The sequence below is a fragment of the Aegilops tauschii genome, chromosome 7, assembly GCF_002575655.3.
Source record: "Aegilops tauschii subsp. strangulata cultivar AL8/78 chromosome 7, Aet v6.0, whole genome shotgun sequence".
NCBI lineage: Eukaryota > Viridiplantae > Streptophyta > Magnoliopsida > Poales > Poaceae > Aegilops > Aegilops tauschii.
Genome location: NC_053041.3, coordinates 383,667,020 through 383,955,377, shown reverse-complemented (window position 1 = coordinate 383,955,377; position 288,358 = coordinate 383,667,020).

Genomic DNA, 288,358 nt, shown 5'->3' with positions numbered 1-288,358 from the left:
TGGATTGTGAGTCAGAATAGGTTTGGTCCTTGAGTCATAAAGCAAAGCAGCATATAGAATGTGATGCTGGTAGAGGACAAGAATCATTGAGTGGAGCTGGAACAAATATGCAGGATGTATATGGCAAAGTGTCTTCTCAGCACTGAAATCGGTAGCATCGAGTTGTTTACTTCGGCAGCACCAAAATGGTTCGGTTTGACCGAAAGTATTAATTCGGTGTGTCCGAGTTCAACACAGAGACGACATTTTGTCACCTCATCTCACTAGGAAAATAGGCTCTCACAAAGATTTGCAAGGAATTAACTAAAGGATTTGCAAAGAATTGGATGCAGGGAATGCAGAACAAAATAGAGAAGAAATCTAGATGAAGTTTTTTTGAAAAAGAAGGGGAACAAATATGCAAGACACAAATGCAAGAACACAGAGAAACACTAGAGAACTTCATCTAGAATTGGTCGGCGACAAAGTCACCTAGAGTATATTGAGTTAGGAGTCAAGTGAGAACACTTGATCATAGGTCATACTCATCGTTTAAGCTCAAAATGGGGTTACCATTTTTCGTTTAAGCATTTTGATGTATTCACATCTTGTTGAGTTGCTTTGACCCATGACTTAGGATAAAGCTTCTCTAAGATGGAATTACATACCTTGGGTGGTGGTGTTGTACTTGATCATGTAGTCGAACTTGTGTGAGATGCTCAAGGTTGATGTAGCTCATCAAGGATTTGGAGCACCCCTTGGATTTGAGTTCATCTACCTACATGGGTTAGTCTTGCAAGGAAGAGCACTTGTGTATCCAATATGACAATCATGAAATTTGATACCAAATGGAATTTGATATATATAATTTGTCAAAGGATATGTTGAAGGGTTTTTATGCTTCCTTGTCTTCAACCACCATGTTGTAGAGACTTGGTGATGTAGAGATTGCTCAAGTTGTGAGAGAGTTGCAATCCCATGGATTTGGATTCACCCAAGTACCTACAAGGGTTAGATAGCATATAAGGGTGCAAATATATCCAAGACACATGATCATCATCATAAGAGAAATATCAAGGATTAGTGATAGGCTCATGCCTTGCATGTATGCAAATGGAGTATCTACTCCAAGTTTGAAGCATCAATGATGTTCAATTCACCTCTCAAACGATAAAATACTTTCTCATCCAGCAGTTTGGTGAATATATCCGCTGTAACATCCCAAATTTTCAATTTGGAATGTTATACATAGATCATCATTGCATAACATATTTTATTGCATTTTTGAAAAATCCTCAATAAATCCTAAGCAACTCAAGGACCCTCGGAGAGAGTTGGGGATTTTTCCCGATTTTATCATATTTGTTTTTATCAAATAATAAAACGAGGATTTTGGTTTTAATTATTTTCTCTCCGGAAAAATATTTCACATTAAAATAAATGAGAGGAGAAAATATGACTTCTCCAAAACAATTGAAATATTGGAGGAAAAATATTAAAATCATATATTGGATTTTATTCGGATTTTATTTGCAATTTTAATTGCATTAAAAAAATTGCACGTTTTCAAAACTGCATTTTTTGTGTCAAAAAAATGTTCACCTTGTTCTAATTAATTTTATTAGACGGGGAAAATTTGGTTTATTATTTTTGGATTTTTATTTATTTTTCTGCGATTTGTTTTGTTTTCGGTGGAATATTTAAAAAAAAGAAGAGACCGCGCCCGACCGGGCCGAGGCCCAGCCGAGCCAGCCGGCCCACCCCGTCGTCTCCCTCGCGCGCACGCCGCCCGCCGCCGCCGGAGTCCGGCTTGGACACTCCCCGCGCCGCCGCCTTACCCCTCCTCCAAGCCAGCCCCTCCTCTTAAATACCCCCCCGCCGCCGCCCCCTCCCTCACCCCGACCCCCGCCCCCAAGCCGCCGCCGCCGGAACCCGCAACCCCGCCGCCCGAGCTCGCCGCCCGCTCGCCGTTCGCCGCCACCCACGCCGCCCCTCGCCACCCCGTCGCCGCCCCAAGCCCCACCGCACCCCGCCGCCCCCGCCGAGCCCCGCCGGAGCCCGCCGACCCCGCCGGAGCCCCGTCCCGACGAGGTACCGACCCGCCGCCATTTGCCGGTTTTCTGAAGAAAAAAACCGTTTGTTTTTTTCTAAACCCTAGATTGGTTTTTTTCTTCGGTTTTATTATTTAGTGAACGTTCACCGTTCTGTTCGTTTTAACGAACGTGTTCGTCGGATTTTTCGCTGTTAACGAACGTTCGTTCGTTTAACCGTTCGTCAGTTTTCCTTTTTCGTTGATTTTTCCGCGATTATTCCAGATCTCGATTTCAGATCAGATCTTCGTTTTCGTTTAACTTTTCGCTCGTTTATCGGAATCAGGCGATTCAAGCGCCTAGAGTTTCGTCTCGAAATTCTCTTTCCGTTTAACCTACTCAAACAAGTTTTTGCTACTGTAAAATTTGACCTAGATCCAGATTAGTAAACGAAGCTTGTTTCTTTCGCCGTTTGACTTTCGTTGCTTCGTTCGAGTTGATTCTTCTTGCAACCGGAGTTCTTAAGTTGAACTTTCTGGTTGGATCTTTTATTCGAGTTTTACCCGTGCATTAGATGAGTACTTATTGTTTGCTTGTTTGTTTGTTTGCGATAGAGTACCCGGAGTGCGCCGCTTGTTACTTTAAATCTCTAGGTTTCGCGGATCATCAGCAAGGCAAGTAACACTTTGATCATACTTTTCCATACCCAGTTTTTATTGCATTAGATCAATCCTCAAACATTGCATGATTAGGATCTAATTAAATTGTGGGTTTTGGGAAGTAGTTGAGGTAGTACCTATTTCCCTGTTTATTATCTAACCCTTGGGAGTTACTTCTACGTTTGCTATTATATTGCCATGCTAGGCTTGTAGACGTGGATTGGGTTTGAGAGATATTCATGACAGATGTGAGATTGATAATTAATGGTTTACTTAAGGTGGCAACTAAAACTCACATCTGGGTGGATTGAGGTACCTGGGTATTCCAGGATTGCCTGTTTTTCTTTTTGGACCGCCACCCAGGCTCAAAGGGATCATGAGATTACTCATGCTAGAAACTTCCGTGTGCAGCCGCAAGCTATTATGGGCTCTAGCATAGTTGAATAAGTTGTGTGAACTCTTACAGTGGTAGACTAGCAGATGTAGGGGAAAGTAGGTGTAACTGTCTACCCATTCATAAGGTGCAAACACTTCTGAAAGACTGTGTCTCGGTCATCCGTTTCTCAAACAGCATGTAGTGCGAGAATCAAGCGGAGGCGATCGAGTCTTGTGGGGAAAAGTGCACAAACCTCTGCAGAGTGTACAAACTAATCATGGTTAGCCGTGTCCCCGGTTATGGACAATTTGAGTATCTAGTACTTGGATTATCATGTGAATCTCATCACCATGTTACTTTAATTAATTTTGATTGGGTTAATGATGATACTTAATTGGGATTGAGATGCTGTCAACCATCTCAATGTTTAACAACCACCATGATAGTTAAATAAAATTTATTCCTTTGTAGTAGGGAAAAATTGGCTTTTCGCAAAACTGTAACCATAGAGCTTTCCACCAGCCATATATGCATGTAGTATAGCATTATTATGTTCATTATTCTCTATGTGTTATATTGCCAGCATATTCCATGTGCTGACCCGTTTTCGGGCTGCAACGTTTCATGTTGCAGACTTTTCAGACGATGAGTAAGGTGCCTTAGGTCGTGGTCTTATACTCAGTGATGCCGTTGGAGTTGATGGACTCACTTATCTTCCAAGTCTTCCGCTGTTATCGTTTTTAGATGGCCTTAAGCCATATTTGTCATACTTATTCTCTTTTGAGATATTTGATGTAATAAGTGTGTGATTGCTACTCTGCTATAAATCCTCCATTTGTACTGTGTGTGTCAGCATTACTGATCCAGGGATGACACTGGTGCACAGCAGCACAGACTATTTGAGGTCTAGTCGCTACAAAGGTGGTATCAGAGCACACGCTGACTGTAGGACACGACCACTAAGCTTAAGCCCTAGAACACTTCTCTCTTCTCATTTCTGACCCCTCTCCACTTTCTACTCTTTTAGGAATGTCGGATGCAAGGAGCAAGTTCATGCAACCAGATGAAGACACACCTTTTGGACGACACTTGAAGGAAGTAGCTAAGTACTTGAACATAGGAATACCAAGCATCACCGGAACCTACAACGCCACATTACCCGAAGAGGAGAGCTGGAAGATTCAAGTTCAAGTTCCAGGAAGGACGTTTGTGCCAGTTACTGAACCCATAAGATTGGTTTTTGAAGCACCAACCTGGAGTTTAGGGAAGAGCATGGCAGCCCACATCGCTATGGGACGCATTTGAGAAGTCTACCACAGGGAGCTTAAGGATACTATTTATCAGATTTGTGGACGCCGAGACGAGCAATGGGAGATGATCAGAACCAAGAAGGATCGATCAATTGCAGCTTTCATCCAGGAGCAAAACCAACACATTCGACGCCAGGAGAACCAGATGTGCTCAGATAAGGAAGATCTGAAGAAGGCATTGACGAAGATCAAGGAGTTGGAGGAAGAACTCAAGGCTACACGCGAGGATTATTTGGAGGAAATCGTCGCACTAGTAGGGAAGAATGACGACCTGGAGAAGAAGATTGGAGTATTCATGGGAAATCCAGTACCAAAAGCAGAAGATGATGAATGTGCTTGCCCGGATAACTACATCATCATCGACGACACCGACTCGGAACCAAGTGAAGATGACTTTGTTGATGAAGCTGGAGCAGATATCATGGAGTCTTCAACTGATCAGAATTTCTAGTAGACCACCATATCAGTAGTAGTTTTCTCCCATTTAATAGTATAGTTCAAGCACTTTGTAACGCTAGTTAGATCGATTGTATGCCTTGTTTGAATTGATTGAGTGATATTGATTGTGTTTGACTCATGAGCATATGGGTAGTGTTTTCTCTCTAGACCTCATTCTATTCTTAACTCTCATCTTTTCTAACCCATCAGATGCCTCCGAGACGCGACACCGGATTTGTTTTCCCACCAGAGATCACCCAGTTGATTCAGCAACAGAATGCCCTGATGCAAGTGTTAGTACAGAACCAAGGCAACAACAACAACAACCCACCACCTCCACCTGTTGATCACTTAGCCCGTTTCTTGAGGCTAAACCCGCCGGTGTTTTCCAGCAGCACCGAGCCGATTGTTGCGGATGATTGGCTCCGCAAAGTTGGAAGGGAGTTGACCACTGCAGGATGCACAGATGCGGAAAGAGTGCGTTTTGCCGCACATCAGCTTGATGGACCCGCAGCATCATGGTGGGAGAATTACACAGCCACACACCCTATTGACACTGTCACATGGGACCAGTTTCAGCAAGCTTTCCGTACAGCCCATGTTTCAGCAGGAGCTATGGCTATGAAGAAGCGTGAGTTTCGCAACCTACGCCAAGGAGGACGCACCGTAGGCCAGTATGTGGAGGATTTCAGTAAGTTAGCACGTTATGCACCAGATGACGTTGCTACAGATGCAGCCAAGCAGGAGAAGTTTTTGGAAGGACTGAATGATGAACTGAGAATGCAGTTGATGGTAGCAACCTTCAACAACTACCAGGAGTTGGTAGATAGAGCACTCATGATTGAAGGGAAGCAGCAGCAGATTGAAAACCGTAAGAGGAAGTATGGACAAGGGAAGTACAATTCTGGAGCTCAGCAGAAGCCACGTTTTGCCCCGAAACCGGGAGGACAGTTTCAGCATACTCATGGAGGAGGTAGTTCGCACAACCATAATGGCTCCAAGAATGGTAATGGGAATGGAGGCAACAACGGACAGAACCGTACCAACCCTTCAACCCCAGCTAAGAGGGACCTGAGCCAAGTCACTTGCTTTAAGTGCCAGAAGACTGGACATTATGCCAATGAATGTCCTAAAGCCCAGAATGGAAATGGCAATGGAAGCTCTGGGAAGAAGCCAAACCCTTTCAATAAAGGACATGTGAACCACGTGAGCGTGGAAGAGGTTGAAGCACAGCCTGATGCAGTAATAGGTAAGTTTTTGGTTAAGTCATTTACTGCAATTGTTCTTTTTGATACTGGTGCATCACATTCATACATATCAAGGGGATTTGTGGATAAGTTTAAGTTGCCCACCAAAGTTCTCAGAACACCTATGTTAGTAACCTCGCCAGGAGCAGAGTATATGGCAAGCCAAGGATGTTTTCAGATGCCATTGGCCATAGGTAGGCATGTTTTCCCCTCAGACCTAATAATTTTGGAGTCGCAAGGTTTGGATGTGATTTTGGGAATGGATTGGCTGTCGATGTATGGAGGAAATATCGATTGCGACAGTAAGTCAATTTTGCTTACCACCCCAGAAGGAAGAAGGATCAAGTATGTATCCCGGCATGTGCCCAAGAGGACTCAAGTGAATTCCTTATCAGGAGTTGTACAGGAGGAAGTACCAGTGGTGAAGGATTACCCGGATGTATTTCCAGAAGAGTTGCCAGGCATGCCACCAGATAGAGACATTGAGTTCTTGATAGAACTTTTCCCAGGCACAGGGCCAATATCTAAGAGACCGTACAGGATGCCCGCAAAAGATTTGGTGGAAATTAAGAAGCAGATTAAGGAGTTATTGGATAAAGGCTATATTCGCCCAAGTTCGTCACCTTGGGGATCACCGGTACTTCTAGTGGAGAAGAAAGATGGATCGTTGAGGATGGTTGTTGATTACCGTGGATTGAATGAAGTGACCATAAAAAACAAGTACCCACTGCCGATGATAAATGATTTGTTTGACCGCTTACAAGGAGCTAAAGTATTTTCCAAGATCGATCTACGATCAGGATACCATCAGTTAAAGATTCGAGAGCAGGATATACCTAAGACGGCTTTTACCACCAAATATGGACTGTATGAGTATACCGTTATGTCATTTGGTCTGACTAACGCACCTGCCTATTTCATGAACCTAATGAACAAAGTGTTTATGGAGTTTTTGGACAAGTTCGTCGTGGTGTTCATAGACGATATTTTGGTCTATTCCAAGAATGAAGAAGAGCATGAGGAGCATTTGCGTTTGGTACTTGAGAAGCTCAGAGAACATCAGTTATACGCCAAGTTCAGCAAATGCGAATTTTGGCTGAAGGAAGTTGGATTCCTCGGACATGTTATTTCTGGAGAAGGAATAGCAGTAGACCCTACCAAAGTTGACACAGTAACAAGTTGGGAATCACCCACGTCAGTTGGAGAGATCCGGAGTTTCCTTGGACTTGCAGGATACTACCGGAGGTTCATCGAGAATTTCTCGAAGATTGCAAAGCCCATGACTGAGTTATTAAAGAAGGACACCAAGTTCAATTGGACTGAGGAATGTGAAGCTAGTTTCCAAGAGCTGAAGAAACGATTGGTTACATCACCAGTGTTGATTCTGCCAGATCAACGCAAGGATTATGAAGTTTATTGCGACGCTTCTCGTCGAGGACTTGGAGCAGTGCTTATGCAGGAAGGAAGAGTTGTGTCATATGCTTCACGACAACTTAAACCCCATGAGAAGAATTATGCTACGCATGATTTGGAGTTAGCAGCCGTGGTGCATGCGTTGAAGACATGGAGACATTTTCTCATCGGAAACCATTGTGAGGTGTACACGGATCACAAGAGTTTGAAGTATATTTTCACGCAGAAGGAGTTAAATCTCAGACAGAGGAGATGGTTGGAGCTTATTAAGGACTATGATATGAGATTGCATTATCACCCAGGGAAGGCAACGTAGTAGCAGATGCGTTGAGCCGCAAGAGCCATGTCAACACCCTCATAACAGGAGAGTTGCCTCAGGAGTTAGCCGAGGACCTTCGCGAGCTATGTTTGGAGATAGTCCCAAGAGGCTACTTAGCGACATTGGAGATTCAGTCTACCTTGATGGAAAAGACCAGAGAAGCTCAGAAGACAGACAAGGAGATTGACGAAATAAAGGAAAAGATGAGCAAAGGAAAAGCCAAGGGATTTCGTGAGGATGAACACGATACCTTATGGTTTGAGGACCGCGTTTATGTGCCCAATGATCCGGAGATCAGGAAGTTGATTTTGCAAGAGGCCCATGATTCACCGTATTCGATTCACCCAGGAAATACCAAGATGTATTTGGATTTGAAGGATACTTTCTGGTGGACCGGAATGAAGAAGGATATTGCGGAGTATGTAGCAGTTTGTGATGTATGTCAGAGAGTGAAGGCAGAGCATCAGAAGCCAGCAGGATTGCTACAACCATTGCCGATACCGAATGGAAGTGGGATAAAATAGGCATGGATTTTATCACGGGATTGCCCAGGACTCGTTCAGGCTATGACTCAATATGGGTTGTAGTCGACCGTTTGACGAAAGTAGCTCATTTCATTCCAGTGAAGACCACTTACACCAGTGCTAAGTTGGCGAAGATATACATGACCAGGATCGTATGTTTGCATGGAGTTCCGAGGACCATTGTATCAGATAGAGGAACCCAGTTTACCTCAAAGTTTTGGAAGCAGTTACATGAAACATTGGGAACCAGGCTAGAATTCAGTACAGCCTTTCACCCACAGACAGATGGACAGACCGAGAGAGTCAATCAGATTTTGGAAGACATGTTAAGAGCTTGTGCACTAGATTATGGATCTAGTTGGGACGACAATTTGCCATATGCAGAGTTTTCTTACAACAACAGTTATCAAACCAGTTTGAAGATGGCCCCTTTCGAAGCTTTGTACGGAAGGAGGTGTAGAACACCATTGTTATGGGACGAAGTTGGAGACCGTCAGTTGTTTGGACCAGATTTGATTAAGGAGTCTGAACAGAAAGTGAGGTTGATTCGCGATAGGCTCAAGGTAGCCCAGTCCAGGCAGAAGAGTTATGCCGATTCCAAACAAAAGGAGACAGTTCACGAAGTCGGAGACAGAGTTTACCTTTGAGTATCACCACTTCGAGGAGTGAAGCGCTTTGGAGTTAAGGGAAAGCTAGCGCCCCGTTTTATCGGACCATACAAAGTTTTGGAACGTATGGGAGAAGTTGCCTACAAGCTGGAATTGCCCGAAGGATTGTCAGGAGTTCATGACGTATTTCACGTTTCCCAGTTAAAGAAGTGCCACGCAGAGATGGCTGAGATACCACTGAGAGATACAGTGCCGCTGGAAGTGATTCGGCTGGGAAGTGATTTGACCTATGAGGAGAAACCAGTTAAGATTCTCGAGTATGCCAGCCGAGTTACCCGCAGTAAGGTTATCAAGTTTTGCAAAGTCCAATGGAGTCACCACACGGAAGATGAAGCCACCTGGGAGCGAGAGGAAGATCTACGGAAGGACCACTCTCACCTATTTTCTAGCCAACCCGAATCTCGAGGGCGAGATTCATCTTAAGGGGGGTAGGTTTGTAACATCCCAAATTTTCAATTTGGAATGTTATACATAGATCATCATTGCATAACATATTTTATTGCATTTTTGACAAATCCTCGATAATTCCTAAGAAACTCAAGGACCCTCGGAGAGAGTTGGGTATTTTTCCCGATTTTATCATATTTGATTTTTATCAAATAATAAAACGAGGATTTTGGTTTTAATTATTTTCTCTCCAGAAAAATATTTCACATTAAAATAAAATGAGAGGAGAAAATATGACTTCTCCAAAACAATTGAAATATTGGAGGAAAAATATTAAAATCATATATTGGATTTTATTCGGATTTTATTTGCAATTTTAATTGCATTAAAAAATTGCACGTTTTCAAAACTGCATTTTTTGTGTGAAAAAATGTTCATCTTGTTCTAATTAATTTTATTAGACGGCGAAAATTTGTTTTATTATTTTTGGATTTTTATTTATTTTTCTGTGATTTGTTTTGTTTTCGGCGGAATATTTAAAAAAAAAAGAAGAGACCGCGCCCGACCGGGCCGAGGCCCAGCCGAGCCAGCCGGCCCACCCCGTCGTCTCCCTCGCGCGCACGCCGCCCGCCGCCGCTGGAGTCCGGCTCGGACACGCCCCGCGCCGCCGCCTTACCCCTCGTCCAAGCCAGCCCCCCCTCTTAAATACCCCCCGCCGCCGCCCCCTCCCTCACCCCGAGCCCCGCCCCCAAGCCGCCGCCGCCGGAACCCGCAACCCCGCCGCCCGAGCTCGCCGCCCGCTCGCCGTTCGCCGCCGCCGACGCCGCCCCTCGCCACCCCGTCGCCGCCCCAAGCCCCACCGCACCCCGTCGCCCCCGCCGAGCCCCGCCGGAGCCCGCCGGAGCCCCGTCCCGACGAGGTACCGACCCGCCGCCGTTTGCCGGTTTTCTGAAAAAAAAACCGTTCTTTTTTTTCAAAACCCTAGATCGGCTTTTTTTTCGGTTTTATTATTTAGTGAATGTTCACCGTTCCGTTCGTTTTAACGAACGTGTTCGTCGGATTTTTCGCTGTTAACGAACGTTCGTTCGTTTAACCGTTCGTCAGTTTTCCTTTTTCGTCGATTTTTCCGCGATTATTCCAGATCTCGATTTCAGATCAGATCTTTGTTTTCGTTTAACTTTTCGCTCGTTTATCGGAATCAGGCGATTCAAGCGCCTAGAGTTTCGTCTCGAAATTCTCTTTCCGTTTAACCTACTCAAACAAGTTTTTGCTACTGTAAAATTTGACCTAGATCCAGATTAGTAAACGAAGCTTGTTTCTTTCGCCGTTTGACTTTCGTTGCTTCGTTCGAGTTGATTCTTCTTGCAAACCGGAGTTCTTAAGTTGAACTTTCTGGTTGGATCTTTTATTCGAGTTTTACCCGTGCATTAGATGAGTACTTATTGTTTGCTTGTTTGTTTGCGATAGAGTACCCGGAGTGCGCCGCTTGTTACTTTGAATCTCTAGGTTTCGCGGATCATCAGCAAGGCAAGTAACACTTTGATCATACTTTTCCATACCCAGTTTTTATTGCATTAGATCAATCCTCAAACATTGCATGATTAGGATCTAATTAAATTGTGGGTTTTGGGAAGTAGTTGAGGTAGTACCTGTTGCCCTGTTTATTATCTAACCCTTGGGAGTTACTTCTACGTTTGCTATTATATTGCCATGCTATGCTTGTAGACGTGGATTGGGTTTGAGAGATATTCATGACAGATGTGAGATTGATAATTAATGGTTTACTTAAGGTGGCAACTAAAACTCACATCTGGGTGGATTGAGGTACCTGGGTATTCCAGGATTGCCTGTTTTTCTTTTTGGACCGCCACCCAGGCTCAAAGGGATCATGAGATTACTCATGCTAGAAACTTCCGTGTGCAGCCGCAAGCTATTATGGGCTCTAGCATAGTTGAATAAGTTGTGTGAACTCTTACAGTGGTAGACTAGCAGATGTAGGGGAAAGTAGGTGTAACTGTCTACCCATTCATAAGGTGCAAACACTTCTGAAAGACTGTGTCTCGGTCATCCGTTTCTCAAACAGCATGTAGTGCGAGAATCAAGCGGAGGCGATCGAGTCTTGTGGGGAAAAGTGCACAAACCTCTGCAGAGTGTACAAACTAATCATGGTTAGCCGTGTCCCCGGTTATGGACAATTTGAGTATCTAGTACTTGGATTATCATGTGAATCTCATCACCATGTTACTTTAATTAATTTTGATTGGGTTAATGATGATACTTAATTGGGATTGAGATGCTGTCAACCATCTCAATGTTTAACAACCACCATGATAGTTAAATAAAATTTATTCCTTTGTAGTAGGGAAAAATTGGCTTTTCGCAAAACTGTAACCATAGAGCTTTCCACCAGCCATATATGCATGTAGTATAGCATTATTATGTTCATTATTCTCTATGTGTTATATTGCCAGCATATTCCATGTGCTGACCCGTTTTCGGGCTGCAACGTTTCATGTTGCAGACTTTTCAGACGATGAGTAAGGTGCCTTAGGTCGTGGTCTTATACTCAGTGATGCCGTTGGAGTTGATGGACTCACTTATCTTCCAAGTCTTCCGCTGTTATCGTTTTTAGATGGCCTTAAGCCATATTTGTCATACTTATTCTCTTTTGAGATATTTGATGTAATAAGTGTGTGCTTGCTACTATGCTATAAATCCTCCATTTGTACTGTGCGTGTCAGCATTACTGATCCAGGGATGACACTGGTGCACAGCAGCACAGACTATTTGAGGTCTGGTCGCTACATCCACCAATTGCTTATCAGTACGAACATGCTTAAGATCAATGTCCCCTTTAGCAACACGATCTCGAATGAAATGATGACGAACTTCAATATGCTTAGTTTGAGAATGTTGCACGGGATTATGAGCAATCTTAATAGCACTCTCATTGTCGCAAAGCAATGGAACATGTTTCACATAGATCCCATAATCCTTAAGAGTTTGGGTCATCCAAAGTAATTGAGCACAACATGAACCGGCGGCAATGTATTCCGCTTTGGTGGTGGATAAGGATACCGAGTTTTGTTTCTTGGAGGACCAAGATACAAGAGAATCTACCAAGAAATTGACAAGTACCTGAAGTGGACTTTCTATCAACCTTGTCTCCGGCATAGTCCGAGTCGGAATAGCCAACAAGATCAAAAGAATACCTCTTAGGATACCAAATGCCAAAATTTGGTGTGTGAATTAAGTATCTCACTATCCTTTTCACAGCCTTAAGATGACATTCTTTGGGGGCCGCTTGATATCGTGCACACATGCACACACTTAGCATAATATTGGGATGGGAGGCACATAGATATAACAATGAACCAATCATAGATCGGTAAACCTTTTGGTCAACCGATTTGCCATCCTTGGTCAAGTCAAGATGTCCACTAGTAGGCATGGTTGCTTTCATACCTTTGCTTTCTTGCATGTTGAACTTCTTGAATAAGTCCTTGGTATACCTTGTTTGAGAAACAAAGGTGCCTTCCTTAGTTTGCTTGATTTGCAAACCAAGAAAGAACTTGAGTTCACTCATCATAGACATCTCAAACTTCTCCGACATTAGCTGCCCAAACTTTTCACTAAAATGAGGGTTAGTCGAACCAAATATAATATCATCAACATAAATTTGGCACACATATAATTCACCATTAACCCTTTTAGTAAAAAGAGTAGAATCTATCTTTCTAATCTCAAAGCCTTCTCAATAAGGAACTTGGTCAAGCATTTATACCACGCTCTAGGAGCTTGTTTAAGACCATAAAGAGCTTTGTGAAGTTTGTAAACATGATGAGGTTTCTTAGGATTGACAAAACCGGGAGGCTGTTTAACATAAACTTCCTCCTCTATTTCACCATTTAGAAAAGCACTTTTAATGTCCATTTGATACAAGGTGATATCATGGTGATTAGCATAGGCAAGTAAGATGCGGATGGACTCAAGTCTAGCAACGGGGGCATATGTATCACCATAGTCCATACCTTCGACTTGAGTGTAGCCTTGGGCGATGAGACGTGCTTTCTTGCGAACGACTTGACCATCTTCGTCTTGCTTGTTGTGAAACACCCATTTGGTACCGATGATGTTGTGGTTGTTGTCGGGCTTCTCGAGCAACGTCCACACTTGGTTTCTCTCAAAGTTGTGTAGCTCTTCATGCATGGCATTTATCCAATCCGGATCTTCCAATGCTTCTTCAACCTTCATAGGTTCAATGCTAGAGATGAATGAATAATGTTCGCAAAAATTAGCCAAACGAGTTTTAGAGCGAGTGATTCTCCCGGTTTGGATATCACTGAAGATTTGCTCGACAGGATGGTCTCTTGAAACTCTTGCTCGAACTCGTGAGAGCTTTTGCTTGGGTCGGGGTGGAACATCTTCTTCATCATCTTGTTCTTCTTCTTGGCCTTCTAAATTGTTGGCGTTGTCGTTCTCTTGTCGTGGTGGTGAAGGAGGTTGATGAGGTTCATCTTGGTGTACTTCCTCGTGTTCTTCATCTTGGAGTGTCCCACTTGTGGATGCTTCCATGTCAACTGTTGGTTCACCTTGTCGTGAGGTAGAAGCTTCCACTTGGACGGACGAGGTACTTTCCTTCACCTCCGTTGGACGAATCTTGCCAATATTCACGTCTTGGATTGCTTCCGAAGGATCTTTATCTCCTACATCAATTGGCAATTGCTCTACTTGCGAGCCATTAGATTCATCAAACTTCACATCTACCGTCTCTTCAACCTTTCGGGTGAGATTATTGTAGACACGGTAAGTGTGAGAGTTTGAGCCATAACCAAGTAGGAAACCTTCATGAGACTTATTAGCAAATTTAGAACGACGATGCTTATCAAGAATGTAATACTTTGATCCGAATACTCGAAAGTATCCAACTTGGGGTTTGTTACCGGTGAGGAGCTCATATGTCGTCTTGCCGAATAGCTTGTGAAGATACAAGCGATTTGTTGCATGACAAGCCGTCTCAACCGCTTCCGCCCAAAGGTGTTTTGGAGTCTTGTACACATCAAGCATCGTTCTCGCCATCTCAATAAGAGTCCGGTTCTTCCTCTCAACAACTCCATTTTGTTGTGGTGTGTACGTAGCCGAGAACTCATGTGAAGTACCTTGTTCGTCAAGAAAGGTATCCACATTTGCGTTCTTGAACTCTGTTCCATTGTCGCTTCGAACCTTCTGGATCTTCACTTCAAATTGATTTTGGGCCTTCCTAGTGAAGTTCTTGAAGATCTTTTGGACCTGCGATTTATCATCAAGAAAGAACACCCACATAAATCTTGAGAAATCATCGACTATGACTAGACCAAATGAGTTACCACCGAGACTTTTGTAGGCATTGGGACCAAAGAGATCCATATGAAGTAGCTGGAGCGGTCTTCTCGTGGTCATAATGTTCTTCACGGGGTCACTTCCTCCAACTTGTTTTCCTGCTTGACAAGCACTACATAATCTATCCTTGTCAAATATAACATCTTTTACTCCAAGGATATGATTACCTTTAATAAACTTATCAAGATTTCGCATGCCCACATGACCTAACCTTCTATGCCACAACCAACCTTTAGAAGATTTAGCAATAAAGGAAGTTCTAGGTTGACCCTTTTTTAGTGAAATAAACAATGTATAGATCACCTCTACGTATACCGGTAAAGACCATATTATGGTTATCTCTATGAAACACTTGGCAATCTACTTCAGTAAATAGGACATTGAAGCCAAAATCAGCAAGTCTAGATACGGAAAGTAGATTATAGCCAATAGATTCAACGAGCATAACATTTTGTATGGAGCTATCATGTGAGATAGCCACCTTACCAAGGCCAACCACCTTACCCTTTGAGTTATCACCAAAGGTGACATACTTTCGAGGGCCATCGTTTTCAGCAAGCTCACGAAACATGTCCTTGTCTCCGGTCATATGATCGGTACATCCACTATCAAGGACCCATTCCTTTCCTCCAGCCATGTAGCCGCGAAGATTGGCCATAAGACCAAAGTGTCTCATCGACTCATCGAGATCAAAGTCACTATCATCATCCTTGTCATAGTATCCATGTTCAACATCGTCTTGTGTTGGATCAATTCCTAGAGAGGGTGATTCATTAGATTTATGACCATAACAATGTGCATCTTTATGGATTCTAATGACTTCGGAAATGATATTGCTAATGATTCCAACATCTCCTTTGGCACACATAAGATCACGAAGCTCAAACAAACAATCACCATACTTAGGATCATTAGGACTCATGTTAGTCAAAGCAATAGACTTATGAAGAATCTCATCTAAGTTTTTCAAGGAATAGTTTGGAAATCGTTCCTCAAGGAATCTCCATATAGTGTAGGCACAATCAAGAGTAGGTAAACATCCAATCAAGTTTCTAGGCAAACCTCTAGTGATAAGATTAACAGTTCTAAGGTTGCGAATCATGTCAATAGACTCATCAAGGGTAGGATGCAAAGGATTAACATGAGGTGCACAAGGGCTAGTAATACACTTGTTCAAATGATATTCATTGAAAATCACAAGCATCTCATTTTACCACTCATGAAAGAACTCGCCATCAAGAATGGGCACTCTACGTCTAAGACTCCCCAACGTAGACTCATCCATCTTCCTCCAAAGGTGTTTAAACCAAAGCAACGGAGACCAATGCTCTGATACCAATTGAAAGGATCGAGAAGAGGTGTCTAGAGGGGGGTGTTCTGGTGGCTTTCCTCACGAATGAAGGAAGGGTGGAGGGGTATATATAGCCTCCACACAAAAACTAACCGTTATACACAATTCACCAAACTCGGTGGGACCGAATCAGGAAACCCGGTTAGACCGATTTAGTTCATAATGTGACCGTTAGGCATTTCGCTGGGACCGATATGATCAACTCGGTGCGACCGATGTGCTTGGGTTAGGGTAAAACCTCATCTCGGTTTGACCGATTACACAAACTCGGTGGGACCGAGTTTGGTAATGAGCTAACCAGAGAGTTGGTCAAGCAAACTCGGTGGGTCCGATTACAAATCTCGGTTGGACCAAAATTATTACAACAGGAACCAGAGAGTTTGCAAGCCCATCTCGGTGAGACCGGGATCCCATCGGTGAGACCGAGTTGATTAGGGTTTCTGGCAGTGGCTATGTCAAGTGAACTCGGTGGCGCCGGCTAGATCAAATCGGTAGGGCCGAGTTTGACTTTTGGTTTGGGACATATGTGGATATTAGAAAGTGGTTGAGGGTTTTGGAGCATATCACTAAGCATTTTGAGCAAGCAAGCCATTAAGCAACACCTCATCCCCTTTTAATAGTATTGGCTTTCCTAAGGACTCAATGTGATCTTGGATTACTAAAATGAAAATGTAGAGTCTTGAGCTTTTGAGCTTTTGCCAATCTTCTATCCGTAGCATCTAGAAGGGGTTCCACATCCTCTTGTCCACACCACTCCATTTGTTGAACTTGTCTGAAATATGCTAGATAAAACCTTTAGTCCAACAAGAGATATGTTGACATTAATTACCAAAACCACCCAGGGAGCACTTGTGCTTTTAACTACTCATCACAAGAAAGCGCGGTAAACTATTTATTCAAATTGGATACGGGAAACCACGTGGCACCAATCGAGACAACTCATTGTGAGAAAGTGCGTTAAACTATGAATTCAAACCAGATATGGAAGAACACGTGGCACCAATGCAGACAAGTACTCATCACAAGAAAGCGCGGTAAGCTATGGGTTCTAACTGGGTATCAAAGAACACGTGGCACCAATCTAGACAACTACTCATCGCGAGAAAGCGCGGTAAGCTATGAATTCAAACTGGATATGGAAGAACATGTGACACAAATCCAGACCACTACTCATTGCGAGAAAGCGCGATAAACTATGGATTCACAACGGATATGGTAGAATGCGTGGCACAAATCCAAACTACTATTGATCACAAGATAGCGCGGTAAACCAATGATTCAAACCGGATATGGGAAAACGTGTGGCACCAATCGAGACAACTACTCATCGCGAGATAGCGTGTTAAACTATGAATTCAAACCGGATATGGAAGAACACATGACACCAATCCAGACAACTAGTCATTGTGAGAAAGCACGGTAAACTATGAATTCAAACTAGATATGAAAGAACACATGGCACAAATTTCAAACAACCACTCATCACTAGAAAGCACTGTAAGCTATGGATTCAACCCAGATATGGAAGGACACATGGCACCAATCCAGAGAACTACTCATCGCGAGAAAGCACGGTAAACTATGAATTCAAACCAGATATGGAAGAACACATGACACAAATCCAGACCACTACTCATTGCTAGAAAGGCGGTAAATTCTGGATTCACACAGGATATGGAAGAACGCGTCACACAAATCTAAGCAACTACTCATCACAAGAAAGTGCGGTAAGCTATTGATTCAAATAGGATATGGGAAAACATGTGGCACCAATCAAGACAACTACTCATCACGAGAAAAGCGCGATAAACTATGAATTCAAACCAGATATGGCAGAACGCGTGGCACAAATCCAAACTACTACTCATCACAAGAATGCGCGGTAAACTATTGATTCAAACCGGATATGGGAAAACACATGGCACCAATTGAGACAACTACTCATCGCGAGAAAGTGCGTTAAACTATGAATTCAAACCAGATATGGAAGAACACGTGGCACCAATCCAGACAACTAGTCATCGTGAGAAAGCACGGTAAACTATGAATTCAAACCAGATATGAAAGAACACATGGCACAAATTTCAAACAACCACTCATCACTAGAAAGCACGGTAAGCTATGGATTCAACCCAGATATGGAAGGACACGTGGCACCAATCCAGAGAACTACTCATCACGAGAAAGCACGGTAAACTATGAATTCAAACCAGATATGGAAGAACACATGACACAAATCCAGACCACTACTCATCGCTAGAAAGGCGGTAAACTATGAATTCACACAGGATATGGAAGAATGCGTCGCACAAATCTAAGCAACTACTCATCACAAGAAAGTGCGGTAAGCTATTGATTCAAATAGGATATGGGAAAACATGTGGCACCAATCAAGACAACTACTCATCACGAGAAAAGCGCGATAAACTATGAATTCAAACCAGATATGGAAAAACGCGTGGCACAAATCCAAACTACTACTCATCACAAGAATGCGCGGTAAACTATTGATTCAAACCGGATATGGGAAAACACATGGCACCAATTGAGACAACTACTCATCGCGAGAAAGTGCGTTAAACTATGAATTCAAACCAGATATGGAAGAACACGTGGCACCAATCCAGACAACTACTCATCGTGAGAAAAGCACGATAAACTATGAAATCAAACTGGATATAGAAGAATGCGTGACACCAATCCAGACAACTACTCATCGCGAGAAAGTGCGTTAAGCTATGGATTCAAACCGGATATGAAAGCCACACGTGACACCAATCCAGACAACTACTCATCATGAGAAAAGCGCGGTAAACTATGAATTGAAACCAGATATGGTAGAACACATGACACAAATCCAGACCACTACTCATCGCGAGAAAACGCGGTAAACTATGGATTCACACCAGATATGGAGGAACACTTCGCAAAAATCCAAACAACTACTCATCACAAGAAAGCGCGGTAAACTATTGATTCAAACCAGTTATGGGAAAACACGTGGCACCAATCCAGACAACTACTCATCGCGAGAAAATCACGATAAACTATGAATTCAAACCGGATATGGAAGAACATGTGACACCAATCCAGACCACTACTCATCGCAAGAAATCGTGGGAAACTATGGATGCAAAACGGATATGGAAGGACACGTCGCACAAATCCAAACAACTACTCATCACAAGAAAATGTGGTAAGCTATTTATTCAAACATGATATGGAAGAACACATGACACAAATCCAAACAACTGTTGGAAATATGCCATAGAGGCAATAATAAATTGGTTATTATCATATTTCCTTGTTCATTATAAAGGTTTATTATTCATGCTAGAATTGTATTGAACGGAAACTTAAATACATGTGTGAATACATAGACAACAGTGTCCCTAGTTCGCCTCTACTAGACTAGCTCGTTGATCAAATATGGTTAAGGTTTCCTAACCATAGACATGAGTTGTCATTTGATAACGGGATCATATGTGATGGACAAGACCCAACCGTAAGCTTAGCAGTTGATCATATCAGTTTATTGTTATAGCTTTGTTCATGTCAAGTATCTATTCCTAAGACCATGAGATCGTGCAATTCTCTGACACCATAGGAGTACTTAGTGTGTATCCAAACGTCACTTTGTAACTGGATGATCATAAAGGTGCTCTACAGGTATCACCGATGGTGTTTGTTGGGTTTGCATGGATCGAGACTGGGATTTGTCACTCCGTGTGACGGAGAGATATCTCTAGGCCCTCTCAGTAATACAATATTGTAAAAAGCTTGCAAGAAGTGTGCCTAATGATTTAGTCCTGAGATCTTGTATTACGGAACGAGTAAAGAGACTTGCCGGTAACGAGATTGAACTAGGTATGGAGATACCGACAATCGAATCGCGGGCAAGTAACATATCGTCGGACAAAGGGAATTGCATACGGGATTAACCAAATCCTTGATATCGTGGTTCAACCGATAAAAGATCTTTGTGGAATATGTAGGAATCAATATGGGCATCTAGGTCCCGCTATTGGTTATTGAACAGAGAGGTGTCTCGGTCATGACTACATGATTCCCGAACCCGCAGGGTCGCGCGCTTAACGTTCGTTGACGCTAGAGTAGTATTGGGATATTTGATGATTGGTAAGCAAATGTTGTTCGGAGTCCCGGGTGAGATCCCGGGCGTCACGAGGAGTCTCGGAATGGTTGAGAGGTAAAGATTTATTATGGGAACTCATATCTTGGGTTCCGGAAAAAGGTGGAGTTTTTATGGTATTGTACCGTGAAGCTTCCAGAAGGTTCCAGAGGATTCCAGTGGGGTCCGGAAGTCAACAAGTGGGTCCACCATGTCCCAAGGGCTAGCATGGGCTGAGGGGAAGTGCCCTGGCCTTATTGGGCTAGGCGCACCAAGTCCTCAAATGCCCATGTGGCTAGGGAAGGGGAAAAAGGGAAGTCCTAGTAGGAATAGGATTAGACTTGGTGTCCAAGTCCTCTCCCCCTTGGCTGCGCCCTAGAGCTACAATCCTGACAATGAGTACTAGGGGTACGAATAAGAGGGGCAGACCCTAGCTACGGCGCATGTGTAAACTCGGTGTTTAACGAGTTCAGCCCCCTCTCGGTGGAGGTAAAAGCCCTACATCTCATGCCCTGGGGCTTGCTTTGATTTGATTAGTATGGTTACAAAGGTTGCTCGTGCCCCATCATTGAGGGGGTGCAACTTATATAGAGTGTGGCGCAGCCCCATGTTCTCCACATCGCACGAGCATTAAATGACACTGAATGCATCATTTACACGTGTTATGAGCCTCTACTACGGTAGTAACAGGTAACAGTAGCCATGACTCTGTTTAAAGGATGACTTAGGATTCCTCGACCGTTGCAGCTCCCATGCCGCCTGTTTGCCTCCTTGGTCCGAGTGATGGTTCATCAGCCCAGTGGCGGGTGGTCGTCCAAGTGCCGTTGATCCGTCCGAGTGGACTCCTTGATGTATGCATCCGAATGATGCTATGGTCCAGGGACCTACCCAAGGTGGTGATGGGCCCCATGTGGGCCCCAAATGATGGGTCCTTGACCCTACCTGTAGTCGGTGACCGCATCATTAGCCCTCGAATCGGTTTAGGTTTCACAGAACTATCGAGCCGAACTTTCGGTTAAGTCCGAGTGCTGTGGGAGCACTCAGAATATGTTCCGAATCGTGGCTCGCTGTTCCTTGGGTTAAAACGCAACGGATTCTAGACTACAGGTTTACCCAGATGACCGAGTGATGTTGATTGTCGAGAAAAATCCAGTGGCATTCGTTTGTCTCTCGGAGGAGATAGACTAGGGGCCCAAGTGAGGGCATGCCATCACAACTCAAGTGGCGACGCCGGTATATGGTTTGACTCTTTTGAGAGACGCCACTCCTTATCCCAGGGGAACGCCAGCCCGGACCTTCTACGAGTCCAGGTTTACGAGTCATGCGTCTTGGAGCCTACTGAAAGGGCCAAGTGAACCCGCGGAGGGACGCCAAGCTCGCCACATAGCGATCCTGAAGAAGACTTCAGTCGGGTGTTTAACGTGGCCGTGCACGGGTCCCCATGGAGGATGGTCAGTCGGACTGACATGTGTCCTTTAGGAAAGGAATCACAGGTAATCAATCGGATTGATTCGCCCCAGAAATCATGGGATTTGAATTTGTGCGTACACGCACAGAAGTGGTAACGGCGTGCATTAGTGGGGAAAGTGGGGGCGCGACCACTCGATTTTCGTGCACGATATCCGCCACGTGCTGCGCTTGCTCTACGCGATGCTCTGTCGCGTGTGTCATTGATCCGGAGATCTGCGATGCGAGATGCAATTCGCGATTTGCTTTGTGATGTAAAAGATATGGCGACCGAGGCCAGGACCTCAGGTTCCCTTTCTTCCGCTCCGGCTCCTCCGCTTCCTTTCTCCACTCGAGCGCACAAAACCTCCGCAACGATGGCGAGAGACTCCAGGGCCAAGGCAGAGAAGGTGAAGAAGGCCGGGAAGGCCACCTCTGGCGGCTCCGGTGCGGTGGGGGATTGGATCTCGGTCGCGCATCTCGTCTCAACTCGGTGAATGTAGGAGCTTGTGGAGGAGGGGCTCATCCCGCATGAAGGATGGCGTCGCCCAGGCGCGAGGGAGGTCGAGCCGGCGCTGCAGGAGGACGAGCGCGTCCTGCTAGTCACCCACATCGAGTGGGATTTCTCTATGCCTCCCACCCTTTTTTTTGAGTGTTCGTCGATTACTTTGGTGTGCAACTCCATCATCTTCCTCCCAATGCCATCATTTACCTTGCAGCCTTCATCTCTCTCTGTGAAAACTTCCTGGGCTGCTATCCCCACTGGGGCATCTTCAAGTATATCTTCACTTGTCGGTCTATGACCGTCAAGAAGGACTTGCTGACTGGCGAGAAGACCAATGTCACCTGCTACTTCTTGAGCTTGCGTTGAATTTTCCCTTGAAGAGGAAAGGGTGATGCAACAAAGTAGAGATAAGTATTTCCCTCAGTTAAGAACCAAGGTATCAATTCAGTAGAAGGCACAAGCAAGTCTCCAATCTATGCACCTGCACACACTAACAAACACTTGCACTCAACGCGAAAAAGGGGTTGTCAATCCCTTCACGGTCTCGAACAAGAGTGAGATCTAATAGAGATAGGTATAAAAGATAAATAAAAGAGCAAACTAAAGTAAACAAAAATAAATTGCAGCAAGGTATTTTTGGGTTTTTTGGTTTATATATCTGAAAATATATGATGGAAAATAGACCCCAGGGCCATAGGTTTCACTAGAGGCATCTCTCTTGAAAGAAAACATACAGTAGGTCAACAAGTTACTGTTGAGAAATTGATAGGAAAGTGCAAAGTTATGACGATATCCAAGGCAATGATTATGAATATAGGCATCACGTCCATGTCAAGTAGACCAACTCCTGCCTGCATCAACTACTATTACTCCACGCATCGACCGCTATCCAACATGCATCTAGAGTATTAAGTTCATAAGAACGGAGTAACGCCTTAAGTAAGATGACATGATGTATAGGGACAAACTCAAGAAATATGATGAAAACCCCATCTTTTTACCCTTGATGGCAACAATACAATATGTGTCTCGCTACCCCTACTTTGTCACTGGGTGAGGACACCGCAAGAAACCCAAAATTAAGCACCTCTCCCATTGCAAGAATAACCAATCTAGTTGGCCAAACCAGACTAATAATTGCCTCTAGGGCATATTTCCTTCAGTCTCCCACTTGCACTAGAGTCAATAATCTAGATTACACAGTAACGATTCTAACACCCATGGAGTCTTGGTGCTGATCATGTTTTGCTCGTGAGAGAGGCGTAGTCAACGGGTCTGCAACATTCAAATCCGTATGTATCTTGCAAATCTCTATGTCTCCCTCCTTGACTTGATCGTGGATGGAATTGAAGCCTCTTGATGTGCTTGGTTCTCTTGTGAAATCTGGATTTCTTTGCCAAGGCAATTGCACCAGTATTGTCACAAAAGATTTTCATTGGACCCGATGCACTAGGTATGACACCTAGATCGGATATGAACTCCTTCATCCAGACTCCTTCATTTGCTGCTTCCGAAGCAGCTATGTACTCTACTTCACACGTAGATCCCGCCATGATGCTTTGCTTAGAACTGCACCAACTTACAGCTCCACCGTTCAATATAAATACGTATTCAGTTTGTGACTTAGAGTCATCCGGATCAGTGTCAAAGCTTGCATCGACGTAACCGTTTACGACGAGCTCTTTGTCACCTCCATAAATGAGAAACATATCCTTAGTCCTTTTCAGGTACTTCAGGATGTTCTTGACCGCTGTCCAGTGATCCACTCCTGGATTACTTTGGTACCTCCCTGCTAAACTAATAGCAAGGCACACATCAGGTCTGGTACACAACATTGCATACATGATAGAACCTATGGCTGAAGCATAGGGAATGACTTTCATTTTCTCTCTATCTTCTGCAGTGGTCGGGCATTGAGTCTGACTCAACTTCACACCTTGTAACACAGGCAAGAACCCTTTCTTTGCTTGATCCATTTTGAACTTCTTCAAAACTTTATCAAGGTATGTGCTTTGTGAAAGTCCAATTAAGCGTCTTGATCTATCTCTATAGATCTTGATGCCCAATATATAAGCAACTTCACCGAGGTCTTTCATTGAAAAACTCTTATTCAAGTATCCTTTTATGCTATCCAGAAATTCTATATCATTTCCAATCAACAATATGTCATCCACATATAATATTAGAAATGCTACAGAGCTCCCACTCACTTTCTTGTAAATACAGGCTTCTCCAAAAGTCTATATAAAACCATATGCTTTGGTCACACTATCAAAACGTTTATTCCAACTCCGAGATGCTTGCACCAGTCCATAAATGGATCACTGGAGTTTGCACAATTTGTTAGCATCCTTTGGATTGATAAAATCTTCGGGTTGCATCATATACAACTCTTCTTCCAGAAATCCAGGAATGCAGTATTTACATTCATTTGCCAAATTTAATGCAGCAATTGCTAACATGATTCAGACGGACTTAAGCATCACTAAGGGTGAGAACATCTCATCGCAGTCAACTCCTTGAACTTTTCGAAAACCTTTCGCAACAAGTCGAGCTTTGTAGACAGTAATATTACCGTTAGCGTCGGTCTTCTTCTTGAAGATCCATTTATTCTCTATGGCTTGCCGATCATCGGGCAAGTCAACCAAAGTCCACACTTTGTTCTCATACATGGATCCCATCTCAGATTTCATGGCCTCAAGCCATTTCGCGGAATCTGGGCTCATCATTGCTTCCTCATAGTTCATAGGTTTGTCATGGTCAAGTAACATGACCTCCAGAACTGGATTGCCGTACCACTCTGGTGCGGATCTTACTCTGGTTGACCTACGAGGTTCAGTAGTAACTTGATCTGAAGTTATATGATCATCATCATTAGCTTCCTCACCGATTGGTGTAGTAGTCATAGGAACTGATTTCTGCGATGAACTACTTTCCAATAAGGGAGAAGGTACAATTACCTCATCAAGTTCTACTATCCTCCCACTCACTTCTTTCGAGAGAAACTCCTGAGATACAACCATAGCGCCGGCGTCAGCGGCACCGCTATAAATCACGCCGCAGCAAAGACAGCAACACCGGCACAGGAGAAGATAACACTCCGGACGGTGCCGAAGACAATGAAGACCCCATTGAGGCAACTTCCGAACAAGATGAACGGGAAGACGGGCAAGTTAGCCCTGATGAACAGGCCACACACGAGGACTCGGAGGACAGTAATTATCTTCCGATCTCCGAGGATGAGGTGAGCCTTGGCACCGAGGATTTTATTGTGCCGGAGGAACCTCTCAAGCAGGAGCGCTTTAAGCGCCGGCTAATAGCCACTGCAAGGAGCCTGAAAAAGAAGCAGCAGCAGCTTCAAGCTGATCAAGATCTGCTCAACGATAGATGGACTGATGTCCTGGCAGCCGAGGAATATGGCCTTAAACGCCCAACCAAAAGTTACCTGAAGCGCAAATTGCTACCTCAGTTCGATGATGAGGCGCTGGAGCCCGTACCATCATCGCGCAATGCGGCTGACCGACCACCACATGGTCGGGATAAAGCGTCAACTCAAGCCAAACACTAGCCCGCCCCCCTCACCGTAAAGGCAGAGACAAAACAGCTCGGGGACATACATATGACCTGCAGCAGGACTTGGACAGTAGAGCAGGTCAGAACAGATCGATCTATGGATCATGGGGACGTGCCCCGACACGCGATAACGGCTATATATCTAGCCGGACGCAATAATCATACTCACGCCTGGGCCGAGAACCGCAGACGGACTCCATCCGAGCTACGTTGTGACGTGGCCCGATATAGATGGGACAACAGACCCCGCGGTATGGATCGAGGATTTTCTTCTTCACATTCATATGGCCCGCGGCGATGATCTCCATGCCATCAAATACCTCCCACTAAAACTCAAAGGACCAGCCCGGCACTGGTTGAACAGTCTGCCCAAAAACTCAATCAGCAGCTGGGAGGACTTGGAAGAGGCCTTCCTTGACAACTTCCAAGGTACATATGTTCGACCTCCGAATGCCGACGACTTAAGTTACATAATTCAGCAGCCCGGGGAGTCAGCCAGGAAACTCTGGACTAGGTTCTTAACCAAAAAGAATCAGATCATTGACTATCCGGATGCCGAAGCCCTGGCGGCCATTAAACACAGCATCCGAGACGTATGGCTCGCTCGACACCTCGGCCGAGAAAAGCCGAAGTCCATAGCAGCCCTTACGACACTTATGACCCGCTTTTGCGCGGGCGAAGATAGCTGGCTAGCCCGTAGCAACAACAATGCAAGCGAACCTGGCACTATGGAAGCCAGAAATTGCAACGGTAAGCCCCGACGCAACAGACACAAGCGTCGAAACAACGGTGATAATACCGACGACACGACGGTCAACGCCGGATTCAGCGGCTCCAAGTCCGGCCAGTGGAAGAAGCCGTTCAAAAGGAACAATTCGGGCCCATCCAGCTTGGACCGCATACTCGATCACCCATGCCAGATACACGGCACCCCCGACAAACCAACCAATCACACCAACAGAAACTGTTGGGTTTTTAAACAGGCCGACAAGTTAAATGCCGAGAACAAGGAAAAGGGGTCGCAAATTGAGGACGATGACGAGGAGCCCCGTCCACCGAACACAGGGGGACAGAAGAAGTCCCCCCCCAAGTTAAAACGGTGAACATGATATACGCCACCCACATCCCAAAGAGGGAACGCAAGCGCGTGCTCAGGGACGTCTATGCGATGGAGCCAGTCGCCCCAAAGTTCAACCCATGGTCTTCCTGTCTGATCACTTTTGGTCGCAGGGACCATCCGACCAGTATCCGTCATGGCGGTTCAGCCGCACTGGTCCTCGACCCAATCATTGATGGATACCACCTTACGCGAGTCCTCATGGACGGTGGTAGCAGCCTGAACCTACTCTATCTGGATACAGCGTGCAAAATGGGCATTAATCCACCAAGAATTAAGCCCACAAAGACTACCTTTAAAGAGTCATACCAGGTGTAGAGGCCCGCTGTACAGGCTCAATCACCCTAGAGGTTGTCTTCGGATCCCCGGACAACTTCCGAAGCAAAGAGCTGATCTTCGATATCGTCCCCTTTCGCAGCGGCTATCACACACTGCTCGGACGAACCGCATTTGCGCGCTTCAACGAGGTGCCACACTACGCTTATCTTAAGCTCAAGATGCCCGGACCACGCGGCATCATAACAGTCAATGGAAACACGGGACGCTCCCTCCGTACCGAGGAGCACACCGCTGCTTTAGCAGCAGAAGTACAGAGCGGCCTTCTCAAGCAGAACCTTAATTCGTTGCCGAGCTCCCGGACACTGTTAAACGAGTCCGGACTATTCTGCAGCAGGACAACCCAGCTCGTCAAGAGCTCGACTAGCAATTTGGCCTCTGTCCCAGTCCCAACCAAGTGGCGGCATTCGTACCGCGCGTACATAAATATGCACTCAAAATACCATGGGCAAAGACGGAGGCATAACTAGCTTGTGATCCATAATACGGCTCGACCGCTCCTGGACACACATACTTTCAATTTTTCTTTTTTATCCTTTTTAGGTCTCCTTTCCGCAGGTTTCTTCTGACGACCTGATTATCGGTCCTCTCGATAGGATGGATACACCAAGATGGCAAGAAGCACTGGCGTACAAGGGAATTTCTAGGTGGTCTCTTTAACAATCACTCTACCTGCTTTCAGGACCCGCACGCAGCTCTCCCTTGGTTGTGGCATGTCAAATACCCTGGTTGCTTATTGCACCACTTGTACAAATATGCTTTGACGTATTAATGAAACTATAATGGAAACAGTCTGCGGCCCAGCTTTTGCGGCAATAGCTTACTACCCCCCTTTTTCCTTTTTTCTTGATAATCTTCTCAAGATTGCACCCGTACACTTTGGTACGCTTTAAATATGCCAGGGGATTCATTGCACCCATAATACGGCAACAAAGTCCGAACACTTTTTTACAATATAGTTCGGCACCCCGAATTTAGCATTATATGCATTGGCTCCAAATCATGTCTTTGGTCAATAGTTGGGTTGCCCGACTCCTGTGCTTACTACCTTACGTTCCGCAACCTTCTTCTTGTAGACGTTGTTGAGCCTCCAAGTGCAGAGGTTTGTAGGACAGCAGCAAATTCCCTCAAGTGGATGACCTAAGATTTATCAATCCGTGGGAGGCGTAGGTTGAAGATGGTCTCTCTCAAACAACCCTGCAACCAAATAACAAAGAGTCTCTTGTGTCCCCAACACTCCCAATACAATGGTAAATTGTATAGGTGCACTAGTTCAGGGAAGAGATGGTGATACAAGTGCAATATGGATGGTAGATATAGGTCTTTGTAATCTGAAAATATAAAAACAGCAAGGTAGCAAGCGATAAAAGTGAGCGTAAACGGTATTGCAATGCTAGGAAACAAGGCCTAGGGTTCATACTTTCACTAGTGCAAGATCTCTCAACAATAATAACATAATTGGATCATATAACTATCCCTCAACAAGCAACAAAGAGTCAATCCAAAGTCACCAATAGCGGAGAACAAACGAAGAGATTATGGTAGGGTACAAAACCACCTCAAAGTTATCCTTTCTGATCGATCTATTCAAGAGTCCGTAGTAAAATAACATGAAGCTATTCTTTCCGTTCGATCTATCCTAGAGTTCGTACTAGAATAAAACCTTAAGACACATATCAACCAAAACCCTAATGTCACCTAGATACTCCAATGCCACCTCAAGTATCTGTGGGTATGATTATACGATATGCATCACACAATCTCAGATTCATCTATTCAACCAACACAAAGATCTTCAAAGAGTGCCCCCAAAGTTTCTATCGGAGAGTCAAGACGAAAACCTGTGCCAACCCCTATGCATAGATTCACAAGGTGATGGAACCCGCAAGTTGATCACCAAAACATACATCAAGTGAATCAATAGAATACCCCATTGTCACCACGGGTATCCCACGCAAGACATACATCAAGTGTTCTCAAAGCCTTAAAGACTCAATCCGATAAGATAACTTCAAAGGGAAAACTCAATCCATTACAAGAGAGAAGAGGGGGAGAAACATCATAAGATCCAACTATAATAGCAAAGCTCGTGATACATCAAGATCGTGCCAAATCAAGAACACGAGAGAGAGAGATATCAAACACATAGCTACTGGTACATACCCTCAGCCCCGAGGGTGAACTACTCCCTCCTCGTCATGGAGCGCGCCGGGATGATGAAGATGGCCACCGGAGAAGGATTCCCCCCTCCGGTAGGGTGCCGGAACGAGTTTAGATTAGTTTTCGATGGCTACAGAGGCTTGCGGCGGCGGAACTCCTGATCTAGGTTTCTTTTTGGAAGTCTGGGTATATATAAGAGGTTTTGGCGTCGGGAACAAGTCAGGGGGTCCCCGAGGTAGGGGGGCACGCCCCCACCCTCGTAGGTGCCTCGGGACTCCTCTGGCCCATCTCCGGTGCTCCGTGGGCTTCTTCTGGTCCAAAAATAATCTCTGTCAATTTTCAGGTCAATTGGACTCCGTTTGGTTTTCCTTTTCCGCAATACTCAAAAACAAGGAAAAATAGAAACTGGCTCTGGGCTCTAGGTTAATAGGTTAGTCCCAAAAATCATATAAAATAGCATATAAATGCATATAAAACATCCTAGATGGATAATATAATAGCATGGAACAATAAAAAATTATAGATACGTTGGAGACGTATCAAGCATCCCCAAGCTTAATTCATGCTCATCCTCGAATAGGTAAATGATAAAAACAGAATTTTTTATGTGGAATGCTACCTAACATATTTATCAATGTAATCTTCTTTATTGTGGCAAGAATATTCAGATCCATAAGATTGAAAATAAAAGTTTAATATTGACATGAAAACAATAATACTTCAAGCATACTAACAAAGCAATCATGTCTTCTCAAAATATCATGGCCAAAGCAAGCTATCCCTACAAAATATATAGTCTGGCTATGCTCTATCTTCATCACACAAAATATTTAAATCATGCACAACCCCGATGACAAGCCAAGCAATTGTTTCATACTTTTGATGTTCTCAAACTTTTTCAATCTTCACGCAATACATGAGCGTGAGCCATGGACATAGCACTATAGGTGGAATAGAATGGTGGTTGTGGAGAAGACGAAAAGGAGAAGATAGTCTCACATCAACTAGGCATATCAACGGGCTATGGAGATGCCCATCAAGAGATATCAATGTGAGTGAGTAGGGATTGCCATGCAACGGATGCACTAGAGCTATAAGTGTATGAAAGCTCAACAAAAGGAACTAAGCGGGTGTGCATCCAACTCGCTTGCTCACGAAGACCTAGGGCATTTTGAGGAAGCCCATCATTGGAATATACAAGCCAAGTTCTATAATGAAAGATTCCCACTAGTATATGAAAGTGACAACATAGGAGACTCTCTATCATGAAGATCATGGTGCTACTTTGAAGCACAAGTGTGGTAAAAGGATAGTAGCATTGCCCCTTCTCTCTTTTTCTCTCATTTTTTTGTTTTTTTGGGCCTTCTCCTTTTTTTATGGCCTCTTTTTTCTTTTCTTTTTTAATTTTTTTTCCGGAGTCTCATCCCAACTTGTGGGGGAATCATAGTCTCCATCATCCTTTCCTCACTTGGGACAATGCTCTAATAATGATGATCATCACACTTTTATTTACTTACCACTCAAGAATTACAACTCAATACTTAGAACAAAATATGACTCTATGTGAATGCCTCCGGCGGTGTACCGGGATTTGCAATGAATCAAGAGTGACATGTATGAAAGAATTATGAATGGTGGCTTTGCCACAAATACGATGTCAACTACATGATCATGCAAAGCAATATGACAATGATGGAGCGTATCATAATAAACGGAACGTTGGAAAATTGCATGGAAATATATCTCGGAATGGCTATGGAAATGCCATAATAGGTAGGTATGGTGGCTGTTTTGAGGAAGGTAAATGGTGGGTGTATGATACCGGCGAAAGGTGCGTGGTATTAGAGAGGCTAGCAATGGTGGAAGGGTGAGAGTGCGTATAATCCATGGACTCAACATTAGTTGTAAAGAACTCACATACTTATTGCAAAAATCTATTAGTTATCGAAACGAAGTACTATGCGCATGCTCCTAGGGGGATAGATTGGTAGGAAAAGACCATCGCTCATCCCCGACCGCCACTCATGAGGAAGACAATCAATAAATAAATCATGCTCCGACTTCATCACATAACGGTTCACCATACGTGCATGCTACGGGAATCACAAACTTTAACACAAGTATTTCTGAAATTCACAACTACTCAACTAGCATGACTCTAATATCACCATCTTCATATCTCAAAACAGTCATAAGGAATCAAACTTCTCATAGTATTCAATGCACTTTATATGATAGTTTTTATTATATCCCTCTTGGATGCCCATCATATTAGGGCTAAATTCATAACCAAAGCAAATTACCATGCTGTTTAAGAATCTCAAAATAATATAAGTGAAGCATGATAGTTCATCTATTTCTTCAAAATAAAACCACCGCCGTGCTCTAAAAGGATATAAGTGAAGCACTAGAGCAAACGACAAACTAGTCCGAAAGATATAAGTGAAGATCAATGAGTAGTTGAACAATTATGCAACTATGTGAAGACTCTCTAACATTTAATAATTTCAGATCTTGGTATTTTATTCATACAGCAAGCAAAACAAAAGAAAATAAAATGACGCTCCAAGCAAAACACATATCATGTGGTGAATAAAAATATAGCTCCAAGTAAAGTTACCGATGAACGAAGACGAAAGAGGGGATGCCGTCCGGGGCATCCCCAAGATAAGGCTCTTGGTTGTCCTTGAATATTACCTTGGGGTGCCTTGGGCATCCCCAGTCTTAGGCTCTTGCCACTCCTTATTCCATTGTCCATCGAATCGTTACCCAAAACTTGAAAACTTCACAACACAAAACTCAACAGAAAACTCGTAAGCTCCGTTAGTATAAGAAAATAAATCACCACTTTTGGTACTATTGTGAACTCATTCTAAATTCATATTGGTGTCATATCTAATTTATTCCAACTTATCTATGATTCATACCCTCCGATACTACTCATGGATTCATCAAAATAAGCAAACAACACAATGAAAACAGAATCTGTCAAAAACAGAACAGTCTGTTGTAATATGTATCAAACTTATACTTCTGGAACTCCAACAATTCTGAAATAAATTGGTGGACTTGAGTAACTTGTCTATTAATCATCTTCAAAAATAATCAACCTAAAAGCACTCTCCAGTAAAAAATGGCAGCTAATCTCGTGAGCGCTAAAGTTTCTGTTTTTTACAGCAAGATCATAAAGACTTCACCCAAGTCTTCCCAAAGGTTCTACTTGGCACAAACACTAATTAAAACATAAAACCACATCTAAATATAGGCTAGATGAATTATTTATTACTGAACAGGAGCAAAAGCAAAGAACAAAAATAAAATTGGGTTGCCTTCCAACAAGCGCTAACGTTTAACGCCCCTAGCTAGGCATAATGATTTCAATGATGCTCACATAAAAGATAAGAATTGAAACATAAAGAGAGCATCATGAAGAATATGACTAGCACATTTAAGTCTAACCCACTTCCTATGCATAGGGATTTTGTTGGCAAACAACTTATGGGAACAATAATCAACTAGCATAGGAAGGCAAAACAAGCATAACTTCAAGATTTTCAACACATAGAGAGGAAACTTGATATTGTTGCAATTCCTACAAGCATATATTCCTCCCTCATAATAATTTTCAGTAGCATCATGAATGAATTCAACAATATAACCATCACATAAAGCATTCTTTTCATGATCTACAAGCATAGAATTTTTATTAGTCTCCACATAAGCAAATTTCTTCTCATTCAGAATAGTGAGAGTATCATAAGAAACTCGAATACTATAAATTGTTTCCACATTGAAAGAATAAAGTTCAGAAAAACGGTAATCATAATCATGACAAGTTTTATAAATATAATCATCACTACTTTTTATTGCATAAGTATCATCACCATAATTATCATAAGTAGCAACTTTGTTCTCATCATAATCGATTGAAACCTCTTCCAAGATAGTGGAATCATTACTAAATAAAGTCACGACCTCTCCAAATCCACTTTTATAATTATCACAATAAGATTCAACACCCTCCAAAATAGTGGGATCATTGCTTCCTAAAGTTGACACTCTTCCAAACCCACTTTCATCAATATAATCATCATAAGTAGGAGGCATGCTATCATCATAATAAATTTGCATATCAAAACTTGGGAGGCTAGAAATATCATCTTCATTAAACATAGCATCCCCAAGCTTGGTACAAACATTAATTGCAGCAAATAAATTCTCAAACCTGTCATTCTCATCAAACATAGCATCCCCAAGCTTGGGCCTTTTCATATCATAAGCATAATCACTATCATCATTAATAGTATGGATAGTACCAATATTATAACAACTATTATCATCACAATGAGTAGTAGGAGCAACATCATTTGAGGGGGGTTCCTTTTTACCTTTGCTTCTCTGTCTTTTCTTTTTCTTCTTCACATCATGTGTGGGTTTAACCCTCTTTTTTGAGCTCCTTATTAATGAGATTGGTTGAATAGAAAGCTCCTCCTCGTTACCTGATTCATCATAAGAAATAATAGGAGGATATTGGGAAGTCTCTTCCCTTTCATTATTATTCTCTTCATCTTCTATTTGTTTTCTTTTCTTTATGTAATTGTCAATATAAGGATTTTCAATGCAATTCACCGCACAATACATATAAATTCCTCTAGATCAAAATCAAGAACTTTATCAAGGACAAATTCTGGCATATCCTTAGTTATACGTTTCATTTCTTCATAACCCACAAGCAAACTAAGTTCATTATGATGCGCAAAGGAAATCAAGTCATCACAATTTTTGGACACGATACGATCACGAAACAATTTGCATTGGGGATTTAAATGATCACGTTCATTGCAAAGTTCACAAGGATGATTAAGAAAATTTAAATTTTCAGCACCAACATCTAGCCTTTCTTGCAACCATTTGGTTTCTAAATACTTATGCCTCTTGCAAAATCTACCTTCCCTATTTGGTGTGTACTTGCAAATTCTATGCACTCCACAAAAATTGACATGCTTATAAGAGACATTTTCATCATGACTAGTGCAATCATCATTAGTACCATGGATATTCAAAGAGTTCATACTAACAACATTGCAATCATGCTCATCATTCAAAGATGTAGTGCCAAACATTCTAATGCATTCTTCCTCTAGCAATTGAGCACAATTATCAGAATCCTTATTTTCATGAAAGATGTTAAAAAGATGAAGCATATGAGGCACCCTCAATTCCATTTTTTGTAGTTTTCTTTTACAAACTAAACTAGTGATAAAACAAGAAACTAAAAGATTCAATTGCAAGATCTAAAGATATACCTTCAAGCACTCACCTCCCCGGCAACGGCGCCAGAAACTGCTTGATGTCTACTACGCAACCTTCTTCTTGTAGACGTTGTTGGGCCTCCAAGTGCAGAGGTTTGTAGGATAGCGGCAAATTTCCCTCAAGTGGATGACCTAAGGTTTATCAATCCGCGGGAGGCGTATGTTGAAGATGGTCTCTCTCAAACAACCCTGCAACCAAATAACAAAGAGTCTCTTGTGTCCCCAACACACCCAATACAATGGTAAATTGTATAGGTGCGCTAGTTCGGCGAAGAGATGGTGATACAAGTGCAATATGGATGGTAGATATAGGTTTTTGTAATATGAAAATATAAAAACAGCAAGGTAGCAAGCGATAAAAGTGAGCGTAAACAGTATTGCAATGCTAGGAAACAAGGCCTAAGGATCATACTTTCACTAGTGCAAGTTCTCTCAACAATAATAACATAATTGGATCATATAACTATCCCTCAACATGCAACAAAGAGTCACTCCAAAGTCACTAATAGTGGAGAACAAACGAAGAGATTATGGTAGGGTACGAAACCACCTCAAAGTTATCCTTTCTGATCGATCTATTCAAGAGTCCGTAGTAAAATAACACGAAGCTATTCTTTCCGTTCGATCTATCCTAGAGTTCGTACTAGAATAAAACCTTAAGACACATATCAACCAAAACCCTAAAGTCACCTAGATACTCCAATGTCACCTCAAGTATCCGTGGGTATGATTATACGATATGCATCACACAATCTCAGATTCATCTATTCAACCAACACAAAGAACTTCAAAGAGTGCCCCAAAGTTTCTACCGGAGAGTCAAGACGAAAACGTGTGCCAACCCCTATGCATAGATTCCCAAGGTCACGGAACCCGCAAGTTGATCACCAAAACATACATCAAGTGAATCAATAGAATACCCCATTGTCACCATGGGTATCCCACGCAAGACATACATCAAGTGTTCTCAAATCCTTAAAGACTCAATCCGATAAGATAACTTCAACGGGAAAACTCAATCCATTACAAGAGAGTAGAGGGGGAGAAACATCATAAGATCCAACTATAATAGCAAAGCTCGCGATACATCAAGATCATGCCAAATCAAGAACACAAGAGAGAGAGAGAGAGATCAAACACATAGCTACTGGTACATACCCTCAGCCCCGAGGGTGAACTACTCCCTCCTCGTCATGGAGAGCGCCAGGATGATGAAGATGGCCACCGGAGAAGGATTCCCACCTCCAGCAGGGTGCCGAAACGGGTCTAGATTAGTTTTCGGTGGCTACAGAGGCTTGTGGCAGCGGAACTCCCGATCTATGTTTCTTTCTGGAAGTTTGGGTATATATAAGAGGTTTTGGCGTCGGGAACAAGTCAGGGGGGTCCCCGAGGCGGCCACGAGGTAGGGGGCGTGCCCAGAGGGGTAGGGCGCGCCCCCACCCTTGTGGGTGCCTCGGGACTCCTCTGGCCCATCTCCGGTGCTCCGTGGACTTCTTCTGGTCCAAAAATGATCTCCATCAATTTTCAGGTCAATTGGACTTCGTTTGGTTTTCCTTTTCTGCGATACTCAAAAACAAGGAAAAAACAGAAACTGGCACTGGGCTCTAGGTTAATAGGTTAGTCCCAAAAATCATATAAAATAGCATATAAATGCATATAAAGCATCCTAGATGGATAATATAATAGCATGGAGCAATAAAAAATTATAGATACGTTGGTGACGTATCATCATGATACGACGAGAGCCGGTCAGCTCTTCGGAGGTTTCAAATCTTTAGCGATTTTTTCCGCATTATGCGATGAATCGGCTCTTAGCCGATCAGGTGTTTACAGTACCCTAGTTCGGATACTAGGGGCTGCGCCTAAATTTTCATTGTCAAACTCCTATGGCTAAGTGAGGGTGATAAAGCCACATAGTCCGATTGCCTGGTTCGTTGCGCTGAACACCTCCTTCAAGGACCAAACAATTGGATCAAGAGTGTTTAGATTCCATCCCGAACACCCCCGTACTACCTACGTGGGGGCTGAAGCCGACGACTGGCTAACTCTCAAAATTTCATAAAACACGGCCGCACAGGAGGTAAAATAGTAAACAAGCATTATATTACATAGCCGAACTTGTTTCATAATACAGAGCGAGATAATATAAATGCATTCATTCAAGGATTACATCCTTCGTACATTGCTCCGCCACAATGCGGGATCCCTCCAGTACATCGCTAAAATATCACTCGGGCGTGCGGTGCTCCTTGCCCGCGGGCGGTCCCTCGGTCGCGACCGTGATAGCATTCATCTTCGCCCACTGCATCTTGACACGGGTGAAGGCCATCCGCGCACCTTCGATGCAGACCGACCGCTTGATGGCATCAACCCGAGGGCAGGCATCGACTAGCCGCTTCACGAGACCGGAGTAGCTGCTGGGTATGGCTTCGGCAGGCCACAGACGGATTATTAAAGTCCTTCATGGCCAGTTCGGCCACCCTATGCAGTTCGACCAGCTGTTTTAGCTGATCGCTAAAGGGCACCGGATGTTCTGGCGCAAGGTATTGCGACCAGAACAGCTTCTCCGTCGAGCTCCCTTCTTTAGCTTGGAAGAATTCCGCAGCGTCCGAAACATTGCGCGGCAGATCCACAAACGCCCCTGGGGAACTGCAATTCCGGGTTAGTAAGAGATACCTCTTCTTCACATACTTGCTTTGCATACTAAAATCCTTACCCGCCGCGATTTTCTTGGCCTCGTGGATCTCTTGGAGGGTGCCCTGGGCTTCAACCCGAGCCTCTTCCGCGCTTCGGCGAGCCTTGGCAAGTTCGGTCTCTTGAGCCGAAACATCGCGCTCCTAGGACTCGCATTTCTTCACGGCATCCTGGAGCTCTTGCTGGATCTCATCAAGCCTGGCCTCGCGCTTCTCACGGGCAGCTTTCTCCTCGGCCTCAGCCAGCGCCTTTTTTAGGACCTCGACCTCGGTCGCCGCTCCTACAAATATCATGGCACTACGGTCAATACGTGTCATTCATTCTTTCCGAATATACAGCAAGTTACCACATACCTTGCTTGTCCTCCAGCTACCTTTTCACAAGGCCGAGCTCTTCTTCGGCCCGCATGAGAGGTTGCGGCCAGCAACGACGCCTGCTTATTCACATAAGACATATTTAGTTAGTTTCCTGCGAAAATTACTTGATCCTCTATCCGACTTTTCCTTCCGAACACCGGACAGTGTCTCAGGGGCTACTGTCTATACTATGACTATCTCTTTTGCATCGCTTACCTCAAAGCCTGTCAGCAGGCTGGTGCAGGCTTCGGTCAGTCCGCTCTTGACGGACTGAACCCTCTCAACCACCGTACCCATAAGGATACGGTGTTCCTCCATAATGGAAGCGCCTCGTAGCGCTTCCAGCAGATTATCCGGTGCCTCTGGTTGGACAGAGGTCACCTGCGGAATAGGCACACCTCCTTCTTTCGAAGGAGGCTGCTTGCCGGATTCCGGAGCCGTATAGGTCTCAGGAACCGTATTCGGCTGGGGTCTGAACTGGACATGGCCCCCATCGCCAGTCTCCATGGGGGCCCCCCTCTCCCGGGTGTCTGGCAGCCGAAGGGTCACCCTCTGGCGCCACCCTGACAGCCTCCCGAACCTCTCCCTGGCCTGGGAAGGTCCTTTGGGACAACACCTCGTCGTCGCCCTTGGTCGTGGGAGAATGAGCGGCCGGCGGTGACTCGCTGGCCATCGCCTTTGAATCCAGCGAACCTCCTGATGAGGATCGCAGGGAGCTGTCGTGGGCCGGACTGCAAGCGCATGATTCAACGCGTTAAAACTATGAACCGAAGAGGCTGAATACACGAATGTGTCAGAGTCTTTTGAGTACTCACGATTCGGCCAGGGGCTTGTTTCGGGGGCGCGGCTCTGGGCTGCTTTCGATGTCCCACGCAGAGTTATCTACGAAGGAGCTCTTCCCCCTCTTGGACGCCTCCGCCTCCAGACTTGTGGAGGCCGCCCTCATCTTCCTTCCCCCCTCAGGGGGGGAGTTGCTTTCTTCCTCCTCCTCATCGTCGTCCTCGGCGGCGGAGGAGTGGGTCTTGTTGTCTTCGGACGTTACGTCCGAAGCACCCTTGCGGCGGGGGCACTTTTGGCCCCCTTGGCCTTCTTCTTGGCCTTCTTCTCCGGCGCCTTGTAGGGCGTCGGAACCAGCATCTTCGTCAAGAGCGGGATGGCTGGTTCCTCGGGCAGCAGAGCCGAACACCTAATCCGCTCCGCTTTCTCTGTCCATACCTGAAAAAATAAATAGTGAGGTTTAGATATGTTCCTTGATAAGCAAGTAGAGGATACACCTTGAAACGCGAAAGACTTACCGCACTGGCGGGATGGGCCAGATCGTGCCCACGGTCCTCGGTGGTGTCCGGCGGCGTCTCATTGCCCTTGAAGAGCAACTTCCAGATATCTTCGTGCGTGGTTCCGAAGAGCCTTTCCAAGGTCTGGTGCTTCTCCGGATCGAATTCCCATAAAGGGGAGGTTCGGCTCTGGCAAGGAAGGATCCGGCGAACTAGCATCACCTGGATCATGTTGATGAGCTTGATGTTTTTGTCCACCATGCTTTGGATGCACGTTTGCAGCGCTATCATCTCGTCTGACGAACCAATTCGGGCCCTTCTCTAGCCAGGAGGTGAGCCGCATTGGAGCTCCGGACTTGAATTCGGGAGCCGCGGCCCAGGTGGCGTCGCGGGGCTCTGTGATATAGAACCACAGTTTCTGCCACTCTTTGACGGTCTCCACAAAAGTACCTTTGGGCCATGTGACATTGGGCATCTTGCTCACCATGGCACCTCCGCACTCTGCATGTTGGCCGTCCACCACCTTCGGCTTCACGTTGAAGATCTTAAGCCACAGTCCGAAGTGAGGTGGAATGTGGAGGAAGGCCTCGCACACGACAATGAATGCCGAGATGTTGAGGAAGGAGTTTGGGGCTAGATCATGGAAATCTAGCCCGTAATAGAACATGAGTCCGCGAACGAAAAGGGTGGAAAGGAAACCCTAACCAGCGGACGAAATGGGGGATGAACACCACCCTCTCATTGGGCTTCGGGGTGGGGATGATTTGCCCCTTGGCCGGAAGCCGGTGGGCGATTTCTTTCACCAGGTACCCGGCCTCCCAAAGCTTGGTGATGTCCTTCTCCTTGGCGGAGGAGGCCATCCACTTGGCTTGCGCTCTAGATCCGGACATGGTCGAGTGCTTTCTTGAGGCGGAAAAGATGAGGACTTGGGCGCTGGAGCTCGAGAATGGGAGGGCAGAAAGAGAGAGAAGGCGTGGGTGAAAGAAGGGAATCCTTATCTCTTTATAAAGGCAGTGAATATCAAGCGCCTCCCCACTCGCCTTAAAACTTGCCTGTTCCCAAGGGCTGTGCAAATGGCACGGTTGGATTACGCACGCCCGTATTGATGAGAATCCCGCAATAAGGGGACACGATCTCTGCTTTGACAAGACATGCCAATGAGACCGCATCTCGAAGCAGCATGCCGAAAAACGGTTCAAAATAATGACCGGGTGATGACGTGGTGTCACATTACCAAAAGTTGTTAGTGGATTGGACTCGTGAAATATTATACTCTCTGCGGTTGTGTGTGGAATTTGTTTTGCAGAGCCGGACACGTTCGTTGCGTCCGAAGACTGTGTTGGAGTATTCGGAGAAGGAACCCGCCTTGCAATGCCGAAGACAATTTGCGCGCCGGACACCTCGTCATTGAAGCCTGGTTCAGGGGCTACTGAGGGAGTCCTGTATTAGGGGGTCCTCGGGCGTCCGAACTATGGTACATGGGCCGGACTGATGGGCCATAAAGATACAAGACCGAAGACTATCTCCCGTGTCCGGATGGGACTCTCCTTGGCGTGGAAGGCAAGCTTGGCATCCTGATATGAAGATTCCTTTCTCTGTAACCGACTTTGTACAACGCTAGTCCCCTCCGGTGTCTATATAAACCGGAGGGCTTAGTCCATAGGGCCAAGAATCATACTCATAGTCATACAGGCTAGACTTCTAGGGTTTTAACCATTACGATCTCGAGGTAGATCAACTCTTGTAATATTCATATTCATTAAGATCAATCAAGCAGGAAGTAGGGTATTACCTCCATAGAGAGGGCCCGAACCTGGGTAAACATCGTGTCCCCTGTCTCCTGTTACCATCGACCTTAGACGCATAGTTTGGGACCCCCTACCAGAGATCCGCCGGTTTTGACACCGACACTTATCAGGTTGAAGCTTTTTCACATAAGCATCACAGCCCCAAACTTTAAGAAACGACAACTTGGGTTTCTTGCCAAACCACAGTTCATAAGGTGTCGTCTCAACGGATTTAGATGGTGCCCTGTTTAATGTGAATGCAGTTGTCTCTAAAGCATAACCCCAAAACGATAGCGGTAAATCAGTAACAGACATCATAGATCGCATCATATCTAGTAAAGTACGATTACGACGTTCGGACACACCATTACGCTGTGGTGTTCCGGGTGGCGTGAGTTGCGAAACTATTCCGCATTGTTTCAAATGAATACCAAACTCATAATTCTAATATTCTCCTCCATGATCAGATCGCAGAAACTTTATTTTCTTGTTACGATGATTTTCCACTTCACTCTGAAATTCTTTGAACTTTTCAAATATTTCAAACTTATGTTTCATCAAGTAGATATACCCATATCTGCTCAAATCATCTATGAAGGTCAGAAAGTAACGATACCCGCGCGAGTCTCAATGTTCATTGGACCACATACATTGGTATGTATGATTTCCAATAAATCTGTTGCTCGCTCCATTGTTTCGGAGAACGGAGTTTTATTCATCTTGCCCATGAGGCATGGTTCGCAAGTACCAAGTGATTCATAATCAAGTGACTCCAAAAGTGCATCAAAATGGAGTTTCTTCATGCGCTTTACACCAATATGACCCAAACGGCAGTGCCACAAATAAGTTGCACTATCATTATCAACTCTGCATCTTTTGGCTTCAATATTATGAATATGTGTGTCACTACTATCGAGATTCAACAAAAATAGACCACTCTTCAAGGGTGCATGACCATAAAAGATATTACTCGTATAAATAGAACAACCATTATTCTCGGATTTAAATGAATAACCATCTCGCATTAAACAAGATCTAGATATAATGTTCATGCTTAACGCTGGCACCAAATAACAATTATTCAGGTCTAAAACTGATCCCGAAGGTAGATGTAGAGGTAGCGTGCCGACCGCGATCACATCCACTTTGGAACCATTTCCCACACGCATCGTCACCTCGTCCTTAGCCAATCTTCGCTTAATCCGTAGTCCCTGTTTCGAGTTGCAAATATTAGCAACAGAACCAGTATCAAATACCCAGGCACTACTGCGAGCATTAGTAAGGTACACATCAATAACATGTATATCACATATACCTTTGTTCACCTTGCCATCCTTCTTATCTGCCAAATACTTGGGGCAGTTCCGCTTCCAGTGACCAGTCCCTTTGCAGTAGAAGCACTCAGTCTCAGGCTTAGGTCCAGACTTGGGCTTCTTCACTTGAGCAGCAACTTGCTTGCCGTTCTTCTTGAAGTTCCCCTTCTTCCCTTTACCCTTTTTCTTGAAACTGGTGGTCTTGTTGACCATCAACACTTGATGCTCCTTCTTGATTTCTACCTCCGCAACCTTTAGCATTGCGAAGAGCTCGGGAATTGTCTTATCCATCCCTTGCATATTATAGTTCATCACGAAGCTCTTGTAGCTTGGTGGCAGTGATTGAAGAACTCTGTCAATGACACTATCATCAGGAAGATTAACTCCCAGTTGAGTCAAGTGGTTGTGGTAACCAGACATTCTGAGTATATGTTCACTGACAGAACTATTCTCCTCCATTTTACAACTATAGAACTTATTGGATACTTCATATCTCTCAATCCGGGCATTTGCTTGAAATATTAACTTCAACTCCTGGAACATCTCATATGCTCCATGACATTCAAAATGACGTTGAAGTCCCGGTTCTAAGCTGTAAAGCATGGCACACTAAACTATCGAGTAGTCATCAGCTTTGCTTTGCCCGATGTTCTTAACGTCATCAGCAGCATCTGCAGCAGGCCTGGCACCTAGCGGTGCTTCCAGGACGTAATTCTTCTGTGCAACAATGAGGACAATCCTCAAGTTACGAACCCAGTCCGTGTAGTTGCTACCATCATCTTTCAACTTAGCTTTCTCTAGGAACGCATTAAAATTCAAAGGAACAGTAGCATGGGCCATTGATCTACAACAACATAGACATGCAAAATACTATCAGGTACTAAGTTCATGATAAATTAAAGTTCAATTAATCATATTACTTAAGAACTCCCACTTAGATAGACATCCCTCTAATCATCTAAGTGATCATGTGATCCAAATCAACTAAACCATGTCCGATCATCACGTGAGATGGAGTAGTTTTCAATGGTGAACATCACTATGTTGATCATATCTACTATATGATTCACGCTCGACCTTTCGGTCTCAGTGTTCCAAGGCCATATCTGCATATGCTAGGCTCGTCAAGTTTAACCCGAGTATTCTGCGTGTGCAAAACTGGCTTGCACCTGTTGTATGTGAACGTAGAGCTTATCACACCCGATCATCACGTGGTGTCTCGGCACGACGAACTTTCGCAATGGTGCATACTCAGGGAGAACACTTGTACCTTGAAATTTAGTGAGAGATCATCTTATAATGCTACCGTCGAACTAAGCAAAATAAGATGCATAAAGGATAAACATCACATGCAATCAATATAAGTGATATGATATGGCCATCATCATCTTGTGCCTTTGATCTCCATCTCCAAAGCACCGTCATGATCACCATCGGCACCGGCGCGACACCTTGATCTCCATCGTAGCATCATTGTCGTTTCGCCAACTATTGCTTCTACGACTATCGCTGCCGCTTAGTGATAAAGTAAAAACAATTATAGGGCGATTGCATTGCATACAATAAAGCGACAACCATATGGCTCCTGCCAGTTGCCGATAACTCTGTTACAAAACATGATCATGTCATACAATAAAATTTAGCATCATGTCTTGACCATATCACATCACAACATGCCCTGCAAAAACAAGTTTGACGTCCTCTACTTTGTTCTTGCAAGTTTTTCGTGGCTACTACGGGCTGAGCAAGAACCGTTCTTACCTACGCATCAAAACCACAACGATTTTTTGTTAAGTGTGCTGTTTTAACCTTCAACAAGGACCGGGCATAGTCATACTCGATTCAACTAAAGTTGGAGAAACTGACACCCACCAGCCACCTGTGTGCAAAGCACGTCGGTAGAACCAGTCTCGCGTAAGCGTGCGCGTAATGTCGGTCCGGGCCGCTTCATCCAACAATACCGCCGAATCAAAGTATGACATGCTGGTAAGCAGTATGACTATTATCGCCCACAAATCTTTGTGTTCTACTCGTGCATATAACATCTACGCATAGACCTGGCTCGGATGCCACTGTCGGGGAACGCAGTAATTTCAAAAAAATTCCTACGCACACGCAAGATCCAACTAGGTGATGCATATCAACAAGAGGGGAGAGTGTTATCCATGTACCCTCGTGGACCAAAAGCGGAAGCGTTATGACAGCATGGTTGATGTAGTCGTATGACTTCACGATCCGACCGATCCTAGTACCGAAAGTATGGCACCTCCGCGATCTGCACACGTTCAGCTCGGTGATGTCCCACGAACTCTAGATCCAGCTGAGTGTCGAGGGAGAGCTTCGTCAGCACGACGGCGTGATGATGGTGATGATGAAGTTACCGACACAGGGCTTCGCCTAAGCACTACAACGATATGACCGAGGTGGAAATTAGTGGAGGGGGCACCGCACACGGCTAAACAATCAACTTGTGTGTTCTCGGGTGCCCCCCTCCCCACGTATATAAAGGAGGGAGGGGGAGGCCGGCCGGCCCTCCTTGGCGCACCCCCAAGAGGGGAATACTACTAGGACTCCAAGTCCTAGTAGGTTTCCACCAAAAGGGAGAGAGGGGGAAGGAAGGAGAGGGAGAGGGGGAAAGGAAAAGGGGGGCGCCGCCCCCTTCCTTGTCCTATACAGACTCAAGGGGGAGGGGGCGCGCGGCCTGCCCTGGCAGCCACTCTGTCGGGGGAAACGACACTTACGGGATCACGAGGAATCCCTTTTGCTACGGTTGGCGGGCGCGGGGCTGTGGAAAGAGCGGGATTGAGAGATCAACGCAGGGGGATTATCCAGGTTCGGGCCGCAAGGACGCGTAATACCCTACTCCTGCTGGTTTCTATTTATCTTGTGTTCTTGGACTAGCTACAAGGCGTGCAGGGTCCAAAAAGTCCGAATCCTCTCCCGGTATGCCGCGGGCCTCCTTTTATAGACAAAGGGGCTGCCACAGTGGCACACAGGAGGTGGAAACCTATATAGTGATCGAGTCTATCCTCTGGCACCGTAGGACAGACGCATTTAATGCGCTGCCGGTGTGCCCTTCTTGCTTTATCGAGGACGGCAAGGAAGCTCGACCCAGCTGTGGCCGCCTCGCCTGGCTTCGACGCACGTTCGAACTGACGAGGCAAGTAGTGCCACGCTGGCTGGCTGGCTGCTGAGTTGGTGCGGTGGCAGAGCCTTCACGAAGATCTGCATGCCACCACACAGGTGCTTGCTGAGTTGGCCTAGAGGCCACACGTCGCCACGCAGGTGTTCGCCTAGTTGGTGGGCTGGCAGCTGCATGGGAACGGCGGCGGAGCTTTGGCAGATGTGGGCCTGGCTGCGGCCCTGCGGATGTCTTCGGCAAGATTCTTGCCGGGGCCCCAGCAAGGGTCTTGCCGTGGCGTCGTGGTCGTCCCCGGCAAGGGGCTTGCCGGGGGTCTCGTGGTTATCCTTGGCAAAGATCTTGCCGAGGATCTTCGTCTTCTGGTTATTTATCTAGTCTTGTATGCTCTTGGTCTTCACAAAGATCTGCATGCCACCACGGAGGTGCCTCCCGAGCCTTGGTTCCAGTGTGGTTGAAGGCGTTGGAACTCTCAGGCTCAAGGGTGGCAGCCCTGCTGGCATTGGGCGAGTTGCCCCGACAAGGCTCTTGCCGGGACTGCGGAGGCCGCCCCAGCAAGGGCCTTGCCGGGGGTGTCCACCTCGCCCTTCTGCTCTTTGTGTTTCCGGCTTGGCGTTGGTCTGGTCGTCTTGTGCCTTCGCTTCCTCTGCCCCGCCAAGCGTGGCTAGGGGCGTGGGGCTGCGACTGCCCGCGCACAAGTAAAGGGGTGCAAAAAGGCCCCCCTACTTTTGTACACCGAGGAGCCCCCGGGCCTGGGCCACATATAAGCGCGGAGCGTTATTGGGCCAGGCCCAGAACGGTGCGCGGGCGCGCATGTGGCGGAGTTTTTACCGCAGTAACTCCCTCGCTCACCGCGGTTCCCCACGACCCGTGTTGAATGCGTGACGTGGGGGTCGTGCGTGGCGTGGGGGTCATGCGTGGGGCGGTTGCAACCCTCATGCGTCACATCGCAGTAAATGGTAAAGAGGCGGCCTGCGCCTTCCCCATAAAAAAGGTAAAAACCGCAGGCGCGCTGCTCATTTACCCTCTGCGCCTCTTCCAATCTCGGAACCGCCGTTCCTCTCTTCTTCCTCAGGCGAAAGATTCGAAGTTCTTGCCTCCATCCGCCGCCGCCGCACCCGCATTGCCCCCAATCTCCCATTGCTCCAGATTCCTCACCTCTTTCCCGGCCGCCATGGCACCAAGAACCAGTAAGGGCAAGGGAGTGGCCAAGGACGCCGGGGAGAAGGAGGTGCCGGAGAGCGAGTTGGCGGTGCGGCGGACGCAGCTTGCCCTCTTCCCCTCGATGGTCGATGCGGTCCACCTCAGGGACTATTTTAGGCCTCTATGGGGGGCGAAGACGAGGGGCATCCAGCCACGCACATCATCCCCGTCGATTTTGCTAAGGCTCGGCCGAATCGGTATCCTTTCTTCGTTGACTACTTCTCCTGCGAGCTCTGCCCCCCTTTCTCCGATTTTTTCAATGATGTCATGCACACCTCCGGCTTCCATCTTCTTGATTTTACACCGAATACCGTGGCGTGCATGGCCTTCTTTGCCCACCTCTGTGAGGGCTTCGTCGGAATGCTTCCCAGCATGGCGCTCTCCCGCCACTACTTCTATCCCCGTATCCAGGCGGGGTGTGCCATCTCCGGCTGCATCACCTGGATCCCACGGACCCAGGAGAAGGGCACGTATCAGGAGGGCGCCCAGAAGGAGAGTTGGGAGGAGTGGCAGGGCCGGTGGCTATGGATTGAGGAGGAGGATCAGCAGGAGTTCTGCCGAGTTCGTCAGAGCCCGCTAGTCCGTCGCAAGGACTGGAGCAACTCTGACGCCGACGACAAGAAGCTCGTGATCGCTACTACCAGAATCCATCGCCTCACCATGGCCGGGCTCACCCTTGAGATGACTGGTGCTGATTTCATCCGCCGCCGAATCGCTCCACTGCATAACAAGGGGAGGTCGGCCTGGCTCTTCAAGAACGCGGCCGACATCATGAGGCTTCGCCCTGGCTTGAAGCACAATTTCATGGTGATGGGGCATGCCCATTTCTGTCAAAGGTTCTTCCAGCTCGACATGGAGAGCGACGGCAGGGCGGAGAGGAGCGACAAGGCCGCGAAGGCCGGCAAGGTCATCAAGGGGCCCCTGTTTGGGTTGTCCGCGGGAGTGGTCCTGCTGAGCAACAACTCTCACCAAACTGACATCATCACCATGATTCCGGACTTCAACGCGCATGGCCTTGACCCAAATTGGGCCGAGCCCGAGGCGGAGCAGGTGTAGGAGTTCTTCGACAACCTGTCGGAGAGGTATGTCCGTGATGAGCCACTGCTTGTCCAGGACACCACCAAGGAGAAGCTAGACTACATCGCTGCCAGGGCGCGGAGGCAGCGCTTTCCAGGGAGGTTGTCAGCGCCGGTTACATGGAGGACGAGGCCGATGCGGCCGCGGAGGAGAAGGAGCTTGCCGGGTGGGCAGAGTCTGCTGGGGAGGCCAGGAGCGCCGGCACCAGGGCCCCTCTCATTGAAGATGCGGGCGACGAGTCGTCCGCAGAGGAGGTCGAGGTGAACGACCCCCCCGGTCGCGGGGAGGCAGCGTGTCCTGAGGCGGGCCAGCTCTGGTGAGCCGGTCCGGCCCGGCAAGATCACGCAGCGGCAGCTGCCCCAGGAGCAGCTCGTGCGCGAGACGAGGGCGATGAAGGCCGCGGCAGCGACGAAGGCGGCGAAAGACACGGTGGCGAAGAGGAAGGCAACCGCTTCCTCCTCATCCAAGCGGTACCAGACCCCATCTCCTTCCCCTTCGGGCAGCACTTTGGAGGCCAAGTTTGACCTCGGATCTTTCAGCCCGGCGAGGAAGAGGAAGCTAGTGGAGGAGGAGGTGGAGGAAGAGTAAGTATTTTGCCCCCCGCATCATCTCCCGCCGCCACTCCAATGTTATCCTTCTTTGATTTGGTGTTATCTTCATAGGGACGTGGGGACGCTGGCCCAGAGGGTGGCGAAGAGGGCCAAGGCCTCGACGGGCGACAAGCCCCCGGCGGGTACTTCGCGGACGCCGTTGCTGGTGGATAGCAGCCTGGTCAATAGCCCCCGCTTCAGTCCCCAGCGTAAGCTTATCACTTACCCCTCCATTGACGAACTTTGGGGTGTGAATCTTTGACGCTGATCTTGCCGGGTTTGTAGGAGAAGAACGGTAGCAGGAGGAGCCGCTGAGGGCCACCCCCCAACACGCCGCCCCCCTCGACTACGCCGCCCCGAGGGGCGTCCCTGGCAAGGGCATCCACCACCGAGCCCACGCCTATGGAGGAGGAGGAGATGAACTTGGGTGCCGGTGGTCCTCCCCCGGCAACGAATGGTGGCGGGGAGGACGCCACTTTTTCCCAGCCCGGTGCTGGTAAGTTCGCTTGCTTCCTGTCCCTGTGCTTTCTTCTTCTTTTTTTGAACTTTGATCTTGACTCTGCCTCATTCTCCTTCTTGGCATCTAGGCGCTTCCTCGGTGGACCAGGAGAACATCGATACCGTCATCGAGGAGGTCGCCAGGGACGCCGAGGCCGAGGCAGACAAGATCGCCGCCGAGGAGGCCGCCAAGACTGCCGCCGAAGAGGCCGCCAAGGGGCATGCCGGGGAGGCCGGCAGGGCCGCTGCAGAGGAGTCCGGCAAGGCCGCTGCCGAGGAGGTCGGCATGGGGCCTGCCGGGGAGGGGGTGGTTGACGACCAACCTTCCTCCTCCGCTGCCTCTGGCTCGGGTAAGTACTTGAAGGTGAGCGACGACCTGTTCGTCCACCTCCCAGGGACGGCGAGCACCAGGGCGCCCACCGAGGGGGAGGTGTTCGATGACGAGGTGCTCGCCGCCGCCGGGCTTGAGGTTGTTGACGAACCAAGCATCGGTGGCGGCGGTTCCCAAGAGGAGCAGCTCCTTCGGGCCATGAACGCCAACTTCCAGAAGCTCCAGGCGCTTCACCGTGCCAGCCTGGACAAGGCAAAGTCCAGGATGGCGGCGGTGGACAAGGCGGAGGCGGATCTCGCGGGGCGTGTCGCGGAGACGCAGGCATGGTTCCGCCAGGCCCACGAGGAACTGAAGGTTTCCCAGGATCTGTTGGCTGAGCGCAAACAGGAGCTTATCCTGCTGCAGGCCGATGTCGAGAAAGCCCAGGAGGCGGCGAAGGGACAGGACGCCAAGGACGAGGCCGCTCGGCACCAACACCAGGCGGAGCTGAACTCCCAGGAGGAGGACCTTGTCGCTCGTGAGGAGGCGCTCGCCGCCACCCTTCGCGGCAAGGACGAGGAGGTCAAGAAGCTTGCCGTGCAGCAGACCCAAGAGCTGGAGCAGTGGCACAAGGAGGCACTCAATGCTCAGGCCCAGGTCCATGCCGGTAAGGTGAAGGAGCTGGAGGTGGAGTGGGATGGGCTGAAGGAACAGGTCCTGGGGCTAGCAAAGGAGAAGGACACGCCCAACGGTGCTTTGGTGGAGGCGCAGCCCGCAGTCCTCGGCAAGGCTGAGCAGCTCTCCAAGGCCAATGACTCCGTCAAAGACCTGAAGCTGAAGCTGGAGGGTCTTGAGGGGACGCTTTCGGAGGTCAGGGCCCGGGAAGAGACCCTGACCAAGGCCCTGGAGGACGAGAAGCAGCTGCGGAGGAACGACGCCGCCAACCACGAGGATTACATGGCGGGCGAAAACCTCTGGATCAGCCGCCTCGCCGACGTTGCTGGCAGGATCACCACGAAACTGGCTACCATGGGGATGCCGAACGTGAGGTACACCCCGGAGCCGAACGTGAGTCCCAACGCCAAACTGACCCTGTTCTTCGAGGGCGTTCTTGGAGCCCTGGAGCAGTTTCGCTCTAACAGAGCGACCTCTTTTGCCAACGAGGACCGGAAGCTTTGCGGGGTGCCCTGACCAAGGTCCTCACCAAGGTAGCGTACCGGAACCCCAACCTCGACTTCGACGCCGCGCTGGAGAGCTTGCCAGAGGATGTGGACCTCGCGACGCTCGAGGAGCGTATCAAGCCCATCATCAGCCGTGTCGACGGAGTTCGGAGGATAGAGGGCCAGCGCCGGGACTAGGCACCCCGTTTCTCGTCGCCGCTGCGAGTTCAAGACCAAGACAAATTTATCTTAAGTTAGAACCGCAGTGATTATTTGATGTAACATAACTCTGCAGTACTTCAATATCACACATGCTATCTTCCCGTTAGATCTTTCTTTGTATGTTTGCACCCTACGCTTGTTGAGATAAGGCCGCCGGCGCGTAAACCCATGCCGTGGTGCTCTGAGGACGGATCCTTAGCACCCTGCCGGGGGCGCTTGCTGCCGGGCAAGCCACCTTGCCACTGCCAGCGCGGTCGCTTGAACTGTCAAGCGGACTCGAAACAGGACAAGAGCGCTGCTGGTAGTGGGTAGGCCACCTTGCCGTTCTCAGCGCGGCCACATGAACCGTCGAGCAGACTCGAGACAGAGACAAGGGCATTGCCAATAGCGGAAGGGTCCCATTGCATGCAGGTTTCCTGTACAAGGAATGAGATCTTTTGGGGAGGACAGACTTATATAAAAGAAAATAGCCAAAATTTTGCATGACTTAGCTTTTTGGGGCCACGCGGATGGCCGTCGAGGCTGCGGACGGCACCAGAGGGCGGTTGATTGACGACGCCCTCTCCCTTCGAGCATCGTCATGAAAGAGTCGATGCGTCGGCTCCAAAACCAGATTTCCACGGCTTGCGCCCCCTACCTGGCGCGCCAAAGATGTCGGGGGAAATGGCACCTACGGGATCACGAGGAATCCCTTTTGCTACGGTTGGTGGGCGCGGGGCTGTGGAAAGAGCGGGATTAAGAGATCAACGCGGGGGGATTATCCAGGTTCGGGCCGCAAGGGCGCGTAATACCCTACTCCTGTTGGTTTCTGTTTATCTGGTGTTCTTGGACTAGCTACAAGGCGTGCAGGGTCCAAAAAGTCCGAATCCTCTCCCAGTACACTGCGGGCCTCCTTTTATAGACAAAGGGGTGCCACAGTGGCACACAGGAGGTGGAAAGCTATACAGTGATCAAGTCTTTCCTCTGGCACCGTAGGACAAACACATTTAATGCGGTGCCGACGTGCCCTTCTTGCTTTATCGGGGATGGCAAGGAAGCTCGTCCCAGCTGTCGCCGCCTCGCCTGGCTTCGACGCGCGTCCGAACTGACGAGGCGGGTAGTGCCACGCTGGCTGGCTGGCTGCTAAGTTGGTGCGGTGGCAGAGCCTTCACGAAGATCTGCATGCCACCACGCAGGTGCTTGCTGAGTTGGCCTAGAGGCCGCACATCGCCATAAAGGTGTTCGCCTAGTTGGTGGGCTGGCAGCTGCATGGGAACAACGGCGGAGCTTTGGCAGATGTGGGCCTGGCTGCGGCCCTGTAGACGTCTTCGGCAAGAGTCTTGCCGGGCCCCCAGCAAGGGTCTTGCCGTGGCGTCGTAGTCGTCCCCGGCAAGGGGCTTGCCGGGGGTCTCGTGGGTATCCTTGGCAAGGATTTTGCCGAGGATCTTCGTCTTCTGGTTATTTATCTAGTCTTGTATGCTCTTGGTCTTCACAAAGATCTACGTGCCACCACGAAGGCGCCTCCCGAGCCTTGGTTCCAGTGTGGTTGAAGGCGTTGGAACTCTCAGGCTCAAGGGTGGCAGCCCTGCTGGCGTTGGGCGAGTTGCCCCGGCAAGAGCCTTGCCGGGTCTGTGGATGCCGCCCCGGCAAGGGCCTTGCCGGGGGTGTCCACCTCGCCCTTCTGCTCTTTGTGTTTCCGGCTTGGCGTTGGTCTGGTCGTCTTGTGCCTTCGCTTCCTCTGCCCCGCCAAGGGTGGCCAGGGGCATGGGGCTGCGACTACCCGCACACAAGTAAAGGGGTGCAAAAAGGCCCCCCCTACTTTTGTACACCGACACCCTCTCTCTCTCCACTAAGGCCCATCGAGGCCCATTAGTTCCCCCGGGGTTCCGATAACCCTCCGGCACTCCGGTTTTTATCCGAAACTTCCCGGAACCCGTCCGGTGTCTGAACATAGCCGTCCAATATATCAATCTTTATGTATCGACCATTTCGAGACTCCTTGTCATGTCCTTAATCACATCCGGGACTCCGCACTACCTTCGGTAGATCAAAACACATAAACTCATAATGTTGATCGTCACCGAACGTTAAGCGTGCGGACCCTATGGGTTCGAGAACTATGTAGACATGACCGATACTCGTCTCCGGTCAATAACCAATAGCGGAACCTGGATGCTCATATTGGTTCCTACATATTCTACGAAGATCTTTATCGGTCAAACCACATAACAACATACGTTATTGCCTTTGTCATCGGTATGTTACTTGCCCGAGATTCGATCGTCGATATCTCAATACCTAGTTCAATCTCATTACCGGCAAGTCTCTTTACTCGTTCCGTAATGCATCATCCTGCAACTAACTCATTAGTCACATTGCTTGCAAGGCTTATAATGATGTGCATTACCGAGAGGGCCCAGAGATACCTCTCCGATACTCGGAGTGACAAATCCTAATCTCCATCTATGCCAACTCAACAAATACCATCGGAGACACCTATAGAGAATCTTTATAATCACCCAGTTATGTTGTGACGTTTGATAGCACACTAAGTGTTCCTCCGGTATTCGGGAGTTGTATAATGTCATAGTCATAGGAACATATATAAGTCATGAAGAAAGCAATAGCAACAAACTAAACGATCATCGCGCTAAGCTAACGGATGGGTCAAGTCAATCACATCATTCTCTAATGATGTGATCCCGTTAATCAAATGACAACTTATGTCTATGGCTAGGAAACTTAACCATCTTTGATTCAATGACCTAGTCAAGTAGAGGCATACTAGTGACACTCTGTTTGTCTATGTATTCACACATGTACTAAGTTTCCGGTTAATACAATTCTAGCACGAATAATAAACATTTATAATGATATAAGGAAATATAAATAAAAACTTTATTATTGCCTTTACGGCAAATTTCTTTCACTTTCAATAAGTAAGAGTGTTGAACCCAATGAGGAGCAGAATAAAATGACAAGCAGTTTTCAGCAAGGTATTCTCTGCAGGCACTGAAATTATCGGTAACAGATAGTTGTGTGATAAGATAATTTGTAACGGGTAACAAGTAACAAAAGTAAACAAGGTGCAACAAGGTAGCCCAATCCTTTTTCTAGCACAGGACAAGCCTAGACGAACTCTTATATAAAGCAAAGCGCTCCCGAGGATACATGGGAATTGTTGTCAAGCTGGTTTTCATCACGCCCATATGATTCGCGTTTGTTACTTTGATAATTTGATATGTGGGTGGACTGGTGCTTGGGTATTGTCCTTCGTTGGACAAGCCTCCCACTTATGATTAACCCCTCTCGCAAGCATCCGCAACTACAAAAGAAGAATTAAGGTATACCTAACCATAGCATGAAACATATGGATCCAAATCAGCCCCTTACGAAGCAACACATAAACTAGGGTTTAAGCTTCTATCACTCTAGCAACCCATCATCTACTTATTACTTCCCAACGCCTTCCCCTAGGCCCAAAGAATGGTGAAGTGTCATGTAGTCGACGTTCACATAACACCAGTAGAGGAAAGACAACATACATCTCATCAAAATATCGAATGAATACCAAATTCACATGATTACTTATAACAAGACTTCTCCCATGTCCTCAGGAACAAACGTAACTACTCACAACACATATTCATGATCAAGACCAGAGGAGTATTAATTATCATTAAGGATCTGAAAGTATAATATTCCACCGAATAACCAACTAGCATCAACTACAAGGAGTAATCAACACTACTAGCAACCCACAGGTACCAATCTGAGGTTTTGAGACAGAGATCGGATACAAGAGATGAACTAGGTTTTGAGAGGAGATGGTACTGGTGAAGATGTTAATGGATATTGACCCCCTCTCGATGAGAGGATCGTTGGTGATGACGATGGCGATGATTTCCCCATACCGGAGGGATGTTTCCCCGGCAGAACAGCTCCATCGAAGCCCTAGATTGGTTCTGCCCAGGTTCCGCCTTGAGACGACGACGCTTCATCCTGAAAGCTTCCTTCTTATTTTTTCCAGGTCAAAACACACATATAGCAGAAGATGGGCATCGGAGGCCTGCCAGGGGGCCCACAAGGACGAGGGCGCGCCCAGGGGGGTAGGGCACGCCCTCCACCCTTGTGGCTGGTGGTGGCCCCCCTCTGGTGCTTTCTTCGCCCATTATTTTTTATATATTCCAAAAATATTCTCCGTGAAGTTTCAGGACTTTTGGAGTTGTGCAGAATAGGTCTATAATATTTGCTCCTTTTCTAGTCCAGAATTCCAGCTGCCGGCATTCTCCCTCTTCATGTAAACCTTATAAATAAGAGAGAAAAGGCATAAGTATTGTGATATAATATGTAATAACAGCCCATAAAGCAATAAGTATCAATATAAAAGCATGATGCAAAATCGATGTATCAACTCCCCCAAGCTTAGACCTCGCTTGTCCTCAAGCGAAAGCCAAAATCGAAAAATATGTCCACATGTTTAGAGATAGAGGTGTCGATAAAATAAAATACGGACATGAGGGCATCATGATCATCTTTAGAACAACAACATATAATGTCATATAATTTCTTATGCTAAAGTAACAATTCATTCACAAGGTAAAGTATGAATCAGAAACTTCATTGAAAACTAACAAACCATGACCTCAGTCATTGAAGCAATTGCAATTTATCATATCATCGGAAAGAGTCAATATAAGAGCTTTTCAGCAAGTCCACATACTAAACTATCATTTAGTCTTTCACAATTGCTAACGCTCACGCGATACTTATGGGTTCAAAGCTTCAATCAGACACAAAGAAAGATAGGGGCTTATAGTTTCGCCTCCCAACCTTTTACCTCAAGGGTAATGTCAACAATAATACTTTATGAAAACCTACATCCGAGTTGATATATATATATATATCCGGATCTCTCCAACATATAGTGCTTGCCAAAGGAAAAAGTGTAAAAAGGAAATGTGATGATCACCGTGACTCTTGTATAAGGGTAGGAGATAAAAGTAAAAGATAGGCCCTTCGTAGAGGGAAGCATAGGTTGTCATGCGCTTTTATGGTTGGATGCACAAAATCTTAATGCAAAAGAACATCACTTTATATTGCGGCTTGTGATAAAGACCTTTATTATGCAGTCAGATGTTTTTATTTCTTCCATATCACAAGTTCGTATAAAGCTTATTTTCTTCACACTAAGAGATCATACATATTTAGAGAGCAATTTTTATTGCTTGCACCGATGACAACTTACTTGAAGGATCTTACTCCATCCATAGGTAGGTATGGTGGACTCTCATGACAAAATTGGTTTAAGGGATGTCTGGAAGCACAAGTAGGATCTCTATTTGGTGCAAAGAATTTGGTTATCTTGAGAGGGAAAGGCAATCTCAACATGTTGGATGATCCATGACAATATAACTTCTATTCGGATATAAGAAAACATAACCCATTATGTTGTCTTCCTTGTCCAACATCAAATTTTTAGCATGTCATATTTTAATGAGTGCTCACAATTACAAAAGATGTCCAAGATAGTACATTTATATGTGAAACCTCTCTTTCTTTATTACTTCCTATTAATTGCAACAATGACCAAAACTATGTTTGTCAACTATCAACAAGTTTTATTCATCATATTCTTTATATGTGAAGTCATTACTCTCCATAAGATCAATATATGATCTTTTTATTTCTTTTAGTTCTTTTCTTTTACTTAATTCCCTCAAGATCATAGCAAGAAAGCAAAGCCCTCAACTCAAAACTACTCTTCATTATATAACTCACGAACTCGATCACATAGAGGGAACATAAAGCAAAACTCAAAGCTAGATCATACTTAAAACTTTATTCTGCTAGATCAAGATATAGCCAAAAGGATCAAACAAGGAAAAATGATAAAGGTAAAGATGTGATGGTGATACGATACTGGGGCACCTCCCCCAAGCTTGGCAGTTGCCAAGGGGAGTGCCCATACCCATGTATTTATGTCTCTTTCTTCGGAGGTGATGATGTGATATTCTTGGCGATGATGCCCCTTAAGATGCGATTCTCCTCCTCGAGCTTATTATTTTTCTGCTTAAGATCCATTATTTCCTTACGAAGTTTACCCGTGACGGCTAGAGCTCCAATCACCCAAGGATGTTCATAGCTGCGGGATAAAAACAAACACTCTTTTTCATATTTTCATAAGAGAGAAATCTAGCATTAGGAGGGATGACCGAGTTTGGTATTGTTGAGCTCTGAAGTTCCTCCAACATGAATCCAGCTTGAAGACGAGAGGTAACTTCCTAATACTCCTCCATGGCATCCACTCTTTTCAAGTCAGCTTCCATCTGTTCCTCCGTTGCTTGCCCGAAGTGGTTAGCTTCGCTGTACGCTCTTGGGCCCGGTGTCGGGTGAGATACATGACTCTCCCCGACCGACTCTTGCGATTACATCTTACTCCAAATCTGCTACAGAAACAACTCAAAACGAAAACATGGGATTTTTGTCGTGGTACTGTGGTCAAAACCTTCGGGAGATTATATAATGAATTTTTACCGACCAAAAGAAGTATCGTGCAAGAAAACGGAGTCCGAAGGTCTCACAAGGTAGCCACAAGGTTGGGGGGCGTGCCCAGGGGGTAGGGCGCGCCCTCCGCCCTTGTGGTGGCCTTGTTTCTCTTTCGGACTAATTATAATTTTCCTAATTTTTTAAATATTCCAAAACAGAGAAAAAATGCTATTAGAACAATTTTGGAGTCGGTTTACTTAACGTACCACATACCTATTCCTTTTCGGAGTCTGAAGCGTTCTGGAAAGTGTCCCTTATGTACTCCTCCGGGGTTAAGGTATCAATTATATTGGCCTCAACATTTATGGGAGTACCTGAGATGTAATGTTTGATTCTTTGACCGTTTACCACCTTCGGATTTGTGCCTTCGGCGTTGTTGATTTTTATGGCACCGGAACAATAGACCTCCTCGATAATGTAAGTACCTCCCATTTAGAGAGAAGTTTTCCTACAAAAAATCTTAAATGAGAGTTGTATAGCAAAACATAATCACCTACATTAAACTCACGCTTTTGTATTCTCTTGTCATGCCATCTATTAACTTTTTCTTTAAACAACTTGACATTCTCATAGGCTTGGGTTCTCCATTCATCAAGTGAGCAAATGTCAAATAACCTCTTCTGACCGGCAAGTTTGAAATCATAATTGAGCTCTTTAATAGCCCAATATGCCTTATGTTTTAATTCAAGAGGTAAGTGTCATGCTTTTCCATAAACCATTTTATACGGAGACATACCCATAGGGATTTTATAAGCAGTACTATAAGCCCATAATGCATCATCAAGTTTCTTAGACCAATTCTTTCTAGATCTATTAACAGTCTTTTGCAAAATCAATTTAATCTCTCTTTTGCTCAATTCTACCTGACCACTAGACCGAGGATGATATGGAGATGCACTTCTATGGTTAACATCATACTTAGCAAGCATTTTACGGAAAGCACCATGAATAAAATGTGAACCACCATCGGTCATTAAATATCTAGGGACTCCAAACCTCGGAAAAATAACTTCTTTAAGCATCTTAATAGAAGTGTTATGATCAGCACTACTAGTTGGAATAGCTTCTACCCACTTAGTAACATAATCAACAACAACTAAAATATGTGTATACCCATTAGAGGAAGGAAAAGGTCCCATATAATATAAGCCCCAAACATCAAATGGTTCAATAACAAGTGAATAATTCATAGGAATTTCCTGATGTCTACTAGTATTACCAATTCTTTGACATTCATCACAAGACAAGACAAACTTACAAGCATGCTTGAAGAGAGTAGGCCAATAAAAACGATTGCAATACCTTGTGTGCAGTTCTATCTCCAGCGTGGTGTCCTCCGTAGGCCTCGGAGTGGCACTTGCGTAGGATCTGTTCCTGTTCATGCTCAGGTACACAACGTCTAATAACACCATCTATTCCTTCTTTATAAAGGTGTGGATCATCCCAAAAGTAATGTCTTAAATCATAGAAAAACTTTTTCTTTTGCTGGTATGTGAAACTAGGTGGTATAAATTTAGCAACAATGTAATTAACATAATCAGCATGCCATGGGGTATTACGAGAAGCATTTATGATAGCTAATTGCTCATCAGGAAAGCTATCGTCAATAGGTAGTGGGTCATCAAGAACATTTTCTAACCTAGAAAAGTTGTTCGCAACGGGGTTCTCAGCTCCCTTTCTATCAATAATATGCAAATCAAATTCTAGTAGCAAGAGAACCCATCTAATAAGTCTAGGTTTGGCATCTTTCTTTTCCATAAGATATTTAATAGCATCATGATCAGTGTGAACAGTTACTTTGGAATCAACAATATAAGATCTAACTTATCACAAGCAAAAACAACTGCTAAAAATTCTTTTTCAGTAGTAGCATAATTTCTCTAGGGACTGTCTATAGTTTTACTAGCATAATGAATAACATTCAATTTCTTATCAACTCTTTGTCCTAAAACAGCACCAACAGCGTAATCACTAGCATCACACATAATTTTGAAGGGTAAATTCCAATAAGGTGGCTGAACAATAGGTGCAGAAATCAAGGCCTTCTCAAGTATTTCAAATGCTTCTACACAATCATCATAAAAAACAAAAGGAACAACTTTTTGCAAGAGATTAGTGAGAGGCCCAGAAATGTAAGAGATGTCTTTAATAAACCTCCTATAGAGACCAACATGACCAAGGAAACTTCTTATACCTTTGATATCATTAGGACACGACATCTTTTCAATAGCATCTACTTTAGCTTTATCAACTTCAATACCTCTTTCAGAAATTTTATGCCCCAAGACTATACCTTCATTAACCATAAAGTGGCACTTCTTTCATCTTAGGATTCAACCGTCGTTGGTGATCAACAACTGGTTTAGCATCTTGCTCCAATTTAATTTTGTGTTGACATAGAGTGGGACTAACGCCCTTAAGATCATCAAGAGTATATCCAATAGCAGCTCGATGCTTCTTCAGAGTTTTCAATAATTTCTTTTCTTCGTGCTCTGAAAGGTTAGCACTAATAATAACATGATACATCTTCTTTTCATCAAGATAAGCATATTTCAAAGTATTAGGTAATTGTTTAAGCTCAAACACGGGGTCACCCTTGGGTGGAGGAGGATCTCCAAGGATTTCAACATGCAAATTGTGTTTCAAAATAGGCCCTTGATTAAAGAATATTTCATCTATTTCCCTTCTTTCATTCGTAAACATATCATTTTCAAGGTCTAGCAAATATTGTTCTAAAGGATCAGTAGGAGGCACAACGATAGAAGCAAGAAAAATAATTTCATCCTTACTAGGCAATTCTTTATCATGGGGTTGTCTATGAAATTTAGAGAAATTAAAATCATGAGACATATCCCCCGCAACGGCGCTAGAAAAGAGTCTTGATGACCCATGAGTATAGGGGACCTATCGTAGTCCTTTCTATAAGTAAGAGTGTTGAACCCAACGAGGAGCAGAAGGAAATGGCAAGCAGTTTTCAGCAAGGTATTCTCTGCAAGCACTGAAATTATCGGTAACAGATAGTTGTGTGATAAGATAATTTGTAACAGGTAACAAGTAAAAAAAGTAAACAAGGTGCAGCAAGGTAGCCCAATCCTTTTTGTAGCAAAGGACAAGCCTAGACGAACTCTTATATAAAGCAAAGCGCTCCCGAGGACACATGGGAATTGTTGTCAAGCTAATTTTCATCACGCTCATATGATTCGCCTACGTTACTTTGATATTTTGATATGTGGGTGGACCGGTGCTTGGGTGCTGTCCTTCCTTGGACAAGCCTCCCACTTATGATTAACCCCTCTCGCAAGCATCCGCAACTACGAAAGAAGAATTAAGGTATATCTAACCATAGCATGAAACATATGGATCCAAATCAGCCCCTTACGAAGCAACACATAAACTAGGGTTTAAGCTTCTGTCACTCTAGCAACCCATCATCTACTTATTACTTCCCAACGCCTTCCCCTAGGCCCAAACAATGGTGAAGTGTCATGTAGTCGACGTTCACATAACACCACTAGAGGAAAGACAACATACATCTCAACAAAATATCGAAGGAATACCAAATTCACATGATTACTTATAACAAGACTTCTCCCATGTCCTCAGGAACAAACGTAACTATTCACAACGCATATTCATGATCAAGATCAGAGGAATATTAATTATCATTAAGGATCTGAAAATATAATCTACCACCGAATAAACCAACAAGCATCAACTACAAGGAGTAATCAACACTACTAGCAACCCACAGGTACCAATCCGAGGTTTTGAGACAGAGATCGGATACAAGAGATGAACTAGGGTTTGAGAGGAGATGGTGCTGGTGCAGATGTTGATGGAGATTGACCCCCTCTCGATAGGATCGTTGGTGATGACGATGGCGATGATTTCCCCCTCCCGGAGGGATGTTTCCCCAGCAGAACAGCTCCGCCGGAGCACTAGATTGGTTCTGCCTAGGTTCCGCCTCGAGACTGCGGCGCTTCATCCCGAAAGCTTACTTCTTATTTTTTCCATGTCAAAACACACCATATAGCAGAAGATGGGCGTCGGATGCCTGCCAGGGGTCCCACAAGGACGGGGGGGGGGGGGCGCCCATGGGGCAGGGCGCACCCTCCACCCTTGTGACTGACTGGTGGCCCCCCTCTGGTGCTTTCTTCGCCCAATATTTTTTATATATTCCAAAAATATTCTCCGTGAAGTTTCAGGACTTTTGGAGTTGTGCAGAATAGGTCTCTAATATTTGCTCCTTTTCCAGTCCAGAATTCCAACTGCCGGCATTCTCCCTCTTCATCTAAACCTTATAAAATAAGAGAGAGAAAAGGCATAAGTATTGTGATATAATGTGTAATAACAGCCCATAATGCAATAAATATCAATAAAAGCATCATGCAAAATGGACGGATCACCCACAAGCCCTCAGGGCGCACCTGGGGGCTTGTGGCCTCCTCGGACATCTTCTGATCCCCTCTCCAAGCTCCATTGATGTCTTCTGGTCCAAGAAAAATCATCGTAAAGTTTTATTCCGTTTGGACTCCGTTTGATATTCGTTTTCTGTAAAACCCAAAAAACAAGGAAAAAATAGAAACTGGTACTAGGCTCTAGGTTAATATGTTAGTCCCAAAAATAATATAAAATAGCATATTAATGCATAAAACATACAAAACAAATAATACAATCGCATGGAACAATAAAAATTATAGATACGTTGGAGACTTATCATCACCCAGCTGTGCGGGGGTCTGGGCATCCAGGTTCGTGGGGGGAGATCCTTCCCGAAGATGAGCTTCCCTGACTCCGTCAAAGGGTGGCAGGGAACCTGGTTCTACCACAGGGATGTCCCCGGTGATAGCAACCAGTCAGGCCTTCCATCGTATTCATCCGAGAGAGTAAGGGCCCCTATGTCCCTTTCTGTGATGAGGCAGGAGAAGGCGGAAGTTGACATCTTTTCCAGTGCGTTGGTTAGCATTGTGAATGCCGGGGTGAATGGCATGGATTTGCAGGAAACCTTCTTCACTCGGTGCATCCAGCCATTGTAAGCCAGGGCCCACCTCGTGTGGCTATACGAGGGACGAGTGACCCCACCGACTGCACCTCGAGGAGCTCACCGAGAAGGATGTGGGGGCCAAGATCAAGGCCATCACCTGTGCTCGGGACAACCCACGAGGAGCTTGATTGGTGCCAGCCTTCCACAAGGACTTGCCACCCATTGAGGTAATCGTATGTTGCTCGGTCAGCTTGTTCGTATGTTGCCTCTTGTGTAACTAATCCTTGTGTTGTTATGTGTTTGCCTTTTAGGACTTTCAGAAGTTGATTTCCAAGATACCGGTGGTGGAACGGTCGCCCGAGGATGTGACGAGTGACACTGAGCAGCGGTACTCGGAGGAATCTGACGACGACGATGAAAGTGATGACGAGGAGGAAAGCGGTGAGGAGGAGAGCTCTGAGGAGGGGGAGGAGGCGGAGTCCTCTCCGTCCTATGAGGCTCCCAATGAACCCTGCTCCAAGGCGCCGCATGACCCGAGAGGAAAGGCGGGTGGGGCTCGACAGCTGCCTGTGCCTGGGCGAATGACTCGTAGCTCAAAGCGTTCATGCGTGGATACATGGAGCTCTACCGAGAAGCAACCCAAACAACCCAGGTAGATCACCTCCAAACCTCGGAAGGCTGCGGTGCCTTTGAAAGGATCGAGAAGATGTGTCTAGAGGGGGGGGGGTGATTAGACCATCAATAAAGAAACGTACCAGTTTTTAAGTTCTTTAAGTTAAGGTGAAGTTTTAGCACAAATTTAAACATTCACAATACATTTCAAGCAAGCATGGCAAGAGTATATGAGCAGCAGAAAGTAAAGCATGCAAGTTTCAAGAAAGTAAAGGGATGGAATTGGAGTATGCAAACGCAATTGGAGACACAGAGATTTTTGGCGTGGTTCCGATAGGTGGTGCTATCGTACATCCACGTTGGTGGAGGCTTCAACCCACAAAGGGTAACGGTTGCGCGAGTCCACGGAGGGCTCCACCCACGAAGGGTCCACGAAGAATCAACCTTGTCTATCCCACCATGGCCATCGCCCACGAAGGACTTGCCTCACTTGGATAGATCTTCACGAAGTAGGCGATCTCCTTGCCCTTACAAACTCCTTGGTTCAACTCCACAATCTTGACGGAGGCTCCCAAGTGACACCTAACCAATCTAGGAGACACCACTCTGCAAAAGGTAATAGATGGTGTGTTGATGATGAACTCCTTGCTCTTGTGCTTCAAATTATAGTCTCCCCAACACTCAACTCTCTCTCACAGATTTGGATATGGTGGAAAGATGATTTGAGTGGAAAGCAACTTGGGGAAGGCTAGAGATCAAGATTCTTGTGGTTGGATTGGAATGTCTTGGTCTCAACACATGAGTAGGTGGTTCTCTCTCAAAAAATGAATGCTGGAAGTGTAGGCACATTCTGATGGCTCTCTCGATGAATGGAGGATGGGTGGAGGGGTATATATAGCCTCCACACAAAATCTAGTCGTTACACACAACGTACCAAACTCGGTGGGACCGAATCATGAAACTCGGTCAGACCGATATGGTTGAAATGTGAACGTTAGGATTTTGGTGGGACCGACTAGATCAACTTGGTGGGACCGATATGTTAGGGTTAGGGCATAACTTGATCTCGGTGAGACCGATCACATGAACTCGGTGAGACCAATTTCAGTAATAGGCAAACAGAGTGTTGGTCAGGCAAACTCGGTGGGACCGATCACTCATTTCGGTGTGACCGAAACGTTACGAAAGGGAAACAGAGAGTTCGCATTGCGAACTCGGTGGGACCGATCGCTCATCTCGGTTACCCCAAAACGTTATGAAGGGAAACATAGAGTTTGCAATCCCATCTTGGTGAGACCGAGATCCCTATTAGTGAGACCGAACTGATTAGCGTTTCTGGGAGTGGCTATGTTAAGTGAACTCGGTGGCGCCGGATAGATCAAATTGGTGGGGCCGAGTTTGACTTTAGGTTTAGGACATATGTGGAAATGAGAAAGTGGTTGATGGCTTTTGGAGCATATCACTAAGCACTTTGAGCAAGCAAGCCATTAAGCAACACATCATCCCCTTTTAATAGTATTGGGTTTTCCTATGGACTCAATGTGATCCTGGATCACTAAAATGAAAAATGTAGAGTCTTGAGCTTTTGCCAATGTTTGTCCATAGCATCTTGAAGGGGTTCCACACATTCTCTTGTCCATGACACGCCTTTGTTGAACTTTCTGAAATACACTAGATAAAAATATTAGTCCAACAAGAGATATGTTGACATTAATTACCAAAATCACCCAGGGAGCACTTGTGCTTTCAGTCTCCCCCTTTTTGGTAATTGATGACAACATACATCAAAGCTTTAGATAAAGATATGAAGAATGACTGGTAAAGCTTTGGAAGGACATGTAACATGCATAGGCTCCCCCTACATGTATGCAATCATGTGAATATAGAATATAAGAGCATGTGAATGCATAGACATGTCAGAGAAAGCAATGAGTTACATGTATCTTGGCTATATGCATCAGAGCAATTGATGTAGATATAGGACATATACCTTCATGTTCATGAGTCCTTCTTGCAAATAGTATGTACATCAGCAAGAGATCATCATGCACATGAGTGTGATGCATATACTTAACTTGTAGTCTTGAGCTGGCTTTGGAGGAGGTGACCTTGAGAAAACAGGGTTAGATAACACAAGAACACCTACTAAACTAAGCAAGTTGAGAAAATCACAAGAGTACCAAGATTGGGATGACATGTAGAGAGTGAGTACTTAGTACTCTATTTGGATATAGGCATGTCCCCACAGAGTAAAGATATGAAATTAATTCGAACATTTCCTTCCCTTAAATGTCTTTCTCCCCCTGAATCTTATATTGGATAATGGGAGAAGATAGGCAAAAGAGAATCAGAGCAAAAACAATCATAATCAAACATAACACATACTAACATGTCTTTCCCCTCTTGAAGACATGTGACTTCTCTCCTCTATGGATAATAAGCATCTAGAGAAGCTTAAGGTGTGCATTCTCTGTTATGTGATAAGCTTTGATGTGCTCTATCTCCCCCTTTGACATCAGTTTCCAAGAAGGGATCTTCTGGAGCATGAGTCAAGTAGGTTTGGTCCTGGAGTCACATTACAAAGCAACACGTAATATAAGATGCTGGTAGAGGACAATAATCATTGAGTGGAGCTGGAACAAATATGCAGGATGCAAGTGGCAAAGTGTTTTCTCAGTATTGAAATCGGTAACACCGAGTCTTTTTCTTTGGTGGCACCGAGTTGTTTCGGTTTAGCCGAAAGAAACAAACCGGTGAGTCCGAATTCAACTCAGAGAGAAAACAATTGTCATCTCAGCTCACTTAGGCAAATAAGATCTCACAAAGATTTGCAAGGAATTAGCTGAAGGATTTGCAATGAATCGGATGCAGGGAATGCAGAACATAACAGAGAGAGGAAGAAATCTAGATGAAGTTTTTTTTGAAAAGGGAAACAAGCATGCAAGAGACAAATGCAAGAACACAGAAAAACACTAGAGAACTTCATCTAGAATTGGTCGGTGACAAAGTCACCTATGTTAGAGTATATTGACTGAGGAGTCAAGTGAGAACACTTGATCTTAGGTCATACTCATCGTTTAAGCTCAAAATGGGGTTGCCATTTTTCGTTTAAGCATTTTGATGTATTCGCATCTTGTTGAGCTGCTTTGACCCATGACTTGGGGTAAAGCTTCTCTAAGATGGAATAACATACCTTGGGTGGTGGTGTTGATCTTGATCATGTAGTTGACTTGTGTGGGATGCTCAAGGTTGATGTAGGTCTTCAAGAGTTGGGAGCACCGCTTGTAGTTTGAGTTCATCTACCTATATGGGCTAGTCTTGGAAGGAAGAGCACTTATGTATCCAAAGGGACAAGCATGAAGTTTGATACCAAATGAAATTTGATATATAGAGATTGTCAAAGGATATGTTGAAAGGTTTAATGCTTCCTTCTCCCCAACCACCGATTTGTAGAGACTTGGTGATGTAGAGATTACTCAAGATGTGAGTGAGTTGCAATCTCATAGATTTAGATTCATCCAAGTACCTACAAGGGTTAGATAACATGCAAGGGTACAAGTATAGATCCAAGACATATGATCATCATCATAAGAGAGATATCAAGGATTAGTCAAAGGCTCATGCCTTGCATGTATCCAAATGGAGTTTCTACTCCAAGTTTGAAGCATCAATGATGTTCAATTCACCTCTCAAAAGGCAAAATACTTTCTCATCAAGCGGTTTGGTGAACATATCCGCCAACTGCTTATAGGTGCGAACATGCTTAAGATCAATGTCTCCTTTAGCAACATTATCTCGAATGAAATGATGACGAACTTCAATATGCTTAGTTCGAGAATGTTGCACAAGATTGTGAGCAATCTTAATAGCACTTCCATTATATCACGAAGCAATGGAACATGTTTCACATATATGCCATAATCTTTAAGACTTTGTGTCATCCAAAGTAATTGAGCACAACATGAACCGGCGGCAATGTATTCCGCTTCGGTGGTGGATAAGGATACCGAGTTTTGTTTCTTGGAGGACCAAGACACAAGAGATCTACCAAGAAATTGACATGTACCCGAAGTGGACTTTCTATAAACCTTGTCACCGGCATAGTCCGAATCGGAGTAGCCAACAAGATCAAAACAAGACCTCTTAGGATACCAAATGCCAAAATTTGGTGTATGAAGTAAGTATCTCACTATCCTTTTCACGGCCTTAAGCTGACATTCTTTGGGGGGCGCTTGATATCGTGCACACATGCACACACTTAGCATAATATCGGGACGGTAGGCACATAGATATAACAATGAACCAATCATAGAGCGGTAAACCTTTTGGTCAACCGGTTTGCCATCCTTAGTCAAGTCAAGATGTCCACTAGTAGGCATTGGTGTTTTCATACCTTTGCTTTCTTGCATGTTGAACTTCTTGAATAAGTCCTTGGTATACTTTGTGTGAGAGACAAAGGTACCTTCCTTAGTTTGCTTGATTTGCAAACCAAGAAAGAACTTGAGTTCACACATCATAGACATCTCAAACTTCTTCGACATTAGCTTTCCACACTTTTCACTAAAATGAGGGTTAGTCGAACCAAATATGATATCATCAACATAAATTTGGCACACAAATAATTCTCCATTAACCCTTTTAGTAAAAAGAGTAGAATCAATTTTTCCAATCTCAAAGCCTTTCTCAATAAGGAACTTGGTCAAGCATTTATACCACGCTCTAGGAGCTTGTTTAAGACCATAAAGAGCTCTGTGAAGTTTGTAAACATGGTCAGGTTTCTTAGGATTAACAAAGCTGGGAGGTTGTTTAACATAAACTTCCTCCTCAATTTCACCATTTAGAAAAGCACTTTTAATGTCCATTTGATACAATGTGATATCATGATGATGGGCATAAGCAAGTAAGATGCGTATGGACTCAAGTCTAGCAATGGGGGCATATGTCTCACCATAGTCCATACCTTCGACTTGAGTGTAGCCTTGAGCGATGAGACGAGACTTGTTCCGTACAACTTTTCCATCTTCATATTGCTTATTTTGAAACACCCATTTGGTACCAATGATGTTGTGGTTGTTGTCGGGCTTCTCAACTAATGTCCACACTTGGTTCCTTTCAAAGTTGTGTAGCTCTTCGTGCATGGCATTTATCCAATCCGGATCTTCCAATGCTTCTTCAACCTTCATAGGTTCAATGCTAGAGACGAATGAATAATGTTCACAAAAATTAGCCAAACGAGTTTTAGAGCGAGTAATTCTCCCGGTTTGGATATCGTCAAAGATTTGTTCGACGGGATGGCCTCTTGAGACTCTTGCTCTAACTCGTGAGAGCCTTTGTTTGGGTCGGGGTGGAACATCTTCTTCATCATCTTGTTCTTCCTCTTGGCCTTCTCCGTTGTTGGTGTTGTTGTTCTCTTGTGGAGGTGGAGAAGGAGGTTGATGAGGTTCATCTTGGTGTACATCCTCGTTTTCTTCATCTTGGCGTGTCCCACTTGTGGACGCCTCCGAGTCAACTTGTGGTTCACCTTGTCATGAGGTAGAAGCTTCCACTTGGACGGATGAGGTAATCTCCTTCACCTCTGTTGGATGAATCTTGCCAATAGACAAATCTCAAATTGCTTCCGAAGGGTCTTTGTCTCCTGCATCAATTGGCAATTGCTCTACTTGTGAGCCGTTCGATTCATCAAACTTCACATCTACCGTCTCTTCAACCTTTCGGGTGAAATTGTTGTAGACATGGTAAGTGTGAGAGTTTTAGCCATAACCGAGTAGGAAACCCTCATAAGATTTAGGAGAAAATTTAGAACGACGATGCTTATCAAGAATATAGCACTTTGAGCCGAATACTCGAAAGTATCCAACTTGGGGTTTGTTACCAGTGAGAAGCTCGTATGCCGTCTTGCCGAGTAGCTTGTGAAGATATACACGATTTGTTGCATGACAAGCTGTCTCAACCGCTTCCGCCCAAAAGTGTTTTGGCGTCTTGTACTCATCAAGCATCATTATTGCCATCTCAATAAGAGTCCAGTTCTCCCTCTCAATAACTCCATTTTTTGAGGCATGTACGTAGCCGAGAACTCATGTGAAATCCCTTCTTCGTCAAGAAAGGTGTCCACATTGGCGTTCTTGAACTCCGTTCTGTTGTCGCTGCGATCCTTCTTGATCTTCATTTCAAATTGATTTTGGGCCTTCCTAGCGAAGTTCTTGAAGATCTTTTGGACCTGTGATTTATCATCAAGAAAGAACACCCACGTAAATCTTGAAAAATCATCGACTATGACTAAACCAAATGAGTTTCCACCGAGACTTTTATAGGCGTTTGGACCAAAGAGATCCATATGAAGTAGCTTGAGCGGTCTTCTCGTGTTCATGATGTTCTTCACGGGGTGGCTTCCTCCAACCTGTTTTCCTGCTTGACAAGCACAGCATAATCTATCCTTATCAAATATAACATCTTTCACTCCAAGGATATGATCGCCTTTAATAAGCTTATCAAGATTTTGCATGCCCACATGACCTAACCTTCCATGCCATAACCAACCTTTAGAATATTTAGCAATTAAGCAAGTTTTAGGTTGAGCCTTTTTAGTGAAATCAACAATTTATAGATCACCTGTACGTCTACTGGTAAAGACCATTCTATGCTTATCTCTTCGAAACACTTGGCAATCTACTTCAGTAAATAGGGCATTGAATCCAAAGTCAGCTAGTCTAGATACGGAAAGTAAATTATAGCCAAGAGATTCAACGAGCATAACATTTTGTATGGACCTATCATGTGAGATGGCCACCTTACCAAGGCCAACCACCTTACCCTTTGAGTTATCACCAAAAGTGACATACTTTTGAGGGCCGTCGTTTTCAGCAAGCTCACAAAACATATCATTGTCTCCGGTCATGTGATCGGTACATCCACTATCAAGAACCCATTCCTTTCCTCCAGCCATGTAGCCGCGAAGATTAGCCATAAGACCAAAGTGTCTCATCGACTCATCGAGATCAAAGTCACTATCACCATCCTCATCATAGTATCCATGTTCAACATCGTCTTGCAATTGATCTTTTCCTAGAGAGAGTGATTCATTAGATATATGATCTTGACAATGTTCATCTTTATGAATTCTAATGACTTCAGAAATGATATTGCTAATGATTCCAACATCTCCTTTGGCACGCATAAGGTCACGAAGCTCAAATAGACAATCACCAAACTTAGGATCACTAGAATTCATCTTACTTAAGGCAATTGACTTATGAAGAATCACATCTAGATTTTGCAAGGAATAGTTTGGAAATCGTTCCTCAAGAAATCTCCATATGGTGTAAGCACAATCAAAAGTGGGCAAGCAAACCATCAAATTTCTAGGCGAGCCTCTAGTAATAAGATTGACAGTTCTAAATTGCGAATCATGTCAAGAGACTCATCGGGGGTAGGATGCAAAGGATCAACAAGGGGCACACAAGGGGTAGTAATGTACTTGTTCAAGTGATATTCATTGAAAATCTCAAGCATCTCATTTTTCCAAGCATGAAAGAACTCCCCATCAAGTATAGGCACTCTACGTTTAAGACTCCCCAATGTAGACTCATCCATCTTCCTCCAATGGTGATTAAACCAAAGCAATGGAGACCAATTCTCTGATACCAATTGAAAGGATCGAGAAGAGGTGTCTAGAGGCGGGTGATTAGACCCTCAACAAAAAAGTAGTCGTTTTTAAGTTCTTAAATTAAGGTGAATTTTTAGCACAAATTTAAACATTCACAATACATTTCAAGCAAGCATGACAAGAGTATATGAGGAGCAGAAAGTAAAGCATGCAATTTGCAAGAAAGTAAAGGGATGGGATTGGAGTATGCAAACGCAATTGGAGACACGGAGATTTTTTGGCGTGGTTCCAATAGGTGGTGCTATCGTACGTCCACGTTGGTGGAGACTTACCCCCACGAAGGTTCCGATAGGGAAGGTGTTTTTTAGGGTTCTTAGAGCAACAAGTAAAATCACACATTTCACAAAGATTCCAAGCAAAGCATAGCAAACTATTTATATGATACCATAAGAGCTTCCCTTTTTCAGATAAACGATGACGCACAAAATGAGCATGCTCATCTAAAGATTTCCCATCAACTAGGCTAGTTGGGGTTTCAGAACGAGCGCATAAGGATCGAAGATGATCCAAGTAGAACACTTTAAGTGGATCCATATGAATAGATTTTCAGCAAGCGAACATGCAAGCATATAGAAGGCACAAGGAAACACAAACAAAGATAAATACGGGAAGAAGGCGAACGAAAAAGAGAGGGCGAATAAAATGGCAAGGGTGAAGTGGAGGAGAGGAAAACGAGAGGCAAATGGCAAATAATGTAATGCGGGAGATAAGAGATTGTGATGGGTACTTGGTATGTTGACTTTTGCGTAGACCTCCCCGGCAACGGCGCCAGAAATCCTTCTTGCTACCTCTTGAGCACTGCGTTGGTTTTCCCTTGAAGAGGAAAGGGTGATGCAGCAAAGTAGCGTAAGTATTTCCCTCAGTTTTTGAGAACCAAGGTATCAATCCAGTAGGAGGCTGCGCGCGAGTCCCTCGCACCTACACAAAACAAATAACTCCTCAGAACCAACACGATAAGGGGTTGTCAATCCCTTCACGGTCCCTTACGAGAGTGAGATCTGATTGATATGATAGGATAATATTTTTGGTATTTTTGTGATAAAGATGCAAAGTAAAATAAAAGCAAAGTAAAAAAGAAAAGGAAATAACTAAGTGTTGGAAGATTAATATGATGAAGATAGACCCGGGGGCCATAGGTTTCACTAGTGGCTTCTCTCAAGAGCATAAGTATTTTACGGTGGGTGAACAAATTACTGTTGAGCAATTGACAGAATTGAGCATAGTTATGAGAATATCTAGGTATGATCATGTATATAGGCATCACGTCCGAGACAAGTAGACCGACTCCTGCCTGCATCTACTACTATTACTCCACTCATCGACCGCTATCCAGCATGCATCTAGAGTATTAAGTTCATGGAAACAGAGTAACGCCTTAAGCAAGATGACATGATGTAGAGGGATAAATTCATGCAATATGGTAAAAACCCCATCTTGTTATCCTCGATGGCAACAATACAATACGTGCCTTGCTGCCCCTACTGTCACTGGCAAAGGACACCGCAAGATTGAACCCAAAGCTAAGCACTTCTCCCATTGCAAGAAAGATCAATCTAGTAGGCCAAACCAAACTGATAATTCGAAGAGACTTGCAAAGATAACCAATCATACATAAAAGAATTCAGAGAAGATTCAAATATTGTTCATAGATAAACTTGATCATAAACCCACAATTCATCGGTCTCAACAAACACACCGCAAAAGAAGATTACATCGAATAGATCTACACGAGAGAGGGGGAGAACATTGTATTGAGATCCAAAAAGAGAGAAGAAGCCATCTAGCTACTAACTATGGACCCGAAGGTCTGAAGTAAACTACTCACACTTCATCGGAGAGGCTATGGTGATGATGTAGAAGCCCTCCGTGATGGATGCCCCCTCCGGCGGAGCTCCGGAACAGGCCCGAAGATGGGATCTCGTGGGTACAGAAGGTTGCGGCGGTGGAATTAGGTTTTTGGCTCCGTATCTGATCGTTTAGCGGTACGTAGGTATATATAGGAGGAAGGAGTACGTCGGTGGAGCAACAGGGGGCCCACAAGGGTGGAGGGCGCACCCTGGGGGGTGGGCGCGCCCCCTACCTCGTGGCCTCCTCTTTTGTTTCTTGACATAGGGTCCAAGTCTCCTGGATCATAATCTTCCTAAAAATCACGTTCCCGAAGGTTTCATTCCGTTTGGACTCCGTTTGATATTCCTTTTCTGCGAAACTCTGAAATAGGCAAAAAAACAATTCTGGGCTGGGCCTCCGGTTAATAGGTTAGTCCCAAAAATAATATAAAAATGAATAATAAAGCCCAATAATGTCCAAAACAGTAGATAATATAGCATGGAGCAATCAAAAATTATAGATACATTGGAGACGTATCAGGCATCCCCAAGCGTAATTCCTGCTTGACCTCGAGTAGGTAAATGATAAAAACAGGATTTTTGATGCGGAGTGCTACTTGGCATAATTTCAATGTAATTCTTCTTAATTGTGGTATGAATATTCAGATCCGAAAGATTCAAGACAAAAGTTTAGTATTGACATAAAAATAATAATACTTCAAGCATACTAACAAAGCAATCATGTCTTCTCAAAATAACATGGCCAAAGAAAGTTATCCCTACAAAAATAGTCTAGCTATGCTCTATCTTCACCACACAAAGTATTTAAATCATGCACAACCCTTATGACAAGCCAAGCAATTGTTTCATACTTTTGACGTTCTCAAACTTTTTCAATCTTCACGCAATACATGAGCGTGAGCCATGGATATAGCACTATTTGTGGAATAGAATGGTGGTTGTGGAGAAGACAAAAAGGGAGAAGATAGTCTCACATCAACTAGGCGTATCAACGGGCTATGGAGATGCCCATCAATAGATATCAATGTGAGTGAGTAGGGATTGCCATGCAACGGATGCACTAGAGCTATAAGTATATGCAAGCTCAACAAAAGAAACTAAGTGGGCGTGCATCCAACTCGCTTGCTCACGAAGACCTAGGGCATTTTGAGGAAGCCCATCATTGGAATATACAAGCCAAGTTCTATAATGAAAATTTCCCACTAGTATATGAAAGTGATATCATAGGAGACACTCTATCATGAAGATCATGGTGCTACTTTGAAGCACAAGTGTGGTAAAAGGATAGTAACATTGTCCCTTCTCTCTTTTTCTCTCATTTTTTTATTTGGGCCTTTTCTTTTTTTTATGGCCTCTTTTTTTTAGTCCGGAGTCTCATCCCGACTTGTGGGGGAATCATAGTCTCCATCATCCTTTCCTCACTTGGGACAATGCTCTAAAAATGATGATCATCACACTTTTATTTACTTACAACTCAACAATTACAACTCAATGCTTAGAACAAAATATGACTCTATGTGAATGCCTCCGGCGGTGTACCGGGATATGCAATGAATCAAGAGTGACATGTATGATAGAATTATGAACGGTGGCTTTGCCACAAATACGATGTCAACTACATGATCATGCAAAGCAATATGACAATGATGGAGCGTGTCATAGTAAACGGAACGGTGGTAAGTTGCATGGCAATATATCTCAGAATGGCTATGGAAATGCCATGATAGGTAGGTATTGTGGCTGTTTTGAGGAAGGTATATGGTGGGTGTATGATACCGGCGAAAAGTGCGCGGTATTAGAGAGGCTAGCAATGGTGGAAGAAAGAAAAGTGCGTATAATCCATGGACTCAACATTAGTCATAAAGAACTCATATACTTATTGCAAAAATCTACAAGTTATCAAAGCAAAGTATTACGCGCATGCTCCTAGGGGGATAGATTGGTAGGAAAAGACCATCGCTCGTCCCCGACTGCCACTCATAAGGAAGACAATCAATAAATAAATCGTGCTCCGACTTCATCACATAACGGTTCACCATACGTGCATGCTACGGGAATCACAAAGTTTAACACAAGTATTTCTCAAATTCACAACTACTCAACTAGCATGACTCTAATATCACCATCTTTATATCTCAAAACAATTATCAAGCATCAAACTTTTCTTAGCTTTCAACACACTCATAAGAAAGTTTTTACTAATCTTGAATACCAAGCATATTAGGATTATTCAAGCAAATTACCATGCTATTTAAGACTCTCAAAATAATCTAAGTGAAGCATGAGAGATCAATAGTTTCTATAAAACAAATCCACCACCGTGCTCTAAAAGATATAAGTGAAGTACTAGAGCAAAACTATATAACTCAAAAGATATAAGCGAAGCACATAGAGTATTCTAACAAATTCCAAATCATGTATGGCTCTCTCAAAAGGTGTGTACAGCAAGGATGACTGTGGTAAACTAAAAAGCAAAGACTCATATCATACAAGACGCTCCAAGCAAAACACATATCATGTGGTGAATAAAAATATAGCTCCAAGTAAAGTTACCGATGGAAGTAGACGAAAGAGGGGATGCCTTACGGGGCATCCCCAAGCTTTGGATTTATGGTGTCCTTAGATTATCTTGGGGGTGCCATGGGCATCCCCAAGCTTAGGCTCTTGCCACTCCTTGTTCCATAATCCATCAAAATCTTTCACCCAAAACTTGAAAAATTCACAACACAAAACTCAACAGAAATCTCGTGAGCTCCGTTAGCGAAAGAAAACAAAAGACCACTTCAAGGTACTGTAATGAACTCTATCTTTATTTATATTGGTGTTAAACCTACTGTATTCCAACTTCGCTATGGTTTATAAACTATTTGACTAGCCATAGAATCATCAAAATAAGCAAACAACACACGAAAAACAGAATCTGTCAAAAACAGAACAGTCTGTAGTAATCTGTAACTAACGCAAACTTCTGGAACTCCAAAACATCAGCCAAAATAGGAAGACCTAGATAATTTGTTTATTTATCATCAGCAATTGGAATCACTATTTTATCACGTTCTGGTGATTTTTAACAATTGTTTTCGTGAACAGAAAGTTTCTGGAATTTACAGCAAGATCAAATAACTATCATCCAAGAAGATCCTATAGGTTTAACTTGGCACAAACACTAATTAAAACATAAAAACACATCTAACCAGAGTCTAGATCAAATATTTATTCCTAAACAGAAGCAAAAAGCAAAAAAAACTAAAAATAAAATTGGGTTGCCTCCCAACAAGCGCTTTTCTTTAAAGCCTTTTTAGCTAGGCATTGAGATTTCGATGATGCTCACATAAAAGATAGTAATTGAAACACAAAGAGAGCATCATAAAACATGTGAAAATCACATCTAAGTCTAACATACTTCCTATGCATAGGCATCTTATAGGCAAACAAATTATCAAGGCAAGCAAAAACTAGCATATGCAAGGAAGCGGAAAGAAACAATAGCAATCTCAACATAATGAGAGGTAATTTATTATCATGAAAATTTATACGACCATATTTTCCTCTCTCATAATAATTACATGTGGGATCATAATCAAATTCAACGAAATAGCTATCACATAAAATATTTTCAACACGATCCACATGCATGAAAAGTTGACACTCTTCCGAAATAGTGGAGTTAACATTAACTAAAGTCATGACCTCTCCAAACCCACTTTTATCAAAAATTTCATAAGATTGAATATTCTCCAAATATGTGGGATCTAAAGTCGACACTCTTCCAATCCCACTTTCAATATTATTGCAAACAAAATTATCAATCTCATATTCATCATGGGGATTAAATAAATTTTCAAGATCATAAGAAGAATCACCCCAATCATGATCATTGCAACAAGTAGTAGACATAGCAAAACTAGCATCCCCAAGCTTAGGGTTTTGCATATTATTAGCACAATTGACATCAAGAGAATTTATAGTAAAATCATTGAAATCATGCTTTTCATCGAGGGAACTATCAAGCATGGGTGCAATAGCAACGATCTCATTTTTAACATAAGGAACTATAGCAAATTCGTCTTCATAAATATTAGCATCATGGCCACAAGAATAGCAAGCATCATGTTCATCAAGGGATATTTCAACCAAATCATCAGAATCATCATTATCTATAGATTCATGCATATCATTATTTTCTTCCAAATCAATGGTCATTCTTTCAATAAATTCTTGGACATAGACATTATGAGCCAAGTTTTCATTGCAATATTTAAGTATGACGGAATTTTCAGATTTGCTGAGAGTAAAATCATACCTTTCAATCAAAGAAGCAACTTCATGAGCACCCTTAAAAACGACAAATTCTTCAATTTGTTCGATATCATAGTAACTATAAACACCCTTTGCATAAGAAGATAAGATTTCATTATCATTGAACTCACATAGGTAGGGAAGGTGTTTTTAGGGTTCTTAGAGCAACAAGTAAAATCACACATTTCACAAAGATTCCAAGCAAAGCATAGCAAACTATTTATATGATACCATAAGAGCTTCCCTTTTTCAGACAAACGATGACGCACAAAATGAGCATGCTCATCTAAAGATTTCCCATCAACTAGGCTAGTTGGGGTTTCAGAACGAGCGCATAAGGATCGAAGATGATCCAAGTAGAACACTTTAAGTGGATCCATATCAATAGATTTTCAGCAAGCGAAGATGCAAGCATATAGAAGGCACAAGGAAACACAAACAAAGATAAATACGGGAAGAAGGCGAACGAAAAAGAGAGGGCGAATAAAACGGCAAGGGTGAAGTGGGGGAGAGGAAAACGAGAGGCAAATGGCAAATAATGTAATGCGGGAGATAAGAGATTGTGATGGGTACTTGGTATGTTGACTTTTGCGTAGACCTCCCCGGCAACGGCGCCAGAAATCCTTCTTGCTACCTCTTGAGCACTGCGTTGGTTTTCCCTTGAAGAGGAAAGGGTGATGCAGCAAAGTGGCGTAAGTATTTCCCTCAGTTTTTGAGAACCAAGGTATCAATCCAGTAGGAGGCTACGCGCGAGTCCCTCGCACCTACACAAAACAAATAAGTCCTCAGAACCAACGCGATAAGGGGTTGTCAATCCCTTCACGGTCACTTACGAGAGTGAGATCTGATTGATATGATAGGATAATATTTTTGGTATTTTTGTGATAAAGATGCAAAGTAAAATAAAAGCAAAGTAAAAAAGCAAAGGAAATAACTAAGTGTTGGAAGATTAATATGATGAAGATAGACCCGGGGGCCATAGGTTTCACTAGTGGCTTCTCTCAAGAGCATAAGTATTTTACGGTAGGTGAACAAATTACTGTTGAGCAATTGACAGAATTGAGCATAGTTACGAGAATATCTAGGTATGATCATGTATATAGGCATCACGTCCGAGACAAGTAGACTGACTCCTGCCTGCATCTACTACTATTACTCCACTCATCGACCGCTATCTAGCATGCATCTAGAGTATTAAGTTCATGGAAACAGAGTAACGCCTTAAGCAAGATGACATGATGTAGAGGGATAAATTCATGCAATATGGTAAAAACCCCATCTTGTTATCCTCGATGGCAACAATACAATACGTGCCTTGCTGCCCCTACTGTCACTGGGAAAGGACACCGCAAGATTGAACCCAAAGCTAAGCACTCCTCCCATTGCAAGAAAGATCAATCTAGTAGGCCAAACCAAACTGATAATTCGAAGAGACTTGCAAAGATAACCAATCATACATAAAAGAATTCAGAGAAGATTCAAATATTGTTCATAGATAATCTTTATCATAAACCCACAATTCATCGGTCTCAACAAACACACCGCAAAAAGAAGATTACATCGAATAGATCTACACGAGAGAGGGGGAGAACATTGTATTGAGATCCAAAAAGAGAGAAGAAGCCATCTAGCTACTAACTATGGACCCGAAGGTCTGAAGTAAACTACTCACACTTCATCGGAGAGGCTATGGTGATGATGTAGAAGCCCTCCGTGATGGATGCCCCCTCCGGCGGAGCTCCGGAACAGGCCCGAAGATGGGATCTCGTGGGTACAGAAGGTTGCGGCGGTGGAATTAGGTTTTTGGCTCCGTATCTGATCGTTTGGCGGTACGTAGGTATATATAGGAGGCAGGAGTACGTCGGTGGAGCAACAGGGGGCCCACAAGGGTGGAGGGCGCACCCTGGGGGGTGGGCGCGCCCCCTACCTCATGGCCTCCTCTTTTGTTTCTTGACGTAGGGTCCAAGTCTTCTGGATCATAATCTTCCTAAAAATCACGTTCCCGAAGGTTTCATTCCGTTTGGACTCCGTTTGATATTCCTTTTCTGCGAAACTCTGAAATAGGCAAAAACAACAATTCTGGGCTGGGCCTCCGGTTAATAGGTTAGTCCCAAAAATAATATAAAAGTGAATAATAAAGCCCAATAATGTCCAAAACAGTAGATAATATAGCATGGAGCAATCAAAAATTATAGGTACATTGGAGACGTATCACTGCGCCACTTCTTCTTCCTCCGGATCAATGACGGCCACACCTCAGGGTGTGCCAACTTCGTCGCGGCCGGCAAGGCCAACGCGAGCTCGAATGCCGGAAAGAAGGCCGAGGGCTTCAGGAGCAAATGGGTTATGATGGACGCCAAGTGTGTCCACCCGCGGTTGACGCTGCCGATGGAGATGCCCGAGTCCGACGAAGGGTGGCTCTGCGCGAAGCTTACAGACGATCGGGCGAGGTTAGTGCTGGAGAAGATGACCGCCGACCTGAAGCCAGGCAACGTGAAGGCGGCGAAGATGACGGGGGCCATGCTCCTGAGGGAATTATTGATGCTGCTCGTGGCTCCGCTCCAGGTGCGCTCACGCCCCTTGTGGATACTTGGGGGCGAAGGAGATTAGCTTCGCTTGAGTCCAGAGGCCTTGTCTGGAGAAGAGCTAGCTGTGGCTCTCCGCCTCTTGGTCGGGGACGACCAGGAGTATCCGCCGAGTGCCTTCGTTCCCTTGTTCCTTCGCAAGGACGGGGCGCAGGTCGCGGCCGCGATGCCCACCTTTGACGGGTGCGGGCTAGTGCCGCCGGTGCCCCGTGGGGTCCCGGTGGTGACGGCGCCGGTGGTCGTGTCTTCTGGTGATTCCCGCGGGGAGGAGGAAGAGGAGGAGGACGAGGAGCGCGACTCGGAGGCGACCCCCGAGGGGATGCAGGAGACCTCCCCCTTGCGCAAGGCCGACATCCTCCGCACCCTGCCTGATGATGATGACGAGGCTGATGTCCCCGCGGAGGGAGAGGTGCCACCCGTGGCTGGGGGCTCCTCGAGGTCCAAGGCCAGCCCCCAGAGGAGGCCACCGGCCAAGGTTCCGACGAGGGGCAGGTCGGCACTGATCTCCCGAGACGACGCTTGTGCTCCGACACCGCCCGGGGCTGCTTCTGGCCCATTTGCCGCCCCTTCTTCCGCTCCTGGAGCCCGCGCGCCTGCGCCTCAGGTTGCGAGGCTCTCAGGCTTCAAGCTCAAGAAGCGGAGAGACTACACCGCGGTGGACCAGTAAGTGCTCTTGTCCTGCCTTATTCTTGCTTCTGCTACTTATCCTTGACGCTTCTCCGTTATGCAATTAGGCCGACGCCCGCGACGAAGAAGAGGAGGGAGGAAGAGGTGGTGCTGCTCGGGACCAGATCGCCCACGATGGCCGCACCCCTCTCCACAGGTAAGGGCAGCAACGGCGCTCATGCTTCTCCGGCCCGATCATCCTCGTGAGGCTTGGGGGAGCATCCTCGGGAGGAGCCCCCATGGCCCCGCTGGCTCTGGAGGTGTCAACGCCCGGCTTGTTCACCGAGGTCCCAGGAGCTCAGGAGTTTCCGGCCTCCCAGGCCATGGTGACGACGTCGCCTCCTCCTTCTTCTGCCGCACTGCTATCTCCGGGTCCTTCCGCCTCCCCTGACGTCCTGGAGCACGCTCTTTCCGCGATGACCCTGCTGCGAGAAGATCTCCAGGGCGCCGACCCCCGCCTGGCAGCCGGGCGCCTGGAGCTGGTCCCTGGCTCGCTTCACTCAGACGTGTCCGTTCGGGCGGCGCTGAGCCAGGTAGCAACAACCTCCGAGAAGGACAGGCAGGCCGCCGCCCAGGTCGCGGCCACTCGTGAGGTGGCGCTGAAGGACGTTGGGGCCGCCCAGGATCGCTGTCAATCGCTAGAGGCGGAGCTGGAGACCATGCGCAGCGAGCGTGTGGCCGAGGCTCGAAACCGCAAGGTAGAGGAGGAGAAGATGAAGGCATGAGAGGACGCCGTGAGAGGTCGCGGCGCCGAGCTGGAGCAGTTGCCGAAGGCGCAGGCCGCGGAGCACAGCCGGCTGGAGAAGCTGGAGCAAAAGGTGGAGGCGGAGAAGGCCGAGCTGGAAGCCAAGGCGCAGGTCCTGGCTGAGGACCGCACGGCCTTCAAGCTCCTCGAGGAGAGGTCTCGCAAGGCGCTGTGGTCGCTCTACGAGAAAGGCTTGGAGGAGCCGCTCGCTACCGCCGACGAGGGCCCCGCCCAGCTGCTTCCTTATGTGGTTGAGGCGCTTGAGGAAGTCGTGAGCGGTATCGGCCCCTTGGCAGAGGCGGAAGCCCGCGTTCTTTCCTCGGCTGCACTGACGCGCGTCTTCAGCCACCTCCATCTTCGCGATCCCGCCACCCACCTTGACGAGCTGCTGAAGCCCATGGACGCCGAGCACTGCGCAGCTGCTGCTGAAGCCGTGAAGGGTCAGGTGGAAGCCTTGCTGAAGAAGTTCCGCTCCTTCGATCCCGCGCCCTCGACTGGCGGTGCTGCTGATCCTGCAACTCCGGCGGGTGGTGTAGGTGAGGGCAACACTGTTGAAGAAGAAGCATCTCTTGCGGGCGACGGCGGTGGCGTCCGAGGATGACGAGATGACTTGCTGGCGGCTCCTTTCCTGTTTAGTTTCCGCAAAATGCACCATGCCTCGTGGAGGCGTTTAGACTTGCGTTTGGTATCGAGAGAACAATATGTCTTGTAATATTTGCTTGAGATTTTGCGATTCCCTTCCCATTTGCTTTACATTCTACGTCAGCAGGGCTCGATCCCGTGCATACCTCAGCCGCCGTTGGGTCGTCCGGATCACCAGGACGAGACCAATGGGTGAGGGGCTACGTGGCTAGTTAGGCTCCTGAGTCGCGATGCTCAGGAGTCCCCCTTGACGTGCAAAAAGCTTACGGAAAGGAAATGCAGGAATAGGTCTAGTGTTCTATGTCGGCAGGGCCCGACCCCGCGCATACCTCAACCGCCGTTTGGTCGTTCGGATCACAAGGACGAGACCAAGGAGTGAGGGGCTATGTGGCCAGTTAGGCTCCTGAGTCGCGATGCTCACGAGTCCCCCTTGACGCTCAAACGACCTTCATACCTTTTCCCTCGCTGAGGCTCGGCTCAGGAGGGGTGTGCGACGACTAGGTCCGGGGGACCTGGTAGGGTGGCGTACACTTGGGCGTGACCCGAGTGCAGCCCCCCTGCCCAGCCCCCTCGTACGACTCTCCAGAGGGGAGGTGTAGCAATGAGGACAGACACTGAGCTCTAGGGATCCCTAAGGTTGATAAGGCCATGGGGCCGCCCTCAGTTGTTTATCACTAGTGCGGAGCATAGCGCTTCCGCACTTGCACGGGCATAATCGCTCCTCGGTAGTGTCGACTGCCAGCGTGGAGCATGGTGCTTCCACTGGTGCGTGGGTGAGGGCTTCCTCTGAGTGGAGCCCCCGGGGCGTGTACAGCCCCGCCCTGACATGTGGCTTGCATGGCAGGGCTAGACGAGGTGTGTCTGGGCACTCGTGAGCCAGCGCGGGCCCTACCTCAAGGCGGGTTGCACCTGGTCTTGATTCTTGTTAGCTGCGGCGGTCCTGCGAGATGGTTAGGCAATCCTGCGCCGAATGAATTTCCTAAGGTTATCGCACGAGAAGGCCAAGCACCAACGACCCCAGGAGGTGACGTGAATGGGACCGGCCCACCAGACAGAGCTCAGCCATTGGATTTATCGATGCTGCAGGGATGGGCCCGAGCACAGACGCCGTGCCTAGCCTTCTTATGTGAAGGATCCCGAAGAAAGATGATCGGCGCGCGGCTCCCGTGGTGGGTGACAATCAAGCAGGTGATAACCATAGATAGATTATGCATGGAAAGAGAACTAGCTTAGGTAAATGCAAGGACGATACATGCCACTGGGTCGGACCCGAGTGGCCTGGGGATGATGCAGCCCGAGGGGCGCCCCCAGCAGAGTAAGCTAAAGACATAAAAGGATACATGCCGCAGGGACAGGCCCACGCGGCCTGGGAATGATGCAGCCCGGGGGGCGCTCCCAGCTAAATGAACTTGGAAAATGTCACCTGGTTCTGTTGTCGAAGGGATGTTGGGGTAGCTAAAGATGCGCGGCGAAGGGGTTGCTCCTCACAAGCCACTGGGGCCTTGAGCCTCGGGAGGCTCTGGGGGCCCAGGCGGTTCCTCAAGGACCGTCTCCACCTCCGCCAGAACTGCGTGATGCCTGGCCTCCGAGCCGCCAGGACGCTCCGTAGGTTGCACTGGAAGGCGGCTGCCATGGTCGGCAGGCCGAATGGCATGCGAACATAGCTGTGAGGTGGGCCCCCGCAACGTCCCACGCGCGAAGGCCAGAAGAGCTCCTGAGATGCGGCCCTGTTGAGCCCTGGGATGTCGATGCAGACGCGCAGCCCGCCATCCTCGCCTGGATGGGGAGCTGCACCAGGTGGTCGGCGGTCATCGCGCATGGCTCTTGCATCCTGCAGCTCCTGAGTGGTCTTGGTGCTGAACTCCTGAGCGCCGGGCGCTCCTCGCCCGGTGTCCTCTTGAGGGAAACGTGCCGCAAAGCATGCCTCCACGTGGTGCCCGAGCGCCTCCCTCGCGATGTTGGCTAGGTCTGAGGCCCTCCAAAAGAGAGCCCCCGAGCTCTGCCCGAGGAGGGCGCCGGGTGCGCCTTCCTATGCGAGTGAGGGAGGCGCCCAGGCGCGGGCGCTGATCCTGAGGTGGCACCGCCAGAGGGACCGCTCCCCTGAGGCCCTGTGCGGAGTAGTTGCTTCTTCTTCTTGGGGATGGCCTCAGGAGGGTACTGTGCCATTGTTGTCGGGGTCTTCGATTGCTGCGGCTTGGAAGCCGCGCTCGAGGGAGCACACCGCATCTCTTTCTTTGCAGGGGACTGTGATAATCCCGCCGCTTCCTGGCATCTTGAGGACGTTGTAGCCGTGGTGAGTTACCGCCATGAACTTGGCCAGGGCCGGATACCCGAGGATGGCATTGTACGGTAGACGGATGTCAGCAACGTCAAAGTCGATGAGCTCGGTGCGGTAGTTGTCGCGCTGTCCGAAGGTGAAAGGGAGGCGGACCTGCCCTATCGGGGTGGTGGATCCGTCGGTCACTCCTGAGAAGGGCTTGGTGGGCTGAAGCTGATCGTATGGCACTTGAAGGCTGTCGAATGTCTCAACGACAGGACATTGAGCCCTGCGTTGCCGTCAATGAGGGTCTTGGTGATTTGTACATTGCTGATGACGGGTGAGCAGAGCATCGGGAGGGCGCCAGCAGTGGCCACACACTTGAGCTGGTCCGCTGAGCTGAAAGTGATGGCGCATTTGGACCACTTGAGCGGGCGCGTGGCCTCAAGCCTAGGTTGGGTTGCATTCACCTCGCGAGCAAACTGCTTGAAGATACGCTGAGAGGCTGGGGCCTGAGCTCCGCCCAAGATGCAGGCGATAGCACGCGGTTCCTGGAAGCCCCCAGCCCCCTCGTCATGATGGTGGTTGTCGTTCCTTCTCGGCGGTGGCGGCAGCGAAGGAAGACCAGCATTGCTCTAAGGGCGGTCCTCGCAAGGCTGATCCCTCCAGGCGCCCTCACGAGGCTGGTCCTGCCAGCGGTCCTCGCGAGGCCGGTCGCGCCACTCCTGGCGGGGGCCGCGATCGTCCCAGCGTCCTCCGCCTCATCCTCCTCCTCGGCCGTAGCCCCGGTCGTTGCGCCTGGGGCGTCGACTGAAGCGTCCATCTCGAATGGCCCTGAGCTCTTGATAGTCGTTGGTGTTGTGGTTATGTACGTTGTGGAAGGCGCAGAATGGTCGGCTGATCTTGGATGACTCGGGATGGTCCCGGCCCCGCTTCGTATCCGGCTCTGCCGCGAGCACGGCTACTCCATTGCGCTTCACGTCCTTGGCCTTGGCTTTCTTCTCCTCCGGGCCGGTAGTTGGGAGCTCGAGGAGGGAAAGGCACCCCTCCTCAGCTCTTGCGCACTTGGTCGCCAGGTTGAATAGCTCCAAAGCCGTGCATAGCTCCTCGTGGATGGCGAGCTCCTCCTTGATCTTGACGTCGCGGACGCCATCAGAAAACACCGAAATGATGGCCTCATCTGTCACCTTGGGGATCTTGAGGCGAACGCTGTTGAAGTGTTGGATGTACTTCTGCGGGGTCTCTCCTGGCTGCTGCTTGATGCGGCATAGGTCACCCGCGGCCGGAGGGCGGTCGCGAGTGCCCTGGAAGTTGGCGACGAAGCGGTCGCGCATCTCGCCCCAGGAGGAGATCGAGCCCGGGGGCAGGTTCAGGAGCCACGAGCGAGCACCATCCTTGAGAGCCATGGGGAACCAGTTCGCCATGACTTTTTCGTCGCCGTTGGCCGCCTCGATGCTCAGCTCGTAGAGCTGCAAGAACTCCGCGGGGTCGGGGGTGCCGTCGTAGAGAGGAGGCAGGTCCGGCTTGAACTTGCCCGACCAGGTGACGCTACGCAGCTCAGGAGTGAAGGCGCGGCAGCCTGCCGTGGCCATCGGGGCCCTTTGCTGGTGCGGAGCCTACCCTCGATGCCCGCGCACTGCCACTTCAGGCAGCACGCGGTCTTGTCATGGTGGCGCTAGGAGCGCGGGAGCATTCTCTTGCGGCCGGGGAACTTCTTGGCAGCTTCCTTCTTCTCGCGCGGGCACCCGGCGTGGTGGGTCGCGCCGGGGGGCCGCGCACCTTGGCGCCAGAGCGCCGTCTTGGTGCAAAGGTGGTGGAGGCGCTCTGTGAGCCACATCGCCCACAGCTGGCGGAGGGCGGGGAAGCGAGAGGGATGGCGTGGGGGAGCCCCCAGCGGCGCTGAAAAGCTCGGCGATGCGGTCCAGCCAGTCCTCGTAGAGGTCGTCGACTAGGCGGTAGCGCAGGAGCTCGCGTGCCATGAGTAGTGCGGCCTATGCGTCTGTGGGAGCACGACAAGCGTGAGACGATGAGCCGGCCGGAGTCAGCGACGGGGTGGCGGTGCGGCCGTCCCGCCGCACCGAGGGGTGCAGCAAGGACGCTTGCTGCTCGTTTCCCGCCGGGCCAGTGGCAGCGTTGGCGGCGGGCGACGGGGAATGACGGGGAGGCCCGCCGACAGGAGCTCTCTGAGCGACGCGGGCGGCGAGGGTGGCCCGGCGCTCAGCGCGGGCTCGACGAGCGTCTGCCATGGATGCGATGAAACGATGGTGCCGGATCACGGGTTTTGGCAAAACCATTAAGGTTCGAACACTGGGGTGCACGCGAAGTTCTTTCCCTCCTACCGATCCGCGTCCTAACTAGCTATGATCTCAAGAACGAGCTCCACGAACTCACAATCACAAAGACACGAGGTTTATACTGGCTCGGGCCACCGTTGTGGTGTAATACCCTACTCCAGTGTGGTGGTGGTGGATTGCCTCTTGGGCTGATGATGAATAGTACAAGGGGAAGAACAGCCTCCTGAGGTTGAGGTGTTCTTGTGCTCGGTTTGTAGCTAAGGGTCAGGCGAGATGCCCCTGGATCAGATCCCTCCTTCGATCAGATCCCCCCTTCTACTGTGGTGGCTAGTTCTACTTATATAGGCCCTGGTCCTCTTCCCAAATATTGAGCGGGAAGGGAGCCAACAACGGCCAATTTGAAAGGGGACAGCTAGTACAGCTTATCCTAAAAAAAGCAGTCTTCGCCTGCAAATGGCTCTGGTGGTGATGCCGCCTTGGGCTCCTGGTGACCTTCTGTCTTGCCGTCCTGCTGGTCTTGGTCTCGTTGCACCGATATGGAAACCTTTGCTTGATGCCTCGGTACTCCGCGCCTGCGCTTGCTCCCTTAGCACCAAAGGGGAAACAAGGACACTGCGCGGGCTGGCGCCCGCCTGGCCTCGACCGTCATGGCTCACGTCACGAGAACCTCGCGAGGTTTGCCTTGCCTTGATCTCTCCGCCCCTCGTGAGCCCGCCTGGCGAGGCCGCTCCCGAGGAGGTCTTGCGTCGTTCGCATTGCGAGGCTTGGCCCCTCGCGAGGGTCTTGGATGCCTTGTTGGTGAAGATGGGTTGTACAGTCCTGCTAGCTCAGCCATGCCGTGGACCGCAGGCAGGCAAGTCTGGGGACCCCCATTCCCAGAACGCCGACAGTAGCCCCCGGGCCCAAGGCGCGCTCGGGCTTGGCTTCAAGGCGAAGCCAAAGGTCAAGTACGAAGCGCCACGGGCCCCAAAAGCCTTTGGCCTTGGTCGACGCATGGCGGTTGATTGGACGTGGGCATCTCCGCTTCCCCACGCTGCCTTGGAGTCCGCCTGGCTATGCGGCCCCCGCTGCCTACGCAGTTATTCATCCATCGCCCACGCCTTACTTTCCCAATCTCTCTGCTTCCTCGAGACTCTGATCCTCCTCTCCAATCTGATCTTCTCCCTGCTCGCTTCATCGCCATGGCGCCGAAACAAGCAGACAAGGGGAAGAAGCCTCTGTCTTCGTCACGTGCACCTCCGGCCGTCGATCCTGCAGTTGGCCGATCCCTGGTGCTCAACAACGAGGCCATGGACAAGGTGCGTCCCATGCTCGCCACCAGTTTCAATGAGTGGGGGGAGACGGCGGCTTGGCCTGCGTCTCGAGCTCGCATTGCCCGGGCAGCCACTGAGGTCCCAATCTTCATCGATGCCCTTTGGGCCGGCCTGATTCCCCTTTCTCCGCCTTCTTCAACGCGGTGCTTGAACATTACCAGATCCACATGATGCATCTCGACCCTCAATCTGTGACTCTCCTCGCCGTCTTTGCCTTTGTGTGTGAGGCCATGGTGGGCATCGCTCCTTCTGTGGCCCTTCTCCGCCATTTCTTCTCATTGCACCTGATGGATCCTCGGCAAAGCTCGGGGTGCGCGAGCTTCCAGGCCGTGGCCGCGACGGCGGGCGCGGGGATCGACTTCGAGCTTCCTCCATCCACGAGCGAGTTTCGGACACGGTGGGTATTCATCGACGCTGGGGTACTCAGCCCTCTGCTTCATTCTCCGTCAGAGCCTGCCGTTCCCAACTCCGGTTGGGGCCACGAGAGGCTCGCGAGCCCCCGTCTTGTCCCCGTCTGGCTCAGGCTGAGGAGGCTGAAGGACCACGGCGTGACTGCACCTATGGTGGTGAAGGAGTTCGTCAGGCACCGAATCGCTCTGCTTCAGTGCCATTCTCGCCCGATGTGGGCCTTGCTCAGTAGTCAAGACCATATGAGGTTTCAGGAGTCCGGGCTCCTTCTAAAGACACGGCAAACGGTGCTCGAGGTCCTGACAGGCGTCCCTTCGCCAGATGACATGCCTGGGAGGAGCTGTCTACTGTACCGCTGCACGAACAAGGCTGAATTTGCAGAGAGCATGCCTTCCTTTGATGAGTGGGGACTGCGCCCGAACGGCCTGGTGGGATCCCACGAGAACCCCGTCAACGTGGTTCCCTTCTTCGTAGCTGGCGCCGAGCTCGTCCCGAATGTGGATGCAGGGGGGCGAGCGCCGCCGGAGGCTCGCGGCACGAGTGCTGATGTGCAGATGCCGCCTGGGGCTCCCGGGACGTCGTCTTCAGGAACTCGTGATTCTTCCTCTGGGATGTCGGTCGCTGAGACGATGCAGCATGCGGCTCCCGAGGCCGAAGCTCCGGAGGCCTCGGGAGGTTGCGGTGAGACGGCGCCCGACTGCTCTCCGCAGCCCGGCGCCCCTGAAGTTGTCCTCTCGAGCATTTCTCCGGCTGTGCCCTGTGCCGGCCGCCACGTCCAGCGCTTCGGTCGGCTTTGCGTGGACTTCGAGGAGCTCCGCAAGAGGAAAGGATCTCCAAGTGGCAGCGGTATCTTCGGGCCGTTGAAGCGATGAAAATACATCGTCGTCGACAAGTAAGTACCGCACTTGGTGATTTCTTGATTGCTGCTTTCCTCCCTGACAACGGTTCTCCAGGACCCCTTCCGTCAGGGCCGCTGTGTCCCCAGAGAAGCAACCTCTGCCTTCCTCGACTCCCCCCTGGCCTTGAGCGTCCCGAGCCTGCATGTCGCGCCTGAAGTAGGGCCAGCCGGGGAGGTGCGCTCGCCTTCAAGGCGCTTCGAATCTGTGGCCCCGTTGCCCTTCCTCCACGGCCTGGCTTGGAGCTTGGCGGGCGTGCCCCGGACCCCTCCTCTGGTCATGGACAGTAGCTGGTTGGCTTCGGTCTTTGGTTCCACTTCAAGAAGCGGGCCCCGACTGGCCGGGGCCCCTCGCGAGGCCTGGCTGGCGCCTGAGGCGGCACCAGCCCCCAGCCCCCTGCCGAGAGGGGGTGCGCCGCTTCACGTCCCGCCTGCAGCCCCCGTGGCGGAGGATGAGGTGGGCCGTGCGCTGGATTTTGAGCACGGGCGGAGTATCGTTCGTCATGAGCTCTTCCAGGAGGCAATGGGCGCAATGAACCGGCTCGGTGAAGAACTTGCGGACGTCGACGCGCGCCTCAAGGCTGAGGGTCTTCGGCTGGGGGAGGAACGGCGTAAGCTGAAGGTGGCCATCAACCTTGGCCGCTACCAGCGTGATCTTGAAAACACGACGGCCGAGGAGTCCCTCAAGGTTTCCCGTGAAGCTTGTTCCCGAGCTCTAGAGAAGGCTCGTGAGGCTGACCGCCATCGCGAGGCTGCGGAGAAGCGCGCGTGGGAGCTCCAAGCCTGGAGTGCGTCCCTGGAGCAACAGGTGGAGGCGCGCAAAGCCGCCCTTGCATCGCTGAGGGGGACGCCCACTGAGGAAGAAGAGATCCGGAGGCGCGAGGAGGCGCTGGCTCTGGAGGCCGTGGAGCATAGCCTCGAGCTTGAGCAGCTGGAGACGATGGAGCGTTAGGTTGCCCAAGCGTAAGACGCCGTTGGCGCATGCGAGGCCAGGGCTCATGAGGTGGTTGATCGCCGGGTGGCCGAGGCTCGCGCGGATCTTGAGGGTAGGTATGACTTGAGGTTGATGCTTGCGGGGACGGAGGGTGCGGGTAGGGCCGCCGCTCTCAGGCCCAAGCTGGCTGAAGTGGAGAGGCGCGAGGAGGCTACGGCGGCCGCCCTGGTCACAACGCAGGTGGAGCTGGCATCCGCCCGCGCCGAGCTGCTCTCTCTTCAGAAGCGGGTTGATGACGCCAAGTCCGCTGCGTGGCTGAGTCGGGAGGAAGTGCTTCTGCGGCGGACGCTGGAGCGTGAGCACGCCCCCATGCTCCAGGACCTTAGGGTCAGGGCCAACGCGGCGTTGGGCCATGTCTGCGACGAGAATGCCCCGCACCCACACTCTAATGACTACGCCAGTCATTTGCGCTTCTTTGCTGACGTGGTGATGCGCTTGGAAGTCCGGTCTGATAGAGCCCACCAGCTTGTGGAAGAGAGAAGCCGGGGCCTGCTCAGGCGCGCGTTCTCCCGTGTCTTTAGCCATCTCCGGAACACCTTCCCCGACTTTGACTTCGACGCCGCCATTGCCCCCGTACTGCAGGCCATCCGTGGCGACCTGGCGCGGTGGGTGGAGGACAACGTGGATGTGCTGGTCAGAGCCTTCGCTTCTGAAGACGATACGGTGGTGGTCGCTGCAGACAAAGGCGACGTGGTTGACGAGGGTGATGCCGGCGTTGGTGAAGGTGGAGGCGGCGCCAACGACGGTGACAGTGACACCAGCGGTGCGTCTGAAAATGACGTGGAGGACGCGGCGAGCGACATATCTGGCTGATACCTTGTTCCTTTACTATCTTACCCTGTATGCAAAAACTTGGGCTTGGCCCTTAAAGATTGTGAGAGCATTTTGAGAGGGGGAGCCCCTCATGTAAACAAACCACAATTTTTACTCTTGTGTGTCAAGCCAAGTGCGCGCCTTCGTGGATCCATGAGTCTGGCGGCAAGTTTTGTCGTTGCGGCTTACCTTAGCTGAGGCGGGCCCCGAACTGGATTGTAAGGTCGAGAGCTGCCGCGGAGCTCCTGAAGGGTCTGCTGATCCACCCGAGAGGGCCTCGCGAGGACCTAGGGCCAACCGGCGCGCGCGGCGCGTGTGCCGCGCCCAGCCCCGCTCGCGTGGGCCCCGCGAGGGGGAGGCAACGAGCGCGAGCTTCAGAACCAGGCAAGAACCAGATGGCAAGAAATCGCTTGAACGAGAAAAGGCACCCCCCGCGCGCATCGATAAAAATTCAACTTCAATTTAAATCCAAATCCAGAAGGCAAGGTTACAGAAAAGAGATCCAAAGCAAATGGCCGCATCCAGCGCCTAGTCTAGTCTTCTGTCTTCTCACCAGCGCGGAGCTAAGTGCTGCCACTAGGTGTGGGAGGGAGCCCCCGAGGCCCGAGGGCGGCTCTCTGGAGACTCCGGGGCGTGTGCAGCCCCACTCATTATTACGTGAGAGTCTCACGGGCGGCGATCTTCACAGGCACTGGGCCTTCTTCACAGGTACCGTCCTTGCTTCATATCGCCAGGCGAGGGCCCCGCCTTGCGCCACCCTCGACCACCTTTGAGCCGACCGGCAACCAGGACGACACAAAGGGGGGAAAGGGGACGCCAGCGGCGCCCTCAGCGACCACATGTCCTCTGCCGGGGGTAGACCTTTCAGCACCTCCCCAGCAGAGGGCCTACCTCCGGGGGGGGACCTTGCTCCGCGCGACGCAGGGAGGGATCTGGCTCCCGACTTCTCTCCTGCCGCCCCCAGCAGCCCGGGTCGCTGGCGTTGTTGCTTCTACGAGCGAGCCAGCTGTCTTCTCCTGCGCAAAAGCGGGTCATCAGAGTAGTGAGGGCTATCATGGATTTAGGTCCTTCTTGGCCGAGGTGGCGTGCAAGCCATTCGTCCCAGACACTGTGTCTAAAAGCCGCAAGGGCTTCCACGTCTGGACAGTCGATGATTTGGTTCTTTTTGACTAAGAACCGAGTCCAGAGCTTCCTGGCTGATTCTCCGGGCTGCTGGACAATGTGACTTAGGTCATCGGCGTCCGGTGACCGGACATATGTTCCTCGGAAGTTATCCAGGAAGGCCTCTTCCAAGTCCTCCCAGCTGCCTATGGAATTTTCAGGCAGGCTGTTTAACCATTGTCGAGCTGGCCCTTTTAGCTTTAGTGGGAGGTATTTAATAGCGTGGAGGTCGTCCCCACGGGCCATATGGATGTGGAGGATGAAATCTTCTATCGAGACCGCGGGATCAGTTGTTCTTTCGTATGATTCGATGTTGACGGGTTTGAATCCTTCGGGGAATTCATGAACCATTACTTCATCAGTGAAGCAAAGCGGGTGTGCGGCGCCTCTATGTTGGGCCACACTGCGACGTAACTCCGAAGGAGTCCATTTGCGGTTTTCAGTCGGGCGTGGCTAGGCTTGTCATGTCTGAATATATAGCCATCGTCACGTATCGAGGCATGCTTTCTCGATCCGTAGATCGGTCTTGTGTGTCCTGCTCTATTGTCCAAGTCCCGTTGCGGGTCCTCTGGACAATTGTGAGCTGCGTTATTCCTGCCTTTACGGTGAGGTGGGGCGGTCTGGTGTTCGGCTTGAGTTGCCTCTTTATCCAGACGAAGTTGTCGGCGACCTGCCGCATTGTGTGATGGTGGTACGGGCTCCAACGCCTCATCGTCGAACTGATGCAGCGATCTATGCTTCGGGTAGCTTTTGGCTAAGCCATTAAGGCCGTATTCTTCGGCGACCAGGACTTCGGCCCATCTATCGTTGAGTAAGTCTTGGTCATCTTGAAGCTGCCGCTGATTCTTTTTCAGGCTCCTTGCAGTAGCTATTAGCCTGCGCTTGAAGCGCTCCTGCTCGAGGGGCTCTTCGGGTATGGTGAAGTCTTCATCGCCGAGGCTTACCTCATCTTCGGAGAGCGGAAGGTAGTTGTCGTCCTCCGAATTGTCGCTAGGCGGGGCCTGTTCATCGGGGCTGGCTTGCCCTTTTTCCTGTTCCTCCTGTTCGGATCTTGCTCCAACAGGGTCTTCATTGTTTTTGGCGTTGTCCGGAGTATTATTTTCTCCGGTGCCATCGTTGCTGCGATGTGACATGAGGCGGCGTTTATGGCGCCGGAACTTAGACTGTGTCTCAGGAGTTTTATTCTCAGCTGGATCTCCCTTGTCATTGCCGTAGGCTTTTTTAAGTGTATCGACCATGCACACGTCATACGAAGGGGTGGCCATCCCGCGCCTGATGACTGGCAGGTATTGGCCTTGCTCCTTGTCGGCATCGTCATCTATACCGTCGATGTCTTCGGAGCCGTAAGCAGGCATGTCGGTTAAGTCTTCGACAGTGGCTATGAAGTGGTGGCGGCTGGGAAGCGAAATTCTCCATTATCAGCTTCTAGCTCGAACCGGACATAGTTCGGCCGTGAGTCCCCCATCAGGAACAGGTTTTTCAATGAATTTAGCACATCACCGAAGGGCGAGTGTTGAAAGATATCTGCGGCGCTGAACTCGAAGATTGATGACCGATCCAACTCGGTGTCCGGGGGCGTGCGAGGTTCGGAACTTATAACCGGAGACGAGTCCGGAATTCCGCCGACACTGATATTGCCTGGTGTTGAGTCTGTGCGCGGTCCCAATAGCGCAGGCTCTGTGGCTTTGGATGGTCCAAACTGCTCCAGATCTAAGGTCGTAGCAGTCACAGGAACCATCTCCAGAATCTAGTCCGATGGCAGATTCAAGTCGCGTTCATCGGAGCGAGGGGGAGCGATCACCGCGGTCTCGAATCCGTTGAAGATCAAGTCTCCACGGATGTCCGCGACGTAGTTCAAGCTTCCGAATCTGACCTGGTGGCCAGGGGTGTAGCTATCGATCTGCTCCAGATGGCCAAGTGAGTTGGCCCGCGGTACGAAGCCGCCGAATACGAAAATCTGTCCGGGGAGGAAAGTTTCTCCCTGGGCAGTGTCACTATAGATGATCGAAGGGGCCATCAAACCTTTCATCGACGGCACAGTGGAACTCTCAATGAAAGCACCAATGACGGTGTCAAAACCGGCAGATCTCGGGTAGGGGGTCCCGAACTGTGCGTCTAGGATCGATGGTGATAGGAGACGGGGGACATGATGTTTACCCAGGTTCGGGCCCTCTCTATGGAGGTAATACCCTACTTCTTGCTTGATTGATCTTGATGAATATGAGTATTACAAGAGTTGATCTACCATGAGATCGTAATGTCTAGACCCTAGAAGTCTAGCCTGCATGACTATGGTAATGAATGTATCCTTTCCGGACTACCCCTTTGGTTTATATAGACACCGGGAGGATCTAGGGTTTACATAGAGTCGGTTACATAAGAAGGAATCTTCATAGTCGGTCGCCAAGCTTTCCTTCCACGCCAAGGAGAGTCCAATCCGGACACGGGTACAGTCTTCGGCCTTCATGTCTTCACATCCCATCAATCCGGCCCATAGATAACAGGCCGGACGCCCAAGGACCCCTTAGTCCAGGACTCCCTCAGTGGGGTTGAGGGTGATCTGAATGATCCGTCCCCGAATCAGATGCCTCCTATGGTGGTGGCTAGTCCTATTTATAGGGGCCCTGGTCCTCTTCCCAAATATTGAGCGGGAAGGGATGCCATAACAGCCAAATTCGAAAGGGGACAACTAGTACAAGTTATCCTGACTAAAGGTGGTCTTCGCCTGCCAAAGGCTCTAGTGGTGACGCCGTCTTGGGCTCCACGGTGACCTCCATCTCGCTGTCCTGCTAGTCTTGGTCTTGTTGCACCGATATGGAAACCTTTGCCTGATGCCTCGGGACTCCTCGCCTGCGCTTGCCTCTTTAGCACCAAAGAGGAAATGAGGACACTACGCGCGCTGTCGGGTGGTTGGTGCGACATATACCAGCGCTGTCGGGTGGTTGGTGCGACATATACCAACAGATGGCTTATCATTGTGGGTGCCAATAAGACATCGCCGGTGCCTGGAAACGGGATGAGGCGAAGACATGCACGCCGGCGGATCTTACCCAGGTTCGGGGCTCTCCGAGGAGATAACACCCCTAGTCCTGCTCTGCGGGGTCTCCGCATGATCACTAGATCAAGGAAAGGTAGCTACAATTGCTCCTAGATCTGTTGGGTTCAAGGGAGAAGAAGAACAAGGCTAGCTCTTGCTTCTCTCTATCTCTATGGTGCGTGTGCTGTGTTTAGAAGCTAACCCTTTGCATGGGTGCTCCGGGGGGTTTATATAGGCCTACCCCCCGGGGGTACAATGGTAATCCGGCTGGGCACTGGTCCCAGCCGTCAGTGTCTACGCTCGCCGGCTTCTCCGCCGACTGTTGGGTCCCGCCGGCTGCCGGCTTCTTGGTCGACAGGCCGGCCCCACCGCCTAGGGTCTTGTCGGCGGCTGCTTACTATAGCCTCGCCTCTGATGACGAGGGCTTTGTCGAGGTAAGCGTGGCTACAGTGGGCCGCCTCGGGGGCTCTCACTGTAGCCTTACCTCGTCTTGTCTCCTTAATGGGGCTCCTGCTTCGAGGAAAGGGGGTAGCCGGCTTCTGGGGGCCGGCTACACCCTCGGTCGACTGGGGGAGGCCGGGCCGCCTCCGCGTCTCTCTCTGGCGGAAGGGGCCCGGCGCCTGCGGGCCGTACAGGAGTCGGTCGTGGATGACGTCGAGGCTGGCATGGCTACAGTGTCGAACAAAACAGGAGACGGTCATCCCGTACGGCCTCCTGTGGCCATGCCTGCCTCAGGCCTCGGGGGTAGTGGGCCGCACTGTGGCCACACCCCGTCTTGTCACCGTTATGTGGGTGTAGCTTTGGTGGTTGTGGTCTCGGCCGGCTTCTTGGAGTCGGCGTCCTTCTTGGCCGGCTTCTTGGAGTCGGCCACCCCGTAGTCGTCCTGGGGAGGGGTTGCTGAGGCTGGGTCGCCTTCCGGGAGTCGGCTTCAGAGGTAGCCGGCCAGGGGAGGCGGCCCAATGCTTGGAGTGCTTGGAGGCCCGAAGGCCTGATAATTTCTTCAACAGAACCAGGGGCAGTCGGCTAGGCTACCCGTGGCCATTTACTCCGACACGCGCTGGCGCCCGCCTGGCGCCGGTCGTCATGGCTTACGTCATAGGAACCTCGCGAGGTGCCCCTTGCCTTTATCTCTCCGCTCCTCGCGAGCCGGCCTAGTGAGGCCGCCCCGAGGAGGTCTTGTGTCGTCCGCCTCGCGAGGTTTGGCCCCTCGAGAGGGTCTTGGGTGTTTGCTGGTGAAGGTGGGCTGTACAGGGCCGCTAGTGGAGCCACGCCGTGGGCTGCAGGCAGGCAAGTCTGGGGACCCCCGTGCCCAGGACACCGACATCTTGTGCTTCAAATGATAGTCTCCCCAACACTCAACTCTCTCTCTCACAATTTTGGATATGGTGGAAAGATGATTCGAGTGGAAAGCAACTTGGGGAAGGCTAGAGATCAAGATTCTTGTGGTTGGATTGGAATGTCTTGGTCTCAACACATGAGTATGTGGTTCTCTCTCAGAAAATGAATGCTGGAAGTGTAGGCACGTTCTGATGGCTCTCTCCACGAATGGAGGATAGGTGTAGGGGTATATATAGCCTCCACTCAAAATCTAGTCGTTACACACAACTTACCAAACTCGGTGGGACCGAATCGTGAAACTCGGTCAGACCGATATGGTTCAAAATGTGAACGTTAGGATTTTCAGTGGGACCGACAAGGTCAACTTGGTGGGACCGATATGTTAGGGTTAGGGCATAACTTGATCTTGGTAAGACTGATCACGTGAACTTGGTGAGACCGATTTCAGTAATAGGCAAACAGAGAGTTGGTCAGCCAAACTCGGTGGGACCGATCGCTCATTTCGGTGAGACTGAAATGTTACGAAAGGGAAACAGAGAGTTTGCAGTGCGAACTCGGTGGGACCGATCGCTCATCTCGGTTAGATCAAAATGTTACGAAGGGAAACAGAGAGTTTGCAATCCCATCTCAGAGAGACCGAGATCCCTATCGGTGAGATCAAACTGATTAGAGTTTCTGGCAGTGGCTATGTCAAGTGAACTCGGTGGCGCCGGATAGATTAGTGGGGCCGAGTTTGACTTTAGATTTTGGACATATGTGGAAATGAGAAAGTGGTTGAGGGCTTTTGGAGCATATCACTAAGCACTTTGAGCAAGCAAGCCATTAAGCAACACCTCATCCCCTTGTAATAGTACTGGCTTTTCCTATGGACTCAATGTGATCCTGGATCACTAAAATGAAAAATGTAGAGTCTTGAGCTTTTGCCAATGTTTGTCCTTCGCATCTTGAAGGGGTTCCACACATTCTCTTGTCCATGCCACGCCTTTGTTGAACTTTCTGAAATACACTAGATAAAAATATTAGTCCAATAAGAGATATGTTGACATTAATTACCCAAATCACCCAAGGAGCACTTGTGCTTTCAGCCTCAGGTCAAGGTGGCAGTACATGTGGCCTCGACGTGAGTGTTCTTATCCATCCTTTGTCTGTTTTTGCGTTGACTTGGTTTCTGACCTAGTGCTGTTTGATCTTTGTAGCAACGACACCTCGACGACGTCGGCGGATCCGCATGCCCACAAGCAGGGTCCGAGTGACGCTGACGCGGCGGATGCTGCCACCTCCAAAGGTATTTTGCACCAACTGATTAGGACGGTCAGGTCACTTCCGACTGATCTTTACTGATTTTCTTGGTTTGTATGTTCATGCAGCTCCATCAGATATCATTCAATTGGATGATGTTGAGAGGAATGACCCGTCCAATCCAGAGGCCATCAAGGAGAAGGCGTCGAGTGTTGACGTGCCGATGCGGGATGCCTCCCCTCGCCAAGTGGCTCGCATTTCTCTAGGGAAGGCAGCCACGAGAGCTATGGGGATGAGTCCTCTTGCTTAGAGTGGTTCGGCGTCTCTGACTGCGGTGGTCCCGGTTGCAAGGGCCACACCAGCTCCTTCGAGTGGGTAACCGGTGGTTCCAGCTCCGAGGCATACCTCTGCATCTTTGACAGCCCCAGCCACCTCCTTCCCCCTATACCATGTCCCTGAAGAACAAGTGGGGGCAAGCAAGGAGGCTCTAATCTAGGTGGGGTTGATGTGCAACTGTTTGAAGGAGGCTTATGACGCCAGCGCGGCGCTGCAGGCCAACGTCCGAGTAAGTACCATTGTGAGTATAATTTCCAGTCGAATTGTTCTTTCTCTATGGTTGAATTTTTGCCAGTGGGTTTGCGCAGGGCACACTCACTGGGTGTTCATGATCCAATGGGGGCACTCTGAGTGCACCCCCTACGTGTAGTGATACGTCTCCAGCGTATCTATAATTTTTGATTGTTCCATGCTATATTATATTCTGTTTTGGACATTAATGGGCTTTATTATACACTTTTATATTATTTTTGGGACTAACCTATTAACCGGAGGCCCAGCCCAGAATTGCTAATTTTTTGCCTATTTCAGAGTTCCGCAGAAAAAAAAATCAAACGGAGTCCAAACGGAATGAAACCTTCGGGAACGTGATTTTTGGAACGAACGTGATCCAGAGGACTTGTACCCTACGTCAAGACATCAACTAGGAAGGCACGAGGTAGGGGGGCGCGCCTCCCCCTGGGGGCGCCCTCCACCCTCGTGGGCCCCACGTTGCTCCACCGACGTACTTCTTCCTCCTATATATACCTACGTACCCCCAAACTACCAGATACGGAGCCAAAAACCTAATTCCACCGCTGCAACTTTCTGTACTCGTGAGATCCCATCTTGGAGCCTTTTTCGGAGCTCCGCCGGAGGGGGCATCGATCACGGAGGGCTCCTACAACAACACCATAGCCTCTCCGATGATGTGTGAGTAGTTTACTTCAGACCTTCGGGTCCATAGTTATTAGCTAGATGGCTTTTTCGATCTCAATACAATGTTCTCCCCCTCTCTTGTGGAGATCTATTTGATGTAATCTTCTTTTGCGGTGTGTTTGTTGAGACCGATGAATTGTGGGTTTATGATCAAGTTTATCTATGAACAATATTTAAATCTTCTCTGAATTCTTTTATGTATGATTGGTTATCTTTGCAAGTCTCTTCGAATTATCAGTTTGGTTTGGCCTACTAGATTTATCTTTCTTGCAATGGGAGAAGTGCTTAGCTTTGGGTTCAATCTTGCGGTGTCCTTTCCCAGTGACAGTAGGGGCAGCAAGGCACGTATTGTATTGTTGCTATCGAGGATAACAAGATGGGGTTTATATCATATTGCATGAGTTTATCCCTCTACATCATGTCATCTTACTTAAAGCGTTACTTTGTTCTTATGAACTTAATACTCTAGATGCATGCTGGATAGCGGTCGATGTGTGGAGTAATAGTAGTAGATGCAGGCAGGAGTCGGTCTACTTGTCTCGGACGTGATGCCTATATACATGATCATACCTAGATATTCTCATAACTATGCTCAATTCTGTCAATTGCTCAACAGTAATTTGTTTACCCACCGTAATAATTTTGCTCTCGAGAGAAGCCACTAGTGAAACCTATGGCCCCGGGGTCTATTTTCCATCATATTTAATCTCCCAACAATAAGCTATTTCTTGCGCCGTTTTTATTTTGCTTTCTTTACTTTGCATCTTTATCATAAAAATACCAAAAATATTATCTAATCATATCTATCAGATCTCACTCTCGTAAATGACCGTGAAGGGATTGACAACCCCTTTATTGCATTGGTTGCGAGGATTTATTTGTTTGTGTAGGTGCGAGGGACTCGTGCGTGGCCTCCTACTGGATTGATACCTTGGTTCTAAAAAACTGAGGGAAATACTTACGCTACTTTACTGCATCACCCTTTCCTCTTCAAGGGAAAACCAACGCAGTGCTCAAGAGGTAGCAAGAAGGATTTCTGGCGCCGTTGCCGGGGAGTCTACGTAAAATTCAACATACCAAGTACCCATCACAAACCCTTATCTCCCGCATTACATTATTTGCCATTTGCCTCTTGTTTTCCTCTCCCCCACTTCACCCTTGCCATTTTATTTGCCCTCTCTTTTTCGTTTGCCTCTTTTTCGCTTGCTTGTCGTTATGGCTAGTCCCCTATCTTCTCCGTTGTCTCCCGAGAATGAAGTTCTTAATTTTAAGCAAAGGGAGGGAGAAAATCTAAAAGACGCTTGGTATAGAATTTGCAATGCTCAAAATAGATCTACCAGGAAGCAATCTACTTCCGTTCTTCTCCACAATTTTTATGTAGGCGCTACTCCTTGGTACAGATATATCCTTGATACCATTACCGGAGGGAATTTCTTGGGTAGCCATACTTTTGATTCTTATAATGCTATGATAGGTTTGTTTGGCTCACCACCTCTTTTGGTTAATAGAACTATGTTAACTTTGGAGCATGTAATGCAAAGACTTGAAATTATTGAAAATAAAGTTGCTACCGTAGAGTTAATTGAAAATTTGGATTAAAAGATCCACAAACAAATTACCCAATATGGATCTAAAGTAGGAGTCACTTTGAAAAATATTAAGGAGAAGGAACCCATAGTTAATGAAAGAATAAATCAGGATTCCACTAGAATCGATAAACTTGAGGGTATGATTACCAACTTGGGAACCACTTTTTCTTCCGTAAAGAATGCTCCAAGCCCCCCAACTAAAATTGCCAAGCTTATGTATGTTCCTAAAAATAAGGGTGAATCCTCTAGTAAGGAAACTGCGGATCTCAAATCTATAAGTATTCATCCCAATCTTTTTGCTATCATTAAGGAACCATTTGCTACAAATGAAATTTTCGGTTATGTGCCTAGAAGTTTGATAACTAATAAAAAGAAAGAAACTCCTAAGGATGATAGATGTCTCATTGAAGAATTTCCTACCAAAGATGGCGATACCTAGATCTATCCTTGCTATTATGCCTAGCTAGGGGCGTTAAACGATAGCGCTTGTTGGGAGGCAACCCAATTTTATTTTTAGTTTTTTGCTTTTTGCTTCTGCTTAGGAATTAATATTTGACCTAGCCTCTGGTTATATGTGTTTTTATGTTTTAATTAGTTTTTGTGCCAAGTTTAACCTATAGGATCTTCTTGGATGATAGTTATTTGATCTTGCTGAAAATTCCAGAAACTTTCTGTTCACAAAAATAATTGTTAAAAATCACCAGAACGTGATAAAATATTGATTCCAATTGATTCTGATCAATAAACAAATTTTCTAGGTCTTCCTATTTTGGTTGAATTTTTGGAGTTCCAGAAGTTTGCGTTAGTTACAGATTACTATGGACTGTTCTGTTTTTGACAGATTCTGTTTTTCGTGTGTTGTTTGCTTATTTTGATGAATCTATGGCTAGTAAAATAGTTTATAAACCATAGAGAAGTTGGAATACAGTAGATTTAACACCAATATAAATAAAGAATGATTTCATTACAGTACCTTGAAGTGGTGTTTTGTTTTCTTTCGCTAACGGAGCTCACGAGATTTTCTGCTGAGTTTTGTGTTGTGAAGTTTTCAAGTTTTCGGTAAAAGATTTGATGGATTATGGAACAAGGAGTGGAAAGAGCCTAAGCTTGGGGATGCCCATGTTACCCCAAGATAATATAAGGACACCTAAAAGCCAAAGCTTGGGATGCCCCGGAAGGCATCCCCTCTTTCGTCTACTTCCATCGGTAACTTTACTTGGAGCTATATTTTTATTCACCACATGATATGTGTTTTGCTTGGAGCGTCTTGTATTATTTGAGTCTTTGTTTGTAAGTTTGACACAATCATCCTTGCTGTACACACCTTTTGAGACAGACACACATGATTCGGAAATTGTTAGAATGCTCTAGTGCTTCACTTATACCTTTTAGAGAACGGTGGTGGATTTGTTTTATAGAAACTATTGTTCTCTCATGCTTCACTTAGATTATTTTGAGAGTCCTACAAAACAGCATGTTAATTTTCTTTAATTATGTTAGGCATTCAGATTAGTAAAAAAAATCTTATGAGTGTGTTGAATACTATGAGAAGTTTGATACTTGATAATTGTTTTGAGATATGGAGATGATGATATTAGAGGCATGCTAGTTGACTAGTTGTGAATTTGAGAAATACTTGTGTTAAAGTTTGTGATTCCCGTAGCATGCACGTATGGTGAACCGTTATGTGATGAAGTCGGAGCATGATTTATTTATTGATTGTCTTCCTTATGAGTGGCGGTCGGGGACGAGCGATGGTCTTTTCCTACCAATCTATCCCCCTAGGAGCATGCGCGTAATACTTTGCTTTGATAACTTGTAGATTTTTGCAATAAGTATATGAGTTCTTTATGACTAATGTTGAGTCCATGGATTATACGCACTTTTCTTTCTTCCACCATTGCTAGCCTCTCTAATACCGCGCACTTTTTGCCGGTATCATACACCCACCATATACCTTCCTCAAAACAGCCACCATACCTACCTATCATGGCATTTCCATAGCCATTCCGAGATATATTGCCATGCAACTTACCACCGTTCCGTTTACTATGACACGCTCCATCATTGTCATATTGCTTTGCATGATCATGTAGTTGACATCGTATTTGTGGCAAAGCCACCGTTCATAATTCTATCATACATGTCACTCTTGATTCATTGCATATCCCGGTACACCGCCGGAGGCATTCACATAGAGTCATATTTTGTTCTAAGCATTGGGTTGTAATTGTTGAGTTGTAAGTAAATAAAAGTGTGATGATCATCATTTTTAGAGCATTGTCCCAAGTGAGGAAAGGATGATGGAGACTATGATTCCCCCACAAGTCGGGATGAGACTCCGGACTAAAAAAAAGAGGCCATAAAAAAAAGAAAAGGCCCAAATAAAAAAATGAGAGAAAAAGAGAGAAGGGACAATGTTACTATCCTTTTACCACACTTGTGCTTCAAAGTAGCACCATGATCTTCATGATAGAGTGTCTCCTATGATATCACTTTCATATACTAGTGGGAAATTTTCATTATAGAACTTGGCTTGTATATTCCAATGATGGGCTTCCTCAAAATGCCCTAGGTCTTCGTGAGCAAGCGAGTTGGATGCACGCCCACTTAGTTTCTTTTGTTGAGCTTGCATATACTTATAGCTCTAGTGCATCCGTTGCATGGCAATCCCTCACTCACATTGATATCTATTAATGGGCATCTCCATAGCCCGTTGATACGCCTAGTTGATGTGAGACTATCTTCTCATTTTTGTCTTCTCCACAACCACCATTCTATTCCACATATAGTGCTATATCCATGGCTCACGCTCATGTATTGCGTGAAGATTGAAAAAGTTTGAGAACGTCAAAAGTATGAAACAATTGCTTGGCTTGTCATCGGGGTTGTGCATGATTTAAATACTTTGTGTGGTGAAGATAGAGCATAGCCAGACTATATGATTTTGTAGGGATAACTTTCTTTGGCCATGTTATTTTGAGAAGACATAATTGCTTAGTTAGTATGCTTGAAGTATTATTATTTTTATGTCAATATTAAACTTTTGCCTTGAATCTTTCGGATCTGAATATTCATACCACAATTAAGAGAATTACATTGAAATTATGCCAAGTAGCATTCCACATCAAAATTCTGTTTTTATCATTTACCTACTCGAGGACGAGCAGGAATTAAGCTTGGGGATGCTTGATACGTCTCCAACGTATCTATAATTTTTGATTGTTCCATGCTATATTATATTCTGTTTTGGACATTAATGGAATTTATTATACACTTTTATATTATTTTTGGGACTAACGTATTAACCGGAGGCCCAGCCCAGAATTGCTGTTTTTTGCCTATTTCAGAGTTTCGCACAAAAAGAATATCAAACGGAGTCCAAACGTAATGAAACCTTCGGGAACGTGATTTTTGGAATGAACGTGATCCAGAGGACTTGGACCCTACGTCAGGACATCAACCAGGAAGGCACGAGGTAGGGGGCGCGCGCCCTCCACCCTCGTGGGCCTCACGTTGCTCCGCCGACGTACTTCTTCCTCCTATATATACCTACGTACCCCCAAACTACCAAATACGGAGCCAAAAACCTAATTCCACCGCCGCAACCTTCTGTACCCGTGAGATCCCATCTTGGGGCCTTTTCTGCAGCTCCGCCGGAGGGGCCATCGATCACGGAGGGCTTCTACATCAATACCATAGCCTCTCCGATGATGTGTGAGTAGTTTACTTCAGACCTTCGGGTCCATAGTTATTAGCTAGATGGCTTCTTCTCTCTTTTTGGATCTAACCACAATGTTCTCCCCCTCTCTTGTGGAGATCTATTCGATGTGATCTTCTTTTGCGGTGTGTTTGTTGAGACCGATGAATTGTGGGTTTATGATCAAGTTTATCTATGAACAATATTTGAATCTTCTCTGAATTCTTTATGTATGATTGGTTATCTTTGCAAGTCTCTTCGAATTATCAGTTTGGTTTGGCCTACTAGATTGATCTTTCTTGCAATGGGAGAAGTGCTTAGCTTTGGGTTCAATCTTGTGGTGTCCTTTCCCAGTGACAGTAGGGGCAGCAAGGCACGTATTGTATTGTTGCCATCGAGGATACCAAGATGAGGTTTATATCATATTGCATGAGTTTCTCCCTCTACATCATGTCAGCTTACTTAAAGCGTTACTCTGTTCTTATGAACTTAATACTCTAGATGCATGCTGGATAGCGGTCGATGTGTGGAGTAATAGTAGTAGATGCAGGCAGGAGTTGGTCTACTTGTCTCGGACGTGATGCCTATATACATGATCATACCTAGATATTCTCATAACTATGCTCAATTCTGTTAATTGCTCAACAGTAATTTGTTTACCCACCGTAATACTTATGCTCTCGAGAGAAGCCACTAGTGAAACCTATGGCCCCCGGGTCTATTTTCCATCATATTTAATCTCCCAACAACAAGCTATTTCTTGCGCCGTTTTTATTTTGGTTTCTTTACTTTGCATCTTTATCATAAAAATACCAAAAATATTATCTAATCATATCTATCAGATCTCACTCTCGTAAGTGACCGTGAAGGGATTGACAACCCTTTTATTGCGTTGGTTGCGAGGATTTGTTTGTGTAGGTGCGAGGGACTCGTGCGTGGCCTCCTACTGGATTGATACCTTGGTTCTCAAAAACTGAGGGAAATACTTATGCTACTTTACTGCATCACCCTTTCCTCTTCAAGGGAAAACCAACGCAGTGCTCAAGAGGTAGCATGTAGTCCCCGAGGCTCCTGTCGACTGGATTCAGTCGGCAGGAATCTTTGAACTTATTCTTTTTTGGTCGCTTCACTCGTGATTTAGCCACAGCGTTTCCGAGTGATCACGATTCGGTGGGGGCACGCTGAGTGCACCCACTAGGTGTAGTCCCCGAGGCTACCGTCGACTGGATGAAGTCAGTGGTAGTCTTTAGAACTGTAGTTGTTTTGCCCTGAGGCCGTCTGTGTGTGTGTATATGTATATTAGCTCAACACGAGTCACTTTCCAGTGGGGGGGGGTATGCTGAGTACACCCATTGGGTGTAGTTCCCAAGACTGCTATCGATTGCCAGAAATTGGTGGCGGTCTTTAGAACCGTTGCTCGGCATTCGGGGTGCTCGACAACATCCATATGTTGGTGAGATAACAGGTAGGATCTTCTTCGTTGCTGACTCGGAAGTTAGCTGATTGAAAGTAGATCGGTGTGTGTTGTTGTCCTCTATCTTCTTCATCGCTGACTCAAAAACCATCCGGGTGAAGGTAGACCAGAGGGTACTCTAAGATCTGGTACCGATCGAACTTATTCCTTCCAGTGTCGTACGGCCGAGCGGGTAGCGAGAGGGTACTTGAGGATCTGGTACTGATCGAGCTTGTTCCTGCGGGTGGAGTACGGCCGTGTGGTAGTGGGTCAGTACTTTGGTTTTTTCCTGCATGCTTTCCGACTGACTGTCTTTTGTATGATGTAGGCCGCTTGTGAGTTGGGATCCCACTACGCTGCATTGGAGAAGGAGGTGATATCCCTCTGGCTGGACCTGTACGTGGAGAAGCTCAAGAGAGCCCGACTGGAGAAGGAGAAGAAGACCCTAGGAGGTAAGGCATTCCCTTCAGTTGGTAGTTGCACGGTGTTCTTTCCCCTTTGATCCGAGTCATTTTGCTCTGACAGATGTTTGTAGCAAGAACACCCAACTCGTAACGAGGCTCAGGACTTCTATTTCTTTAGAAACCACGAAGCAGGCCCTGGAGAACAAGGACAAAGACCTGGCGCTGGCTCAGAAGGAATCCAATACCAAGACCAAGCTTGCCCATGAGAAGCTGGCTTCAGTCGGCAACTTGGAGGAGGACATCAAGGACCTCAAGGCTATTGTCGTCGCTGCCAAAGGCGAATCTTCTGAATGGAAGAAGAAATGCGAAGATCAAGCCAGCGCCTTTGCACAGGAGAAGCAGACACTGGAGGAGAAGGTCACGCAGCTCACTGAGAAGAAGAATGCTCTGGAGTCGTATATTGAGGAGTTCTGCACAGAGTTTAGCGAGAAGCTTGCTGGTAAGTTTTTTCTTGGCCGAATGGAATCCATGTGCCGCTAAGTTTTCCCCAATCATTCGCTCATGGACTTCTTTCCTCCAATTACAACACTACTACAACACGAATCTGGAGTTGGAGAGGCTTGAGAGGGATATGGAACCTTCCAGGTCACTCGTCACCGACAAAGCAGCTCTCGCCGTCCTACGACTAGAAGACCGCTTGGAGAACACCTTGGGCTATATCACTCGGACGAAAGGTGCTTTGGGCCGGATCGATAAGGAGCTGCAGCCGGGCGAAGAGACACAGATGGACCTATAATCGGTCATGAAGCGGCTGAACGAGGTCCCCGCCTGAGTGAAAGCTTGGAAGAAGTCGGATGATCGGAGTGGTGCTGATGTGGCATTGTCACTCGTCCGTGTTCATTGCAAGAACATGGACGAGGAGAAGCTGAAGGGCCTTCGAGTGATGAACAAGAAGAACCTCAAGTTCGAGGAATTTATGTAAACCTTCGTCGAGCCAGCTAGCCCTCAGCCCGATGCTTAAAACACTTGGTTAAATTTGCCACGGAATGTCGGGTGGTTGCTGTAACCGTACACTTTGCCGAGCCTTGGGCTCATTTCACTTTTGCTTGAAACATTCGAACGGATCAAATCTTTTATTTGCACTCCTTTGAGTTCCTTTTTGCTTCTTATGCTTTGTTTGACTTAGGCGAAAGCTGGTTTTGCAGCTAAGCCCCCCCGAGTGTGGGGCAGATCCTCACTCGGATTGTTTCTTTAACTTAGGCGAAAGCTGGTTCGCAGCTAAGCCCGCGAGTGTGGAGCAGATCCTCACTTGGATTGTTTTTTAACTTCGGCGAAAGCTGATTCGCAGCTAAGCCCCCGAGTGAAAGTGCAATCATGACCTTAATCATATTTTGATGTTGATGACAACATGCATTTTGGGACTAATCATGTTTATCAAGTATATCTCAGTATTATGTCTCAAGGGTCACGTGTGGATCATGACTACGGACAAAAAAATGTATATATCACTCAAGAGCAGAGATACAAGACAAAGACAAAAAGCTTCGGCTCTTTTTCGGTTTGTTCTTGAGTATAGGGATCCCGCACTATTAAGAGGGGATCGTTGGATTTCGTGAAAGAACTTGATCAAACCCACAAAAAATCCTCACACATCATCTCTGTGTCATCTCAAATTCTTCCTCTAACTTGTGCACAAATTCTGGTATGATTCTAAGCTAGTAGGTTCAGCTATCACCGGACGTCCGAAATTCTACGGCGTCCGACCCCTCACAGCCGACCGGGCATCCGGCTCTTCCCGGATGTCCGGTGCATCCTCACAGAAGCTAAAATAGCGGAAATCCTATCTCACCAGATGACCGGTCACCGGACGTCCGCTCCTCTCCGGATATCCGGTTCTGCCTCAACAGAACATTAATTAGCGGATTTCTGACCTCACCGGACATCCGGGCACCGGACGACCGGCGCCTTCCGGACGTCTGCTGGCTATGTGTCTCACGCTTCTTCTGTGGCCTGGTAGGTGTTCAACGACCGGACGACCGGCCGCCCGACCGGACGTCCGGTCCAATCTAAGTCACTGGTCGTCCGGTACCCACCGGACATCCGTCAGCCCCTGTGCACTAAGTGGCTCAACGGTTTGTTTTGCACTATCACTATATATAGCCTTATCCCTCCCACGGGATAAGGTTGACCATTCACTTTGAGCTTACTAAGACGACATCTCACTCCCTCTCTTGACTCCCTACACCAAATCCTAGATCCCCAAGGGATTTGGGAACATTTGAGAGAAGTTCTCCAATCAAGTGATAGATGCACTCCTTCCCCTTCTTCTCACCAAAGGAATTCGTGATTTGAGCAAGTTCTTGAGCATTTTCCAATGTTCTTGTTACTCTTGGAGGTTGGAGACTCCTAGGCGGTAGGAGTCTTTCGCAGAGGAATCGACCATTGTGATTACCCCCGGAAAAGTTTGTGAGGGTTTGGAGACTACCCCAAGGTCTACCAGTAGTGGTTGAGAAACGCCTCCGTGGTGTTGTCTGAAATGGAGAATAGGGTGAGCCTTCGTGGTGTTGGTGTGCCTGTCGGCGTTCTGGGAACGGGGGTCCCCAGACTTGCTTTCCTGCGGCCCGCGGCGTGGCCCCACTCGTGGCCTAGTACGGCCCGTCTTCACCAACAAACACTCAAGACCCTCGCGAGGGACAAAGCCTCGCGAGGCGGACGACACAAGACCTCCTCGGGAGCGGCCTCACCAGGCTGGCTCGCAAGGGGCGGAGAGATCAAGACAAGGCGAACCTCGCGAGGTTCCTACGACATCAGCCATGACGACCAAGACCAGGCGGGCGCCAGCGCACACAATGTCCTTGTTTCCTCTTTGGTGCTAAGGAGGCAAGCGCAGGCGAGGAGTACCGAGGCATCGGGCAAAGGTTTCCATATAGGTACAACGAGACCAAGACCAGCAGGACGGCAGGACGGAGCTCACCGTGGAGCCCAAGACGGCGCCACCACCAGAGCTTTTGGCAGGCGAAGACCACCTTTAGTCTGAATAGCTTGTACTAGCTGCCCCCCTTCAAATTGGCCATTGTTGGCTCCCTTCTCGCTCAATATTTGGGGAGAGGACCAGGGCCTCTATAAATAGGACTAGCCACCACAGTAGGAGGCACCTGATCTCGAACGAACTGATCTCGAACGAACGGATTCAGATCATCCTCACACTCACCAAGCACAAGAACACCTCACCTCAGGAGGCTGTTCTTCCCCGTGTACTGTTCATCCTCAGCCCGAGAGGCAATCCACCACACCACACTAGAGTAGGGTATTACACCGCAACGGTGGCCCGAACTAGTATAAATCTCGTGTCTCTTGTGTTGCGAGTTCGTCGAGCTAGATTTTGAGATTGCGGCGAGGTTGAGGGCGTGATTAGGTAGGGGGAAATCTTCGTGCGCACCCCAGTGTTTGAACCTCAAGGGTTTTGCCGGAACCCAAAATCTGACATCTGGCACGCCAGGTAGGGGTGCGCCGAAGCATTCCTTCCGTCGATCTGTGTCCCATCGCTTCGTCGCATCCATGGCGGATGCTCGCCGAGCTCGCCTGAGCGTCGGGCCGCCCGCGTTGCTCAGACGGATCCCGTCAGAGGGCCTCCCCGTCGTTCTCCGTCACCTGCCGCCAACGCCGCCACCGGCCGGCGGGGAACAAGCAGCAAGCATCCTCGCTGCACCCCTCAGTGCGGCGGAACGGCCGCACCGCCACTCCGTCGCTGACCCCGGTCGGCTCGTCGTCTCATGCTCGTCGCGCTCCCACGGACGCGCATGCCGCGTTGTGCATGGCACGCGAACTCCTGCGCTACCGCCCCGCCGACGACCTCTACGAGGACTAGCTGGACCGCATTGCCGAGCTCGTCAGCGCCGCAGGGGGCTCCCCTGCGCCCTTCCTCTCTGTAATGCCGACGATGCGGCTATATCTCCCACGTGTCGAGGCACGACTTAGAGGCATAACCGCATAGTGGTTTAGTCGCAAGAAGGGTCATCTTCACACAATCCCATGTAATGAACAAGAATGGGATAAAGAGTTGGCTTACAATCGCCACTTCACACAATACATGAATAAATATCATACATCATCCAGAATACAAACATATAGACCGACTACGGTCAAAATCCAGATGAAAATAAGACAACCCCAAATGCTAGATCCCCGATCGTCCCAACTGGGCTCCACTACTGATCATCAGGAAAAGACACATAGTAACGACCACGTTCCTCATCGAACTCCCACTTGAGATCGATCCCATCGTCTGCGCTAGCATCGTCGGCACCTGCAACTGTTTTGGTAGAATCTGTGAGTCACGAGGACTCAGCAATCTCACACCCGCGAGGTCAAGACTATTTAAGCTTGTAGGAAAGGATGGTGTAATGAGGTGGAGCTGCAGCGGCAATAAGCATATATGGTGGCTAACATACGTAAGAGAGAGTGAGAAGAGAAGCAACGGAACCAGACGTCATCTAGCAACCAAGAAGTGATCCTGAACACCTACTTACGTCATACATAACTCAGACCGTGTTCACTTCCCGGACTCCGCCGAGAAGAGACCATCACGGCTACACACGCAGTTGATGTATTTTAATTGGGTCAAGTGACAAGTTCTCTACAACCGGACATTAACAAATTCCCATCTGCCTCATAACCGCGGGCACGGCTTTCGAAAGATAAATACCCTGCAGGGGTGTCCCAACTTAGCCCATCATAAGCTCTCACGGTCAACGAAGGATAAACCTTCTCCCGGAAAGACCCGATCAGTCTCAGAATCCCGGTTTACAAGACATCTCGACAATGGTAAAACAAGACCAGCAAAGCCGCCCGAATGTGCCGACAAATCCCGATAGGAGCTGCACATATCTCGTTCTCAGGGCACACCGGATGAACACTACGTACAGCTAAAACTAATCCTCGAGTTTCCCCAAGGTGGCGCTGCAAGTGGCTCTAGTTTGGACCAGCACTCAGAGGAACATTGACGTGGAGACATCTCTTGTTGGGAAGACAAGTGGACATTTTCACCGATCACAAGAGTCTCAAGTATATCTTCACTCAGCCCAACCTCAACCTCAGGCAGACTCGATGGGTCGAAATGATTCAAGAGTACAATCCGAGTATTGAATATACTCCAGGCAAGGCCAATGTCATTGCAGATGCTTTAAGCAGCAAGGCTTATTGCAACAGCTTAATTCTCAAGCCTTTCCAACCGGATCTTTGTGAAGCTTTCCGCAAGCTGAATCTCCAAGTTCTTCCTCAAGGCTTTCTTGCCAACCTCATAGTCTCTCCTACTTTGGAAGATCAAATTCGTGAGGCACAACTCCTTGATGCCATGGTGAAGAAGGTGAAACGTGGTATCGATAAGGGCCTTTCCAAATACAAGTGCTATCGCATTGATGACAGAGACACTTTATTCTTTGAGGACCGGATTGTGGTTCCTAAAGGTGATCTAAGGAAAGTCATAATGAACAAGGCGCACAATTCTCTCCTGTCCATTCATCCTGGAAGTACGAAGATGTATCATGACCTCAAGCAGTCGTATTGGTGGACTCGAATGAAGCGAGAAATTGCTCAATTCGTGAATGAATGTGATGTCTGTCGAAGAGTGAAAGCAGAACACCAACGACCAGCTGGTCTCCTCCAACCTCTTGCTATCCCAGAATGGAAGTTGGATCATATCGAAATGGACTTCGTGACTGGATTTCCCAAGTCCAAGCGCGGAAATGATGCTATCTTCGTTGTCATTGACAAGCTTTCTAAAGTGGCTCATTTCCTTCCAATCAAAGAATCCATCACAGCAGCTCAGCTGGCAGAGCTTTAGACCTCCAGAATTGTCTCCTTGCACGGCATTCCGCAATTGATTTCTTCAGATCGTGGAAGCATCTTCACCTCTAAGTTCTGGGACTCCTTCCAGAAGGCCATGGGCACAAACATTCGCTTCAGCACAGCTTTTCATCCTCAAACTAGTGGCCAAGTCGAGCGAGTCAATCAAATTCTTGAAGATATTCTCAGGGCTTGTGTCATTTCCTTTGGCATGAAATGGGAAGATTATCTTCCATATGCTGAATTCTCCTACAACAACAGCTTCCAAGCGAGTTCGGGCAAGGCCCCATTCGAGATTCTCTATGGCAGAAAGTGTCGTACTCCTCTCAATTGGTCAGAGACTGGTGAACGCCAACTTCTTGGCAATGACTTAATCACTGAAGCTGAAGAAATGTGTAAAGTCATCCGTGATAATCTCAAAGCCGCGCAATCGCGCCAGAAGAGTTACTATGATAGTAAGCACCGTGATGTGGCTTTCGAGATTGGAGACCATGTCTACCTCCGCGTCTCTCCAATGATAGGCACGCATCGCTTTGGTATCAAAGGGAAGCTTGCCCCTAGAAACGTGGGTCCTTCCAAGATCATTGGCAAAAGAGGCGACCTCGCCTATCAACTTGAGCTTCCTTCCAACTTCGCGAACGTGCACGACGTGTTCCACGTGTCACAGCTCCGCAAGTGCTTCAAGACGCCGGAGTGCACTATCAACTTCGAAGAGATTGACCTCCAAGAAGATTTGTCTTATCATGAGCACCCCGCTGCTATTCTTGAAGAAACTGAGCGCAAGACTCGCAACAAGTCAATCAAATTCCTGAAAGTGAAGTGGTCGCACCATTCCGACCGGGAAGCCACCTGGGAACGCGAGGACCATCTCCATTCCGAATATCCGGAGTTCTTTCAGTCCTAGATCTCGGGACGAGATCCTCTCGTAGTGGTGGAGTGTTGTAACACCCCGCATGTAACTTGCCATATTTGTAACTCCGACTCTTGCCATTTTCGGCTATGTGCTATGTTATCTCCTCCGTGGTCGGGTTTTATTTTTCGTTTTGTATTTTGTCATGTCATGCATATCATATCATGTCATCATGTGCATTGCATTCGCATACGTGTTCGTCTCATGCATCCGAGCATTTTCCTCGTTGTCCGTTTTGCAATCCGGCGCTCCTATCTCCTCCGGTGCACCCCTCTTGTTTTCTTTCATGTGCGGGTGTCAAACTTTCTCGGAATGGACCGAGGCTTGTCAAGTGGCCTTCATATACCACCCGGAGACCACCGGTCAAGTTTCGTTCCATTTGGAGGTCGTTTGGTACTCCAACGGCTAACCGGGCATCCCCAAAGTCCATTTGAGTGTCCAGCAAAAACCCCCCTCAAAACCAGCCCAAAACCCACCAAACTCTCTTCCATGCTCTAGGTCGTTCGATCACGATCGTGTGGGCGAAAACCGCACCTCATTTGGACTCTCCTAGCTCCCTCTAGCTATAAAACTCCATCCCCTCCCGTATACATTCGCAGTCCCCGAAACCCTAAAAATCCCCTCTCCGCGGGCGGACGCATCCAGCGCCCGCCGGACATCTGCGCCGCCGCCCCGAGCCAGTGGCGAGCCGCCACGTGGCACCCGTCCGCCGCCGCCGCCGCGGCCCGCCCGGCCCATAGCTGGCCCGCGCGGCCCGCGCGCCCGCCGCCGTTCCTCCGCCTCGCCCCGCCGGCGGCCGGCCCCACCGCGGCTCGCTGCCGCCGACCGCCTCCCCGCCGGGGCCGCGCCACCGCCCGCCGGCGACCGGCCTCCTCCCCGCCGACCGCGCCCCTCCGGTCACCTCCTCCTCCGCCTAGCGCCTCCCGCCGCCGCACTCGTGCCCCGCCGTCGCCGTCACCTCCCTCCGGCGGCCGGAGCCGGAGCCCGAGCTCGAGGAGCTTCCCCGATCCAGATCTCCGTGAGCGTTGACTTCCCGCACCACCCCTAAATTCTTCTAAGTCCTCAAGTTTTCACAGCATCTTGCCATGTTCGTGATGCCATAACTCCTTGCATGTAGCTTCGATGCGCGCGTGTAATATGTCAAATTGTTCGTCTCGTGATGCTCTTCATTTTGTTCAATTGCACCATGTTCATTAGAGGTCATCTTGATGCCCAAATATCTGTTGGAAGAGGGCTAGTTGCTATTATCCTCTGGTTCTTGACAGAACTTGGAGATTTGTCATTTTTGTATCATTTAATCTGTGCATCTTATGGGCATGAGCTCTACATGTGTTTTGTTGTATGCCATGCCATATTTCCAAGGGTATATGCCATGTATTTTTTTGATCTCTGTGGTGACTAGCACAAGCATGCAAAGTAAGCTCCGTAATGTTTCTGATTTCAGGGACTTGGTGATTTCTCTAAGTCCTTGTCTGCTGTTATTTTGTTGCCATGAAAACTTGATGCTACAGAGAGATCCATGCATATTTTGGAGATATTCAGTAAGGATGTTTTGTAGATATAGTTGTAATTGATCCATTCCTGCAATTGTGCGCAATTATGGAGTGCCATAGCATGACTCAATCTTGCTCTACTTTTGCTATAAAATAATTCTGGCAGATTCTTAAGATGATATGCAATTTTGCCAAGCTTATTGTAGTTGATCCATACATGCTATGCAATTGTTCTTGCCATGGATAGCTTTATAAACATGCCATCTTGCTGTAGGTGTGCTTGGTTTGTCATGAATTGCTCTGTAGTGAGTGCATCAAGCTCACAAAGAGGCCTTCATATTATTATTTCTGCCATGCTCTGTTTTCTGGTAAGTCTGAAACCTGATAACGAAACTTGCTATGTTTACATGCTTTCCATCATATCTTATGGTCCTTTTTGTCTTATGATCAGTAAGGGACTTTTATCATATGCATTTAGTAGAACACTTTCATGCCTTGTTTTTCTATGTTAAGTTCCTGTAGCATGTTGATTTCGTGCTCTGAACATTGCTACCTGATGCTGTTTTCTGCCATGTCCAGTTTTTCACCAAGTCTGTGAACCTGTTATCTTTTGCACTTTTGCCATGCTTATTTGAGCTTGATATGTTGTGATCTAGCCGTAGCTCAGTGTTCATCTTTTGTCAAGCATCTCCTGTATATTACTGTAATATGCTTTGTTGCTATGTTGGAGTGCTGTAGCATTGTCGCTTGTTGCATTTTAAGTGCTATCATGCTGTTTATCGCAGATTCGTGTCATTCTTGTTTTGCTTGCCATTTGCAAACCGTGCATCCGTTTCCGGTGATCTTTATATCGTTTTCGACCGAAATCATCTCATCTTTCCAGTGGCATGCTTGGTTTGCCAAGTTACTGCCATGTTCATCATTTTCCTTCCGGAGCACGCATATGCACCACATATCATGTCTTGCATACCATACATGTTTTGCATCATGTTGCTTGTGCATTCCTCGTGATTGATTGTGGTTCCGTTTGCTTGTGTTCTTGTCTTGGGTAGAGCCGGGAGATGAGTTCGTGAATGAGGAACTTGTTGAGTACGCTTACGAGGATCAAGCTTTCGACAACTCTGAGAACCTTGCAGGCAAGATGACCACCCCTCGAAATCACTTCTATCTTTGCTTTGCTAGTTGTTCGCTCTATTGCCATGCTCTGCTACCTATCACATGCTATATCATGCCTCCCATATTGCCATGTCAGCCTCTAACCATCCTTTCCTAGCAAACCGTTGTTTGGCTAAGTTACCGCTTTTGCTCAGCCCCTCTTATAGCGTTGCTAGTTGCAGGTGAAGTTGAAGTTTGTTCCATGTTGGAACATGGATATGTTGGGATATCACAATATCTCTTATTTAATTAATGCATCTATATATATTTGGTAAAGGGTGGAAGGCTCGGCCTTATGCCTGGTGTTTTGTTCCACTCTTGCCGCCCTAGTTACTGATATACCGGGATTATGTTCCTTGAGTTTGCGTTCCTTACGCGGTCGGGTGATTTATGGGACCCCCTTGACAGTTCGCCTTGAATAAAACTCCTCCAGCAAGGCCAAACTTTGGTTTTATCATTTGCCACCTAAGCCTTTTCCCCCGGGTTTTCGCGAGCCCGAGGGTCATCTTTATTTAAACCCCCGGGCCAGTGTTCCTCTGAGTGCTGGTCCAAACTAGAGCCACTTGCAGCGCCACCTTGGGGAAACTCGAGGATTGGTTTTAGCTGTACGTAGTGTTCATCCAGTGTGCCCTGAGAACGAGATATGTGCAGCTCCTATCGGGATTTGTCGGCACATTCGGGCGGCTTTGCTGGTCTTGTTTTACCATTGTCGAGATGTCTTGTAAACCGGGATTCCGAGACTGATCGGGTCTTTCCGGGAGAAGGTTTATCCTTCGTTGACCGTGAGAGCTTATGATGGGCTAAGTTGGGACACCCCTGCAGGGTATTTATCTTTCGAAAGCCGTGCCCGCGGTTATGAGGCACATGGGAATTTGTTAATGTCCGGTTGTAGAGAACTTGTCACTTGACCCAATTAAAATACATCAACTGGGTGTGTAGCCGTGATGGTCTCTTCTCGGCGGAGTCCGGGAAGTGAACACGGTCTGAGTTATGTATGACGTAAGTAGGTGTTCAGGATCACTTCTTGGTCATTGCTAGATGACGTCCGTTCCGTTGCTTCTCTTCTCGCTCTCTCTTGCGTATGTTAGCCACCATATATGCTTATTGCCGCTGCAGCTCCACCTCATTACACCATCCTTTCCTACAAGCTTAAATAGTCTTGATCTCGCGGGTGTGAGATTGCTGAGTCCTCGTGACTCACAGATTCTACCAAAACAGTTGCAGGTGCCGACGATGCCAGTGACGATGGGATCGATCTCAAGTGGGAGTTCGACGAGGAACGTGGTCGTTACTATGTGTCTTTTCCTGATGATCAGTAGTGGAGCCCAGTTGGGACGATCGGGGATCTAGCATTTGGGGTTGTCTTATTTTCATCTGGATTTTGACCGTAGTCGGTCTATATGTTTGTACTGGATGATGTATGATATTTATTCATGTATTGTGTGAAGTGGCGATTGTAAGCCAACTCTTTATCCCATTCTTGTTCATTACATGGGATTGTGTGAAGATGACCCTTCTTGCGACTAAACCACTATGCGGTTATGCCTCTAAGTCGTGCCTCGACACGTGGGAGATATAGCCGCATCATGGGCGTTACACTCTCGTTGCCTCGCCCTCCGCCAGCTACGGGCGACGTGGCTCATGGAGCGCCACCACCACCACCTCCGCACCAAGACGGCGTCCTGGCGCCAAGGCGTGCGGCCCCCCGGCGCGACCCGCCACGTCGGGCACCCGTGCGCGAAGAAGGGAGCTGCCAAGAAGTTCCTCGTCCGGATGAAAACGCTCCCGCGCTCCGAGCACCACTACGACAAGACCATGTGCCGCCTGCGGTGGCGGTGCGCGGACATCAAGGGCAGGCTCCACATCTGCAAAGGGTCCCGGTGGCCACCGCGGGCTGCCGTGCTTTCACTCCTGAGCTGCGTAGCATCGCATGGCCGGGCAAGTTCAAGCCAGACCTGCCTCCACGCTACGACGGCACCCCCGACCCCACGGAGTTCCTGGAGCTCTACGAACTGAGCATTGAGGCGGCCAACGGCGATGAAAAAGTCACGGCGAACTGGTTCCCCATGGCTCTCAAGGACGGCGCCCGCTCATGGCTCCTGAACCTACCCCCAGGCTCCATCTCCTCCTGGAACGAGATGCGCGACCGCTTCGTAGCCAACTTCCAGGGAACTCGCGACTGCCCTCCGGCCGCGGGTGACCTGCGCCGTGTCAAGCAGCAGCCAGGGGAGACCCTCCAGAAGTACATACAGCGCTTCAACACCGTTCGCCTCAAGATCCCCAAGGTGACGGACGAGGCCATCATCTCCGCATTTTCTGATGGTGTCCGCGACGTCAAGATGAAGGAGGAGCTCGCCATCCACGAGAAGTTGTGCACGTCCTTGGAGTTGTTCAACCTGGCGACCAAGTGCGCAAGGGCTGAGGAAGGGCGCCTTTCCCTTCTCGGGCTCCCAGCTGCCGACCTGGAGGAGAAGAAAGCCAAGGCCAAGGACGTGAAGCGCAAGGGAGTGGCTGTACTCGTAGCGGAGCCGGACACGAAGCGCGGCCGGGACCAGCCCGAGTCATCCAAGAGCAGCCGACCGTTCTGCGCCTTCCACAACATTCACAACCACAACACCAACGACTGTCAAGAGCTCAGGGCCATTCGAGATGGGCACCTCGGTCGATGCCCCAAGCGCAACGAGCGGGGCTACGGTCGAGGAGGAGGACGTGGCGGAGGATGCTGGGATGACCGTGGCCCTCGCCAAGAGTGGCGTGACCGGCCTCGTGAGGACCGCTGGCAAGATTAGCCTCGCGAGGGCGCCTGGAGGGATCAGCCTCGCGAGGACCGCCCCCAGGGCAACACTGGTCTTCCTCCGCTGTCGCCACCACCAAGAAGGAATGACGACCACCATCAAGACGGGGGGGCTGGGGGCTTCCAGGAGCCGCGGGCTATCGCCTGCATCTTGGGCGGAGCTCAAGCCCCAGCCTATCAGCGAATCTTCAAGCAGTTTGCTCGCGAGGTGAACGCAGTCCTCCCCAGGCTCGAGGCCGCACGCCCGCTTAGGTGGTCCAAGTGCGCCAGGCTCCCTCCCAATGCTTTGCTCACCCGTCATCAGCAACGTACAAGTCACCAAGACCCTCATAGACGGCGGCGTAGGGCTTAACGTCATGTCCGTCGAGACGTTCGACAGCCTTTAAGTGCCCTACGGTCAGCTTCAGCCTACCAAGCCCTTCTCAGGAGTGACCGACGGTTCCACCATGTCGATAGGGCAGGTCCACCTCCCTGTCACCTTCGGACAGCGCGACAACTACTGCACTGAGCTCATCGACTTCGACGTCGCCCACATCCATCTGCCATACAACGCCATCCTCGGGTACCCGGCCCTGGCCAAGTTCATGGCAGTGACACACCACGGCAACGACGTCCTCAAGATGCCAGGGAGCGGCTGGATCATCACAGTTCCCTGCGAAGAAAGAGGTGCTGTGTGCTCCCTCGAGCGCACCTTCCAAGCAGCGTCAATCGAAGACCCTGACAGCAATGCAGCACAGTACCCTTCGAAGGTCGTCCCCAAGAAGAAGAAGCAGCTACTTCGCTCAGGGCATCAGGAAAGCGGCGCCGCAAGTGGAGCCACGTCAGGATCAGCGCCCGCGCCTGGGGCCCTCCCTCCCTCGCATAGGAAGGCACGCCTGGCGCCCTCCTTGGGCAGGCCTCGGGGCTCTCTTCTGGAGGGCCTCCAACCTTGCCAACATCATGAGTGAGGCGCTCGGGCACCACGTGAAGGCATGCTTCGCAGCACGTTTCCCTCAGGAGGACACTGGGCGAGGAGCGCCCAGTGCTCAGGAGTTCATTGCCAAGACTGCTCAGGAACTGCAGGATGCAAGAGCCATGCGCGGAGACCGCCGCTCACCTGGCGCGGCTCCCCATCCAGGCGAGGATGGTGGGTTGCGCGTCTGCATCGACATCCCAGGGCTCAACAGGGCCGCATCTCAGGAGCTTTTCTGGCCTTCGCGCATGGGCCGCTGTGAGGGCCCGCATCACAGCTACGTTCGCATGCCTTTTGGCCTGCCGAGTGTGGCGTCCGCCTTCTAGCGCAACCTGCGGAGCATCTTGGTGACTCAGGAGGCCAGGCACCACGCCGTCCTGGCGGAGATGGAGATGGTCCTCAAGGAACCACCTGGACCCCCAGAGCCTCCCGAGGCTCAGGGTCCCGGTGGCTCGTGAGGAGCAACCCCTTCACCACGCATCTTCAGCTGCCCCGACATTCCTTCAACAACAGAACCAGGTGACATTTTTCAAGTTTATTTAGCTGGGAGCGCCCCTCGGGCTGCATCATTCCCAGGCCGCATGGGTTTGTCCCTATGGCATGTATCCCTTTACATCTTTAGCTTACTCTGTTGGGGGCACCCCTCGGGCTGCATCATCCCCAAGCCGCTCGGGTCCGGCCCAGTGGCATGTATCGTTCAAGCATTTACCTAAGAGTGTCTGCTTTTCATGCTTAACCTATCTGTGATTATCACCTGCTTGATTGCCGCCCATCATGGGAGCCGCGCGCCGACCGTCTTTCTTCAGGGCCCTTCGCATAAGAAGGCTAGGCATGGCGTCTGTGCTCGGGCCCGTCCCTGCAGCGTCGATAAATCCAACGGCTGAGCTCTGTCTGGCGGGCCGGCCCCGTTCAGGTCACCTCCTGGGGTCGTTGGTGCTTGGCCTTCTCACGCGATAACCTCAGGAGACTCGTTCGGTGCAGGTTGTCTAACCATCTTACAGGGCCACCCCAGCCATCAAGAATCAAGACCAGGCGCAACCCGCCTTGAGGTAGGGCCTCGTGAGTCCTCCGCTGGCTCATGAGTGCCCATACACACCTTGTCTAGCCCTGCTGTGCAAGCCACGTGTCAGGGCGGGGTTGTACACGCCCCGGGGGCTCTCCGCAGTAGGGAGTCCCCTCCCACGTTCAAGTGGAAGCACCATGCTCCGTGCTGGCCATCGACACTGCCGAGGAGCAGCTATGCCCGTGCAAGTGCGGAAGCACTATGCTCCGCACTGGTGATAAACAACTGAGGGCGGCCCCATGGCCATATCAACCTCAGGGAGCCCTTGAGCTCAGTGTCCGGCCTCATCGCAACACCTCCCCTCGGGAGAGTCGCGCGAGGGGGCTGGGCACGGGTGCTGCACTCGGGTCACGCCAAGCGTACGCCACCGAGCCAGGTCCCCCGGACCTGGTTGTCGCTCGCCCCTCCCGAGCTGAGCCTCGGCGAGGAAAAATGTATGAAGGTCGTTTGAGCGTCAAGGGGGACTCCTGAGCATCGCGATTCAGGAGCCTAACTGGCCACATAGCCCCTCACTCCTTGGCCTCGTCCTGGTGATCCGGAGGACCCACTGGCGGTTGAGGTATGCGCGGGGTCGGGCCCTGCCGACGCAGAACACTAGACCTACCCTTGCATCTCCTTTCCATAAGCTGTTTGCGCATCAAGGGGGACTCCTGAGCATCGCGACTCAGGAGCCTAACTGGCCACGTAGCCCCTCACTCCTTGGTCTCGTCCTGGTGATCCAGATGACCCAACGGCGGCTGAGGTATGCGCGGGGTCGGGCTCTGCCGACGTAGAACGTAAAGCAAATGGGAAGGAAATCGCAAAATCTCAAAGCAAATATTACAAGACATATTGTTCTCCGAATATCAAACACAAGTTTAAACGCCTCCATGAGGCACGGTACATGTTGCAGGAGTCTAAACAGGAAAGGAGCCGCAAGCAAGTCATCCCTGGACACCGCCTGCGCCCGCAAGAGGCGCTCCTTCCTTGGTGGCGTCGCCTTCACCCATGCCACCGGCCGGAGCTGCAGGATTAGTGGCACCGCCGGTCGAAGGCGCGGAACTTCTTCAGCAGGGCCTCCACCTGACCCTTCATGGCTGCGGCAGCGGCTGCGCAGTGTTCGTCGTCCACAGGCTCCAGCAGCTCATCAAGGCGGGCGGTAGGATCGCGAAGATGGAGGTGGCTGAAGACGCGCGTCAGCGCAGCTGAAGAAAGGACGCGAGCCTCTTCCTCCGCCATGGGGCCGAGGCCGCTCACGACTTCCTCAAGCGCCTCGACCAAGTAGGAAAGCAGCTGGGCGGGGCCATCCTCGTCGGTGGTCAGCGGCTTCTCCAAGCCCTTCTCATAGAGTGTCTTCGGTGCCACGCGAGACCTCTTGAAAGGGCATGTAGCCCCTAAGTGTGGTTTTGGTAATTGAATGACAATCTCTATGGACTAATGTTTTCAGTGAGATATATTTGAAGGTTTTTTCCATAGATGGTGCCTCAAGGATATTGGATGGAATCAAGGATGAAGTCCATATATATGAAGATAATGCCTCAAGGATATTGGATGGAATCAAGGATGAAGTCCATATAGATGAAGTTATATTTGCTCTAAGCTTTGGTATTAAACGACAATTCCTATGGAGCATCAAGTGCATTGGATCTTATATGAAGATATGTTCCATAGTGATGCTTGAAGTTCTTTAGGTTGTTATGTGAAGATTGCCATCAAAGCATCCGAAGAAGTCCTCATGGTATCCCTCTCTGGATACCCCATGCACACGGGCTTATACCGTGCACACGGGGTCGAGTGTCAACTCTCGGGATACCCCGTGCTCACGGGGGCTAGGTGTTGGCTCTCGAGATTCCATATCCAACGAGGTTTCAAGTTGGTCTTCTGAGGATCAAGGCTTGAGAGAATGACCAAAGAGAAGAATTCGAGTTATGGTTTCAAGACAAGATCATGGTGAGCTCATGTGTTGGGTTTCGGTTGATCAAGCCTTGAAGCAAGCAACTAGAGTGAAGAATTCATTATGCCTCTCAAGACAAGATCATGTTGATCAAGTCTTGAAGCAAGCAACTAGAGTGACGAATTCATTATGCCCCTCAAGAGTTTGGGATGGAGTTTTTAGAAGGGCAAGTGGTGACCAAGATGATATTCATAGTGGAACTTGATATGGTCATGAAAGAGTCTTTGGTGATATTGTCTTGAAGCAATGAAGTGAAATGAAGAGTTCATTGTGGCTTTCAAGAAACCAAGATGGAGCTTGAAGTAAAGATGTTGGTTGACCAAGATGAAGCTCGAAGAGTATATCTAAGTGGTCAACTCACAAAGCACAAACAATGTACCACGTGAGATCAAGTGATCTAGTGGTATGGTAAGTAATTGTGAATTGTGCTTTGTTACCTAACCCATGCTATATGTTTGTTATGTCTATGTGGGTTAGGTGTTTCTCATAGGCTTGCATCAAAAGGAAAGATCTCGTGTAGCCTATGTGTGGATGACATCAAGTGGTGATGGTCATCGGATTCGAGGAGTCCAAGTGCAAGATGAGATGACATCAAGTGGTGATGGTCATCGAGTTCGGGGAGTCCAGGTGCAAGATGAGAAGCTGGAGGTTATATGCTTTGAAGCTTGCGGTCCACATCATGATAATGTGCATGTTAAGATGGGCTTGAGATAAGGCTTCCCTCATTGCATCATGAGGAAGCAATTCGAGTATCTTCACCAAGTGGTCGTGGACAAGAAAGGGATTCCAACTTGAGGCAAGCATTAAAGTCATCATCAAGATCAAGTTGAATGTGCAAGGCAAAGGTATAGCTTAGCTACGTTTTCCTAGTTTTGCCGGTCTCATAGTGCTTGGTGGGAGACCGGATTATAGGTTTGATAGCCGTACTATCAAGAGGGACTCTCGGGCAAGTAGCTTGATCACGTCGCATGTAGAGAGCTCAAACCTTTGCATTACTTGCATCATTCTTTCTTGTTGATCTTGGGTGGTTCTCTATGTGAGGACCTTGGGATTTTCCATAGCTTTAAAACGAGCCCAAGATCATCGTATTCGGAGTCCGTATGCCCAAGTTATCGATGTTTTAGTGGGCTGCTGCTGGCTGTCCTAGGGACCCCGTGTGCACGGGGTCTTTGACCCCCGTGCGCATGGGGTGTCCAGAATTCTGGGTACTCCATGCACACGGGCTCGTACCGTGCACACGGGACCCCGTGCACACGGGGTCTCAACCCCCGTGCACAGGGGGTGCCCAGGAAATGCCCGTTGGAGCCCCAACGGCTAGTTTCTGAGTTTGGCTATTTAAGGGCCCTTTCCTCCCACCGGTTGGGGGTCGGTTCACACACATTCTAAACACCATTTTGAGCCTCTCTCCACCTCTCCCAAACCCCTATCTCCCCTCTATGTGAAGGGGGATTTGTGGATGGATTAGTGAGCCATTTGTTGATCATATCCAAAGCATCCCCTCTCTTCAATCTCCTACTTTCAAGAGTGCATCTTATGAGATTGAGAGAGTGAGTTGAGCATTTGTTGCTTGACCTTGCATTGCATTTGTTGCATTGGTTTGAGCTCCCTGCATCGATTTGTTCGAGTGTGAGCCCGTGAGTTTATTACTCTTGGAGGCCTCCGCCTCCTAGACGGTTTGGTGATACATTGAGAAGATTGTGAAAGAGGCCTATGTGGCCAAGGTTCCCCCGGAAGCTTCCTCTTGTGGTGTGCTCCGGGGAAGGGTGTTGAAGTGGCCTAGGTGGTCAAGTTCCTCCGGAAGCTTCCTTGTTTGTGGTGTGCTCAGGAGAAGTTTGTAAAGGTGTGGTGGTCGCCTTCAAGACCAACCCCGAGTGAATCGAGGCTCATCCGTTGGGGGTGACTCGAAAAGGAGAATACGGCGAGTCACTTGGTGACGCCCCGGAGCTTTGGCTTTGGCACCGCTCTAACGGAGATTAGCACTCTCACGAGTGTGAACTTCGGGATAAATCCGCGTCTCCGACTCACTTGTGGTTATGTCTTACCCACACCCTTTACTTACCGCAATTCATACTTGCTCATATTGATATATCTTGTGCTAGTTGAATTGCTTAGTTGTTCCTACATTTCCATATCTTGTGATATAGTTTGTGCTTGCTAGTTTCCTTAAGTGCCTATCTTGTTTAGCATAAGTTGTTGGTGCACTTAGTTGAGCCTAGCATATTTAGGATTTGTGCTTGAAAGGTATCCGTTTAGTTTAATTCCGCATTAGGATAAAGCCAAATCCGTAACAGTTTTAAAACGCCTATTCACCCCCCCTCTAGTCGTCATCTAGATCCTTTCACCTCTCCTCGAGGAGCGCGAAGGCCGCGCGGTCCTCGGCCAGAACCTTCGCCTTGACGTCCAGTTCGGCTTTCTCCGCCTTCACCTTCCGCTCTAGCTCCTCCAGCCGGCCGCGCTCAGTGACCTGCACCTTCACCGACTGCTCCAGCTCGGCGTCGCGACCCTTGATGGCATCTTCCCGAGCCTTCATCTTCTCCTCCTCCGCCTTGCGGCTACGGGCTTCTCCTACATGCTCGTTGCGTAGGGTCTTCAACTCGGCTTCCAGCGCCCGGGAGCGATCCTGGGCGACCTCGACGTCCTTTAGCGCCGCCTCACGAGCAGCCGCTGCCTGGGCGGCGGCCTGCTTCTCCTTCTCGGAGGTCGCCGTGGCCTGGCTCGGCGCCGCCCGAACGGACATGTTAGAATGGAGCCAGCCAGAGACTAGCTCCAGGCGCCCAGCCACCAGGTGGGGGTCGGCGCCCTGAAGGTCTTCTCGCAGCCCGGTCATCTCAGAAAGAGCGCGTTCCAAGACATTAGGGGAGGCGGAAGGACCTGGAATCAGCGGTGTAGTGGGAGAAGGAGGAGAAGGTATCGTCACCATAGCCTGGGAAACTGGGGGCTCCTGAGCCTTGGAGACCTCAGCAGCTGAGCCGGACACCGGTGCCTCCGGAGCCCATGGGGCCACGGGGGCTGACTCCTGCCGAGGATTCTCCCCCAGGCCTCGCGAGGACGACCGAGCTGGAGAGACATGAGCACCAACGCTGCCTTTTTCCACGGAGGGAGATGCAACCGGACCATGCAGGCTGGTCCCGAGCAGCACCACCGCCTCCTCCTTCCTCTTCTTCGCCACAGGCGTCAGCCTAATCGCACAGCGGAGAAGCGTCAAGGTCAAGCAGCTGAAGCAAGAACGAAACAAGGAAAGAGCACTTACTGGTCCACCGCGGTGTAGTCAACCCTCCTCTTGCTAAGCTTGAAGCCCGAGAGCCTCCTAGCTTGGGGCGCGGGCGCACGGGCTCCAGGGGCAGAGGAAGGAGCAGCAGACGGGCCAGAAGCAGCCCCAGGCGGCGTCAGAACAGGAGCGTCATCTCGGGGAACCAACGCCGACCTGCCCCTCGTCGGGATCACGGGAGGCTCCCCCCTCTAGAGGTCATCGGTCTCGTCGTCGTCGTCCGACATGGTGAGGAGGAGGTTCGCCTTGCGCAAGGGGGAGGTCTCCCCCATCCCCTCAGGGGTCGCCTCTGAGTCGCGCTCCACGTGTTCCTCCTCCTTGCGAGAGTCGTCAGAAGACACCTCCACCGGCACCGTTGTAGCCGGGACCACAGGAGGCGCTAGCGGCACCAGCCCGCGCCCATCAAAGGTTGGCCTAGCAGCCACGACCTACGCCCTGTCCTTGCGGCGGAACAAGGGAATGAAGGCACTCGGCGGGTATTCCTGGTCGTCCCCGACCAAGAGGCGGAGAGCCGCAGCCAGCTCTTCGTCAGGCAAGGCTTCCGGGCTTAAGCGAAGCTTGTCTTCTTCGCCCCCAAGCTTCCATAAGGGGCGCGTACGCGCCTGAAGCGGGGCCACGCACAGCATCAGGAATCCCCTCAGGAGCATGGCCCCTGTCACCTTCGCCGCCTTCGTGTTGCCCGGCTTCAGGTTGGCGTTCTTCTTGTCCAGCACTGACGTCGCCCGGTCATCAGTGAGCTTCGCACGAGACCACCCCGCGTTGGACTAGGGCATCTCCATTGGCAGCACCAAGCGTGGGTGCATGCACTTGGCGTCCATTATGAGCCAGTTGCTCCTGAAGCTGTCGGCCTTCTTCCCAGCCTTCGAGATCGAGTTGGCCTTGCCGGCCACGATGAAGTTGGCACACCCGGAGGTACGACCGTCGTTGATGCGGAGGAAGAAGAAGTGGCGCAGCAGAGCCACGGACGGCATCACGCCGACGTACGCCTCGCAGTAGAAGGCGAAGATCGACAGAAGGAGAACAGAGTTGAGATGAAGATGCAGCGCCTGCAGCCCATAATGGCCAAGGACCTCATAGAAGAAGTGGGAGAAGGGGGGAACCAGCCCCGCGACGACGCTGCTCATGAAGAAGGGGAAGAAGGTGCTTCCCGCAGGCTCCGGCACGGCAAAGCCAGCCCGGAGCTCGGTCTTCCCCCTCTCGTTGCTCTCCCCGCCGTCAGTAGGCACGTGACGGCGAGGTTCTTCTCGAAGACATTGGGCGCATCCAGAGCCGGTCCGAACCAGGCGGGCGCCAAAGAAACCTTGACCTTCTGGGGTGCCATTGGTCGCTGATTCGAAAGGGGATGGGAGCAGATCTGGAGATTTCGGAAGCGAGCGGCGAGAAAGGGGATCTGGAGCAAGGCGGAAGAAAGCAATGAAGGCAAGCGTAGCCCGCGCCAGCCTTTTGTCAGACGGGCAGTCGCCGAGGCAGCGTGGGGAAGCGAAGACGCCCACGTCCAATCAATCGCCACGCGTCGACCAAGGCCGCAGGCTGTTGAGGCTTGCAGCGCTCCGCACCTGCCCTTTGGCTTCGCCTCTAAGCCAAGTCCGAGCACGCCTTGGGCCCGGGGGCTACTGTCGGCGTTCTGGGAACGGGGGTCCCCAGACTTGCCTGCCTGCGGCTCGGGCCGTGGCCCCACTCACGGCCCAGTACGGCCCGTCTTCATCAACAAACACTCAAGACCCTCGCGAGGGGCAAAGCCTTGCGAGGCAGACGACACAAGACCTCCTCGGGAGCGGCCTCACCAGGCTGGCTCGCGAGGGGCGGAGAGATCAAGGCACGGCGAACCTCGCGAGGTTCCTACGACGTCAGCCCTGACGACCAAGACCAGGCGGGCGCCAGACAGGCGCCAGCGCACACAGTGTCCTTGTTTCCTCTTTGGTGCTAAGGAGGCAAGCGCAAGAGAGGAGTACCGAGGCATCGGGCAAAGGTTTCCATATCGGTGCAACGAGACCAAGACCAGCAGGACGGCAGGACGGAGGTCACCGTGGAGCCCAAGACGGCGTCACCACCAGAGCCTTTGGCAGGCGAAGACCACCTTTAGTCAGGATAGCTTGTACTAGCTGTACCCCTTCAAATTGGTCGTTGTTGGCTCCCTTCCCGCTCAATATTTGGGGAGAGGACCAGAGCCTCTATAAATATGACTAGCCACCACAGTAGGAGGCAACTGATCTTGAACGAGCTGATCTCGAACGAACAGATTCAGATCATCCTCACACTCACCAAGCACAAGAACACCTCACCTCAGGAGGTTGTTCTTCCCCTTGTACTATTCATCCTCAGCCCGAGAGGCAATCCACCACACCACACTGGAGTAGGGTATTACACCGCAACGATGGCCCGAACGAGTATAAATCTCGTGTCTCTTGTGTTGCGAGTTCGTCGAGCTAGGCTTTGAGATTGCGGCGAGGTTGAGGGCATGATTAGGTAGGGGGAAATCTTCGTGCGCACCCCAGGGTTTGAACCTCAAGGGTTTTGCCGGAACCCGAAATCCGACAGTGCCTTCGTGGTAACATCCAGCTCTCTAACAGTGACGTAGCTTCCCTCCAAGGAAGTGAACATTGGCATACTTCCTCGTCTCCTGGAGTTGTGGTTATTCCTAACCCTAGCTCTCTACTTGTGGTTACTTATCTCTTAGCACTTACTTATATCATATTGTGCTTGCTTACTTACATACTTGTGTTACTTGTTTATCTTGCTTAGTTCTTAGCATCACACTTGCAATTGTTAGGCACAATTTCATATTCCGCATTATTGCCTAAAATTGCTAAGTAATAATTAAAATTTGTAATTGTACCTATTCACCCCCTCTAGGTCCATCTTGGTATCAGAGCCTCGTGCTCTATTCTTGTGGCTTAACCGCCCTAGAGCAAGATGAACCCCGATGAGACCCCCCTTGTCGTAGATCCGATGAATACGGGCGCGGCTTCCACGGAAGCCAAGTCCTTTACTTTAGAGGATCTGGGACGAGCTCTTGCTAAGAAAAAGGATGAGCATGATGCCTCTCTTGAGGCCTTGGTCCAAATGAGGATAGCCACGCTAACCACGATGCTTGCACCACTTTCTGGTGGTGCGGCCTCGAGGCCAGCTGTGCCTACTCCTTCACTTGGCCAACAACCTCCTAGCAATGAACACTCCAGTGTTCCTTTGCTTTATGCAAGACCTCAAATAGAGAAACCCAAGTATAACCCTCAAGGCAAACCTCCTTTACTTGATGACACTACCGATTTTGCTTGGTGGAGAGTTGCTATGCAGGATCATCTTCGATATGGAAATGATGAGATGTTGGAGATCTTGGAGTATGGCTACCAAGCTGTTGACCCAAAGAATCTTACTCCAAGAGAGGTATATGACAAGAATCTCAATGACACAGCAACCATGTGCATAAGAAGAGGTATGACTGACAAGCAAAGGAGACCATACATACATATCACAAATGCCAAGGAATTATGGGACAGCATTGTGAGAACCAAGACCGGTACCTCCACTCTCCGGCTTGCTCAATATGAAATTGCCAAGGGTCAACTGCAAAACTTTTGTATGGAGAAAGGTGAATCTCCCAAGCAACTTCTTGAGTGTCTCATGACTCTCACCACCGACATCGAGTCATGTGAATGTGACAAGACACAAGATGGATTCAACTTGACTAAGCGATTTCTCATGGATAAGTTGCTTCACGCTCTTGCTCTGTATCATCACCAAATGGTGTGGGACCTAAGACAACACCATGGATTCAAGGAAATGACTCCGGATGACATCATATCCACCTTCCAACTATTTGAATAGTCAAAGGAAAAGGCTACAAAACATGTAGCCATGCATGGTACCTCAACATCAAAGATCAATCTTGCATTGAAGGCCAAGCATGTATGGGAACAAGAGCAAAGTGAAGAAGAAGAAGAAGAAGAAGATGATGATGAGGATGGTGATGAGATTGACTCAGATGAGAGCCCGTCATATGAAGACACTGCTCTCTTTGTCAAGAAGTTTAGCGCGGGAAAATTCAAGGGAAGATTCCAGAAGAAGAAAGTGAGAAAATGCTACAACTGTGAAGAAACCAACCACTTCTTCAACGAGTGCCCTTATGAGAAGAGAGAAGATAAACCAAGGTTTCCCAAGACCTTTCCCAAGAAGAAGTTGCCAAATCCTTTGAACTCCAAGATAAAAAAGAGAGATGGGAAAGCAATGGTTGCACATGAAGAATCAGATCCGGATGATGTTAGTGGTGTTGCCGGAGTTGCTCAAGATTCTCAAAACACTTTGAGGCTAGTCAACAAGAGTGGTGATGTTGTCACCTACAACTATATGAAGGACTACAAGGGCAACGCTTACAAGTGCCTAATGGCAAAGGCCGTGGTAGAAGATGGAGAGGACCAAAGCTCTCCTGACAAGGTCAAGGTAAACCCATGATCAAACCCTCCTCTTTTCACTCCTCCTACTCCTAGTGATGAGTATCTTGATGCGGAGGATAGTTATGAGGATGATGATATAGATGATCCTGTGCTTGATAAACTAAATAAGTTCATGTGCTCCCTCAAAGGAAAGAAGCTCACTATGTTTCGTATGCTTATGGAGATGGTGAGTAAGCACACCATCACCATTAAGGAACTCGAAACCCTCGTCACCAAGGAAAAGGAAAAATAAGAAATCCTTGAGCGAAAAGTCCAATATGAGGAAGAACGAAATGATGAACTATGCTTGAAAATTGGTGCAAACATTGATGTTCATACTAAAGATCTTGCCTCCTTGAAAAAGGCTATTGACTCTTGCGAAGAGTTGATGAATGATAAAAGTAAGCTTGTGAAGTCTCATGCTTCTCTCTCTAAGGATTGTGAGCTCCTATCCGTGTCCCTCAAGACTAAAGAAGAAGAGCTCACCCTTCTTACGAAGAGTTTTGAGACGCTCAAGCTTACTTATCTTGAAACTCTAGCCAAGGCATACTCTTCTCCTATTATCAATGTTGATGCTTGTACTACTAACTCTAGTAGTGATCTAACATCTATTCTTGAGGAGAATCGCTTTCTCAATGCTCAAATCAAGAAAGGTCTCATGACATGTGCTTAAGGGCAAAAGAACCTTAATGAGGTATTGTGCCAACACAATGAGGTGTTTGCCAAAGAGGGGCTCGGGTTTGACCCAAGCACAAGCAAGAAGAAGACGTCCTCTCAAAAGTGCACCACCCCTCTAAAAGAAACTCACTACTGCAGGATGGTCCAAACGCGACACTACGATCAGAGACCCTTCGACGAAACTATGTGCGATGCCATAATCGCAAATGGCGGTGTAAAAAACCCGTCAAAAAGGTGCAAAACGTTTGCGATGATGGATGCATCAAACACGGTTCAGATTTTAGTTGCGTGTGCGATGCAGGGCAAACGATTCAGCTCAATTAACTGTTTGGGATGAGGAGGAACAAAAGAAATGGGCAGCCAGATGAAGGCGTGTATGATATACAACATACGGTTCACTGGGATGAACTGTGTGTGATTAGGCAACACAATGGAAATGGTTCAACTGAACAAGATGTGTGTGATACGCGACAAACAGGTCTGTAATCTGAAATGTGTGCGAAGACCAATAATAACACAGACGATTGCTGCTAATAAGCCGTGTGAATTGCTCTGTCTATAGTAGAATAACTTGTATATATATATATATAACTGAAATAAACATCCAATTACATAAGTGACTATACAGATCATTCGCACACACTTCAATAAACAATTGCATGCATTCTAAAGTAGGAGAAACGATCGTCTAATCATCTACTTCTTGTGACGCTCCCACCACTAGTATGTGGCTCGATCCCTCATCTTTGTCAGGAAGAAGACACTTCCTCATGTCAGCGATCCGCGTGTACATCTCGTAGTCTGTGTACGTGTCCATGGCCGCGTACTTGACATGTTCTTCATCCAGTCTCTTATGCCACACACTGTGCCAGGTGTTCTTGTCCTTATTGCTGATGGCCAAGGTGAGGTCAACCAGGGATTTCAGCTTGTTTTTGTCGCTGCCCCAGACCTTGTAGCAGTGCTGGATGTTGACAAGATTCGGGCATTTCAAGTCCGAAACCTTGAGCGCTTTTAGATCGTTGGTGGTGTCCACCGTAGCGAAACTGTAGTCGGGGTTGTTGATAAACCTGGAGAAACGCTCGCAAGGCCTTGTGGCAAGGTGGAAGTGGTAGACGAGTACGTCATGTCGCACACACAACTGGGTGACGGCAACCTTCTGATCGTGCCCGGCTCGACCGATGGTGTACTCGAGGTTGAAGCCGACCACTCGGTACTTGTCCTTGGCAAGGAACTGCTCCATAGTTTGCATGGAGCTCTCCACCGAGATCGGATCATTTGTGTACACCACCAAGAGGGCCTTCCCCCTCATGTGGGTGTCCACTACATGATGCATGGTGAACTGCCCGCCGTTGTCGTCGTCGGCCGCTGGGAGCGCCATTGGAGCCAGGGGGAGCGCCATTGGAACCGCTGGATGTCCTCTCTGTATGTGTCCTCATGGGTGTGCCTATTGTGTCATGTGAGACGAGAGATGAAGGTAAATGGTCGCAGGAATAAAAGGGGGCCGGGCGGCATGGATTCTCGGCCCGTCCGCATGACAGTTTTTGCAGCGGGTAACTGCATCGTTGCGCCGCGCCCGGTGCAACCGCTTGCACACGAACGTGCGTGATCGTGCACCGGCCCCAAACACTAGCAGCGCGCGTGGAGGGACAAGGGCAGAGCACCCGAAGGGACGCGAGAGCAGAGCGCGCGCGGCGGGACGCGAGCAGAGCGCGCCGCGGACGCCTGAACCGCAAGCAACCACACGCATAGAGCAGTTGAACACGCAGGAAATGGTCGCCTACAAGCCGGCCGACAGTTGCGTTGCTGCATAGAGAGCGGCCGTGTGATACCACCTCCTTCTAGTCTATAGTCTCCTTTATATTCCGTGCCATACTTTGCCCTCAAATTTATCCAACAAAATGTTAATGCATGTTTTAAAAATTATATAATTGGAAAATATGTTCAAATACAAATCCAACTATATAATCTTTGGTGACATGCATTCGCATTTTATTAGTTAAATCACACTTATAACCTAGGACGGTGGTATAGTAGGTAATTAAATCGCAAACATTTTTTTTGGAGGAGAGCCTCGTCAAGCATGCAAAGAGCCTTACCGCCGCTGTGGCCGCGGCACACGCCGCCTCAGAGGCAAGGAATCAGGAGATCTACGAGGAGAACCACCGCTTCGAGAGGGGTCGTCTGGAGCGGCAGAGGGTGTTCGAGGTGAGCGTCGCTGAAGCTGCATTAGCGGCAGGCACCGCATTGCGGTTGCCAGCTCGTTAGTAGGCTCCTCCTCCTCTGCCTATTACTGAGCGCGCTCGGCAAAGGAGAGGCAGCCGGAAGTAGTACAAAGCCCCTTCGCAGTAGTAGTAGTATTTAGGGGCTATTTTGTTCAGTTCATCTGACTATAGATGTGGTGGAACTGTACAACGTACTTAAAATTAGCTAGTATATATAGTTGAACTAGCTATTTCAGTACGTGGTTGGCAACAATTGGGGAAAAGTTTGGTTGGTTCAGCTGTCGAGTTGAAGTGTTTGTATAAATTAAGAACAACTGCTGAATCTATGAATGAATCTATGCTTAATTACTGAATTTTAGTTGCAAAATTAGATACTGCTAGTGATTTGTAGCTTCATATTTTGACAAATCGCAGTGTTACAAGGATTGACAAATCTTACCAAATTGTTTGTACGTGGTTGCACACGGGTCATCCAAAACAACCGTTTGCGTTGAAGGGATGCATAAATCCTGCGCTGCTCTCACTTTGCATACGGGTGTTCTATCTAAAACGTTTGTGATCAAGAGCTGTAGAAATCCTGCTCGGCAAATTTTCTCTTGGCTTCCTGGGGAAGCTGTCGGTTTGCATACGGGTGTTCTAACTAAAACGCTTGCGATGAGTGTTTTATATTTAAAAAGCGAATTAAACTACGGCTTGGGCGCCATTAATGGAGAGGATGCGAGCAAGGCGGGCGGCCATGGAAGTCAAAGGGCTCGCTTCCTAGTGAGCCCGCACAGCGTACAGCTTGCACGCTTCCCGATGAGCTTGCACACTCGAGGATAGCTTGCACGCCCCTCGATCAGCCTACGCACCGGACGGCGCTCGCACGCCTCCCGTTCAGTCAAGGTCAAGCAGCTGTCCGCACGGCACCTCCTACGGCCATTAAAACCAAGACACGTGGCGTCACGTGAATGGTTAACAAAATTTTGGATTTACTATAATTTAAAAACCAGGCATCTCAATGTTTTGCCGGCAATCAACGGTGCCCTGGTGTTTGAAATTCATTCCCATTTCTTGCATGGGACCTAAGCATGCACCCAAGGACACAGATTTGATTTTTCAACCAATTTATATGCACTGGAGCATGTGCATGTAGTTCAAATTTGAATTATGCACATAAATGCATTCAAAACTCAGTTAATGCATAAAAATGTCCAAAAACCCCAAAAATTCACAAAAATTCACACAACACTCCTGTTGTTCTATGTTGACACGAGAAAAAAAAATTGAAAGCAATAAGAGGCAATGGATATTGTTTCATCCCCAAAGGTGGGACGTTCCCTATCGAAAACCATCATGCTTGTTGTGAGAAGCTCCGGTTTGTGTGAAGCATATACCCAAACCTACCCCAAATGGGACAAAATTTGTACCAAGGCATGTTGATGCCGCTCCATGATAGCATGCCAAGTTTCATGAATTTCAGACGAGTTTTGGATTTACTAGAATTTAAAAATCAGGCATCTAAATGTTTTGCCGGCAATCAACGGTGCCCTGGTGTTTGAAATTCATTCCCATTTCTTGCATGAGACCTAAGCATGCACCCAAGGACACAGATTTGATTTGTCGACCAATTTATATGCACTGGAGCATGTGCATGTAGTTCAAATTTGAATTATGCACATAAATGCATTGAAAACTCAGTTAATGCATAAAAATGTCCAAACGAACACCGAAAAATCACAAAAATTCACACAACACTCCTGTTGCTCTATGTTGACACGAGTAAAAAATTTGAAAGCAATAAGAGGCAATGGATATCGTTTCATCCCCAAAGGTGGGACGTTCCCTATCGAAAACCAGCATGCTTGTTGTTTGAACCTCCGGTTTGTGAGAAGCATATACCCAAACCTGCCCCAAATGGGACAAAATTTTTACCGCAGCATGTTAATGCCGCTCCATGATAGCATGCCAAGTTTCATGAATTTCAGACGAGTTTTGGATTTACAAGAATTTAAAAACCAGGCATCTCAATGTTTTGCCGGCAATCAACGGTGCCCTGGTGTTTGAAATTCATTCCCATTTCTTGCATGGGACCTAAGCATGCACCCAAGGACACATATTTGATTTTTCGACCAATTTATATGCACTGGAGCATGTGCATGTAGTTCAAATTTGAATTATGCACATAAATGCATTGAAAACTCAGTTAATGCATAAAAATGTCCAAACAAACCCCGAAAAATCACAAAAATTCACACACAACACTCCTGTTGTTCTATGTTGACACGAGAAAAAAAATTGAAAGCAATAATAGGCAATGGATATCGTTTCGTCCCCAAAGGTGGGACGTTCCCTACCGAAAACCATCACGCTTGTTATGAGAAGCTCCGGTTTGTGAGAAGCAAATACCCAAACCTGTCCCAAATGGGACAAAATTTGTACCATGGCATGTTGATGCCGCTACATGATAGCATGCGAAGTTTCATGAATTTACGATAAGTTTTGGATTTACTTGAATTTAAAAACCAGGCATGTCAATGTTTTGCCGGCAATCAACGGTGCCCTGGTGTTTGAAATTCATTCCCATTTCTTGCATGGGACCTAAGCATGCACCCAAGGACACATATTTGACTTTTCGACCAATTTATATGCACTGGAGCATGTGCATGCAGTTCAAATTTGAATTATGCATAGAAATGCATTGAAAACTCAATTAGTGCATAAAAATGTCCAAACGAACCCCAAAAATCACAAAAATTCACACACAACACTCCTGTTATTCTATGTTGACACGAGAAAAAAATTGGAAAGAAATAAGAGGCAATGGATATCGTTTCATCCCCAAAGGTGGGACGTTCCCTACCGAAAACCATCATGCTTGTTATGAGAAGTTCCGGTTTGTGAGAAGCATATACCCAAACCTGTCCCAAATGGGACAAAATTTGTACCACGACATGTTGATGCCGCTACATGATAGCATGCCAAGTTTCATGAATTTAAGACGAGTTTTGGACATACTAGAATTTAAAAACCAGGCATCTCAATGTTTAGCCGGCAATCAACGGTGCCCTGGTGTTTGAAATTCATTCCCATTTCTTGCATGGGACCTAAGCATTCACCCAAGGACACACATTTGATTTTTCAACCAATTTAAATGCACTGGACCATGTGCCTGTAGTTCAAATTTGAATTATGCACATAAATGCATTGAAAACTCAGTTAATGAATAAAAATGTCCAAATGAACCCCGAAAAATCACAAAAATTCACACAACACTCATGCTGTTCTATGTTGACATGAGCAAAAAATTTGAAAGCAATAAGAGGCAATGGATATCGTTTCGTCCCCAAAGGTGGGACGTTCCCTAACGAAAACCATCATGCTTGTTGTTTGAAGCTCCGGTTTGTGAGAAGCATATACCCAAACCTGCCCCAAATGGGACAAAAAATTAACCACGGCATGTTGATGCCACTCCATGATAGCATGCCAAGTTTCATGAATTTCAGACGAGTTTTGGATTTACTAGAACTTAAAAACCAGGCATCTCAATGTTTTGCCGGCAATCAACAGTGCCCTGGTGTTTGAAATTCATCCCATTTCTTGCATGGGACCTAAGCATGCACCCAAGGACACATATTTGACTTTAAGACCAATTTATATGCACTAGAGCATGTGCATGTAGTTCAAATTTGAATTATGCACATAAATGCATTGAAAACTCAGTTAATGCATAAAAATGTCCAAACGAACCCCGAGAAATCACAAAAATTCACACAACACTCCTGTTGCTCTATGTTGACACGAGTAAAAAGTTTGAATGCAATAAGAGGCAATGGATATCGTTTCGTCCCCAAAGGTGGGACGTCCCCTATCGAAAGCCATCATGCTTGTTGTTTGAAGCTCCGGTTTGTGAGAAGCATATACCCAAACCTGCCCCAAATGGGAGAAAATTTTTACCACAGCATGTTGATGCCGCTCCATGATAGCATGCCAAGTTTCATGAATTTCAGACAAGTTATGGATTTACTAGAATTTAAAAACCAGGCATCTCAATGTTTTGCCGGCAATCAACGGTGCCCTAGTGTTTGAAATTCATTCCCATTTCTTGCATGGGACCTAAGCATGCACCCGAGGACACATATTTGATTTTTCGACCAATTTATATGCACTGGAGCATGTGCATGTAGTTCAAATTTTAATTATGCACATAAATGCATTAAAAACTCAGTTAATGCATAAAAATGTCCAAAAAACGCCAAAAATTCACAAAAATTCACACAACACTCCTGTTGTTCTATGTTGACACGAGAAAAAAATTTGAAAGCAATAAGAGGCAATGGATATCGTTTTGTCCCCAAAGGCGGGATGTTCCCTACCGAAAACCATCATGCTTGTTGTTAGAAGCTCCGGTTTGTGAGAAGCATATACACACCTGCCGCAAATGGGACAAAAAATTTACCACGGCATGTTGATGTCGTGATACGTCTCCAACGTATCTATAATTTTTTATTGTTCCATGCTATTACATTATCTGTTTTGGATGTTTATGGGCTTTATTATACACTTTTATATTTTTTGGGACTAACCTATTAACCCAGAGCCCAGTGCTAGTTTCTGTTTTTCTCCATGATAGCATGCTAAGTTTCATGATCTTCAGACGAGTTTTGGATTTACTAGAATTTAAAACCAGGCATCTCATTGTTTTGCCGGCAATCAACGGTGCCCTGGTGTTTGAAATTCATTCCCATTTCTTGCATGGGACCTAAGCATGCACCCAAGGACACAAATTTGATTTTTCAACCAATTTATATGCATTGGAGCATCTGCATGTAGTTCAAATTTGAATTGTGCACATAAATGCATTGAAAACTCAGTTAATGCATAAAAATATCCTAACGAACGCCGAAAAATCACAAAACTTCACACAACACTCCAGTTGTTCTATGTTGACCCGAGAAAAAAATTTGAAAGCAATAAGAGGCAATGGATATCGTTTCGTCCCCAAAGGTGGGACGTTCCCTACCGAAAACAATCATGCTTGTTGTGAGAAGCTCCGGTTTGTGAGAAGCATATACCCATACCTGCCCCAAATGGGACAAAATTTGTACCACGGCATGTTGATGCCGCTCCATGATAGCATGCCAAGTTTCATGAATTTCGGACGAGTTATGGACTTACTAGAATTTAAAAACCGGGCATCTCAATGTTTTGCCGGCAACCAACGGTGCCCTGGTGTTTGAAATTCATTCCCATTTCTTGCATGGGACCTAATCATGCACCCAAGGACACAGATTTGATTTTTCGACCAATTTATATGCTCTGGATCATGTGCATGTAGTTCAAATTTGAGTTATGCACATAAATGCATTGAAAACTCAGTTAGTGCATAAAAATGTCCAAACGAACCCCGAAAAATCACAAAAAATCACATAACACTCATGTTGTTCTATGTTGACACGAGAAAAAAATGAAAGCAATAAGAGGCAATGGATATCGTTTCGTCCCCAAGGTGGGACGTTCCCCACCGAAAACCATCATGCTTGTTGTGAGAAGCTCCGGTTTGTGAGAAGCATATACCCATACCTGCCCCAAATGGGACAAAATTTGTACCACGGCATGTTGATGCCGCTCCATGATAGCATGCCAAGTTTCATGAATTTCAGACGAGTTTTGGATTTACTAGAATTTAAAAACCAGGCATTCCAATGTTTTGCCGGCAATCAACGGTGCCCTGGTGTTTGAAATTCATTCCTATTTCTTGCATGGGACCTAAGCATGCACCCAAGGACACAAATTTGATTTTTCAACCAATTTATATGCACTGTAGCATGTGCATGTAGTTCAAATTTGAATTATGCACATAAATGCATTGAAAACTCAGTTAATGCATAAAAATGTCCAAACGAACCCCGAAAAATCACAAAAATTCACACAACACTCCTGTTGTACTATGTTGACACGAGAAAAAAATTGAAAGCAATAAGAGGCAATGGATATCGTTTCGTCCCTAAAGGTGGGACGTTCCCTACGGAAAACCATCATGCTTGCTGTGAGAAGCTCCAGTTTGTGAGAAGCATATACCCAAACCTGCCCCAAATGGGACAAAATCTTTACCACGGCATGTTGATGCTGCTCCATGATAGCATGCCAAGTTCCATGAATTTAAGACGAGTTTCGGATTTACTAGAATTTAAAAACAAGGCAGCTCAATGTTTTGCCGGCAATCAACGGTGCCCTGGTGTTTGAAATTCATTCCCATTTCTTGCATGGGACCTAAGCATGCACCCAAGGACACAAATTTGATTTTTCGACCAACTTATATGCTGTGGAGCATGTGCATGTAGTTCAAATTTGAATTATTCACAGAAATGCATTGAAAACTCAGTTAGTACATTAAAATGTCCAAACGAACCCGGAAAAATCACAAAAATTCACACAACACTCCTGTTGTACTATGTTGACACGAGAAAAAAATTGAAAGCAATAAGAGGCAATGGATATCGTTTCGTCCCTAAAGGTGGGACGTTCCCTACGGAAAACCATCATGCTTGCTGTGAGAAGCTCCGGTTTGTGAGAAGCATATACCAAAACCTGCCCCAAATGGGACAAAATCTTTACCACGGCATGTTGATGCTGCTCCATGATAGCATGCCAAGTTTCATGAATTTAAGACGAGTTTCGGATTTACTAGAATTTAAAAACAAGGCAGCTCAATGTTTTGCCGGCAATCAACGGTCCCCTGGTGTTTGAAATTCATTCCCATTTCTTGCATGGGACCTAAGCATGCACCCAAGGACACAAATTTGATTTTTCGACCAATTTATATGCTGTGGAGCATGTGCATGTAGTTCAAATTTGAATTATGCACAGAAATGCATTGAAAACTCAGTTAGTGCATTAAAATGTCCAAACGAACCCGGAAAAATCACAAAAATTCACACAACACTCATGTTGTTTTATGTTGAGACAAGAAAAAAAATTTGAAAGCAATAAGAGGTAATGGATATCATTTCGTCCCAAAAGGTGGGACGTTCCCCACCGAAAACCATCATGCTCGTTGTGAGAAGCTCCGGTTTGTGAGAAGCATATACTCAAACCTACCCCAAATGGGACAAAAAATTTACCACGGCATGTTGAAGCCGCTCCATGATAGCATGCCAAGTTTCATGAATTTCAGACGAGTTATGGACTTACTAGAATTTAAAAACCAGGCATCCCAATGTTTTGCCGGCAATCAACGGTGCCCTGGTGTTTGAAATTCATTCCCGTTTCTTGCATGGGACCTAAGCATGCACCCAAGGACACAAATTTGATTTTTCAACCAATTTATATGCACATGAGCATCTGCATGTAGTTCAAATTTGAATTATGCACATAAATGCATTGAAAACTCAGTTAGTACATTAAAATGTCCAAACGAACCCGGAAAAATCACAAAAATTCACACAACACTCCTGTTGTACTATGTTGACACGAGAAAAAATTGAAAGCAATAAGAGGCAATGGATATCGCTTCGTCCCTAAAGGTGGGACGTTCCCTACGGAAAACCATCATGCTTGCTGTGAGAAGCTCCGGTTTGTGTGAAGCAGATACCCAAACCTGCCCCAAATAGGACAAAAATTTTACCACGGCATGTTGATGCCGCTCCATGGTAGCGTGCCAAGTTTCATGAATTTCAGATGAGTTTTTTATTTACTAGAATTTAACAACCGGGCATCTCAATGTTTTGCTGGCAATCAACGGTGCCCTGGTGTTTGAAATTCATTCCCATTTCTTGCATGAGACCTAAGCATGCACCCAAGGATTTTTTTTATTTTTCAACCATATTATATGCACTGGAGCACGTGCATGTAGTTCAAATTTGAATTATGCATGTAAATGCATTGAAAACTCAGTTAATGCATAAAAATGTCCAAACGAACCCCGAAAAAATCACAAAAAATCACACAACACTCCTGTTGTACTATGTTGACTCGAGGAAAAAATTTGAAAGCAAAAAGAGGCAATGGATATCGTTTCACCCCCAAAGGTGGGACGTTCCCTACGGAAAACCATCATGCTTGCTGTGAGAAGCTCCGGTTTGTGAGAAGCATATACCCAAACCTGCCCCAAATGGGACAAAATCTTTACCATGGCATGTTGATGCTGCTCCATGATAGCATGCCAAGTTTCATGAATTTCATACGAGTTTCGGATTTACTGAATTTAAAAACAAGGCAACTCAATGTTTTGCCGGCAATCAACGGTGCCCTGGTGTTTGAAATTCATTCCCATTTCTTCCATGGGACCTAAGCATGCACCCAAGGACACAGACTTGATTTTTCGACCAATTTATATGCTCTGGATGTAGTTCAAATTTGAATTATGCACAGAAATGCATTGAAAACTCAGTTAATGCATAAAAATGTCCAAACGAATCCCAAAAAATAACAAAAATTCACACAACACTCATGTTGTTCTATGTTGACACGAGAAAAAAATTGAAAGCAATAATAGGCAATGGATATCGTTTCGTCCACAAAGGTGGGACATTCCCCACCGAAAACATTCATGCTCGTTGTGAGAAGCTCCGGTTTGTGAGAAGCATATACCCAAACCTGCCCCAAATGGGACAAAAACTTTACCACGACATGTTGAAGCCGCTCCATGATAGCATGCCAAGTTTATGAATTTCAAACGACTTATGGACTTACTAGAATTTAAAAACCAGGCATCTCAATGTTTGGCGGGCAATCAACGGTGCCCTGGTGTTTGAAATTCATTCCCATTTCTTACATGGGACCTAAGCATGCACCCAAGGACACAAATTTGCTTTTTCAACCAATTTATATGCACTGGAGCGTGTGCATGTAGTTCAAATTTGAATTGTGCACATAAATGCATTGAAAAACTCAGTTAATGCATAAAAATATCCTAACGAACCCCCAAAAATCACAAAAATTCACACAACACACCTGTTGTTCTATGTTGACCCGAGAAAAAAATTTGAAAGCAATAAGAGGCAATGGATATCGTTTCGTCCCCAAAGGTGGGACGTTCCCTACCGAAAACCATCATGCTTGTTGTGAGAAGCTCTGGTTTCTGAGAAGCATATACCCAAACCTGCCCCAAATGGGACAAAATTTTTACCACGGCATGTTGATGGCGCTCCATGATAGCATGCCAAGTTTCATGAATTTCAGACCACTTATGGAATTACTAGAATTTAAAAACTAGGCATCTCAATGTTTTGCCGGCAATCAACGGTGCCCTAGCGTTTGAAATTCATTCCCGTTTCTTGCATGGGACCTAAGCATGCATCCAAGGACACAAATTTGAGTTTTAGACCAATTTATATGCACTGGAGCATGTGCATGTAGTTCACATTTGAATTATGCACATAAATGCATTGAAAACTCAGTTAATGCATAAAAATCTCCAAACCGACCCCGAAAAATCACAAAAATTCACACACAACACTCCTGTTGTTCTATGTTGACATGAGAAAAAATATTAAAAGCAATAAGAGGCAATGGATATCTTTTCGTCCCCAAAGGTGGGACGTTCCCTATAGAAAACCATCATGCTTGTTGTGAGAAGCTACGGTTTGTGAGAAGCATATACCCAAACATGCCGCAAATGGGACAAAATTTTTACCACGGCATGTTGATGTCGCTCCATGATAGCATGCCAAGTTTCATGAATTTCAGACGAGTTTTGGATTTACTAGAATTTTAAAACAAGGCAGCTCAATGTTTTGCCGGCATTCAACGGTGCCCTGGTGTTTGAAATTCATTCCCATTTCTTGCATGGGACCTAAGCACGCACCCAAGGACACATATTTGATTTTTTGACCAATTTATATGCTCTGGATCATGTGCATGTAGTTCAAATTTGAGTGATGCACAAAAATGCATTGAAAACTCAGTTAGTGCATAAAAATGTCCAAACGAACCCCGAAAAATTACGAAAATTCACACAACACTCCTGTTGTTCTATGTTGACACGGGAAAAAAATTGAAAGCAATAAGAGGCAATGGATATCGTTTCGTCCCCATAGGTGGGACGTTCCCCATCGAAAACCATCATGCTTGTTATGAGAAGCTCCGGTTTGTGAGAAGCATATACCCAAACCTGCCCCAAATGGGACAAAATTTGTACCACGGCATGTTGATGCCGCTCCATGATAGCATGCCAAGTTTCGAATTTCAGACGAGTTTTGGATTTAGTAGAATTTAAAAACCAGGCATCTCAATGTTTTGCCAGCAATCAACGGTGCCCTGGTGTTTGAAATTCGTTCCCATTTCTTGCATGGGACCTAAGCATGCACCCAAGGACACAAATTTTATTTTTCAACCAATTTATATGCACTGTAGCATGTGCATGTAGTTCAAATTTGAATTATGCACATAAATGCATTGAAAACTCAGTTAATGCATAAAAATGTCCAAACGAACCCCAAAAAATAACAAAAATTCACACAACACTCCTGTTGTACTATGTTGACACGAGAAAATAAATTGAAAGCAATAAGAGGCAATGGATATCGTTTCGTCCCCAAAGGTGGGACGTTCCCTACGGAAAACCATCATGCTTGTTGTGAGAAGCTCCTATTTGTGAGAAGCATATACCCAAACCTGCCCCAAATGGGACAAATTTTTTACCACGACATGTTGATGCCGCTCCATGATAGCATGCCAAGTTTAATGAATTTCAGACGAGTTTCGGATTTACTCGAATATAAAAACAAGGCAGCTCAATGTTTTTCCGGCAATCAACGGTGCCTTGGTGTTTGAAATTAATTCCCATTTCTTGCATGGGACCTAAGCATGCACCACAAGGACACAGATTTGATTTTTCGACCAATTTATATGCTCTGGAGCATGTGCATGTAGTTCAAATTTGAATTATGCACAGAAATGCATTGAAAACTCAGTTAATGCATAAAAATGTCCAAACGAACACCGAAAAATCACAAAAATTCACACAACACTCCTGTTGCTCTATGTTGACACGAGTAAAAAATTTGAGAAGATCCGTTTCCTGAGAAGCATATACCCAAACCTGCCCCAAATGTGAAAAAATTTGTACCACGGCATGTTGATGCCGCTCCAAGATAGCATGCCAAGTTTCATGAATTTCAGACGAGTTTTGGATTTACTAGAATTTAAAAACCAGGCATCTCAATGTTTTGCCGGCAATCAACGGTGCCCTGGTGTTTGAAATTCATTCCCATTTCTTGCATGGGACCTAAGCATGCACCCAAGTACACAAATTTGATATTTCAACCAATTTATATGCACTGTAGCATGTGCATGAGTTCAAATTTGAATTATGCACAGAAATGCATTGAAAACTCAGTTAGTGCATAAAAATGTCCAAATGAACCCCAAAATTCACAAAAATTCACACAACACTCCTGTTGTTCTATGTTGACACAAGGAAAAAAATTTGAAAGCAATAAGAGGCAATGGATATCGTTTCGTCCCCAAAGGTGGGCCGTTCCCCACCGAAAACCATCATGCTCATTGTGAGAAGCTCCAATTTGTGAGAAGCATGTACCCAAGCCTTCCCCAAATGGGACAAAATTTTTACCACGGCATGTTGACACCGCTCCATAATAGCATGCCAAGTTTCATGAATTTCAGACGAGTTTTGGATTTACTAGAATTTAAAAACCAGGCATCTCAATGTTTTACCGGCAATCAACGGTGCCCTGGTGTTTGAAATTCATTCCCATTTCTTGCATGGGACCTAAGCATGCACCCAAGGACACAAATTTGATTTTTCAACCAATTTATATGCACTGGAGCATGTGCATGTAGTTCAAATTTGAATTATGCACATAAATGCATTGAAAATTCAGTTAATGCATAAAAATATCCTAACGAACCCCGAAAAATCACAAAAATTCACACAACACTCCTGTTGTTCTATGTTGACACGAGAAAAAAATTTGAAAGCAATAAGAGGCAATGGATATCATTTCATCCCCAAAGGTGGGACGTTCCTACCGAAACCCATCATGCTTGCTGTGAGAAGCTCCGGTTTGTGAGAAGCATATACCCAAACCTGCCTCAAATGGGACAAAATTTTTACCACGGCATGTTGATGCCCCTCCATGCTAGCATGCCATGTTTCATGAATTTAAGATGAGTTTTAGATTTACTAGAATTTAAAAACCAGGCGTCTCAATGTTTTGCCGGCAATCAACGGTGCCCTGGTGTTTGAAATTCATTCCCATTTCTTGCATGGGACCTAAGCATGCACCCAAGGACACTCATTTGATTTTTTAACCAATTTATATGCATTGGAGCATGTGCATGTAGTTCAAATTTGAATTATGCACATAAATGCATTGAAAACCCAATTAATGCATAAAAATTTCCAAACGAACCCCGAAAAATCACAAAAATTCACACACAACACTCCTGTTGTTCTATGTTGACACGAGAACAAAATTTGAAAGCAATAAGAGGCAATGGATATCATTTCGTCCCCAAAGGTGGGACGTTCCATACCGAAAACCATCATGCTTGTTGTGAGAAGCTCCGGTTTGTGAGAAGCATATAGCCAAACCTGCCGCAAATGGGACAAAATTTTTACCACGCCATGTTGATGCCGCTCCATGATAGCATGCCAAGTTTCATGAATTTCGGACGAGTTTTGGATTTACTACAATTTAAAAACCAGGCATCTCAATGTTTTGCCGGCAATCAATGGTGCCCTGGTGAGAAGCTCCGGTTTGTGTGAAGCATATACCCAAACCTGCCCCAAATGGGACAATAATTTTACCATGGCATGTTGATGCCGCTCCATGATAGCTTGCCAAGTTTCATGAATTTCATACGAGTTTTGGGTTTACTAGAATTTAAAAACCAGGCGTCTCAATGTTTTGCCGGCAATCAACGGTGCCCTGGTGTTTGAAATCCATTCCCATTTCTTGCATGGGACCTAAGCATGGACCCTAGGACACATATTTGATTTTTCAACCAATTTATATGCACTGGAGCATGTGCATGTAGTTCGAATTTGAATTATGCACATAAATGCATTGAAAACTCAGTTAATGCATAAAAATGTCCAAACGAACCCCGAAAAATCACAAAAATTCACACAACACTCCTGTTGTTTTATGTCGACACGAGAAAAAAATTTGAAAGCAATAAGTGGCAATGGATATTGTTTCGTCCCCAAAGGTGGGACGTTCCCTACCAAAAACCATCATGCTTATTGTGAGAAGCTCCGGTTTGTGAGAAGCATATACCCAAACCTTCCCCAAATGGGACGAAATTTTCACCACGGCATGTTGATGCCGCTCCATGATAGCACGCCATGTTTCATGAATTTCAGACGAGTTTTTGATTTACTAGAATTTAAAAAGCAGGCATCTCAATGTTTTGCCGGCAATCAACGGTGCCCTGGTGTTTGAAATTCATTCCCATGTCTTGCATGGGATCTAAGCATGTACCCAAGGACACAAATTTGATTTTTCAACCAATTTATATGCACTGGAGCATGTGCATGTTGTTCAAATTTGAATTGTTCACCTGAAATGGCTAGAAAACCAATTTAATGTATAAAATGTTCAAACGGACCCTGAATAATTCCAATTCTTTTATGACACACATATAGTTGCATGTTCACTCCAGATAAAAGGTCTAGCAATTCAAACACCGTCCATTGCCGTTGTGACATTATGTAATTCAAATCAAGATGAAAAATCAAGTAGATCGGACACAGTCTATTATCAGCAAGTGTGTGAGATGCAGCACAAAATATCCTGAAGCACCGTCGGTGTATAGTACGCCTATGGCTTACGCGAGAAGGTGTGTTGGCTACAGTCCATAGCCGGCATCTCAAGCACACTAGCTCGCTCCCCAAATATCATTTCACAGTTAACTCGTCGTCGGTGAAAGATGGGCACGTGGACCCATGTCGTGAGGGCAACTTCGGTGGCCCACTTCGACGAGAGCGCGGCCGCAGCCGCCATGCGCGTGCTAACAAGGTGCATGAGCGCGGACGCAATCTATGACCGGGCGGCAAAGGCAACCCAAACGGCCGCTGTTGCTTCTCAGGTGGCGGCAGCAACATCTGCCTCGGGGATAGCAACTGGTGAGAGCGGCACAACAGCTGTCCGTTCCGCAGCGGCGGCCTTAGCCCTGATGGAGGCCCTCCACGACCATGTCGAGGCCGCCCACGCCCAGTTCCTGGCGGTCACCGCACAAATTGAACGAAGCTTCTCCGACAACGGTCGGCAACCAACGGCCGAAGAGCTGGCAATCGTCGAGAGTGTTCGAGCAGTCGTCCGTTCCTCCGCCGCATACCTTGTGACGACGGAGCCCATCCAAGCCCAGATCACGTCGGCCCATGCCCAGCTCGGGGCAGCCTTTTCCAAAGAGATGGCAGACGCGGATGGCAAGATGCTTGCCGAGTATGGTGTGATGGATGCCATGGAGCCCCTTCCCCAGGAGACCATCGGGCGTGAGCTGGACATGGAGGCGGCGGTGGAGATCGACGTGCACCAGCCGTAGTAGTACTCTTTGTTTTGTTTAATTAAGAGCGCCGGTCTTTAATTTGTTAGAGTAATTTTTAGGTTAGCTAGCTCTGTTTAATTGCTGAACTTGCTCGATTAAGAAGTGTGGGTGTGCTGTAGTCTCCTTTGTGTACCCAAATTATGCAATGACGTGGATGACCACTGTAACCATGGAAATTCGAACCAAAACTTTTGACGTTCAAACTCATCACACACGGGTTAAGATATCTGAATCATTTGTGAGGTCCACATATCGTACACAGTTCTGAATAAGGGACCGTGTTTGATGACACTTTGCATGCCATTTTTTCGCTGAAGCGATTCCAAATTTTCGGCTTCCGCAGAAATATCTACCTCCCCGCCCCTCCCCCTTACCAAAAGACACATTTCCCCTCTTTTAGCCTTCCTTTCCAAGTGGAAACCTTCACTCCTTGCTTGCAGCGCCGCCTCCTCGTCGGTGACCCTCCTTCACGCTGCTCGGCCTCCTCTATCCAGGCAGGTAATCCACACCCGACCCCCATCCTCCTCCTCCTTCCACATCCCACATGCCCCGACCACCGGCGCGAGCGCGACACCTTCCACCCAAATCACCGACCCCTCCACCAAATAAGGCCGGCCTAAGCCATGGTGCACGCAGTATAGCCAGGACCTCAAGGATCATTTGGCAGCGGAGAAGCAAATCGCGTCCGCACACGCGGATGAGGTCGCGAAGGCTGCTATTCATGCCGACCCCCAGATCTTGAAGGAGCACCTTGCCATTTGCTAGCTACGTCGGTTAAGCATGCTCGGTTTATCCGTTGCGTGTGCTGCTCCTGCCTTTCCTTCACAAATTCTAGTGAATTGTGCTATCTAATTTTACCATGCAATATGTTGCTCTAGTGTATATGTTCTATATGTCGTGCAGTGTGGTGCTCACTTATTAATTGTTTTGTTAATTCGTTGTCTTCTTCAGTTAACTGTTTGGTTCAATTATGCAAATGTGATGTTCAAATCTTTAGGCTGCAATTTTGTATTGTCTTCCATGTGAGAAATAAATCGAATTTATCTTTACAAAATTGTGGGTGCATTCTGTTATTGTATACCATGTGAGGAATAATTTGAATTTGGTTGTAGTAAATACATGAGAAACAAATACAATTGCTACAATTGGCTCTAGTTAACTGTTTGGTTAACTGTTTGATCTTCTATTAGGAGTATGTTATATTGTGCAATGTGGTGCTCAGTTAATGTTTGGTTCATTTGTTGTGGTGTTTAGTTAACTTCTTGGTTCAATTCTGCAATGCAATGTCCAATGTCGTGGGTAGAATTTTGTATTGTTTTGCATGTGAGGACTAAATCGAATGGCTGCACTTAATACATGAGAAACATATACAGGTGCTATATTTCCTAGTTCTTAATCATACTTGGTTTGGGTAAATGGGTTTTCCGTGTGGCTTGAATTAATCTGATGAATCTGCAATGTGCTTATTTTTCATCAACATATTTTACTGATAGCATGCAAACCCTTACTTAACCCGATGACTAACTACCTTATATGTGTTGCAGGGAAACAATGGGAAGCACTGGGGTTTACAATCGAGGTTAGCACATGCATGGTCTGTTGTCTAATAGCACATTATTGTGCAATTGCAGGAACCATTCTAATATTTAGGTTTTTAACAATTTGGTCTTGCACATGTACGTCCTGCTGTCAGAGGTTTTGACCCACTGTTCGACCCTTTTTGCATATGGGAAAATGAGTTGTCCATGAATATCAATCAAATCAAGAAACTCATAAAGATTGTTAGGATAAAGAAATTAGCGACAAAAAACAACAAGATCTTTGTCTGCACAATGAAGAAGACATCAGTTCACTACAAGATGGTACTAACTATTATACCTTGCCTTTTTTTATTCCTTTGCCCCATTTCCAATATAGAGAAGATATTTATGCACATCCTTGTTTTCAGGCCTTTCCAAAGCAGTTCACTAATGATTACCTCTCAAACCACATCTATGGTCAGGAGGCGAGGAAGGTTTTCATACAACACCCACGGTTCAATATTGAAGTGTTCCTAAAGAGGATGAAGGACGGACGGTCAATCATCCACAGGCACTAGCCTAAAGTTGCAAAGACCTTCAACATGAATGAAGGCTCAATATTCGCCTTCCGCTTCAGCAGTTTTCCAGATGAGATGCATCTGTCTATATACCGTCTATGATGCTAATTTCGAAAGAATCTACATGTTGCATGTGGAAGTTGCTACTAGTGCAGTTGTGTAATGGGGTAGCTGAGTGTTGAAGCTATATCGTGTTGTACTCTGATGTATTTCAATTATGAAAATATACTTCCTTAATATGGAAATGAAATATATTGTGTGCTTAATATGAAATGTCAATTAGATTAATAAATGGATTATGAATAATCGGATAATTAGCCTGCTAATGGCGAATTTGCCTGCTAATTGGGTTTTGCTATTGCAAACGATTGTTGAGAAAATACCGTGGGCGATGACCTCAGGCAACGCACACAGTTTCTAGGAATAAACCGTGTTGGATCAATGAACAATCACACACGACTTTCTCTTGAAAACTGTTTGCGTTAGGCCACCTTGCGCAAACGTTTACCACATAAAAAACTGTGTGTGATGGACATCCTTTGCCACACAGTTTCTTCTACGGACCGTGTGTGATACATTCAATAACGCAAACGATTTAACGGGAAAAATTGTGTGTGATGTACCTGTGAACGGAAACGTTTTTCTTGGAGCGACTGTTTGGGATGTGCATACGAACGGAAACATTTAGCGGGGACTGACTGCATGGGGTGTACTTGCGACCAGAAACAATTTCGCCGAATAATTGTATTTTTTAGCTCTACTGTACGTATTTCCATATTTGAGCGCTCGTCGGTCGCACACGACCTCATTTTTGTCGAACGTGTGTGACAGGAGGGCATATCCCCGACGGTTTCTAGGTCGTGTGGGAAGGACCCCCCTATCGCCCACACTCACTTGGCGACGGTTCCAAATGCCGTTGCGGAAAGGGGTAAAAAACCGTTTGTTTAGGACCGACGCGCACCAGTGACTTTTGTACAAGAAGGGCACAAGGAGAAAGGTAAGGTTGTTAGTGGGAAGGCCACAAGGGGCTGATACGTCTCCAACGTATCTATAATTTTTGGTTGCTTCATGCTATATTATATTCTGTTTTGGATGTTTAATGGGCTTTATTATACACTTTTATATTATTTTTGGGACTAACCTATTAACCGGAGGCCCAGCCCAGAATTGCTGTTTTTGCCTATTTCAGTGTTTCGCAGAAAAAGAATATCAAACGGAGTCCAAACGGAATGAAACCTCCGGGAATGTGATTTTTGGAACGAACATGATCCAGAGGACTTGGACCCTACACAAGAAAGCTACCAGGAAGGCACGAGGTATGGGGGTGCGCCTACCCCCCCAGGCGCGCCCTCCACCCTCGTGGGGCCCATGTTGCTCCACCGACGTACTTCTTCCTCCTATATATACCTATGTACCCCCAAACCAACAGAAGCATCCACGAAAACCTAATTCGACCGCCGCAACCTTCTGTACCCGTGATATCCCATCTTGGGGCCTTTTCCGGCGTCCTGCCGGAGGGGGCATTGATCACGGAGGGCTTCTACATCAACACCATAGCCTCTCCGATGATGTGTGAGTAGTTTACCTCAGACCTTCGGGTCCATAGTTATTAGCTAGATGGCTTCTTCTCTCTCTTTGGATCTCAATACAAAGTTCTCCACGATTCTCGTGGAGATCTATTCGATGTAATCTTCTTTTGCGGTGTGTTTGTTGAGATCGATGAATTGTGGGTTTATGATCAAGTTTATCTATGAACAATATTTGAATATCCTCTGAATTCTTTTATGTATGATTGGTTATCTTTGCAAGTCTCTTCGAATTATCAGTTTGGTTTGGCCTACTAGATTGATCTTTCTTGCAATGGGAGAAGTGCTTAGCTTTGGATTCAATCTTGCGGTGTACTTTCCCAGTGACAGTAGGGGCAGCAAGGCACGTATTGTATTGTTGCCATCGAGGATAACAAGATGGGGTTTATATCATATTGCATGAGTTTATCCCTCTACATCATGTCATCTTACTTAAAGCGTTACTCTATTCTTTTGAACTCAATACTCTAGATGCATGCTGGATAGCGATCGATCTGTGGAGTAATAGTAGTAGATGCAGGTAGGAGTCGGTTTACTTGTCTTGGACGTGATGCCTATATACATGATCATACCTAGATATTCTCATAACTATGCTCAATTCTATCAATTGCTCAACAGTAATTTGTTCACCCACCGTAATACTTATGCTCTTGAGAGAAGCCACTAGTGAAACCTATGGCCCCCGGGTCTATTTTCCATCATATTAATCTTCCAACACTTAGCTATTTTTATTGCCTTTTATTTTACTTTGCATCTTTATCATAAAAATACCAAAAATATTATCTTATCATTTCTATCAGATCTCACTCTCGTAAGTGACCATTGAGGGATTGACAACCCCTTTATCGCGTTGGTTGCGAGGTTCTTGTTTGTTTGTGTAGGTGCGAGGGACTCGTGCGTGGTCTCCTACTGGATTGATACCTTGGTTCTCGAAAACTGAGGGAAATACTTACGCTACTTTACCGCATCACCCTTTCCTCTTCAAGGGAAAACCAACGCAGTGCTCAAGAGGTAGCAAGAAGGATTTCTGGCGCCGTCGCCGGGGAGATCTACGCCAAGTCAAGTCAGGTCAAGACATACCAAGTACCCATCACAAACTCATCTCCCTCGCATTACATTATTTGCCATTTGCCTCTCGTTTTCCTCTCCCCCACTTCACCCTTGTCGTTTTATTCGCCCTCTCTTTTCCGTTTGCCTCTTTTCGCTCGCTTTTCCTCGCCATGTCGGAACCAAAAAGAGTTGGGGGTTCTGTCCCGAGCTTGGACGATCCTGCTATTCTATCTAAACTCATAAATAAAGCTATGGAAAAACCTGCCGGAGTTTTCAATGAGAGTCTTAATAATTTTGATGAAGATGATTCCGGAATTTTTTTGTTATTTACTCGATGAATCTTTGAAAGATGCTTGGGATAGGCTGTTAAGGATCCGGGCTAGCTATGTACCCCGATATCAAATTGAGGTTTACCTAAAAAGCTTTTATGTTGGGTTGCCCGCTTCGTTCAAACGAGTTTTAGATTCTATTTTTGAAGAGAGTTTTCTTGAAGGGGACCCCATAGATACCTATGAAAAGATGAAAACTATATTTGGGCACCCCATGAATGAGAAAGTTGAATCCACATCTCTTTTGCTCTCCTACCAAAACGAATCTATCAAAGAAATAAAAGCTAGCCTAGATGCCAATTTCCGCAACGTGCTTAATCTTTCTTCTACCATTAATAACCACGTGCTTTATCAAAATAGAAAGATTAATTCCATAGATAACAAGTTTGCTCTTTTCTTCCCTAAAACCAAAGATGGCAATACCTAGATCTATCCTTGCTTTTATGCCTAGCTAGGGGCGTTAAACGATAGCGCTTGTTGGGAGGCAACCGAATTTTATTTTTAGTTTTTTCTTTTTGCTTCTGTTTAGGAATAAATATTTGTTCTAGCCTCTGGTTAGATGTGTTTTTATGTTTTAATTAGTGTTTGTGCCAAGTTAAACCTATAGGATCTTCTTGGATAATAGTTATTTGATCTTGCTGTAAATTCAAGAAACTTTCTGTTCACGAAAACAATTGTTAAAAATCACCAGAACGTGATAAAATATTGATTCCAATTTCTGCTGATCAATAAACAAATTGTCTAGGTCTTCCTATTTTGGCTGAATTTTTTGAGTTTTAGAAGTTTGCGTTAGTTACAGATTACTACAGACTGTTCTGTTTTTGACAGATTCTGTTTTTCGTGTGTTGTTTGCTTATTTTGATGAATCTATGGCTAGTAAAATAGTTTATAAACCATAGAGAAGTTGGAATACAGTAGGTTTAACACCAATATAAATAAATAATTAGTTCATTACAGTACCTTGAAGTGGCGTTTTGTTTTCTTTCGCTAACGGAGCTCACGAGATTTTCTGTTAAGTTTTGTGTTGTGAAGTTTTCAAGTTTTGGGTAAAAGATTTGATGGATTATGGAACAAGGAATGGCAAGAGCCTAAGCTTGGGGATGCCCAAGGCAGCCCAAGATAATCTAAGGACACCAAAAAGCCAAAGCTTGGGGATGCCCCGTAAGGCATCCCCTCTTTCGTCTACTTCCATCGGTAACTTTACTTGGAGCTATATTTTATTCACCACATGATATGTGTTTTTCTTCGAGCGTCATGTATTATTTGAGTCTTTATTTGTTAGTTTGCCACAATAATCTTTGCTATACACACCTTTTGAGAGAGACACACTTGATTCAGAATTTGTTAGAATACTCTATGTGCCTCACTTATATCTTTTGAGCTATATAGTTTTTGCTCTAGTGCTTCACTTATATCTTTTAGAGCACGGTGGTGGATTTGTTTTATAGAAACTATTGTTCTCTCATGCTTCACTTATATTATTTTGAGAGTCCTATAAAACAGCGTGGTAATTTGCTTTAATTATGATAGGCATTCAAGATTAATAAAATTTTTCTTATTAGTGTGTTGAATACTATGAGAAGTTTGATGCTTGATAATTGTTTTGAGATATAAAGATGGTGATATTAGAGTCATGCTAGTTGAGTAGTTGTGGATTTGAGAAATACTTGTGTTAAAGTTTGTGATTCCCGTAGCATGCACGTGTGGTGAACCGTTATGTGATGAAGTCGGAGCATGATTTATTTATTTATTGTCTTCCTTATGAGTGGCGGTCGGGGACGAGCGATGGTCTTTTCCTACCAATCTATCCCCCTAGGAGCATGCGCATAATACTTTGCTTTGATAACTTGTAGATTTTTGCAATAAGTATATGAGTTCTTTATGACTAATGTTGAGTCCATGGATTATACACACTTTTCTTCCTTCCACCATTGCTAGCCTCTCTAATACCGCGCACTTTTCTCCGGTATCATATACCCACCATATACCTTCCTCAAAACAGCCACCATACCTACCTATCATGGCATTTCCATAGCCATTCTGAGATATATTGCCATGCAACTTACCACCGTTCCGTTTACTATGACACGCTCCATCATTGTCATATTGCCTCGCATGATCATGTAGTTGACATCGTATTTGTGGCAAAGCCACCGTTCATAATTCTTTCATACATGTCACTCTTGATTCATTGCATATCCTGGTACACCGCTGGAGGCATTCACATAGAGTCATATTTTGTTCTAAGTATTGAGTTGTAAGTAAATAAAAGTGTGATGATCATCATTTTTAGAGCATTGTCCCAAGTGAGGAAAGGATGATGGAGACTATGATTCCCCCACAAGTCGGGATGAGACTCCAGACTAAATAAAAAAAGAGGCCATAAAAAAAGAGAAAAGGCCCAAATAAAAAAATGAGAGAAAAAGAGAGAAGGGACAATGTTACTATCCTTTTACCACACTTGTGCTTCAAAGTAGCACCATGATCTTCATAATAGAGAGTCTCCTATGATATCACTTTCATATACTAGTGGGAATTTTTCATTATAGAACTTGGCTTGTATATTCCAATGATGGGCTTCCTCAAAATGCCCTAGGTCTTCGTGAGCAAGCGAGTTGGATGCACACCCACATAGTTTCTTTTGTTGAGCTTTCATATACTTATAGCTCTAGTGCATCCGTTGCATGGCAATCCCTACTCACTCACATTGATATCTATTAATGGGCATCTCCATAGCCCGTTGGTACGCCTAGTTGATGTGAGACTATCTTCTCCCTCTTTTTGTCTTCTCCACAACCACAATTTTATTCCACATATAGTGCTATGTCTATGGCTCACGCTCATGTATTGCGTGAAGATTGAAAAAGTTTGAGAACACCAAAAGTATGAAACAATTGCTTGGCTTGTCATCGGGGTTGTGCATGATTTAAATACTTTGTGTGGTGAAGATAGAGCATAGCCAGACTATATGATTTTGTAGGGATAACTTTCTTTGGCCATGTTATTTTGAGAAGACATAATTGCTTAGTTAGTATGCTTGAAGTATTATTATTTTTATGTCAATATTAAACATTTGTCTTGAATCTTTCGGATCTGAACATTCATACCACAAATAAGAGAATTACATTGAAAATTATGCCAAGTAGGATTCCGCATCAAAAATTCTGTTTTTATCATTTACCTACTCGAGGACGAGCAGGAATTAAGCTTGGGGATGCTTGATACGTCTCCAACGTATCTATAATTTTTGATTGCTTCATGCTATATTATATTCTGTTTTGGATGTTTAATGTGCTCTGTTATACACTTTTATATTATTTTAGGGACTAACCTATTAACCGGAAGCCCAGCCCAGAATTGCTGTTTTTGCCTATTTCAGTGTTTCGCAGAAAAAGAATATCAAACGGAGTCCAAATGGAGTGAAACCTTTGGGAACATGATTTTTGGAACGAACGTGATCTAGAGGACTTGGACCCTACGTCAAGAAAGCTACCAGGAAGGCATGAGGTAGGGGGCATGAGGGAGTCCTGGATTAGGGGGTCCTCGGACAGCCGGACTATATACTTTAGCCGGACTGTTGGACTATGAAGATACAAGATTGAAGACTCCGTCCCGTGTCCGGACGGGACTCTCCTTGGCGTGGAAGGCAAGCTTGGCAATACGGATATGTAGATCTCCTCCCTTGTAACCGACTCTATGTAACCCTAGCCCCCTCCGGTGTCTATATAAACCGGAGGGTTTAGTCTGTACGACAACAACAATCATACCATAGGTTAGCTTCTAGGGTTTAGCCTCTACGATCTCATGGTAGATCAACTCTTGTAATACTCATATCATCAAGATCAATCAAGCAGGAAGTAGGGTATTACCTCCATCGAGAGGGCCCGAACCTGGGTAAACATCGTGTCCACCGCCTCCTGTTACCATCCGCCTTAGACGCACAGTTCGGGACCCCCTACCCGAGATCCGCCGGTTTTGACACCGACATTGGTGCTTTCATTGAGAGTTCCACTGTGCCGTCGCGATAAAGGCTTGATGTCTCCTTCGATCATCGGCAACGATGCGATCCAGGGTGAGGTTTTCTTCCCCGGACAGATCTTCGTATTCGGCGGCTTCGTACTGCGGGCCAACTCGCTTGGCCATCTGGAGCAGATCGAGAGCTATGCCCCTGGCCGTTAGGTCAGGTTTGGAAATTTAAACTACACTGCCGACATCCGCAGAGACTTGATCTTTGATGGATTCAGGCCCATGTCAGGTGCGCCGCACAGTCACGACGAGCACGACTTAGCTCTGCCGTCGGACGGTGTTCGGGAGATCACACCTATGGCTACTCCGGCCCTAGATCCGGAGTCGATTGCGCCGTCCGAGGACGGGTGGATGGACCCCGCCTCGGAGGCCACACACTCAGTGGCGATAGAGCCGAATACTGACTTCACCTCCTATGAGACATGTGTCGCCGGATCCTCGGATTCGTCCCCGGCCATAGGCCCCGAACCGCCTGTGTCCATGCCTATCGAATCTGATTGGGAGCCGATCATGGAGTTTACCTCCGCGGATATCTTTCAGCACTCGCCCTTTGGCGATGTGCTAAATTCATTAAAGTCTCTCTCCTTGTCAGGAGGCCCTTGGCCGAACTATGTTCGGCTCGAGTGGGAGGCGGACGACGAAGAAATTCGTTCCCCACCCACCACCCACTTAATAGCCACTGTCGATGATTTAACCGACATGCTCGATTTCGACTCCGAAGACATCGACGGTAGGGACGACGATGCAGGAGAAGAACAGGAACCACCGCCCATAGGGCGCTGGACAGCCACTTCATCACACGATATATATATGGTGGATACACCCAAAGAAAATAATGACGAGGAATGGAAGGATGCAGCGAGAGATAGTTCCCTCGAGAAGCAACCAAAGCGACGGCGTAGGCGCCGCTCCAAATCCCGCCTCGGCAAAAACAGCGATAACAGCGCAAGAAAAAATAATACCCCGATTGACTCCAGAGGAAACAATGACCACACGGACCCAGCGACAGAGCAGGATGAACCAGCGGACGGCGAACATAGTACAGAGCCGCTGTCCGATCACGGCGATGCCGAGGATAAAGCTCATCAACCTCTCTCCGGAGAGGAAAACAGTCCGGATGACGATGCACACATCATCCCGGAAAGGCCCTTGGAACAAGAGAACCTCCATAGAAGGCTTATTGCCACCGCGAGGAGTCTGAAGAAACAGAAGCAAAGGCTTAAGGCCGCGCAGAATACGCTCAACAGTAGATGGAACAAAGTGCTCGACACTGAAGAAAAGTATGGTGGCAGCCGCCACACAAAGAGCTATCCAAAGCGCAAGCTTTTGCCTGAATTCGATGATGAGGCCTTAGAGCCTACACAGCCGAAAAATAAAACGGCTGACCGGTCAGATCGACCACCTCGTGGCCGCGATAGGGCGGCTAACGAGGCCGCACATAAGTCAGCACACGATTCATGCGAGGACTTGCATCAAAAAACCGGCATGACCAGATCCATCTACGGATCTAGGAAGCGCGCTCCAGCGCAGAATCAAAACCGAACACTACAACCGTCAAAACGCCATAACACATCCAAATACAGGGGTGTCGTGCACCCCCTATGCTTCACCAATGAGGTGCTGGATCACGAATTTCCAGAGGGATTCAAACCCGTGAACATAGAGGCGTACGACGGAACAACAGACCCTGGGTCTGGATTGAGGACTCCATCCTCCATATCCATATGGTTCGCGGAGACGATCTCCATGCCATCAAATACTTGCCCCTCAAGTTGAAAGGACCAGCTCGGCACTGGCTGAAGAGCCTCCCCGAAAATTCAATTGGAAGTTGGGAGGAGCTTGAGGATGCTTTTAGGGCTGACTTTCAAGGGACCTGTCCGACCTCCGGATGCAGACGATTTAAGTCATATAATTCAACAGCCCGGCGAGTCAGCCCGAAAGCTTTGGAACAGATTTCTCACTAAGAAAAATCAAATCGTCGACTGCCCGGACGCCGAAGCCTTAGCAGCTTTCAAACACAGCGTTCGAGACGAATGGCTCGCCAGACACCTCGGCCAAGAAAAACCGAGGACAATGGCAGCCCTAACAAGCCTTATGACCCGCTTTTGCGCGGGCGAAGATAGCTGGCTGGCCCGTAGTAGCACCAGTGACCCAGGCACATCTGAAGTCAGGGATGGCAACGGAAAACCACGATGCAGTAAAAGCAAGCGTCGAAATAACAAAGACAGCCCAGACAACACGGCGGTAAACGCCGGATTTAGGGGCTCTCGACCCGGTCAACGAAAAAAGCGTTTCAAAGGCAACAGAGATGGACCGTCCAGCCTAAACAAGATTCTAGACAAATTATGTCAGATTCATGGCACCTCCAATAAACCTGCAAATCACACCCACAGAGAATGCTGGGTCTTCAAGCAGGCCGGCAAGCTAAACGCCGAACACAAGGGGAGGGAGACACCAAGTGAAGACGAGGATGAGCCTTGCCAGCAAAACACTGGGGGACAGAAAAAATTCCCACCAGAGGTCAAAACAGTGAACATGATTCACGTAACAAAAAGGAGGAGCAAACACGCACTCCGAGACATATGTGCCGTAGAGCCCGTCACCCCTAAGTTCAACCCTTGGTCGGCCTGCCCGATCACTTTTGATCGCAGGGATCACCCAACTAGTATCCGGCACGGAGGATTGGCTGCCTTGGTGCTAGACCCAATAATCGACGGATACCATCTCACCCAAGTCCTCATGGACGGCAGCAGTAGTCTTAATCTGATATATCTGGACACAGTCCGCAAAATGGGGATATACCCGACAAGAATCAGCCAAAGCAATACTACCTTTAAAGGAGTAATACCAGGCCCAGAGGCCTGCTGTACGGGCTCTCTAATACTAGAGGTTGTATTCGGTTCTCCCGACAACTTCCGAAGTGAAAAGTTAACCTTCGACATCGCTCCATTCCGAAGCGGCTATCAAGCACTACTCGGAAGAACAGCCTTCGCTCGTTTTAATGCAGTACCGCATTACGCTTCTCTTAAGCTTAAGAAGCCTGGTCCACGTGGCATCATCATAGTTAGCGAAAACATTGAGCGTTCCTTACGCGCGGAAGAACGTGTGGCGGCTTTAGCAGCCGAACACTAAATGGCCTCTCCAACCAGAATAAATGGTCGGTCGTCAAGACCGCGGACACAGCTAGACGAGTCTGGCGCACCACTAGCTGTAACACATTAGATAGACCAGAGATTGGATTGATGGATATACCCCCATAGGCGGTACCAGGGGCTTCCCGCATGTAAAAAGGACTATAGTTCGGCTTGACCTCATTTAGATTGAATTTTAATAAGAATAATCAGTTTTTCACACGAAGACTTTCATCTAAGTTTTTCTCTTTTACAGATGACAATCATGCTACACCCTTCCAGGATATGGCACAACGAAGACACAGGCGCAGACGTGCAGCAGGGCCCCGCTCAAAGGTTTCTTTTTAGATTAAGACCCTGTGTAAACCTTTCTTACTTTCTCTTGTTGCTTAACACCCCCGGATACCTAACACAACCGTGAGGGATGCTGGCATTGTTGGCATTTCGCCACGTCAGACTAATGCACGTACCTGGAAATATAGGGTCCATTATCAAGGGCGTTACTCAGCCCGATACATGTTTTAGAGACCGAACACCTTAGGGAGTGTTCGGCGTCGCGAGTTTGGCCTTATATGCACCAGCTCCGAATCATGTCTTTGGTCAAATGTTGGGTTTGCCCGGCTCCCGCGTTCTGCTACCTTACGTTCCGCTCTATCGGCTAAGGTGGCACCGGGAGAACTACTGCGATTGTGCCCTGGTTCATCGGATGAGCACCTCAGTAGAGAAAGCCGAAAACTGACTGTCATGATAAAGCGCGAGACTGGTCAACCACTCGATGACTTAGCGGAATCTTTGGGATTCCTCCGCATTAACGAAGGGCCGGTTTTCCCGGTCATGTACGTACGTGCCCCGTACTCGGATGAGCGCGGAAGTACCAGGGGCTATATAGTAGCCCCACTGTCAAACTCCTATGGTTAAGTGAAGGTGTTAAAGCAATATAGTCCGATTGCCTCGTTCGCCGCGCTACCACCTCCTTAATGGACCAAGACGTTGGATCAAGTGTGAACACGCGCTTTTGCGAACACCCCCGCATTATATGCGTGGGGGCTGAAGCCAACGACTGCAAACTTTCAGGTTATATATATATACATAAACGGTCGCACAGGAGGCATCATAATACTTTCAGGCAAAAGTATAAACACATCCTTTATAATTCAAATAACATTGTTTTTACAATCGGGATACATGTCACTCGAACATGACACTCTTCGAGCACTGAGCCTCTATTAAACGAGCACCTTCTAGGACTTCTTCAAAATAGTGCTCGGCCGAAACCTGGCCTACGGCCGGATTCTGGGTTGCAATAGAGGTGGCCTCCATCTCTGCCCAGTATGTCTTGACATGGGCAAGAGCCATCCGCGCACCTTCTATGCATGCCGACCTCTTTACAGCGTCGATATGCGGCACAGCACCAAGGAATCGTTGCACTAGACCGAAATAACTATTCGGCCTTGGTCCTTCCGGCCAAAGACGATCCACGACAGACCTCATGGCAAGTCCGGACAACCTATGGAGCTCGGCCCACTCGGCCATTTGCTCATTTAACAGCAGCGGACGCGCTGGAGCATTGAACTGCGACCAGAACAACTTTTCCACTTCGTGATCTTTTTGATCTTTGAAAAACTTGGTCGCATCAGCAGCACTCGCTGCCAAATCCAAGTACGCGTTGGCAGAACTCCATAATTGATCCAGAAGGGCATACTTAGGATCTCCGAACTTCGTCCGCAACAAAAAGGGCTTCCCAGCCGTGATATCTCCGGCTTGACGTAGCTCCTCCTTCGCCGCTCTGATTTTAGAGCGGGTTTCCTTAGCTGCTACCATGGCTTTCTCCCGGCCCGCCGTCTTTGTTTGACTTTCCCTTTCAAGAAGCTCATAACGATCGGCGGCATCTTTCAACTCAACAGCCATCTTGGCTATTTTCTCTTTGCTCTGGCAATGCGCAGCCTGTTCGGCTCTTAACTCTTCGACCGCCTTTAGGGCGGCCGCATCACTCCTCCTGGCTTGTTCCTTGGCTCGGGCAAGTTCCGCCCGAAGGGTCTCCACGGCGGCGGCTCCATCTGCAGTCACAACATATTATAGATACTAGCATCATGCTCCTCTTAATATATATTGACCATCGGAGAATACATACCCTGTGCCTCGTCAAGCCGCTTGTTTACAAGCACGATGTCGGCATCCGCCGCATCAAGTTGCCGCTTCAGTTCGGCAAACTCACCAATCCGGCTAGCCACCGGACCCTCAGCCGCCTGCACATGAAGGTGGCATGATCATTACCTGGGACTATGATCCTCTGTTTGCCGCCTTTTTCGACAGCAACCAGAGTCTCAGGGGCTACAATCTGCATAGGGCACACCTAGCGTGTGCAGTACCGTCAAAAATATACATATTACTTTGCGTACCTCAAAGCCTCTCAGCAGGCTCATAAAAGCTTCATGCAACCCGCTTTCGGCGGATGAAATCCTGTCAACCACGGTACCCATTAACGTACGATGCGCTTCTGAGATAGCCGCTTGCTCCAGAAGATTCATCAGTGCGTCTGGTCGCGCACCGGACAGTTCCGGACTCTTTCTGTTGCTCCCCTTAGGAGCCGAATACTCCGGACTTCGGGAGGCCGAAGGGTTACCTTCTGGCCTTGGTGGACTAGGACAAATCCTTCGCGACGACACCTCTGGGTCGTCCGCCTCATGAGGCGGGGAGGCATGGGGAGGCGTTTCGCTCTCCATCATCTCCGTAAGAAGATCCCCCGAAGACGAACTCTGTCGAGAAGGGCTATGATCCGAACTACAAGACATACGTCTTGGTTATTGTCCTCAGAAATAAAGTAAGATATATTTACTACAAAGTACTTTTGTTTACTTACAGCTCGGTGCAGGGCTGGTCCCCTAGCGGGCACTGTTCGGTAAGGATGCCCTCCGGGGTAGGGCCCCCTGACAAAGGTTTCTTCCCTCATTTGGAAACCATTGTTTCCAAGTCTTCAGAGGCGGTCCTCTTCCTTCGTTGGGGAGAGAGAATTTTAGATTCTTCTCTCCGGTTATCCTCCTTCGCGGAGGCACTAATTCCCCGGTTTGGATGAATAATGAGTGAGGCCCGCTTTTGGCTTCTTTATTCCTCCCTTTATCTTCCCCTCATGGCGCTTGATAAGGCGCAAGCTCAAGCATCCTGGCTAGTACAAGATCCGGTGAGCCTTCGGGAAGGGGGGTCGAACACCTGATCATCTTCGCCTTTTTTATCCAGTCCTGGTCAAAGACCGACTTTTCAGAATGATGTTGTGATAAATAAAGAGACAGTATGTTCGGCCGAAGAATTACTTACTTGGGTGTCTGGACGATTGCAATTTAGGCCCGCATCCTCGGTCGTGTCCGGACACTTTATTCGTGATCCAAAGAACAATCTGTACATCTCTTCGAGCATCACGCCGAAGAATTGCTGAATGGTTCGCGGTCCTTCCGGGTTGAACTCCCACATACGGAGAGATCGACGTTGACATGGCAGGACCCGATGAACTAGCATGACTTGCATTACCTTGACAAGGCTGACATCTCTCTTGAGGAGATCTCGGATGCGACTCCGCAATGTCGGCACGTCATTAGCCGGCCCCCAGTCCAGCCCCTTGTTGACCCATGATGCCAGTTGTGGCGGGGGGCCCGAACGGAAGGCAGGGGCAGCTACCCACTTAGTACTTCGGGGAGCCGTGATGTAAAACCACTCCCGCTGCCATAAGTTGGACATCTCGGGGAAGGATCCCTTTGGCCATGGAGCATCGACGCCTTTGCTTATTATGGTGCCTCCGCACTCTGCGTGTCGCCAATCGATCATCTTCGGCTTCACATTAAAGGTCTTGAGCCATAAGCCGAAGTGTGGGGCGATGCGGAGGAAGGCCTCGCACACGACGATAAACGACGAGATGTGAAGGATGGAATCCGGAGCCAGATCATGGAAATCGAGCCCGTAATAGAACATAAGCCCTCTAACAAAGGGATCAAGACTAAAGCCTAGCCCTCAGAGGAAGTGGGAAACAAATACGACGCTCTCGTTAGATTCGGGAGTGGGGATGACCTGCCCTTGAACAGGCAGCCTGTGCGAGATTTCGGCAGTCAGATACCTGGCCTCCCTTAGCTTCTTGATGTCCTCCTCTGTGACGGAGGAGGCCACCCACCGGCCTTGAAGGTTGGATCCGGACATGATTGAAGGTCCGAAGCGCTTGGCCACCGCCTTGGGTGCTGGAATTCGAGGTGGGAGAAGGGAAAGATCGAGCGCAAGAATAAAAGGACAGGCCTTGACCCCTTTACAAAGAGGGTGAATATCAAGCGCCCTCCGCACGACCGTCCGGAACTTGCCTAAAACCAAGGAGTCGTACCAGTGGGCACGATTGGGTTACCCACACCCGTATTGATGAGAATCCCGTGAAAAGAGGGACACGATCTCTGCTTCGACAAGACGTGCCAACAAAATCGCCTCACAACACGTGCAGTGGCAGGCTCGGAAAAACGGTTCGTCATGACCAGACCGTGGCAGAACGTCACGTTAAGAAAAGCTGTCAGCAGATTAGATTTGTGGAAATATTATTCTCTCTATGGTGGTATGTGGAATTTTTTTTGCAGATCCGGACACTATCCTTGTGTTCAAAATCTTCTATGGAATATTCGGAGGAGGAACCCGCTTTGCAATGCCAAAGACAATCTGCGCGCCGGACTCATCGTCATTGAAGCCTGGTTCAGGGGCTACTGAGGGAGTCCTGGATTAGGGGGTCCTCGGACAGCCGGACTATATACTTTAGCCGGACTGTTGGACTATGAAGATACAAGATTGAAGTCTCCGTCCCGTGTCCGGATGGGACTCTCCTTGGCGTGGAAGGCAAGCTTGGCAATACGGATATGTAGATCTCCTCCCTTGTAACCGACTCTATGTAACCCTAGCCCCCTCCGGTGTCTATATAAACCGGAGGGTTTAGTCCGTAGGACAACAACAATCATACCACAGGCTAGCTTCTAGGGTTTTGCCTCTACGATCTCGTGGTAGATCAACTCTTGTAATACTCATATCATCAAGATCAATCAAGCAGGAAGTAGGGTATTACCTCCATCGAGAGGGCCCGAACCTGGGTAAACATCGTGTCCCCCGCCTCCTGTTACCATCCGCCTTAGACGCACAGTTCGGGACCCCCTACCCGAATTGGCAGTTTGCCTAATAAGGCTGCTTTGCGCTTCTACTGCGAGGGCCGCAGTGTGCTCCTCCGTGCGGAGCGAGCGCTCTGTGTTTCCATTAACTGTTATAACCCCGCGCGGTCCTGGCATTTTGAGTTTGAGGTATGCGTAATGTGGTACCGCATTAAATCTGGCAAATGCGGTTCGTCCGAGCAGTGCGTGATAGCCGCTGCGAAAGGGGACGATATCGAAGATTAACTCCTCGCTTCGAAAGTTGTCCGGAGACCGGAAAACCACTTCCAGTGTGATTGAGCCGTGCAACAGGCCTCCACACCTCGGATTACACCTTTAAAGGTGGTTTTGGTGGGTTTGATCCTCGAGGGGTCTATGCCCATTTTGCGCACTGTATCCTGATAGAGTAGGTTCAGGATGCTGCCTCCGTCCATAAGGACTCGAGTAAGGTGAAATCCGTCAATGATGGGGTCAAGGACCAATGCGGCAGATCCGCCATGACGGATACTAGTGGGGTGGTCCCTGCGATCGAAGGTGATCGAACAAGAGGACCATGGGTTGAACTTTGGGGTGACTGGCTCCATCGCATAGACGTCCCTTAGTGCACGCTTCCGTTCCCTCATGGGAATGTGGGTTGTGTATATCATGTTCACCGTTTTCACTTGTGGAGGGAACCTCTTCTGTCCTCCTGTGTTCGGCGGCCGAGCCTCCTCCTCGTCGTTGCTATGCAGCCCCTTGTCCCTGTTTTCGGCATTCAACTTGCCGGCCTGCTTGAACACCCAGCATTCTCTGTTGGTGTGATTGGCTGGCTTGTCGGGGGTGCCGTGAATTTGACACGAGCGATCGAGTATGCGGTCCAAACTGGACGGGCCCAGATTGCTTCTTTTGAATGGCTTTTTCCGCTGACTGGACTTAGAGCCACTGAATCCGGCATTGACAGCCGTGTCTTCGGCGTTATCGCCATTGTTGCGGCGCTTGTGTCTATTACGACGTGGTCTACTGTTAGTATCTTTGGCATCTGAAGTGCCAGGATTCCTTGATGTGTTGTTGCTTCGAGCTAGCCAGCTATCCTTGCCCGCGCAAAAGCGGGTCATGAGTGTCGTGAGGGCTGCCATAGACTTCGGCTTCTCCTGGCCGAGGTGCCGGGCGAGCCACTCGTCACGGATGTTATGCTTAAATGCCGCTAAGGCCTCTGCATCCGGACACTCGACAATTTGGTTTTTCTTAGTTAGGAACCGGGTCCAGAATTTCCTGGCCGATTCCTCTGGCTACTGAGTTATATGGCTCAAGTCATCAGCATCCGGTGGTCGCACATAAGTGCCCTGGAAGTTGTCAAGGAATGCATCTTCCAAATCCTCCCAACTGCCAATGGAGTCTGCTGGCAAGCTATTCAGCCAATGCCGAGCTGGTCCTTTGAGTTTTAGTGGGAGGTACTTGATGGCATGTAGATCATCACCGCGAGCCATGTGGATGTGGAGGAGGAAATCCTCGATCCATACCGCGGGGTCTATTGTTCCATCATATGATTCAATGTTTACGGGTTTAAAACCTCTGGGAATTCGTGATCCATTACTTCATCAGTGAAGCATAGGGGGTGTGCGGCGCCTCTGTGCCGGGCTATATCACGACGCAGTTCATACGAGTCTTGTCTGCTGTATTCGGCCCAGCCGGATTTGCTTTTGGTATATCCGGCGTGACGATCATCGTCCCGCGTTGGGGCGCGGCCCCGTGATCCGTAGATCGATCTTGCATGTTTTGCTTTGTTTTCCAATACGTCTCGCAGGTCCCGCGTGTTGCCCCGGGCCTTGGTATTTTTGTTTGAATGGCGGCGGGGTGCGGTCTGGACTTCGGGCTGATATGCCTCTCTGTCTCAGCCACGAGGTGGCCGATCAGCTGCAGCATACGCTGGTGATGTGGGTTTCAATGCTTCCTCCTCGAGTTGGGGTAGCAACCTGCGCTTTGGGTAACTCTTGGTTGAGCGTTTGAGTTCGTATTCCTCGGCCGCAAGGACTTCAGTCCATCTGTCCGCTAGCAGATCCTGATCAGCTCAAAGCTGTTGTTGCTTTTTCTTCAGGCTATTTGCTGTGTCTATAAGCCGGCGCTTGAAGCGCTCCTGCTCGACGGGATCCTCAGGCACGATAAATTCTTCGTCGCCGAGGCTCACCTCGTCTTCGGAGAGAGGCATGTAATTGTCATCCTCTGATTCTCCGTCTGCTGCCTGTTCCGGAGGGCTAGCTTGTTCATCCTCCCACTCGAGGTCTGGCTGGAGGGGATTGTCGTCGTCCTCGGCACTATCTGGAGCGTTATTGTCTCTTGTGCCGGTATCGCTGCTTTTGCTATGGCGGGACTTAGAGCGGCGCCGCTGACGTTGGTGCTTGGATTGCTTCTTGGAGGGGCTATCCTTCGCTGTCTTATCGACATCACCTTCTTTGGGGGTGTCCACCATGTATATGTCATATGATGAGGTGGCAGTCCAGCGCCCCTGTGGGCGGTGGTACTTGTTCATCTCCTGCATCGTCGTCCATACCGTCGATGTCTTCGGAGCCGAAGTCGAGCATGTCGGTTAAATCGTTGACAGTGGCTACTAAGTGGGTGGTGGGTGGGGAGAAAATTTCTTCGTCGTCCGCATCCCGTTCTAGCCGGACATAGTTCGACCAAGGGTCTCATGACAGGGAGAGAGACCTCAACGAGTTTAGCACGTCGCCAAAGGGCGAGTGCTGAAAGATATCCGCGGAGGTAAACTCCATGATCGGTGCCCAATCGGATTCGATAGGCACAGACGCAAGCGGCTCGGAGCCCGTGGCCGGGGACGAATCCAACGGTTCGGCAACACGGCTCTCGTAGGAGGTGAAGTCAGTATTCGGCTCTATCGCCACTAAGAGTGCGGCCTCCGTGGCGGGGTCTACCCACCCGTCCTCAGATGGCGTAATTTGTTCCGGATTGAGGGCCGGAGTAGCTGCAGGTGAGATCTCCCGAACACTGTCCGACGGCAGAGCTAAGGCATGCTCGTCGTGATTGTGCGGCGCACCTGACATGGGCTCGAACCCGTCGAAGATCAATTATCCGTGGATGTCGGCGGTATAATTCAAGTTTCCAAACCTGACCTGATGGCCAGGGGCGTAGCTCTCGATCTACTCCAGATGGCCAAGCGAGATGGCCCGCAGTACGAAGTCGCCGAATACGAAGATCTGTCCGGGGAGGAAAACCTCACCCTGGATCGCATCATTGCCGATGATCGAAGGAGCCATCAAGCCTTGTGGTGACGGCACAACGGAACTCTCAATGAAAGCACCAATGTCGGTGTCAAAACCGGCGGATCTCGGGTAGGGGGTCCCGAATTGTGCGTCTAAATCGGATGGTAACGGGAGGCGGGGGACACGATGTTTACCCAGGTTCGGGCCCTCTCGATGGAGGTAATACTCTACTTCCTGCTTGATTGATCTTGATGATATGAGTATTACAATAGTTGATCTACCACGAGATCGTAGAGGCTAAACCCTAGAAGCTAGCCTATGGTATGATTGCTGTTCTACGGACTAAACCCCCCGGTTTATATAGACACCGGAGGGGGCTAGGGTTACACAGAGTCGGTTACAAGGGAGGAGATCTACATATCCGTATTGCCAAGCTTGCCTTCCATGCTAAGGAGAGTCCCATCCGGACATGGGACGAAGTCTTCAATCTTGTATCTTCATAGTCCAACAGTCCGGCTAAAGTATAGTCCGGCTGTCCGAGGACCCCCAAATCCAGGACTCCCTCAACCATAGCCTCTCCGATGATGTGTGAGTAGTTTACCTCAGACCTTCGGGTCCATAGTTATTAGCTAGATGGCTTCTTCTCTCTCTTTGGATCTCAATACAAAGCTCTCCACGATTCTCGTGGAGATCTATTCGATGTAATCTTCTTTTGCGGTGTGTTTGTTGAGACCGATGAATTGTGGGTTTATGATCAAGTTTATCTATGAACAATATTTGAATCTCCTCTGAATTCTTTTATGTATGATTGGTTATCTTTGCAAGTCCCTTCGAATTATCAGTTTGGTTTGGCCTACTAGATTGATCTTTCTTGCAATGGGAGAAGTGCTTAGCTTTGGGTTCAATCTTGCGGTGTACTTTCCCAGTGACAGTAGGGGCAGCAAGGTACGTATTGTATTGTTGCCATCGAGGATAACAAGATGGGGTTTATATCATATTGCATGAGTTTATCCCTCTACGTCATGTCATCTTACTTAAAGCGTTACTCTTTTCTTTTGAACTTAATACTCTAGATGCATGCTGGATAGTGGTCGATGTGTGGAGTAATAGTAGTAGATGCAGGCAGGAGTCGGTCTACTTGTCTTGGACGTGATGCCTATATACATGATCATACCTAGATATTCTCATAACTATGCTCAATTCTGTCAATTGCTCAACAGTAATTTGTTCACCCACCGTAATACTTATGCTCTTGAGAGAAGCCACTAGTGAAACCTATGGCCCCCGGGTCTATTTTCCATCATATTAATCTTCCAACACTTAGCTATTTTTATTGCCTTTTATTTTACTTTGCATCTTTATCATAAAAATACCAAAAACATTATCTTATCATATCTATCAGATCTCACTCTCGTAAGTGACCATTGAGGGATTGACAACCCCTTTATCACGTTGGTTGCGAGGTTCTTGTTTGTTTGTGTAGGTGCGAGGGACTCGTGCGTGGTCTCCTACTGGATTGATACCTTGGTTCTCAAAAACTGAGGGGAAATACTTACGCTACTTTACTGCATCACCCTTTCCTATTCAAGGGAAAACCAACACAGTGCTCAAGAGGTAGCAGGGGCATGCCCACTCTCAACAAGCCAGAAGAGTTCATGCCTCCATCCTATGTACTTCGTAAGACTAAGGATGGAGAAGTTTATTCAAAGTTTGTTGGTCCTCGAAATGCATTCCGGTTTTATGCTATTTGGGTCCCTAAGACCCTTGTGACTAACTTGAGAGGTCCCATTGCAAAATGGGTGCCTCTAACCAAGTCATAATTGTGTGTAGGTTGCCTTCTCCGGTGGAGTAAAATGGGTGATTGATAGTGGATGTACCAATCATATGACTGGAGATAGCAAATTGCTCTACGATTTCATGGAAGCTATTCAACCATTTATGAGCATTATGTTTGGTGGAGGATCAAAAGGACAGGCACTCGGGTTGGGCAAGGTGGCTATCGCAAATGACATGTCTCTTGCAAATGTCATGCTTGTCCAATCCCTTAAATACCATTTGCTTTCTGTTCGCCAATTGGCTTCTGTTGGTTATGGTACACTCTTTGGACTAACGGATGCGAAAGTCTTTAAGAGAGATACTCTCGAAGTGGCCTTTGTTGGAGAGTTGGATGGCAACCTTTACACGGTTGATTTCTCGAAAGAGAGCACATTCCATGCAACTTGTCTAATGGCCAAGGCCGACAAGGGGTGTCTATGGCATCGTCGGCTAGCCCATGTAGGCATGAGAAATCTTCAAGATCTCTTAAAGGGTAATCACATCCTTGGACTAACCAATGTCTCTTTTGAGAAAGATCGTGTGTGTAGTGCATGCATAGCCGGGAAGCAACATCAATCAAAGCACCCACCCAAGAATATTGTGTCTACTTCACGGCCTTTGGAGCTCCTTCATGTGGATCTTTTTGGGCCTCCTTCATGGGATAGTCTGGGTGGGAAAAACTATGGGCTTGTCGTTGTTGATGATTACTCAAGATATACATGGGTCTTCTTCCTCAAGTCCAAGGACGAGACGAAGATCACCTTCATTGATTTTGCCAAGCAAGCACAACACAAGTTTGACAAAGAAATCTTGGCAATAAGAAGTGATAATGGCTCTGAGTTAAAGAACTACACCTTGGAAGAATTTCTTAGTGATGAAGGAATTGAGCATCAATATTCTGCACCATACACTCCCCAACAAAATGGAGTAGCAGAAAGGAAGAACCGCACACTTGTGGAGATGGCAAGGTCCATGTTGGATGAATACAAGTCGCCACATAGTTTTTGGGCCGAGGCTGTCAACACCACATGCAATGCATCAAACTGGCTCTTCCTCCGCACTATATTGTAAAAGACTCCATATGAGCTCCTAACTGGGAACAAGCCAAATGTCAAGTACTTTTGTGTATTTGGGTGCAAATGTTTCATCCTCAACAAAAGAGAATGGTTAGGAAAATTTAAATCCAAAACCATTGAGGGCATATTTGTTGGCTATGGATCAAACTATCATGCCTATAGAGTCTACAACAAATCCAATGGATGTGTTGTAGAAACTTGTGATGTGGTGTTTGATGAATTTAATGGCTCCCATGGGGAGCAAGTTGATCTAAGTGATGTAGGTGAAGAAGATTCTTCTCAAGATATTTTGACCATGGGTGTTGGTGCAATTCTTCCAATGGAACAAGAACCCCATGATGATGAAGAAGAAGATGGAAGCTTCACCCATCATCAAACCACTTCAACACCCATACCACCACAAGCCCCTAGTGCTCAACCAATGCCCTTAGTCCAAGTACAAGAAGATGATCAAGTTCCTCTTCATGATAATCTTCAAGAACAAGATCGTTATCAAGGGCAGGAACAAAGTGCAATCATTGATAATGAACCTCAACAAATGCAACATGAAGAAGAAGATCTTCCACCACGCGTCAATGATCCATATGTTGAGGATGTGGATGATGGTCATGAAGTTGAACCTCACAAAACCTTAACCTCCATCATGCCTCGAGTGGCCGGTTGTGTTGATGTTGACAAAATCTCACCGGCATATCAGAAGGTAGAGTCACTCATAAACAATTGACAAACTTTTGCGCTCACTTCTCGTTTATGTCTAGTGTTGAGCCTCTCAAGGTACAAGATGCATTGATGGACAACGATTGGCTTGTTGCTATGCAAGAAGAGTTGAACAGTTTTGAACGCAACCAAGTGTGGTCATTAGTCAAGAGGCCAACTACGGAGCACAATGTCATTGGAACAAAATGGATTTTCAAGAACAAGCAAGATGAGAATGGTGTAATCATCCGTAACAAGGCAAGGTTAGTGGCACAAGGGTACTCACAAGTTGAAGGTTTGGATTTGGTGAGACCTTTTCCCCCGTTGCCCGTCTTGAATCCATTCGCATCTTACTTGCTTATGCTGCTTTCAATGGTTTTACATTACATCAAATGGATGTGAAGAGTGATTTCCTTAACAGTCCTCTACAAGAACAAGTATATGTATCACAACCACCTGGGTTCGTTGATCCCAATCACAAAGACTATGTGTATAAACTTCATAAGGCTTTGTATGGCCTCAAACAAGCACCTCGTGCTTGGTATGATCATCTTAAGAAGTTTTTACTCGATGATGGTTTTGTGAGAGGGGCAATTGATCCCACTCTTTTTACTAAGAGGGACAAGGGTGATTTGTTCTTATGCCAAATCTATGTAGATGATATCATTTTTGGTTCTCCTAACATTCATTTATGCAAGAAGTTTGCGGCCTCCATGACCAAGAATTTCAAAATGACACTCAGTGCGGACTTGAAGTTCTTTCTCAGATTCCAAATTCAACAATTTCAAGAAGGAATTTTCTTGTCTCAAGAAAAATACCTCAAGGATATTCTAGAGAAGTTTGGCATGTCTGATGCTAGTCCATGTAAGACACCCATGCCAACCAAAATTGTACTCACTGAAGACACAAATGGTATCCCTTTCGACCCATCTATTTACCGCTCTATGATTGGTTCATTGCTTTATCTTTGTGCATCTAGACTAGACATCATGTTTAGTGTATGCATGTGTGCTAGATTTCAAGCTTCCCCTAGGGAAAGTCATCATAAGGCGGTTAAGCATATTCTTAGATACCTTGTTCACACCCCAAAGTTGGGACTATGGTACCCAAGGATGCTAAGTTTGATCTTATTGGGTACACGGATGCGGATTGGGCCGCAGACAAAGTGGATCGTAAGTCCACCTCTGGTGCATGTCAATTTCTTGGACGCTCCTTGGTAAGTTGGTCCTCGAAGAAACGAAATTGTGTTGCTCTTTCCACCCCTGAAGCTGGATACATTGCAACAGCCAGTTGTGCAACTCAATTACTATGGATTAGGCAAACTTTGAAGGATTACGGTATCACCTATAGACATGTGCCTCTTCTATGTCATAATGAAAGTGCCATCAATATTGCTGAGAATCCCAAATATCATACTCGCACCAAGCACATTGATATTAGGTATCATTTCTTGCGAGATCATGTGGAGAAGGGTGACATTGATATTTCTCATGTGAGTACGGATATGCAACTTGCAGACATTTTCACCAAACCATTGGATGAAGTAAGGTTCTGTCAACTTAGGCTTGAACTTGGTATCTTGGAGCTTGACAACATTATGTGAAAACTAGTACCCATGCATGCATTGTCATAATGTCTTGTCTCGATGTAGGCATATATTTAGGGGGAGACACTCAACTCATGAGTACTCTCACCCTATGTAATGCATAAAAAGAACAAACACTCTCAAAGCTACCAGGTTATTATAACTATGGTGCTTTCAATGATGGAGTAGTGATCATGCACCAAAAGTTCCAATCTTTGCGGAGCCATGTCACGTATAGTCACACATGGTGGCATTGGCCACCGCTCTTGTCATTAGAACAATATCTGAGCGGTATGTTTTATTGCTGTTGGCACAGGATACTCGTTGCTTAACATATTGTGTCTTTGCATCTTACTAAGTACTGAAATCATCATCTCCCCATCATTGTCATTAGCACCAATTATGACACCCTATTCTTCTCAACAACAACAAAAATCGTCTGTGCTTCCGGTCGTCCGCTATGTACGGGACGTCTGTAAAATCCTTTCTGTTGCCCTCATACCGGATGTCCGGTGAGACCGGACTTCCGTTAATTTCTGCCCTGTCCCATCGCGTCGGACGTCCGTTTTTGCCGGTCGTCCGCTACCTGGCGTATCTGACAGCCTTCTCAGGCCCCGGACGTCCGTTCTGCACCGGCCGTCTTGTCAATTCCTAGCCCGCATATATACAGCAGAGTGCGTGTTGGCAGTTCCTATACCTAAATCCATCCGTTCCTCATCCCTTCTCCGCTGCCGCCGCCGCTCACTCTCCTCGCTTGGGTTGCGCGCCGGCCGTGCTCCTCGCCATCTTTGTGCGGGCGGGGTCGTCCCAGCCGCTGTCGGGGCTCCGTTCGTCCTTGTCTCGTCCCGGCCGTTGTCGGGGCCCCGTTCGTCCCCGTCGCATCTCCTCCTCGTCTCGTTCGTCCTCCCAAGGTAGCACCTCCTCTTTTTCTCCCCTCATCCATCGAACTTCTTTGATCTATGATGGTGGATAAGTGATTTGGGTCTTCCTCCTCCTCTAGGTCGAGATGCCAAGGACCAAGCACTCCGCGCGCAAGTAGGTCACGGGTGAGCCATCTCGTCTGTCTTGTCGTGGTGGCTCGGATGATTCACAAGAGTGGGCCTGTCCTCGGAAGCGTGTCGCCCACCCTCACAGCTCGGCTAGCGACTCCTCATCGGAGGAATTCGACTATGAGGACGAGCTGGAAGATTTGGAGCAGCCCGAGTATGTTGCTGTTCGCACCACTGCACCCAAGCCAGGAACCCGTCGGCCCACCTTCAAGCCTCCTCCTCCTCCGGTGCAACCTCAAGGTGATGCCCGTCGCATCTCTCTTCAACCTCCACTTCCTCTTGGCCGCAACATTCAAAGGTTCAATGAGGTTCCCATTGCTTCCTATCTTAAGCTTCGTCGTGATATTGATCAATTCTCTGTTGTTAGCGACTCCCAAGATGCTCGCTTTCACACTAATGTCCAGGCAGACATTTTTACGACCATCATCATTCCTAAGGGTCTATCTCTGCATGTATGCATTGACTTAGAGCACATTCGTTCTCATCCGGTGAAATATCCGGGGGCCATTGAGCTCATCGAGTCATCTAATCTTGCTACTCCATTTGCATTTCAGCATGATTTTAACCTATCTGCCATTCTTCAATTCTATGCTACATGCTACTTTGGTCCAAATAACACTGTCACTTGGATGACCTCCGACACCGTGCTCACGGCATCTTATTCTCAATTTGTTGCTGCACTTGGTTTTCCTGACACCGGTTTAAAAATCCATACGGATGACCCCCACCATAGGCCCAAGGGCATTGAGGTCTGTGCGGATCTTCTCAAACCCTTGGGTGAAATGACTAATGAGGAGAAACAAAAGGGTCTGAACCAAGTCTCCATTTGGCGCTCCCCTTTGTACATCATCTATCAGTGTGTCATTCGCACCATTTATCCCAAGATGGGTGACAAGGGGTCTTGCAATAGCTACTGCATTGATCTCATGCATCGCCTCTATACGTCTCTAAAGGGGAAGATAAATGTTCCTCATTTTCTGTGGCATGAGATCTGTCTCGCTTGTTTTCAGCACAAGCGGGCCTTTCCTCATGCCTATTTCTTCACGCATTTATCGAGAGTGTTGCTCCATTTCCCATTGCCCCACTCACTTGCATGAGTGGTGGGTCATTCCACCTCACATGGCGGATGATTGGGTCCCCAAGGACTCTACTGCTCCTGCTCGTCGCACTACAGCTAGTGTTCCTCCTCTTACTGCTCGTTCTACTCCTTCCGGGTCTGCATCCTTTGGGCGCATTACTCGCTTTCTTGGGAAGGATCACTCTGCCATGATGAAGGTGTTTACCTTTCATTGCTCCCAAAATCATGACGTTGTCACTCGCATGGTCACTTCCAAGAATGCTCTGAAGGCTCGTCTGAGAGACTCCGGAGTTTACGATGTGAGTGACAATGAACGTCTTCCTGACGAACCACCTTCTAATTTTGGTTTTCCCTCGGGTCCTGAGTGGGCTGATTTCCTTGATGAGGCAAGTGGCAGTGGTGCTGATGATGATGATGATGATGATGCTCTTTGATGTTGTTATGACCCCTTTTGGGTATTTGATGCCAAGGGGGAGTAGGCACTTATCTATGTAATACTATGATATTAGCTTGTATCAAACAATTGTTATGTATTTTATCGACTTATGTTCTATGCTATAAGTGATGAACCTTTATGGAGCCTATTCTGGTTTTGTGTTATCTTGTTATCTTGTTTATGAGATTTGTTTGTGATGGTATCATATTGAGGGGGAGCTCTCTTCATGCTTATTTTTATTTATGCACATGTTTAGGGGGAGCTCCTCAACAAATCCTTTCGATATTCAAAGTTTCCTTTCTACATATTGAGAAGTGCATGTTGATGTTGATGACAACATGCATTTTGGGACTAATCATGTTTATCAAGTATATCTCAAGATTATGTCTCAAGGGTTGTGTGTGGATCATGACTATGGACATATATATATATATATATATATATATATATATATATATATGTATGTATATATATATATATGTATATATATATATATATGTATATATATATCACACAAGAGCAGAGATACAAGACAAAGACAAAAAGCTTCAGCTCTTTTTCGGTTTGTTCTTGAGTATAGGGATCCCGCAGAATTAAGAGGGGATCGTTGGATTTCGTGAAAGAACTTGGTCAAACCCACAAAATATCCTCACACATCATCTTTGTGTCCTCTCAAATTCTTCCTCTAACTTGTGCACAAATTCTGATATGATTCTAAGCTAGTAGGTTCAGCTATCACCGGATGTCCGACGTTCTATGGACGTCCGACCCCTCACAGCCGACCGGGCGTCCGGCTCTTCCCGGATGTCCGGTGCATCCTCACAGAAGCTAAAATAGCGGAAATCTGGTCTCACCAGATGACCGGTCACCGGACGTCCGCTCCTCTCCAGATATCTGGTTCTGCCTCAACAGAACATTAATTAGCGGATTTCCGACCTCACCGGACGTCCGCTGGCTGTGTGTCTCATACTTCTTCTGTGGCCTGGTAGGTGTTCCAGCGACTGGACGCCCGGCCGCCCGGCTGGACGTCCGGTCCAATCTGAGTCACCAGTCATCCGGTACCCACCGGACGTCCGTCAGCCCCTGTGCACTAAGTGGCTCAACGGTCTGTTTTGCACTATCACTATATATAGCCTTCTCCCTCCCACGGGATAAAGTTGACCATTCACTTTGAGCTTACTAAGAACACAGCTCACTCCTTCTCTTGACTCCCTACACCAAATCCTAGATCCCCAAGGGATTTGGGAACATTTGAGAGAAGTTCTCCAATCAAGTGATAGATCCACTCCTTCCCCTTCTTCTCACCAAAGGAATTCGTGATTTGAGCAAGTTCTTGAGCATTTCCCAACGGTCTTGTTACTCTTGGAGGTTGGAGACTCCTAGGCGGTAGGAGTCTTTCAGAGAGGAATCGACCATTGTGATTACCCCCGGAAAAGTTTGTGAGGGTTTCGAGACCACCCGAAGGTCTACCACTAGTGGTTGAGAAACGCCTCTGTGGTGTTGTCTCAAAGGAAGAATAGGGTTAGCCTTCGTGGTAACATCCACCTCTCTAACGGTGACGTAGCTTCCCTCCAAGAAAGTGAACATCGGCATACATCCTCGTCTCCCGGAGTTTTGGTTATTCCTAACACTAACTCTCTACTTGTGGTTACTTATCTCTTAGCACTTACTTATATCATATTATGCTTGCTTACTTACATACTTGTGTTACCTATTTATCTTGCTTAGTTCTTAGCATCAAACTTGCATTTGTTAGACACACTTCCATATTCCGCATTATTGCCTAAAATTGCTAAGTAATAATTAAAATTTGTAATTGTACCTATTCACCCCCTCTAGGTCCATCTCGATCCTTTCACCGAGTGTGGAGCAGATCCTCACTTGGATTGTCTATTAACTTATGCAAAAGCTGGTTCGCGGCTAGGCCCCCGAGTGTGGAGTAGATCCTCACTCCGATTGGTTTTAACTTAGGCGAAAGCTGGTTTGTGGCTAAGCCCCCGAGTGTGGAGCAGATCATCACTCGAATTGTTTTGCAACTTAGGTGAAAGCTGGTTCGCGGCTAAGCCCTCGAGTGTGGAGCAGATCCTCACTCGGATTGTTTTTTTACTTAGGCGAAAGCTGGTTCGCGGCTAAGCCCTCGAGTGTGGAGCAGATCCTCACTCAGATTGTTTTTTAACTTAGGTGAAAGCTGGTTCGCAGCTAAGCCCCCAAGAATGGAGCGGATCCTCACTCAAATTGTTTTTTAACTTAGGCGAAAGTTGGTTCACGGCTAAGCCCCTGAGTGTGGAGTAGATCGTCACTCGGATTGTTTTTTAACATAGGCGAAAGCTGGTTCACGGCTAAGCCCCTGAGTGTGGAGCAGATCGTCACTCAGATTGTTTTTTTTAACTTAGGAGAAAGCTAGTTCACAGCTAAGCCCCCGAGTGTGGAGCGGATCCTCACTCGGATTTTTTTTAAATTAGGAGAAAGCTTTGATTTGCGCTCCTTTGCATTCCTTTTTTGCTTCTTGAGCTTTGTTTGAATTAGGCGAAAGCTGGTCGCAGCTAATCCCTCTCCTATCTGTCACCCACTGGGATGTGTTAGTTTCCAAATGTGGCTCACCTGGGTGAGGACGCGGCCTTAGGCCGAACTAGACGATATACGAAAAAAAGCAAGACTTTTATTCATCTAAGTTCATTCAGACTAACTATTACAAAGGAGGAATTTTATTTGAAGTATAAAACTTGCGGAGCAGGTCCGCGTTCCAAGCTCTGGGCTCTTCTGTTCATTTGGCGAAGTTGTAGCGTTTGTATGCTCCATTGTGCATGACCTTCGAAACGGCGAATGGCCCTTCCCACATGGGCGCCAGTTTGTGAGGCTTCTGCTAATCCACTCGGAGGACCAAATCTCCTTCCTTAAAAGCGCGCACTCTGACGTGTCTGTCATGGTAGCGGCACAAGTCTTGTTGGTACAATGTTGATCTAATATGCGCTAGCTCATGTTCCAACTCCAAGATGTCGAGGCCATCCTGCCTCCATTTTTCGGCTTTGGCCTCCGAGTAAAGTTCCACTCAGGTAGAGTTGTGAAGCAGGTCACTTGGTAAAACTGCTTTCGACCCATACACCACGAAGAATGGAGTGCGATTGGTGGACCGATTCAGGGTCGTCCACAGGCCCCAGAGGATCGACGGTAGCTCGGTTACCCATGCCCCTGCCGCATGGGTTAGATCACGCATGAAGAGAGGCTTCAACCCTTGGAGTATAAGTCCATTCGCCTGCTCGTCTTTCCCATTCGACTGTGGGTGTGCCACGGAGGCGTAATCGACCCGAGTGCCTTAGGAGTAGCAGAATTCATGGAACTCATCTGAGTCAAAGTTAGAGTTAGATCCGTTGTCGGTGATGATGCTATGGGGACCCCGAATCCGAAGATTATCTCTTTGATGAACTGTATGGCGGTGGACAAGTCCAACTTCTTTATTGGCTTCGCTTCGATCCACTTGGTGAACTTATCAACCGCCACCAACAGGTGTGTGAAACCACTCGCTCCAGTCCGGAGTAGGCCTACCATGTCGAGCCCCCAGTCTGCGAACATCCAGGTGAGGGGAATGTCTTCAAAGCGGACGTCGGCTGATACGTCTCCATCGTATCTACTTTTCCAAACTCCTTTGCCCTTGTTTTGGACTCTAATTTGCATCATTGAATGGAACTAACCCGGACTGACGTTGTTTTCAGCAGAATTGCCATGCTGTTATTTTTGTGCAGAAATAGAGGTTCTCGGATTGACCTGAAAATTTATGAAGAATATATTTGGAATATATAAAAATACTGCTGAAAGAATCAACCAGAGGGGGTCCACCCATTGGCCACAAGCCTGGGGGTGCCCCCCTGGGGCGCACCTAGGTGGCTTGTGGGCCCCCTGGACCTCCTCCGGCCCTAATTCCAATGCTATATATTCACATTCAGAGAGAAAAAATCAGAGAGAAGGATTCATCGCATTTTACGATATGGAGCCGCCGCCACCACCTCATGTTCTTCATCGGGAGGACAGATCTGGAGTCCGTTCGAGGCTCCGGAGAGGGGGATTCATCGCCATCATCATCACCAACCTTCCACCATCACCAATTTCATGATGCTCAACGCTGTGCATGAGTAATTCCATCATAGGCTTGCTGGACGGTGATGGGTTCGATGAGATTTATCATGTAATCGAGTTAGTTTGGTTAGGGTTTGATCCCTAGTATCCACTCTGTTCTAAGATTGATGTTGCTATGACTTTGCTATGCTTAATGCTTGTCACTAGGGCCCGAGTGGCATGCTTTAAGATCTGAACCTATTATGTTTTCATGAATATATTTGTGTTCTTTATCCTATCTTGCAAGTTGTAGACACCTATTACGTGTTATGATACGCATACCCCAAGGTGACAATAATTAGGATTCTTTCCGGTGATTACCGTAGTTTGAGGATTTCATGTATTCACTAAGTGCTAATGCTTTGGTCCGGTTCTCTATTAAAAGGAGGCCTTAAATCCCTTAGTTTCCATTAGTACCCCGCTGCCATGGGAGGGTAGGACAAAAGATGTCATGCAAATTCTTTTCCATAAGCACATATGACTATATTCGGAATACATGCCTACATTATATTTATGTATTGGAGCTAGTTCTGCGTCACCTAGGTTATAACTGTTGCATGATGAATGCCATCCGACATAATTATCCATCACTGATCCATTGCCTATGAGCTTTTCACATATTGATCTTTGCTAAGTTACTTTTCCGTTGCTACTGTTACGATCACTACAAAACTGCTACTGTTACTTTTGTCAGCGTTACCGTTACTTCCATACTACTTTGCTACTAAAAACTTTGCTGGGGATACTAAGTCTTTCAGGTGTGGTTGAATTGACAACTCAGCTGCTAATACTTGAGAATATTCTTTGGCTCCCCATGTGTCGAATCAATAAATTTGGGTTGAATACTCTACCCTCAAAAACTGTTGCGATCCCCTATACTTGTGGGTTATCAAGACCTTTTTCTGGCATTGTTGCCAGGGAGCATAGCTCTATTCTCTGAGTCACATGGGATTTATATCTGTTGATCACTATGAGGAATTTGAAAGATACTAGAACCAAGATTTTTCCCTCTACTACGAGGGGAGGTAAGGAACTGCCATCTAGCTCTGCACTTGATTCACCTTCTGTTCTGAGTAAACTTGCGACACCACACCTGCTATTCATTGTGATATGTCGCAAGTAATTGATGCTACTTCTGCTATGTATGATGCTTATGATGATACTTTGCCACTAGGTGAATTTATTGATGAACAACGTGCTAGAGTAAATGCTGAAACTGATGATATTTCTGAAACTGATGAAATTATTGAGACTGAACACTTTGAAATACCTGCTAGACCTAGCTCTCCTAGATATGAATTGCCTGATATACCTGAGGGTTATGTTATGGATGGAGAGGTAGCTAGGGACTTTCTTGCTTGTAAGGATAGATATGAACTTAAGAAATTATTATGCAAGTGGAAAGAAAAATATTTGAATGCTAGAATGCAATATGATCCTAAGTTTGCTACTTCACCTATCTTTGTTACTGATAAGGACTATGAATTATCTGTCGATCCTAAGTTAATTACTTTGGTTGAATCTGATCCTTTCCATGGCTATGAATCTGAAACTGTTGTGGCACATCTTACTAAATTGAATGATATAGCCACCCTATTTGCTCATGAGGAAAAAATTCGCTATTACGATATTCTTAAGTTGTTTCCTTTCTCACTAAAGGGTGATGCTAAGTTATGATTTAATTCTCTTGCTCCTAATTGTGTGCGTAGTCCCCAGGATATGATATACTACTTCTCTGAAAAATATTTTCCTGCTCATAAGAAACAAGCTGCTTTACAGGAAATATTTAACCTTGTGCAAATTGAAGAAGTGAGTCTCCCACAAGCTTGGGGGGGGGCTTCTCCAATTACTTAATGCTTTGCCTAATCATCCTATCAAGAAAAACGAAATACTTGATATCTTTTATAATGGACTAACCGATGCTTCTAGGGACCACCTAGATAGTTGTGTTGCTTGTGTTTTCAGGGAATGAACTGTTGAGCAAGATGAAGTGCTATTGAATAATATATTGAGTAATGATAATGATTGGACTCTCCCCGAACCACCTCCTAAGCCAACTCTGAAGAAAAGAGATATTCTATTTCTCAATCTTGAAGATATGCAAGAGGCAAAGAAATCTATGAAAGAAAAAGGTATTAAAGCTGAAGATGTTAAGAATTTACCACCTATTGAAGAAATACATGGTCTTAATACTCCGGCATAGGCAGTAGAGGTAAATTCTCTCTATAGATTTGATGAAGGTGATATCCCTTATAATAAGTCTGCTAGTCAATGCTTGGATGAATTTGATAACTTTATTGTCAAACAAGAAAACTTCAATGCTTATGTTAGTAGACAATTGAAATGTAATGCTTGTATGCTTGACTGCTTGGGTGACTATATGTGTAGAATTGTTAATGATCTCAAGATTATTAGTAAACATGCTTCCATGGTAAAAACTCAAGTAGAACAAGTTATTAAGGCACAAAATGATTTGCTTAATGAGATGAATAATAAAAATAGTGATCATGTTGTTAGAGTTATGACTAAAGGTGGTAAAATGACTCAGGAACCTTTGTATCCCGAGAGCCATCCTAAGAGAATTGAGCAAGATTCTTAGAGAGTTAATACTGATGCACCTAGTCCTTCTAAAAGGAAAAAAGAAAACTGATAGGACTTTGCATGCTTCTAGTGAACCTGTCATAGATACACCTGAGAATCCAAATGATATTTATATTTCTGATGCTGAGACACAATCTGGTGATGAACATGAACCTAATGATAATGTTAATGATGATGTTCATGTTGATGCTCAACCTAGTAATGATAATGATGTGGAGATCAAACCTGCTGTTGATCTCGATAACCCACAACCTAAGAATAAAAGATATGATAAGACAGACTTCATTGCTAGGAAGCATGGTAAAGAAAGAGAACCATGGGTTCAAAAACCCATGCCCTTTCCTCCTAAACCATCCAAGAAAAAGGATGATGAGGATTTTGAGCACTTTGTTGAAATGCTTAGACCTGTCTTTTTGTGTATGTGTTGGACTGATATTCTGAAAATGTCTCCTTACGCTAAGTATATGAAAGACATTGTTACAAATAAAAGAATGATACCAAAAGCTGAAATTTCCACCATGCTTGCTAATTACACTTTTAAGGGTGGAATACCAAATAAACTAGGAGATCCAAGAATACCAACTATACCATGCTCCACTAAAAGAAACTATGTTAAAACTGCTTTATGTGATTTGGGAGCCGGTGTTAGTGTTATGCCTTTCTCTTTATATTGTAGACTTCATTTGAATAAGTTGACACCGACTGAAATTTCTTTGCAAATGGCCGATAAATCAACTGCTATACCCATCGATGTTTGTGAGGATGTGCCTGTCGTAGTTGCAAATGTTACTATCTTAATGGACTTTGTTATTCTTGATATTCCCAAGGACGACAGTATGTGGATCATCCTTGGTAGACCCTTTTTTGAATACTGCAGGGGCTGTTATTGATTGCAACCAAGGCAATATCACTTTTCATGTTAATGGTAATGAGCATACGGTACACTTTCAGAAGAAACAACCTCAAGTTAATAGCATCAATTCTATTGGAAAAATTTCAACTATTTGCTATTGGAGGTTTTGAATTCCCTCTTCCTACTGTCAAAAAGAAATATGATATTATTGTTGTTGGGAACATGCATATCCCCGTTGACGTAACCTAGTGTTATACGAAGATTCTCCGGTTTCATGTCATTCGGAAGAAGTTTGTTAATAAGATTTGATCAACCTTGTTAATGGATTCCTTTTTGATGGGCATGAGATGGATGAATTTAGTAAACACAACCTTCTGTACCCACTTTTTACTTTCTGTTATTTATAATAAATAAAGCAAAAATACTATTATTTGTCAGTTTTCTGAATTATCTGTGCAATAAAAAAATGTCCCAGAAATAGAAGTTCTCCAAATGCCCTAAAATTTTAGAATGATTTTTTCTAGAATATTTAAGAAATTTTGGCACTGAGAACACACCAGGGGGCAGCACCAGTGGGCCACAAGCCCACAGGGTGTGGCCACCCCTGGGAGCGCCTAAGTGGCTTGTGGGTCCCACGTGGGTCCCCCTCACTTATTCCAGCACCCATCTACTTCGTCTTCCTCCAGAAAAAATCTTCCCATAGCTCAAACCCGTGTTCTAGCTCATTTTGCTGCCATTTTCGATCTCCTAGCTCAAAGCTCCATTTGCAAAACTGTTTTGGGGATTGTTCTTCGGTATGTGACTCCTCCAATGGTCCAATTAGTTTTTGTTCTACTGCTTTATATATTGCAAATTGTTGCCACTATGGTGACCTTGTTCTTGAGCTTGCATGTCAAATTTATATGGTCCAAAGTAGTTTAGATGCATGATATAGCCTCGAGGCACTCGTGGGAGTAGCTGCTATCAATCTTGTTGAGTTTTGTTCACTTTTATTTCGAGTCACTAAATATTTCAGAATATTTTCAGAAAAAAGGAAATAAATGATGAAGAGATGGTTAAGGGGTTCTTCAAGCCGGAATACAAATGAAAATGAAAATGAGGAGAAGAAGAAGCCCAAGTACAACCTTCCGCGTACGGCAGAGGTTCGGCCGTGTGAAGGGCCAAGTGATGCATTCTTGAGGGCGGCCAAAATTTATGATGATTTCTGTTATTTCGCAGAGAATGCAGGCCTCACCGACTTCCTCTGCGATAAGTGTGACCAATACATCTTACTCACTAAAACCTTCGTGCAAAACTTTCGTTTTTATCCTCGGAAATCACCACCCACTGTAGAGTTTTATTTATATGCTGAACATAAGGAAATGGCGCCTTATGATTTTTGCGAAGTTTGCCAATTACCTCATGAGGGCAGCGTCAGTGAACCATGTCCGAGAGACGTGGAAGACTTTATTTATGAAACTACTGTAGGGGAAGAGAGGGGGGTGTCGGAAGCGAGAGTGGCTAGCTTACATTTTCCCGTTTTACGCTATTATTCACTATTTGCTGGGAGGTGTTTGATTGGTCGTGGGGAGAGCGGAGGCCTTAGTGCCCCAGACCTTGCTATTTTGCGCCATGCTTTCTATTGTGATAGAACTTTTAGTTTGGGCGCTATTGTTGCTCGTCGGTTAAACACACACCATATGAAGGGCCCCATCTTTGGAGGTATCTACGCCTCCCACCTCGCTAGATGCTTTGAGATACCTATTAGGCATCATAAGGAGGAGGAGATGCTGCTACCCACTAGATATTTGAACTATAACAGTACGGTAGCGCACGATTTTATTAAGAAAGATAAGGACAAGAGACTCCTCTACAACCTTGTATTTAGCTAGGATACTTGTGAGACTATTATGTTGCCTGCTTCTTCTTTGTTCGATATTCATTCAGGCAGGTACACTATTATGCCCGAGGACATCTACAGATTTTGGGGTCTTCCACAGCCCCCAGTACCTGAGCTAGCACCAGTTCCTGATCCGTATCAGGAGCCTATTTTTCAGTGGGAGCCACAGGAGCTCGCCAACCAGTGGAACCCTCAGGACCCTCGGGAGTATCGAGGAGAGGGTTATTTCGAGCCATGGCCTTAGACCAAGTTAGGCCAAAACCTAAGCTTGGGGGAGTACGTATTTCTCACCAACATTACATTCATGTTCACACACTCATCCAGTTGTCGGTGTTCATACTTTCTCATTGTATTATCCATGTTAGTTTATTTCTTTTTCTCGCTTTCTTCTTGTGTGTTTGAAAAACTTTGAGAAAATCCAAAAAATATAGTTCTTGCTTCTTTCTAATTTTCCGTCTAGTTTAATTTAGCAGTAGTATTAAAACAAAACCCAAAAAGATTTCTCCGTCTTCTTTTGCTTGTTGGGAGCTTTCCCGTGTAAATAGTTTTTCTTGTTCTTGTTTTACTTTCTTCAGAAAAACAAAAACTTCAAAAAAATATTTTAGTGTGTTTCTTTGAAATTCTTTTCCTTTTTGTTTGGGACGTAAGGAGAAGACCACAATGAAAATGTTGAGTGGCTCTCATATGCATTATTGTTGATCTAACAGAGAGCCCATATTACCTTGTATTTTCCTTTGAATAAATGTTTGCAGCTTCCAGCTTAGTCCAATGCACGTGCACTCTTATTATTATCCACACCGTTCGGTCATGCGAGTGAAAGGCAATAACGACGATATTTGATGAAATGATTGAGATGGAGAAAAGCTGGTATGAACTCGGCCTATTTTGTTTTTGTAAATATGATTAGTTCATTGTTCTTGATTCAGCCCATTATGAATGAAACATGTTTGGAATGACAATTAGAGATTATAGTTACTCATGCCATGCTTAATTAGCTAGGAGTGGATAATGGTTTATCTTGTGTGCCAACATGAAAATTAAAATGGTTATGATGTAGTATGATAGGAGGGTATCCTCTTTTGAATGATTCAAGTGGCTTGACTTGGCACATGTTCACGCATGTAGTCGAAACAAAAACAACATAACCTCCATGACATTTATGTTCATGGTGATTTATATCCTACTCATGCTTGCACTCAATGTTGGTTAATATCAATGCATGTTTATCACCGTTGTCGCTCTCCAGTTGGTCGCTCCTCAATCTTTTGCTAGCCTTCACTTGTACTAAGCGGGAATACTGCTTGTGCATCCACTTCCATAAAACCAAAGTTGTTCCACATGAGTCCATCATACCTACCTATATGCGGTATTTACCTGCCGTTGCAAGTAAATTTGCATGTGCCAAACTCTAAACCTTCAAATGAGAATCTGTTTTGTATGCCTAAATCGCTCATGTAGTGACTGGGGGCTGTCAGTATCTTCCATGCTAGGTGGGTTATTCTCACGATGAGTGTTTATTCATTTGTCATTCACGAGAAAGTGGCTGGTAATCGGGATGCCCAGTTCCATGCTTGAAATTAAATCAAAATATAAATTCAAACAAACCCTCTCCCCCAGGATTGTTGTTGGTATATGGACGGTACCCGTTGTTTCAGATCAGCCGTGGAGTGTGATTGTTGGTGGAGGGTGAGTAAAAACTTTACCATTCTATTTGGGAACTGCCTATAATGTATCTAGCATGGAAGTTACCGAGATCTCTTGGTTGTTATGTTGACAATGAAAGCATACCGCTCAAAATTATATTCATCTCTGTTTTAAAAGCTCGAGCTCTGGCACCTCTGCAAATCCATGCTTCCCTCTGCGAAGGGCCTATCTATTTACCTTTATTGCTGAGTCATCATCCTCTTCTAAAAGGCACCAGTTAGAGAGCACCACTGTCATTTGTCTGTGTTGTTACTAATTGATATTGAGTATGACTGGATCTCTTTTTCCATGAATTACAATGTCCAGTCAGTCCTTAATCTTTAGGGGTGCTCTGCATTTATGTTTTGCGGTCTCAAAAAGGGCTAGCGAGATACCATTCTGTCATATCATATCATGATTGTTTTGAAAAAGTGTTGTCATCCGAGATATTATTATTGCTCCCTAGTTGATTATGCCATTGATATGAGTAAATTTGAGACCTAAATGTTATTGTGAATATGGTTAGTTCATAGTCTTTGCTAAAAACCTGAATACTAGCTAGACATATTTGCAACACCAAGATCAAACAGAGTTTGTAAAAGTTTTTCTTTGTCACTTTCAGTTTGTCAACTGAATTACTTGAGGACAAGCAATGGGTTAAGCTTGGGGGAGTTAATACGTCTCCATCATATCTACTTTTCCAAACTCTTTTGCCCTTGTTTTGTACTTTAATTTGCATGATTTGAATGTAACTAACCTAGACTAACGTTGTTTTCATCATAATTGCCATGGTGTCATTTTTGTGCAGAAATAAAAGTTCTCGGGTTGACCGGAAAATTTACGGAGAATATTTTTGGAATATATAAAAAATACTGGTGAAAGAATCAACCAGAGGGGTGATACGTCTCCAACGTATCTATAATTTTTTATTGTTCCATGCTATTATATTATCTGTTTTGGATGTTTTAGATGCATTCATTTGCTATTTTATATTATTTTTGGGACTAACCTATTAACCTAGAGCCCAGTGCCAGTTTCTAATTTTTTTCCTTGTCTTAGAGTTTCGCAGAAAAGGAATACCAAACGGAATGAAAGTTTCGTCATGATTTTTCTTGGACCAGAAGACATCCAAAGGACTTGGAGTGCAAGTCAAGGAAGCCATGAGGCGGCCACAAGGACAGAGGGCGTGCCCAGGGGGGTAGGGCACGCCCCAACCCTTGTGGGCCCCTCGTGACTCCACTGACTTATTTCTTCCGACTATATATTCTCATATATTCCAAAACCAATGAGGAGAGCCACGAAAACACTTTTCCACCGCCGCAACCTTCTATACCCGTGTGTCGGTGGGAAACGACACCTATGGGATCACAAGAATCCCTACTACGGTTGCCGGGGCGCAGGGTTGCAAGAAGAGCAGGATTAGTAATCAGCACAAGGATCGTTTACCCAGGTTCGGGCCGCGAGGATGCGTAAAACCCTAGTCCTGCTTTGGTGGATGTATTGAGTGCTCTTGAGCCTCCCAACTAGTTACGGTGGCTGGGTCGTTCCAAAGAGCCGAATCCTTCTACAGTACGCCATGGGCCTCCTTTTATAGTCGAAAGGGGCTGCCACAGTGGCACACAAGAGGTGGAAAGGCGTACAGTGCTACGAGCTTATCGCTCGTATTACAGGACAAGACGCATTTAATGCATCGCTTAGGTGTCCCCTAGCTTTATCGGGGACGGGGGCGAGGCCCGTCCCGTTCGTCGCCGCTCCCCCTCACTTCGACACGCGCCCTAGCCAGCGCTGCATGCGGCGCCATGTAGGCAGGCAAGCAGCCGAGGTGGCGCGGTGGTAGGGTCTTCACGAAGATCTGCATGCCGCCACGCATGTGCTTGCTGATCTGGTCTGGGAGCTGCATGTTGCCACGCAGGTGCCAGCCCAGCTGGTTGGGATGGCAGCTGCATGCGAATGGCGGTGGAGACTTGGCTGGTGCGGGCCTGGAGGTGGCCCTGCTGGCGCCCTTGGCGAGGGCCTTCCCGGGTGGCCCGGCAAGGGCCTCGCCGTGGCGTGCTGTTGTCCGTGGCAAGCATCTTGTCGGGGGTCTTGTGGCTCCCCTCTGCAAGGATCTTGCAGAGGATCGTTGTCTTTTAATCCTCATCTGATCTTGAATATTCCTTGTCTTCACAAAGATCTGCATGCCACCATGGAGGTGCCTCCCGAGCCCTGGCCCAACGTGGTTGATGGTGTTGCAGACTGTGGGCTCAAGGGTGGTGCGCTTCGCTGGTGTTGGACGAGTCGCTCGGACAAGGGCCTTGCCAGGGCTGCCCCGGCAAGGGTCTTGCCGGGGGAACCCGCTTCATCTCTCTGCTCTTTTGTGGTCTCGGCCTTGGCATTGCTCTGGCTGTCTTGGGCTTCGGTTTTACCTCGTTTCACCTCCCCTGTTCTGCTTGGTGTAGACGTTGGCACGGCTCCGACTGTCCGTGCACAGGTAAAGGGGTACAAAGGTGCGCCCCTTCTTTTGTACACCGACAGGAGCCCCGGGGCCTGGGCCACACATAAGCGCGACACGTTGTTGGGCCAGGCCCAAAACGGTGCGTGGGCAGGAGGGGCGGTTTTTACCGCGGTAATTTTCCGTGTGCTGCGCTTCCCCACGACCCGTGTTGAATGCGTGATGTGGAGGGGTGCGCGTGACGTGGGCGGCATGCGTGGGGCGGTTCCCGCATGCATGCGTCACATCATGGTAAAGAGGCGGCTCGCGCCTTCCCCGTAAAAAGAGGGAGGCATGGAGGCGCGGCTCATTTACTGGATGGACTTGGGTCGCGGTCTTTAAGGCACCCACGCCCCCTGATCACGGGGCGGGGAATGGTCGCCTCACCGGTCCTTTCGACCCTGCACGCTCGCCACACGTCCTTCATGCAGGTGGTGAGCTGTGGAGGCGGGAAACCGGGCCCTCGCTGGTTGGGGCAGCGGGTCGGTCCCGATTCCCTGCGCCCCGATGGCTGGATTGGCTGAGCGGGGCGGCCGAGCCCCGACCCCGCCCCTTTATAAGGAGAGGGAAAGGGGGGGAATGGCACTCCGCACTCTTCTATCTTCTATCTCCTGCTGCTTCTGCTTCTTCCTCTCATCTACCATGGAGAAGGGGAACCCCGGTCCCTCGACGATGGCGGCGAGGGTCGCCGCTCGACAGTGCGTCCCTCCTCCTCCTGAGCCCGCGGTGGCGGAGCCGGCCGCGAGGGGAAGGGGGAGGGGCGAGGCCGTGGGTGAGGTCGTGGCCGAGGTCGTGGTGCCCGGGGAATAGGAGGACGGGGCGGCGCGTCGGCCTCGCCCCCGCCAATGATGCCTTTCTCGATGGAGGGCCATGTTGGAGACCAGCCTCGCGAATTCTTTATCAGGCTGCGCCGGCCTCCGCGTCGCCATCTTCGTCTTCTCGCCCCGTTTGCTCGGGAGATGGAGCGTGACCCGCCCCAGACCCTCAGATTGCACATGAGGGGCTGTGGGAATGGGGCACGCGGGTCGACGTCGACTTCCCGGCTCCTCGGGTCATGTACCTCCGCCGTGGATGGAAGACGGTGGGGCTCGTCCTCTACTTCAAATTAATGGAGGATGGCCTGCTCTCTGTCAAGATCTTCGGGGATCTCGGAACCGGCGTGAAGTGCTGCGTGGAGAGCTCCTCTGACGGAGATTCCGACGATGGAAGCTCTTCCTCGAGCGAAAGTGACGAGGGGGACAGCGGGGCACATGACGAGGATGAGTCCGACTAGGCGTCGGACGCCCTGCGCCTGGGTGGGTGCGGCAGCAGCAGCATCTGCACCTGGCCGCTCCTCCGGCGGAGTTTTGCCGGGGGAGGAGCCAGCTCCTTGAACTTCTCGGGGCCGTCTCCTTGGGCGGTTGGCGTCGGGGGGCTGCGGAAGAGGAAGAGGACGGGCGGCAAGGCCGTCAACTCGGAGTACGCGGACACCAACGCCTTTGTCGCGTGTTCGGCGACCTGCCGCCTCGTCTTCCAGCTCCTTTCCCGGCACCGTCATCACCGGCCCATCCGCGGGCGGCCACCGAGGTGTTCTCTTGGCGCTTTCTGCTGCTCGTAGTTCTCCTAGGCGCCCCTTCCGCCCTTCCGCCTCCTTGACCTGCCTCCTGAGGAGAGGGACAAGAAAGGGATCACGGGCATCTCATCTCTTTTTTAATCTGTAAGCCTTCGGGCCTTGTTAAATTTAAAGCTTGTAATCCCCCTTGTTCATTTTTTCTTTCCGTACGAACTGTACCTGTATGGGACGTTTTTAATGAAAAAGGGTGCTTGCCGAGTTCTTCGTGCGTGAGCGAGGCCCATGCCAAGGATGAATCCTTGTTATTTTCATAATAAACGTTATTTCCCGGCAACAGGCCTTGCCGTTTCTCTTCTTCGGCCGACCGTTCTCGCGCTTTTGGCGGAGGCAGGGGCGAAGTAGAGTTAGGCTCCTCGTTCATTTCTTCGCCACCGCAACTACTACCAAATTCCGACCCAGGAAGTAACTCTAGGGTAGAGGGAAAAAAGGGAGTACGGTGGTTTTAAGACATAAACGACGCTTCACATGTCCCAGTTCCATACGAAAACGTACAGCAGGGGGGTGGAAAACTTATCTGAATCCGCAGCCCTCGGCAACCTTGGCTCGGCGTGGTTGGATCCTTGCATCTTCAGCCTCCGGCAGCCTTGCCTTGCCGGGGTCGGAGCGTCAGTTCGTTCTCCTTTTCGCAAGTGGCTCAGCAGAAGTGCCCTGCGAACCAAAGAAAACAGAAAAGATGCACAGCCGACCTCTAGGCTAGGGGTTAGTCACCGCTAAGCACTATCAACCCTAACCGAGGAAGAGACTCAACCTAGCATGCATGCTATAACTTAGGGCGCTAGCGCTTCGTTTATTTATGCTCAGGGTCTGCGCCTGGCTTTGTACAGAGGGTTACATGCCTTGCCGACAAAGCTTGTACAAAAGGTGGCTTGCCGGGGGGCCCGGCAAGCCGTGCCTTATGGGTAAAACTTGCGAAGATGCTCGATATTCCAGGAATTACTCACTGGGACGGCATCTTCGATCTGCAGGCGGACTGCGCCGGGCCTGGTGACTTGTATTACCCGATAAGGGCCTTCCCAGTTCAGCGTGAACTTGTTGGTATTATTGGACGACTGAACGCGCCGAAGAATAAGGTCGCCTTCCTCAAAGCTTCGGGCATGAACCTTGCGGCTATGGTAGCGGCGCAAGGCTTGCTGGTAGCATGCTACTCTCACAGCCGCCCGAAGACGATCTTCCTCAAGGAGCATTGCGTCATCTTGCCGCAACTGCTCTTGCTCAAGCTCATCATAAGCGAGCACTCGAGGTGACCCGTATATGAGTTCCGTGGGGAGAACTGCCTCTGCCCCATATACTAGGCAAAGGGTGTCTAACCGGTGGCTCTATTTGGCGTCGTACTGATTGACCAAAGAACCGCCGGCAACTCATCAATCCAGTGCCTTCCGCTCTTGTGCAGCCTATCAAAGGTCTTCGTTCTCAGGCCTCGCAACACTTCGGCATTCGCCCTCTCCACTTGGCCGTTGCTCCGGGGGTGTGCCACGGAAGCAAAACAGACCTTGCTACCAAGGTCTTGAACGTACTGCATGAAGGTGTGGCTCGTGAACTGCGTGCCATTGTCAGTGATAATTCTGCTTGGCACACCAAAGCGGCAGACCAGTCCCTTGAAGAACTTGACGGCTGACTGTGCTGTCACCTTTCTCACTGCTTCCACTTCCAGCCACTTTGTGAACTTGTCGATTGCAACGTACAAGTACTCAAAGCCCCCGACAGCACGGGGGAAGGGGCCCAGTATATCGAGCCCCCAGACCGAGAATGGCCAGGAGAGAGGGATTGTTTGAAGGGCTTGAGCTGGTTGATGAAGCTTCTTTGAATGGAACTGACACGCTTCACACTTGGTTACTAGTGTCGTCGCATCCTGGAGGGCGGTGGGCCAGAAGAAACCTTGCCAGAACGCCTTGCCGGCAAGGGTCCTCGACCCTATGTGGGAGCCACATATGCCTTCATGTATCTCCGCCAACAGCTCCCCTTCCTCCCGGGGGATGCACTTCAATTTCACACCGTTCGGCCTCCTCCTGTACAGGACGTCATCGACGAACTGGTACAGGGCAGACCGACGGGCTACTTTTTCTGCTTCTTCCTGCTCCTCAGGAAGCTCCCCTGTTTGGAGGAATCGGACGGTATGCTACGCCCATGCCGGAGCTTGGGGCTCGACGGCAAGGACCAAAGGCATCTTTTCTGCCATGGGAGCGGCTGTCTCCACGGCAAGGGCTTGACGCCCTACCAGAGGCAGATGTTCTTGGGCAGGCTCAGTGTGCACGGCAACATCCTTGCCGGCAGTCCCAGGGGGCTCGGCGGGAAAGTACTTGCCAGGGCCTGATTTCCTCCGCTTGTTCTGGCCTATTGATGGTTCGACGGATGGCTGAGTTAACCGGACCAAAAAGGTACCTGGTTCCACACGTAGCTTGAATGCGGCACGCTTCGACAGGTAATCGGCGATGTCGTTCTCCGCTCGGGGAACGTGCTCCGCTTGGATACCGTCAAAGCGCCCCTCCAGCTTCCTCACTTCATCTATGTAGGCCTCCATCAATGGGCTCTAGTAATCCTTGTTGACTTGCCTGACGACAAGCTGCGAGTCACCCCTGACGATGAGCTTCTTCACCCCGAGGTCTGCCGCGATTCTGAGACCGGCAAGTAGCCCCTCATACTCAGCAGTATTGTTTGTGGACATCTCCCTGGGAAAGTGCATCTGGACCACATACTTGAGGTGCTCTCCGGTGGGTGCGACAAGCAGCACACCGGCACCGGCGCCTTGCAGCGAGAAAGCCCCATCAAAGTACATGATCCAGTCGCGGTCTGCTTCCTTGCCAGGGAGAGCGGTCTCCTGGATTTCTTCGTCGGGCGTTGAGGTCCATTCTGCAATGAACTCCGCCAAGACTCTACTCTGGATTGTCGAGGTACTTTCAAACTTCAACCCAAAACTTGAAAACTCCAGGGCCCATTCCACAATCCATCCGGTCGCATCTGGGTTATGCAGTATCCGTTGCAATGGGAGGCGGGTGACGACAGTGATCTCGTGGGCTTGGAAGTAATGACGCAGCTTCCTCGAGGCCATAAGGAGGCCGAAGAGCAATTTCTGCACACCGGAGTACCTCAACCTAGCCCCCTGCAAGAGGGAGCTGACAAAGTAAACCGGGTGCTGCATCATCTTCTTCTTCTGCACCACCTCACTTGACTGCGCGCACATTGCCTTGATGGCATCAGACTTTGCCGGGGGCCTTGCCTTGCCCGCACCAGGCCCTGCCGGGGGGTCTTTGGCTTGCCATCCGTTGGTTCTGCTGTCGCAACTGCCTCCTCATCGACCTCCCTTTGTGCCACCAGTGCGGCGCTAACCACTTGATTCGTCGCCGCCAGATACAGCAGCAACGGCTCTTGTGGTTTAGGCGCAACCAGTATTGGCGTGGAGGAAAGGTATTTCTTCAGATCCTGCAACGCCGCTTCGGCTTCTGGGGTCCACTACATTAGGCCTGCCTTCTTCAAGATTCTGAAAAAGGGAAGGGCACGCTCGGCGGACTTGGAGATGAATCGGCTCATGGCGGCGACGCAGCCGGTGAGCCGACGCACATCTTTGATCCGCTTGGGCGCCTCAATCTGCTCAATAGCCTTGATTTTGTCTAGGTTTGCCTCGATCCCGTGCTACGACACGAAGAATCCGAGAAGCTTGCCAAACGGAACGCCGAAGACACACTTCTCAGGGTTCAGCTTAAGGTTGATCTTGCGCAGGTTGGCAAATGTCTCTTCTAGATCTTGCACAAGAGTTGCCCCGTCCTTGGTTTTGACCACTATGTCATCCATGTATGCTTCCAAAGTTCTATGGAGCTGGGGTTCAAAACCAATTTGGACTTCTCTTGCAAACGTCGAGCCAGCACTCTTCAACCCGAAAGGCATCCGTAAAAAGCAATACGTACCACAAGGGGTGATGAATGTTGTCTTCTCTTCATCCTCTCTTGTCATGAAGATTTGGTGGTAGCCCGAGTAGGCGTCGAGGAATGAAACAGATCACACCCAGCCATGGAGTCAACAATTTGGTCGATGCGCGGCAACGGGAAGGGGTCCTTAGGACAAGCCTTATTGATATCTGTGTAGTCAATACACAGCCTCCACTTCCCATTTGCCTTGTGCACCACTACCAGATTGGCCAACCACGTCGGGTGGAGCACTCCTCTCACCAAACCTGCCGCTTCCAACTTCCTGATCTCCTCTGTGATGAACTCCTGCCTCTCCAGAGCCTGCTTTCTGACCTTCTGCTTGACGGGCCGCGCATGAGGGCAGACAGCTAGGTGGTGCTCAATCACCTCCCTGGGAACACCGGGGATGTCGGATGCTTGCCACGCAAACACGTCGACATTCGCCCGCGGGAAGGTGACGAGCGCGCCTTCCTATTTGCTGTCGAGGGTGGAGCCTATGGTGAAGGCCCCTCCCATGCCATCCTCCCCGACGGACACCTTCTTAGTCTGCGGTGGCTCGGTTCTGGATTTCTTGCTCTTGGCGGTAGAGCTCTCTGGCACGTCCTCGACGGTAGCGCAACACTCCGAGCAGGTGCGCCTGCCGGAGTGGGTGCGAGAGGTCTTGCCGGGCTTCTTCTTCCCTCCCGGGCCTTCAGTGGCAGGAGCAAGTGCCTTGACGGCAGCTACTGCAACTGCTTCCCGGTAGAGTTGGTCGGCGCAAATCAGCGCGTCCTTCTTGTCAGAGGGGACAGAGATGATGGTCAACGGCCCGGGCATCTTTAGCATGTTGTAGGCGTAGTGTGACGCCGCCATGAACTTGGCTAGTGCCGAGCGGCCGAGGATCCCGTTGCAGGGCAAGGGGATCTTGGCCACGTCGAAGACGATCCTCTCCGTCCTGTAGTTCAACTCTCCTCCAAACGTCACGGGCAATGTGACCTTCCCATTCGGCTGGCTCCTCCCCGGATTGACCCCTTGAAATGTGCCTGTTTCCTTGAGGTCTCCATCAGGAATTTGCAGCCTTTTGATCACGACGGGCGAGACCAAGTTCAGGCCGGACCCGCCGTCGACCAACATCTTGTCCACCTTGACGTTGTGTATCGTTGGTGAGACCAACAATGGCAAACACCCGACCGCGGTTGTGCGGTCAGGGTGGTCCTCGGCGTCAAAGATGAGGGGCGTGTTGGACCAATTCAGCGGCTTCTGAGCGTCGAACGACGGCTCCGCTGCTGTAATCTCACACGCCCACTGCTTGAGCTGGCGGTGAGAAGTATGCGAGGTGCCACCAGCGGCGGGATGAACGTCGGGGATGTTGTACTGCACCCGGCTGAACCTCTGGATGTACTTGCGCGGGGTTTCCCCTTCCTTCTGGGGAATGATATGCAGATCGCTGGCCTTGCCATGAGCTTGGTGGCCTCCTGTGAAGGCGCCAACGAACTCATGGCACAGATCCGCCCAAGAAGAAATGGAATCCGCCGGCAAGTGCATCAACCAAGACATAACATTGGGCTTCAGTGCCAGCGGGAAATAATTGGCAAGCACCTTGTCGTCGCGAGCTTCGGCAGCCTGCATCGCGATGGTGTAGATGCCGAGGAACTCAGACGGATGGGTCTTGCCAGTGTACTTATCGCCGACGTCGGGCTTGAACGTGCGATGGGACGGCCACTGAACTGCCACAACTCGCGGGTAAAGGCCGGGCAGCCCACCTCGTAAGGTAGGCCGCCGGAGCCCCCCGGTGCTGGGTGGTCCATAGCGGGTCCCGCCCGCTTGTCCGACTGGTGGCGTGTATCACGCCGGCGCTCGATAGTGGTTCGAGCATCTTCGTGAGCTCGTTCTCAAAGAACTTGGCACTAGTCGCGGTGGGTCCGCGGGTCGGATGACGCTATAGAGATGTTATCACAAGCGTCGTCACGACGGGCTGACGCCTGCGGCGGCTGGCGAGGAGGAGGAGAGTGCACCGTGACCGCAGCACCCCCGGTCCTCCCAGCGTTGGCATGTGGTGGCTCAGTGGAGCGCCGGCCCGACGGTCCCGCCGGTCGCAGATCGTCTTTGTTGGCGACGGCGACGAAGCTCCGGATGGTGGCCCTCCACTCGTCGAGCTTCTCTGCAGCAGGAGGGAAGTCGAGGAGCAGCTGCGCGCGCGCCAAAGCTTCTGCTGGCGTGGGTGGCGGCGACAGCTGCATGGACCGTGGCGCGCTTCGACTTCTAACCACGTTAGAAGGAGCTGCATCACGACCCAGCGGCTGCGCGCCATTTTCGCCAGCACTTCGGCGGGCATGCTGAACTCCTTCATCTCGCGGACGACGCACAGGGCTCTTCCGACGGCGGTGCCCTGGGTCACCGGCGTGGTGACACTGCTCGTCGCGCACACCATGGGAAGAGCGCGCAGTGGTCGCCGGCGTGGGCGTCTTGGAGGTTGCTGCGCCGCCCGCGGGTGGCACAACGACACTCCTGGAGGGCCCCGCGCCGCCCGCGGGGGGCCCAGCCCCATCTTTAGATTTGGTGATGTGTGGCCCATCGCCTGGCGGGCGAACGGCACCACTCACCAGGCTCTGACTGCCAGGGCGATGCTGGTGCTCGCGGACCGCGGCTCGGGTTCTGTCCGCGACCGGGCCGCTGCTCGCCCGTAATAGCACGGGCCGTTCGGCCCCCGACGAGCCGATCGCCGTGGCCGTCTTCTTCTTGGGAGCCATGGCAATGAAGAAACGCTAGTCTTACTACTAGACTAGATTCTCACAATTGCGCCCCCTACCTGGCGCGCCAAAGATGTTGGCGGGAAACGACACCTATGGGTTCACAAGAATCCCTACTACGGTTGCCGGGGCGCAGGGTTGCAAGAAGAGCAGGATTAGTAATCAGCACAAGGATCGTTTACCCAGGTTCGGGCCGCGAGGATGCGTAAAACCCTAGTCCTGCTTTGGTGGATGTATTGAGTGTTCATGAGCCTCCCAACTAGTTACGGTGGCTGGGTCGTGCCAAAGAGCCGAATCCTTCTCCAGTATGCCATGGGCCTCCTTTTATCGTCGAAAGGGGCTGCCACAGTGGCACGCAGGAGGTGGAAAGGCGTATAGTGCTACGAGCTTATCGCTCGTATTACAGGACAAGACGCATTTAATGCATTGCTTAGGTGTCCCCTAGCTTTACCGGGGACGGGGGCGAGGCCCGTCCCGTCCGTCGCCGCTCCCCCTCGCTTCGACACGCGCCCTGGCCAGCGCTGCATGCGGCGCCATGTAGGCAGGCAAGCAGCTGAGGTGGCGCGGTGGTAGGGTTTTCACGAAGATCTGCATGCCGCCACGCATGTGCTTGCTGATCTGGTCTGGGAGCTGCATGCTGCCACGCAGGTGCCAGCCCAGCTGGTTGGGCTGGCAGCTGCATGCGAACGGCGGTGGAGACTTGGCTGGTGCGGGCCCGGAGGTGGCCCTGCTGGCGCCCTTGGCAAGGGCCTTGCCGGGTGGCCCGGCAAGGGCCTCACCGTGGCGTGCTGTTGTCCCCGGCAAGGATCTTGCCGGGGGTCTTGTGGCTCCCCTCGGCAAGGATCTTGCCGAGGATCGTTGTCTTTTAATCCTCATCTGATCTTGAATATTCCTTGTCTTCACAAAGATCTGCATGCCACCATGGAGGTGCCTCCCGAGCCCTGGCCCAACGTGGTTGATGGTGTTGGAGACCGTGGGCTCAAGGGTGGTGCGCTCTGCTGGTGTTGGACGAGTCGCCCCAACAAGGGCCTTGCCGGGGCTGCGGAGGCTGCCCCGGCAAGGGTCTTGCCGGGGGAACCTGCTTCGTCTCTCTGCTCTTTTGTGGTCTCGGCCATGGCGTTGCTCTGGCTGTCTTGGGCTTCAGTTTTACCTTGGTTCACCTCCCCTGTTCTGCTTGGTGCGGCCGTGGGCGCGGCTCCGACTGTCCGTGCACAGGTAAAGGGGTAGAAAGGTGTGCCCCTTCTTTTGTACACCGACACCGTGAGATCCCATCTAGGGGCCTTTCGCGGCATCCTGTCGGAGGGGGATTCGATCACGGAGGGCTTCTACATCAACACCATTTGCCTTCCGATGAAGCGTGAGTAGTTTACCTCAGACCTACGGATCCATAGCTAGTAGCTAGATGGCTTCATCTCTCTTTGATTCTCAATACCATGTTCTCCTCGACGTTCTTGGAGATCAATTCGATGTAATACTTTTTTACGGTGTGTTTGCCAAGATCTGATGAATTGTGGATTTATGATCAGCTTATCTATGAATATTATTTGAATATTCTCTGAATTCTTATATGCATGATTTGATATCTTTGCAAGTCTCTTCGAACTATAGATTTTGTTTGGCCAACTAGATTGGTTTTTCTTGCAATGGGAGAAGTGCTTAGCTTTGGGTTCAATCTTGCGGTGACCTTTCCTAGTGACAGAAGGGGCAGCAAGGCACGTATTGTATTGTTGCCATTGAGGATAACAAGATGGGGGTTCTCATCATATTGCTTAAGTTTATCCCGCTACATCATGTCATCTTACTGAAAGTGTTTGTCTGTTCTTATGAACTTAATACTCTAGATGCAAGCAGGAGTTGGTCGATGTGTGGCGTAATAGTAGTAGATGCAGGCAGGAGTCGGTCTACTTGACACAGACGTGATGCCTATATGCATGATCATTTCCTTAGATATCGTCATAACTTTGCGCTTTTCTATCAATTGTTCAGCAGTAATTTGTTCACCCACCGTAATATTTTCTATCTTGAGAGAAGCCTCTAGTGAAACCTATGGCCCCCGGGTCTATTTTCCTTCATATAAGTTTCCGATCTACAATAGTAGTTTCATATTTACTTCCTTTACAATCTTTTACTTTCCGATCTATAAATGAAAAATACCAAAAATATTTACTTTACCGTTTATCTATCTCCATCAGATCTCACTTTTGCAATTAACCGTGAAGGGATTGACGACCCCTTTATCGCGTTGGGTGCAAGTTGTTGATTGTTTGTGCAGGTATTCGATTACTTGTTCGTTGTCTCCTACTGGATTTATACCTTGGTTCTCGAAACTGAGGGATACTTACTCTACTTTTCTGCATCATCCTTTCCTCTTCAAGGGAAAAACCAACACAAGCTCAAGAAGAAGCAGGAAGAATTTATGGCGCCGTTGCCGGGGAGATCTATGCCAAGTCAAGACATACCAAGTACCCATCATAAACTCTTATCTCTTGCATTACATTATTCGCCATTCGCCTCTTGTTTTCTCTTCCCCACTTCTAAAACGATTTTCAAAAAGATTTTCCTTTTCTTCGCTCTTCTTCTGTTCGTCTTCTTCGTTTGCCTTTTGGTTGCTCGGTTACTAGATATATTTGCTGCCACCATGTCTGAAATTGGGGAGGTTATCACTGAAAAAGATAGTAGTAACGATAAGGGAAACTTTGATGCTTTTGCCAATACTAATCCTCATGAAGAATCTACTATTCTGCACATTAAAAATCTTCGTATAGGTAGCGGCAATATTATTGGAAAAGGGGTTATTCAAGATTTCTTCACTTGTGCCGGTGCGCTTCCCACTTTGGGTGGATCTATTCTCCACAAAACTTGTAGCCTTCCGGATGATATATCTTTGCTCATAGTTGAACTTGAAAGACAATTATAAAGAAGCTAGTGAAATTTTTGCGCATTATAAAGTAGATGGTGGTCGTCCTCCCATAGAGGGAATTCTTTTTAATCAGGAGGACATAATGCATTTTTGATCTCTAGATCAAGTTGCTTATAATGAAAATTTAAGAAAGAGAGTCCCTACCGATATTTCAGTTGATAAGATTTCTGAGCTTAATGGTAATTTTGCTATTCAAAACAACGGATTGGGTTTCTCTCTTGGACACTGTGACGCCCTCCATTCTCGTACACTAATCATACACACCAATGTGTACGATCAAGATCAAGGACTCACGGGAAGATATCACAACATAACTCTAGACACAAATTAAAATAAAACAAGCTTTATATTACAAGCCAGGGGCCTTGAGGGCTCGAATACATTAGCTCGAATGCAAACGAGTCAGCGGAAGCAACATTATCTGAGTACATACATGAGTTAAACAAGTTTGCCTTAAGAAGTCTAGCACAAAAGCAGCAACGGTCGAAAAGGCAAGGCCTCCTTCCTGGGAGCCTCCTAACTACTCCTGGTCGTCGGCCAATTCGTAGTAGTATCCGCCCTCGGGGTAGTAATGGTAGTCGTTGGCGAGGGAAACTGGCTCCGGGGCTCCGTCATCTGGTTGCATCAAACAGACATGGGGAGAAAAAGAAAGCAAAGCAACTGTGAGTACTCATCCAAAGTACTCAGCAAGCAAGGATCTACACTAGATATGCAACATTATCAAAGGGAGGCTGTATATGTGGACTGGTCTGCAGAAATGCCAGAATAGAGAGAAGGCCTAGTCCTATCGAAGACTAGCATCTTCAGCATCTTCAAGCATCTTGCAGCATTTAGAAGATTACAGATCAACATAATGTAAAGTAGTAGTGGTGTTATCAACCTCGCCCAGAGATCCTTCCTCGACCCCCTGCGAGAAAGCAATCCCAGAGCCATACTATCCATTTCTCATCACAAGTATCCAGTTGTAGTTGTATCGATTGGGATAAAACTCCGAGCGTCCGTTACCGTAGGACAGGCTATCGATAGATGTTTTCTTCCCTGCAGGGGTGCACCAACTTACCCACCACGCTCGCTTAACTCTGGCCGGACACACTAAAAGCACAAGTGCTCCCTGGGTAGTTTTGGTAATTAATGTCAACATATCTCTTGTTGGACTAATGTTTTTATCTAGTATATTTCATATATGTTCAACGGATGGAGTGGTGTGGACAAGAGGATGTGGAACCCCTTCAAGATGCTAAGGACATAAGATTGGCAAAAGCTCAAATGCTCAAGACTCTATATTTTCATTTTAGTGATCCAAGATCACATTGAGTCCATATGAAAGCCAATACTATTAAAAGGGGATGAGGTGTTGCTTAATGGCTTTCTTGCTCAAAGTGCTTAGTGATATGCTCCAAAGCCCTCAACCACTTCCTCATATCCACATATGTGCCAAACCAAAAGTCAAACTTGGCCCTACCGATTTAATCTATCCGGCGCCACCGAGTTCACTTGACATAGCCACTGCCAGAAACCCTAATCGGTTCGGTCGCACCGATGGGATCTCGGTCTCACCCAGATGGGCTTGCAAACTCTCTGGTTCTTGTTGCAATAATTTCGGTCTTACCTAGATTTGCAATCGGTGTCACCAAGTTTGCTTGACCAACTCTCTGGTAAGCTTATTACCAAAATCGATCCCACCTAGTTTGAGTAATCGGTCAAACCAAGAGGAGGTTTTACCCTAACCCTAGCACATCAGTCCCATCGAGTTGACCATATCAGTCCCACTGAAATGCCTAACGGTCACATTATGAACTGAATCGATCTGACCGAGATTTCTGATTCGGTCCCACCGAGTTTGGTGAATTGTGTGTAACGGTTAGATTTTGTGTGGAGGCTATATATACCCCTCCACCCTTCCTTCATTTGTAAGAAAAGTCATCAGAACGTGCCTACACTTCCAGCATACATTTTTTGAGAGAGAACCACCTACTCATGTGTTGAGACCACGATATTCCATTCCAACCACAAGAATCTTGACCTCTAGCCTTCCCCAAGTTGCTTTCCACTCAAATCATCTTTCCACCAAATCCAAATCTATGAGATAGAGTTGAGTGTTGGGGAGACTATCATTTGAAGCACAAGAGCAAGGAGTTCATCATCAACACACCGTCTATTACCTTTTGGAGAGTGGTGTCTCCTAGATTGGTTAGGTATCACTTGGGAGCCTCCGTCAAGATTGTGGAGTTGAACCAAGGAGTTTGTACGGGCAAGGAGATCGCCTACTTCGTGAAGATCTACCCTAGTGAGGCAAGTCTTTCGTGGGCGATGGCCATGGTGGGATAGACAAGGTTTATTCTTCGTGGACCCTTCATGGGTGGAGCCCTCCGTGGACTCGCGCAACCCTTACCCTTCATGGGTTGAAGTCTCCATCAACTTGGATGTACGATAGAACCACCTATCGGAACCATGGAAAAATTCTTCGTGTCTCCAATTGCGTTTGCACACTCCAATCCTATCCCTTTACATTCTCGCAAATTTCATGCTTTAATTTCCGCTGCTCATATACTCTTGTCATGCTTGTTTGATATGTATTGTGAATGTTTGAACTTGTGCTAAAACTCCACTTTAACTTGAAGAAAGTAAAAACTGCAACTTTTCTTTGCTAAGAGTCTATTCACCCAGCCTCTAGACACCTCTTCTCGATCCTTTCAATTGGTATCAGAGCATTGGTCTCCATTGCTATGGTTTAATCACCATTGGAGGAACATGGATGAGTCTACGTTGGGGAGTCTTAGACATAGAGTGCCTATACTTGATGGAGAGTACTTTCATGAGTGGAAAAATGAGATGGTTGAGATTTTTAATGAATATCACTTGAACAAGTACATTACTACCCCTTGTGCGTGTCTTAGTGATCCCTTGCATCCCACTCCCGATGAGGATCTTGACATGATTCGCAAACTTAGAGCTGTCAATCTTATTACTAGAGGATTACCTAGAAACTTGATTGCTAGCTTGCCTCTCTTGATTTTGCTTACACCATAAGGAGATTTCTTGAGGAACGATTCCCAAATTATTCCTTGAAAAATCTAGATGAGATTCTCCATAAGTCTATTGCCTTGAATAGGATAAGTACTAGTGATCCTAAGTTTGATGATTGCCTATTTGAGCTTCATGATCTCATGCGTGCCAAAGGAGATGTTGGAATTATTAGCAATATCATTTCCGAAGTCATTAGAATCCATAGATATGAACATTGTTACGGTCATACTTCTATTGAATCACTCTCTCTAGGAATTGATCCATCACAAGACGATGGTGAACATGGATACTATGATGAGGATGATGATAGTGACTTTGATCTCGATGAGTCAATGAGACACTTTGGTCTTATGGCTAATCTTCGCGGCTACATGGCTGGAGGAAAGGAATGGGTCCTTGATAGTGGATGTACCAATCACATGACCAGAGATAAGGATATGTTTCGCGAGCTTGCTGAAAACAACGACCCTCGAAAGTATGTCACTTTTGGTGATAACTCAAAGGGTAAGGTGGTGGGCCTTGGTAAGGTGGCCATCTCACATGATAGCTCCATACAAAATGTTATGCTCATTGAATCTCTTGGCTATAATCTACTTTCCATATCTAGACTTGCAGACTTTGGTTTCAATGTCCTATTCACTGAAGTAGATTGCCAAGTGTTTCGTAGAGATAATCATAATATGGTCTTTACTGGTATACGTAGAGGTGATCTTTACGTTGTCGATTTCACTAAAAAGGCTCAACCTAGAACTTGCCTTATTGCTAAATCGTCTAAATGTTGGTTGTGGCATAGAAGGTTAGGTCATGTGGGCATGCGAAATCTTGATAAGCTAATTAAAGGTGATCATATCCTCGGAGTGAAAGATGTTATATTTGACAAGGATAGATTATGAAGTGCTTGTCAAGCAGGAAAGCAAGTTGGAGGAAGTCACCCCGTGAAGAACATTATGACCATGAGAAGACCGCTCGCGCTACTTCATATGGATCTTTTTGGTCCCAATGCCTACAAAAGTCTCGGTGGTAACTCATTTGGTCTAGTCATAGTCGATGGTTTTTCAAGATTTACGTGGGTGTTCTTTCTTGATGATAAATCGCAGGTCCAAAAGATCTTCAAGAACTTTGCTAGGAAGGCCCAAAATCAATTTGATGTGAAGATCAAGAAGGTTCGAAGCGACAATGGAACGAAGTTCAAGCGCAAATGTGGATACCTTTCTTGACGAAGAAGGGATTTGACATGAGTTCTCAGCTACGTACACGCCTCAACAAAATGGAGTTGTTGAGAGGAAGAACCGAACTCTTATTGAGATGGCGAGAACGATGCTTTATGAGTACAAGACGCCAAAATACTTTTGTGCGGAAGCGGTTGAGACAGCTTGTCATGCAACAAATCGCTTGTATCTTCACAAGCTGCTTGGCAAGACGGCATACGAGCTTCTCACCGGTAACAAACCCCAAGTTGGATACTTTCGGGTATTCGACTCAAAGTGCTACATTCATGATAAGCATCGTCGTTCTAAATTTGCTCCTAAATCTCATGAGGGTTTCCTACTTGGTTATGGCTCAAACTCTCACACTTACCTGTCTACAACAATTTCACCTGAAAGGTTGAAGAGACGGTAGATGTGAAGTTTGATGAATCTAACGGCTCGCAACTAGAGCAATTGCCAATTGATGTAGGAGACAAAGACCCTTCATAAGCAATCCAAGACTTGTCTATTGGCAAGATTCGTCCAACGGAGGTGAAGGAGAGTACCTCGTCCGCCCAAGTGGAAGCTTCTACCTCACGACAAGGTGAACCAAGAGTTGACACGGAAGCATCCACAAGTGGGACACACCAAGATGAACAAAACGAGGAAGTACACCAAGATGAACCTCATCAACCTCCTTCTCCACCATGACAAGAGAACGACAACGTCAACAATGAAGAAGGACAAGATGACGAAGAAGATGTTCCACCCCGACCAAAGCAAAACCTCTCGCGAGTTTGAGAAAGAGTCTCAAGAGACCATCCCATCGAACAAATCTTCAATGATATCCAAACCTGGAGAATCACTCGCTCTAAAACTCGTTTGGCTAATTTTTGTGAACATTTTTCATTCATGTCTAGCATTGAACCTATGAAGGTTGAAGAAGCATTGGAAGATCCGGATTGGATAAATGCCATGCATGAAGAGCTACACAACTTTGAGAGAAACCAAGTGTGGACATTAGTCGAGAAGCCCGACAACAACCACAACATCATCGGTACCAAATGGGTGTTTGACAACAAGCAAGACGAAGATGGACAAGTCATTCGAAACAAAGCACGTCTCGTTGCCCAAGGCTACACTCAAGTCGAAGGAATGGACTATGGTGAGACATATGCCCCCGTTGCTAGACTTGAGTCCATCCGCATCTTACTTGCCTATGCTAATCACCATGATATCACCTTATACCAAATGGACGTTAAAAGTGCTTTTCTAAATGGTGAAATCGAGGATGAAGTTTATGTTAAACAACCTCCCAGCTTTGTCAATCCTAAGAAACCCGACCATGTTTACAAACTTCACAAAGCTCTTTTATGGTCTTAAACAAGCTCCTAGAGTGTGGTATAAATGCTTGACCAAGTTCCTTATTGAGAAAGGCTTTGAGATTGGAAAGATAGATTCTACTCTTTTTACTAAAAGGGTTAATGGTGAATTATTTGTGTGCCAAATTTATGTTGACGATATCATCTTTGGTTTGACTAACTCTCATTTTAGTGAAAAGTTTGGGAAGCTAATGTTGAAGAAGTTTGAGATGTCTATGATGAGTGAACTCAAGTTCTTTCTTGGATTGCAAATCAAGGAAACTAAGGAAGGCACCTTTGTTTCTCAAACAAAGTACACCAAGGACTTATTCAAGAAGTTCAACATGCAAGAGAGCAAAGGTATGAAAACACCCATGCCTACTAGTGGACATCTTGACTTGACCAAGGATGGAAAATCGGTTGACCAAAAGGTTTACCGTTCTATGATTGGATCATTGTTATATCTATGTGCCCCCTGTCCCGATATTATGCTAAGTGTGTGCATGTGTGCACGATATCAAGCGGCCCCCAAAGAATGTCATCTTAAGGCTGTGAAAAGGATAGTGAGATACTTAATCCATACACCAAATTTTGGCATTTGGTATCCTAAGAGGTCTTCTTTTGATCTTGTTGGCTACTCCGATTCGGACTATGCCGGAGACAAGGTTGTCAGAAAGTCCACTTCAGGTACTTGTCAATTTCTTGGTAGATCTCTTGTGTCCTGGTCCTCCAAGAAACAAAACTCGGTATCCTTATCCACCGCCGAAGCAGAATACATTGCCGCCGGTTCATGTTGTGCTCAATTTCTTTGGATGACCCAAACTCTTAAGGATTATGGGATCTATGTGAAACATGTTCCATTGCTTTGTGACAATGAAAGTGCTATTAAGATTGCTTATAATCCCGTGCAACATTCTTGAACTAAGCATATTAAAGTTCGTCATCATTTCATACGAGATCATGTTGCTAAAGGGGACATTGTTCTTAAGAATGTTCGCACCAATAAGCAATTGGCAGATATATTCACCAAACCGCTTGATGAGAAAATATTTTGATATTTGAGAGGTGAATTGAACATCATTGATGCTTCAACTTGGAGTAGATACTCCATTTGGATACACGCAAGGCATGAGCCTTTGACTAATCCTTGACTTTTCTCTTATGATGATGATCATGTGTCCTGGATATATTTGTACCCTTGCATGCTATCTAACCATTGTAGGTACTTGGATGAATCTAAATCCATGAGATTGCAAATCACACACATCTTGAGCAATCTCTACATAACCAAGTCTCTACAACATGGTGGTTAAAGACAAGGAAGCATAAAATCCTTCAATATATCCTTTGACAAACTCTATATATCAAATTTCATTTGGTATCAAATTTCATGATTGTCATTTTGGATACACAAGTGCTCTTCCTTGCAATACTAACCCATGTAGGTAGATGAACTCAAATCCAAGTGGTGCTCCCAATCATTGATGAGCTACATCAACCTTGAGCACTCCATACAAGTTTACTACATGATCAAGTTCAACACCACCACCCAAGGTATGATATTCCATCTTAGAGAAGCTTTACCCCAAGTCATGGGTCAAAGCAGCTCAACAAGATGTGAATACATCAAAATGCATGCTTAAACGAAAAATGGTAACCCCATTTTGTGCTTAAATGATGAGTATGACCTATGATCAAGTGTTCTCACTTGACTCCTAAGTCAATATACTCTAACATAGGTGACTTTGTCGCCGACCAATTCTAGATGAAGTTCTCTAGTGTTTCCCCGTGTTCTTGCATTTGTCTCTTGCATACTTGTTTCCCTTCTTTTATCAAAAAAAAAATACTTCATCTAGATTTATTTTCTTTGTTCAGCATTCCCTGCATCTAATTCATTGCAAATCCTTCAGTTAATTCCTTGCAAATATTTGTGAGATCCTATTTGCCTCGTGATCTGAAGTGACAAAATGTTGTCTCTGTGTTGAACTTGGACACACCAGATTGCTACTTTCGGTTAAACCGAACCATTTCGGTGCTGCCGAAGTAAACAACTCGGTGCTACCGATTTCAGTGCTGAGAAGACACTTTGTCATTTGCATCCTACATATTTGTTCCAGCTCCACTCAATGATTCTTGTCCTCTACCAGCATCACATTCTATATGCTACTTTGCTCTGTGACTCAAGGAGCAAACCTATTTTGACTCACATTACAGAAGATCCCTTCTTGGAAATTGATGTCAAAGGGGGAGAGAGAGATCACATCAAAGCTAAATCACTTCAAAAGGGGGAGAGTACTTCAAAGGGGGAGAATGCTTAATCACATCAAATGGAGAGAGAGAGAGACCCCAGATGCTTGGTATTAAAAGAGGAGAGAAGTCACATGTCTTTAAGAGGGGAAAGACATGTTAGTTTGTGTTATGTTTTTGTGCTCTGATTTGTATTGTTCTGATTTTCTTTTCCCTATATTCTCCCATTATCCACTATAAGATTCAGGGGGAGAAAGACTTCTAGCAAGGGAAATCTTTGAATTCATTGCATATCTTTACTCTTGGGGACATGTCTATATCCAATAGGAGTACCTGGTACTCATTCTCTACATGTCATCCCAGTCTTGGTACTCTTGTGGTTTGCAGCTCTTGCTCTGTTTAGTAGATGTATTTGTGTTATCTAACCTTGTTTACTCAGGTTCATCTCTTCCTATGCCAGCTTAAGACCACAAGGTAAGTATACGCATAACATTCATGTGCATGATGATCTCTTGCTGATGTACATATTGTTTGTAAGAAGGAATCATGAACATGAAGCTACAATTTCTATATTCACATCATTTGCTCTGATGCATATAGCCAAATACATGTAACTCATTGCTTGCTCTGTCATGCTTATGCATTCATATGTGCTTACATTCCATATTTACATGATTACATACATATAGGGGGAGCCTATGCTGTTACATGTCTTTCCAAAGCTTTTCTTGCTATTCTCTATATCTTTATCTAAAGCTTTGATGTATGTTGTCATCAATTACCAAAAAGGAGGAGATTGAAAGCACAAGTGCTCCCTGGGTGATTTTGGTAATTAATGTCATCATATCTCTTGTTGGACTAATGTTTTTATATAGTATATTTCAGATAAGTTCAACAGATGGAGTGGCGTGGACAAGAGGATGTGGAACCCATTCAAGATGATAAGGACAGAAGATTGGCAAAAGCTCAAATGCTCAAGACTCTAAATTTTCATTTTAGTGATCCAAGATCACATTGAGTCCATAGGAAAGCCAATACTATTAAAAGGGGATGAGGTGTTGCTTAATGGCTTGCTTCCTCAAAGTGCTTAGTGATATGCTCCAAAGCCATCAACCACTTTCTCATATCTACACATGTCCGAAACCAAAAGTCAAACTCGGCCCTACCGATTTGATCTATTCGGCGCCACCGAGTTCATTTGACATAGCCACTTCCAGAAAACCTAATCAGTTTGGTCTCACCGATGGGATCACGGTCTCACCGAGATGGGCTTGCAAACTCTCTGTTTCTTGTTGCAATAATTTCGGTCTTACCGAGATTTGCAATCGGTCTCACCGAGTTTGCTTGACCAACTCTCTGGTTAGGTTATTACCAAAATCGGTCCCACCGAGTTGGAGTAATCGGTCAAACCGAGATGAGGTTTTACCCTAACCCTAGCACATCGGTCCCACCGAGTTGACCATATCAGTCCCACCGAAATGCCTAACGGTCACATTGTGAACTGAATCGGTCTGACCGAGTTTTCTAATTCGGTCCCACCGAGTTTCGTGAATTGTGTGTAACGGTTAGATTTTGTGTGGAGGCTATATATACCCCTCCACCCTTCCTTCATTTGTAAGAAAAGCCATCAGAACATGCCTACACTTCTAGCATACATTTTCTGAGAGAGAACCACCTACTCATGTGTTGAGATCAAGACATTCCATTCCAACCACAAGAATCTTGATCGCTAGCCTTCCCCAAGTTGCTTTCCACTCAAATCATCTTTCCACCAAATCCAAATCAATGAGAGAGAGTTGAGTGTTGGGGAGACTATCATTTGAAGCACAAGAGCAAGGAGTTCATCATCAACACACCATCTATTACCTTTTGGAGACTGGTGTCTCCTAGATTGGTTAGGTGTCACTTGGGAGCCTCCGTCAAGATTGTGGAGTTGAACCAAGGAGTTTGTATGGGCAAGAAGATTGCTATTTCGTGAAGATCTACCATAGTGAGGCAAGTTCTTCGTGGGCGATGGCCATGGTGGGATAGACAAGGTTGCTTCTTCATGGACCCTTCGTGGGTGGAGCCCTCCAAGGACTCGCGCAACCGTTACCCTTCGTGGGTTGAAGTCTCCATCAACATGGATGTACGATAGCAACCACGGAAAAAAAATCTTCGTGTCTCCAATTGTGTTTGCACACTCCAATCCTATCCCTTTACATTCTCGCAAATTGCATGCTTTACTTTCCGCTGCTCATATACTCTTGTCATGCTTGCTTGATATGTATTGTGAATGTTTAAACTTGTGCTAAAACTCCACTTTAACTTGAAGAAAATAAAAACTACAACTTTTCTTTGCTAAGAGTCTATTCACCCCCCTCTAGACACCTCTTCTCGATCCTTTCACACACTTTACTTGGTCATGCCCGGCCTCGGCGAGACAATATGCCACAACCCGACCTATGCTTAATAAGGAGGTCAGCACGCCAGACTAAACCTATGCCCTCAGGGGTCTTGGGCCATCGCCCTGAGAACTCTTGCACGTTGCGAACGCGGCCGGTGAGCAGACCTAGCTACCTTCTTAAAAAGGCAGGTGCTTACCAGTCCAACCGGCATGCGCCGCTCAGTCGCATGACGTCTATTAAGCTTCGGCTGATGCATACGACGCAGAACACCCATACTATGCCCACGTGATGGTTAGTGCTATCAGGCTAGAGGCCCCTCGGATCAAATATCCTAATCGTAGTGGATTAGGAACGCGCGGTAACAAGCAGAGACTCGCGAAAGATGTGACCCCGTCGCCCCGTCTCGAGGACTTGCGGCAAGGGCTAAGAATGCCTGGCCACGCCTCGTAATTATCTCGAGGGCACCCTCCAGCTCAACCCGACTCCTCATCACTCGCAAATATGCTCGCGCGGGTACCCCTCAGGGCCGACCCGTCTTTAGTAACATGGTTCAGTGTAAAGTCATAGTAACCATAGTAACCGTGTGTCTAACACCGAGGGGGAAACCTGAGGAATCACCCTCGACGGAATCCCACTCAATGTAACCATCAAGGTGTACTTGGAGGAATCACCCTCGTTGGTCCACACTTGAGGGGTTGCACGACAGAGTCATTATCGGGTGTGGTCAAGGAGGAATCACCCTTGATGACCACGACCGAATAGCTACACTATAGGGTTAACATCAGAAGTGCTGATGAGGGATCACCCTTGGCACTCTATAGTAACCCAGTAGTGTCGAGCAACTAAGGGGAAAGTGATGTGCGGTGCCGGGGCCTGGTCTTCGATCATGTTGCTCGAGTCGGTGATGATGAAGCAGGGGCACCAAGGAGAAGGTGGGGGTCACTGATGGATCACTAACCAACCTATACTAAGCAGTTTAGGATAAGCAGGTAGGTAACAATAAGAAGGTTACAAAAGCAGGCTATGCATCAGAATAGGAGCAAACAATAACAGTAGCAAAATATAATGCAAGCATGAGAGAATGGAATGGGCGATATCGGGATGATCAAAAGGGGGGCTCGCCTGGAAGCTCTGCTGAAAAGGAAGGAGTGTCGTCGTCGACGTAGTCGATCATAGGGGCGGCATCGGTCTCGGGGTCTACCGGAGAGAAGAGGGGGAAGAAACAATAAATATAAAGCAAACATAGCATCACAAATCATAACATGGCAATATGCTATGCCGGGTGTGACCTAACGTATGGCTACACAATATAAGTGAAGGGGGAATTCAACCGGGAATGTTTTCCCGGTTCCGGACCTGTGTCAGACAGATGTCCGTAGGGGGAATGCTCCATGTTCAGCTAGTTAGAGGCATCTGACAGGTAAACGGACCGCGGACTCGGATTCATCACATTTTTCTGAGCAACTTTCATGTAGAAAACATTTTCATCCGAGTTACGATTTATTTACTACGAATTTATAAAGAGTTAAACATTTCTCAAATTATTTAATATTAACAGAAATAGAATTATGACGTCAGCACGACGTGTTGATGACGTCGGCAGCCAATAGAGCGGCTGACCAAGTCAAACCTGACCAATGGGTCCCACATGTCATACACAAAGGGACTAACAGTAGTTTCTTTTAATTAGACAGAGTTAATTAGTAGTAGGCCCCACATGTTAGTGACTGTTTAGGTTAACTAATTAATTTCATTTATAAAAATGTTTAATTAGTCTAGTTAACAAAGGGGACCCACATGTCAGTGGGCCATGGTGCCCAGTCAGCATGTTGACTGGGTCAACCCAGTCAACTGGGCCCGAGGTGTGCCACGTCGGTGGCGGCACCGGAGATGGCTCCGGTGAGCTCAACGCGGCGGCCGAGCGCCGGAGCAGCTCGGACTTTGCGCACAGGGCACCATTTGGCATGCGGTTGGGTTCGTTCGAACGGCCTCTAGACGTCGCGTCGTTCTGTGGAGATAGTTTGGCCGGAAACGGCCGGAGACGACGGTGGCGAGCGGCGGAGCGGACGTCGGAGATCAGGCAGAGATGGAAACAGAGCTAGAGGGCGTGGGGAGGCTCGGTCGCGAGCTCATTGAGCTCCTGGGAGCACCAGGAGCACGACCGTGGCCTCAGGCGATGGTGGCGTCGACCACAGCGACGGCCACAAGCCCGTCGGCAGCGAGCAGAGCACAGACGTGGCGGCAGCTAGCTACGACACGCGAAGAGGCTAACGGAGGGGAGCAGGAGACGGAGAAGCTCACCGAGCGGCACGCCGATGGCCCTTGGGAGTTTCGGAGCAGCAGAATGGAGCGGATCGGCGGAGAAGCGCCGGCGACCGAAGACGTGGAAGAGCTCGATCCGCTCGCTGTGGTGGCTCCCGTCTCGTTCCGGTGGTTGTAGATGACGTAGAGGACGGAGGCGGAGCGAGCTGGCACCGTGGTGAGGCGAGGAGGTCGCGGTGGCCGCGAGTTCTACAGCGGCGAGGTCATGGCGGCGCTTGGATGCTGTGGGGAACGAGGGGGGAGCGAGGAGTGGGCGAAGGGAATCTGGCAGTGGGTGGAGGTAGGTGGGGGAGGACTCGAGGGGCCGGAGGGGGCGCTCTTATCCACCTGCGGTGTTGCCGGCGGGGTGGTCGGGCGACGAGCCCCTGTAGCAGCGCGCACCGGAGGAACAGGAGGGAGGGAGAGCGACCGAGGAGGGGGCGTGGGCCGGCCTAGCTTGGCTAGCTGGCTCGGGTGGGCCGAAGCCCAAGTGGGGCAGGCGCTTTCTCTCCCCTCTGCTTTTCCTTTTCTCTTTTTTTGTTTTCCTTTTTCAATAGCTTTTGCTTTTTCTTTTAGCCACAAATGACTTTGCAAAAATATGCCACTGGCCAAAACAAATCCAAAGAATTAATATGCACTGCCACAAAAAGACTGTGAGACTTTTGAAATAGTCTGTGAATTTTATAAATAAAAAGGCATTTAATTTACTACTTAGCTCACCGTTTTAGGAAGTTTAGGCCACTTAAACATTTTGCAAAAATGTTGGTTCACCACCAGTATTAGATATGGATTATTTGGCACATGATGAACATTTTAGTTTTCATGTTTGAGCAATTTTGAATTTCACTCAGCATTTGAATTTGAGTTCAACTGGAATTTGAAAGAGATAAGAAACAATGATGAACAAACACTTGTTTAGCAAAAGGATTAACTTAACCTCAGGGATTACTGTAGCATCATTACACCGGGGTGTTACAACTCTCCTCCTCTAAAAGAAATTCTCGTCCCGAGAATTAAGAGGTAGAAGGGAACAGGTCGGGGTATTCAGCCTAGAGGTTATCTTCGCGTTCCCAAGTGGCTTCATCTTTAGTATGATTCGACCATTGCACCTTGAGGAACTTGGTAACCTTCTGGCGGGTTCGACGTTCAACTTCTTCAAGAATGCGGGTAGGATGCTCTTTGTATGTGAGATCATCTTGAACTTCAATCAATTCTGGATCCACTTCATGTTTCGGATCCTTGAAGCATCAACGAAGTTGCGACACGTGGAAGATGTCATGGACGTGAGAGAACTGAGGTGGAAACTCCAATTGATAAGCCACCAGTCCACGACGGGAGAGAATGCAGAAAGGACCAATGTAGCGCGGAGGAAGCTTTCCCTTGACTCCGAACCGATGAGTGCCTCTCAAAGGAGTGACATGCAAATAAGCTTGTTCACCAGGTTGATAAGTTGAACCCAAGTGTTTTCGGTCATAGTGCTCTTATGGCGGGACTGGGCCGCCTTTAGATTATCCCGGACAATGCGAACCTGCTCTTCATCTTGTTGAATAATGTCTGGACCAATGAGCATCCGTTCCCCAGTTTCTGACCAATTCCGAGGGGTTCGGCACTTACGTCCATAGAGCACTTCAAAGGGTGCCATTTTCAAGCTGGCTTGATAACTGTTGTTATAAGAGAACTCCACATAAGGGAGAGATTCTTCCCAGTTCTTGCCGAAAGAAATAACACAAGACCGAAGCATGTCTTCAAGAATTTGATTGACTTGCTTGACTTGGCCTTGCGATTGGGGATGATAATTAGTGCTCCAGGTAACATGAGTTCCCATTGCCTCTTGGAAACTATCCCAGAACTTTGAAGTGAATATACTATCGCGGTCTAAACTAATCTCCTTCGAAATGCCATGGAGTGACACAATTCTGGAGATATACAAGTTTGCTAATTGACTAGCAGTGATTGTCTCCTTGACTGGCAAAAAGTGAGCAACCTTCGAGAATTGGTCGATGACGACAAAGATAGCATCGTTACCTTTTTGAGACTTGGGAAGGCCAGTGACGAAGTCCATTTGGATCTTATCCCACTTCCATTCAAGAATTGGAAGCGGTTGTAGAAGTCCAACCGGTTTCTGATGTTCTGCTTTGACGCGACGACAAACGTCACATACTTCAATATATCGAGCAATGTCTTGCTTCATTTTAGACCACCAGTACTTCTGACGGATGTCTAGATACATCTTGGTACTTCCCGGATGAATAGAGAGAGGGGTGTCATACACTTCTTTCATCACCATCTTTGTCATAAGCTCGAACCAGGGCACTACAATGTGATCTCTGAAGTATACGGTTCCATCTTCACCAAGTGAGAAATCTCTGGATTTCTCTAAGGCAAGATCCTTTTTCATCAAATCAACGTGAGCATCTTTGGGTTGAGTAGACTTAATTACTTTTAGAAGAGTTGGTTCCAGGACAAGGTCATTCAGAGAACCCTGTGGAACTAGTTGAAGGTTCAGCTTGCATAGCTCTTCATAAAGGCGGGGTTGAGCTTTGTAGACCATGTGATTAGTGCAATAAGACTTGCGGCTCAGGGCATCGGCCATTACATTAGCTTTGCCAGGGGTATAGGATATACCACAGTTGTAGTCAGCAATAGATTCCATCCATCGCTGCTGACGGAGGTTCAGATCTGGCTGAGTAAACAGGTACTTCAGACTCCATGATCGGTGAAGATCTCGCAACGATTACCGAGAAGGTACTGTTGCCATAGCTTCAGTGCAAAGATAACTGCAGCGAGCTCGAGGTCATGAACTGGGTAGTTTTCTTCATGAGGACATACTTGACGGGAGGCATAAGCAATCACCCTGTGCTCTTGCATTAGGACACAACCTAATCCTTGACGTGAAGCATCGCAATAGATGACAAAGTCCTTGCGAGAATCAGGGGGAGAAAGCACTGGGGCAGAAGTTAGCTTGTCCTTGAGTGACTGGAAGCTATCCTGACATTTGTCCGTCCAATCGAACTTAACGCCTTTGTGAAGCAGATTAGTCAGGGGCTTGGCGATCTTGGAGAAGTTCTCGACAAAGCGGCGGCAATAGCTTGCTAGTCCGAGAAAGCTTCTGACATGCTTGACAGTCTTCGGAGGGGTCCAATCAAGAATAGCCTGAACGCGCTCTGGGTTGACGGCAATACGATCCGTGGATATGACATGCCCAAGGTAGGTTACTCCGAGAAGCCAGAATTCGCACTTGGAATACTTGTCATAAAGTTGATGTTCTCGAAGCTTCTCTAAAACAAGTTGAAGATGTTCAGCATGTTCTTCTTTGCTCTTCGAATATACCATGGTATCATCTAGATAGACTATGACGAACTTGTCGAAGTAATCCATGAATATGTAGTTCATCGGACGGGAGAATGTGGTTGGAGCATTGGTCAAGCCGAAAGACATGACGGTGTACTCGTAAGAACCATAACGAGTGACGAAAGCGGTCTTGGGAATATCCTCTTCATGAACACGGATCTGGTGGTAACCCAACCTCAAGTCGAGTTTAGAGAATATCGATGAACCAACCAGTTGATCATATAGATCATTGATCCGAGGAAGGGGGTATTTGTTCTGAATTGTAGCTTGGTTGATAGGACGGTAGTCTTGGACCAATCAGTTTGTTCCGTCCTTCTTCTTGACGAAGAGATAAGGTGCTCCCCAAGCAGAGGAGCTTGGACGAATGAAACCCTTGCGAAGAGATTTGTCGATTTCCTCCTTAAGTTCAAGGAGTTCATGAGGTGGCATCTTGTAGGGTCGTTTGGTGATAGGAATGGTACCTGGTTTCAAGTCGATGACGAATTCGACAGCCCGAGTAGGAGGTATTCCTGGAAGTTCTTCTGGAAAGACATCTAGGAAGTCACGAACAATTGGAATCTTTTCAATTCCCTCAAGAGGTGCTGCGTTCAACGCATTCAAGACATAAAGTCGTGCTTCAGCGTTTTGAACCAGACAAGCATTGTAGATTACTATCTCATCTGAAGGGTGCAGAAGGTGGACGGTTTTAGTGGCGCAAATGATAGAAGCCGTATGTATTTTCAACCAATCCATTCCCAGAATGAGGTCAATATTGGAAGAATTCAGTATAATGGGGGAGGCAAAAAATTCCAACCCTTCAATTTCAATGGTAACGTTGTGGCTAACCATGGAGGTTTGGCATTGGCCCGCGGTGGTCTTTACCACTAGCGGAGTGTGCATCTCTTTGTATTTAATGCCATGCATGAATGCAAAATCTTCTGATATGAAAGAATGTGATGCTCCTGGATCGAATAAAACAGAAGCCGATACTGAATTAACGAGAAGAGTACCCATCACAATGGCAGGCTGGTCTTGATCTTCATTCGGATCAACATGATTAGCCTGACCACGACCATAAGGTCTGGCATTGCCGTTGCGGGGCTAGTTGTTACGGCCAGTTGAAGGCAGACGTAGTTGGTTCTTTTTCTGATTGCACTCTTTGGCAAGGTGACCTGGACGGCCACATCTGAAGCACAAACCATCATTGGGATTGGGAGTAGGAGCTTGAGGTGGTGCAGTCTGAAGAGGCTGTCTCATTGGTGGAGGAGGCAAACGCGAAGCAGCATAGGACTGTCTTGGAGCAGGTGCAGTTGGGCGGTACATGCTGTGGAGGATCCATATCCGACGCTTCTGCCCTGACGGGCCCGAGGATGAGCCAGCGTCACGGCTGCGCCCGAGGGATCCCTGGTGTTCCTGAAGACTAGCCTCAACCTGAATAGCCTTGTTTACCAAGGTGGCAATGTCGGCAAAGTCATGAACGAGCAGTGCTAGCTTGATATCAGGGTGAAGTCCGTCACGGAACTTTTCTTGCCTATGAGCATCAGTTGCAATGTCTTCTTCAGCATAACGTGACAAGTCAAGAAATTCCCGCTGATAAGCATCTACAGTCTTGTTGCCTTGGGTGAGGTTGCGGAACTCGCGCTTCTTCTTGTCCATGATTCCCTGAGGAATGAAGCGGGCACGAAAAGTAGTCTGGAAATCCGGCCAAGTATTGACCGTCCCAGTAGGTAGGGTACGCATGTGGCTGTCCCACCATTGAGCAGCGGGACCCTTGAGGAAGAAGGATGCGAAGGTGACATAGCTGGCAAGGGCTATATCAGCAGACTCCATTTCATATGTGATGTCGCGGAGCCAGTCATCAGCATCAAGGGGCTGATTTGAACTGCGGTAGATGGTCAGATTGAGGTGCATGAAGTCCTGCAGAGTTACTGGGGTTGGCTGTTGATTCATGTTCGGTCGAGGAAACTGAGCCATCATTCCTTCCATGAACTGGCGGTTCAGCTCAAACTGTTGTATCATTCCTGCCATGAATTCAAGCGGTGGTGGAGCGTTGCCACCACGGCCACGACCAGCGGGTCTAACCATCCTGCTAACATGTAACAGGGGTAGTTCAGCATCGAGCATTTGTAAATACCAAGGATCATTCATGATGAAACATGCATAATGGTACGATGGATACCACATAGTAGTCAACACGACAGTGTGTGTACTATGGAATAACTATGGCTTATCCAACTTTGGGGTGAATGTGGTCACGGGATCCTAATGTTAAATTCGTTTAACCCGAGTGGAAGAGAGATCAGAGTCCTAGAGTATAGACGAGGAGTAAAAGATCCTAATACCACCCAATGGCGACGTGGCCCCGTAAGACACACAACCATGTTAGTAAAAGTTTTTTGTAGTGACTAGACTCAACTTCGGCCAAGGAGTTGGAAGGGGGCCACCTATAGGCAGTCAGCTCTGATACCAACTTGTGACGCCCTCGATTCAATCGTACACTAATCATACATGCCAATGTGTACGATCAAGATCAAGGTCTCACGAGAAGATATCACAACACAACTCTAGACACAAATTAAAATAAAACAACCTTTATATTACAAGCCAGGGGCCTCGAGGGCTCGAATACATAAGCTCGAATACAAATGAGTCAGCGGAAGCAACATTATCTGAGTACAGACATGAGTTAAACAAGTTTGCCTTAAGAAGGCTAGCACAAAAGCAGCAACGATCGAAAAGGCAAGGCCTCCTGCCTGGGAGCCTAGTAACTACTCCTGGTCATCGGCCAATTTGTAGTAGTATCCGCCCTCGGGGTAGTAGTGGTAGTCGTCGGCGAGGGCAACTGGCTCCGGGGCTCCGTCATCTGGTTGCATCAAACGGATATGGGGAGAAAAACAAAGCAAAGCAACCGTGAGTACTCATCCAAAGTACTCAGCAAGCAAGGATCGACACTACATATGAAACATTATCAAAGGGAGGCTGTATATGTGGACTGGGCTGCGGAAATGCCAGAATAGAGAGAAGGCCTAGTCCTGTCGAAGACTAGCATCTTCAAGCATCTTGCAGCATTTAGAAGAGTACACATCAACATAATGTAAAGTAGTAGTAGTGTTATCAACCTCGCCCAGAGATCCTTCCTCGACCCCCTACGAGAAAGCAATCCCAGAGCCATACTATCCATTTCTCATCACAAGTATCCAGTTCTAGTTGTATTGATCGAGATACAACTCCGAGCGTCCGTTACCGTAGGACAGGCTATCGATAGATGTTTTCTTCCCTGCAGGGGTGCACCAACTTACCCACCACACTCGCTTAACTCCATTGGGACACACTTTACTGGGTCATGCTCGGCCTCGGCCAAACAATACGCCGCAACCCGACCTAAGCTTAATAGAGAGGTCAGCACGCCGGACTAAACCTATGCCCCAGGGGTCTTGGGCCATCACCCCGAGAACTCTTGCACATTGCGAACGCGGCCGGTGAGAAGACCTAGCTACCTCCTTAAAAAAGGCAGGTGCTTACCAGTCCAACCCGGCGCGCGCTGCTCAGTCGCATGACATCTATTAAGCTTCGGCTGATGCATAGGACGCAAAACGCCCATACTATGCCCACATGATGGTTAGTGCTATCAGGCCAGAGGCCCCTCAGATCAAATATCCAAATTGTAGTGGATTAGGAACGCGTGGTAACAAGCAGAGACTCACGACAGATGTGACCCCGTCGCCCCGTCTCAAGGACTTGCGGCAAGGGATAAGAATGCCCGGCCACGCCTCATAATTATCTCGCAGGCACCCTCCGGGTCAACCCGACTCCTCATCACCCGCAAATATGCTTGCGCGGGTACCCCTCAGGGCCGACCCGTCTTTAGTAACATGGTTCAGTGTAAAGTCAGTAACCGTGTGTCTAACACCAAGGGGGAAACCTGAGGAATCACCCTCGACGGATTCCCACTCAATGTAACCATCAAGGTGGACTTGGAGGAATCACCCTCGTTGGTCCACACTTGAGGGGTTGCACGACAGATTCATTATCGGGAGTGGTCAAGGAGGAATCACGCTCGGTGACCATGACCGAATAGCTACACTACAGGGTTAACATCAGAAGTGTTGATGAGGGATCACCCTCGGCACTCGATAGTAACCCAGTAGTGTCGAGCAACTAAGGGGAAAGTGATGTGCGGTGCCGGGGCCTGGTCTTCAATCATGTTGCTCGAGTCGGCGATGATGAAGCAGGGGCAACAAGGACAAGGTGGGGGTCACTGATGGATCACTAACCAACCTATACTAAGCAGTTTAGGATAAGCAGGTAGGTAACAATAAGAAGGTTAGAAAAGCAGGCTATGCATCAGAATAGGAGCAAACAATAACAGTAGCAAAATCTAATGCAAGCATGAGAGAATGGAATGGGTGATATCGGGATGATCAAAAGGGGGGGCTTGCCTAAAAGCTCTGCTGAAAAGGAAGAAGTGTCGCCGTCGACGTAGTCGATCACAGGGGCGGCATCGGTCTCGGGGTCTACCGGAGAGAAGAGGGGGAAGAAACAATAAATATAAAGCAAACATAGCATTAGAAAGCATAACATGGCAATATGTTATGCCGAGTGTGACCTAACGTATGGCTACACGACATAGGTGAAGGGGGAATTCAACCGGGAATGTTTTCTTGGTTCCGGACCTGTGTCAGACAGATGACCGGAGGGGGAATGTTCCATGTTCAGCTAGTTAGAGGCATCTGATAGGTAAACGGACCGCGTATTCGAATTTGTCACGTTTTTAGCAACTTTCATGTAGAAAAAAATTTCATCCGAGTTACAGTTTATTTACTATTAATTTCTAAAGATTTAAACATTTCTGAAATTATTTAATTTTAATAGAAATATAATTATGACGTCGGCACGACGTGTTGATGACATCAGCAGCCAACAGAGCGGCTGACCAGGTCAAACCTGACCAGTGGGTCCCACATGTCATACTCAGAGGGACTAACAGTAGTTTATTTAAATTAGACACAGTTAATTAGCAGTATGGCCCCACATGTTAGTGACTGCTTAGGTTAACTAATTATGTTTATTTATAAAAATGTTTAATTAGTCTAATTAACAGAGGGGACCCACATGTTAGTGGTCCACGGTGCCCAGTCAGCATGTTGACTGGGTCAGCCCAGTCAACTAGGCCCGGGGGCCCCACTGGCAGTGACCCAGGGGTGGGCCCCAGGTGTGCCATGACGGTAGCGGCGCCAGAGATGGCTCCAGTGAGCTCAACGCGGTGGCTGAGCACTGGAGCAGCTCGGACTTTGCGCACAAGGCACCATTTGGCGTGCGGTTGGGATCGTTCGAACGGCCTCTCGACGCCGCGTCGTTCTGTGGCGATAGTTTGGCCGGAAACGGCCGGAGACGACGGTGGCGAGCGGCGGAGCTGACGCCGGAGATCGGGCAGTGATGGAAACGAAGTTAGACGACGCGGGGAGGCTTGGTCGTGAGCTCATTGAGCTCCTGGGAGCACCAGGAGCACGACCGTGGCCTCAGGCGATGGTGGCGTCGACCACAGCGACGGCCACAAGCCCTTCGGCGGCGAGTAGAGCACAGACGCGGCATCAGCTAGCTATGGCACGCAAAGAGGCTAACAGAGGGGAGCAGGAGACGGAGAAGCTCACCGAGCGGCATGCCAATGGCCCTTGGGAGTTTAGGAGCAGCAGAATGGAGCGGATCGACGGAGAAGCGCCGACGACCGAAGACATGGAAGAGCTCGATCCCCTCGCTGTGGTGGCTCCTGTCTCGTTCCGGTGGTTGCAGATGACGTAGAGGACGGAGTTGGAGCGAGCAGGCATGGTGGTGAGGCGAGGAGGTCGCGGTAGCCGCGAGTTCTACGGCGCCGAGATCATGGCGGCGCTCGGATGCGGTGGGAAACGAGGTGGGAGCGAGGAGCGGGCGGAGAGGGCGAGGGGAATCTGGGAGTGAGTGGAGGTAGGTGGGGGAGGACTCGAGGAGCCGGAGGGGGCGCTCTTATCCACCCGCGGTGTTGCCGGCGGGGTGGTCGGGCGACGACGAGCCCCTGGAGCGGCGCGCACCAGGGGAACAGGAGGGAGGGGAGAGCGACCGAGGAGGGGGCGTGGGCCGGCCTAGCTGGGCCAGCTGGCTCGGGTGGGCCGAAGCCCAAGTGGGGTAGGGGCTTTCTCTCCCCTATGCTTTTCCTTTTTCCAGTAGCTTTTGCTTTTTCTTTTAGCCACAAATGACTTTGCAAAAATATGCCACTGGCCAAAACAATTTCAAAGAATTAATGTGCACTGCCACAAAAAGATTGTGAGACTTTTAAAATAGTTTGCAAATTTTATAAATTTAAAATGCATTTAATTTACTGCTTAGGTCATTGTTTTAAGCAGTTTAGGCCACTTAAACATTTTGCAAAAATGTTGGTTCACCACCAGTATTAGATATGGATTATTTGGCACATGATGAACATTTTAGTTTTCATGTTTGAGCAATTTTTAATTTCACTCAGCATTTGAATTTGAGTTCAACTGGAATTTGAAAGAGATATGAAACAATGATGAACAAACACTTGTTTAGCAAAAGGATTAACTTAACCCCAGGGATTACTGTAGGATCATTACACCGGGGTGTTAGAGACACAAACTCATGACTTTTTGCCAAAAGAATGCTTATAATGATGAGTTAGTCATACAATATGAAGGGCCGAAGCAGGAATAAATTCCTGCCGAGATCGATCTTGGGGATTCTTTTCCTATTAAATTTAGCCCTTTTGATTACTTTTGCTTGGCACAAAGAAAACTTGCCGCTGAACGTCGGGATTATGAGATGAGTTTTCGAGATTTTCCTTACCATTATTATGATTATACTTAGATCTATTCGTGTTTTATGCCTAGCTAAGGGCGTTAAACAATAGCACTTGTTGTGAGACAACCCAATTTTATTTTTTCTTTTACTTTTTAGGTTATGTATTTCAATAAATATTTCATCTAGCCTCTGTTTAGATGTGATTTTGTGTTTTAATTAGTCTTTGTGCCAAGTAAGATCTTTGGGATAGCTTACGGTGATAGTTGATTTGATCTTGCTGAAAAACAGAAACTTTTGCGCCCAGGAAAATAATTCTAGTTTTTTAAAAAAGCATGCTTTTGAGTTGATTCTTTTTGCAGAAGATTAATAAACAAATTTCTTAGGTCGTCCTAATTTTTCATAATTTTTGGAGTTACATAAGTATTCGAAATATCCAGATTGCTATAGACTGTTCTGTTTTTGACAGATTCTGTTTTCTATGTGTTGTTTGCTTATTTTGATGAATCTATGGCTAGTATCGGGGGGTATGAACCATGGAAAAGTTGGAATACAGTAGATACTACACCCATGTAAATAAAGAATGAGTGCACAACAATACCAAAAGTGGTGATTTATTTTCTTATACTAACGGAGCTTAAGAGATTTTTTGTTGAGTTTTGTGTTGTGAAGTTTTCAAGTTTTGTGTAAGGATTTGATGGACTATGGAATAAGGAGTGGCAAGAGCCTAAGCTTGGGGATTCCCAAGGCACCCCAAGGTAATAAAGGACAACCAAGAGCCTAAGCTTAGGGATGCCCCGGAAGGCATCCCTTCTTACGTCTTCGTCTATCGGTAACTTTACTTGAGGCTATATTTTTATTCATCACATGATATGTGTTTTGCTTGGAGCGTCTTGTATGATTTCAGTCTTTGCTTTTTAGTTTGCCACAATCATCCTTGATGTACACAACTTTTGAGAGAGACACGCATGAATCGTGATTTATTAGAATACTCTATGTGCTTCACTTATATCTTTTGAGCTAGGCAATGTTGCTCTAGTGCTTCACTTATATCTTTTTAGAGCACGTCGGTGGTTTTATTTTATAGAAATTGATGAACTCTCATGCTTCACTAATATTTTTTGAGAGTCTCTAAACAGCATGGTAATTTGCTTTGGTTATAAAATTAGTCCTAATATGATAGGCATCCAAGAGATATAATAAAAACTTTCATATAAAGTGCATTGAATACTATGAGAAGTTTGATTTCTTATGATGGTTTTGAGATATCAAGATGCTGATATTAGAGTCATGCTAGTAAGTAATTGTGAATTTGAGAAATACTTATATTATAGTTTGTGATTCCCGTAGCATGCACGTATGGTGAACCATTATGTGATGAAGTCGGAGCATGATTTATTTATTTATTGTCTTCCTTATGAGTGGCGGTTGGGAACGAGCGATGGTCTTTTCCTACCAATCTATCCCCCCTAGGAGCATGCGTGTAGTACTCCATTTCGATAACTAATAGATTTTTGCAATAAGTATGTGAGTTCTTTATGACTAATGTTGATTCCATGGATTATACGCACTCTCACCCTTCCACCATTGCTAGCCTCTCTAGTACCGCGCAACTTTCACCGGTACCATAAACCCACCATATACCTTCCTCAAAACGGCCACCATACCTACCTATTATGGCATTTCCATAGCCATTCCGACATATATTTGCATGCAACTTTCCACCGTTCCATTTATTATGACATGCACCATCATTGTCATATTTCTTTGCATGATCATGTAGTTGACATCGTATTTGTGGCAAAGCCACCGTTCATAATTCTTTCATACATGTCACTCTTGATTCATTGCACATCCCGGTACACCACTGGAGGCATTCACATAGAGCCATATGTTGTTCTAAGTTTCGAGTTGTAATTCTTGAGTTGTAAGTAAATAATAGTGTGATGATCTTCATTATTAGAGCATTGTCCCATATGAGGAAAGGATGATGGAGACTATGATTCCCCCACAAGTCGGGATGGGACTCCGGACGAAAAACGAGGCCAAAAAAAATGAGAGAAGGCCCAAATAAAAAAAATGAGAGAAAAGAGAGAAGGGGCAATGCTACTATCCTTTTACCACACTTGTGCTTCAAAGTAGCACCATGACCTTCCACTACAAAAAAATACACTTCCGTGATGATATGTGTTTGTCACAGTAGGTCGCATTTTTTGTCATGCATGTACATCCATGACAAATTTATGACAGAATCAGGATAGTCATACCTGTGCTGTCGTAGAAGTGTTCCATGACATTACCAAAATTATCATCACGGAAGTGTCCACTTCCATGACGATAAATCGCGCGTCACAGAAGTGCTTTCGTCAAGGGTGACCGACACGTGGCATCCACCGTAACGGAACGCCGTTAAGCTATCGGGTTGGGTTTTGGATCCGATAACCCGTTAATAGCCTCGACCAATGGGGATTTTCCACGTGTAAAATCATCATTGGCTAGAGGAAACACGTGTCGGCTCATCGTTGGGACAGATGTCATCCACTCACTAGACAGAAGGCGCCTATGATACGTCGACACGTGGCACGGCCCAACAGTGGCCCATTCCTGTGAAAAGGCCGGCCCGTTTGACTTGGTCAAAAGCTGGCGGGCCGGCCCATGGAAAGCCTGTTAACGGCCTGTTCGCATATAGCCCATTTACAGCCCGCTAACCCAAGGCCCGTTACGCCCTATCCGAATTAGGCCCAGTAGCGTCATCTGGGCCATCCAATATGATTCCAGCCCGTTTTCACTTCTGGCCCATGTATAGCCCATGATGTCTTTCGGCCCATATGAGGCCCTTTGTAACTCTTGGCCCATTAGCGGCCCGTGCTGAAACTGGCCCGTAATGAACAGTGTATTACTTTACACCCATTAACGGCCCGTGGTGAAACTGGCCCGTAATGAACAGCGTATCACTTTAGACCCATTAACGGCCCGTTATTCCGTTGGGCCGTTTCCAGCCCAAGTTAACTTTCGGCCTTCTGAGGGCCCATTTATTCTTGGGCTCATTTGCAGCATTCGGTTACTTACGGCCCGTTACTGTCATTTTCTGCTTGTGGGCCAAATTCAGCCCGTCGTTACAGTCGGCCCGTTTGTGGACCGTTAGTCTGTTGGGCCATTTTCATAGCATCACCAAATACGGCCTATTAACGATGGCCCGTTATGGTCGGCCCATGAACGGACGATTCCAACTCTAGCCCGTTTACGGCCATAATGCGGTCTGTTTGGCCCATGTTTGGCCAATCGATCATACGACCCGTATAAGGCCCATTGATGATACGGCCCGCAGAAGGCCCATTCTTTCTACGGCCCGTAGAAGGCCCATTGTTTCTACGGCCCGTAGAAGGCCCATTGTTTCTACGGCCCGTAGAAGGCCCACTGTTTCTACAGCCAGTAGGAGGCCCGGTGTCACTACAGTAAATATTAGCCCATGGTTATTGTGGCCTAGTTTTAAAAAATAGGTTATTGCAGCCACTAGCTAACCGCGGAAAAAGAACTGCAATGACTACAAGCAAACAAATAAACAAGACAACAAGGAAATAAATAAGCAAGCAACTAACGCTAGGCTATCACGGCTATTACACATATTACATCCACTGGGCATCAAAGTTCTCCACCAGTGCAAATATAGGGAACAAAGCAGCATATCATATACACTGGTTGTCAAAGTTGGCGACCAGCGCAAATAAACACCGCAGCAAAACAAATCCAGAACTGAAACCACTTCAGAAGATCTCAAGAAACAATATCCTGGGTACCCATAATGCTAGCAAGATGCTTAGCAAGCTTATTAACTTTCTCTTGTTTGGCGCTTAAATCCTCCAGCGCTTGCTGTTGCACCAGAAAATATGCATCTGAATTCTGCAGGGACTTCCTCAGTCCTTCAGCTTCCTGTCGCAGCACATCTGATCGATGTCTTTCAACTTGAAGTTGAGACTCAAGAAGACGAACTGATTCAAGCAGCGAGTTCAAAGAGCTTGTGCCAGCAGTAGTGGCCAGTAACTCGAACACTACATCAAGACAGGACTTTTGGGTTCCCTCACTGTCGTCAAGATAGTTTTTATCAGCTTTCTTGGAGACCAATAGGGATGTCTCACTATCTTGAACCTTATCTGCATTACTTCCTTTACCATTGGATAACGCGATACTGTTCTCCAATATTTTGTCCGCATTCTACAAGAGAAACAAGCAGACACATCACATGTTTACCATGTTGTATATGAAACTCATTTTGGTAAATGAGTTCAGTAGTAAAGTGGACAGGATAACAGCATGAAACAAACATATATCTATGTACCATGGTCACTTTATGGTCTATATCATTCTAGTTTTTGTTGCTAAATCAAGAGAGAGACACAGTTCAAATAATATTTGTTCAAGACAAAGCAGAATAGACAGAATATAAGTGTGGGTAACTATAGAGCAATAACAACACTTGTAATGTGCATGACATGAGAACATAACTGTTTATTCAATTGAAACTGAAATCAACATAGAGCAGGTTACAACAGCAAACCAGTTAAAGAAGCAGGTTTAAAACATACCTGTTGCGCCATTGGAGTTTCAATTCCATCCTTCAAATTTGAAAATAGTTGGTATGAGTAAATACAGTAATGCAAGAGCAAAGGAGTATGAACCATAGCTATAGAACCTGACCTGAGAACAAATCTTCTTCTCCTTTAAGCGTTGAGTTGGGATTCGGAGTGGTGGTCCTCGTGCTTTGGGCACTGCAGTTCCCTTACTAACTACTCGTGTTTGGGTGCTCTCTGGTGGAGACGGTGCTGTGTCAACTGGAACTGGGTTACTATTATCTGCCGGGGTTGGGGTTAGAAGGGGTGTAGCTGGTTCTCTGTCCAACTGGGTAGGGGTACAATCTCCGAGAGTCTGGGTTATGTGTGGTGGATCTGGTCCTTGGGCAAGTACAACCGTTGTTCTATCTGCATCAACTGGTAGCACTATCTTTTCTGAAGACCGTGTTGTTACTCCCTTAGATACTGCCATCACGCTCTCCAATTCAAATGGCTGATAAACAAGAAAAGTAATTGAAAGTATAGACATTGTATGATAGACAGGTGCAATGGTTAGTGGGGAATAAAAGAGGGCATGAAATAATTCATATTTATGTTGTCTAACCAAACAGGATAGCATGACACAATTTCACATATATGATGGCTAACTAAACAGGATAGCATGACACAATTTCACATTATGATGGCTAACTAGAAAAGATGGAAAGACATAGTTCAAAATATGAGACTATGTAAACAGGATGACATAACATAACTATATAATGTGTTTATTAAATAGGTTGGCATGCCATAATTCACATACATTCACGGATAGAATGCCATAATTCAAAATATGATGACTGTAAACACTAAACAGGATGAGATGATATAACTATATGATGTCTTTATTAAATGGGTTGCCATGCCATAATTCAGATAGAATATGTGTATGTACTATGTAAACATGATGGCATGATATAAATCAAATATATGATTTATATAGTAAGCAAGTAAGCAGATGGCAATCCATATATGATGTAAAAACTAAGCAATGCAAGACAACATGCATGACATGGGTAATATAACCCTGCCAAGTTTGAGCATAGACCTCAGGGGGGAAATAGGACTGGTCATCAGTCTCTGAATCCTCCTCTGAGGAGCTCTCTGTAACCAGCAAGATGTCTGCTTCAGCAGGTAGCATTGTCTGCTCTGAATACCTTGTTTTCACTCCAGATACTTCCATCACCGCTTCAAATGGCTGATGCATAGGAAGAGTAGTTGAATATACAAACGTTGTCGACAAATGGAACACGTAATACAAAAAAATGATAGCATGATATAATTCACATACATGATGATTGGCTAAACAGCATGGCATTGCATAATTCACATATATAATGCCTTTGCAACAAGATAGCATTGTATAATCCACATATATAATGTCTTGCAACAAGATGGCAATGCATAATTCACATATATGGTAATTAGACACTGAACAGGTGGCATTCACACAAAGCATGTCTAAACTAATCAAATGACATAGCAATGCGAGACACCATACGCACGATATGAGCAACATAACCCTGCCAAGTTAGAGCATACACTTCGGGGGGGGGGGGAATAGGACTGCTCATCTGTCTCTGAATCCTCCTCTAAGGAGCTATCCGTAACCAGCGAGATCTGCGCTTCGTCAGATAGCATAGTCTGCTATGAAGACCTTGTTTTCACTCCAGAATTTGCCATCACCGTGTCAAATGGCTGATGCACACGAAGAGCAGTTGAATGTACTAACATTGTTGACAAATGTAATATGTAACGGAAAAAAGGATGGCCTGATATAGTTTACATATAAGATGACTGGCTAAGCAGGATGGCATTGCAAAATTCACATATATGATGCCTGGCTAAACAAGATGGCGTTGCATAATTCACATAAACGATGAATAAACTAAACAGATGGCATTCGCACAAAGGATGTCTAAACTAAGCAGATGACATATTTGATGTATAAAGTAAGCAACGCAAGACACCATATGCATGATATAACCAACATCAGCATGCCAAGTTAGAGCGAAGACCTCAGGGGGTAAATAGGAGTTGTCTTCTCCTTCTGAATCCCCCTCAGAACAGATATCTTCCTCTCGATTACAATCCGAAATGCGTGGAGGGGGGGCTGCCTTTGCGCCTACCATGGAGTGACGTCTGCATGAAATTTTATTGCCACGCAAGGCTCGTCTCTTTTGCTCTACATGTTCAGTTCCATTGTTTACAATAACTGTCGTGCATAGGAATAAAACATAGTGAGATTATGTAAGGAGTGCATGCAGAAATCCAGAGTGATGGTAGCAACCTGTGGATAGGCCCAAAACCAATAATAGCAAGCAGATAATGGCTTCAATTAAAAAATACAGATAATGGCTTCTTTACTATTTGTTTCCCACCCAACATGAAACTCATAGTAGACACTGGAGGTTAACCAGATAGTAGATAGATAATATTGATAGCGGCCCCGATATGTACCCCACAACCATTTAAAAACTCAAGTTTGACCATTAGTTTGGAGCTGACTCAGAGTCTAATCGGTGAACAGGACGATAAAGTAGCATGTAATATTAAGCGATGCATAACGTAAGCAGACACGAAAGAGTGCGACCTCTCTTGCGGACCCGTGTAGTCCTCGAGGTCATCTGCTCGGTTGATGATGGTAATGCAGTTTTCATGGCTGCCAGCGGCGGGGAAGAAGATCTGAGGCGGCGAAAGACAGTCTGGAGGCCGGATCCCTGCTGTGCTGGACCCTTCTATCGTTGGAGCAGCTGAGCTGGGGTGGACGACGGCGCAGCAGGAGCGGGACAAACCACACAAGGTTTTCTTTGACAACTATCTGTAAGAGAAGTAATTCTGTAAGGGCTCGTTTGAATTGGAGGATTCCAACAATGCAGGGATAGGAAATAGACAGGAATAGGATAGGAATGCATGTGCAAAACAGAGAATTTAAAAACACAGGATTTCTGCCAATCTGGGTGTTTGATTCACAACAATTGGAAGATCACAGGATGCAAAGAAGCATGGTGAGATTAAGTCAAACCACAAGAAAATGTACGGTTATAATGCTATTATGCTACTATCTCTTAGTCTTGTGCTTCATGAATAGGAATTTGAAAAGGAGGACAAGAGAAAATTAAAATTCCTACTTTTTTCTTTCAAGGAGACACTAAAGGAACAAATCCGTGTGCTCAGTGGACAATATATATAACATGTAGAGTAAAAAAGAGATGCAACAAGTGTACAACCTCTTTGGCGAAGCCATGTCGATCTCAGCATGATTGGGTTGGCCGGTGAGGATGCTCCGGCTGACTTTGCTGTCGGAGGAGGGGAAGAAGATCTTAGGCGTCTGGAGATGGAGCCCGAGGTACTGCTCCGCTGTGATGGAGGGTTTCGTCATTGGAGCAGCTCCGGTGAGTTGTACGACGCCGAGGCTGAAGCAGGACAAGAGAGACAACGAACAACGTTAACCTGAGTGGAATTCTAATAGCATCTCCAATACATGATGTAAAATACATAACCACAAAGTGCTAGATGTAAAATACATCAGCCGCTCATCTCTGAACTTAACTGTCGAAACTGAACTTAACTGTCGAAACTGAATTTTGCTGTCGAAAGTGAATTTTGCTGTCGAAACTGAACGCACTAGCAAGGTGAGGCTACACGTCGGTCGACTGACTTTTTTATCTCTGGTCAGTCGATTTTGCAGCCGTTGGATACGAAATCAAGGGCCTGAGGTTCATCTTCAACCTCCACCCCCTGAGCCGTCAGCCACCACCGGCCAAACAGCAGCCCCCCGCCGCCCGCAGCCGGCGGTGCGCCGCCCCGCCCGCCCCGAAAACACTCCCCACCGCCGGTCCGCCGCCACCCCGGCCATCCCTCTAGGCTCCCCGTGCCGTGGTTTTTCTCCGGCGATCCCCACTCCACCGCCCCGCCAACGCCCCGCCACCGCCGGTGACCACCGCCCCCATCCTGAACCCTAAGATAGATAGTGGGGTACCTCTCCGGCGAGCCCCCCTCCCCGCTGCGGCTGGTTCTTCCTTCACCCCGGCGAGCCCCCCCCCCCACCCCTGAAAATCGACTGACCCAAAAGTTGATTCAGTCGACTAAAGTGTAGCTAAATCGGAGCAGCATCGCAAGCAAGAGCAAGAGCGAGAGCAGCAGCACGAGCAAGAGCAATAGCAAGAGCAGACCAGGCAGGGGACCGAGAGCAAGAGCAGAGCAGCAGCGCGAGCGAGAGCTAAAGCAGCAGCAGCTCCTACTGATGTGGACGTCGCCACCGAGGGAGCGACGCCGTGGAGGAAGTGGCCGGCGACGCCGCCGTGGATGGAGCCGCGCCGTGTCGGCTCGAGACCAAGCGCCGGCAGCACCGTGAGATCGAATCAAGAAGAAAATGCGGCGATTAGTGTACAACCTCTTTGGTGGCGCCGATTAGGCCGCAGCTTCATCCGAGGAAATGGTGATGATGATGCTCTTTCGGTGGTGCAGGTGAAGACGGCGGTGTGGGAATGGAGGTGGCGCGAAAGACGAGGGGAACATCGGGGCAGCTCCTTGGAGGTGGAGCACGGGGTGGCTGAACCGGCGGGACGATGAGATTGACGACGGATCCTCATCCGGTACGTTGGATGAGGGAGGTCGAGGTGTTGCTGTGGACGACGTCGTCGGGGAAGAGGCTCCGGCTAGGTGGGGGACGGAGCAGGGTGTGGGGTTTCGTCGCGGGTTTTCGCGGCCTCGGTGTACGAATGGGTGGGCGGATGGGATGGCAGTGGGGAACCATGGCTTAGAGACGCGCTTGTCCGAAATGTGGGGTAAGTTATGAAAGTACCCCCACCGATTTGAGGCGGTTCTTTTGGTTCAGGGGTACCACGGGCATTTCGCGTGTCGGGATTTCACAGGAGGTTGGAGTTTTCGCGCGCGTTGTAATTTCGGAATAGCAAGGCGCGGGTTGAGATGGAGGGAGTTGTCGGAGCACAACGAGACAAAGATATATCTTAAATATTTCGGGCTAACAAGGCGCGGGATGAAATTTCCGGACAAGCCTAACGTGTACTGTACCAAATCAATGCGCACTACAAATGTCATTCAAAACTTTGAATTCATGTTATGTTCAATTAAAATATTTCGCTACGTGTATAATGCATGCAACCTACTACTCAAATGAACGTTTTAGTGCATTCCAAACGTATATCCTACCGCTTCAATATGAACTAAATTTGAATTCATTTCTCTATTTGAATAAGATCTACAGTAATGATTGTTGTGAAGTCTAAGCATTTGAATTCGTTTCTCTGTTTTAATAAGATCTACAATCATCATTATTGTCAAGTTAAACCATCGTTTGTGTATTATCTTCACAGCACACCACATGATCGAGTTAATATGAACTATGTGTACTATATGAAATCGAACTAGATTTTTTGAATCCACTTTATTTTGATTTCAAATCACATTACATTTCTAGCTCTAGCTAGATCTTCATAATCTAAACCATGTCTCATATGTATAATGTGTTTATCACATTATGTATGGTGCCCCGCCCCCTACGCCTACAAGTATTTAGATGTGAGTTGCAAACACCACACATTACCACAAATTCAAATAAAATGTGAGAATGTTCGATATATAGTATTGTTTAGATTGTTCGATATTTAGTTGTAAGCTGCAAACGCCACACATTATCACAAATTCAAATAAAATGTGAGATTGTTTGATGTATAGTATGGTTTAGATTGTTCGGCATTTAGCTGTGAGTTGCAAACGCCATGCATTATCACATTATGGTATATCATGTGCACAGCACGTGTATCACCACTATATTCATGCATGCAATGTTTAAAACACTATGATCTCCTATTCAAATATATGAATCCGCTTTCATATCAAATTATGATCTTTGTTAGTCTCTTACACCCACACAATCCTCTAACCTTTGTAGCTACCACTAACTTTCTCTCGTGCATGCACACGCCCTCCTCGCCCTCCCCCTCCCTCGGCATTCTATCCACCGGGCACATTCATTTTTTTCTTTAGGTCGTTCTCCCAGAATCTCCACAACTCCTTTCCGACACACACCGATCGATAAACCTCTCCAGCGATGCCTGCCTACAACATACACACACACCTTCAATCTCCTCCTTTATGTGTCCTTGCCTCGTGTCTCTCATACGGTCAGACACACGTGTAAACTCTCGCCCCCCTTTTCATTGATCTCACAACCGCACACTCCTCCCCCTATCTAGCTAGTAGTTGGGCCTCTCGCACCACCTCCTAGCTCCATTCTCTCTGTCTATCCGTCTCGCTGGGCCCTATTTGCCTCTAACAAATGGACGTACACCGACCGATCTCTCGCTATACATATAGCTAGCTAGGTCCTTATAACTCGTTTTTACCCACACGTCAATCGATCTACCTCATTGGTTGTGTCTCTCCCTTCCTCCGACAAACAACAATTGATCTACCGATCTAGTTAGGTTTGCTTACCAAACACATGGTTCCCCTTCATCATCCATGGATGCGTCCCGACAGATCTATCACGCACAGGCACACACAGAAACACATCCCCACTCTTACTGAAAACATTGCAGTTCCACCCTCAGTTTGTCTAGTAGGCCTCTCCCACCATCTTTGAGAAGCAACTCCATCACCCATCCAACACTCTACCCCTCTCCATCCCTCTCCCTCCCTCTCTCTCTCCTCTCTCTCTCTCTCTGTCCCATCATATTTCCCGTCCTTCAGTTATGTATGGATGTCGACCGATCTCCCTCAAGACATAGCTGGGTCTCTCCTTCTCAACACATATACGAGTCGTTCTACCTCTATAGTTAGGCCTCTGCCTACCCCTCCCCCCACCCCCTCCCCCCCCCCCACACACACTGATACATCGAGCGCTCTAGTCATGTCTCTCTGCCACACACAAACTTGACATGTGCCCTCTAACGTTCTGGTAGGCCAGTCGCCCTATATCTTTGACTTGCACACACACACAATTTTGATGGCTCTCTTCATCGATCTCGCACCCACCCACTTGATCCTCTCTTCGACACTATCGATAGCTATGACCGCTCCCTCTCTTCTCGTGGATTTCCCGACCCTTTATGTATGATATGGATAGGCCTCCATTTCACACACATTGCATGCAAAATTTTGTTTGAGATGTCATCGACACATATTCCCACAAATAATTCACGAAATCAACCCCCCACCCCACCCCCACCCCAAAACAAAAAACACTCACGAACACGGTTTGTATCTCACACACACACCCACGTAGGTGGGGGACGTGCACGAAGAGAAGAGGTGCATGCACGGCGCATGTACTCCCGTCTCTTTCCCAACCACACCCGCGTTGGTACACGGTGGAGCTCATTTCTGTACGGAAAAGGCAGCCCACGTGGTAATTTGGCACGTGTACTGGTTGTCCACTTGGTGGAGGGAGGATCGTCTACCAGGGGTGAACAAACAAATTGCGACTTGACGTGTTATGTTAAAAAAAGAGGTAAACCATGTGGGGCCTACCTTAGAGGCGGGGTTTTATACACTGGAGTACTTTTGATGTGTCCCGTCAACTCGCGGAACGAGGAGAAGCTTGCTTAGTACGCCGTCTCCCCTGCCCACGGGCGCGGTGGCTCGCAGGATGAGGTGAAGCTTGCTCCGCCTTACGCCCGCTCCCTCGCCCATGCGCGTGGTGGCTCGCAGGACGAGGAGAAAAATTTACTACTCCCTCCGTTTATTCCTCGTCCCTACTACCTTGGTTATAGAGATTATATCATATTTTTTGGAATATATATGTCCTTTAGTAGATTTCAATATGAACTACTAGTACATACTCCAAACACTGATGTATATAGACGTATTTTAGAGTGTAGATTCACTCATTTTGCTCCGTATGTAGCACTCTCCCTCACCCCTCGACCCTCGCCCATGTGGTGGACGTGCAGTAATTCATTCGGTCTCATATAGCCAGAACGATATATACGGCACTACCATTATTGCTCGACTTCCCGAAGAGGCGAAGAGCCAATCGCAAGGTTAATATTTTGGAGATGCCAAGCGCAAGGTTATAGGAGAACGAGTAGTAGGTGCCGCGTCATTTATAAATAAAGTTTTTTTTCTTCAGTGGCACGTACGCAATATGATAGGTTCATATGGAGAGAAAAGGAAACCGCTCCACTATATACATAGTGAGGACGGGCCAGCCTACACGGTTGCTTGTTGGGGTTGCTCTCTTCACACTCTCTCGCACAAAACGACTGTGGCCACATCTCTAACATCCCGGCGGATCACGTCCGCTTGGGGAAGGGGTGGATGCTTAGTGTAGATGTGGTGGCTGTTGCCGACGGCAAAAACCCACTGTCGGCACGTCTCGATCAGGGGTCCCCGCCGTTCTCTCTCACAAAGCCGGTGAGGTTGCCTTCGTCCCTTGCTCACTGCCGCGATGTGGGCAGTTGCCGCCTCACGCCACCCTCCTCAAGGTTGAGCTACGTCCCTCAGGTACAACTCCCTTTATAGCCGGCTTGGACCACTGCTCCAGCTGCCCACATCACTCCGTGTGGATATTTCTCTACTTCTTTGCCCCGCACATACCTCTACTAGCTTCTACATACTGTATTTGTGATGAGTTTATGTCTCATCAACTAGTCCCAGTAATCTTATGCTAATCACACTTCTTCAATTTCTTTGCCACAGGGATGCTCATCTCGATTTTGGTGAAACTGCACAAAATGATCCGATGGTCAAAAGGTTGCAAACTTCATTTATTAGGAAGCTTGAACGTTGCCAGCAAATTGAAGCCTGGTCAGGGTTCACGGTTCAAGGGCTAGGGACTGCATGGATTTTTCTTTAGCTGCCTCTGTTCCAAAATAAGTGTCAACTTTAGTAGTAGTACAACTTTGTACTAAAGTTTGCACAAAGTCGAGACACTTATTTTGGAACGGAGGGAGTATATATTTGCTATGATCTGTCAATCATTGAGATGCAATAGCATGCATGTTAGTCTCCTTTGTATTTGATGAAATGTTGCAACGGGCAACCTTGGACGCAAGATACATGTAACAGAAGCTGGAAGCTTCATAGCATTGTACAAATTTATCTCGGTGATAAATTACAGTACGTACTATACTAGTACTTCCTCCGTTTCTAAATATAAGTCTTTGTAGAGATTTCACCATGAACCACATGCGGATGTATATAGATGCATTTTAAGTGTAGATTCATTCATTTTGTTCCGTATGTAGTGGAATCTCTACAAAGACTTATCTACTAGTAATAGCTAGCCCCCACTACTAGGAATTCTCTATCCTCTCCTTGAGCCACATCATCAAAATTGATGTAGCCGTTAGATGAAGTAAATCAGTCCATAATAGCCGTCTGATCTAGACGTTGAGAGGCTCCGCACTAAGCCACATGCAAGCATGCAGAAATACCGTGGCACATGCATGTGAGTGGGTTTTAAATCACATCAACATGTCTGCATGCAAGCATGCACCGGTAGCATGCATGTAAGTGAGCTTTTAAGTCCCATTGACATGTCAAAAAGAAAAATATAATCCCATTATGCAGTAGGAGTTGGCTGATCTTTTTTCCTTACGTGGGATGATCTAAATAATGATGGGAGTTTATTTAGTTTGGCTACCACATTTGTCATGCGGTTATAGAGTTTTTTTAGTTCTATGAAATCGATAATTTTGCGCAGAGAGATATACCGCTGTTCCGCGGCAACGCGCGGGGACTCATCTAGTAATATTTAGGAATGGAGGGAGTACTATGTAAAGATTTAGGTGTCGCACGGTGATAGTGTAAGGTGGGCCATGTAATCACTGAGCCTGCGTGTTTTCACTGCTCTTGCACGCCTCCGCTGTAAGAATGGAGAAAATTGTAATCTAGTAGTAGTACCTCCTTTCGCCGAAAGCGTGGGACATCCAGCAGTCCTACCACCTCAGTAATAAAGACCAATGAGCCGTCAAATCACATAGACCCAGCAGTAAGTTGGACGGACGAAGCAACCATCACTCTTGCGCTAGTGAGAGGTCGCGTCTGCTCTGGCCGGGCATGAATGCGGCACCGATTCTTTGGAGCGGCGCTGACCGTTTCAGGCAGGAAGCGCGCGCGGGCGATGGAGGGGCTTTGGGTGGGCCAGGCTGGTCAGGAGCGGGCGTGGCAGCTGTCCGCATGTCCCTACCGGACACGCCCGGAAATGAGAGGATGCACTGACTCTCGCGGCTAAAATTGTACACTACACAACATCTCTCTGTAGGAGTAGGTCGATCTGTCACTCTGTCTAACACACACATGCTGTTAAACACACACACACACACGCACACGCACGCACCTTGGTCCCGTTGCACCTTCTAACGTGACTTATTACACCTAGACGGAGGGAGTAGTATACGAGATATGGTGGCACACTGACTTAAGTCGAATACAAGTGCCCAAAATTTGTGTGCATGTTATAATAAGGATTCTCTTAAAATAGTACATGAGCGAACAGAGGGATCAATTGGACAGTGTTCCCGAGCAGTAGCGAGATGAGTGAGGTAAGATACACCGCTGGCGCTTTTAATTTTTCTTATTAATTTGTTTGTTTCACCCTCTGACTGGTGGGACCCAACGTACTACGTGGAGAGAGGTAAGGTGACTAAGGCTGCATTATTTCTGCACCACTATGGATAGTCTTACCACCAAAGCCACATGACACGATTATGATTCAAATCCCAATGACTCCCACACACACAAAAAAACACGGCATGCTTGTCACACGAATGCAGGAATGTATAAAAGGTTATTTCCCTCTCGTTGAACATAACGGGAGGGTTGTGTAATTGGGTTACCCTGTTCGCTCATCAAACTTGAGGTCTCGGGTTCGATAACTACACTTGAGCATAATTTGTGCCAGGAGGATTCTTTGAATGGTCAAAATGTTTTCTAGGGTTTGCACGCTTCACACTCTCTCTCCAGTATATATATACACGCTAGAGCCTCAGCGCTTGTAGTTGCTCTCTTCACACTCTCTCGCCCTCTCCCGCTGGAGCCTCAGTGCTTGTAGTTGCTCTCTTCACACTCTCTCGCCCTCTCCAGATCTAAACAAGACTTCGTTGGCCTCTCTCTCCCTTCACTGCTGCTCAAAGAGCCGGCAGGATCCGTCCGCCAGGAAGGGAAGGAGGCTTAACGCTGTCGCCGTCGGCGAGGGACTACCGGCGCAGCTGTTCACTTTCCACCCAGCGCCGGCGCGGGAGGGCCTCCGACCCCTTCTTCTTCGCCGCCGTCCCGTCGCCCACCAAACCACGCCCCAAGAACCTTAAGGTATAATTTACTTACTCCACATGCATTGCTCTAGCTGCATGTATACCATGAATCTAGGACGTGGTTCAAAGAGGAAAGGAGTGGGGGAAAGTAGTGGGAAAAGTTGTATATAGCATGAATCTAGGACGTGGTTCAAAGAGGAAATGAAGGGGGAAAGTTTTATAGCATGAATCTAGGACGTGCTTCAAAGAGGAAAGGAATGGGGGAAATTAGTGGGGAAAGTTGTATCGCATAAATCTAGGACGTGGTTCAAAGAGGAAAGGAAGGGGCGAAAGTACTAGTTCAAAAAGGAAAGGAAGGGACAAGGCTGTAGAGTTTGAGCAGGACTAGATTTGCTGCGCTCACATAGGGAAAGGTGTCTAAAGATAACAAAACTGGGACCAACACAAATATGCTCCTTGGTTGTTTGTTCTTTGTTGCAACAGACTGTGCATGACCATAGTACATCGGTAGATGCACATGGTGCTAGTGCGTCCACTGTCCCGTGCAACTCATTAGCTGTTGTTAATCTAAGGCCCTGTTTGGTTAAAAACTCCCTAGTCCCTACCTGCTTGGTTCCAGGGACTAAACATGGACGAGAGGTTATTAAATGACATGCTAAAATACCATGTTACCCCTAGTAATGAACTAATAGAGACAAGGTGCGATGCGTGGCAGGGGCAACTGTTGGAAAAAGTCCCAAAAAGACTCCCTCGGGGTCTTCTTTCTTTAGTCCCAAATGCCCACTTTTAGTCCCTAAAAGTCCCTCCTGTTTGGTTTAGATGGGACTGACACGGAGTTTTTTTAGTCCCTACACCAAAATGTCCCTGTAAACAAACACCCTCTAATAATGCCGCTGGAAAATTGATGCAATGCCACAGTTAAAAGCAAAGTACATGTTTAACGAATTTTATTGTTAATATAATCTCTATGTTAATATTAATCAATGCCACCGTTTGAGAAATGCTACTGTCTTGCTTTCTTTCCCATTTAGATAAGGTAGATGCTTCTTTTTGTTGGCTTCTGTGTCATCCACCGTTATTGACCACTAATTGTTTCCTTTGCACCTCTGTGTAAACAGGGTTATCTACTTCACCTCGTTGCCATTGTGACCTTTTGTTGCACTGCACAAAAATCTTTTGTTTTAAGAGTGTTTTGTGCAGTTCAACCAAAATGTCCCACCGACAACGTTGCTTGATTGCTTGATCTTAGTGGAACTGCACAAGAGGAGATCTTACTTCCTATCCGTTAAGGCGAATTTGGTTCAGATCTTCTTCTTGTGAGTTGTTTGAATTCCGCATCATGAGAGGTCAGTACTAGCCTTCTTTCACATGATTCTGCAGTGTGCTTTCATATGTTGTGCTACTTGTACGATAATGTTGCTTGATTTTAGTGAACTGCACAAATGGAGACAAGACTTCCAATCTGTATGTGCACTGTAATATCCCATTGAGGTAAGATAAGGATATTTCACAACTGCTGGCCTGTATTTTGCCACTTTCATCAGAAAATTAAGTTTAGTACTATACTTGTGCTCCCTAATTGACATGCCAAATCTTACATTGAAGGCGAAGCTCGTCTGTTATTGAACCAAGTGATGAAGGGGAAGAACAAGCGGAAGAAAAACAAAAATCAACTCCCAGTGCTGTAATGAAGCACTGGAACTGTGATGACACAAGTAATGATATAGTTTTGCATCTTAATTTATTGCTTTGGCTGGAACGAGCAATTGTTTTGCCACTGATTTGATGCCACTCTTAATGTAATATGTAATTATCTCTACTTGTGCAAACAGGGATCTTCTTTGAAGATACCATATATTTTAGTGGAACTGCACAAGAAGATGTTGGAAACATTAAACTAATCTAGGCGTATATAGTAAGCATGGCCACCACCGTAGATAGCAACAGATGGTTCCGGAGAAGTGCTTCATCTGTATGCTCTATACAATAAGCCTCCTGACAAAGGTTGGTACTCGCCCAATGATTTCATCCATATGATTGAGCTTTGTCATCTCTATTGGTGTTGTGCTACTGTTTAGATACTGTCATGAAAAAGTGGTATTGTCCTTGAGAAGTGCTTCATCTGTGTTGTTTTAAATATTTCCTTTCCTTTTTTTCGAGCAAACAGGGATGCTAGCATTTAGTAGTCCTCTTGTCTTTGCACAACAGGATCATCTTCCTCTGAAGAAGAATATGGAGTACGTGAAATGACTAGTTCCGATTATGCCAGGATGAAGAAGCCCTGTCTATCTTCTCATTAGAAGGAGCAGTTGAAGGATGGTTACATTACTCCCCACAAGACCAAACTAACTTCAGCTCAGAAGGACTGACAAATCTCCATTTTTTTGCTGTGATGCACGAGTACAATGTTGTTCTAGGATTCTTTCTGGTGAGTTCCATTTTTCTAAAAGTGTGCTCTACATGGACCATGTATGTGCCTGTTGAAACTGTCAATTCATAGTATAGTTTGCTTTATACTAATCACTTTTTTGTATTTGTGCAAACAGAGGTGCTCAGCTTGATTTCAATGGGAACTGCACAAAATGTTCATGAATACATCGAATCATTCATTTCCACCACAAGAAAGGAGGTGCCGATAAGTTCAAGGTGTTGCAACATATAAGGGCGAACTCATACAAGCTACGCGCGAATTTGGTTGATTTTGGTGGAACTGCACAAAAAGAACAGGTGGTTTATTTAGCACGAGGTGCCATGTCAATGTCCGAACTGATGGCAAACCCTGCCCATTCCACAATCGTAGGCATTTGATATTTTGGAATGGGACAACCTTGTCAAATTTTTCTCATTGATTTTAGCAAGACATGCGTTTGATATTTTCGAATGGGACGCCCTTTGCTGTCAGCAGCGTCGATCAATTTTTTCTTTATTCTTTAGTTGTGAAGTAAATATTGCCTCTGACATGTGAGTCGCTGAGATGCATAATCATCGATTGTTTTGAATGTTCTCTATGAATTGCCAGGCCTGTGTGTTTGATTGCAATGTACAGAAACGCTAAAAAGCTGCTCAAACTCTTTGTACTCCTTCTGTTCCTTTTTACTTCGCACATTGTGAAAGTGCATACTTTTTTGTATAAGATTGGTCAAAGTAGAGATACTTTGACTGCAGACAAAACTTGTATGCACGACTAGAAAGGACCGAAGGGAGTACATGTGAAACTGCTGCAAACGAGGTGATCACCCTGGGAATAATGCTAGTACGTATTGTTTTGCATGTTCATCCAATGCCAGTGATACAGGAATTCGAACTAATCGAAATAAATTCATTCATACACGGTCGGATTTCATATAAACATGCCGGATTTCATTACATTTCATACATTCTTCAACTAAAAAGGGGTGCGCTGGAGGTATAATTAATTAACCGAAGCTACCCACCTGTGTCCCACTGAGCCGAACAGAAGCTTCAGTGACTTAACTACAGGTACAGTTGCGTAACTGACATGTGGAATGTTGGGCCCACGTGTCAGTCGGCCAACTGCACCAGCAGTTAAGTAGAAGCAGTGTTCTTCTCCAGCGCAGCTCTCCGATTCCACGTCGCCGCCAAGAAGCTAACCGGCCGTCAATGGTCAACCCGCCTAGCTTGGCTTCAACCGGAGGGTAGCAGCAGTGGCCTTACTTGGACCTGAGCGGCGGCGACCTACGGTGTTCTACTCTTCCTCGTTTTCTGTGTGGCGCGGCCTCGTTGGCAGCGGGGTAGGGCCTCGGCGGAGCCGGCGATGTCCTCTGTCTCGTTGCCGGCAGGCGGCGCCTGAGCGGAGCGGTGGAAATCCTCCCCCACGTTGCCGGCAGGGTGGGGCCTCGGCTGAGCCGGCGATGTCCTCTGCCTCGTTGTTGGCGGGGCGGGGCCTCGGCGGAGCCGGCGGTGTCCTCTGCCTCGTTGTTGGCGCCGCGGAGCCTCGGCGGAGCAGGGCCTCGTCGACGCTAGCGGAGCGGGGACTCGTCGGAGCCGGCATTGTCCTCTGCCTCGTCCTCGGTCTTGCCAAACAGCGCATCGCCCGCTTCATCGCCCTCTTTGCTAGCCTCTTTGTAGGCGGCCACAGCCTCCGCCACCCGCATGCTGTACCGCCAGCGCTCGAGGCAGCCCTTGCAGGCGGAGCGGTACGAGTCGAGCAGCGCCTCCTGCTCCGCCCGCTCCGCGGCGATCTGCTCCTCCGCCTGCAGGTGCTCCTGGAGGAGATGGTGGTTGTAGGCGGCGTCGGCCTGCGCCTCCCGGAACTGCTCCTCACGCATCTGCCTCACCCTGTCCATATATTGGGCACGGGCCTCGCCGATGGTCATGGTGCAATGCACCGGCGAGGATGGCGCCGAGGAGGGGGTTGGCACCGGATCGTCGACTACCATGTTCTCCATTGGGACGTCGTCGTCCTCCGGCTGCCTGCCGACCAGCCGGTCGGCAGCAATGGCTGCCATCTCCTTGTGGTCCGTCGTCCGCCCGTCCCAAAGAGCGCTGGAGCGCGAGGAAGCCATGGTGGGCAGTAGTGGTGTGGACAGGAGAAAGGGAACGAATGCGGACGACTGCGGCTATGGCCGGCGCAGCAGTTTATAGAGCAATGGTGGGCGGGCGGAGGGACGGACGTGTGGCGCCGGAGTAGCCGCCTCGGCAACCCTTTATCGTTAATATGGGCGGCAGATGGACGGACGGACGGCACTTGTGTCGTTTGAAGGCGGAGCAATCGCCTGCACCGGGAAGCGGGGCGGGCGGCGCTGACTGTTTCGGGCGGAAAGCGCGCGCGGGCGAGGAGATGACTTTACTTGGAGAGGATGACAATGGGGACCCACCAGGTCCAGAGCCTCACGTACGCAAGTGCCTCCTTATTATATATATATATATACATATATAACTATAATTTATTTCGCTTCCTCCTGGTTTCCTGACATCACGGTCCCACACCATTGTCAACCTATGTAGTAGTCAATAAACGAGAGAATTGCACAAGAAGCGGCCGACAGCTGGGACCAAGCAGTTTGAGCAGTATTTGTGTTTTTGAGGTGTGAGCACTGCAGAGTTTTTCGATGTTTAGCCCAGATATTAATTTTTCTCCTCTAAACAACAACGAAAACATCGCTGCAGGTATTAACTGGGCGGGCTGTGGCCCGTCTAGCCCAGGCCAGATATCCAGCCCAGATATTAATTTTTTTCAAGCTGAAAATGGCTAGCCCAGCTATACTTTTTTTAGGAATACCCAGGCAAGGTCAAGTTTTTATTCTCCGCCCCGCTGGGCTGCAAATCTTTCCTAGGAGGGATACATTAGGCTTAACAAGAAAATGGGCTTTAAGAAATAATAAATGGGATGTAATTATAAAAACTGGGCAGTAACTATAAAAAAATGCACCAAACACGTGATTACTTTATAAAATATTATTTTTGGATATTGACAATTTTAATTTCATTAATTGTTGCGAGCGCAATGTTTCGTTTGATTTTTACGTAATATAAATTTATATTGAAATTGTATTTAATCTGACTAGAAATTTTGGGATAAAAATATTTCGGATCCCATCAAAATGTGGGAAATTTTATTGAATTCTGTTTTGAACGGTTGGTTGAAATGGGCTGTACTTTTAACAAACTGTAAATGGGCTGTAGTAAATTCCATTAGAATTCAAAAATGGGCTACACATTCTTACAAATCTCAAATGGGCTATAGGTTCTCTGCCACACTTCTGGCCTTACTAAGTTGACGCGTCCCCTAAAAAAACAGAGTTGACGCGTATGCAAGGCTTTGTCAACTTATAGTCAACACACGGTTCTAGCAGCAGTGGCCGTTGGATGTCCATCCAACGGATGCCATGCTTCTTCTTCAATCTCGGATATTCTAGCTTCACCCGCCCAAAAAATGATTCCTCCCCCTGACATCTGGGGCGCACCGTTTCGGAAGCTGACCTGTGGGCCTACTAAGTTGACGTAGCAAGGGCTTTGTCAACTTAGTCAATATAAACGATTCTAGCTGCAGTGACCATACGATGTCCATCCAACGCCGTCGTGCTTCTTCAACCTCTGGTCTTCTTGCTCCAGCCGCCCAAAGCAGCGCCGGTCATGCCGCCTGCTCCTGCCTCCCGTGGCCGACTGTGCTGCCGCGGAGGCCTCACCGCCCCCTACTACTCCCACCGCTGGCCAGGCCATCCCTCCACTCACCCACACTCCATCTTATTCTGCGGCGACGGCAGCGCAGCCGAACCAGTGAACCCTCGTACTCCTCTCCGCGTGTGCATCCACTGCCGCGTCTTCCCCAGCTCCGCGTTGTCCCCTTCCTAGGCCTCGCCGTCGTCCAGCGCCCTGGTGCTCTCGGCGCGACGTGGTCAACGTGGTCAAGGAACGACTTCCATCGGACGTGGACTGTACATGGAGAGGCTGACAGCTGGGTCCACGGCAGCCGCAAGGAAGTGCCTCCTTATTACGCGCAAAATAATTGTTCCTCCACCTGACAGCGGGGACCCACCGGATGGGCCACCGTATTTCGCGAAAAAAATGATTCGCCCCCTGACTGCTGGGACCCACGAGCTACATCTTTGCATGCAAGGAAGTGCATCCGAAAAAAAACGATTCGCCCCCCTGACTGCTGGGACCCACCAGCTACATCTTCGCATGCAAGGAAGTGCGTCCGAAAAAAAACGATTCGCCCCCCGACTGCTGGGACCCACCAGCTACACCTTCGCACGCAAGGAAGTGCCTCCGGGCAAAAAAAAACGATTCGCCCCCCTGACTGCTGGGACCCAGCAGCTACACCTTCGCACGCAAGGAAGTGCATCCGGGCAAAAAAAACAAAACGATTCGCCCCCCTGACTGCTGGGACCCACCAGCTACATCTTCGCAGGCAAGGAAGTGCCTGACAGTCGGGACCCACCTGGTCGAAGCGTACGTAGCGTTGTCATTCTGGTCGCGAACGTGTACGTACATACTGGTCGATGTAGAGGCGCGCACGTGTCGTAGTAGAGGCGCGCACGTAGCATGTACACGTACGTACAGCGGCCCGGGTGCAAGAAAGAAAATACGGCCACGTATGTGTACATACGGGCAGGGTCTCGAACGCCTACTCGCGCATACGTACGGCCAGGGCTCGTGTACATGGCTGGGTCAGAACAGAGAAACAGCGTCGTCGTCGTGTTCATGGGGAGGCAACGGAATGCGTCGTGTTCATGGGGAGGCAACGGGATGCGTCATGTTCATGGGGAGGTAACGGAATGCGTCGTGTTCATCAGGAGGCAACGGAACTCATGGAAGCCAACCGGCTGGGTCGGAACGGAATGCGTGGTCGTGTTCATCGGGAGGGCTTGGACGGAACAGGCGATGGAAACGAGGCCTGGCGTACCGCAAAATGGAGGAAACAGACCTCCTACGTTCGGAACGGGGTCCTGTTGATCAGGAGGGGTGTGGCGTACCGCAAAACGGAGGAAACGGACCTCCTATGGTCGAAACGGGGGTCCTGTTGATCGGGAGGGGTGTGGCGTACCGCAAAACGGACGAAACGGACCTCCTACGGTCGAAACGGGGGTCCTGTTGATCGGGAGGGGTGCGGCGTACCGCAAAACGGACGAAACGGACCTCCTACGGTCGAAACAGGGGTCCTGTTGATCGGGAGGGGTGTGGCGTACCGCAAAACGGACGAAACAGACCTCCTACGGTCGAAACGGGGGTCCTGTTCATCGAGAGGGGTGTGGCGTACCGCAAAACGGGACTCCACGGGATACTGTTCATCTCCACCGTCGACCTCCTCCAGCCTCCACGGGCTACCGTCGACCTCCTCCAGCCTCCATGGGCTCCTGTTCATCCAGCCTCCACCGCGTGCTACTCCACCGGCTACTGTTCAACCACCCCTCCACGGGCACCCCTCCACCGTCTACTGTTCATCCAGCCCTCCACACCACGGGGTCCTGTTCAACCACCCCTCCACGGGAACCCCTCCACTGTCTACTGTTCATCCAGCCCTCCACACCACGGGGTCCTGTTCAACCACCCCTCCACGGGCACCCCTCCACCGTCTACTGTTCATCCAGCCCTCCACCACACCACGGGGTCCTGTTCATCCAGAGGCAACGCCACCGCTCACTGTTCAGTTAGCAGCAGTAGCGAAGGAATCGCTCGATCGGGTTCAGTTAACAGCCATCGATCGATCGCTCGGGTTCAGTAACGCGTAGCCTACAGTGCAATCGCTCGGGTTCAGTTAGAGCCCAACGCCTCGCTCGGGTTTAGTTAGAGCCAACGTCTGGACACACGCGCGTACGTGTACGAGAGAAACGCGCATCGCTCGGCCCCCGACCTCCCACCGTAACCGGGAACTCCCTGAAATTTTCCTCCCCCTTGCTTCTACCACGGTTTTTTCTGTCATGGATGGCCCAAAGAATGTCATGCAGCTGCGTCTCCGGCCCACCCAGGACGAAAAGCCCATTTTATGTCATGAGTTTTTGTCATAGAAGTAGGAGCCCACCACATCTATGATGATACCGGGTTTTGTCACAATTATCATCATAGAAGTGTCATATGTATGACAGAAAAAAAATTCGTTCGGCCCAAAATGTCACGGATGTGTCTTTTTTTGTAGTGTTCGTGATAGAGAGTCTCCTATATTGTCACTTTCATATACTAGTGGGAATTTTCCATTATAGAACTAGGCTTGTATATTCCAATGATGGGCTTCCTCAAATTGCCATAGGTCTTCATGAGCAAGCAAGTTGGATGCACACCCACTTAGTTTCTTTTTAGCTTTCATAAACTTATAGCTCTAGTGCATCCGTTGCATGGCAATCCCTACTCACTCACATTGATATCTATTGATGGGCATCTCCATAGCCCGTTGATACACCTAGTTGATGTGAGACTATCTCCTTCTTTTTGTCTTCTCCACAACCACCTTCAATTCCACCTATAGTGCTATGTCCATGGCTCACGCTCATGTATTGCGTGAAAGTTGAAAAAGTTTGAGAACATCAAAAGTTTGAAACAATTGCTTGGCTTGTCATCGGGGCTGTGCATGGTTTGAATGTTTTGTGTGATGAAGATGGAGCATAGCCAGAATATATGATTTTGTAGGGATAAGCTTTCTTCGGCCATGTTATTTTGAGAAGACATAATTTCCTTGTTAGTATGCTTGAAGTATTATTGTTTTTATGTCAATATTAAACTTTTGTTTTGAATCATATGGATCTAAACATTCATGCCACAATAAAGAAAATTACATGGATAAGTTGTTAGGTAGCATTCCACATCAAAAATTCTGTTTTTAACATTTACCTACTCGAGGACGAGTAGGAATTAAGCTTGGGGATGCTTGATATGTCTCCAACGTATCTATAATTTTTGATTGTTCCATGCTATTATATTATCTGTTTTGGATGTTTTATATGCACTAATATGCTATCTTATATTATTTTTGGGACTAACCATTTAACCTAGAGCCCAGTGCCAGTTTTTGTTTTATTCCTTATTTTAGAGTTTCGCAGAAAAGGAATACCAAATGGAGTCCAAACGGAATGAAACTTTCGCGATGATTTTTCTTGGACCAGAAGACATCCAGAGGACTTGGAGTGCAAGTCAGGGAAGCCACGTGGCGGCCACAAGGACGGAGGGCATGCCCAGGGGTGTAGGGCGCGTCCCCACCCTTGTGGCTCCCTCGTGACTCCACTGACCTATTTCTTACGCCTATATATTCTCAAATATTCCAAAACCAATGAGGAGAGCCACGAAAACACTTTTCCACCGCCGCAACCTTCTGTACCCATGAGATCCCAACTAGGGGCCTTTTCCGGCGTCCTGCCGGAGGGGGATTCGATCACGGAAGGTTTCTACATCAAAACCATTGCCCTTCCAATGAAGCGTGAGTAGTTTACCTTAGACCTACGGGTCCATAGCTTGTAGCTAGATGGCTTCTTCTCTCTCTTTGATTCTCAATACCATGTTCTACTCGATGTTCTTGGAGATCTATTCGATGTAATACTTTTTTGTGGTGTGTTTGCCGAGTCCGATCAATTGTGGATTTATGATCAGCTTATCTATGAATATTATTTGAATCTTCTCTGAATTCTTATATGCATGATTTGATATCTTTGCAAGTCTCTTCGAACTATCGATTTGGTTTGGCCAACTAGATTTGCTTTGGGTTCAATCTTGCGGTGACCTTTCCCGGTGACAGAAGGGGCAGCAAGGCACGTATTGTATTGTTGCCATCGAGGATAACAAGATGGGGTTTTCATCATATTGCTTGAGTTTATCCCGCTACATCATGTCATCTTACTTAAAGCGTTACTCTGTTCTTATGAACTTAATACTCTAGATGCAGGCAGGAGTCGGTCGATTTGTGGAGTAATACTAGTAGATGCAGGCAGGAGTCGGTCTACTTGACATGGACATGATGCCTATATTCTTGATGAAAGTGCTAGTTAAAGACTAGAGGGGGTGAATAGCGATTTTTATGAAAATCTTCAAAACACGAGGGCTTTGAAGACAAACAGTAGAAATGAACCTATTGATATGCAGCAGAAGGTAGACTACACTAGACAAGCCATTGTCAAGTAAGCAATGAAGTGAGAGCACGAAGACTATCAGCAGCTAGGTAGTATGGATCAGGATGGAAGATAGTATGAAGCCAAACAACAAACAGTATTCACACAGTGAAGACAATCAGATCATGCAAGCAGACAAAGACTTCACAAAGACAAACTGTTAGTAAAGGGAAGGGGAGGATAGAACCTGTTGCTTGGTGAGGACAGGGATTTGGTAGACCAGTTCCAGTTGTTGTGACAACTGTACGTCTGGTTAGGGAGGCTGAGATTTAACTCAGAAGACCGCGTCTTCACCTTATTCCCCTTGAGCAAAGAACACTTAGTCCTCGCCCAATCACTCTGGTAAGTCTTCAAGGTAGACTTCCAAACCTTCACAGACTTCGTTCACTGGCAATCCACAATGGCTCTTGGATGCTCAGAACGCGACGCCTAACCGGCTGGAGGATTCACAGTCCTCAAGTGTAAAAAGTCTTTAGATCACGTGGACAGAAAGGCTCCAGTGATGCCTACCACTCTTTGGCTCTGGGTGTTTTGGGCTTTGTCCTCGCAAGGATCTCTCTCTCAAATGCTTCAGAGGTGGGTTGCTCTCAAACGACAAAAGCCGTGTACTAACTCTGAGTAGCCACCAATTTATGGTGTAGGGGGTGGGCTATTTATAGCCAGGAGGCAACCCGACCTGATTTGTCTGAAATGACCCTGGGTGACTAAGGAACTGACATGTAGCAGCTTGACTTGGGCTACAAGTAAAGCTGACTCATCCAGCTCTAGATAAGATTTGCTCTCATTGTCTTCGCTCGAAGACATAGGATTTGGTTGAGCATCACATCAGTCACTCTGACTTTGTTCAGTTGGACCCCACTTAACAGTACGGTGGTTCCTATGACTCAACAAAGAAGAAAAGGAAACTGCAAAACAACTATGTCTTCGCTCTCCATAGTCTTCACGTGAATGTCTTCTCATGTCATAATCTTCACTGTGAATATCTTCACAGACCACCATTGTCTTCAATGTCTTCACACATTTTTAGGGGTCATCTCCGGTAGGTAAACCGAATCAATATGGGACTACTACCTGTGTTATCCTCCAATCCTCACAAACACATTAGTCCCTCAACCAAGTTTGTTGTCAATACTCCAAAACCAACTAGGGGTGGCACTAGATGCACTTATAATCCCCCCCCTTTTTGGTGATTGATGATAAATTGGTTGAAGTTTTCAATGGGGATAAAAGTATGTGAAAGTTTACGGATTAAGGCATTGTCTTCATAACTATCAAAAGGCTCCCCCTGAAGATGTGCATATAAGTAGTTTGCTTTTGAATGCAAATGCACATGGCAGGTTTTACTTTGTGGAGATCCTCTTCAACTTATGAAGACAATTCATCATGCATATAAAGAGATAACAAAGATAATGACATGCATAATAAAATGGACGTCTGCATAATGGCTTCATGCAGAGTTTATCATTGCATCACAAGGTAGCAGAAAAAGTAGCAGACGACCATTGAGTTTAAGTGTTACAACTCAAAGAACCTAATTGTTTCAAAAGACGAGAGTTGTAAAGACTTGGCAAAAATAATGCAACCACCCATAAGGACCCGCTTGAAGACTATCAACTCATATGCTTCTCCCCCTTTTATCAGTAATGACCAAAAAGGTTTGAAGACATAGAGTATCTACTCGTTCCAAGTGGGAGTAGATGATGGAGCAGAGTCGACATTGGAGTTTGGTGGTGTAGACGGGCCTAACGCAGTGTCGAGATGCAGTGCAGCCATGGTCGGTGAAGTGGCGTCGTCTTCTTCATCGACGACTCTGGCAACAACTGTTGCAGCCAAAGACGAATGTTCAGAATCTTCAATAGACGGCGTGCGACGCCAGCTTGCATTTGGTGGAGGCCTGGAATCAAACTTGAAACTCTCTGTGAAGCCATCTTCACGAAGATCGTCTTCAGGACAGAGCATTGTGAGGCTCTTCCAGGACCGCCTACAAGCTTCATGTGCAACAAACGAGTCCTTGGTGGCCAAGTTGCGAATGCGATTGACATCCACCAAGAGACTCTGCATCTGAAGCTTTAGCCAGTCATGATGCTTATCCTGCTTCTGATGTAATGCCACAAGAAGCTCTCGGTCATTGAGTACACGAGAACGCTTCCGAAGCCTTTGGGGAACTTTACTTGCGGTGGCTTCAGTGTTAGCACGGTGTGGCACTCTCATATTTCTAGCTAGAGGATAAGCGGGGGTTGTAGCATTGGGGACAAGAATTCCTTCAATTGGCTGCGAGAAACTTTGATGCTCAGCATTCTGAAGATGTAGGGGCTTCTTGGCAGGCTCGGGGTAGATGGCTTCAATAGACAGATCAACCTCAGGCAGAAAAACAATGTGGTTGTGCGCTGAGGGCTGATAGTCAATAGTGGAATGGAGCTTGATTACGCATCACCCATGGAGCATAGAACTTCAGGCCAAACAGATCAATCCCATAAGCAGCTAGTTGTCTGATGAAGAAATCCTGGGTGTTGAATCTGATGCCATTGATGATATAGAATACCAAAGTCTTCATAGCTCCTTCAAGTTTAGCTTCAGAAGAATGTCCCTTAATCGGCCATAGAGTACGCCTCAGAATGTGGTATACTGTGCGTGGAAAGTACTCGAGGTCCTTTACAAAGAACTCCTTTGGGTATTCAGCATCTTGAGGCAATGGCTTCATCATACCGAGCATATGACTCATGTTTGGTTCGGGCCTCTGAAAGATACTCTGCGGTTCATCTCTATGACGCTGACAACCAGGTTCGTATAACTCACCTAGAGTGGGCAGGGAAGTAAGCTCAATAATGTCTTGAGCTTTGGCTTCGTGATGTACATCACCTGACATCTACTCAAGGATCCATGTCTTCGGATCCCTGTTGTAGCCGCGAATATGAAGTGTGGCATAGAACTGTAGCAGAAGCTCTTCATTCCAGTGTTCTTTGTCAGTCACAAAAGGTAGAAGACCAACATCCCTAAAGCAATCAAGAGCTTCTTCAAGACAGGGCAGCCCAGCAATAGCTTCACAATCCAGACGCATGTGTGGAAAGATCCGCTCTTGATTGTACATAATGCAGGAGTAGTAGCTTCGCTGCTGATGGCCCCAAAATCTATCAGATGAGATCTTAGGCTTCGTGTAAGGATTCTTGGCACTGTCAAAGAAGGTGTTGTGCACTCTGAAGCTGTGCACACTGAAAGAACCCAGTGTAGTTGCAGCACCTGGAAGCCTTGGTAGCCTTGGCTTGGGCTTCTGAAGTTGAGGCCTCTGCTCCACATGATAGTCATATTGTGGTCCGGGAGCAATGGGAGGAACCATAATAGGCCATCTGACTGTGACAAGCTGACCATGATCAAAGGCCTGTTCCATGATGTGAGGCCTTGGAGGTGGAACGGTGGCTTCAGTATCCACATTAGCTTCAGGCTCCACATTGTCTTCAGCCATGACTGAGTCATTGGCTTCAGTGGCGTTGTTTCTGGCTGCCTCAGTGTTTTCAACCTCCACCTGTTCAAGAACTGGAGGGTTGGGCACAATCACATTCTCCTCGAGGAAGACTTGATCAGTAGTTGGGGGTGTGGCAACTCTTTCTTCTTCCCTCTCTTATTTGTCTTCATCGGCTGATGCAGCCGGAATGTCTTCAGCCACTTTGGCTTCAGATTCAGAGGAATTCACAGTAGGGGTGGCTTCAGGAAACACTTGACGTGCGACTGAGCTCTGTTGCAGTTCCCCTTTTGGAATGCTCGACATGGTGACCTGTGTCCTGGGGCCTTTGTGAAGCCTGAGAAATGTGGGCGACGCCTTTGGTGTGGGAGTGGTCTGTACCATGTAGTTGTCGTCGTCAAGCACCGGAGTGGTTGAGGGAGTCCTGGACTAAGGGGTCCTCGGGCGTCCGGCCTGTTGGACATGGGTCGGACTAATGGGCTGTGAAGATACAAGACCAAAGACTCTCTCCCGTGTTCGGATAGGACTCTCCTTGGCGTGGAAGGCAAGCTTGGCGACCACATATGAATATTCCTTTCTCTGTAACCGACTTTGTACAACCCTAGTCCCCTCCGGTATCTATATAAACCGGAGGGCTTAGTCAGGAAACGATAGACTCATTACCATAGTCATACACGCTAGGCTTCTAGGGTTTAGCCATTACGATCTCGTGGTAGATCAACTCTTGTAATACTCATATTCATCAAGATCAATCAAGCAGGAAGTAGGGTATTACCTCCATAGAGAGGGACCGAACCTGGGTAAACATTGTGTCCCCCATCTCCTGTTACCATCGACCTTAGACGCACAGTACGGGACCCCCTACCCGAGATCCGCCGGTTTTGACACCGACATTGGTGCTTTCATCAAGAGTTCCATTGTACCGTCCCCAGAAGGTTCGATGGCTTCTTCAAACATCAACAACGATGCTGTCCAAGGGGAAACCTTCCTCCCTGGATAGATCTTCGTGTTCGGCGGCTTCGCACTGCGGGCCAACTCGCTTGGCCATCTGGAGCAGATCGACAGCTACGCCCCTGGCCATCAGGTCAGATTTGGGAGCTTGAACTACGTCACGGACATCCACGGAGACTTGATCTTTGACGGATACGAGACCACGGCAGCCGCTCCCTATCCCTACAATGAACATGATTTAAATCTGTCATCGGACCATACTCAGGAAATTGCAACTGTAACCGCTCCGGCCTAAGATCCAGAGCAGACCGCGCCATCTGAGGACGGGAAGCTCAACCCCGCCACGGAAGTCGCAGACTCCGCGGCGTTGGAGCCGCGCACAGACCCAACTTCGGGTGATATCTGTGTCTCCGGAACCTCGGACTTGTTTCCGGTGATAAGTTCCGAACCATGTGCGTCCGCTTATGTCGAGCTGGATCGGTCATCGATCACCGAATTCAGTGCAGCGGACATCTTTCGGCACTCACCTCTAGGCGACATGCTGAACTCATTAAAAAAAATTTCCTTAGCGGGGGACTAACAGCCGAACTATGTCCGGTTCGAACTGGAGGCTGATGATGGAGAATTCCGCTTCCCACCCGCCACCCACTACATAGCCACTGTCGAGGACTTAACCGACATGCTCGATTACGGCTCCGAAGACATCGACGGTACGGACGACGATGCAGATGAGGAGCATGGCCAAAACCCGCTGTTTACCAGACGCTGGACGGCCACTTCTTCGTACGACGTATACATGGTGGATACACCCAAAGAGAATAACGGCAAGGACAAGGAAAAGCCAGCCGATGACGAGCCTCCCAAGACACAACCAAAGCGCCGGCGTCAGCGGTGCCGCTCTAAATCCCGCCGCAGCAAGGACAGCAACACCGGCACAGGAGACGATCACACTCTGGATGGTGCTGAAGACAGAGCAGATCCTGACGAACAAACGGCCGGACAGGACGATCGGAAAGATGGGCAAGTCAGCCCTGATGAACAGGCCATAAACAACAACTCGGAAGGCAGCACTTATCTTCCACCCTCCGAGGATGAGGTGAGCCTTGGCAACGAGGATTTTATCGTGCTTGAGGAACCTCTCGAGCAAGAGCGCTTTAAGCGCCAACTAATAGCCACTGCATTAGTGTCCTTGCATTGTCCTGTTGGATGAAGACTGTTTGTCCAACATCTTCAAAGGGCCACACATCTTTTATTGCAGGAACAACTTTCTCAATCATGTATCGTCTCATGACTTCTCTGTTCACCATGAGTGACTTGAATTCCATGACTCCTCGTTCTCTATTTTCACTCCTTCTTTGTGCCGCAACTGTTGTGACGAAAGGCCAAACCCCAATCTTTCCTGAGAATGTGACATTCCCTTCAGCGTCGTATCTGGGCCTTGCAACTGCCATGAGAAACATAACTTTTCCAATCTTGTTTGGAACTGGTCTTACCGGGTCTTCTTCATCTGGCATTAGGTAATAGTTTCTGTTCCTTTTCGTCATAAGGAACCATTTATCATCAATATGCACAATATTATGCATAGTGTTGAAGCAAATTCTTTCATTCCCTAGGGTTGTCTGGTCAAGCATCGACATGCAAAATTGAACCCTTTCTCTCTTATTCTTCTCTTTCAAAGGAGGCTTCACCCTGTTGGAGTGCCTCCTTATCTTTTTAAGCTGGAATTTCCTATGGAGTGTGGAGCGGCTGACACCCAGTGCAGCAGCAAGTGATCTTATGCTTGACCTTCTATTTAGTGGAACTGTTGAGATTTGTGATAGAAAGCCATCGACCGCTTTTCAGCCACATCTTTCTTTCCTTTTGGTTGATACATCCACCTGTTGACCAAGAGCAATCTGTTTCTTTGTTGTCTTCCAAATTCTTTGAATGAGCTGGATGTCTACTTGAAACAATGTAGCCACGTCCTGCTTATCCTTCCCTTTCAAAGCTCCACCTCTCTTCATACTTAGCGCTTGCATTGCCATGTAAGCAGCGTATCTCTTCTCATTTGTTAGTGATTTTCTCTTCCTCTGTATTTGTTGAACACCTACAGTAGCAATGCAACAAGAAAATTAGGGAAATTGTGCACGTGGAGAACATGGATGAATATAAATTTAGTAAAATCCACTTGACTGAATTTGAATGCACTAAGTGTGTTTTTGTGTGTCTGTATTCAGTTAAGTGCATTCAAATTCAGTTAAGTCCATTTAAATCCACTTAACTGAATTTGAATTTAAGTCCATTTAAATTCATTTAAGCAGTATGTAAATATATATTCAGTTAAGAATATATATATGTAATATATATATATATATATTCAGTTTACCTTCTTCTCCCACTGCTTCTCCCATAGCTTGATCCTCTTCTTCTCCAACATGTTCCTCTTCTCCTCCCACATCTTCTGGTGGAGAAAAGTTTAGGTCGAAGTTCATCTTCCAAATTCAGAGTTTGGAGCTGGAGCTGGAGTACAAGAAGCAAACATATTAAGAATTTTGGAATAAAAGTAAATTGTTGGAGTACAAGTAAATTGGAGTATGAACAATATGAACATTTAAATGGAGTAAACTTTTGCTTGATGTCAATTTAAATTCAGAATTGCTACAACTTGCAGTCAATTTAAGTGCATAGGTTTGCAATCAATTTACCAATGGAGTAGGAGTAAATATTGGTTTTCCTAGGTTTGTGTTAAGTGATTGTTTTCTGTAAATTAACAACTTGAGCCATGTTAAATTCAGTTAATTATTGTACTGCATTGGTTTCTTTTAATGTTGCAATTCTTTAATTCTCTGTTCTCTAAGATCATGCAATATGTTTTCTCTGTTTGCTCTACTATATTCTCTGTATAAAGTGAAATATTAAGTCATTCTCTGAATAACTCCACTTGTTGTCACTATATTCTCTATAATTCTAAGTAAATCATCAGGTTGTGGGGTGAGGTACTAAAACTCTTGTGACAACAAGTCACCCATACTTGAGGTGACGCACCCATCAGCTTGTGATAACAACAAGTCACCCATCATAATTGTGTGTACATAAGTGTTTGGTCAGAGTGGCTCTACAAATCATAACAGCAAGTATTCCAAGTAGTTCAGCTTAGATGCATCATAATTGTACTACTGAAAATTGTTCCGATCATTATTGTTCTGCTGATATCTACTGATTTTTTTCTGTTAACACTGGTTTTTCAATTAACAATATTCAGTTAACACTGATTGTTGTTGCAGCTGTAATCAGTTTATTCCAGTTGATATGTACCTTGTCCTTGTAATCAATTGTTAAAACTTGCTGTTATTGGTCAGTTAGGAGTGAATATGGCTGCTGTTATTGATCTGTACCTTGTCTCTGCAATCAATTGTTAAATCTTGCTTCTGCTGGTCAATTTGAAGTGAATCTTGCTGTTGTTGATCTGTACCTTGTCTCTGCAATCAATTGTTTAATCTTGCTTCTGCTGGTCAATTTGAAGTAAATCTTGATGTTGTTGATCTGTACCTTGTCTCTGCAATCAATTGTTTAATCTTGCTTCTGCTGGTCAATTTGAAGTAAATATTGCTGTTGTTGATCTGTACCTTGTCTCTACAATCAATTGTTTAATCTTGCTTCTGCTGGTCAATTTGAAGTGAATCTTGCTGTTGTTGTTGATCTGTGCCTTGTCTCACAGTATTGCATTTCAAATTTCAGTTTCCTGGATTAAAATTTCAATTTCCTGCAAACAATTTAATCAGTATTGCAATAGAAATTTCAGTTTCACTTCAAATTTCCTGGAGTATTGTACTGATGTCTACCTTGTTTGTCTGCTTCTTTGTTGATCTGAAGATTCTCTGCTTCTCTTTTGATCTGGAGCTTCTCTGCTTCTCTACTTCCTGCAATCTTCTCTGATGCTTCTCTAATGATCTTCTCTATTGATTTTGTTGCATCCTGGATCTTCTAGCCGAGGAGCACAACGAGCAGTAGCCTGGGCATTGACCACGAGGTGCTGGGGCCTGGGCGAGCCTGGGAGGAGGCGTTGGGGCTTAGGCGAGGAGGCGTTGGGCGCGGCGAGCCTATGAGAGGCGGCGCTAGGCGCGGCAAGCTGGAGGTGCTGGGGGCGAGGAACTGCTGGTGCTGGGTGATGGCGACGTGCAGGAGCTGCTGGTGCTGGGCGACGGCGAAGTACATGAGCTGTTGGGAGATGCGCCTGGAGCTCGTGGGCGTTGGGCGCTGGGTGCGGCGGCGGGCGCTACGCGTGGGGAAGAATCGAGGGCCTGGTGCCATGGTCTCGTGGGGTGCCTAGTGCCATGGTCGCGTGGGTGATTTCGAATTTGAATTTCTGAGAAGGATCGAGGAAGACGATAGCGGGGAAGACAGTCGCGGGGGTAGAAACGTCCTTTTGACAGAAATTGGTGCTTTCGGAATTTTCAAAATGCGTCCTACATTTTGGGACGGAGGGAGTACCATTTATGAGAAGCAACTGTATCTATATCTCGGACATTTCGGTGGTTCCCTACCCTGTTCCTGATATATGCCGCTTCAGTCTGGATGATCAGTCCTGCATTGCTTTCGATATTGACAATAGCTGGCCCTTCCCAGAGCACCTATGGTTCAAAGCAAGCGTTTCCAACGCCGAGGATTGATTGAGTTGAAGTTCATTTCATTACTTGTTATTTGTTGTGTGATGAAAACTTTAGTATTTGCTAGAATGTTTTGTTGGAAATAATCTATAATCCAACATGTATCCTTGTTGTTGTTGTGTGTTGATGACTTGTTGTATTTAATGAATGGTACATTTCAGTTGCAAATGCATGTCATAGACTCAATTTATGAATGGTTTTCGAGTCACTTCTTGGAGTGTGAGTACCGTAGTAGTATAGCCAGCATCTGGTTTGTATATGAAGTTGCCACATCACATAGAGCCAACCTAATATTGGAGTATGCTAGCCCTCCATCGGCGCGCCGCTTCAAATGGCGGAGGAAGTGAGAGGTCGTGTCACCTTGTGTCCAGATCTGAGATGCCACGTGTACCAGATGAATGACTCCAAGTTCGACCACCGTGATGCTAGGTGCGAGCCAAGGAACACTGTTGGAGAGACCCCCCTCCTAATTTTCCTACATTGGTCGTTTGGTTCATAGGATAGAATGCTACAGGATTTTTTCCTATGTAATCATGTTTTAATTGGCAATCTAGCATCCACTCCAACTTTTGTTTCACTACCTTTGTTCCTACGAAGAGAGTACTTGCTCTAAATGATGTGCCGCTGCAAAGCCGCCTATATTAATTAACCATGCTCTAAAAAGGTGGACCAGCTTTGGCTATAGTAGTACTGTACTAGGTTAGTAGGTGACCTTGCGCTTGGCTCTTCTCCTCTTCCGGAAGTCGAACAATAATGATGGTACTACAGTAGTACTTCTCGCAATCTGACACCAAATGAACTGCTGCACGTCCACCGCTTGTAAGCAAAAGTTTCTCCTCGTGCTACGAGCCACCGCGCACGCGTTGGCGAGGGAGAAGGCGTAGTAAGCAAGCTTCTCGTCGTTCTGCGAGTTGACGGGACACATCAAAGTTATTTATTAGTACTCTCTTCAAAAATGGCCGACCATGTCCATGGCTACCATCCCATGCTCTGTCATTGAGTATGTGCACTATTCACGTGCCATCGAGGAGAAAAAAATATTGCGTAGTACTAGGTGCCATCGAAGTGCATGACTCACTTACGCACTGCATATCTCCATTTTCTTGCATGACACGCCACCTTGATGCTAGATGTTGAAAGGATCGAGAAGAGGTGTCTAGAGGGGGTGAATAGACTCTAATCAAGAAAAGTTGCAGTTTTTAATTCTTTAGGTTTATGTGGAGTTTTAGCACAAGTTTAAACATTCACAATACATATCAAGCAAGCATGCCAAGAGTATATGAGCAGCGGAAAGTAAAGCATGCAAGTTGCAAGAATGTAAATGGATGGGATTGGAGTGTGCAAACGCAATTTGGAGACACGGAGATTTTTTATCCGTGGTTCCGATAGGTGGTGCTATCGTACATCCACGTCGATGGAGACTTCAACCCACGAAGGGTAACGATTGCGCGAGTCCACGAAGGGCTCCACCTACGAATGGTCCACGAAGAAGCAACCTTGTCTATCCCACCATGGTCGTCGCCCACGAAGGACTTGCCTCACTAGGGTAGATCTTCACGAAGTAGGCGATCTCCTTGCCCTTACAAACTCCTTGGTTCAACTCCACAATCTTGTCGGAGGCTCCCAAGTGACACCTAGCCAATCTAGGAGACAACACTCTCCAAGAAGTAACAAATGGTGTGTTGATGATGAACTCCTTGCTCTTGTGCTTCAAATGATAGTCTCCCCAACACTCAACTCTCTCTCACAGGATTTGGATTTGGTGGAAAGAAGATTTGAGTGGAAAGCAACTTGGGGAAGGCTAGAGATCAAGATTTATGTGGTTGGAATGGAATATCTTGACCTCAACACAAGTGTAGGTGGTTCTCTCTCAGAAAATATGTGTTCGAAGTGTAGGCATGTTCTGATGGCTCTCTCCACGAATGAAGAGTGGGTGGAGGGGTATATATAGCCTCCACACAAAATCTAACCGTTACACAGAGATCACCAAACTCGGTGGGACCGATTCAAAGAACTCGGTCAGACCGACTTGGTTCATAATGTGACCGTTAGGTATTTCGATGGGACCGACACGTCAACTCGGTGGGACCGATTTCGTTAGGGTTAGGGCATAACGTAATCTCGGTGAGACCGATTACACAAACTCGGTGAGACCGATTTTGGTAATAGACTAACAGAGAGTTAGTCAGGCAAACTCGGTGGGACCGATTCGTTCATCTCGGTTAGACCGAAACGTTATGAAGGGGTGACAGAGAGTTTGCATTGCAATCTCGGTGGGACCGATTGCATATTTTGGTGAGACCGAAATTATTGCAATAGGCAACAGAGAGTTTGCAATCCCATCTCGGTGAGACCGAGATCCCTATCGGTGAGACCGATTTGATTAGGGTTTCTGGCAATGGCTATGTCAATTAAACTCGGTGGAGCCGGATAGAAAGAATGGGTGGGGCCCAGTTTGACCATTTGGTTTGGGACATATGTGGATGTGAGAAAGTGGTTGAGGGCTTTGGAGCATATCACTAAGCATTTTGAGCAAGCAAGCCATTAAGGAACACCTATAGCGACCACACCTCAAACAGTCTAGTCTCTGTGCATCAGTGTCATCCCTGGATCGGTAATGCTGACACGCACAGTACTTGAAGGATTTATAACAGAGTAGCAATCACACACTTATTACATCGGATAGTCTCAAAAGTGAACTTATTACAATAAATATGGCTTAAGGCCATCTAATACGATAACAGCGGAAAGCTTGGAAGATAAAGTGAGTCCATCAACTCCAACGGCATCACTGAGTATAAGACCACGACCTATGGCACCTTAATCATCGTCTGAAAAGTCTGCAACATGAACGTTGCAGCCCGAAAACGGGTCAGCACATGGAATATACTGGCAAAGTAACACATAGAGAGTAATTACCAGAATAATGCACACACTGCATGCATATTTGGCTGGTGGAAAGCTCTATGGTTACAATTTTGCGAAAAGCCAATTTTTCCCTACAACAAAGGAATAAAATTTTATTTAACTATTATGGTGGTTGTTAAACATTGAGAAGGTTCACCCAACTCAATCCCAATTAAGCAATCTTCATTAAACCCAACAAATTTAATTAAGTAACATGATGAGATTCACATGATAATCCAAGAACTAGATACTCAAGATGTCCATAACCAGGGACATGGCTAATCATGATTAGTTTGTACACTCTGCAGAGGTTTGCGCACTTTTCCCCACAAGACTCGATCTCCTCCGTTGGATCTCTCGCACTTCCTGATGTTTGAGAAACGGATGACCGAGACACAGTCTTTCAGAAGCGTTAGCACCTTACGATGGGTAGACAGTTACACCTACTTTCCCCTACATCTGCTAGTCTACCACTGTAAGAGTTCACACGACTTAATCAACTATGCTAGAGCCCATAATAGCTTGTGGCTGCACACGGAAGTTTCTAGCATGAATAATCTCATGATCCCTTTGATCCTGGGTGGCGGTCCATAGGAAAATCACACGGTACCCCGGGATTTCCAAAAAAAGGCAACACTGGGTTCCCCAGGTGCCTCGATCCACCCAGATGTGTATTTAAGTAGCCACCTTAAGTTAACCATTAATTAACAATCTCACATCTGTCATGTAATCACTCAAACCCAATCCACGTCTACGAGCATAGCATAACAATATAAGCAAACGTACAAGTAACTCCCAAGGGTTTGATAATAAAACAGGTAATAGGTACTACCTCATCTACTTCCCAAAACCCACAAATTAAACAGATCCTAACCATGCAATAGTTTGAGGGTTGATCTAATGCAATAAAACTGGGTGGTAAAGAGGTATCATCAAAGTGTTACTTGCCTTGCTGATGATCCGTGAAACCTAGAGACTCGTAGTAGCACGCTTCGCACTCCGGGTACTCTATCGCAAACAAACAATACATACATAAGCAATCAAGCAAGGGTGCACGAGTGAAACTCAAATAAGAGATCTAACCAGAAAGTTCAACTTAAGAACTCCGGTTTGCAAAAAGAATCAAATCGAACGAAGCAACGAAACTCAAACGGCGAAAGAAACAAGCTCCGTTTACTAATCTGGACCTAAGTCAATTTTTACTGTACCAAAAACTTGTTCAAGTTGGTTAAATAGAAAGACGGTTTCGAGAAGAAACTCTAGGCGCTTGAATCGCCTGATTCCGATAAACGAGTGAAAAGTTATACTAAAACGAAAAACAGATCGGAAATCGCGATCGAAAATATTCGCGAAAATTCCGAGAAAAAGAAAAACTGACGAACAGGCTAACGAACAAACGTTCGCTGTCTGCGGCTAAACGATGAAATCCATTCGTTAAAACGAACGTACGGACGAGCGTCCTCTAAATAACTAAACCGATAAAAATATAAACCGAACCGATCTAAAAAAAGGATCTAGGTTTTTTAAAAAAACCTAACGGTTTTATAAAAAAACCGGCGGCGGCTACCTCGAGTCCGGCGAGATCTCCGGCGAGGCGGCGAGGTGGCGGCGGGGTCCGTTAGGGTCGGCTAGGGGCGGCGGGGCGGACGGCGGCTCCAGCGGGCGGCGCGGGCGGCGGCGGCGGCGGGGCGGCGGTGGCTCAGGGCGACGCGCGCGGCGGCGGCGGCGGGGCGGTGGCTAGGGTTAGGGTTGGCGGCGGCAGCTCGGCTGGGCTGGGGGCGCCAGGGTCGCGGCTTATAAGGGCCGGCCCAAGGAGTCCCGCTCGGGTATGGCCCGGAGTCGGTTGACTTTTTTTTAAACTATTCAAAAGTGCAGAAAAAGAAATAAAAGAAATACTAAACGGACTCCAAAAATCCCGAAATAAATTTTCTCCGTCCTCTAAAAATAAGCCAGACAGGATGAACATTTATTTGGGCCTAAAATGCAATTTTGAAAAACGCATATTTTTCCTAGGCAAATAAAATAGAAATAAAATCCGAATAAAATCAAATATTTGTTTTTAATATTTTTCCTCCAATATTTCATTATTTTTGGAGAAGTCATATTATCCCCTCTCATGTATTTTAAATATGAAACATTTTTTGGAGAGAAAATAATTAAAACAAATGATCCTCGTTTCGATATTTGATAAAATTCAAATATGAAAATCGTGAAATCCCCAACTCTCTCTGTGGGTCCTTGAGTTGCTTAGAATTTCGAGGATCGCAAACCGAAATGCAATAAAATATGATATGCATGATGATCTAATGTATAACATTCCAAATTGAAAATTTGGGATGTTACAAACCTACCCCCCTTAAGATGAATCTCGCCCTCGAGATTCGGGTTGGCTAGAAAATAGGTGAGGGTGATCCTTCCGTAGGTCTTCCTCTCGCTCCCAAGTGGCTTCATCTTCAGTATGGTGGCTCCACTGAACTTTGCAAAACTTGATAACCTTGCTGCGGGTGACTCGGCTGGCAAACTCGAGAATCTTAACTGGTTTCTCCTCATAGGTCAAATCACTATCCAGCTGAATCGCTTCCAGTGGCACTGTATCTCTCAGTGGAATATCAGCCATCTCCGCGTGGCACTTCTTCAGATGGGATACGTGGAACACATCGTGAACTCCCGACAATCCTTCGGGCAATTCCAACTTGTAAGCAACTTCTCCCATGCGCTCCAAAACTTTGTATGGTCCTACAAAACATGGCGCTAACTTTCCCTTAACTCCAAAACGCTTAACTCCTCGAAGCGGGGACACCCGAAGATAAACTCGGTCTCCGACTTCGTAAACTGTCTCCTTGCATTTAGAATCTGCATAGCTCTTCTGCCTGGACTGGGCTACCTTGAGCCTATCGCGAGTCAACTTCACCTTATGTTCAGACTCTTTAATCCAATCTGGTCCAAACAACTGGCGGTCTCCAACTTCATCCCACAACAACGGTGTCCTGCACCTCCTTCCGTACAGAGCTTCGAAAGGGGCCATCTTCAAACTGGATTAGTAGCTGTTGTTGTAACAAAACTCTGCATACGGTAAATTATCATCCCAACTAGATCCATAATCTAGCGCACAAGCTCTCAACATGTCCTCCAGAATCTGATTTACTCTTTCAGTCTGTCCATCTATTTGCGGGTGAAAAGCTGTACTGAACTCTAGTCTAGTTCCCAAAGTTTCTTGCAACTGATTCCAAAACTTAGAAGTAAACTGGGTTCCTCTATCTGATACAATGGTCCTCGGAACTCCATGCAGACATACGATCCTTTGTCAAACGATCGACTACAACCCATATCGAGTCATAGCCTGAACGAGTCCTGGGCAATCTCGTGATAAAATCCATGCCTAGCTTATCCCACTTCCATTCGGGTAGCGGCAATGGTTGTAGCAATCCTGCTGGCTTCTGGTGTTCTGTCTTCACTCTCTGACATACATCACAAACTGCTACATACTCCGCAATATCCTTCTTCATTCCGGTCCACCAGAAACTGTCCTTTAAATCCAGATACATCTTGGTATTTCCTGGGTGAATCGAATACGGCGAATCATCAGCCTCTTGCAGAATCAACTTCCTGATCTCCTGATCATTGGGCACATATACGCGGTCCTCAATCCATAAGGTATCGTGCTCATCCTCACGAAATCTCTTGGCTTTTCCTTTACTCATCCTTCCCTTTATCTCGGCAATCTCCTTGTCCGTCTTCTGAGCTTCTCTGATCTTATCCATCAAGGTAGACTGAATTTCCAAGGCTGCTACGTAACCTCTTGGAACTATCTCCAAACGCAGCTCGCAAAGGTCTTCTGCTAACTCCTTGGGTAACTCTCCGGTCATGAGGGTATTTACATGACTCTTGTGGCTCAACGCATCAGCTACTACGTTAGCCTTTCCTGGGTGATAATGAAATCTCATATCATAATCCTTAATGGGGCTCTAGCCAGCTCCTCTGTCTGAGATTCAGCTCCTTCTGCGTGAAAATGTACTTCAAACTCTTGTGATCCGTGTACACCTCACAATGGTTTCCGATGAGAAAATGTCTCCATGTCTTCAACGCATGCACTATGGCTACTAACCCCAAATCATGTGTAGCATAATTCAACTCATGGGGTTTAAGCTGTCATGAGGCATATGAAACAACTCTTCCCTCCTGCATAAGCACTGCTCCAAGTCCTCGACGAGAAGCGTCGCAATACACTTCATAATCTTTGCATTGATCTGGTAGAATCAACACTGGTGATGTAACCAAGCGTCTTTTCAACTCCTGAAAACTGGCCTCACATTCCTCAGTCCATTTGAATTTGGTGTCCTTCTTCAACAATTCCGTCATAGGCTTTGCAATCTTTGAGAAATTCTCAATGAACCTCCGGTAGTATCCTGCGAGTCCAAGGAAACTCCGGATCTCTCCAACTGACGTGGGTGATTCCCAACTTGTCACAGTGTTAACCTTGGTGGGATCTACTGCTATTCCTTCTCCGGATATAACATGTCCAAGGAATCCAACTTCCTTTAACCAAAACTCGCACTTGCTGAACTTGGCATATAACTGATGTTCTTTGAGCTTTCCAAGTACCAAACGCTAATCCTCCTTATGCTCTTCTTCATTCTTCGAATAGACCAGAATATCATCAATGAACACCACGACGAACTTATCCAAAAACTCCATAAATACCTTGTTCATCATGTTCATAAAGTAGGCAGGTGCATTAGTCAGACCGAATGACATAACGGTGTACTCATATAGCCCATACCTTGTGGTAAAAACTGTCTTAGGTATATCCTGCTCTCGAATCTTCAACTGGTGGTATCCTGATCGCAAATCGATCTTGGAAAATACTTTAGCTCATTGTAGTCGGTCAAACAAATCATTGATTATCGGCAGTGGGTACTTGTTCTTGATGGTCACTTCATTGAATCCACGATAATCAACAACCATCCTCAACGATCCATCTTTCTTCTCCACTAGAGGTACTGGTGATCCCCAAGGTGACGAACTTGGGCGAATATATCCTTTGTCCAGTAACTCCTTAATCTGCTTCTTAATATCCTCCAAATCCTTTGCGGGCATTCTGTACGGTCTCTTAGATATCGGCCCTGTGCCTGGCAAAAGCTCAATCAAAAACTCAATGTCTCTATCCGGTGGCATGCCTGGCAACTCCTCTGGAAATACGTCAGGGAAATCCTTCACCACTGGTACTTCCTCCTGTACAACTCCTGATAAGGAATTCACTTGAGTCCTCTTCGGCACATGCCGGGATACATACTTAATCCTTCTTCCTTCTGGGGTAGTAAGCAAGATCGTCTTAGTGGCGCAATCGATGTTTCCTCCATACATCGATAGCCAATCCATTCCCAAAATCACATCCAAACCTTGCGACTCCAAAACTATTAGGTCTGAGGGGAAAACATGCCTACCTATGGCCAATGGCATCTGAAAACATCCTTGGCTTGCCATATACTCTGCTCCTGGCGAGCTTACTAACATAGGTGTTCTAAGAACTTTGGTGGGCAACTTATACTTATCCACAAATCTCCTTGATATGTATGAATGTGATGCACCAGTATCAAAAGAACGATTGCAGTAAACGACTTAACCAAAAACTTACCTATTACTGCATCAGGCTGGGCTTCTACCTCCTCCACGTTAACGTGGTTCACTTGTCCTCTGTTGAAAGGGTTCGACTTCTTCCCCGAGCTTCCATTGCCATTCCCATTCTTAGCTTCAGGACATTCATTTGCATAATGTCCGGTCTTCTGGCATTTGTAGCAAGTGACGTGGCTCAGATCCTTCTTGTCTGGGGTTGATGGGTTGGAACGGTTCTGTCCGTTGCTTCCTCTGTTCCCATTTCCATCATTGGGGCCACTATGATTGTGCGAGCTCCCTCCATTGTGATTGTGACCTAAGTGGTTATGCTGAAGGTGTCCTCCCGAGTTCGGAGTAAAACGAGGCTTCTGATGAGCTCCTGTACTATACTTTCCTTGTCCATACTTCCTCTTACGGCTCTCAATCTGCTGCTGCTTCCCTTCAATCATGAGAGCTCTGTCTACCAACTCCTGGTAGTTGTTAAAAGTTGCCACCATCAACTGCATGCTCAGCTCATCATTCAGTCCTTCCAGAAACTTCTCCTGCTTAGCTGCATCCGTAGCAACGTCATCTGGGGCATAACGTGCTAACTTACTGAAATCCTCCACGTATTGGCCAACGGTATGTCCTCCTTGGCGTAAGTTGTGAAACTCACGCTTCTTCATGGCCATGGCTCCTGCTGAAACATGGGCAGTACGGAAAGCTTGCTGAAACTGGTCCCATGTGACAGTGTCAATGGGGTGAGTGGCTGTGTAATTCTCCCACCATGATGCTGCGGGTCCATCAAGCTGATGTGCGGCAAAACGCACTCTCTCCGCATCTGTGCATCCTGTAGTGGTCAATTCCCTTCCAATCTTGCGGAGCCAATCATCTGCAACAATCGGCTCGGTGCTGCCGGAAAACACCGGCAGATTCAGCCTAAGAAAACGGGCTAAGTGGTCAACTGATGGTGGTGGTGGTGGTTTGTTGTTGTTGTTGTTGTTCCCCTGGTTCTGAACTAGCACTTGCATCAGGGCATTCTGCTGCTGAATCAATTGAGTGATCTCTGGTGGGAAAACAAATCCGGTGTCGCGTCTCAGAGGCATCTGATGGGTTTAGAAAAGATGAGAAAATAGGATAGAATGAGATCTAGAGGGAAAACACTACCCATATGCACATTAGACAAACACAATCATATCACTCCAATCAATTCAAACAAGGCATACAATCGTCTAACTATCGTTACGAAGTGCTTGGACTATACTATATACATGGTGGAATACTACTACTGATATGGTGGTCGATTAGAAAAATTGATCGGCCGAAGACTCCATGATATCTGCTCCAGCTTCATCAACATAGTCATCATCGCTGTCGTCAGGGTCCGAGTCGGTGTCGTCGATGATGATATAGTTCTCCGGGCAAGTGGAACTGTCATCTTCTCCTCCTGGCGTAGGGTCTCCCATGAAAACTCCTAGCTTCTTTGTCAGGTCGCCATTCTTCTCTACTAGTGCGACGATTTCCTCCATATAATCTTCGCGTGTAGCCTTGATTCTTCGTCCAGCTCCGTGATCCTTGTCATTGCTTTCTTCAAATCTATCATGCCTGCGCACATCTGGTTCTCCTGGCGTCGAATGTGCTGGTTTAACTCCTGGATGAAAGCTGCAATAGATCTATCCTTCCTGGTGCTGATCATCTCCCATTGCTCGTCTCGGCGCCCACAAATCTGATAGATAGTATCCTTGAGATCATTGTGGTACACTTCTCCAATGTGTCCCATGGTAATGTGAGCTGCCATACTCTTTCCTAGACTCCAGGTTGGTGCATCGAAAGAAAACTCTATGGGCTCAGTGACTGGCGTGAACGTCCTTCCTGGAACTTGAACTTGAATCATCCAGCGCTCCTCTTCTGCTAAAGTGGCGTTGTAGGTCCCGGTGAAGCTTGGTATTACGATGTTCAGGTACCTAGTAAGTTTCTTCAAGTGTCGTCCAAAAGGTGTATCCTCGTCCGGTTGCGCGAACTTGTTCCTTGCATCCGCCATCCTAAAAGAGTGGAAGAAAGGAGAGGAGTCAAAAACGAGAAGAGAGTAGTGATCTAGGGCTTCAGCTTAGTGGTCGTGTCTGACAGTCAGCGTGTGCTCTGGTACCATCTTTGTAGCGACCAGCCCTCAAACAGTCTAGTCTCTGTGCATCAGTGTCATCCCTGGATCGGTAATGCTGACAGACACAGTACTTGAAGGATTTATAATAGAGTAGCAATCACACACTTATTACATCGGATAGTCTCAAAAGAGAACTTATTACAGTAAATATGGCTTAAGGCCATCTAATAAGATAACAGCGGAAAGCTTGGAAGATAAAGTGAGTCCATCAACTCCAACGGCATCACTGAGTATAAGACCACGACCTATGGCACCTTAATCGTCGTCTGAAAAGTCTGCAACATGAACGTTGCATCCCGAAAACGGGTCCGCACATGGAATATGCTGGCAAAGTAACACATAGAGAGTAATGAGCAGAATAATGCTAACACTACATGCATATTTGGCTGGTGGAAAGCTCTGTGGTTACAATTTTGCGAAAAGCCAATTTTTCCCTACAACAAAGGAATAAAATTTTATTTAACTATTATGGTGGTTGTTAAACATTGAGAAGGTTCACCCAACTCAATCCCAATTAAGCAATCTTCATTAAACCCAACAAATTTAATTAAGTAACATGATGAGATTCACATGATAATCCAAGAACTAGATACTCAAGATGTCCATAACCGGGGACACGGCTAATCATGATTAGTTTGTACACTCTGCAGAGGTTTGCGCACTTTTCCCAACAAGACTCGATCTCCTCCGTTGGATTTAACGCACTTCATGATGTTTGAGAAACGGATGATCGAGACACAGTCTTTCAGAAGCGTTAGCACCTTACGATGGGTAGACAGTTACACCTACTTTCCCCTACATCTGCTAGTCTACCACTGTAAGAGTTCACACGACTTAATCAACTATGCTAGAGCCCATAATTGCTTGTGGCTGCACACGGAAGTTTCTAGCATGAATAATCTCATGATCCCTTTGAGCCTGGGTGGCGGTCCGTAGGAGAATCACACGGTACCCCGGGATTTCCAAAAAAACAGGCAACACTGGGTTCCCCAGGTGCCTCAATCCACCCAGATGTGTATTTAAGTAGCCACCTTAAGTTAACCATTAATTAACAATCTCACATATGTCATGTAATCACTCAAACCCAATCCACGTCTACGAGCATAGCATAGCAATATAAGCAAACGTAGAAGTAACTCCCAAGGGTTTGATCATAAAACAGGTAATAGGTACTACCTCATCTACTTCCCAAAACCCACAAATTAAACAGATCCTAACCATGCAATAGTTTGAGGGTTGATCTAATGCAATAAAACTGGGTGGTAAAGAGGTATCATCAAAGTGTTACTTGCCTTGCTAATGATCCGTGAAACCTAGAGACTCGTAGTAGCACGCTTCGCACTCCGGGTACTCTATCGCAAAAAAAAATACATACATAAGCAATCAAGCAAGGGTGCACGGGTAAAACTCAAATAAGAGATCTAACGAGAAAGTTCAACTTAAGAACTCTGGTTTGCAAAAAGAATCAAATCGAACGAAGCAACGAAACTCAAACGGCGAAAGAAACAAGCTCCGTTTACTAATCTGGACCTAAGTCAATTTTTACTGTACCTAAAACTTCTTCAAGTTGCTTAAACAGAAAGAGGGTTTCGATACGAAACTCTAGGCGCTTGAAGCGCCTGATTCCGACAAACGAGCGAAACGTTATACTAAAACGAAAAACAGATCGGAAATCACGATAGAAAATATTCGCGAAAATTCCGAGAAAAATAAAAACTAACGAACAGGCTAACGAACGAACGTTCGCTGTTTGCGGCTAAACGAAGAAAACCGTTCGTTAAAACGAAAGTATGGACGAACGTCCACTAAATAACTAAACCGATAAAAATATAAACCGAACCGATCTAAAAAAGGATCTAGGTTTTTTTTAAACCGAACGGTTTTATAAAAAAAACCGGCGGCGGCTACCTCGAGTCCGGCGAGATCTCCGGCGAGGCGGCGGGGTCCGGCAGGGTCAGCTAGGGGCAGCGGGGCGGACGGCGGCTCCGGCGGGCGGCGGCGGCTCCGGGCGACGCGCGCGGCGGCGACGGCGGCGGGGCGGCGGCGGCTCCAGCCACCCGCTTGGGTACGGCCCGGAGTCGGTTGACTTTTTTTTAAACAGTTCGGACGTGCAGAAAAAGAAAGAAAAGAAATACTAAACGGACTGAAAAAATCCCGAAATAAATTTTCCCCGTCCTCTAAAAATAAGCCGGACAGGATGAACATTTATTTGGGCCTAAAATTTAATTTTGAAAAACGCATGTTTTTCCTAGGCAAATAAAATAGAAATAAAATCCGAATAAAATCAAATATTTGTTTTTAATATTTTTCCTCCAATATTTCATTATTTTTGGAGAAGTCATATTATCCCCTCTCATGTATTTTAAATATGAAACATTTTTCGGAGAGAAAAATAATTAAAACAAATGATCCTCGTTTCGATATTTGATAAAATTCAAATATGAAAATCGTGAAATCCCCAACTCTCTCCGTGGGTCCTTGAGTTGCTTAGAATTTCGAGGATCGCAAACCGAAATGCAACAAAATATGATATGCATGATGATCTAATGTATAACATTCCAAATAGAAAATTTGGGATGGTACAACACTTCATCCCCTCTTAATAGTATTGGCTTTCCTATGGACTCAATGTGATCTTGGACCACTAAAATAGAAAATGTAGAGTCTTGTGCTTTGAGCTTGAGCCAATCTTTTGTCCTTAGCATTTTGAAGGGTTCCACATCCTCTACTCCATGCCACTCCATTGTTGAACTTATCTGAAACATACTAGGTAGAAGCATTAGTCCAACAAGAGATATGTTGACATTAATTACCAAAATCACCAAGGGAGCACTTGTGCTTTCAATCTCCCCCTTTTTGGTAATTGATGACAACATACATCAAAGCTTTAGATAAAGATATAGAGAACAACAAGTAAAGCTTTGGAAAGACATGTAACATGCATAGGCTCCCCCTACATGTATGCAATCATATAAATATGGAACATAGGAGCATGTGAATGCATAAGCATGACAGAGTAATCCATGTGTTACGTGTATATTGGCTATATGCATCAGAGCAAATGATGTAAATATAGGAAATGTACCTTCATGCTCATGAGTCCTTCTTGCAAACAGTATGTACAACAGCAAGAGATCCTCATACACATGACTGAGATGCATATACTTACCTTGTGGTCTTTGAGTTGGCTTAGGAAAGAATGAACCTGAGTAAACAAGGTTAGATAACGCAGATACATTTAATAGCCAGAGCAAACAAAAGAAACCACAAGAGTACCAAGACTGGGATGACATGTAGAGAGTGAGTACTGAGTACTCTATTGGATATAGACATGTCCCCAAAGGTAAAGATGTGCAATGAATATGAGGATTTCCTTCCCTTAGATGTCTTGCTCCCCCTGAATCTTGCATGGGATATTGGGAGAAGATAGGGAACAGAAAATCAGAGCCAAGAAAAGAAATAGGGTTAAAGCAAACAATCAAATAAGAACATGTCTTTCCCCTCTTAAAGACATGTGATTTCTCTCCTCTTGAACACCAAGCATCTGGGGTTTCTTACACTTTCCCCCTGAGTATTCTCTCCCCCTATAGGAATGATTAAGCTTAAGCTTTGATGTAATCTCCCTCTCCCCCTTTGACATCAATTTCCAAGAAGGGCTCTTATGGATTTTTATTTCAAAAGGGTTTGGTCCTTGAGTCTCAAAGCAAAGTAGCAAGTCGAATATGATGCTGGTAGAGGACAAGAGTCGTTGAGTGGAGCTGGAGCAAAATGAATGTAAGAATAAGTGGCAAGCTGTCTTTCCTGTAGTGAAATCGGTAGCACCGAGTTGTGTGCTTCGGTGGCACCGAAAGATCTCGGTTGGGCCGAAGAAACCAAATCGGTGGGACCGAGTTCATCACAGTGAAAAGACTTGTCACCTCAGCTCACTAGGCAATTAGGATCTCACAAGGATTTGCAAGGAATTAGCTGAAGGTTTGCAATGAAATGGATGCAGAAAATGCAGAGCAGAAAAGAAAAGAAAAGATCTAGATGAAGTTTTTTTTTAAAGAGGAAAGAAATATGCATGAGACAAATGCAAGAGCACGGAGAGACACAAGAGAACTTCATCTAGAATTGGGCGGCGACAAAGTCACCTATGTTAGAGTATATTGACTTAAGAGTCAAGTCAGAGCACTTGATCATAGGTCATACTCATCGTTTAAGCTCAAAATGGGGTTACCATTTTTCGTTTAAGCATCTTGATGTATTCACATCTTGTTGAGTTGCTTTGCCCCATGATTTGGAGTAAAGCTTCTCTAAGATGGAATAACTTACCTTGGGTGGTGGTGTCGATCTTGATCATGTAGTTGAACTTGTGTGGGTTGCTCAAGGTTGATGTAGCTCATCAAGAGTTGGAAGCACCACTTGGAATTTGAGTTCATCTACCTACATGGGTTAGTTTTGCAAGGAAGAGCACTTGTGTATCTGAAATGACAATCATAAGATTTAACATAGAATTTGTCAAAGGATATATTTGAAGGGTTATGTGCTTCCTTGTCTTCAACCACCATTGTGTAGAGACTTGGTGATGTAGAAATTGCACAAGATATGAGTGAGCTGCAATTTCGTAGATTTAGATTCATCCAAGTACCTACAAGGGTTAGATAGCATGCAAGGGTGCAAGAATATCCAAGACATATAGATAGCATCATGAAAGGAATATCAAGGATTAGTCAAAGGCTCATGCCTTGCATGCATCCAAATGGAGTTCCTACTCCAAGTTTGAAGCATCAATGATGTTCAGTTCACCTCTCAAACAGCAAAAGACTTTCTCATCAAGCGGTTCGGTGAACATATCCACTAATTGCTTATCGGGGCGAACATGCTTAAGATCAATGTCCCCTTTGGCAACGTGATCTCGAATGAAATGATGACGAACTTCAATATGCTTAGTTCAAGAATGTTGCACGGGATTGTGAGCAATCTTGATAGCACTTCCATTGTCACAAAGCAATGGAACATGTTTCACATATATCCCATAATCTTTAAGAGTTTGGGTCATCCAAAGTAATTGAGCACAACATGAACCAGCGGCAATGTATTCCGCTTCGGCGGTGGATAGGGATACCGAGTTTTGTTTCTTGGAGGACCAAGACACAAGAGATCAACCAAGAAATTGACAAGTACCCGAAGTGGACTTTTTATCAACCTTGTCTCCGGCATAGTCCAAATCGGAGTAACCAACAAGATCGAAAGAAGACCTCTTAGGATACCAAATGCCAAAATTTGGTGTGTGGATTAAGTATCTCACTATCCTTTTCACAGCCTTAAGATGACACTCTTTAGGGGCCGCTTGATATCGTGCACACATGCACACACTTAGCATAATATCAGGACGAGAGGCACATAGATATAACAATGAACCAATCATAGAGCGGTAAACTTTTTGATCAACTTGTTCACCGTCCTTAGTCAAGTCAAGATGTCCACTAGTAGGCATGGGTGTAGACATACCTTTGCATTCTTGCATATTGAACTTCTTGAATAAGTCCTTGGTGTACTTTGTTTGAGAAACAAAGGTACCTTCCTTAGTTTGCTTGATTTGCAAACCAAGAAAGAATTTGAGTTCACTCATCATAGACATCTCAAACTTCTCCGACATTAGCCTTCCAAACTTTTCACTAAAATGAGGGTTAGTTGAACCATATATGATATCATCAACATAAACTTGGCACACAAATAGTTCTCCATTAACCCTTTTAGTAAAAACAGTAGAATCAATTTTTCCAATTTCAAAGCCTTTTTCGATAAGGAACTTGGTCAAGCATTTATACCACGCTCTAGGAGCTTGTTTAAGACCATAAAGGGCGTTGTGAAGCTTGTAAACATGATTGGGTTTCTTAGGATTGACAAAGCCGGGAGGTTGTTTAACATAAACTTCCTCCTCAATTTCACCATTTAGAAAAGCACTTTTAATGTCCATTTGGTACAAGGTGATATCATGGTGATTAGCATAAGCAAGTAAGATGTGAATGGACTCAAGTCTAGCAATGGGAGCATATGTCTCACCATAGTCCATACCTTCGACTTGAGTGTAGCCTTGGGAGACTAGGCGTGCTTTGTTGCGGACGACTTGACCATCTTCATCTTGCTTGTTGCGAAACACCCATTTGGTACCAATGATGTTGTGGTTGTTGTCGGGCTTCTCGACCAATGTCCATACTTGGTTTCTCTCAAAGTTTTGTAGCTCTTCATGCATAGCGTTAATCCAATCCGGATCTTCCAATGCTTCTTCAACCTTCATAGGTTCAATGCTACAGATGAATGAGTAATGTTCACAAAAGTTAGCCAAACGAGTTTTAGAGCGAGTTATTCTCCCGGTTTGGATATCATTGTAGATTTGTTCGACGGGATGGTCTTTGCCGATTCTTGCTCGAACTCGTGGAAGCTTTGGCTTGGCTCGGGGTGGAACATCCTCTTCATCTTGTTCTTCTTCTTGGTCTTCTTCATTGTTGACGTTGTCATTCTCTTGTCGTGGTGGAGAAGGAGGTTGTTGATGTTCATATCGGTGTACTTCCTCGTTTTATTCATCTTGGTGTGTCCCACTTGTGGATGCTTCCGTATCAATTCTCGGTTCACCTTGTCGTGAGGTGGAAGCTTCCACTTGGACGGACGAGGTACTCTCCTTCACCTCCGTTGGACGAATCTTGCCAATAGACAAGTCTTGGATAGCTTCTGAATGGTCTTTGTCTCCTACATCAATTGGCAATTGCTCTACTTGCGAGCCGTTAGATTCATCAAACTTCACATCTACCGTCTCTTCAACCTTTCGGGTGAAATTGTTGTAGACACGGTAAGTGTGAGAGTTTGAGCCATAACCAAGTAGGATTTATGAGCAAATTTAGAATGACGATGCTTATCAAGAATGTAGCACTTTGAGCCAAATACTCGAAAGTATCCAACTTGGGGTTTGTTACCGGTGAGGAGCTCGTATGCCGTCTTGCCGAGTAGCTTGTGAAGATACAAGAGATTTGTTGCATGACAAGCTGTCTCAACCGCTTCCGCCCAAAAGTGTTTTGGAGTCTTGTACTCATCAAGCATCGTTCTTGCCATCTCAATAAGAGTCCGGTTCTTTCTCTCAACAACTCCATTTTGTTGAGGCGTGTACGTAGCCGAGAACTCGTGTGAAATCCCTTCTTCGTCAAGAAAGGTATCCACATTTGCGTTCTTGAACTCCGTTCTGTTGTCGCTCCGAACCTTCTTGATCTTCACGTCAAATTGATTTTGGGCCTTCCTAGCGAAGTTTTTGAAGATCTTTTGGACCTGCGATTTGTCATCAAGAAAGAACACCCACGTGAATCTTGAAAAATCATCAACTATGACTAGACCAAATGAGTTACCACCGAGACTCTTGTAGGCATTGGGACCAAAGAGATCCATGTGAAGTAGCTCAAGTGGTCTTCTTGTGGTCATGATGTTCTTCGCGCGATGACTTCCTCCAACCTGTTTTCCTGCCTGACAAGCACTACAAAGTCTATCCTTGTCAAATATGACATCTTTTATTCCAAGGATATGATCACCTTTAATAAGCTTATCAAGATTTCGCATGCCCACATGACCTAGCCTTCTATGCCACAACCAACCCTTAGAAGATTTAGCAATTAAGCAAGTTCAAGATTGAGCCTTTTTAGTGAAATCAACTATGTAAAGATCACCTCTACGTATACCGGTAAATACCATTTTAGAATTGTCTCTTCGAAACACTTGGCAATCTACCTCAGTAAATAGGACATTGAAACCGAAATCAGCAAGTCTAGATACTGAAAGTAAATTGTACCCAAGAGATTCAACGAGCATGCCATTTTGTATGGAGCTATCATGTGAGATGGCCACCTTACCTAGGCCAACCACCTTTCCCTTTGAGTTATCACCAAAAGTGACATACTTTCGAGGGTCGTCGTTTTCAGCAAGCTCACGGAACATATCTTTATCTCCGTTCATATGATCAGTACATCCACTATAAAGGACCCATTCCTTTCCTCCAGGCATGTAGCCGCGAAGATTTTCCATAAGACCAAAGTGTCTCATAGCATCATCAAGATCATAGTCACTATCATCATCCTTATCATAGTATCCATGTTCAACATCATCTTGTGATTGATCAACTCCTAGAGAGGGTAATTCGTTAGATAAATGATCATTTGTATGGTTATCTTTATGAATTCTAATAGCTTCGGAAATGATATTGCTAATGATTCCAACATCTCCTTTGGCACGGATGAGATTGGTAAGCTCAAATAGACAATCACCAAAGCCAGGATCACTAGAGTTCATCTTACTCAAGGAAATAGATTTATGGAGAATTTCGTCCAAATTTTTCAAGGAATAATCTGGAAACCGTTCCTCAAGAAATCTCCAAATAGTATAGGCACAATCAAGAGTAGGCATACTAGCAATCAAATTTTTGGGCAATCCTCTAATGATAAGATTGATGGTTTTAAGATTGCAAATCATGTCAAGATCCTCTTCGGGTGTAGGATGCAAAGGATCAAAATGAGGTGCACAAGGGCTAGTAATGTACTTGTTTAAATGATATTCATTGAAAATCTCAAGCATTTCATTTTTCTACTCATAGAAAAACTCTCCATCAAGAATAGGAACTCTACGTCTAAGACTCCCCAAAGTAGACACATCAATCTTCCTCCAAAGTTGTTTAAACCAAGGCAATGGAGACCAAAGCTCTGATACCAATTGAAAGGATCGAGAAGAGGTGTCTAGAGGGGGGCTGAATAGACTCTAATCAAGAAAAGTTGCAGTTTTTAATTCTTTAGGTTTATGTGGAGTTTTAGCACAAGTTTAAACATTCACAATACATATCAAGCAAGCATGCCAAGAGTATATGAACAGCGGAAAGTAAAGCATGCAAGTTGCAAGAATGTGAAGGGATGGGATTGGAGTGTGCAAACGCAATTTGGAGACACGGAGATTTTTTATCCGTGGTTCCGATAGGTGGTGCTATCGTACATCCACGTTGATGGAGACTTCAACCCACGAAGGGTAACGGTTGCGCGAGTCCACGGAGGGCTCCACCCACAAAGGGTCCACGAAGAAGCAACCTTGTCTATCCCACCATGGTCGTCGCCCACGAAGGACTTGCCTCACTAGGTTAGATCTTCACGAAGTAGGCGATCTCCTTGCCCTTACAAACTCCTTGGTTCAACTCCACAATCTTGTCGGAGGCTCCCAAGTGACACCTAGCCAATCTAGGAGACACCACTCTGCAAGAAGTAACAAATGGTGTGTTGATGATGAACTCCTTGCTCTTGTGCTTCAAATGATAGTCTCCCCAACACTCAACTCTCTCTCTCACAGGATTTGGATTTGGTGGAAAGAAGATTTGAGTGGAAAGCAACTTGAGGAAGGCTAGAGATCAAGATTTATGTGGTTGGAATGGAATATCTTGACCTCAACACAAGTGTAGGTGGTTCTCTCTCAGAAAATATGTGTTGGAAGTGTAGGCATGTTCTGATGGCTCTCTCCGCGAATGAAGAGTGGGTGGAAGGGTATATATAGCCTCCACACAAAATCTAACCGTTACACACAAATCACCAAACTCGGTGGGACCGATTCAAAGAACTCGGTCAGACCGATTTGGTTCATAATGTGACCGTTAGGTATTTCGGTGGGACCAACACGTCAACTCGGTGGGACCAATTTCTTTAGGGTTAGGGCATAATGTAATCTCGGTGAGACCGATTACACAAACTCGGTGAGACCGATTTTGGTAATAGACTAACAGAGAGTTAGACAGGCAAACTCGGTGGGACCGATTCGTTCATCTCGGTTAGACCGAAACGTTACGAAGGGTTGACAGAGAGTTTGCATTGCAATCTCGATGGGACTGATTGCATATTTTGGTGAGACCAAAATTATTGCAATAGTCAATAGATAGTTTGCAATCCCATCTCGGTGAGACCGATTTGATTAGGGTTTCTGGCAATGGCTATGTCAATTAAACTCGGTGGCGCCGGATAGAAAGAATCGATGGGGCCGAGTTTGACCTTTTGGTTTGGGACATCTGTGGATGTGAGAAAGTGGTCGAGGGCTTTGGAGCATATCACTAAGCATTTTGAGCAAGCAAGCCATTAAGCAACACCTCATCCCCTCTTAATAGTATTGGCTTTCCTATGGACTCAATGTGATCTTGGACCACTAAAATAGAAAATGTAGAGTCTTGTGCTTTGAGCTTGAGCCAATCTTTTGTCCTTAGCATTTTGAAGGGGTTCCACATCCTCTACTCCATGCCACTCCATTGTTGAACTTATCTGAAACATACTAGGTAGAAGCATTAGTCCAACAAGAGATATGTTGACATTAATTACCAAAATCACCCAGGGAGCACTTGTGCTTTCAGATGTCCCGCGTGTCATGGAGGCATATAGTATGATTTTGTAAAATGGAGGCATATAGAAGTCCTGCGTGTCGGCAACAGGATGAACAAAGCTCATGTCTTAAACTAAAGAGTGGAAGAACATGGATTCCCGACGACTGAGAAGGAGCTACAAACCTCGGGGTGGAGCGTCTGCACTCATAATATTTTATATTATTCAGCGGTATAAAATCAACCAAATCTCTCCACATTCCTATACCATTCTATAGTATGAGAATAACTTTGAACGTAAGCCATTGATTCACTCTATCCAATGGTCATAGTTGGAAAATCCAAACAAAACCAAGCATTGGATCAACTCTTTTTTCGAGATCAACTCTTTTAGCACTTAGATTGTTGTCGCCTGCCTACCTAGCCCACATATATATCCGCTCGCGTGTGATGACCACAGGAGCTATCCACTCATATTGTATGTTAAAAAATAAAGGTCAATAACTAATGCGGCACCTCGGGCCAACGCCGCCAGATCGCATTTTGCACGAGAAATTACACACCATGTTTCGTTGACATGTGGTCCCGTTCCAACATGTCAGTGAGAAGACGGCGAGTCCTTTTGTACAATTTCCGGAAGGACGTGTAGGCCGGGGCACCTCTTCGTGTACCGTGGCAAACTGGCAACCGTCCACCGACTCTTCGCCTTTCCCTCTCGATTTGGAACTGTTGTCACACGCTCTTCCCCCTCCTCCATTTGCCTTCACCCTTCCTTCTGCCATTGTTCGATCGTCTTCTCCATGGAGGGAACAAGCCAGAAACGTCCCCGTTATTCTTGCCCCGATCTGAAAGATGACGTGGTGGGGGAACTCATTGATCGGTGCGACGTCATCACCTCGGCTAGCATGGCAGGTTCGTTCAAGAACATTCTTGACTCAACTAATAACATCATTACGAGGAACCCAAGGGTCTAGGAGCGGTTTGATCTCCCCTATCTTCTTCGCCGTGACCCTCCTGACTGGCGCGGGGACGAGGGAAGCCTCGCCTTGTGCAAGTTGATGCCGCTTGATAATGATACGTATGATGTTAAGATGCCATCGCTTGAGGGCAAGGCTTGGGAAGGCGCAAATGGAGATTGGGTTGTTTATATTGGGTAAAATTGCGAGTGGGAACTTGTGAATGTGTACACTCGTCAGCGGATTCCACTTCCAATAATCTCCGAGTTCCCTGAGGTTGAGCACACAGATGATCTATGTACGTTCAAATATGATCATGGTGACTGTCGTCTACGGAAGATAGCAATTTCTTGAGTTCCCAACCGCTTTTGGAATTACAAGAACTATCAAGTTGTTGCTATCTTCGACAAGCTTGTTGCCATCCTTCGTGGTTCGACTGGATGGATATTGCTCAAAAATCAGTTTCTATACATGGATTTGTACTGTGATGCAATTGAATACGAGGGTCTTGTGTTTGCTGCCACCACTCGTGGCACTGTTTTTGTATGGGATCCTCGTAGTTTCTGTACGTTTGTCTTCCACCGTAATTATAATTGTTTCATCCACATGCATGCGAGTTAGCAAGTTTCCCTTCTCTACTAATTAACCTTCTTCTTGTGTTTCCAAGGTCCTGTGAACATTCCACCGCCTATACTTGAAAAATTTTATAACCAAGGGGGAGATGAAGATGGTGATGATCACGAGCATGAGGACGAGGAGGGCCCATATACTCAGTGGCACCTGGCAACTTCCGATGGATCACCCCTTCTTGTCTGTATACAGCCCACTGCTGATGTTACTACAGAGGGAGCAGGTGTTGTCTCCCATGGTCGCACTCTCCGGACCTATTCCAACACCCGTTTCATGGTATTCGGGATGGATAGTAGTGTGCTAGCGCCAACACCTTCTCCCTGGTACAGTATTGATAGTCTTGGAGCAAACTCGCTCTTCCTTGGACAAAACTATCCAATGATGGTGAAAGGCGATTCAACTGCTGTTGACACAACGTTACTACCATTTATGAGAAGCAACTGTATCTATACGTCGGACATTGCGGTGGTTCCCTACCCTGGTCGTGATATAGTAGGCTGCTTCAGCCTAGATGATCAGTCCCGCGTTGGTCTCGAGATTGACAGTAGCTGGCTCTTCTGAGAGAATAGCTTGTGGTTCAAAGCAAGCGTTTCCAACGCCAAGGATTGGTTGAGTTGAAGTTCATTTCATTGCTTGTTATTTGTTGTGTGATGAAAACTTTAGTATTTATAATGTATCCTCGTTGTCGTTGTGGGTTGATGACCTGTTGTATGTAATAAAATGATATGCCTATGATAAACTTACTAAATTTATGAATGCCTATCGAGTCGCTTCTCTGAGTGGGTGCTGCGACGAGGCAAAAAAATATTTTTCGAATACATAATTGTACGTGCATTGCAACAGGTTATGGGATGAGCCCAATCAACAATAGTACACTATTTGTACTAGCTTCACATGCTGCACTATCTCTACATCTACGTACGTAATACAACAAGTTTTAAACTTGAGACCAGCCACCCATCCTCACAAAGAACACTTTTTAACCTAGCACAGACTCCAGGAAATTTGGCCACAGTGTGAGGTGGGCCATATGTTAATGTGTTCGCTGTACGTAACCAGCACCTCGAATCCTCGATAGGAGTAGTAGGAGTAGTAGTAGGAGTAGTAGGGTGGCATGGGCTAGAACAAGCATTCACGTCCAGGAGTACGGCACACGCCACCAGCACGACTTCCATCTGACACCATATTTCTTGGAGTCCGTGCTACAGCAATCTCTTCAACCTCGTCGTTTCTCTAACTCAGCCATCGCGTGGGGGGCGAGGTGGGGGTTTGCCGATAGTCGGTTTCCTCAACTGCGGTCCCACTTGTAAGGCCAACTCCAACGCACGACCCCAAACGGACCTCCGTTTTGCCCGGATTCTGTGTGTTTGGGTTGGGCAATGGGGTCGTGTCCGGGCCATTTCTCCGATGCGGTGGCCGTGCGCTGAATGCGCGACCGCATCCCGGCCGCGTACATTTTTCTTTGCAAACACATATCTTTTTTTCATCATTGAATTTTTGGTACATGGAAATAGATCACCAAAATTTTGACTAGAAAAGCAAGACCAAAGAAAACAAGAACCACAAGAATACATTTTAGATGATATCCAACTTCCATAACTGCTCCTGTAAGTTGGATTTGTGCCTTCTCGATGCTTCATTGTTGATCTGCGGAGGCTCGATCATGCGTGCTTCTTTCTTCTTCGAGTGTAAAGAAGTAGACGTGTGTAGCCTCTATTCTATCAACAAGTGCACTAGTCTCATCTCTAGCCTCTATGCTAGCTAAAAGTGCTAGAACATCTACTAAATTGCGCTCTATCAATATATCGTTGCACTCTTCTTCCCAATACCAAAACATGCATCCATTCTACACAATAAAATTTTAAGTTAGCACAACTAGTCTAATTCGAGAGCACAACCGAAGATTTGGTCGAGTTCTTCCTCCTTTTGCCGACACGTGGGACATCCAGCATCCAGGTCGTGTCATGCAAGAAAATAGAGTGGTAGGTGAAGCCACGTGATGTGCATCTTGGGTTAAACTGTAAATAGAATCTTACTACTCTTGAGTAACTCCAAAAGCAGCCACCAAAGATCTTTATTGGATTTGTTTTTCATCACCAGCATGTCGAGGTGAAAGTTGTGCAGGTTCAGTGGGTCCTCCTGCCTTTTCACTGACATGTGGGACCGCATATGAGCAAACAGACGATGGGCTCCGCGCGTCTGCTGGCTGGCTGAGAAGAGAGATAGAGGAGGGCTGAGCACGGACTCCAGGAAATTTGTTCTACGTAACCAGCACCTCGATATAGTGGGGTGGCATGGGCCATAACTAGCATTCATGTCTAGCAGTACGGCACACGCCACCCACACGAGTCCCATCCGACACCAGTTTTCTTGGAGTCCGTGCTAGCTACAGCCATCTCTTCTCCCTCCTGTTTTCTCAGCTATCGCGCGGTGGGTGAGGTGGGGGTTTGCCGATAGTCGGTTTGCTCAACTGCAGTCCCACTTGTAAGTGAAAATGCAACACAACACGCATTCCCCCTTGAGCGGCGTGCCGGAAAAACCGTGTGGGGGTGCGACGCGAACACGGCAGGCTTTTCCTTTTGAACTTGTAACTTGTAAAATTTGGTTCTGCTCCATGGGGCGACCGATAGATAGAAATAACGATTTTCCCTAGAGTAATGAGAAGTTTGGTTCTGGCGCGGTTCATGCATAGAGTACGTAGGAAAATTATGAAGTTGATGCGAAAGGTAAGATAATTACTAGTAGTACCATATACTACTACATGGATTTGACGGAAAGATAAAGATACATACTGATCCATCAACGACATCCTCACGCCCTAGTGCACTGGGTCACCAACCGACGTGTGAGGAGCAGTGGCGTTGGCGGCAAGCTCAACGTGCTTCTGAACAATGCCGTCCAAGGTTGCCCTGCGGTCCAAGAAGGCCAGCATCCTATCGTCCTCCTCTTGCATGTAGTAGTCCTTGTGGATGATTTGCGCGTAGACGTGGGTGATTATGTCGATGATGTCTTGCTGCGCCAGGCGCTGCGCGGTGAGCGCGAACTCGAGGTGGACATTCTCCGGCGCGACGGCGGGCAGTCAGAGGGCCACCAGTGCGTCGAAGAGGTTGTCACCATAGAGGCCGTTGAGGGTGGCAGGCATCGTAGAGCCTGGGCGCGTGGGCTGGAGGCGTATGTCAAGGTCGTCCGCGAGCTTCTTGACGACGGTGAACTTGTTGAGGAAGCCGACGAGGACCTCGTCGAAAAAGGAGACGAAGCTGTCGTCCAAGCGGCCCCTCGCCCTGGCGGCCTCAAGCACTACCTGGAGACGTTCGTCGGTGCCGGGCCGCAGGCCGGCGTCGTGGACCATCTGGCACAGCCGGCTGATGCTCGCGCTCATCGCCTCCATGGGTCTAGCTTCTAGTCAACCGATCTTGCGATTGGAGTGATCACTCTTGCCCTTGGGTGCGTAGGTGCGTAGGATTTCATAGATTGGACTGGCGGGAGCCTTTATATGAGAAGTGCAGACTGCGTTGAATTCACGTGCGTGTTGGCCATCTACTCCTCGCCCCTCTACTGCACCTGCCTTTGGCTGTATGACAGGTTGGCCAGCCACCCGTTGGGCCCACCTGTCATACACCCAAAGGTAGGTGCAGTAAGTCAATGAAGCTGCGTCCCCCTCCGTGCCCGTGCATGCTTTCAATGACTTGAGACTACCAAACATCACATGCAGTGGTTAGTTCATTGCATGTAATCCTCTTAAGTAGCAAAAAGACATTAAGTTACCTCGCCGATAGGAATAAAACAATACAACATGTATTTATTTATAGAGGGAGTAGTACATTTTTTGTGACATGCATTACTAGATATTGCTAGTCAAATACTAAATCCAGATGGACGTGGTAGTACTACTAAATCCAGACGGTGGTGCTAGTACTACTAGTAGTAGTACTAACAATGTAGTAACACTGTACTACCCGTTGGTCAAATTATTACATGCTGCTCCTCATAGTGAAGTGACAAGACCCTACGCCGGAGATGACACCTGAGTATAGGTGCCGTGTTTGGCATACCATAGTCAGCCTCACCATCTGCAGTCACTATCATCATGGTTGTAGACCTAGCCTGCTTACAACTACCGTGTTCGACATAATTTCCCGTGCGTAGATGCCCGTGCATTTGCACGGAACACCAAGATTGGGGGGTGGACGGCGTCGGCAGCGGCCATCGTGCCAGATTTTTCCATGGCCTTCTAGATGTGGTGGGGAGGAGATAAGGTTGATTGTGAGAGACAAGGAGTTGTTTGTAAATAGGGAACAAGTGCGGGCATCTTTTTGCAAAACTGAAGAAGTTTGGTTTGTATGCGTCAGATCTAGATCGGACGGCTATTGGTGAAAGATGGCAGGCACAACATCATCACCAAATCAGGACCTGTTTGATTTGCAGGATTTTGAAAACGCAGGAATAGGACACGGCAATATTACAAGTTTCAAACTGATATTACAAATGTTAGGAGTAATGCTGCACCTACGAAGAGGGAATTACTAGGAAGTTTATGTAAGAACTTTCGTTACTTTAGGTGGATGCAGCATTATTGTACAAACTAAAATCCACCGCCCTGACAAGTCACTAATGGGCAAATAAGTTTTCGAGTCTCTGGCCACTTGATGTTTCAAAAACAAATTCAGCTTCTGCGGAGACTTTGTCATTTAGGCTTAGACACTTGCGGTGACCAGCACGCCATTCATTGTTGCGCCCGAGAACGCCAAACCTCATTACCTTGAGCACACTTGCCTCCAGAACAAAGAACCTGGCCAATTTAATCTCACATGTACTGCCTCGGTAGTCGATCAATCAATTTCTGTAAGATGGAGATCAAGGCATTCGATGAGATTGTTATAGTGCAACACATTTTTCACTTTTGGGTCTTTTTTATCTGCAAAAGAAGAGAACATATTAGAGCAGCTGGCTGTATAAGATTGTCGTGTCATCAAGAGGTACCAATATCATTCGCTCATACGATAGGGTTGGCTGGCTAGTGATATTTTTTCACTCTCTCTCTCTCTCTCTCTCTCTCTTTCTCTTTCCTCTCATTTACCTAGGAGTACGTGAAGAGCTTGGGCATTTGTTGCCTTCCACTATGTGGCCGATGCCATAATACGCATCGATGTCAAATCAAAAGATTTTGGCACCACTCTCGCGATGTGAGAGAGTTGGCACCGCTGTGCACACAGACCCACATGTATAAACAAATCAATCAAACCAACTACACCAGCCTCTCACTCTCCCAAACAAGTGTTTTTTATTGCCTCAGTCCTCTCTCTCTCTCTCCCACGCAAGTGTTTTTTCATTGCGTGAGTTAATTTGGCACCGAAGCAAAGTAGGTGATCCAGATTGGGGCACCAGGTGAGCAATGGAGGGGCATCGATGCCAAATGCATCACAAGTGAATTTGGCACGTGTTTTGGCTTACATAGTGGAGGGCCGTTATAGCCCACTTTTGTACTACCTCTTATTTAGTATAAAATTTTGACCATATATTTATGTAAGAAAATGCCAATGCATGTCACTAAAAATTACACCATTTGAAATTATGTTCAAATACGAATCCAACGATATAGTTCTTAGTGACATGCATTAACATTTTGTCAGTTAAATCTATGGTCAAATTTTGATACTACCAAATAGGAAGAGTAAGCCAGGACGGAGGTAGTACATGCTCTTAGGGTAACCATAGAGTTACTGGAGTAGTCTAAGTTCCTTTCCACCATGACTAGCCTAGGCTACTATAGTAGTACAACAAAAAAATGATGCAGGTGATCACGTGAGAAAAAATACTAAAAACATTTCTTTCGGTGCAGTGCGTAAATGCAGTTTTGAACACTACACTTGTCATCGTAATTTGGGAAAATTATGAAAAAATTTGAGCTACGTTGTGATTACCGTTTACTAATAGGAAAGAAGTTTCACCTTGATGAGTAGCTTCTCCGTGCACGGAAAGCATGTAAGGAATCCAACAACTTGATCCAGATTGGGGCCGATAGATTTTATTGCCAAGATCTTCACTGTGCGCATAGACTGGTTCAAGCTTGTGGGAATCATTTTCTGGAAGACGGTCGTAAATACATCAAGAAGAAATTAAAAAATGTGAATTTCAAGAAGACGGAGAAGAAGATGAGTGTTGTACCTGAACGATTATGGATCCAATAAAGAGTTCGGAGAATTTGGCAGACGAGTGCACCAACACTGTCAATTTCGGCGCGTTAATGACCCTGATTTTTGTTGGACCTTCTAGATCCGATACAAGCAATCTCTCAAGGAAAGGCGCATTCTCAATGACCATAACGTGGAACAGCTAGAGTGATCTCTTCCCAATTGATGTCTTGTTGCGGGGCCAGCAAGACACATAAATCCATCGGAGATTCGTCGAGGCGATGTGGAGGCTAATGAACCCGTGGATCTGCTCAAGACGAAGGTACTCGAGCGAAGTACAGCTGCGGAGCAGGTGCTCCATAGCCTTCTTTGAGTTGACAACATCGAAGAGGTCGAGCTGCTTGAGTTGAGGGAGAAGAAGGGCAGGCGCAGCATTAATCTGGGGAAGATTGCGGGAGCTGAAGCTGGCGCAGCGCAGCGTTGGCGCGAGGCGGATCACGGACGACGGCAGAGAGTGACATTGTCCAGCTTCAAAGCTAAGCTCCTCGAGCTGATCTAGGGCGGGGGATAAGAACCACTCATAGAACTTGGGTTGGACCTTGCAGTTGGTACTAGACATGCGGATGTCAAGGCGTCTGGCTGGCCCAGGGTGCGATGAAAGGATCTTGGAGACTGCGGCCATGCGTTTGCAATCCCCGTCGCAGAGGCAGCTGTCGACGGTGAGGTTGAGGGGGACGCGGCGCCAGAGGGGGCGCCACCGCCGGGAGATCAGGGCGGTCTGCACGGCAGATTTGGTGGGGAGGAGGCCGATGATGACGAGCAGCATTTCGTCGGGGAGGCTGCTGATGAAGTCTAGGCTCGCCGGATGCGGTTTTGGCTCGAGCCGCCTCCGCTTGTTGGCTTCCTCGCCGTCCATCTCAACCGACGGCGACGCCGGTGTACACGTGTCCTGGTGTGTGTTGTGTGCTGGGTGTGCGCGAGTGCGTCCTTCTGTGCATGCCGCCACGCAGTGGTGAATTGTGCGCGAGTGCGTCTTCCACGTGGAAGAAGTGTGTCATCAATGCGCCCTCAATTTACTAGCATGCGGGGTGCTACCCCGAGTGGTTTCAACTTTGTTTACTTCACCGCCTGTCAGATGGGCCTCTACTTTACTTATTTGCACCCACTGCCACATGGGCCAGCACACGAAGATACAGAACACGAGCTGACAAAGCAGCATGTGGACTGGTTGACCGGTCAACTAAATAATATACGGAGCTATACGCTGACAGAGTGAGCGTATAATCCGTCGGTATAGTGTTCGTGTGAGAGGGAAGGCCCGTCAGAGATAGCAGAGAGAGAGAGAGAGAGAGAGAGAGAGAAAGAGCTACTCCCTCCGTTCGATAATGTAGTTCCAACATTTTTTTTAAACTCAAACTTTTGAAACTTTGACCAAGTTTATAAAGAAATTACTTATATCTACAATACCAAAGATAAATGATAGTATGAAGTAAGTACATGTTGTGATGAATCTAATGATCTTTCCAGATGTAAATGTTTTTCTCCACATATACCTGGTCAAACTTTTCTGAGGTTTGACTTTTCAAAACATCCATATGCTTATGGACGTGAGAGAGTCCCTAACTAGAGAGAGAGAGAGAGAGAGAGAGAGAGTGAAATAGAAAGAGTGAATGAAAAAAGTGTGTGTGCGTGTGTGAAAGAGACAAGGACAACACTCGATAAAAGTCGAGAAAAAACGTGTGTGTCTTATGCAAACATATCACACATGCATCTTCGATAACGGAAGCAAGGTGAGGAGATAGTGTGTGGTTGTTTGCAACTAAGAGAGCAAGACCCCTAGCACGTGGCCAAGAGGGGTCTGACAAACAAGGGAGAGAGGTCGAGAGAGACGTACGGAGAAAATACATACATGGGGAGGAGAGAGTGTATGTTTGTCATAGAGAGACCCCTTGGAGATCGTGATGAGACTACATGGGTGGGAGATCGAGTGACAAGGTGTGTGCGCGATAGAAGATACCATGAGAGATATCGAGATAGACGTATGGATGGAAGGAGACAATACGTGTGTTCCTGATGGCTAGTGAGAGATAATCATACTTAGGGGGGAGTGCTTGCGCCTATGATGGAGTGAGGGATTATGGTACTTATTAGGGGGGTGCGTGTCACATAGAGAGAGAGAACAAGGGCGGAGAGTGTTGGATGGGTCTATATGTATAGCGCGAGCGAGACATGTGTATGTGTGAACCAGGGAGA